Below are 258342 nucleotides of genomic sequence, written 5' to 3' on the forward strand. Positions count from 1 at the left end.
TTTCCACTTTCTTGCTCTATGTGGAGTAAGCTATTTGTGCTGACGCTACCGTTGAACAGACATCTTAAATATTATTTTCATGATGGCACAGTGGCTTTGTGCTTTTACCTCATAATAAGAAGTTCCAGGGTTTCCTCCATCAACCCAAAACAGGCTCAGTAGGCTCAAGTCCTCCCCCTAGGTGTCCTTTACCTGAGGGCATTCCCCCTGAGGAACACTAATGTGCACCTTAACCTTGTCCTTGAATTGTTTAACACTGTATATTCTTATTAAGTTACAATGGAACTCATGGAGGACTCTTTATATCAGTATTACAATATTAAATGGGAAAACTTGCCCTGAGGTTGTGCTTTGTGACGTATTACCAATGTAACCTATGAAAGGAAATTATAGTAATTGCAAAGGATGAGCTTATTGCACCAAAGAAACGGACTCAAGCAACACTGTAGCGTTGAATAAACTTTTAATGGGCAGTATACAAGTTTTCTGAAGGTAAAAGAAAACATTGAAACAAGAGTCAAGTGAAATCCCACTTCCAAACCAAAACTACAACAGCATCATCTACCAATATGAATATTGCTATTACACTGTACCCAACAAATACTGAGCGAGGACTTTTTTATAATGGTAAGACATAGAAGTTAATAGGACAGCACCTAAACCAGCCGTGGGTGCACCTCTGAATGATTTTGGTCGGTGGTCTTACAGATATACTCCATACGCAGCAAATAATACATACAGTATATTCTCAAATAAAATTGGAAATTGTAATATTACATCGGTGGCATGGTAACTTTTCCTCTTTTCGCATTCAGCTTGTCGGTCCACTTTGCCGAATGCCCTGTGATTGCAACTCTGAATATACTCTCTTCTTTTTGGTTTCAAGTAAAAAGCGAAAAAATAATAATCAGTTTTGGAGCAAGCAAACATAATGACAAGTATCTTATTTACATTTGTATTTACACAAGAGGAAGTGTGTTCAAATTCAAAGTCCGTGTGGTTTTGAAAAACAAATGTAACAGTTTTACAATGCGCTATGCAAGGTTTTGTTTTTTGTTAAAAAGTGCAATTTCTTTTTTCTATTTTTTAGTACAAAAATATATCCATATTTCTTATATAGTATGTAGAAATGTTGTTCTTATAAACAGCATTTGTTGATTTAAGAGCTCTACAACCAGTGACTAAAAATGAATGCTTACTGTTGATAGGCAGCAATTATATTATAGTATATAAATTATTTTACAATACTCGTTAGAAAATCAGAAGTACCACATTGCAACAAACAATATTAATTTTTTGTCTTTTTTTTAAAGGGCATCTGTAACCTGGCCAGCCATCTTGATGCTCTGTTTATTAGCTAACGAGTAATTTTACATTCATTTTTTTACATTTTATGAATCCATCTTGTTTTCATAACCATTGAAATTCAAGTCCATTTAAGTCCGTTTGTCTTGCAACTTGCAAAGAGCTCTGCAATAATTTTGTAGAGCTTAGACTGAAGTACTTGAAGAGTCTCTATGAACAAGTGCATTGGCCCTATCTCGCAATGGTAATGATAGTGCTTTTTTTTTTTTTTTTTTTTTAAAGAGAATCGAAAAAACGTGAATTGATCAAATTCATTTCCAGATACAAAATAGATACAAAATCTGTGATACAAAATAAAAACTATTTCGAACTTCCTTAACTGACCCATCACTGGCCCCTTTTTCAATCTAAAAACCGGTGTCTTGCTAACAGACCTTACAATCAATGCATGAAAGAGCGTGACCTTCTGTAGGATGGCTGGCCAAGTCATGACACTACTGTGGGTGGTAATAATTGCTATTTATACTTGTAACATTTGGTTGCAATAACTTGAAAACAAACCACAAACTAAAGTTGCATAAAGAAGAAGATTAATAAAGTAACACTTCCGCTAGAATACCAAAAAAGCATAAAACGGTGGCGGACTTGGAACGCAGCCCACTACAAACTCCAATACTTCAGGTTGATACAATACAAAAAAAGTACAAGCTGGTATACATGCATACAATATGAATGTCTTGTCTTGCCTGTTGTGGAATAATGGTGCAAGCAATAATTTGTAATACGTCCATCCTCAACGCAGCTATAAAACGCAAGCGCATATTGAAAGTAAATAGTGGCAAACTGGTGTCTCTGGCTTCCAGTGGTGTGTACCAGTACGTTGTTGTGGCACCAAAAACATTTCATCACGGTTGACTTGGTTTTGTCTTCCCTTCATTTTCAAGTAGTGTTATGTGGCTGTTGTTGCACATTTTTAGAAATAGCTTATATAATACCAAAAAATAATAAAAGAGAGTCCTTGGACAGGGTTTTGTAACGGAGGGAGATGTGAAAAAGTTCAGTAATATCATGCTCAGAAATCATGCATCATTTTCCAGTTTATAAAACCTATATAGTGTCATAATAATATCAATTTTATATTATATATGTTCATTCGTTTCTCTACCAAGCTTGCTTTTATGTTGCTGATCTTTTATTCCGATGAAGGAAGGTGCAGCAGAGTCCTTGGTTACTTGGTTCCTGGGGCAGAGTCTGTAAATGAGTGTATTAGGATTTGCAGGTGTTCTGTGCGCCTTTAGCCTCCCTGCTGGTCTCTTTAGGGTCTGGAGAAGCACAGCTGTTGCTGATGCCGTTGTGGATTTGCAGGGACAGTTGGGTCTGTAGGTCTTTGACTACAGTCTCCAGACTCTGGCGCGCCTCTCTCTCCTGCTGCAGCTCCTGCCTCAGCTGCTCTCGATCGGCTTCAGCCTGCTGCAGTTGCATGTGCAGGTCTTTGATCTGAAACACAACAGACCACGGATTTTATGAAGAGAAGATTGGCCCATTTGTTTGCCCAAAACTGCTTATAAAGTTATGAAAATCAAATTTGCCTTAGGCTACATGACACATTTACATGCAAGTGTCTGGTAATGTGGCGATGGATGATGGCAGGGTGGCAACGTAGTGTGGTGGTTGTGGCTGGTCCTGGGTGGGGTTGGGCGAGGGGCGTGGTGACATGCGCGTGGTGTAGTGAGGCTGTTGTGCAGGGGGCGCTGTATCTCTCTACCATTCAATTGATATGTTGCCACGCGAAAGAAGCCAGGATGAAATTTAAACTGTGTGGCACACTTGGTTTGAAAATGCACATATCGAGTATTGCACCTCTAATTGGTTGGTGCAATGCAAGTATTTGTGCTCTACTACAATATTACAAAAGAAAAAGGAAAAGGAAAGAAAAAATCTTCCTCTCATAGCCAAACCTGACAAATAGTAATTGTGATTGCACTGACTGAACAAGGTGGCCTGTCACTTATTGGAGAGTGGCTCGGCAGCTGTGGCGTGTGCTGGTGTGTTGTCGCATTGTTAGCCTTCTACATCTGGGATTGGCTGGGAACATTGTGCTGTTTGTTGCCTTCATGTTGTTGTACAATGCCGTGCTATTGGCTCCTTCCACATTAATGGAATTATAACACTTACAGTTCCTCTTCCTCCCTCTCCTTTTCGGGTTTCAATATGTACAGAATTACATGTGGGTGTATCAATGTGTTCAAAGTTGTAAATGCTGCACACAATAATTCAAGGAAAAAGTCATGTGTTTATGTAATGCACATTGAACTTGGAATAAATGAAAAATTAGACACTCAGTAATAATGATAATAATCATCTTCATCATCATAATAATAATTTAAGTTTAAATTAGCTAACTAATTAAAAAGTTTTCAAAATCAGTAGTAAAGATTTATTTTTTATAATTTTTAGATTATGTTGCGTTATCTGTAGGTAAACTATGTTGCTTAAGGAACTACTACATTGCGTTTCTTATGGTATCTATACTCAGTTGATGTTTGCAAACACATACTTAACCATTTTTGTGAGTTGTAAGTTTTCAAAACGAGGTTGTTTGAGATTGAAGACCTTTTGCCTCCCAAAAGCGTGTGTGAATGTGTATTTTCCCACTCCCCTCCCTCACCTGTGTAGAGTACTTGGTCTTCAGTTTTTCCGCCTCACAGCCCTTGTCACACACTCGGAGCTGCCTCTCGTGCTCCAGCTCCCGTTTGAGGCGCCCACACGACTCATCAGCCTCCCGCATCTTCCTGTCCCAGTCCATGCGCAGACGCTCGATCTCTTTTCGCAGGTTACGCTTTGCTTCGATGGCCTCGCGGAGACGACCCTTTTTAGCCACTCGCACAAACTCCAGCTCCTGTAAGGTACATGAAGTTGGTGTCAGTATTGTACTTTGAAGGCTCGATGTTTTTCATTGTGCAGGTTGGCCAAAACAAAGGGTATTTATGGCTTTATGTAAAAATTAGACATGAAAATTGTATTTATAGATCTTCTAAATATGCATTTATTGACGACTGATGGCGGCAAGGGCCTTCACTTCTCAAAAAATAATAATGTATAAATATCTATTAACAATAACATCTTGAACATGCCTGGAAAACACTCTATAATAACTGAAGTGGCTAATTACCGAAACACTACAAAGAAGTACTGCATTACCCATACCTGCTGTAGACTCCGTTTAGCTTGCACTGCGGCTGACAGTTTCTCCTCTTGCTTCACGCGCATCCTGACAATTTCCTGCAGGAGTTTTTCCCTGGACTCTTTGGTGTCCAGACCTCCGTACAGCATTTGTCTGAGGCTGTCAATCTCTGGGCCGATGCTCCCCTGTGACCATGCGGGACCATCCTGGGATCGAGGGGCGCTCTGTGGGGTCATAGTCTGCGACACGCTGCTGCAGGCCGAAGGAGGTGAGGGAAGGGATGAAGAGGTCACTGGGTCTGCAGGGAATTATAAAATACATAGTAAGTTTCAGGAGTTTCTGGATCGGCTGAAACTTATTTGCCATAACACTTATTTTAAAAGAGGTATAACTAAACTATCTGCCATATCATGCTTTGTGGTAGCTATATTTGATGTAATTAATAAAGTTAATTGTGGAGTAAAATGTGTCTAAACTTATTGTCCTGAGTGAAAGACAATTCTGAACTACCCCCTGCAGTTCCTCATCTGGCCAGCTGATGGTGCAGTTGTACTGGAATCCCCCTGCCTCGTATTTTCCCTGCTCTTCCATCATTTTTCCACATGCTTCTCTGAACCTTTCCATGTTTTATGCAGATTTTCTTCAAAATGGCTGCTCTACTCACGCTCATTGCAGTCGTCCACATCTATCTCCCCATCCGTGTCCATGTCTTCCACTCTGTTGTTGGTTGAATTCGAGACTGGAGCTGATTTGAGTTTTGATTTCACGTCCCCATTATGCTGCTCGTGCGGTGGCTTGGAAGTGGCAGTGGGCCCCCTGCCTGGAGCATGGCTGTCTCGAGGGTGCACTGGAGGGGCCATTGGAGCCATGTTGGGCGCCGCTCTATTCTCCTCATTTTTGGGAAAGGACCTAGATTTGGTCAGAGTGAATAGCCATTAATATATTTTTTTATGGTTGGGAATAAAAGTAAATGTAAAAAGTAAAAGTAAAAGCATGGTAAATGAAAACTCTTAAGTAAATCAAAGTATAACTAAATCAGGACCACGCCACTCTAGGTCTAACTTGTTTTGATGGCAAAAGTGGAATTATTTTTTTTGCTCCACTAACCTCTCTTCTTTCTGAATGGGTGTTTTTTCTTTTTCCACTGCTTTGGGAGACCAGGGCCGGAAAGCAGAGGGTCTCTGTTTCAACTGGACCTGTTTAAGATCCTGTGAGAGCAAAGAAAACAACAGAACAATGTCAATGTCAGAAGCAGCACTACAACACACCACAAGGCACTTGGGCTTCTGTACTTGAGTTACACTGAACATTTTGCTTGAGGATTATTCATGAACATGCATATTAAAGTTAAACAATAAAATATATAATACCATTTTTTATAAATTGTTACTGATCTCACTTTATTTTCTCAATTTTCATTGTATTGTGCAAACCTAAAAGCCAAGACTTCAACAAGTAGTTCAAGGTAATTTGTTACAATAGTCAAACTAAATATATTACCAAAACAAAAAATATTCGCACATTATTTAGACCATCATTGGATTAGAGCTTTCATTCATTCATTGATTTAAGATTTAGAAGTACTTGGTACATAATGCATTGCAAACACATTAGTAGCTAAATATGCATGTTTAAAAGTCAGCCCGGCATTAGCTAATGCTTAAGAAAATATAATTGATCATAAAGTATTGCATATGCTGTAAGGAAAAAAATAATTAACTTAAAAAAAAACGTTTTACAATCTCCCTCAAATCGTAATTATGCATACAGTAAGTTCAGTAGCCACAACCTCGACACTGTATGAGCACTTCCGCGGCAGAGGTCACACAGAGATGATAATGTGGTGATGCGAGACGACAGCAGCATTTGCGTCACCCTTTTGACCTTTACGCTTAAAGTCAAATCCTGTTTCACACTGACAGCGTCTTCGCTGCGATCAGAACTAACCTTATGAGCCGACTTTGTCAGAGACTGCAACCACTCTGGTTTACGCTCCTTTTCAGCCGCAGAGGAGAGTAACTTTTCGAATTTGGTCCTTTTAGCCGGGACGGGGCTGGGAGACTGGGGGGAAACAGAGGGGAAAAAAAGATATGATTAATTATTGGTTTATTATAATGCAGTGATATAAGGATGCCATGTCATCCAGTAGGTGAGCAGTGCTGTGGATATTTCAAGAACCCAAAACTAAAATGCCAAAAATTATTTTGAATGTTCCTTTTATGAATGCCATTGTGATAATTCCCAGAAAAATACACTTTATTGTGAACTGTTAATTGCTATGGCAACCGTCTTTATTTTTTAATTACTTGAGATCAATGGAGAGTAATAATCACATATGGATCATGTCATAAAGTGGACGCTTGGCTTATTAATAATTCAACATTTTGATTAATATTTAAATAATTCCAACCCCATGCACACCCCTTTTTGAGGTTTGAACTTTGGTTTGCCGTTATTAACAGTCCTAAAAGTGATTTACATTTGCCCTAAATATGATGTTATGAGCAGGAACATATTTGACAATAAAACACTTCTGAATGAGTGGGGTGGGACTTGTGCGCCTTGTTAGCTTGTGCAATGAACAGAAAGCGAGTGCATCCGCTGAGCAGACAAAGGCCGTGGAGAAAGATGGCGGCTATCTCTAACTGAGTTTTTTGAGTCTGTCTGACATGTGTGTGTGTGTGTGTGGTGTGTGTGGTGTGTGTGTGTGTGCGTTCGGGTCGAGCTTTGAGCTAAGCAGACACTGAAGCTGGTCTGGAAGGCAGCCAGGCGGGCTACATTGCTCCCTGGCAGCCAGAGGAGGCGCCGTCAGCTGGTGCACATCGACTGGGCCCGACCACAGAAATATTGCAATATCCAGACAGAGCCAGACAGACAGGGAGATTGTAGTCAAGTAATATTGCACTCAAATCTGACAGACACTTGATCTGAAGTGCTCTCAAAGAGTAGTATGTTAATCCAGGATACAACTGCTTAGTCAAATGTTTAAAGGAGGTTGTGTGAAAGTGGGCAGGTTTCTAAGTAAAATCCACAAATCATCAAACTGATTTGTACCTAGCTGTAGTCAAAATGTGTTGGTGTGCTGCAAAATTAAATTGTCTTTAGTTATGCGATTCAATATTGCTCGCATGCACTTTAAGCTAAAGAACAAATGCCTAGTTTATTGGACAAGAGGACAAGGAAATCTTGATTGAAGGATTACCCAGCTGGGAGTTTTAACCTACTGTTCATGTTTTGGGGTTGGCCACCATGCACTGCAACATTCAGTGTGCTGTGCTTTGATACATTGCAAAGAAAGAAAAAAAAAAACATGTGACATTGTCGGTGGAAACGTGAAGAACTTCTCAAATAATGATAACCTGTCAGCGTAAACTTTTAACCCGGACTTTCTTTCTCATGTCTAGTCAACTCGAAACATTTTTCAAACTGGCGGCATCCCCTTTGAAACGCGCTTTTGTCCCGTGGGTAAACTGCATGTGTGGTAGGACAGCTCACCTACTCAGCCCTCCCTCAGGTTTGCACTTGTCAGACAGAGGATATGTTTACCTAAGAGAGCTCGCGGACCGGCACGGACCTGTCTGCCGCTCACTTACTCACTACGATGACATTTCGCCTTTGGGAAACAACGCCAAACACTCCCAGATCTCTGCTCTCCGTCTGTGTGTACAATTCAAATGATTACTATGTGTCTGCTGCATGGCGCTCAATGGAAAAATGCCCTGAACTGGGTTTGGTCATAGTCGTAAAAGTATTCATTAGCGTTTGCTTGAGTAACTTTCTCAATCGACATCTTCTTACTCTTAGCTCATACTTTTTTGAAAACTTGTATCACGGAACATGTATGAATGACTTCACGCAACTGCAGCAACGTAGTACAGAATAATTAATCTTCCTTGAATACCTGATTTTTGACTTTCCTCACATATATGTAGCATCCCATTTCTTTTTATAGGCACATTTCACAACTTGCAGGGTCACTTTTCTGGGTCACTTTCGCTTGAGTTCACGCTACACGAAAAGGAGGACAAAACAAATTTCATTCCACTGCTCGAAAAATGATCAGGTGTAGCGCCTTTAGAGTGCATGTATCTACACCTCCACTTAATTGCCGCCCGCTGTGATCACCTCAAGATGTGAATTAACCACGACGCTCAGTTAGTGTAAAGGGAGAAGAAAGACTGCTCTGTAATGAATCACGTCTCGCAGCGGCGCTGAGAGGCCAGACGCTCGCCGCATATGTGTGGACCGGGAGTGGGCGCCGGGACACGTGCGGGACGGAGGGGTGGGGGGGCAGCACAGACAGTTGGGAGCATGACAGTGAGGGTGGCACTGGCAAACATACCTCCACTGCATGACGCGTTGGTTAAGTAAGCTAAGTTTTGACTTTCGGAGCTGCAATTGCCTTGTGCATTACATGTTACATACACGCTAAAGAAAATGTGTTTTTTTTTGGTGTATTTTTGGTGCCTGCGTTGATGACATTTGACAGATGTAGAGTGTAAAAGCTGTCGCACTGAGCACTGGACATGTTTTGCCAGACAAGTGTTTACAGATCCGCGGCAGACCACAGACCGTTTGGCCAATGCTCATTCAGATTTTATCATCAAAGGGCACTGCTCCGACTTTATGGAGTGAAATGAATTGTGTTATTATTTCATCACCGACTATAATATAATGGAATCCACAACAACCGCTAATTTTGCCCATGTTTTTCTTTGGGAAAGGCTTCTTGCCAGCGCCCGGTTCTTTGATTACTTTCCGGAGCTGCTTTATTAGCCTATATTACACACAACTGCACGACTACAATACCCATTATGTAAGTGCAGGTTACAGCAGCCTCCATTGTGTTGTTCGCGGCTCTTGTTTCTCGGTATCTGTGACACTCGTCTGGACACTCCTCTCATGTCTCCTGTACCTGTCTAACCAGAAACCGCATTACTCCATGGCTGCGGCGCACAGGCGGCACACTGGGGGAGTTTCACTGTTATAGGTTAAGTCTTTTAACCTCCTCCCGCTGACAGTGACCCCTCTGACTGCTCCAGGATGGGCCCGCGGTTGGCTTCTTGTCTGTTGAAATCGGACTCTGTAATTACGGACTGTTGTGTTCCCGGTAAACAATGAGGATGTGATGTGCGCCTGTCTGCTGACTATTTCTATGCCCTGAGGTTTTGTCAAAGTCCTCGAAGGTCATAGGATTAAAACCAAGTCTAAAGGATTTCACAAAGGGCAAAACTGTGAAGCCAAACCATAATCTTTCTTTTTATTCTATAGTTCCCTCATGGATCAGTGAAGTCTCTTAACCAGGGTTTTGTTCGGTTAAAACTCACACCAAACAAGTAAAAGTGTAACTAAAACTTCTACTTGTTTGAGCAATCCCTCGGCTAAACCTGATCTCATCCAAGAACCAAGGATCTTCAAACCCAGTACCAAACCAAGCCTAACTTTGCATTAGACTAAAAACATGACTAACCCAGTAATCAGACGCCGTAATTACTGCTGTGTTGCCCTTTCGACTATAGAGGATGTGTGCCTGTCTGGTGACTGGTTTCTACACTGAGGTTTCCGCCAGCTCCAGGAAGGCTACGCTTGCTAGACATAATAGCAAGTCAAGGGAAAGAAAAAAAAAAGAAAAAAAAAAAAATACAGACACTCCCAGGCAGACACCACAAGGGACCTGCTGGCTAAATCTGACACTGACCTCATGCGCGGGAGAGCGGAGGGAGACGCACTAGCACCACTTCATAGCCATAGCATAGGCCCCAGCGAGACATAACATCAGGCCCCCCGAAGCCACTCCCATCCTCCCTTCTCCAAACAGGGCCAGCTGCACCTCCAACTGTAGTCATAGGCAGGTGGGCCAGGCCTACAGTATAATTTACTCGAGCAACTGTTTGAATGCTGGCGATGGTGCTTGAGTGCAGTTTTTTGCATGGTTTCTACTTAGCGATTCCCCCAAGTCTTTCTTGCGTTAACTGCACCACAGTCTACTTGCAGCTCTAACTGCTGTGAAACATGTTTTATAATCGTCCATCCAATTGCTGTACTCTTACTTGAGTATAATTTTGACGAGTCTCTTTCTCTCTCGTCCTTTCTCTCGCTCCCTTCTAGACTTCCTCAGAGGAGTTTGCTTGCTTTGGCTCCGTCCCCTGTGGGAACTGAAGTCCTGAGTGGGAGGGGGGGCGGAGAGAGGACTCGGGAGAGGTGGTGGGGGTTGGGGGTGGGGGTTTGAGGGACGGTGCGGGCCAGGGACCACAGAGGAAGCAGTGAGCCGAAGGAATGCACACTCGAAGGCCAAGTACAGCCTCCTACTTTAAGGCCTTCCATTCAGGCATTGCCCTTTTCAACCCAGCCATTGTATGATATTTCTTTGAGGCGCGGTAATGAGGGGAGTGTTTCAAAGCAAACCTGTAGGCTAGACAAGGACTAAATAGCAAATGCAGGGGCAGGAATAGACTTGCATTATTTTGTAAAAATTAATGGCACGGTAATAACAGCAAGCCCTCAGCCGTTTGCAGGCGCGGCAGATCACAGAAAACTGCCAGGCAAATCAAAAACATATCAATATTTATTCACAGTAGCACACAGCCTGACCTGCTTGAAAGAGTAAGTTGTCGATATTGTGCTAACTGGAGCATGATAAGAACTAGACTGGTATTTCAATGCAACATAATGAGCAATTTTTTTGTATTGACTGGGGTGGAACTTCAGCAAGTAAAGTGGGACTACATTCTTCGAGAAGCAACGATTTTCGTGCATGCTTTTACCAGGCGAAGTTTGGACTGGTCCTTGCAGATTTGCGATGGCTTTCATTTATTATCATGCAACTGCATACAAAACACTACTTAAGTTCCACCCCGGTTTGAATCTAGATGGACTTATTTCTTTCGATGGATATAAAGATCCCAATGGAATGGGATCTGGATCTATTTTGCGGTGTAATTAAAACATGTGTTAACGTGTACAAGCAAATATCTTTTTGCTTGGTACTAAATTGACCCATTCTTAGAAATGAAATGCCTCCAGGTAAAGTGGCAGATCATTATTCTGTGTTTCTGACATCGTGCTGGCAGACTGCTTGCGCTTAGATGACTTTAATAATGGCTTTGATATTTTGCCCAATACTTATGTGGATGGTGTTGTTGAAAGTTTAAACTATCGTTTAAGCTACTATTCATTGATTGGGACGTCTAACTTAAAAAGAAAATTTTAAAAACTACCGTCTTTGGCAGCAAATATACGTGTAAATGGATCAGGATTGATAAACGCTTTACTTTATATTGGGGCTGAGCATCGGATATAAATGGGCCTTTTCTCTGCCTGATCCGATCAGACCTCGCTAAGCAGGGGAGGGCCTGAGTGATACTTGAATGGGAGACCGTTTGGGAACAGTAGGAAGCCTGGGTGAATCTAGTGAGTGAGTAAGTGGTTGGTGGTGGTCGGAGGGGCCGATGGCGCAGACTGGTGGCCTTGCTTCCATCAGTCTTCCCCAGGGCAGCTGTGGCTACATAGGTAGCTTACCACCACCAAGTATGGAGTGAATGAATAATGCAATGTAAATCTTCGAGTGTCCAGGAACCAACACATTTTTATTATTAAAACATGGGAATTGATGTTTGTAGAAGAGTAAAAAAAAACCTCAAAACAGCAGAATAGGCTTCTGTATCTAACTTTAGCCATGCAATGAAGACATGCTAAATTGAAACCACTGCCATCTGCTGTGGCTTTCAAAAAAAATCAAATTCAATTATGTCCAAACAAAAACATGGCATCATCTCATCTAAAATAGTTTCCGCAGATGAACCTCCTCTCCGGGCCGGCGGTCATACAATACGACGCGATAGTTGCAACAGGACAACAGTTTCGGATTTCAACCCCCTTTTCCCTAAACCCTGTCGTAATCCATAGATCGACATCTATTTAGCAGGACACCGTCTCACTGAAGGGCACACCAACTGGCACCGGCCACTGGTTCTGGTCCCACACTTGGAAGTGGGGGCATCCTAGTTTTTGCAATGTGATCTTTGCACTTTGCTATCAATTCTCACTACACAAACTCCTCGAGACGTTTATATATAAAGCCTTGTGGTCACCTCGTATAACAGCTGATGTGGGGAATTACTTGTCCCCTCTTGGAATACCCCTTCAAACTTGTTCCACTCAATCTCCAATTTCCTCTCCCCTAATGCTAGACTTAATATATCAATTTACCCCCGGTCGCTTGTCCTGTTTGTTGTGGTGGTGGGGGGGGGGTATATATGCTGTTTACTTAGCCCAAGTTAGCCACTGCGGTGTAGGTATACAGGGAGACCGGCAGGCATGGGCAGAAGGTGCGTATTACAGCGGGGCTTATTGGATTGTCCTAATTGTCTTTGGGATTGAGATTTCATAAGGTGGACTCAAGTAGAGCCGCCGTTACTAAGGTGGAAAATATCTTGGCAGCTTTAGTCCGCTGACACACATAGCGTTAGCATGCGATTCCGCAAAAGTATATCCGGAATCAAACAACAACAAAAAAATATATATATACAAAACAATAAAAGGAGCTACAGAAACTATAATGGTTGCACCCCCACTCGCTCCCTTTTGCGTATTAGACAAGTCATGCAAAATTGGTTAGCTTTTTAATTTCATGCTCTTAAGGCCTTGAAAGAGAAATCCTTTTGGTGCACCAGTCCTGTCAAAGTAAACGTTTGTCTTCGCTATGGGGCTGACAGTGCATTGGCATATTGGTTTAGGTCGGATTCCTTTAATTTCTGATACGTGAGGTGTGTGGGAGGTTTTTTGTAATACAGCTTAAGCAACAAATCCCAATCATTCTTTTCCACTCATGCCATGTTTCTTAATCATGATCTCTTGAATACACACAGGACACCTGCACGTGGGTGAGCGCAGCATCTCCGCGGTGGCAGCAAACAAAGAAGACAATTACTGTTACTATTGCATTTGGGCAAAAAAAAAAAAAATATGAATTCCTCCTCAGGTCCTAACACGGCAACCATAACAACGGGCCTGCCAGAATTTCACACAGAGCGCGCTGGCTGTTGACATCGGTGTCCAAAATCACTGCCTCCTTCATCTCGTGTAAGTAGAGCTTCCACATTGTTACGACCCCCGAGCCAGGAGACATGTAATAGATATGAGCGCGGATTAGCCGTCATTACCGAGAGCATGTATGGTATGGTCTGAGTTATCTTAGGATATGAAACGTGCTCGGTGCCCGGTCGTATTTATAGACTGACATAGCGACACTTGTGTTGGATAGCGTGTCCCGCCTCAACCAACTACAGGCTGTCCAGGGTCTACCCCACTGAAAGCCCATAGTTGCTGGGTTTCCTATGACCTCAAGTGAATACGGGATAGCAATAATGGTGTAATCCTCATGATGTAATTAAAAATATCTTAAGCTTTAGCCTCGCTTGCACCACTAGCTGTGTATTTTACATCTGTTATTTGCATATTAGCCTCCCACTCTATACCTGTCGTAGGCTCGTAGTTGCCTATGTCGATCCAACCTTTAACAGAGCAGTTTAAGGATGTCTGGGTGCAGAAATTCCTACAGATACTTACTTGATCAATGTTAATAGATGGTGAAATAGGTGTAGAAAGCACAAGTGCCGTTACGTGTCTGCATTGTGAACCGCATCGTCGCTGTTTTATCTGCACAAGCGACACACACAATGACTTTCTGCCTGTGTTCACATTTAGCACAGTTGTAGCGCCGCAGCAGCTGTGGAGCCGAGCAGAGAGCTGCAGGGGATGAAGGTCAGGGCTGAGGAAGGAAAAAGCAGAGGAAGCACAGACTCTGGTTGACCCCGGGATCGTGAAATTTAATTTGGTGCTTACAGGGAAAAATTAATTCAAACTCGAGACATTCGCGCACAACTTTCAGGGATGAATAAAACAAGAGCGGCTAAAGATTTTCGCTGCAGCCCTTTAGCTCTGGTTTGGACAAAACAGCTCATTGTGTGAAGCCAAGGAAAACATTTAGTGGGTGAGGATTTTTGATTCCCGTTTTCTACTCCTGGCTCTCACAGTATCGCGTGTGTAACAAACAAAAGTAAATCTTCATAAAGGCTTGTCGTTTTCCGTGATTTGTGTTTGCATCCACCAGCGTGCACTGTGTGAGGGATGTAGCACAAAAATGGATTGAGCAAAGCGATGCAAAGGAAATGTCGACAAATTATCGAAAAGAAAGTTATTGATGATTTTTTGGATAAGACACTGGTTTTGGTGGGTAGTTTAAGTTTAAGCCAATTCTAGATTTCGATTTGTAATAAATCAAAGCAGAAATCAAATAACAGAAAAATGATCAGTATATCGAACCCGCTTAAAACCAATGTCATGTTCATGCCATTCACAGGTCGCCAAAGCAAAAGATCAGCCATATCTTCATTGATGGATATTGTAAAGTTTAATCCAGATGCTCTTCCTGACAAGCAAGATCCCAAATGTCCACTTTTTCCCACTCCCAGCTCTCATTTGAATCGTATAGTAAATCCGTTATATTCCCGCTGTAAAATAACTTTGGACAATATTTCCGCTCATGCACTTAGTGTGCGTGCCTTGACAGAACTTGATCTCTGAGTGCAGCAGTGCCAGGCCCGTTTCTGCCGTGCAAGTTTAATCTCCTGGCACTGCACTGACCCCCATGTGCTGCTCTCCACGGCTCACTGTTTAAACTGTCTGAGTGCGTATCTCTGCTATGTGTCATCATTTACAAGGTGTGAAGTGAGTGGTTGTAATTCAGCTTTTTATGTAAAGATTTAGTCTGGCCTTTGTTTGCTGTAAATTGGGTTATCACTTGTGTGAAAAAAGTGTATAAACTAACAAAGATTGAAGTTGTTTCGAAGATGTAGTGCCATAGAGCCACTCATTCGTAGAGTAAAAAAAAGTTATTAAAACGTAGAACTTCCCAGGTTTCCATGGGAAGTTCATGCTACAATGGTGTAAAGTCCAAATAACTTTTTATTTATCTTTTATTTATTTCCTGGATTTCGCTTTGTGCTTCTCTCTTTTAATTTTTACCAAGGTATTTCCTCTTTTTTGATCGATTTTATTTGCCTTCAATCTTGGTCAGTTCTAATTGATAGGCACCACCAATCTAGGCCATTGTACGGTGCTCTGAAAAAAGAACTCAGAGAGCTGGCCAGGCTAAACGACATAGTGTGAGCAGGCTAAGTACATCTCTGGTGAGCTTCTGTGGCCGCTGTTCTGTCTGCCAGCCTCGCTCCCCGCCGTCGCTACAACAAGACACTCAGAGAGCAGTTTGTGACCGGCTGAGTTTTAATCCCACAGATTAATACTAATACCAGGGCAAAGAAGGCCGAAAGACGATTAAAATGTCACCAGATAACCTCCCTGCAACCCAAACAGTCACAGCCTCTGAATACACAGACCATTATATCACTAGCAGTGCCAGGTACGCCCAGGGCTGGGATACTGTTAGTATGCCACACAGGACAGGAGCGGGTCACAGAGAGAGACAGGGGGGGGGAGGAGAAGAGAGATGGCTGAAGGAGTGAGAGGAAAAGGGAGGGAGGAGATGACCGGAGAGAGGGAGGTCATGAGTTACTATGGGCTCAGCAGTCAGGGTCTAGACTTTCAGCGTCTGAGAGATTGACAGGCCAGATGGAAGGGCAGAGTGTATGTAAGAGACAAGGCAAAACGAGTTTTTAATTAAAAGCAACTACATATATTATACATGCTTTTAGTGTTGGCTGTGATGTCTGTGCAATCTCGTTGAATTAATTGATTGATTTAGTCTCTTTTCCAGTCATAGCTGCCTACTGTCATGTAATAAGTTACGGTGCAAGTCTTAATAAGGAGAAAATAAAATTATGTTTGATGGTTTAGATCAGACCTGGGCAAAGTACGGCCCGCGGGCCACATCCGGCCCGCGAGATGATTCAGTCCGGCCCATAACTTGTAGGGCATAAATTCATAAGCATGTCAAAAAAAAAAGTAAGTCTCTAGCTCATTCCTGTGCGGAGTTATGATTTTTTTTTTTTTTTTATTACCAGAATGCTCACTCCAGCCACTAGGGGGCAGATTAAATAAGAATAAAAGTAAAGAATTCCACAGGTGTCCAGCAAAGGGCACTGGCATAATAAGATATAAGGATATAAACAACACATTGTGTGACTTGCAAGTGGGAAATGGACAGTCTGCCCCTGGGCAGCTGTGGCTACAATAGTAGCTTACTACCACGGAGTGCGGAGTGAATGAATATTGACTACAAAGTAGCAGAGACTTGTGACACAGGCTTGTAAAGTGTAAGCCGTTGTTATGAGGCTACAGTCCTGCCAGACTCATCATTATAGATTTATTGAAAAAAAGTCCTCAATGTATTTTCCCAATCAAAACATTTTTTTTATTTTGGAGCTTTTGTTCATGGACCCCGGCGATACACTCCCGATATATTATACTTATATCCCGATATAAGTTTGAGTTATTGTTGGTGCGGCCCTCCGACTCAATTCAGGCTCCTCATGTGGCCCCTTTTGAAAATGAATTGCCCACCCCTGGTTTAGATAGTAAAATGACAACTTATTTGCTAATAGTAATATAGGTTTGAGGTGACAGTCAGAGCATTCAATGACTGACTCGAAGGTCAGCGGTTCTAATCCAGCTTCCACCTGTTCATGCTGTCGTTGTGTCTTTGGGCAAGACACTGCTTGTACGCATGAATTGTGGCGGCTGAAGGGTCCAATGGAGCAATGGCAGCCACGCTTCCACCAGTCTACCCTCAGGGCAACTTATTAATAAATGAAGTGCTTTGTGACCTAAATCTATAAAATCACACTATTATATGTACTTCCTATGCACATATTTGGGCATTTATGATCAATATGTCCACATATCTGAACTGTTAAAGTGAGAATTTCTCCCTTCTACGATGTCAATAGGCTCTAAGCGTGATGTCAAACGCAGTTACAAATATACCAGTCAGTGCTTGTCAGCTGAAGCCTCTGACCGCATGCCCTCTCCGTAGCAGCCCTGGTCAGAGCGGGGCTGGGCAGGTGGCAGGTTTATTTGGAAAGATGGAAATGGGATGAATGGTTGAGGTTAAGAGGTGTAAGGGGATTTGGGCAGTGGGGGGGGGCAAGGGGGCCATAAAAGCTGTGAGAGGCTGGGGTCAACCCGGGGTCGGTGCTCACCACTCCAGTCCGGTCTCTGTGATGTCACTCGACCAGTATGTCCCCAGTCCTGAGAACGACCCGGCATCTAATTAGCCAAAGCCCGAGTAGTAAATCCTGGTGAAATTTATGGACACTATTGAGTCGAGACGTTGCTGCCTCTGTGGTCAGCAGGTTGGAGAGGGGCTAATCTCCTGTGCCGCGCCGCTGTTGTCTTTGAGGCAATTTAACACATGAAATACTGCACTCAATGCGGGCCTTACATTTGCAACTTTCACTTTGATTAGCTTTGAACTTCAAGTACAGGGAAGCGTTCAAGCAACTTTTTGTTGCAACTTGATTGAGGACCGTTGCAACTTGCACTATGTGGAAAACGACATCAAAATGATTTTCATTTGTGCCGACTGTTTGTACTACCGATATATTATTTTATCACGAATGCAAGAATCACATGCAATTCAGAGCATATTTGTTGTGGTCTAAACTACAGTGTGTGCAGGTTTTAAACAAAACCCAATATTTTGTTGTTTGCACTGTCTACATGATTGCTGAGTTTGCTGTTTGAACCCAATTAACACTGCAAGTATTGTGCTGCCATATAAGCTGCATGGATAACACACAACTTGTATATTCTAAGTTTAAAGCTGGTTCATGGGAAGTATTAGCATATCAGTTGAATGTAATATAAAAGTACGCTCTTTGTCTAAATGGGTTTGCTTCTCTGGGAGAGTGTCAACCTATAATTCGCTGTAGGTCTTCTTAGCCTGTCAACAACATTTAATCATTGGCACAATGTTCTTCAAAGCAGAGGAAGGGGAGGCAGGGCTTGATGATTTAAGGGAATACATTGAAGCAGTTTCAACTTTGAATAAAAAAAAGTACAAAACCTCAAACAATAGAAACAAACTAGCACTTTTTGCTAACACAGGGTTCTCTCTTTGGATTGGACAAAATTAGAAAGGGTACCAGGAAATCCATTTTTTGTTTTTTTTGCCAAGCTGAATGACTGGGACCTCCATGTTTGAACTATTTCAAGCAGCAGATGTTTGGTCTTCTTTACCAGAAATCACACACTTATATAAGTTGCTTTTTAAAGCCCTCAGTATGTCCACATTTAGAGAGCAAAGAGTGGCAATGACAACCTTCACATAAAACAAGCAGCCTTAACATAACAGCGAAAATAGAAATGGGAGAAACTGGTTTTGAAAAATGGCTCAAGGATTAGCATTGCCAGCTTGAGCGAACTTGGAAGAGCCTAAATCTAGACATCTGTAGAAGTCAAAATAAGCTTTGTAAGAAAGAAAGAAATGCAACTACAGCAATTTATTTGACCATACTACTTTGCATTTTTTTCCCCTTCTATTGTACAGCCCAAAATGCATTGGTGTCCTTTGTTCACTTTTAGATTCTCTGCCTCGGACCATTTGTTGTTTTACTTGTAACTTGTACTAGAAGTTCTTCATCTATGATCCAAATGAATGATGATGACCACATTTTCTTTAGAAGTTCTTTCAGAGTCAAAACTACCTAGTATTGTGACTTGACTTACAAACCAGTCGTATTAGCACCGGCGCTGCTAATACCATCACTCCCTTGACATTTTCCACTACTGCCTTTCAAGTGTTTTCTGCTCTGGAGCAGGGGGGCCTCACAGTTGCTCTCGTGTATACAGTAATATTTGACAGAGATCAAATGGCGGTTCACTTGTTCCCACTTGTTGGAGGAATTGTCTGTAAGGGAAATAGGGGATAAAACACCCACAACATCCGCTGCTAGGATCATACATTCCAGCCTTAAACACTGGTTCTGGTTCCTCCGCCGTTCATAGCAAAAACATATCTGCTTACACAAGTAATTAGGTGAGAGGGCTCCACGGCTTTCTATAAAAACCAAAATGGAGGCCAGAGGGGGGCCCGACTACAGTGAATCGAAACTTTGAGCTGTTTTGTACTGGTTTCATCTCGTTTAGTCCAGCTTTTGGTCTTAATCTGGTTTGGTCCTGCTGAGGTGTTGGACTTAGACCAAACCTAAAGATTGGGTCATGTCCTGCCTGGTGCTCCATCCTGACTGGTTGCCCTTGCAGCTTTGAAGGATGGGTGAAATGCAGTGGAGAAATGTCTCAACTGGGACGACGAAGTTTTCCCTAAACTTCAGTTAGACTTAATCCTGGGTAAGAATAGGTTTAGCACATGTAGAGCGTCAATATTCAGCTGAGGGTCGGTCCTTTGTCTTAACAGGCATGCATTAGTCCTGGTTCAAAATCCCTTTAGTCTAGATCTGGTTTGGACTTGTTTTAGTCCTTGTTTAGTCCTGCTGCTGCCTTCAGAAGCAATTAGGTGAGAGTGCTCGAGTCTTGCAGCTTCCTATAAAAACCAAATACCGAAATGGAGGCCAGAGAGGGGCGGACTGCAAGCAGCACCTCGTGAATTCAGCAATTTGCCGTCTGTTTCTGGGCTCCAAAAAATTCTTGGAAATGTCTTTTTTTTTTTTTTTTTCCTGGATGATTTTTATTGCACAAGAGTCTATGTTTTTCTCTATGGCAACGGCACAACACTGGAGCCGGAGTATGGTCTGACTCAACAAACAGAGATCCACAAAGTAGCGCTTTTTCTGCCAGGGTTTTCCCCCTTTCGCCCAGCGCTGGTCCAGGAGAGCTGTTAAAAGTGATGGTAATGATCATAGTGGGAGACACATGGCTGGATTAATCACAGCACATGTGCGACATACGTAGAGCTGGAGGTATGCGCGCACAATGGCCTCAGGTGGCGGCTAAGGCCCGGATGCAGTCACATAGAGTTCACTATAGAGCAGATCTGTAGCTTTAAACCGATGCCGTACAGCGCGGGTCGGGGCGGTTAAGGGCAGTTTCCATTACCCAAAATAAGGAAGAAGTGCCATAACGGTTTGGTAATGCTTTGGTCCCAGGCTCCAACAATGTGGTCAGCCATTGGAGAGGTGACTGCAGAGGCTCTTTTTGCGCCGAATGTGATGGTCGCTAGTTTCGAGTGTGTTGCCTTGTTTGTGCAACTTTTAGACCGGATTTTAGAAGAAATAATGTTGTTGGGTTTCCATAAAGGAAAAGTCAAAGCCTTCATGTTGTTGATAGAATGATATATAACCCATTGCACCCAAAACAAGAGAGGAAAAAACGGTGAGGGATGGACTGGCTAAATGATAAACACTGTATACGAGACGACGAGAGGGCCTGCAATGAAATATAAGATTTGAAGAGGTTTTACAAAAATGCACCCTTTAAAATTTACGAGCGTGGACCATGTCAAAATTCAGAAGTAAACGGTAAGACAATCCACTTTCTTGTAGATGCAACATTCCCTCAAAGATTCTGTTGCATTTGACTTTCATCTTTGTGCTAATGTATACTTTTGTAGTTAGTGATTAAACTGTGTGGAGTCTTATTCTGTGTCAGGTCCAATGTTCCTTCCCCCTGACGTTCCCTATTGTGTACATGCGGTTATGTATTTGATATAGTGACTTGAGAGCAATATAGTCTCGATTCACTGTACGTGCTTTATCCAGGCCACGTTACTTAATGCTAAACTTTAGTGTCACAAAGTCAAGTGAAATTTATTCCGGCTCCTACAACGTTGTGTTTGCGGAGGCGGCTGTTGTGAAACTGTTGTCAAATTCAAAGGCTGCCGCTCAAGCTAATAGGCCTGCAGCTAACTCCAACGCTCTGTGTTTAATGCTGCAGTTTAGCAGACCGGCACTGTTAGCCTATAGCAACGGTCTTAACCAGTCAAGACAAGGAGATTGGCGGATCACAGGGAAGAAAGCGGTAAACTACTGTAAATCCTCTGCTGTCGTGCCAAGCGGTGAGTCTCTGATTCAAGGACAGGTGGGAGGAGGAACTGCAGTCTCCTTCAGATAACTTTGGCAATGCAGTTTTAGTGACATTATGACAAAAAGTAGCCATGCAGATAAAAAAAAAAAACGTTTGTATTTGTCTCTATAACAACCAGATTGGATAAAACTAACAAAGTATGAGTCACAGTAAATCTGGAATAAGACTGAACTATAAAGTGTACTACCTTCCGGACCTGTCCACAGTTTGAGAAACACTGCAGGGTTATCTTTTCTGTCCACACTTTGCAGTTTGGGGAGATTTTTTGCAGAGCGGCAGAAAGTCACAATTGCATAGCCTCCTCTCTGGGCCTGTGCCTGCCTGCTGCGCTAATCCCTAGTGGTTTTAGCTTCAGCGGACTCCACCATCACCGCCACTACTGCGAGAGACAGACTTTTATGTAATATTTAGTGCAATACACCGGATGTGTGTTGGGCCTCAGCTGTTGTGTTCTACTGTACTGAACTCTGCATAGCCTCGCTGGAGTGGCGCGGCACAGATAGGCTCAGAATGGCACTTTGATTAAGGTAATGAATTTTGGGCTATATGCTTTCTATACACCGCGAGAAGTGCATGTTTATATTTGCAAATGTGTCATTACGTGCAAAACCTAAACCTAAACTTTTCTTGCAGTCGGCACGATAAAGTTTTGGGGAAAAAAATAGCCACCTTGCAGTTCAGTATAATACGCACGTTTTAGTTGGTAAACACATACAGTAAATATGTCAATGCAATTTGCTACCTTTAAAACACTTTGTCATCATTTTTCATAATTACTTATCTTAAATTCATTAATTGGCTTAATATTTGTCATTGATTTCTTCATGCACAATTCAACTTTATCTCTTGCAACTGCCTGAACAATTTTCCCCTGGAAGATCAATAAAAGCTACACTGGCCAGATTTTTCAATTGCTGATATAACATTTTCATGTATACCGCCATAACACATGCCTCATCCTGTAAGTGGTCCAGTTTTGGTAAGGTCTCAGGTCACTGCGCAGGGGCACGTGTTCTGCCAGCCGCTCCCCTCTCCGCCCTCAGCCCGGTCGGCCTAAGCAGAGAGAGAGAGAGGAGTATGCCACAGGGAGGGGAGGCCCTACACAGGAACTCAATAATAACTTTCAGCAGTCTAGCCAGGAGGCTGGAAGCCCAGACTGCGGCTGTTCCCTGCAGTGCTCGGCCCTCCCTCCGCTGGGCCCGGCTCCTCCCCCCCTCCCGCTGGCCTGTGTCTGCTCCACAGGACTGATGCATTCTGCAGACAGGCCAGCGCTCTTAAAGGGACACACGCCACATTTCTATCCCTTGAATCACTGCAGTGGACCTGGAGTAAGAGATGATCACTCAATAAGTTCTCAATGAGCTGAACCTGAGCAATGTCCACTACATAGTTTATACAATATATTTATACAAACATTGTAAGTTTAGAGCTTAAAAACTTCGTATAGTTGAGCACAGTTAGATCTATAATATGTAAATAAAAGCGTGAGTTCAATGACTATTCATATGTTTTTTCTTCCCATTTGTAGCTTTATTTATTTTTTTCTGTGGCAGCAGACGTAGCCAGAGCTAGAACAACTACTGTTCTTGCAAAAGACCCAATGGAGCATATATTTCCCTATAGCGCAGACTTATTTGTTAACAAACTTAATTTAGCCACTAACCATTTCTGTTTCCCTAAACCACTTATGTCTTGTAATCTATGTCGTGTGTCTGGTAAAGCTTTTAGAGATGGATCACTCTCGTTATGATTTATATTCCCTCCTGTGCGATACTGTAAAAACATGTCCCGTCCCTTTAAGGCCTGGTGTAGTATGGAAGTGGATGAACAAGACCAACTATGCAAGAGCCTCTCAGCGAATCTGGAGCTGGATTCTTTCACTGCGGCTGCCTTTTGAAGGTGCCTTTGATGCTTTCACTAAAACTTCGTCAAGTGCAATCACCGCTCTTGGCTTGGCTTCCCTATTTAAAAGCATTGTAATGATAATTTTTGGATGCGCTCCCGTATAAAGTTAATAATAAGGGCTTTGGGAATAACGAAGCCACCACTGTGCTCGGATTTATAAATGGCCTGGAGTGTAACTTGACCCCTCACTGTGGTGTCTCCCCAAGTGTGAGAGAGACACACATGGCACTGCGTTTTCATACGCCGCTTTAAAGTGCTGGTTTTAGACTCGGGCTGGTCCTGTGTGAGCCCTCGTTTGTCTCTGGAGAAGCGCCTATACCTGTTTGGGATCTGAATCTCGTCGGAGTTTTAAAACTTGTGTTATAACAATGTGGTCTGTTTTCTTTTTGAAGCTATTGGGAGTTATTGATTACATTATTTAGCTAATTATAGCAATACTACTTAAAATATGAGAGTAACTTAAAAAATATTCAAATTGGTCACAAATATTGACATCTATCAGCTACTCCATGACATAGCTTTGGTCATGACAAAACCCTATCAGTCAACCTCTATTCCGATTTACGTTGATAGTCGTTTCGTGGCTTAGTCTCAGTCCTCTAGTCCTGTCTCTTCCTATTTTTTTTTATGTGTGTTCGCCCCGGTTTAGCCTTGAGTTAGACCACTTTTTGTTTTATTCATTCAGACTAGTCCCGGTACGCTGTCTGCTTTCCTTTTCTCCTGGTGTAGCCTCATACTCTCCTTCCTTTCAGCTTAACTTCTCCATCTTTCATTTGCATCAGTGAAAAGTCAAAGGTTGCGTAAAATGGCGTCAGCGGCAGAAGTAAATGGACGCTGGGACGTGCGTAAAAAGCAGGGGCCATGTTAACTGGTCCGACTCTGTGTGTGTGTGCGTGTGTGTGTGTGACTGGCGAGGCCAATACCACAGCGAGGAAACGATTAAAAATTTAATAGAGCTGAGTGACACAGAAACCTACAAGGGCGTGCCTGCCAAACACACTCTCATTCTTCGGCTGTCAGCACTTTTCCTCCCTTCATACACCAGTCACTGCCAGAGCGATGAGGGGCTACTGTAGCAACCGGCGTAAAAGGAAGGATGAAATTATATTCGGCAAATTATTTCCCACTTTGGTTCAAAAGATAGTGTACACTAGTTACATCAGTGGTGCATTTTGGTCTTTAAGATGTACCGTCAAATGTCAAATATCTCTTGCCCTCCACACTCTAAAGGCAACAACTTTGAAGTTTCTCACTCATTCAGTCAATAAAGCACTAATGCAATATACTATTTGTAAGGGCTGGGATAAAATATTGAATCAGATTTGGATCGCAATACTTTGTGCTGCCAAGTATCAATACTTCATCATGTTTGAAGGATTTTTTTTTTTATCATGAACTCCTTTGTTTTCCAGTAACAGCACATGGCTACATTTTGTGTTAATGCATTTTGGCATTAACACAACGTAGTGTAATTATACACTACGTTGTATAATTACACAAAATTAAACAATGTGGATTTTCTAAGCGGATAAAAGGGGGAACTATATTGTAAGGCGTAGTAATACCAGGAGTAGTTTGGCATCCGCACAGTAAAGTGAAGATTACTGCGCAGTAAAGTGAAGCTACTGCGCGGATTTCGAACTACTCCTGGTATTATTACGCCTTACAATATAGTTCCCCCTTTTATCCGCTTAGAAAATCCACATTGTTTAATTTTGTGTAATTATACTTTGTAGTGGAACACTTCACGTAACCATATTTAAATAGGGAAAACGTGGAAGAGCTTGGTAGCTTCTATCTTGACCTGTTTTGAAGCTATAGAGGAGAGAGGGAGAGGCTAAATGCTAACGCCGTCTGTGCTGTGTTTACGTGACTGAAGGCACGGGTGAAGATCAGACAGGTCCTAAAGAACTCGTCAAAGCTCAGGTAAGAACATATCTCAGTATGTAAAAACGGTGGCCTATTCCTTTAACACTTCAATAAATGTCAAATTTGGCATTTGGTTCCTAAACTTTGGACACATGACTGTTTTCGAGAGTATCAGCCCATGAGTATCGCGACACGTATCGGATCGTGACAAAAGGGGATCGTCCCAGCCCTACTATACAAGTTTGAGATTTTGATCAAAGTTATGAATCAAAAAATCTGCATTTTTCAAATTTAAAAGCACCTTAAAAATAATCATGTGAAACAATTATACAGTGTAATGACTGGCAATCAGTTTGGTGTGGTTCCTTTCAAGTTTTTTATTTTTTATCTTTTTTTATTTCACGTTCTAAACTAATTCTTACAATAAAAGAGGGGAGACAATTGGAAGACTGGCAAGGTTTCCTCTTTTATCAGAAAATTCTTACCATATCAACATTTGGACGTAAGAATGGATCGCTGAAGGCTATTGTAGGTTCTTAGTTCTGGAATGGAGGTCGCTTAAGATTTCTTTTCAAATTTGTACTCTTTCATATTGTCTCATGTCACAACTCAAGACGATATTAGTCTAGATAGTTTTGAATTGTACCTAATTTACAAACATGCAACAAACACCAAGTACTGACTAGCAGCATCTCAAGGGTTAAGATATCAAGTCTGCAGCATAACAAAAGATGAAATCTCTATGGGAGGTATCAGTGCCAGAGTCAGCAGAGCGCCCAGGCCTCTGCAATGATGATAACCCCATTCTGGAAAACCTATAAGCTGAGCATCTAATTTCAGATGGACAGGCCAGCGCTGAAAACTGGGAAAGACATCCAACTCGACATATCTCCGACTCTCCGGAGTGCATTCATGGCTTCGCTGTGCTCTGAATTTGGTATTTTCACGGCTTAGCGGCACTGCTATTCCCACGCAAATGTGATTCACAAACAAAATGGAGCCTCCTGACACCCGAGGAGGACTCAAAAAAAAAAAAGACTGGGCTGGTTTTCTGGTCTCTCCAAAACACAACTTAATGCTCATTGCTGTGCGGCGAGTGGGGGAGCGTGGAGATGGTGACACATACCCAAACAACACCAAAGCCATTGAATCATAAGTGTTTACACAGCCACAACTCAGCACCATCTGCAGGGCCCTCTCTCTGATCTTCAAAACGGCTCCAGGGACACCACAGACTCATCTAATCAGTAAATCAATGGAGGGAAGTCTGCTGTCTGCGGCTGGGATATAGGCTTTTTACATTGGGGGTTACGATAAAGGTCAGTGTAGTTTGGTTTAGTTCAAGTGGAACTCTGGATTCATAGACCTACTTTTACTCATTTGCTCGTGATTGAGCACGTACATTTGAACCATCTGAGCATACTGTATACAAAATACTAGAACATAAACTGCTACACAAAGAAATCCTCTGAATTCCTCCCTGATGGCTGTGCTGGAGAAGGCTTTGTGCTGTGGTCACATCCTCCCATCGTCAATACAAGATCTGTGAAAATTTGTGTAACACTGGATCTTCTGACATAGCAGAAGCTGACTGAAACGATGCCACAGCAAATGCGTGCTGTCATCAAAGCTTAAGACGTCCAACGAAATATTAGAGCGTGTGACCCGTTTTCAGTGTATCTTATCCACAACAATCCATCTAACCTTCAAAATGGTGCACGTGGACACTACTACCTCTCCAATCAGTAAATCAACTGTAAACTTCACTTTGTCTCGTATCTTTATCTTTATATGTGCCCTTATCTTCATTTGCCGCCTCCGTCCCTCCCTCCCTCGCTCTCTCCTCTGACCCCGCGGCCTGAACTAGCCGTCACCCCCCTCACCTTACAAGGCAGATGCGGGATGAAAAAAGGCAATGAACTTCTGACCTGTCATTCAGAGCAGCAGGGCAAGCAGAGTCCACCAACCTCCCTGTCTCTCAACGTCGCGCCCCACCATCCTATAAACCCCCCACTAAAGAGCTCCGGCTTCCCCTTTTTATGGCTGCCAGATGGCAGGGTAGGCCTCTGGACTTGCCTCTCCGGTCTAGTAAAAACCAGTTGACCTCAGCAAACATAAAAACTGCTATTTATGAAAAGGGCCCTGGAACAAAACGCGCAAACATCCTGCCACCGAGACAATCAAAGTCAATCTCATCTCCCAAAGAGCACTTTTACAAGACGGGAGCGAGAGAGGAAACAGCAGTGCGGACGGAGAGGTCATATTATTAGGTACACCTGTTCTAATGGTGCTAAATGTAGGCAGCTTGTTATCATCAACTGGTGTGTTTAAAATTCCTGTGAAAGTTCAAACTGAGGAAAGGTGAAGGCAGTGACTTTGAACATGGATGATCGGCCCTAATCTTATTGATTTGCCGCTCTGTTCGTAAACATCTTAATAGTTTTCTTTGATAAGTAAAACTTGAATCATTTCCTCGTAGACCAGTCTTTGCAAACCTTGGTTGTGCAACTATTCCTGCTACCAATGCTTGCATGGATTTTGAACCACATGTGTTTTATTTAATCCATCATCGTATGTAGGTCATTTAAAAACATGTTCGTTTTGACGCCCGATTTAAACTTTTTTTTAACTTTTAGGCAAATCTGGCCACATGATTGCGCCGACTTACTGCTTTGGAACAGGTGTGCGCCTAATACTATGGCCGGTCCCCCCGGTCGCCACTGCAGTTTGAGAGGGAGCTGTTACACCCTGGTACATTATTTTTTAAGAGTGCAGGCTTTGGGCTGTGATTTGCGTGCTTTGGGTGTGAGCGCAGGACTTTGGCAGCGCCTGTACTTCTCCAAAGAAACAGAGAAGCAAAAACAAACATGGCCGCCTGTCTGTCCCGGGGTCCTGCCACAGTCTGCGGTCCACAACACACTGGACCAAAACAAACACCTCTGTCCACTCTGTATCCACTCTGAGGCCATCGTGTCCTGGGACACTGACATGTTTACGCTTTTCTAGTTCATTAGATAGCCACGCTACACTTTCAGCCTTCATTCTTTCTATCTTCAGCAACTAATAACATCAAAACAGCCATAATATTTTCACTCTTTTATCTGAAGAATATTTGAATTTGAAAGATTCTTCTGCAACATTGAAAGTTATCCAGTTCTCTTTTCAAGCTAAAAGAAATCTCTAAAATCAATTAAAAATGATTATTCCAATTTCCACTATTTTGAGTTCCTCTGTAAGAGTTTACCCCAAACATTTTTATTAGTATCACAGAGTTGTATAGACTAAAACCTAAGCTTGTTGCACCTTCACAGCTTCATTAAACGGTTTCCCTGAAATACATAACACGTCTCTGGTTTCTGTAGTAACTCATTCTCTTTCTCATTTAGAAAACAGAGCTAGTGCTAACTTCTCTGCTGCTCGCGCAGGAGTTGTGGCCTTTGACGTCCTGCTGCGTGTGGAGCCGTGTGGGAACCGCGGGTTAAACGCACACAGTCTGCCTCATTATAAAAGAGCAGTCTAATCAATGGTCTCCTTTTACTGCAAAATCAATTCAAGCAATTATATGCTCGCCCAATAACAATAATTTCTACCACCTCTATATACCCAAACCCCCCTTTTTTCCCCTTTTTCCTTTCCTTTATTTGTTCTTTCAGCTCAGGATCTTGCCCATTTATGTCCTGCAATTCAACCTGACCCCTTGCTCACCCCTGGTGTGGCTGTCCAAGTCATTAGGTAGCTGGGACTAGCGGGTTATTAGCGTGATAAAAGTTTACTGTCCCTCCAGCCGATCCGTTCTGCCGCTGCCACTGCTGCTGCTGTTTAACGCCTGTGTGGACCGTACAGGCCGAGGGGGCATGCGGCGATTAGACCAACGCACTAACAATACTAACACTGTTCACTGTGAGCCGGAGTGTTTATCCAGACTTCTGTAGTAACACGTAGTAATGGTCACTGGAGCTGCTGTGGGATTAAGCCAATGTATGGCGGCCCCAGAAGTAGAAGTCACAGCTGCAACTTTGAGCAATAAATTGAGAAAATAAGAGTAAGACAAGCTGTGGTGGTAGTAAAATGTCATTTTAAATGGCACACAATGCTGCCCAAAGTCCGGTGTAAGACGTTTTAAAGCAGTCCATTCTGTTTTGAACACTAGGAGCTGGCCCGCAATACATTTGAGCTTAATTGTCTACTCAGAAGCTTTTGCATGTTGTGCCAATTGCCAAGTGGCTCTCGCTAAAGCCCAGAACTAGCATCTGGGGCTAATAGTCTATAGTAGGAAGTGCACCAAAGCGAGCCCACATCCAAGCACTGTGCGCCAGATGAAGATGAATCAAAAGTGGAGCATCCCCTTTGTGGAAATATGTAGACGATGAGAGACGAGCTAAAGGGGGGGGCTGGCGGTGGCGGTGCTAGCGGTTGTCTGTGTAATGTTTTCTCCTGTGCAGCATAAGTTGTGGGCAGCCGGAGCTAAGTTGCAGCATCAGCACTTCTGCACATATTCTCTAGTTTCAAGCCAAGAGACGGCGAGAGAGAGAGAGGGAGAAAAGGGGGGAGAGGGGGAGAGAGAAAGGGGGGCAGAGACAAGGAGAGAGAGAGAGGAAAGACTGAGGGAGAAAAAGAGACAGACAGAGAGAGAGAGAGAGAGAGAGGGAGTAAAGAACAAAGCTCTGAAGCTTTACTGCAGAGGTAATGAGGACATAGAGAGTGGTGCCCTCAATAACGAGCTGCTGCAGTCTGCTATGATGGAGTTGGACAGTGCAAATCCATGCAGCTGTTCCCTATATAGTCTCGCACACTGTGTCTATGTATGTACGTCCCAGGCACAGGCAGACACACCAGAGCACCCGCCCCTTTTAGCACTGCAGCCCGCTTCCACCACAAAATGGAAACCACAGTGTGACTGGAATTTGCTCTGAGACACTTTGGGAGACTGTAAAAAAAAAAAACAAGCTAAAAGAAAAGTTTGCACGGATGGATAAATTATATAATGCGGCGAGATGTTCGGTAAGCTAAACAGTCGCTTTAGCGTTTAGATCCCCGCAGAGGGGCAGAGAAGTGTCAAAAGAAATGAATTGGAAATGGCAGCAAAGCCTAAAGGGGTCACGAGTCTGGGTTTTACTTTGTGCCATTCCTAAGTCCAGATAAATGAGACTGTTGTGCAGATAATTGGTTGTGGTAGCCCCAAAAAACCAAGACGAAGTGGGTCAGAGTGACTTGTGTTTATGAGACAACCAATAATAGACAATTGCAGAGGAATAACAGAGATGAGAAAAATGTGCCATTGATAAATATTAGCAATTTTTTTTTACAATTCACTGTTTTAATCGCAACATAGCTACAATTTAAGGCGAGACACTGCAGGTGAAGGGAAAAAATGTATATTTACAGATATCAATTTGAAACTTTTGCTGTAGATCACTGGCATAAATGTGAGAAAAAAATACATGGCAAGTTTTCTGTCATTTTATCTTTTCATATAAGAACAAGGTGTTTTATGCCTAAAAATGCCCCAAATTTCCCATCTTTTCGGCGACGAAATCTGAATAATGGATAGAGCTACATTCAAATGTATGGTTTCATTTTATTGATAAATGAGTTACCAAGACTTTCTCAGAGGGGATTTTGTATTTCTTGTTTAGTTTTAAAATAAGCTGTATTTTAGTGGAAAAATTTGTAAAAATGTAATTTTCGCCTTATTTTTTGACATTCAAAACTCAATAAATGGGGCTTAGGGATTAAATAATAAAAAATCCCTCTGAAAAAATCTTCCAAATATTGTTCAGTCCAAGGCTGGAAAATTTGAAGTCTTTAGGTCCGACTGACGTGGACATAGTGTCGCCACAATGACAGAAAAATGTGTTTTGAGAAAAAAGGCCCTTGAAATTGCATTGTCCCATATAAGTCTATGGGGGAACATTGAATCAGCGCAATATTTAAACATGTTTTTGTGAAGATTAGGCATATTTTCTGTTTCCGGGTGAAAGCTTGTATGTTCAGAGACAAATTTGGCCCAAAACCTGAAAACTGAAAAAATTGAGTTTTGCCTGTAGTGTCTCCCCTTAAAGCCGCAAACACAGAAAAACAAATGCAACCATGGTCTACCGGCCCCTAATATTGATTATAACACTCTGCTATATTGTATTATATTATACTGTAGTAGTTGTCATTTCTTTCCCTTGTAACTTAAGCAGGCACCACTCTATTGTCGTAGGGGGACAGTATTAGGTAATGCAGTCTGCTCAGGTCTTTTCAAATGCAAGTGATCCCCGCGTGGAAATGCCCATATAAAGTCCTGGAAACATTTACTCATTGAAAAAACTAATAATAATCCATTGTCAGGATACCAAGTGTTATGTGTCAGATGGCGGCTCCGAGTTTTTCGCCGATGACACAAGCTAAAGTTTTTGCCGAGAACAAACGGCGCGAGCGGTTGGTGCGAGGCGTTTTGTTTTGGAAAGACTTGCGCATAATCGAGGAAATCCAACACATTATTATTTGCGAAAACGGAGAATCCCCGCTTTTTTAATTTGAAGACACGCCCTTTTTTTTCTCTTTTTTTTTTTTTTTGATCCACAACATGTGCCAGAGTCGCTGCCCAGATTTCTGCAGTCTACCACTTCAACTATAACGCGATTACGAGGGTGCAGAGCGCGAAGAGGGAGAAGGGAGCAAAAATAAACTTGGAAAGACAGAGAGGAAAAAACACATCTTTCGAGGCTTGGTTTTCATTATGCACTTCTGTGTAAAGGCCAAACAATGCTCGCGCCTTTTTCTGCAGTTTTAGAGTGCAGTAAATTCTTTTGCTGGTTTTGCAAGAGCTCTACTTAGAAAAGGCGGAGGACAAAATCTAATTACAACATGCATAGATAATAAAGATACACTTTTAGCTTAAAACATGGCAAGTAAAGTCATTCTGCAGTGGGATTTTGAAAAGAGATGTCTCGTGTAAATCTTATTCTTGTCCATTTAGACTCCTACAAGATGAGGCACCCATGAAAATTTGCACAAAGATAGAATTTGCACACCATCCACTGTGTCCATTCCAGCTTTAAACGCTGTAAGGAGCCGAAACTTCAGATTCCTCTGTTTTTGAATGACGCTATTACATACACATCTGGAGAAAACATTCAAAAGTACTTTAATTTTGACATATGACGTTTTTTTTTTCTTTCTTAACATCGACTTGGCAAAAAATATAAAATAAAAAATAAATAAAGGCGGTTGTGTATGTGTTTCGGAGCCTGTCCATGCCAGCCCCACCCCATTACAGGCCCAAACCCTCCGCTTCATATGTTTCCACTTAGGGAATCGGGTGGAAATGACCTCAACGCAGTAAAAAGATGACAGGGGTGCGAGCGCTGTTCTCCAGATGTTGAGCGAGAAGCGAAGAAGAAAAAAAAAAAAAGAAGAAGTGGGGGAGAGGAGAGAGGGAAAACCATTCGCCTGAAGAATTTACAGCCAACCCCGGAGGAGGCTCGTGATGGAGGGTTCGAGAGGGTTCCTGCTTTTTCTCAGTGGCACGTCCAGCGGCCCCACGCTCAAAAACACAGCAGAGTGGCGCGCAAAAAAAAAAAAGAAAAAGAGAAGGCTAACACGCTGCTTAGCGTCGTGTCAAATTTAGTCAAGATATTTTGGCGCAGAAACTAACCTGGGGTCAATGATGAAGCAATAAGTACATCCTTCAAAAACAGCACTGCTAGCGTTTGGAAATAGTGTAATGCGAGACGCTGAGCTGAGCATGCTAAAGAAAATATGCGATGTGATGTTCGATTCCACATAGTAAAAGCATCCACTGGACGCCTTTGTAATTCAGCTGGGGATGCTACATTGCTACTCTTGGCGATTGGCCAGCGTGGAGTTAAAGGCTGCTAATAATAGAGGGAAGATTTCAATTGTGCAGCTGTACGCTTGGGTTCGAAATTTAACAACCCTTCTGTCTTTTTGGACCCAGATTTTTTTTCCCATACGATCTTTTGTTAATTCAGTTTTTGCATCTTCACGTAAATAACTTAATCGCATGACACTTTACATTGCTACAACACAAACCAGTCTCTACCCACTTAATAGATATCTTTACTTTTTGCTTTATCTGGCCTTGAATGGGGTTCAGTCACATGACTTGGCTGTTGCGGGTGCCATTTTGAGCAAGTGCCTTTCAAAGAGCGTAATTGAATTGAAAGATTTGTTTTTGTTTTGTTTTAATTTGTATGGTAACAGCCCCCAGAACATTCAGTTAGACCTATGGATGCTTACATAAAATCTGTAAAATAGCACACAAATAAAGCAATGGATGTTTCCACTATATCTGTGGCCCCTTTGCAAAACAAAAGCACAGAGCACACTCCATTGCAACACTCAACTAACAAGACATTTGCAATATTCTGACCAGTTCGTATATACAGTATATATAAAAAAAAATCTGAGCCCTAGGTTTTTCTTGAAGTAAAAAAGGGCGGTAACAGTAAGACGCAGAGTGCCCACTGTCATTCCTGTGCACCTGCCAGCCGCACAAAAGCCACTTCCTCCAACTGTGTCCGTCATGCAGCCCAGCCGGCACTGCCACAACAAAGAGCCAAAAATTAGAGCGCTGCGTTGATGATAGAGCGGCTAATCTCTCCGGAGCGCCTCATTATCCCGGGACGGCTGCGTACAGTGGGGTCCCTGAAAGGCCTGAATTAAATATGGACATGCAGCGATGGGCATCTTTGTGAAGATGAGTGCACCTACAATGGACGCGCGATTACCCCTCGAATAATTCATACATTCCGCATGGGACAGATGCGGCCGGGACAGTGCGTGACCCATTGACTGTCCTCCAAAGGGAGTCTGGTGTCCTCTCCGTGTTGTCAAAAGCGATCATCGCCAGTCGATAAGTTTTGATCAGTTTGTTTGGTCTTTTTGAGGATTGAGAAATTGCAAAAGCAGTGGATAATGGCTTTGACGGCGTCTGGATTTTTGAGAAATTCATGCTTTTGTGGCGTCAAAGGTTTTCGCAAAATAACTGCTTCTCTGACCAGGAATTTAAGTCAATTCCAAGAAGTGCATAAATCCGGTTACTGTTGCTTTGAGAAATAGTATTAAAAGTTGGTTCCAAATTGTTCTACTTTCTCCTCTTAAAGTGATAGTGTGCAAGTTTAAATATTTTAGAAACATAGTAGATTGCGTACAATTGACAGCCTGGGTTTGAAATTTGAAAGTAATACTGAATTTAAAAATAAAGGTTCCTCCCTTTGCTGATTTGAACAACTAGTCCGAATAGCGGTGCCATCACTTTGACCAATGAGACGAGCTTTCCTGCGAACCAGCCCAACAGGTCCAATCAGGAGGGAGCTTGATCGTGTTCTTTGGAAAGCTTGCTCTCGCTCTCTTCATTTTCTAAACTGGGAGCGGCTTTCTGGGCCAATCACAAGGAGAGGGAAGGAATTTTGCAATCTTACAGACAATCACTTAAAGCTCCTCTTCTATTATTATGTAGCTCGTATTGTTTAATAATTGCTCTGACATCTGTCTGAACATTTAAGCCAGAAAAAGGCCAATCATTCAAAGTCACTGCATAAATCCTTGGTTCAGAATTGTTCCTTTGCTGTCATGATAATGCGCTCTTCTTCTTCTTCTTCTTCTCCACCATTTTTTCCCTGATTCAATTTTTAGTTCATTATTCGCGTCTCTCCAATTTCATGCCACGATAAAGTTTCATCTGTCCCTATTTGTTCTCGCCTCTAACTAACTGAAAAAAAAAAGACGGGAACCAAACAAATTCCTTTGCGAGTGATTTTCGAAAAGCCGGCCAGGTTAGGCAGATGGCGCCGTCACATTATCATCTTCCGTTTTTCACACATTTGACAAATACAAGGTTATGAGTGAATCAATTGTCCTTAAAATATGTTTTTTGTTTACCGTTATGGACAGATCCGCCGCGCGCGCTGTCATGTAACTGTCATGTGGCCACGCGTCACCGCCTTGTCTGCGGCTCGCTTGCAGCTCAGAGGTCAGGACCTTGGAGGGAAACTTTACGGGAGATAAGGGGTTTTTGGGAGGCTAATAGGGAGCGATTAGTAGCATTAGCAGGTTTTTGACGATAATCTCGAAAGCAGCTTGCCGGGTCTTTTTTATTTAAAGATGAGCGGCCCGAAATCTTCACCTGACAGCGACCATGCAACGGCGAAGACACCGGTGAGGGCTTATAATAGTCCGCTCGTTATCGGATAAAGGGTGGGCTCGCTCTATTTAAGGCCGTGGCTGTCCTGTCTGCACTTGTTGACTGGCGGCAAATAAAGCCAGATGCTCGCCGACGCTACCGATGGTTGCGCTCCACCTTTGTACAATGCGAGACACCTGCACAAAGGGCCAGTGCGGACACAATGGCGGGAGAAAGCATGTGTTTTACTCAGGCCGAAGTGGTGCAAGCTTTTCAAAAACGTTCAGACAGCTTTGGTGATACAGTTAGAGGAGCACGGGGAGCAGGGTGGGGCAGGGAGCTGTTAACTCACCCAGCGGCATCACACTCAATGCGGATACAGGGAGAGGTTCGCCGAATTATGCTTGATCGTGTCCGCGAACTGGACATTTTCTTCCATGCATAATAAGCTAATATGTCTTTGTAGCTTAAGCATACTCATTGTGTTCGAGCTATCTTCAATTTAAACCTTTCATAACCTGTGTCAACCTGGAGGACGAGCTGGCACAAAAGCGCGTTCTTCAATCTTTTTTTATTGCAAATATGTCTTCGGTATTTATTGTGTCCCTTTTTTTTTCCACGCACTTCTGCAATAGCATTAATTCCCGCAATTATTTAACACTCTCGAAGCTTCCAGAAAGGTTATGTAAATCAAGTCAAATAGACATGTATACCGTGTTTGCGCCCAACAGTGAACCATTTTGAATGAGGCACAAAAGTCCACACTTAAAGGGAAAAGGGGGGGTCCTGGAGGTGAAAGAGGGGGCCCCTAACCTGCCCAGATGATGCCGTGGTGCCGCGCGCACAGAGTGGCCATGACAGTTTCCCGGAGTGACTGTAACTCTGAATAAATAACTTGCTGCAATAGACAGTGTGCCAGGACAGCTGTGTTGAATCCATTTGATACGGGTGCCTCGCTGACAATGCTGCATTGCTCCGTCTCCGCAAGGAACCGTGTCGAGAGGGCCCTCCGAGAGCACAAGGGGGGACGGGGCTATTTTTTCAGTCGTGAAGAATAATTGTTCGGCTACAACCCAAAGCTCTGACCCTTGCACACTTTCCAGAATAGAGAAATCCGTACAAGTTCAAACTCGCCTCGAAAGGGTGATTTTTTTTACTTTTTCTTTTCAAATGTACCAACAAATTATGCCGTTTAGTTTTTTTTTGTTACATATTGCGTAGCTTTACATTTTGGACCGATTTGTTCTATACAAAATATTTGAAGTGCGGTCTTAATGCTAGGGGGATAGGACTTTTAAAAGGTCCTGTTCTGATCAGTGCGACATAATAGCCAAAATCTTGTTACAGAAATGGAAGCAAAATGGGCACCCCACTCGAGTATAAAAAGAGATGAGAGAGGGTGGGTATTAGGTCATCTTGACAAAACATCCACAGCCTCATGCGAGTTCAAATTGTGTTGGTAAATTGCCTCCACCCCAGATGAGGTCCACGGAGGAAGAAATACGGATTTATTTTCAATTATAGATTTTTTTTTTTTGTATTATCGAAAAGGGCTGCAGAATGCACAGAATGTTCTCACGCACTTTGAACTTGCATTTTGGTAATTGCACAGACGAGGAGGGGGGGGGGGAATATGCATGAATACACCATGTTGCAAATATTTACTAAAACTGATACAGATTTCACGTAGTCTGACCTCTAAGAAGTTATTATTAAACCAGCATTGTGCAAATGGTGATGCATTATTGAAGAACCATAAAAGAAAAGCTTCACATTCACAATTTGCTTTTTATGACTAGCACTTGTTGCCGTGTATGTTCAGAGAGCACTTTGCCGATTGTGAAGCACGTTGTATGTTTAACATTTTTAAAAACAACAGAGAGCACTTTTTCCTCCTGTAGTATAGACCACTACGAACATATTTATGAATGACTTCTGAAGTGTTAACACGTGCCATCTGAGCGGAGTCGCAATCGCAAAACTTGACAGAAAGATTTAGGGTTTTCCTTTATTCTAGATTACAAAACGCAGTGATTAATCTTTACAAGCCCTCTTAACCCACCGCATAGTGTGTTGAAATATTTGATGGCCTTGATATGATCTCACAGTTTAATCAAAGCGACAAAGAAATCCCACACTTTCACAAAATGCATGGCTACTTCCTCTGGACCACGAACGCGCACTGTCGTCTCATAATGGCCCGTTACCGACAGTAATATTCTTCACGTGTTCAAATGAGCCGCAGCCCTGGCAGCCCTGGCAGCAGAGTGGAGCGTGTGCCGTGTATGTAGGCCAGCCTGCCTGCTCACTGAGTGGAGGTGGAGATCTAAGTATACTGCATCGTGACTGGGGAGTGCTCTAGGACATCTCAGTGGAGGAGAGCTTCTGTGCCAGCGCATACAGTACCATCGCTAACTATGGGCTCCAAAGGGCTTGCCAAAAAGTGGGATAGTAGCCGCAGTAGCACACAAGAAGACTGTGAAGAGGGTTACAAATGGCTGAGGAGTGCATGGCGTGGTGGAGTGGCTCGCGAAAAAAAAATGTTCACAAAAAAAAAAATCTATACTTGACTCAAAGGATGCGAAATTAGGACTAAGCCTAAAGCGAGGGATTAACATAGAAAAATGAGCTGCTAAATAGGGATATGTGAACAGGGCTTGAGGAAATTAAGATTGAACTATAGGAATAAACTATTATAAGAAGACATATGGACTTGTGTAGGTCTAACCGCCAGTTTTGGAAGAGACATTTTCACAGACAGTGGTCTCCACACTCTAATCAACCGTGTATCAGCACATAACAGGATGAAACCGTACCTAAATTGTAGCCATTCCTGAGTTCCTTCAAGAGAAACCCTTTTGTCGACCACCATTCATTTCTGCTCTGAAAAATTGTAGGTGAACACACTTAAAATTTCTACATTCAGCCCATGACAACCTGACGCTAAACCAGTACGACTGCCACCCACGCCAGAGCAGGAATTCCACGCACCCCGGACCACACTTTGAGAACCGCTCCCCCCTAGCCTGGAACACATGAGTATCTCTGAAAGACTGTGGCCACCGGTGAATAGATAAGGACTGCATGAGAGCCCCATAGAAATGTGTGTGTCAAGCCTGTCTGTTCTGGCGTTTTTCTTTTGAGCCCACCAAGAGTTCTGATTTAGCACAGGAGGAAGAGCTCTGCTTAGCAACCGCCGCGCGCGCCCTCCAATCACAGGCGGGAGTTTTTCGGCGCACACTCCGACCGGCTTTTTGAGCGTGGCCTCCAAATGTTTAGGTACCTGCCCACGCTGCCCCAAACAAGTACAAAAAAAAACACACAAAAAAAAAACATTGACGAAATACGCCCAAGCTCTCAGCCGGGAAGGTGCAGCGTCTAGACCGGGGCCTGCACTTGGAAGAGCTGCTGGTTCGGGGGTAAATGCTACATCCAGTGGTTCACAAGTCACAGTTTTGTCAGGGATTATGATGAAGAATGCTTCGTCTGGTGGGGGAAGTGAATATCTTGGGTCAAAACTCAAAGTGGCAGCCAACAATAGGCTTTACACAGACCAATTTAAAGAGTTAACGGGATTCATGGAGTGAAGGTAGAAAGTAGAATGTATTTTGTTCTTATTTAAAATGGACTTTTCTGAAATGGTTGGATTAAAAAACAAAAAAAAAGTCTGCGTTCGTGAAGTCACTCTTATAAAAATGTAGCATTTTTCATACCTACCAAATACCTTGCTCTGTATTGATTTCATTTCCAAATGTTAGGACACTTGCCCACGCGCCTACCACATACTCTGCCCAGGCTTATAAAGCGAGAAGAGACACAGACAAAAAAAAAAGTAAATACCGCATTTGAAGCGAGTCTCTCCGTCTTCACCGTCTTGTGAACTCCCGACAGTGGATTCAGAAAAGTTAATCTAAACCGTGCTAATCCTAAAATAAATTATGCATATCCCAAAGAAGAAGCCAGCCGCGTAAATCCTAAAACATTTCTCTCTTTTCTCACTGTACAGACACTCTCAGGCATGGCAGCCGCGTCTTCACAACTTGAACCATGATTACGATCTACCAGTCACAAAAGGCATTAGATTAAAAAAAAAAACAGTACTGAACTTACTCAAATTATAAGTAAAAATGACAACTATTTGCCCAATTAATCATGGCCTAAATGTACTGGGGACAGGAAGGCTTTCAACAACAATCAGATCAGTTTATTGGTATCGTTTTATGTTTGAATCTCACATTTTTATACAGTTCCTTTCCAGGTCTTTCGTGTTACATCTAGGTTCGTCCTATAGGTGCGTTTTAAGCCATAATGCTTCTCGGAACGCGAACAATTTGGGAAGGTGGTGTGAAAAGTTTGACAACCTCTGAACTCGACCCCTCTCATCTCATTTCAAGCAACCGTTTTTTCTTTTTCTTTTTTTTTTTTCTTTCAAGCTGCTATAATTATGATATGCTATTCATGCTAACAGGAGGTGGCGGGCATGTTTTGGACCCGAGCATTGTGCCGTGTTTTTGGCGTTAGCGGCGTTAGCCAGTGCCCCTGATAGCTCCGGAGGTGGGCGGTGGGCGGACGGGAGGCGAGAGCAGCATGCCGGTTTGTCATATGGCACCAGCAGGGCACTGTATGGTGAGACTGCTGCACCATTAGCACCAGCACCAATGTGGTCTAACAGTTCGGCTGCAAAGAACTGTGGAGCTGTCGAAGGCAGGGGCTCGGTCTTATTGGAGGAACTGAGATCATCTTTTAATGGGAATTTGTCAAGATGATTTTTTGTTTTCATTTATTTCAAAAGAATGAATGCAACGTATCTTTAACAATCCTTAGGAATCATTCATTTTATTCCTAAATGTCCTAAAAAAAGTCTGGAAACTCGTGCAGACTCAATGCCACATTCATTCCCGATTATCCAAACTTAAATTCGATTACATTCATCACAAAACTGCCACAAGACATTAGGCTTTTTGAGTGAAATCAACGAGACGACCGATTCTGAGAGTGGCTTGCTGTATTTTTGACAGATTAATTACTACAGCGTTCTTGTTGTGTTTTTTTTTTTTTCCCTCATAAAGGACTCCCCCAGAAACACAGTTGGCTTGATTGCACAGTTCATATAATACATTTCCCCCTAAGATATCTTATTCATGCTCTAATTAGAAAATTCCAGCGGGACTGGTTATAAATTGTGTGGAGGCTTTGAATGGGCTTTGAAATGTCTGAGGTAGTGTTGGGTATCCTTAGGCTCGACTGGAGTGTGCGATCATCTTGGTGTTAGATTCGCAGTTTTTAGGGAAAGGTCCAGGAGCAGGAAGGGTGTATCAATATGGAACATTGAAAAAGTAACTAAAGCAGCAGAAGAACTCAAAATAAAGAAACCAATTCCATAAAATGAATCTGCATTTCTCCTAAAACAGCTTTATATTGTACCGTATATTTCACAATATTTTCGGCACATAGACGCAGACAGTGTTCACTATGGTCTCTTTACATTCCTGGACTTGTGTAGGATTACACGCTGCTGCAGCTTATGGCCTCTCAGCCCACAGCGGATACAGACTCCAGGATTTCCTGTATGCACTGGCTGCATGTGAACCAGATGGGCCTGACTCTTAATCACCGAGAGCGAAGGAACCAAATGAGGAGGTGATCGAGGAGGAACTCGTGATTATTGTGGAATAGCACTAACCCAATACAGGCATCTGCCGGCTTGATCGCGCAAGCCGACAACTGTCTGCCTGCCCAGCCACAAACGCCAGGGAGCTCATCACCTCCAGCCAGCTCCTGTGATCAGTGTTATATCACGTATGACTTATACACGACCAAAATCACACTGCGCTCTGTCATCTGGGGTCATGTATAAAAGGGATTAAGTCATTGATCTAACAATAAGCATGTTGTAATTGCTGTATACGTAGAAGAATGACACTGTGTGGGAAGGGGAGTGTTTTTAGGTAATGCGGTTCATGACCAATTTCCATGCACTTGTCTTGAATTCATTCAAAATGAACTCATTGTTTCATCTTATCTTTTGATTGAATCATATAAACAATTTACAGATATTTTTTACTAATACAGTTCCTCCGTGAAGTGCAATGATCCTTGTTATTCTTCTAAATAATAATGTACAAGACGGTTAAAAATGTCATTTATTCCACAGATTTGTATTTTTGTTGGTATTTTTGTAAAACATTATTTGCATTTGCATTTGCAGTTTGCATAATCCGCAAACACGCAATTCTTTACATATATTTTTTAACCATATAATTGAAACCAATTGGCTAGATTGATACCTGGTCATATTTGAAATGTATTACAGTGAATTTATGAAGCATCACCATTAATAGAAACATTAATTCTACACCATTAATTTGAGCCAAGTCCTCTGGTCCATCCACAATGATATTATCTCATTATGAGCCTCTATAAAGTCTATTGAATTTAGGCCTCGCTCTGCCTCCATCAGACATGCAGACACCAGTCCAGGCTCCAATCTGTCTTTGGGCCTTTAACCAGGAAACCAATGACACGGCAAACTCGCACTCCACGATATCGCGCCGAACCCGGGAGTGGCAAGAGGTTACAGACCTATTCCGCCGCGGCACAATCCACACAACAACAAAAAAAAAAAGGACAAAGAAACTCGCCGCACTTCACAACCTCCATTGAACAAAGGAAGGCGGCACGTCTCGGGGAACCCATCAGAAACCCAGCTGACACCCTTTTAACACGGGGTCACCGCGGGAAGAACAGAGGCTGCGACCCCTGGGACATCCCGACAACCCCCTTTGCCTTGACACTATAAGCCAGACCCCTCCTACCCGGGCTATAATTCGGACCATTGCTTTGTCCAGGGGGTGGCTGCGTCTTTTTTGGGGGGGGTGGTCAGTCAGAGGGGACTTGACTGTTGGGGTCAGGGGGGGACAGGGTTGACCAGTGAGTCTCCTTTGGGACCAGAGACAATTTATTTTTTTTAATAATATGGAGTGCAGTGTTAAATTAGCTTGGAGCTTTCTGTGAAATGTCTATGAAAATGTCTTGGATCGTTTTATGGCTTTATATGAAGTATTTTATTCAGCAATCACACGATATCATCCTACTACTGTGTAATTAACATATTTCTCTGCACTTTCTTCTGGTCCAGTTGGCTTGTCGTCGTTTTTAATAGGAACCAAATGCGTGTTGTTCCGTAAAAAAAGAAAACGGCTGCGATATGACATGAATCGTTTTTAAATGATGTCTAATAAGTTCAGAATTATTTGGTAAAGCTCTAAGTCAGCCTACCAAATTAGCCCTGCTTTGCCATTTCGATCCCAATACGTTGGGAGAATGTAGGTCATGATAGTTTCGAGGCTGGTGTGGCAGCGCAAATCCGCCCAATTTTGCGAACCCATGCGCTCGCAAACTTCAAAGTAAACGTCGGATTGAATTGTGTTCTCTGCAGACATGTGGGTGGGTTGGATGCCGGGTTGGCTGGGTCAGAGCTGAGCAGACATGGCCCCGTGGCGCAGCCCTGTAGAGGTGGCCCTGTCAGCTCCCGGGACGTCCCAGAGGTCAGCAGACAGATGGGGATGGAAATGAGCCGCCAGTGAGCTCATTTTAATCTGGCTCGCGCAGCTGATCCAGTCATTACACTGGGCTGTTTACATGCAAACATGCTTGTGTATCTGCCACAAATGTACATGCAGCGACATGGGAGAGGGCGATGCGGCGCTGAGGGGCTATCTCTTCCACAAAAATAGTACTTTTTCATACAATATGCTTCATAAACTTGATGCTTTGGTTGTTTAGAGCAGGGTTTCTCAACTGGTGGATCATGGGACTATTTTCAGTGGGTCTTTGCCTCAGTCTGTCTTTTGTTTTTGTTAGACAGCCTTGTGAAAGCTAACGTCTATGAGGAAAACAGTATTTTTTTTAAAACAAATTCAAACTGCATTATTTTTTATCAACTTTTTAGGTTGAAATGAATGCTTTTTGGATCTGGGCTTGTCACGATAAGCTGGTATAGCTCTTGAAAAATACAACTAGAGAAGCGCTGGTGCTATACTGCATAGGTACGAACACGACACATGGGAAACAGCCATTATACTTCTGTTATAACACATTTTAAAATAACTGTTATGTCTTTCTAACATCACATTTACTGTACAAGTTTTGTTTTATGAATCTATCTCACAGCGGTTAAGCAAAAGAGGCCAGAGCTGTTTCTTTCCACTGTGAAGCACTCTCCAAGGCTGTGCCACCGCTGGGACCTGTGTCGAAGGAAGGACAAGAGCAAACTTTAGCGAGTTCAGCGACAGGCAGCGCTCTTTGTAACATCCGACCACAGCGCTGAGAGCGGTGTAACAATTATGCTCCACAACCCGGGATGGAAAACCCTGGAAGAGCGGAGAGAACATCTGCGACTCGCACCGATGTGTAAAACCACCAATCAGCTGGCAGTGCCACCGACCGCAGAACTAGATCTAATCAACCATTTAAGTATCGTACCATAAGACGCAGTACGGCCAGGTGAGAACCATTCCTGAATGGCATAGCACACCAGGCGAAGGGGTTTTGAGGGCCACTGGATCCCTTCCAAAGTGGGCAGGCAAGGCGGTAACAACTGGCTCTCTCCCTCTTCCCCCTTGGCATGATATCCATTAGGAGAGAATAAGAAGTGGAAGAAGAAGAAGTGGAAGAAGAAGAGCAGTTCTCGCCACAGTAGTTAAGAAAATAGAAAATATGAAAACTTCTTCCTGTGTTTTGACCATGATTTCAGCTTCAGGCGTATTCAGCGCTTAAATCAGTAATGTTCTGTTTGAAGAATGAAGTATTTACATGATATTTCACAGATTAAAGTGTGCAGCGTTTCGTTGGTTGGAATAAAGATTTATATTAGAGTCTCAGCTTGTCGTCATAAGGTGATGGTGTGGTCCCATGCCACACCAGTTGAGAACCACTGTTTTTGAAATGCTCCAGCAGGGAAATATAGCTTTTCTCTGTCCATTACTGACATTTCCAGAGTAGTTCAAATGAAAAATCAAAATTACTAAGTGCTGTACAAACCCCACAAGAGTAGGGAACACTGAGTTATGTTTGTATTCAGTCGTAGCTAAAAACTTTCTCCTCTTCAGCGTGCAGTTGACTGTTCGGCAGTAGATTTAAGGCTAATTTCATCGAGTGCAGAGAACAATGGGGACGAGAAATGGCATAAATTGGCTTCAGCTGAATGGCTTTAATAACCATCCCATTAAGAGGGTCCAGGCTGTCCTCCTGCGCCCCGCTCACTCAGTCAGATGACAGATCACACAGCCGTACTGCTAATGCTAACAACTATTTGACTTCGGATTGGAAAGAAAAACATGCTTTTGCAACTCTGCAATCCGATTTGTTGGGCATTTCTTTGTTAATCTGGAAAGTGCAATGGGGGAAAAGTAGGCTATGGAAAATCTTGCATTGCATTTGTGATGTGTCCTGACACCAAACTGCAATTAGTCTACAAATCATTCATAAAAAAAGATCTAAAGATAGCTCATCATCTTGGATTTCTTCTTCATCTGTTTTTTGTTTGTTTGTCATTTTTGATCATCACACCTTCATTGGCTGTTCATCATGAAGTCCCTTCCTATTGTTTGCTATATCAGCGAACAGAGGCAGATAGGGGATGTATAAAAAGACATATCTTTAAGCAAATTTAAAGCTAGTGAGTGGGCAAAATCATCTGTCAAATAAAGTGGTTTATTAATAGTATAGACATTTGCTTTGAAATAAATGAACTTAACTCTTGCAAAAGAACAGCGTCAAGGCTAATTTATTGCATATGGTTGAATTGTACAGAACTAACGCCTGCACATAGCCACAAAAAGCTTCCCTATGTGTTACTCCAGCCGCACTTGTGGTCAGTGTATGTTATCAGTCCACTGTATGCATCCCCGCTTCCTTTATCAGACAGCCATCTGGTCAGTGGTCAGCCGGGACAGCCGGCGCGCGATTGGCTGCAGTGAAAAGGGGGAAGGGGAGGGTGGGCATGGGTCAGTGTCTTTGGGTGAGGGTCAAAGGCCGCGGCCCGTTGACAATAGGTGTCAAGGCCTGGCTCACAGACCACGCATCTTCTGAATGAGAGTCTGCAGCCTGCTTTCTTGCAATCTGCCCCGGCTGCACTTTCAGGATAAAGCCCCGATGACCAAGCGCCGGGACGTGATGAGGAGCAGACACAATGCTTCACACGCCACCGCTCCCTTGTTTTGGGACTAAATCCTGCTTTTGACTATTTCAGACTTTTAAACAATAAAATCAAAACTATACTGCAGAGAGAGAGAGAAAAGCAGCAGCACCCTGGAGGACTATACCTTCATCATGTCCCCAACCCCCATGCACAGCAACACTGCATTGTGCCTGCTTTTGTTTTGAGCATTTGAAAGATTCTGCCATTGCAAGTAACAATTTGATCATTATATATAGTTTGGAGCTTGCTTAAAACTCGTAGGTCTATACTTATGTAAAATAATGTCTTGTTTTTTGGGGGGGAAAAGTGGTGTTTATCCATGTTTTCCTTTTGCCCCTTCTTCCCTATGTTTTTCTTCTGTGCTCAAATTGCTACTTTTACTTGTAGCTATTCACTCCAGTATGCGGTACATGACGATCCAACTTCATTTTCTTTCTTGATAAACTAAAACTCACCGAAATATGGAAATATATTTGTATCTTTTGTGTGTGTATGCGTGTGTGTGTGTGCCATGTTTACTGTTTACTGCACAATTTAACGACATGAATAGTTTCAGCGAGCAATGTAAACCAAACAACCAATCGGACGAAGCCCTTACTGATAGTTATACGTTTTGCAATCTCAATCAAATCAAAGCTCTGGACTTTTTATAGCTGCAATTAACAAATCGTTAAGGCTGCAATTATTTTGGTAATGCAATACCTCCTGAAACTGACAAAATATCTTGTGTTTTCTTCGGATCAGAAATCTACAGCCCTATTTTTTACTTGTATGTGTTTTTTGCATATCTTGGAGATATTATAAATAGTGCACTACGAATCGAACCTCAGTCGTAAAACAAATCAATCCAATCAAATTTATGACGGCTTGAGACCAAGACACACAAAAAACCAGTGATATACGATCCACTTTTATCCCCGTCTAAGCACATTCTCCTGAGCATTGTCCACTGCCGCTGCGAGATAGCAGTCTGGAGACGGATGCTGCTTCGCTCTCATTGACAGCGCACAGTGACATCATTGCGAGGCTGAGGCAAACTGATAACATTGAGTTTGGGTTTTAGATCCAGCCGCCGCCGCCGCTGCACTGTCCCGGGCCGTTTTCAGCGCAGCAGCTTGCCCTGTCAGCCTTGCTTGATGTATGGGGGGTGTGCGCCGGTGCGCCTATCCCCAAGAGGAGACCGTGGCCTGTCTGCAAAACTGGGACACCACCGAGAGTGAACCGAACGCTGCGCAGCCTCTGCCCCCCCCATTCCCCCCCTCCCCGCCGGGCTGCCCCAGTGAAGATTACAAATGCTCCAAAGACTGTCAGGCGCTATGAAGATGAGTATTTGGGGGGATGTATAACTTCGGTGATGCATGGAGACCTCCGTGCAGCTGAAATTGGCCACAGGTGCTTTTGCTTCGGGGAAATATTCGATAAATCACGAGTCTTATCCGAAGAAAAAGTACAAATCCGGATTTTTAGACATTTCAACATAGAGCTGCAGCACCTCATCTGTCCATGACTGACGTTCAGCTATGTCCTGCTCAACACCTGCTCATCCTTTTGATACTTCTTTCCATACATTTGACATGGATTTTCTTCTCCTTTTTTTCTATCTCAATTCTTAAGCACAGATTAACACATTCTTCAATCATCAGTAGAATTCCTTATGCGCTGAACTTTTTTCATTCTTGCATCCCACCATTGTTCCATCACTCCCACTTCTGCTGGTACGTGCTGTACCTGTAACCTTGATCGGTCCTCTGTTCCTTTCTCTATCGTTCTACGTTTTCTTACCACCTTCCTCCGTTTTTATTCCTCGCAACGCTCCCTTTCTGTCGTTCTGCTCGCAAATTTAGTCCAGCTTCCTACTTCCCTTAACGTCCTTCCTTATCTTTCTTCCTATCTGACGTCCCGACTAAAATTCCTTCCTCTCTCCCTAATGCTGCCCATTTGTCCATTCCCGTCTCCACCCTCCCTACTTTTCATACTATTCTGCTCTTCTAAAAATCACTTTTTTGCTCATATTTTCCCTCTTATCCACCCTCTTCCCAATGCTATTTACAACGGTTTGCTATTAATATTTTGTTATGTGACATCATCATGAATGGATGGCCACATTTTCTTGAAGGGCAAACTTGAAAAGAGTTCTCGTTGGTACCATTTGGCAACACACTTTATTCCCCCGTCAAAAACTGAGGCCCACAAAAATTGGAGATTGTTCGATATCTTTTTTTTCTTTGGAGATGTCAGGCTATGTAAAAAAAATAAAATAAATAAAGTTAACTAGTCTTTTTGTAGACAGTGAACAAGACACTTTTTTAGTCCATATTCTGGTTCACTTCCTGATTATCCGGTTGTTTCTGTATAATTTGTCCCGCATAATCTCCCACAAAAGCCACATAACTTCCTATCATCCCATATCTAGCGTGTTTTTATTCCTTGAGCTCTCTCGGCTCCTGACGTCACCAGCCCAGACTGCTCCTCCGGCGCAGATGACTTGTCCAGTCATTAGCAGAGTCCCACACACCAGCTGCTGTGTGACGGAGGAACAGCCACCATCGCCTCTGTCTCTTTGTCCAGCTCCAAAACCTCCCTGACCCTGCCTGAGTGAGTGTCCCAGGACAGCTCGCACACCCCCACATCCCATCGACATCTGACGGACGTTCATTTGCATACGCCAAACCACGCACAATGGACTAAGAAATGGCTTCAAAAATCATGTCGCGAGAACTTTGATGTTCTGGTTCTGCCTCTGGTCCGAAGTAATGGACCAATTGTCAATCAAGGTCTAAGTGAAGATGTGAGCAACATTTGAAAACCGGCGGAAAACCTTTGCTGATAGACTTCTAATGGTGTAGATGTAACTATTAGACACTTGAGTCACAATGTAGTTCCAAACAGTGCACCCAAACATCACCGATCACAATGGTCATAATAGTTATCGCTTTCTTCACACTGTGCACCCCCACGACATTCCCCATCCTGGGCCAACATTCATTTCCATATCCCAAACCTCATTAAAGCTTATCCAGGGTCCCACCTTGAGTCCCAGCCCCCTCTCCAGCGCACACACACACCAATAAAACATATCATCAGGATTCATTTATCATGGGACCGATGCCCTTGGGTAACCCCGGGGGGGCAGGGGCTCAAAGTGAGGGGATAGAGACTGATATGGGGTGAGTGTGAGTGTGTGACAGGAGCAGGGCCAGCACAGATGATTAGCATTATGGCAGTGGCACTGGGAGCGCCTAATGTAAATAAAAACACTGTGAAGACATACAAACTCCATCCCTCAGACTGTGGCGCGGCTAATGAGAGGGAAGTGCACTGAAATGAGAGATAATGAATGTAGATCCTGTTGCAGATGCCCGGGGCTGTTGAAATATCCACAGCAGCAAACAAACAGCTCACAGACAATGAGTGATAGAGAATAACGGGTTAAAGAGGACACTTACTCTGCACGATTTATTGGACAGTTTGCCACTCAGATCATATCTGCCCTTTAACTCTTTAAGCAGCTGTTCCAGGTGGCTCTTTTCTTCCTTGTCTGTGTAGTCCAGGTCTAGCAGCACGTAGGCTCGCCAGTTTGCCGAGTCGAAGCCCCAGTGCACTGTCCGGTTCTCCTGCCGCTTGTGGCTGTGAACCACAAACTTGTGAGGGGGGAACATGAGTCTGCAGTCCAAGCACTGAATACAGGCGGCGCTCGGCCCGGAGTACAGCTCCGGGACAAAAAGTCCTTTACAGCGGCCAAAACACTCGTGGTAGACTTTGAAGCTCTTCTCGGTCCGCTCCAACTCCAGAGAGCCCAGCTCCTTGTTGCAGTGCGGCGGGTACGAACCACCATAGATGAGCGCGTTGCACAGGCGCTCCGCGTCTGTCTGCGTGATGAGCCCGCAGGACGGAGCGGAGAAAGGCAGGATGCCCACGACTTTGAGGATCTCTAGTTGGTCCGCGGTGCAGCGGGAGCAGTAGATGTGCAGGTCGTCGCACACGGAGTTGATCTGCTGCAGGGAGAAGTCTCTCAGGACGCTGTTCAGGATCTGCGGCAGGCACAGACGCTTCTCTCCGCCGACCACGAAGCAGGAGATGGGCTCGCGCTCCAGCACCGTCTCGCAGCGCTCCGTGGAACGGTCAGACGGGATGAAGAGTGGCCCGGACATGACCGGGGGCGTCTGCGCAGGCAGAGCCAGCACCAGCTCGGAGGGTTTGCCGTCTTTCTTGTAGAGAGCGTCCTGGTTCCAGCGCGCGGAGAAGGCAGCCGGTCCACCCAGGGAGCGCATGGAGCTTAGGTGGAACTGCTGCAGAGTTTGCTGAAGTCCGGGATGAGGCTGGAAGCTGGCGGCCTCCATGTTTGTTTCGCTCGAAAAACTAGAGTTGAAAGTCAAAACGAAAGCAAAAATGGACTGATCGGATCGGTGGTCCTCAGCATCCGGCCACACGCTCAATAACGCACATTTCCATGTCACCGGAGAAGCTTCCCAGCGCGTCCATTCAGAAAACGGAAGGCTCCCAGAGTCTGGGCTGTTCTTCTTCGCGAAACAAGAAAAGTCGACACTGCTTTTCCCGAAGTCTGATTATCCAAAGCACAATCTCCGGGTTGTGTGTGGTTTTACGCGCTCCAAAGTGCGCCTGAAATACGGCTTATCTGCGCCGTCTGGCTCAGTCTGTCTCCTACACAGTGTGTGAGCCTCTCTCTCTCCCTGTTTGTTTGTGTCTGCTTCAGTCATTGAATCCTAGCCAGGAATGTGACTGACTCCCCGGGCTGGCTCTTCCCTGCGTGAGCTGCTCCTCCCTCTGCTCCATGGCAGCTGCACATTAAAAAAGCTAAATCCATCCGAAGCGAGCGAAGGGTGGAGCTAAAGAAAATACAAACTAGCGACTAAAACACAGAAAATAGCAACTTTGCATTTGTTTCCTCAGGTTTCCCAGAAGAAGCAGTTAAGGATAAAGATTTCGAGAAAAGTTTAAATCACAACTAAACTTTTAATTTGTCGAGTGAGAGTAAAACGTTTAATTGTCGCAGAATGTGAAGCCTTTATGTATGTTGAAAACAGAAACTCGGGTTGTTAATAAAATAAAATATCAATTATTAAATATTACTAAAATGTATTTTTTTTATGGGGGGGATTGTGGATTATAGCTACAACACGTCCTCGTCCAAGTGCATATACAGAAATGAATGTTAAACCATGTAACAACTTCCACGCCTAAAGAACTTAACATTTGAGCTGAGTCGGTGAGTCGAGGTCTGACTTTTGCTACAGCGCGGAGTTTGACCACACGAGGGCGCCAAACACCTGCAGACAAAACACAACTTTATTGCACGATGTAGGATTTGATTCTACGTGCTTTATTTTATTTACAGTTACAGATCTAATTTTCACACAAGAAAAGCAGCAACACAAAGCAACTGGAAGTGGAAACAATTTATTAATCACACTTTATAGTTGCACCATATAAAAACATGAAATCATTCTGAGATTTGAATACATCCGCCCCCATATATTGTCTCAACATGTTTATTTTGTGTAAACTGTAGTTTTTACAAAACACCCTTTAAAATGTACACACAAATAAAAAAAACAACCTAAATCATATCTATTAAAAGACATAACATGCAGTATATTTTTTACCACACCTATTTGCAGCAGTTACAGACAGAAGACATCAACAAGCACCAACACATTTGGCTGATACGCTTTATTTAGACATTATTGTCTTCATTCTGTCTCCAAAATGAACAATTATTTTTAAAAATAAAAAATATAATAAACTTTTTAAATTGGAAATATTTGAAATCATGGGCAGTTGGCATAGTTAGCCTAGTTGAACATGGCAGAGTGGTTAACACCATTGCTTCCCAGCAGGAACATCTGGAGTCTCATTGTTTGTGGAGTGTGTATGTGCGGTGTCCGGCTTTGCTCCATGTACAGTACTTCAGGCTCCAGAGCTAAACCTGAGGAGGACCTTGGTCTCAGATCTGGAGGAAGGGACCTAGGCGCTGCCCAGTGACTGACATTAAACCAAGGCACAAACTTATATATATATACAGTGGGGAAAAAAGGTATTTGGTCAGTTTCACATAGACATTGTATTGGATTTTGGCCAAATACTTTTTTTCCCCCACTGTATATGTTCATGTTGTTCTCAAAATAAATACATAAAACATGCACAACGAACAAGAAGTCCACTTGAAATATTTTCCATTTGGGAGCAGCTGCAGTCTCCAAACCAAATTTAACCAACACAATACCAACATTGAAATGGGTCTTTAAAAATGTCCTGCTATTATTCTCCTGCCCAGTGACTCAGCTCTCGAGTTCAGGCAGTTTGTTCTCGTACCCGGGCGGCGGGGTGATGGGCTCGATGGTCACTGGGTTTGTGGTGGGACTGAGGATCTTGAGCCGGAAGTCCTTCAAGTGCAGTTTGTCCGATTTGATCCTCCTCACACGCAGGGGCTGGAGAAGTCGACTGACCCGGCTGCCGCTGCGTGCGGGCAGGGAGGGGTTTCTCTCAGGACCGCCGCTGGCTGCGTCCTGGGACTCTGAGGTGTTCAGGGGGGTTTCTTCGGGAGAAGGCTCGTTGGTGTTGGTTGCAGGTTCAGATCCTTCGTTTTCCACAGCGGCGATGATGTCTTCGTAGGATGGGAGGTGGGTCATGCTGTTCCGGAGGTTGCTCTGACGGACTGGGTAGTTACCACTGCCCACCGCCTCCTCATAACTTGGGACGCTGTATGCGGCTGGGTCTGGGACTCTGCCAAAAACATAGATTATGGTTAGATTCACAAGATATGAAACAACTACAATGCCAAGTAAATAAATAAATACAAATATTGGGCCTCAATATTTTTGAATTGGGCCTCATTCATTAATGTTTATGCTGGTAGAGCGGGTCGTCTCATGATCGGAAGGTTGGGGGTTCAAATCCCAGCTCCTGAAGATGCACACTGCCGTCGTGTCGAGACACTTCACCCACTCTGCCTCAGTGTCTGCGTACACGAGTAATATTTTTAATGATAAAAGTACTCTTATGGTGGCGCTGCGGTTCGCGATTTTTCAATATGGAATTTGCATGTTCTTCCTGTGTCGGTGTAGGTGTGCCCTACCAATAAAAACATGTACAATAGGCCAGAATGAATGTAGTGCGTGATGTGTGAGTGAGATGAGTCAGATTGGCAGCCTCGCCTCCGTCAGTCACCACCACCAAGTAAGGCATGAATGAATGATGACTACAGTGTGGCGCTTTGATAAACTTTGTAACTTGGGCTTGTAAAGTGCAAGAAGAAAGACATTTTTATCATTATCGTCATTATCATTATTATCATTATCATTATCATCATCATCATCATCATTATTATTATTATTATTATTATTATTATTATTATTATTATTATTATTACTATTACTTGCTTCTTTCTATCGTGAATAAATCTGCAAGTGACAACACCTTCATATAACACATGAAAATCAATAAATGTTCTATTAATTTAAACTTTACGACACAAGAATTATCTCTGAATTATCAGAATCTTGGAAATATGTAATAATAACAATAATAATCCATAAGTACCGTTGTTATGCAACTACTCGTTTAAATAACACTTTCTTGTTTATTCCCATTCAATTTTTCTTTTTGTTTCAGTCTGTCTTGTCTTGTCTTGTCTTGATAATACTGACAGTCGAAGTATTGTCACTGTTGTAAATGTTGTCATGGTCTAAGTCTGTCACAAGTATTGTCATTGTTGTAAATGTCACCTGTTTGTGGTGTCTCTGTCTTCATTAAAGATTGAATTTAAAAAAAAAGAAAAAAAGAAAAAAAAGAATCTTGGAAATATAATTTTTTATATTTTATGTTTTGTTTGCCATCACAGACAGACTTTCGCACTCAAGCATTTTCAACCAGGTGTTTTTTCTTGAGTAATTATTTAGAGTAGTCCTTTTTAATTCTACTTTTTTGTATTTTAAAGTGACCTTATTCTTACTGTGCATATTTTGGCGACTTCACCTCAGTGCGCGACATATGAACCAGAGCAGAGAAGGAGCCGGTGTAACGTCAAGCTGCACTGACAGTATCAACACGCATGTGCACATGTCTTTGTCTCTCATTAAAAACGAGTTATTAACAGCTGGTAAACTTTGTCTTGCATAATATTACGTAACTAAAGAGCAGTCGACTCTTTCCTCAGCAACATTTATTACATTTAAACGGTCATGCTTTCTGATTATTGACAAAACTTCCTACTTTTTACGTTTTTAAAGCCTATATTTTCAACAGACAGATATTTAAAGGAAAATTGTTTTAGCAGCTACGTCATTTACTAATTACATGTAGAATAGACTGCCTAATTCGACAGTAAAATGTATGAAATCATGTTATTTGCTGAAAAAGCGGAACTCGATGGCTGAATGTAAAATGACTCGATAGTTCTGCACATGCGCAGCAACGAGAAGTAGTGCAACTCGACAAGCCGTCTGCTCTCGTCTATACCACTACTTATCATTGTTATTGTCTCATGAACAGTATTCATGAAATCATTTCAAATAGATACGTTTTTGACTAAGAATTTTCAAACCAGCCGCCCTCATGGCTTTTCTTAATATTTGTTCTCCCAGAAGAACACTTTCAGCAAAGAAATGTTGTGGATGCCAAAAGTCTTGAATGAAGCCGATGGAGATTGGGCGAATTAAACTCTGCTGTCCTGTCCTTAATTTCACAGAGCCCTGTTGGACATGCCATGGCGATCTGTTGCTTATAAGCGATAGTCTGGAAGTTGCAGATAGACTGTGTGGTTTGGATATCCTTGGCTGTTTTGTATTAACCTCCGGCTCTGGGACTTGGGGAATACCTTGACATCATTTCAGTGCTTGGTTCTAATAGACTGGCGTACCTATTCAAATCAACTGAAATGATTGACGATTACTGTACTGACTTCTGGGCTCTGCACTTTGTCTTTCATCATTCATCACTCCATTACATTGTATCATATATTCGATGCATAGTAACAGTACGCCCGGTCCTGTCTAAACAAGTCTTGGAACAGAAGGTGGTGACTCACGGCTCTTCCTGGTCTCCGGCCACATGGTCCATCAAGGCGCCACCTGCAGGGACTGGCTGGCTGCTTTGGTTCCTGGCTCTTCTCCTGCTCCGCACTCCCAGGCAGATGGACAGGAGCAGCATGGCGCCCCCCACCCCCACTAAAACCATGGCCACTGACGAAGACTTGCTGTGGTCCTTCTCCTCGTCTTCCCCTTCGTCTATGGGCATTGTGGAGTTGGCAGCTGTGGTTGTTCCGCCCGTCTTCTCTCCATCTAAAGGTATGACTGTCCAGACGATCATGACGATGCCCAGCGCGATGAGCCCCACGCCCAGGGCGCACAGGGCATAGTGGGCCCCTGAACCGGTGCTCCCCGAGTTGGTTGAGCGACTGTTCCCACCACAGATACCTCGACTGGAGCACATCCTGTAAAAGGAAAAGATTTAAACACAGAAGACAATCAGAATCAAATCACACACCGTCATCACGGTCCTGTCTATTCTTCCAAAACGGTTTATCCCAAATATACAGAAGGAGGCTGGGTAAAAGATAGAGAGGGAGATTGGGTAGTGCAGTGGAATATGATAAATGTTCAGTAAATATGGTTCATATGAAATAACAAATTACAAGCCAATGACAAAGGTTTCTTTGAGGACATAAGTCAGTTACTGTGGAAACAAGGGCAAAAATATCTGCACCAAGGTCAGCAGCACCAAAACAAAACCGCTCCATTGCATTACCTTGGTTCACTCATTTTTATACTGAATCGCCGGAGTTCATGTCACTGACCCAACCACTGTGTGAAGCACACAGATTTTAACAACAGTAACAAGTATAACCTCAGTCCTATATACAGTAGAGATTGGATCTGTCTGCACTGTGAGAAATTAATGGAATTTAACACTGATCTAATTCTTATGCATCTTCAAAACAAAAACTATTTTGAGTAGGATTACACAAAATATTGCAAAAATTGTGATTGCAATGTTGCGACAAAATATTCAACCCACAATATATCTCAAAATCACTGAGGGGTTTCATGTGACTGAAATTTACCAAGAGGTGATGTAATGAATGTCTCCTTTATCGACTTGAGCCCTATGTTTCTAGTTTTCTTTCCCAACCCCAGTTAGCATAGCTGTCAAATTACACACTCATTTAATCCCCACATTAACAGGGGAAACAAAGCAAGCCATTTCAGCAAGAACCGAGACACTCGCTTGTATTAAAGAGGGGGTATTATGCTTTTTTCAGTCACACAGCACCAGTCTATATCACACTACAATGATGACCAAACCTTCTGTTGGTCTGTAAATGCAGTAAATTAGAATAACTGCCTTGTATAAAATGTCTCTCTCAAAATGTCTGTAGTGAATGTCTTGAAATAGTTCTGTCTCTTTAAGAACCTCTGACCCTTTCCGACACGCCCCCTCCACACGCTGTCTGTGGCATCAGTGGAGCAGTGGTTGGTTACTCGGCTGGTGACAAAAGCTCGGAGGCGTCTCCAGGAGGTGGGGGCGTTCCTAGGAGGACTCAGGCAAACCTATCCCTAAAATGGCCGCCATCAGAGTTTTTACAGATTACTCAAAAATACGTGAATGTGCCAAGGCAACACTTCAGCCATGTTTTTAATGAGGGAATGGCAGAATAACATGATGTAAAGCTTGAATAAGTCGATTTTGCATAATACCCCCCCTTTAACTTGAAAACCATACAGGCCAACAATTCATGGGAGCGTCTCTGAACCCAGTGGGGGCACTTTGTAATGATGGGGAGGGGCACCCCAAGACCTGCCCAATGTATAAGGCTTTTCATTTAATTTGAATGAATGAATTTTGAATCACACACAAGTTTTTGACCATATAAACGTCTGTGTCTTGAACACTTTTGCCCATCTGCACTGTAGCCGGCATTTTGTGAGCACTTTGGCTTTTCACATATGAAAAGTTAATGTTGTGAAATGTGAGGCTTGCTGTGCTTAAAGGGGGTAGATGCAAGTTGGCCATTTTATACTCCCTACTGCCACCTCAGGTCATATGTGTAACTGCCAGAGGTGGTCAGACTCAAGTCGCAATTTTCGGGACTCGAGACTTACTTGACCAAGCTCCAAAAAGACTTGACTTGACTTGGGACTTGTGGCCAATGACTCTCAATGACTTTATATTTATTACATATTTTAGTGAAACTGTCGAAAGATCGGGATTCATTTCGTAAGAGCGGCGCATCTATGTTTACATTATGGTTATTAGCCACATGGGTGTTCGGTTTCCCGACGGAGCGTCTGATCAATACAGCGCGAAAAGGCAGGAGGAAATATGACGTGTTTCTTTGGATGCAGGTTAACGGAATAGGCCACCGTTTTTACATACTGAGATATGTTCTTACCTTAGCTTTGACGAGTTCTTTAGGACCTGTCTGATCTTCACCCGTGCCTTCAGTCACGTAATACCAGGAGTAGTTCGAAATCCGCGCAGTAATCTTCACTTTACTGTGCGGATGCCAAATTACTCCTGGTATTATTACGCCTTACAATATAGTTCCCCCTTTTATCCGCTTAGAAAATCCACATTGTTTAATTTTGTGTAACTATACTTTGTAGTGGAACACTTCACGTAACCATATTTAAATAGGGAAAACGTGGAAGAGCTTGGTAGCTTCTATCTTGACCAGTTTTGGAGCTATAGTGGAGAGAGGGAGAAATGCTAACGCCGTCTGTGCTGTGTTTACGTGACTGAAGGCACGGGTGAAGATCAGACAGGTCCTAAAGAACTCGTCAAAGCTAAGGTAAGAACATATCTCAGTATGTAAAAACGGTGGCCTATTCCTTTAAAGTACAATATCAAAAACCAGTAAACCCTAGTGTTGGTCAGCAATCTCTGGATTCATACGTTCTTTGTTTTCCTTGTCTGACAAAACAGAAGATCCAGAATAATAGAGCATCCAACACTTCCAGCAAAGGAGAACGCTTTTCTTCAGTTCGATACTTCATCAAAACATGTTTACCAGGTGTCAGGGACGAAAGGCTTGGGATGTCAATGTCTTCTGTGTGACCCAACATTCCCCAAAACATTTGACCCAGTGCTCCCCAGTCAGCCATTTTAGATTTTGATCTTCCAACCAAAAACACATGGCATTTAGTCAATGATTTAGGCACCTATAGTGTTTCTCTCGAAAACACTGCATGACCCAACCCTCCCCGCTATACCCCACTAGTAAAATGGACAGAAACTCATCATGGACCTCCAATATGAATACCTGCGTGCGCTACCCCTGAACTTGGCCATGGCACTAGTTGAGCTATCGCCAGTGTTGTTACCTTTCTGATTAATGTTTCAATACATCAAATTATTAGTGCGGAGGTTATGCTTGTTTTGTATAAGTCCTGTACCAACACTTCATTTCAAATATTTTGGCCAGGAATCTAGATTCTATTTTGTAGCAGAGGTGAAACGGTCAAAAGAGACCAAAAATGCAACAACAGAGTAATAGGTGTTTTAAGAACAAAGACTTATGTTCAAACTTCAAAACCTGTCCAACCTGTCCACCAAATTTTTATGACATTACGGTCTGAATGGCATTTCACCTTCAGACATTTGGATAGTAATTTATCGGTGCCATGTAAAAGAATTGTATATTATGTATACATTTTGGTCCAACATTTCTCATCTGGTTTGAATGCAAGCTCCAGTTTCCTCTGAATTCAGTTTTGTATGACATTGAAGGCTTATATAAATGAATTTCAAAAGGATGGATGCATTTGAATAACTGGTGTAAAAACATTATTCTTGCTAACTATTCCCTTTTACTATTCCCTTTTACCGCTACACATCTTTCCTCCAATAAGTCAAATGTCAAATCAACAAAGACATCCTGTTTGACCTCGACTTTTCTCTGCATGATTATTGGTAATATTCCCAATAGTGAGTGTGTGAAGTTTCAGGCTGGCATCTGAATTTTGCTGAAAATTAACTACATTTTCTTTGTTTACGCTACAATCAGGGATCCCCAACAATGTCTGTTCAAGGTGCGCGTTCATCGAGCACGTCTTCAGTCAAAATCCCCCGAGGAAGTAAATTGGAAGGTCATGAAACAACGGCTTATTTTAGTTTCAATTTATCCCACTTAACCCCCACTGCAGTATAAAAGAAGCAGTCAAGGCGTAAAGAGAAAGTCTGTCTTGTAGTAGCAATAGCAATATAAACATGCTAGTTTAGCACTTCTCAAATGTTAATGCGTCGGAAAACACCCCATGTTAATATTTGTCACCATTTTGGACAGAAATACAGACGTTCACATCTTCATCCATCACAATAGACAATGTTGCAAAAGTATTTTTAATATTTCAATAAAGCGCGCACGCCGTCTATTGCTTTTCGGGAGCCTTTTGAAAGAGTACCGATTGCCATGGCGATGTGATGGTTGAGTTTTTGATGTGGGCGCAGTCTCTTCAGATAAAAGCAGCGTTTGAAACAATGATCTCACCAAATATTGATGAGAGTGGGCTGAGCTCAAGGGGCTTCAAACTATTTCAACATCATTAGAAAAACATGTTAAATTCTGTGTGATCTTATCGTAGAAGAAACCACTCCTCGTATTTACAGAAGCAGTAAGTGTTTGTTATTGTGATATTTGAGACATTTTTGATTCAGTTGCAGTAATATTTATTGTGGATAACATTGTCCACCCTTAGGAAAAATGAACTTCTGCTGTGTGGCTATAGGTCGGGAAAGCACTCATTGTTACCTTGTGCATGTCCATGACCTTTAACAGCAAAAGCTACATTTATTTATTTTTATAAATACTAATTGACAATGACCCCTCCTGGAACCGCCACCTTAACGTGGTGGAGGGGTTTGAGCACCCAAATGATCCTGGAAGCTCTATTGTCGGGGGCTTGGTGCCCCTGGTAGGGTCTCCCATGGCAAACAGGTCCAAGGTGACGGGTCAGACAAAGAGCGGTTCAGAAGCCCCTTATGAGAGACCAACAGGCCCGGTTAAAATCGTGAGGCCGTCCTTCCGTGGACCCACCACCTGCAGGAGGAGCCATAAGGGGCTGGTGCAATGTGATCTGGGCAGCTCCAACAGCTGCCCCCACGACCCGGCAACGGACAAGTGGAAGAAAATGGATGGATGGATCATTGACAATGAGGGGAGGAGGGCACATCGCATGCTCAGTACTAAAATAAACGCTGCACAGACAGGATCTCATTTTATCAAAACTGCAAAATGCAGTTTTATAATATAATAACTTCAGAATTTGTCTTACATATTTTGAAGTGGTATGTAAACTACAAAATATCCTGTCTATGCTGTCTTATCAATCATTAAAGTGAGAGTCTGTAGCAAAGTGAGGAGAGAGTGAAATTTGAAAGTACTGTATTGTCTAGACCAGTGGTTCCCAAAGTGGGGTCCGGGGCCCCCTGGGGGACCTCAGAGGCACTACAGGGGGCCCCCCCAAAGCTTGTCTGCAAAACAAGTACGATGACAAAAGTTCATTTTGAAAGGAAAAATACATTTATCTGGACAAATGCACCAGTTTAAACCAGTACTTAGCCTACTGTCATTACTAGATGGTACTTTTTATGTCATTTTAGATTCATTTTAATTCCTTTGAATGGAGTAAACTATCATGATTTGGAGGGCCCCGAGATTTCCTGATCAATAAGGCGTCCGCCATGTCCCGGACTTTGGGAATGGCTGGTCTAGACAATAAGCCGCTACTTTTTTCACAAGCTTCAAACCCTGCTGCCTATACAACCATGTGGATGATTTGTAGATTTTTACGGTCATTCTGAATATTGTGTCATGTAATCAATAACAATAACGCGACACAAGTGCTTTGATACGAGTGAGTGGGAATAAAAACACTCTGCTACTTCTAATGAAAGAGCTCTGACGTGAGAAAGATGCAAGATCAGCTCCAAATCCAAACATAAAGTTGTGTAGACGATGGAGAACTGCAAGGGTCACCAGGCCTGTCACAATAACACATTTGAAGTTCGATATGTTGATGCAGGAAAGTATCGCGATAAACGATATTATGGACACTATCGATACTAGATACTGTCAACTCTCTAAACCTTTGTTCAACAAGTGCATCATCACATCCTAAAATACCACACAAGCTCCAAAAAACATGCAATATAACGTAAGTCAGTTTGCGTCAGTTAGAAATCGACGTTTTACAAGGAAAAAATAGGGGGAAACACTAACAAATGTATAGATGATAAATATCGAGCCCAAAAAACATATCGTTTATCTGTTATTTATTGAACGATAAGTCGATACAGTAATTATCGTGACAGCCCGAGGTGTCACGCCATTCCTTTCAGACGTACCCCACTCATCTGCACAAGCACTCGGACAGGTGGGAAACCCTATCACCGTCTTCCTCCAGCTGGGTGTTTGCTCTGAGGATGCCCTCCAGCACCTGTAAGCTGGCATAAAGCCACTCCTAGTTCTCAAAATGAAGAGAGGGAGAACAAACTTCCAAAAAAAACTAATAGCTCCATCATCCCCACACCCTTCTCGTTGGCCTTGACCTACTGTACATGTTTTATGTTTAAAGACTTAGAAACACCCAGAGGGAGCCGGGGACGAACGCAGGACCTTCACTACAAAAAGTAAATATCAAGCATTGGCTTAAATGACCTGAATTGAGGAAATGTATCTTGCTTTGAGCGGTTTTCACTCATTTAGACACTTTTCCTGATCGGACCAAGTTGACTTTGCTTGTTTGAGGACATTTCAGACCAGTTCTAGGGTAAATCTCGCTTGAAATAAGAAAGTAAAATTGCCAATGAGATAAGACCAATTTTCTTACCCCATTGGCAAAGAAAATGACCTGAAATAAGGACGAAACGTATCGAAACGAGTCAGAAACATCTCAGAACAAGTGAAATAATCCGGGACAAAAGCCCAACAACTTCTTAACCAGTCAAAACAACTAACATTTGGATTATTGTGCTCAAATTGAGATGTTTATACTGATCTAGTTAAATACTTCATTTATTTGAAATGAAATGAACATAGTAAGTTTGAGTAGTCTACATCTTAGCCTTTAGCCCATGTAGGTGTTTACTTTAGAGTGCCCTCAGTGAGTCACCCGCAGCACTAGCAGTAAATACAGCCTTAGCTTTGGGACAGTGGCACCTATGGGTGTGTCTGTCTCTCTAGAAAGACACCTGCTATGAAACATGGCCAAATACATGCGATCCATTCAATATGTTTACTTCCACTCGTGTCCATTTCTGAACCTCAGCCTCGGTAAAAGCCTATTGCTGCAAATGGCCCCTTTTCTGTAGCTTTTCTTTGTTTATGGAAAGGGGAAGAGCGCAAAGGAGAGGGCGTCCTTGGAAGTATCAGCCCCATTGAACTTTGGACGCTACTTCTTTTCTTTTTTTTGGTACATAGTCGCAGTAAAAGCTTAAAAGTTCCGGTTGCCGAGAGCCTTAGAAGCGATGACGAGTTGAACATTGATAAAGTGGATTCATTGCGGCCTTACCTTTCACCGCGGTCGCTCAAGGACTTCCCTCTTCATCGATCGAGAGTTACCTGAATCACGCAGGTGTTTCCAGGAAGATTGCGCACAAAAAAACCGAAACTAAACATAGACGTGGCCTGCGTGGGTTACTTCGGATTAAAATCAGTAAAAAGACAAAAAAAGATGAGCTGTTTTCGCCAGGTCATGAGCTTATAAAAGTATTGATAGGAACTTTGGTCTAACTCGTCACGGTGGCACCGATCCTGTCGTATCTGCGGCGAGTGAGGAGCGTCCTCAGGGTCCTAGCGCCCGGACGCACCAGGCTCTGCAAACCAACAGTGTAGCCTACTTATTTCTTTTAAAGGTACACTGCGTAACATTTTGGACTGTACTGTTGCAGCAAAACAAAACATGCTCCTAATGACACAGAACATGCTGTTAATGCAGTGTATAATGAAAGAATGGACTTGGATGAGAAACTAACCTGCTTAAATGCCTGTCGTCAGATCTCCATGGAGACGAGCTGGAGACGTACCCACTCCCAGTAAAGTTTACAGTCATCCCTTAGGAGGGGTGAGCCTCATAAATGGACAAGATCGCGAATACAAGCGGCCGAAATGAGTTTCCTTCGCAGGCTGGCTGGGCGCACCCTTCGAGATCGGGTGAGGAGCTCAGTTACCCGGGAGCTCGGAGTAGAGTCGCTGCTCCTTCATGTCGAAAGGAGCAGCTGAGGTGGCTCGGGCATCTGTTCCGGATGCCTCCTGGTCGCCTCCTGTTCCAGGCATGTCCTAGTGGGACAAGGCCTCGTGGAAGGCCCAGGACACGCTGGTGGGACTCAATGGCCGCTGGCTGCCCTGCTTTTTGACCACAAACGTGGGGGCCGCCATTGCTCCGCCGTTGCTGCAGTACCTCCATATCGCCGCTAGGCCCCCATTGAAAAGCATTGGACTTTAGACACGTTAAAAACTACTTTAAAGCCTGGTTTCAATTGTTTCAACGCTAGACTAGGCTAGATATTCCTCCTGAGATAACGCTGGGTTAATAACAATATATGAAACCAGGCTGGTTTTCGTAATATGATTTTTTGAAATCTCGTATTTAATGAGGCTCGGACTGTTAGCATTGGAGCAGCGCGAGCTACACGTCACGCAAGGGCCGAGCCTACGGTGAAAATCCCGCCCGTATGTCCTTTTTAGGAACATGCTTCGTCAGAGCTGGGGAGGGGGAGCCTGTAAATCCGCCATGAATTGCCCCACGGCCGTGGTCAATCTGGTAAACGGGGAGGAGTGAGCATAAGACGTCCATTATTTTCTACAGTCTATGGTGGGACTATGTCTCCGAGCTGGCCTGGTGTCGCCACGGGGTCAGAACAGCTGGAGGAGGTGTGTGTGGATCGGGAAGTTTGGGCATCTCTGCTGAGACTGCTGCCCCCGCGACCCGGCCCCGGATAAAGCGGAAGAAAATGGATGGATGGATGTATTTCAATTGTGTTTATTGAGTGAAATTCTACGCGGTGTGGCTTTAAATCTAAATCTGTCCAAACCCTTTGAATGTCTATATTATCATTTTCATTATCAATAAACCAGTGCAGAATTTGAAATTAATAAATGCATTTCATGTTACAGACTGTTATATAAGCAGTCGCATTACTCCCTTTCTGCAACTGTTGAGTTTATTTCTATAGCACTTTACAACTACACCTTGTCAGAGCAAAGTGCGTTCCCTAGAAACACAAAATAGAAAAGTGTTAACATGGAATGACATAAACTATGGTAATTTTTTGCAGATTTTCTTATGTGACTACATTTTTAATGGCGTGTCTTGCTCAGGGACACAACGGCAGATCGCACTATTTCATTCCAGCAAAACAAACTCTTGCTCTAATCGGAGAGAGGCTTGTCCAATCCATACATCTAGTCTATCTACATCATCAACTCCTGCCCCTGGTTGGAACAGATCTGTTGACTTTAATAAACCGCACTGCACATTTATATCATATTTATTTTATTTTATAGCAGTTTATGACATCCTGTCTACCCAAAGAGGTGAAAGATACAAACAACATGATACGGATTTCACTGAAAAAGGTTTAATCACCACAACACTCTCAAAATGGCACCATGGATTATACATTTTTACAGTCATAAATTCATTATATACAAGATTTACAATGTCGAAGGAACTTTATCAAAGCTCTTGAGTCTTCATAAAGATCCCTTTTTATTTTTTTCTATAGTTATATCCAAATAAGCATGTTTAGATGTAAATATCATGTGCATGTACATAGCTGAGATGCCGACACAGTGAATACAGACCACAGACCAGGATTGGAGCAGGTTCAAACTAGTTTTTAGTCCTGCTGTCTTCGCTCAGACCCACCCAAACCAGTTTCTGTTTGGATTCACCCCTGGGTCCAACTGCTCTCTTGCAAAATTAGAGTGAAGCATGAAAAAAATCAATGCGACATGTAAAATAACTGTACAAAACATGTCCCTACAATCAATTCTTGCCAAATGAACAATACATTTGCCCCTACATTGTTTCTATACACATTTAAGAGTACATTGTAAGAAAGATTTATACTTCAAATAAGCAGGTTAATAAAAGTTATGAATGAATGTTTGAATGAAAAAATATATCCCTGTCTGTTGTTGGAATATGCAGGAAGTTTTGTTTTTATTTAGACTATATTTGGTGAGATTATCTCTCTATGAAAACATGACATTTCCATGTTAGACTGATACTAGAAAACACAAACAGCTCTACAATGAAAAAAAAAAAAAAAGTAAATACACATGCTTTTCTGTTAGCTCCATGTTGCTGATAGATGTGCTGCTTATATGTCATGTCAAAATGCTCATTTCTTGCCAGCAAACACCTACTACAAGCATTGAAAGGGAAAGTAAAAGTGCTGTCATTTTATGGCATTACTTTACCATATAAAACCTGAAATACTTTATGTGAACCAATATACTTATGAGTCCCTTTAAAAGCACTTTGTCCCTCAGTAGTAAACAGTTCTTGTTAATAGTAGTATATGTCAGACATTAGTGATCTCCACACTGGTGTATGCGTGCATTGGACTGCCCCGGCCCCGCGGACCCGACTGCGCCCTGCCTTCTCTGGGTAAAGATCCACAGTAGTTGGGGCTGTTCTGGTGGAAACCTCCGGCGCGCTCTGCAGAATGGCTACTGGCCCGCAACCTCAACGGGCTCTGAACAAGGCAAGGCAAGTTTATTTGTAGAGCACAATTCATACACATGGCAATTCAAAGTGCTTCACAGTTGCATAAATATAAGAAAACAAACGCAATCAATAAAAACAACATAGAATTAATCAATTAGGCAAGAGTGTAGATAGAATACTTTCAGTTATATGCATTTTTAAGTCTTGAGCACTATTTTTAAGTCTTGTTTGGACTCGCTCTGTCTTGAGCACTATTTCGCTCAAGACATAAATGCTTCCATTAGGTGAAAGAGCAGTTTGGGTGAGTTTGCAGTGTGTTTTTTTTTACGCCATTACCACTCAAATCAGTTAAGATCTTGCATTGAAAGTATTATTCTCTCAATTAACGTATGTGTGGATTCAATATAGATATACTTGTACCTTCCCTGATCTTCTCATGGACTTCCTCTCGTCTGCAAAGCGGTTCATGATCACTGGTGAGGAGGAGGCACTTCCAGGTTCAAAAGTGCTGAAAAGAAGTAGCAGTAAATCAATAGGAAACACCAAATGTTTATGAGGTTGTCTTGTTTTGTATCTTACCCGTGTTTGAGGGTGAGCGCCTTCATCTCCTCGTACAGGTGTCTGTGCAGCATGTGTCTGCTGGTGGGGATGTTCAAGGCTTTGGACATGGCATCAGGGTCAAAGGATGGGTCGAGAACCAGCACTGCTCCGTGGATGCCTTTACCCTGAAGGTTTTCTGCAAACTCCTGCAGAGAAAGAGGGCAATTTGTCACAGGTTTTAGGTTTACTTTATTTGCTTTGTTTGCTTTTTTGAAGTATTTTTAAGCTACAATAACAAATGTGTGGACCAGTTACTTTTGTGTAAGCCTAAATAGTCTAAAAGCATTGTGTAGCAGTTGTTTGCAGTTGTCAGCTATTTGATAGATCTGTATCATTAAATTGTTTCTTATTTTTTGTTTAAGAGTGGAACGAAATTCATTTGTCCGTCAGTATACGGTAAAAGTGCCCATCAATGGAAAAGGACTTTTGTTTTGCTGTGCATCTCATTGTTCTTTTTATCTATGGTGAACTAGCAGCTAGTTGTTAGCTTTGTGACAGTAAAGCTCTGTTGTGAAACGTCCTTAAAAAGTTAAACAGTTTAACTTTTTTACAATACATACAATTAAAAGGAAAAGCAATAGTTATTCTTACTTTGCTCTGTACTTATAGCTTCAAAACTTAGAATTGTTAACAGAAGGGGGGGAAAAAGACTACATTAGATATGTAGCCTTTGTTTGATATCATTTTGATTATTATGGCTCACAGCTTGTAAAACCCCCAAATTAATCATCTCAAAAAATTAGAGTATTTTAAAAATGGACATAATCATGAAAATGATAACAAACAATTGCATATTGTTATAATGTTATAATTATAGTTATAATAGAAGTAAATGCACTTTTTCATGATATTCTAATTATATGACGAGCGCCTGTATAGGGCGTAGGTCAGGGGTCACCAACCTTTTTAGACCAGAGGGCTATTTCAAGAGCATTAAACTGTTCAAAGGTAACCAGTGAAAAATAATATCCCAAAGACTTAAAGGTACACTGTTTAAATATAGATTATTATGACAAATTCATGCTTTTAAACAAATACTGAGTCACAAATTGCACAAATCTATTGTTAACATCAAGATGCAAGAAATGTAATGTTTTTTTGTCACTTTTTTTGTGGGTCTTTTTCTTGTTCATCCCTTTTTCATCTTGTTGTTGTCGCTTGTTTATTGTGTCTTTATCGCTGTTTTGTTGCTTTTTTGTGTGACTTTTGTTGTATTTTCATCCTTGTTTTGGCACCCTAAAGATTTTAGATTTGTGTAATGCCAAACTGGAGAAAATGTTCTCGGTTCAGGTGAGGGTTAAGAGGTTAAACCATGGACCAAACATGGAGGAAGCATGCAGTTTCTTTTCTTTAGTGGACAGTTTTTTGCAAAAACACGCCGACTGTAAGGTCCCGGGTTCGAGCCCGGGCAGGGTCACAATGACACAATTTTGCTTCAATAAAAAATAGAACATGTAGGGCCTAGGTCAGGGGTCACCAACCTTTTTAGAGCAGAGGACTACTTCAAGAGCATTGATTATTTGGATCATTCAACATTCTGCCAAAATAAGCTGAAGCTGAATAATAGCAGTTTGCTTCACAGTACAAAGGAAGCTGAACTTCCCCCAAAATTTCACAAAAGAAAATTCCCGAATGAAAATAATTCTATTTTGCAAATTCAGGTGCTATAAATGTCGTATTAAATTAACCAGAGTGTGTGAAATTCTGTGAGAAAGTCAGTTGTTAATCAGGCGTTTCAGTGTGGTCTTCCCTGTCGTCTCCCTGTCCCTCAGAGCTGCCAGAAGCTTAATGTGAATTTCCATTGATGCTCCCTCATGAGAAGAAAGCCTCTGATTGGTCCACTATTAATTGCTCAGAGACTCTGCATCAAAGCAGCTTCCAATGAGGAAAATCAGGTCCTCGTGCTCTGTCTGTGACTGAGAGCAGCGTTAGCATTAGCATTAGCATTAGCAGTTGTCTCTGTCAAGCTACAAGAGGAAACTGAAGCTGCTGAGATAAATGACAGATTTGGACTTTATTTCAGTCATGGGCGACATGTTTTATGAAGCTTTATAAAGAATGTACTTTTGTGGATAAGAGTCTTCTGTGGAGAGTAAAAAGTGTTTTCTGGCGTTAGCTCCTCCTGCTTTAGCTGCAGTTAGCCTCATATAGCTACATGACACAAGCACCACAGCTCAGGGTTAGCCCTAATGGGGACCTGGTTTCTTTGTTTAGACCTAGTTTGGACCTGCTTTAGTTCTGGTTTAGCTCCAGAATTCTTTTTAGTGCAAGTTTTGTGCTCCAGTTTAAACCCTGTTTTGGACTTGGTTTAGTGTAGGAATGATGTAGGAATAGCCGACATCAGCCGAAAATATCATGAGCTTCCCCTGTTTGAAAGACCATCAGCCGCCACTGCAGTACAGTAATAGATGGAAATGGTAATAACTGTAATAACCCTTATGTCAATACATTGGAATTAATCATAAATATTGGATACACACTTGTCATTCTACTTTTTTCATGGTATTATGAGTAATCATAACTTAGACAAGTTACCAGGAAACATGGTTTGCAATTTCTTGATAATAATATGGAAACAGGGTAGCAAAATACATGATCCTTGTTACCCCTGTACTGTAGCATGCTTTTTTCCATCTTTATTACCATCTTATTATTCAGCTGTAAGTATACATAAGCCCGCTAAATTTCCGTTTATTTGTGATTTGAATGTTGCCATTGTTGACACGGCATCAAGAACAAATTTTGAATATTTTGTTCTGGCAAAGCAATGCCAGCTCAAATCACTGCAACCAAAGCCAGAACTATTTGTCTTTCTGTCCCGGCCCTTTTAGTGGTAGTTTTGTCAACACAAAGCACTCATTATCAGCAGCTTCCTGTGAACATGTATCTGTTTCCAATCTGCCCCAGAAACCTCCTGTGACCTCCTCCGCTGCCCCCGTCCCACCAGAATACCCCCCACCCCTTCCACACACACACACACACACACACACACACACACGTGCACAAACACAAACCTTAAGGTCGATGTCTCGTATCCACTTCATTACTCGCTGACACGTCCAAACAATGGGGTCCCGGTGGAGCTGCTCACATTTAGCGCGTCGCGTCTGTAAAGCCTGTAGTGGGAAATAACGGGTTCCATTTACTTCTGAACTGATTGTGCATAAGAACAGGTTTATCACAACATACTTTTGTGATACTGCACAGATATACATGTTTTACTGTTCAGAGTCTTGACCTCTCCCTGTTACAAATTTGTAAGATTTTGCTGTGAAGAAAAGTGTGAGAAAGTTGCTTTTTGTTTTGTAACTTTATGAATCAAAACAATTTTCCACATTATTTTGTATGTGTTATCCTTTTTCTTTTCTTTTTTTTTGTTGGGTGACAGCAGGTTGTGTTCTCCTCACTCTAGTCGCCTATTTTATAACTTTAGTTGGAGGGAAGAGGCCTATGTAACTACATTATTTTGAAAGGAACGTCCACGCGGCTTATCACAAAATGTTTAACCTGATTATTTATTTATTGTTAGAGGTTGAGCCCTTGACACAGTTAATAATCTCGTGGCTTAAGGTTCTTTCAACGGACAACTGCCTTTTCAGCTTGTTGTCTATGAATGAATAATGCCACCACTTTTTAATATAATATTACTGTTACTTTGCTTTAATTGCTTTGGGGGTTTTCTTGCTGAAAGAGAAGACCACGAACAGCTAAAAGGTGAATTCTACAGCACAAAATGAACATGTTCTCAAGATTAATCTGTAGGCCCTTTAGAATGTTCTGACGTCACAAGAAAGCAAACCAGACGGCCAAGAATTTTTGAACAATCTGAAAAACTAAGACAGACAGTATTGGGAAAAAGCTTTATCACAAAACAGAGTGATTTCAGAATATATTTGTGCAAAACTGAAAAGGATTGGATTTTGTTTTTATTGAGCTTGCGTTGAATTTGGAATAACTGGAAGCCTCTTTTTGTTTGACTCAATCAAAGCTCAGAAGACACAGCCCTAATTCTCCACTCATTGTGCCACTCTACATTCCCCAGAAGACGGAGTAATTTGAGCGGCAGACAGAGGTCAAAGGGATGAGTCTGTGGAGAGTTGCCTTGAGCCGAAGACAATTATCGCCGAAATCACAAGTAGATGATGGAAAACTGGAATTAGATCCATAACTCGATTACGCCCTGACCTCTTTGTCGAAGCCGAGCATCTGCAGGAGCTGTATTGCCAGGAGGAGGCTGCTCTGGTGGAAGTGGTCGCTGACGCTGAGGTGCCGCTCCAAGTCTCTGCGGCTCAGGGAATTCAAAACCCGCCCGTCCACCAGGCGGGAGAGGAAGGCCTGGGAGTACTGAGGCAGACCCACTTCGCTGAGCCAGAGCCCCGAGACCCAGAGGTGGTCCAAGTCTGAGGCTTTAGACAGGACTAGTCTAGAACATGAACAGATGACGGACGCACATTCTTTGTTGGTGTTTCACAGGACTTTGTATTTAGAGCAGTTAGCACCAGTATCCAGCACAACAGCACAGCTTAGTCGCACAAAACAGAATCTAAAAGGATCTCAAGTTAGGTCCACAGATATAGTCTCACCCTTGATCCCCCTCTGCTTTTCTGTGATCCTCGATGGCCAGACGGAGCTTCCTGCGATGGAGCGGGTCGCTGATTCCCAAGCCATGCTCCAGGTCGTCATCAGTCAGACTCAGCAGCACCTGAACATAACCCCCCAGAAAGTACAGATTCATTCCCCCCCCTCTTTTATAAGGTATATGTACGTGTGATTCTGCAGTTAGATATAGACGCAGCTTTAACAAATGGTTGCAACTCCGTGGAAAGAGTATTGACCCTACTATGCCTACTACTACTAGGCCTACTATTGCACAATACATCTCAAATTAACCTCTTAACCCCCCCTCCTTAACCGAGTGCATTTTCTCCAGTTTGGCTTTACCCAAATCTAGAAGTCTACACAGCCGATAGACCTGTGTAACGCCTCATTTGAAAGCTAAGACCTACGAAACCCATCTCAATGAATCTTTTTCTGTTCTGTTACTCTTTTGTAGGATTTTTTGTCACTTTTTCATTACTTTTTCATCGCTTTTTAAGTTGCTTTTTCGTTGCTTATTTGTGGATTTTTTTAAAATCACTTTTTCGCTTTTTTTTGTCACTTTTTCATATTTTTTTCATTGTTTTTTTGTCACTTTTTTGTCGCTTTTTTGTCACTTTTTTGTTGCTTTTTGTCACTTTTTCATATTTTTTTTATTGTTTTTTTGTTACTTTTTTGTTGCTTTTTGTCACTTTTTCATATATATTTTTTTGGTCACTTTTTTGTCGCTTTTTTGTCACTTTTTTGTTGCTTTTTGTCACTTTTTCATTTTTTTTTGTCACTTTTTTGTCACTTTTTTGTGGCTTTTTGTCACTTTTTCATATTTTTTTCATAGTATTTTTTGTCACTTTTTTGTGGCTTTTCGGTCACTTTTTCATTGCGTTTTTGCCACTTTTTGTGTCTTTTTTTGTCGCTTTTTTCATCGATTTTTCCCCCCACATTTTTGTAGCTACATCCCCATTTTTTCCCCAGAAAACTTTCAGATTTGGGTAAACGCCAAACTGGAGAAAACGTGCCCAGTTCCGGTGGGGGTTATGAGGTTTATACCTTCCCACTCTTGACGTTCTCAGCACAGGCCCGTGAGTACATGGACATCCCCAGCACCAGCTCGAGCCAGGCCTGCACCGCGCCCGCCCTCCACTGGGACATACAGGTACTGCGGAACAGCTCCGCCTGCCGCTCCTGCTCCTCCCCGTCCGACAAGCTCTGCGTCAGGCTGTCACAGTCTGAGGACCAGCGGATACGGACGTCAGAGACAGTCACTATGTTCAAGCGCACAGTAATAACTTTACAGCATAATAGCATTTCTCAACACTAGAACAGCAGACAGTTCAATCAGCTGAACTTTGATTTTAATCTGACCCACTTTAGAGTCCAGAAAGGTTCATACAGATATCAGATTTTCAACATCATCTAAATCAGGGGTGTCCAAAATGCGGCCCGGGTGGCCAAATGCGGCCCTCACACCAGTTTTTGGTGGCCCTCTGCCTTCTGAATCGGGACACATCATCAGAGATAGTCCTTTTTGTTTGAAATGTAATAATTCTACACAATTCTAACCAAACAACTAACCTTTTACTGTGAGACAGAGCTGGCATGAAGGTTTTGAGCATAAATAAAGGTGTGGGGCACAATTTAAACCTGTTTTTTGCGGCACTAACCACCGATCTATGGCCCTTCACCCTGTGTACGCTTCAGTATGCGGCCCCACAGGAAAAAGGTTTGGACACCCCTGATCTAAATGATCGTTTGCAAATCAAATTAAAAGTATGTTAAAAGGCTTTTGTAAATCTGCTCAAATTTTGAACAATATTGTTTTATTTTCTTCATATTTCTGTCATTATCAGGGGCGTTTGCAGGGGTCAGCCCTAAGATCAGACTAATCCCTCTTGGAGGAGATGCAGCAGTATTATGGGGCTCAATAATCAATCCATTTTACATCACCAAACAACTGCAAATTCTATGGAGTAGGCTAATTAAGGCGAGACACTGCAGGTGAATAGGGAAAACATTTAAATTTACAGATTTGCTGTCGATCACTGGCATAAATGTGAGAAGAAAATACTTTGCAAGTTTTCTGTCATTTTATCTTTTCATATAAGAACAAGGTGTTTTATGCCTAAAAATGCCCCAAATTTCCCATCTTTACGGCGACGAAATCTGAATAATGGATAGAGCTACATTCAAATTTATTGTTTTATTTTATTGATGAATGAGTTACCAAGACTTTCTCAGAGGGGATTTTGGATATTTTGTTTAGTTTTAAAAAGCTGTTTTTTCAGTAGAAACATTTGTAAAAATGTAATTCTCGCCTTATTTTTTGACATTCAAAACTCAATAAATGGGGCTTTAGGGATTAAATAATAAAAAATCCCTCTGAAAAAATCTTTCAAATATTGTTCAGTCCAAGGCTGGAAAATTTGAAGTCTTTAGGTCCGACTGACGTGGACATAGTGTCACAATGACAGAAATGTGTGTTTTGAGAAAAAGGCCCTTGAAATTGCATTCTCCCATATAAGTCTATGGGGGAACATTGAATCAGCGCAATATTTAAACATGTTATTGTGGAGATTAGGCATATTTTCTGTTTCCGGGTGAAAGCTTGTATGTTCAGAGACCAATTTGCCCCAAAACCTGAAAACTGAAAAAATTGAGTTTTGCCTGTAGTGTCTCCCCTTAAAGAAGAACAAACTTATGTCATACCAGAATGATGAATTTAAGTGTTAAAACTATGGGCCCCGAGTATAAACATCCTCCACTCCAATGAAAACAGGTAACTGTACTGTGTGGTTAAACCATTTCCTCCAAGGACACGCTGCATTCTATTGTAGCGCCACTAGATGCCAGTGTTGGGATTGTTCATGGTCATAATAATTATTCCTGATCAGAAACAGGGCCCTGTGTGTTGCTTTGTCACTGGTTATCATCAACCTTGGCATCAACGTCACATGCTCAGTTCTAGGCACTGGCTTATTTCATGTAAAAGTTGGTGTTTGGAGAAGGTTAAAGGTCACAATGCTGTCAGTTGCGAGGAACTGTTAGGCGGATCATGTACCGTAGAGGGACATAGGGATTATTCATACAGTGGTCTTCATGCTGTGGTGACATTTACCATCACGGGTTCATAAGGAGGAGCACAGACTGATCCGTCTGGCCGTGCGGGCGGGCGGGCTTTACCTGTTCATGCCGACAGAGGGACAAAAACTGCATGCAAAACTTCTCTCGCACGTCTCTAATCGCTCGTGTCGATATGAATAATCCCTTTGGACAGACAGCTGGTAGTCACAGATGAGGAGTTACTCACTGGCAGGAGGCAGGAGAGGCACGTTAGACACAAAACAAGATTATTCATGAGAGGGAGGGAGAGAGAGAGAGAGAGAGAGAAACTGGCACAGGATGGATTATAGTTACTGTTTTTATTTTTTAAAATATTTCTTTCAATTATACTCATTTCTGGAAACGCTAAAACCTCCTCGTACATCTTGTGCCGCAATAACCGCAGCTGATAAATATCTGTTACCTCTTATTTTCTCTTTTAAATAAAATAGTTCGATAGCTTTCCACTTTTTTTTTTTATCTCTATGCAACATCTTCTAAATTACAAATCAGATAGTATTAGAGCCATGTTTTCTTTTTTTTTTAAAAGATGAGAAGGGAAAACAACAAATTCATAATAATGCAGGGAAACACATTTAGTCAGAGGAAAGCCGGTTGTGGAGAGATTTGCTTTGGGATGAATGAAGACGAAGGAGGAGAGGTCATGCAAGGATTCTGATGCACATTCCCTTTTTAAAAAACAACTATTGGCACAGGTTAAACAGCTGTCAGTCAGTGATGGGGCGGACATAAACAAAGGTTACAGTATGGGACACAGATTTTTCTCAGACTTTTGGCACTCGCACGCTGAGCACACATCGATGAAGCTCAGATGTCGCTCTTCTTTGATGGCGTGTAGATTTTTGATATTTTGTTGGCCATTATTGTTTTTTTTGGTGTTTTTTTCAGTCTGTAATAGATCTATGGAAGCGCAGAGGAGTCACGACAACACTAAAATAAATATGCTGATAAATAACGACCACCACACCTTGATAATGGTGGGTGTTAGAAAAAGAGTTATTCATATTTAAGCTAATTTGTCAGAGTGAAGCAACAAGTTCTACCTTTTGTTCTAAAATCTAAAATAAGTAGTCTTGTTTGCTTATCTCTTGTTACCAACTTTCGACACTAAATCTACTATTAAAAAGCTTGTCTTGTCTGCAATAACAGCCTCTGGTGAGTGTTTTAGCGCTGATGTGATCCTCCCGGGCCACCGTAACGTCCGTATTCCGATATGTCGAAGCTAAAAGTGTGAGGCAGATACAGCCGCAAGCACTTTCTGTCATATCAAAAGTTGCAAAAGTTTGCAAAAATACAAACCTAAGCTTAAAAATACCAATTAAAGCTGATAATCCCCCCTTTTTTTTTTTTAATTACTAGGAATAATGAAAAAAAAAATGAAAAAAAAAGAGCATGATAAAAGCAACTATTACAAATCCAAATGACATTTACAGTACAGAACTTATTTACATATAAACAGTCCTTCAAGTCTCCAGATTTATAAAAACATCAAACATTTGGAAGATAAAACAGCATAGAGGCGTCTGCACATGATATCCCCAAGTATATATTTATATGCATGTAAACATATATACACATATGCGTACATGTACCTCTATAAATATATATCTCATTTACAAACATACATTGGAGTGACTGTACATTGGAGATACTACGCAGTCTCTGTGGCCTGTCCTATTGCTCTGTACACATTCACACATGCATCACCAGTCTGCGTCCTCTTCTATGTAATAGTCAGGGGTGGCTGTACCGTCGAACAGACCGGGGTCCAGGGACTTCCTTTGTTTGCTCCGAGTGAAGACCCGAGATAAGGAGCCTAGCGTCATCTTCTCCTTCTTCTTCTTACGCTTCTGGTCCTCCAAATCCTCCATAGACTGAAGTCAGCAGACGGGATAAAGGAGATCACTCAGTGCAATGTAGGAGGAGACAAAACAGCTTGAATGCAGGGCTGCACACACTAACCTTAAACTAGTGATACAGGATATTGATAGAGAAGAAGCAGATCAGTGATACTGAGCTGATGTCGTTTAGAAAGTGTCGACCGTGAATGAAATCCGTGAGTCTTTAAGTGGAAAAGCAACATTTTGGGCCCGTTTGAACAAAACTGGTCAATTTAGTGTCTCCAGTGGATTTGGATGAGGACCTAACCTCACAGCAAAGACGCGTTTGTTCCTTTTTTAGGTATTTTTCAACAATAAAACATTTCTGCAATAAAATAAATGCTTGTATTTCATTTTATTTATTTTTATTGGGCGAAATATTACACGGTGTGGATTTAAAGAAGAACTAAGCAACTTGTTTACCTTAATAAATCCTTCCCGTAGTCCCTCTGGGGTTGATACAAGTTTTAATGGGATGATTGGGGGGTCTTTTATCTATCCCGGGTGTCTCTGGCCAGAAAACCACCCTTGCAACTTTCCCTGATCCAGGTCTGAGGCGCAATACACACTAACAGAATCACGAAGAAGAAGCTAACAGGCATACGGGCAAAGCTAACTGCGGGCTAGTGCCACTTTAGCATGGTTTACAGCCAGGTTTGAGTGAAAAAAGTTATCTCGATTGTGTAATTGGGTTGTGGCACAATGTACAATATCCCTCTCTCCCTTTGTCTTTTCTATCAGCGTAGTATTTACTCTCATGGACAATTAACGATAAAAAAAGTTACTTAGTTCTGCTTTAAGGCGAGACACTGCATGGTGAATAGGGAAAAAATTTAAATTTACAGATATCAATTTGAAACTGTTGCTGTCGATCAGTGGCATAAATGTGAGAAAAAAAAACACATTGCAAGTTTTCTGTCATTTTATCTTTTCATATCAGAACAAGGTGTTTTATGCCTAAAAATGCCCCAAATTTCCCATCTTTTCGGCGACGAGATCTGAATAATGGATAGAGCTACGTTCAAATTTATGGTTTCATTTTATTGATGAATGAGTTACCAAGACGTTTTCAGAGGGGATTTAGGATATCTAGTTTAGTTTTAAAATAAGCAGTTTTTTGGTGGAAAATTTTGTAAAAATGTAATTTTCGCCTTATTTTTTGACATTCAAAACTCAATAAATGAGGCTTTAGGGATTAGATAATATAAATTCCCTCAGAAAAAATCTTCCAAATATTGTTCAGTCCAAGGCTGGAAAATCTGAAGTCTTTAGGTCCGACTGACGTGGACATAGTGTCGCCACAATGACAGAAAAATGTGTTTTGAGAAAAAGGCCCTTGAAATTGTGTTCTCCCATATAAGTCTATGGGCAAACATTGAATCAGCGCAATATTTAAACATGTTTTTGTGAAGATTAGTCATATTTTCTGTTTCCGGGTGAAAGCTTATATGTTCAGAGACCAATTTGGCCCAAAACCTGAAAACTGAAAAAATTGAGTTTTGCCTGTAGCCTGTTGATTTGCTGTAGAAAGGATATTTAAATATCTGAATCCTCGCCTGATTTATAGAGTTTTGACCCCCCAAAATGTTAAATTTTCTCCCCTATTCTCTCGCCTTAATCATGTTATGTTGGTAGCTACCATTTTGATTACTGCAATAATATTATAGACTTCAGTGTAATGGACAATATGGAGTATGATTTAGAGAGAGTAAGGCCAGTATTTATGAAAGCTGTCAGTTGTCCAGGAGTTTTCCATTGTGGCTTTCGAAAGTTTTCATCTAAACCCAGGCCAGATGACTAAACGTTTTCTCCAACCATCACACTTACCTTTCCTACCATAACATTTTGTATCTCTAGTGCAGCCCTGTTACAACGTCACAGCTCCACCACCGGCCCCTCACACCCAGCCAAGCCCACACCGGACAGAGGAACACACAACACCACACATGTGGAGGGGGGATTACTTGTTCGGGACGGCCCGGCTGTGCTTACGTTACAGAGGGAGTGCGTCCGGTGTCGCGGGGAGTTGATGTCACTCGGAGTGGACGAGCGGTCGCCATCGGCAACAGAGGCGTCCGAAATCACAGAGGGCTGCCTGGAGTGTCCCGGGCTGATCCTCACCACCGCTGGAGCCGTGTACGTTCATTTACAAACAGCACACCCACACACACACACACACACACACACATACACACACAATGTCCCAAAGTTAGTAACTGAGCCCTTCAGCACAGTGGTTCCCAACCAGGAGTACACTAAATAATCGTCAAATGTGTATATTCTGTCACATGTTTTGGTAATTTGTTTGTCAAATTTAGGTGATTTCTTTTTTTTGTGTTGTTTAGCAAAAAAAAAAAAAAGTCCAAAAATTTGAAATAAATGCTACAGTTTCTGATTAGGTGCATATTAAGTAGATGTTGTAGACAAGATAAAAGTGGTTGGGAGCCACTACTTTTGGAAACCAGGGTTAGTTTGCAACACCAGCAGCCCTGAGTCCACAGAGCAGAGCAAGGGGGGGCGTTCTCACCGGGCCGGTCTGTGGTGTGGCTGTGGTAGAGGGTCTGCTGGCTTTGGCGTATGGCTGCAGTGAGGGGCAGGTCCGGGTGCATGACCCACTCCTGGCTCCCGTTCACCACCGGCTCCGTGGGCATCGCCAACGAGTGCCGCTTCGGGACATCCTTAGTCAGAGTGGCCAGGGACTGCTTTGCCTGCCAAAAAGAAACCCAAAGCAAAAATCTAAATACACAGACAGTTTTATGGTAACAGAACAGCCATTGAGATGTGGTTCATCATAGACAACATTATTATCAGCATTATTACAATGCTTTCTTTGTGCAAACATGCCCATACGTGTCTTTTGTTTCATCTGTGCATGTGATCCTCCATAACTCATGTATTATGGGTTTGTCATATATTGTTTGTCTTTACATCACTATTTCATTCACATGTTTGTCTTTGGTGCCAAAGGTTAATTTCACAATAATCTGTAGTCTTCTGCAAATATTGTACAGAATATCTAAAGCCATGTCTGAATAAAGATGTGAATACATGCTCTGAATCGTACTTTGACTGTAAAGTCAGTGATGGTCTATGTAAGGAGGCTGTGTGGAATCTTTAGTGTTAGCCGTTCAGAATAACAATGAAAAAGACCTTGCCTTAAAGGACACATTTTTCAGCAGGGAGATAATAAAATACATATTTTACAGTAAAAGGGAGATAAATGACTTTTATCATTACACGATTTAGGAAGACAGTTTATCTTAGCTTGATTCATCCGCCATGTTTAATGGATAGACCATTAACCCCTGAACTACAATAGTGCTCAATTGACTCTTGTGAAGAGCAGTTTAGAAGTGACAAATGGTGAAGCAAAACAGCTCATCAGACCAGCCCCGTCTTATACTCTGAAACCTTAAGAGTGGGTGTACCATGGTGAGCTCGGCTTCCAGCTCCTTGATCCGGTTCTCCTTGAGGTCGATCTGGGAGCGCAGGGCAGACGCCGTCTCTGTGGCCTCTTTGGTCTGCCTCCTCAGGTCCCACTTCTCCCGCTCCAGCAGGTCCTTCTCTTTGGCCAGCACTTTCACTGCATCCTCACTCTCCTAAAGAAAACACCACAACCATTTCAGACACAACCACGTCTTAGTCTGCATTTCGAGCAGGTGCATTTTCAGATAAAGCAAAGTCATTGTGTTGGTAACAGCAATTCTTGCACACACAGCAACAAACCCCTGAGTATTCACTAAAGTTGTGTCAGGCCCCATAGATGACTATCCTCTGAGCGTCGTACCTTCCGGTGCTGGTCGTAGTTGCGGATGAACTCGCGGAGCTGCTCCTCTCTGCTCTCCAGAGTGCTGTACAGCTGCTGCATCTGACTCACCAGGTCGGACTTCTCCACCTTGAGGCGCTTACGGTCCGCTTTCATTGCTGTGGAAAAAGAGATTAAAAAAAAAAAATCATTGTCGTATACATCTTACAGTAATTCCCTTAGTCTTAGTCCACTTCTGATCTTGCCCTGGTTTAGTCCTGGTATGTTCTAAATCTTTATCTTTCGACCAAAGTCACATTATTGAAGTCAGAAGCACTGTAGGGGCCACCAGTGACCACATGGGGGCAGTCTGTCTTCTGTAAATATGGTCTATCCTTTTGCTCTGGGGGGGAAAGATGATGTAACCATTTTAAAAGACAAGTTGCACAGAGTCAGATGTTCAAGCGTACAGTGGTTTGTTTTGACAGGATCGTGGCAGAGAGAGCATCACATTTCTACTGTACTGACCACATTGAAAACACATGATGGTATGTGATGCTTCAGTGTGATGCAAGAGGGAAGGCAAAAACAGAGAGAGACTGAGAGAGATGTGTGTCACTCAGAAAGCATTCCTGTCTTCAACGTTCATACATTACTGCAGCTTGTCGTCCAAACCTGTTCGGCAGCAGTTGCACAACATTTTACGAGTGAGTAACATTATGCGGCATGACATGTACCGGTGTCAATCCACCGCTGTGTTTTTCAGTTTGTCACATAATCCCTTTAGGAGCTGAAATCTGAAATGTAAACCTGTTGTTATACTGAAAGTCATAAAATAAATCAGTGCTTGTCAAACTCTTATATAAGACGTGCTCAATGGGGGATGGATGGGCTGTATGTGAATTAACTCAATGTTATAAGAGCAACGGGTGCAATTACTTAAGGCTTTATCAATTCAACATCTCCAAAAATAATGACTATATAATTTAGATTTTCACAAACAGGTTGATATGAATTGAATGTATTAGGTTTGCAGTTGAATTAGTCTGTCCTTTTTAAAATGTAAATACTCTTGGACGAGCTTAAACCGAATCTTGAATTCACAATACACAATCATTTGGCCCATAGCATCGACACAATTCACAGATTTCTATAGTGCTAATGCTCTGCCTGACCACCTGTTTCGAACTAACTGTTCTGCTCTGGGATCGCTGCAGTTGGTCAGGTCAAGGGTCAGAAACAGATCAGCTGACGACCTGAACATCCTGAATGACCAGGTCGTTCCATCCCAGTGCTGGGATTCCGGCTCACATTGTAAAAGAGTGGCTCAGGAGCATTAGACATAGTTTTCACACATTGGTCATTACAGAGTCCAGATCAGATAACCCCAGTGAGAATCTTTGGGATGTGCTGGAGAAGGCTCTGCACAGTGGTCACACTCTCCCATCATCAATAGATCTTTGTGCAACATTGGATCAGAAGCTTATTGAAACAAAGCCACAGAGAATGTGTGCTGTAATGAAAGCTTAAGGAGTATTAGAGCGTGACCCTTTAGTTGGCCGGGCAGTGAATAAACTAGATTTAGTTTAATGTTATTTAAAATGTCCAAAGTTATGAATGTATACATTAATAAATAAATACACGAGCAAACAAATCATACATATTCATGTTTTTCTCTAAAGATGTTTATTTTATTGCAAGTCTGACATTCACAGGCTACTGCGGAGAAAAGGTCTAATGACCTCATAAGCAATAAAAACAATAGTGCATGAGCAGCCACAAGTGCCACATGAATATTAGAGAGAGGAGCTTTGGCTGTGATTGATGGGCAGTAATTAGACAGAGGTATAACTGGAGTCTGGATGGCTGCAGGCGGCAGCAGGAGACACCCATGTCGAAACTCCGATCTGCTCACATGGAGAAACTGTTGCCACTTGTCTGACAATACAAGCAAATCTAATTGAGATAATCCCTAAACCACCGAGAAAGCATCTGCAGTAATATTTATGCATACCAGTTGATCTAATCATTTTAATTAAGCTCTACTCAGCATGCTTTTCTGACGACCTTCTGTGATCCCTCTTGCTGTGTGAGACGCAGGGCACCAAAGTAACTATGCATGGGGGAGTTTTATCCTGTTACTGAGTTACTGATAGGGAATAACAATGATTTTTAATTTAAAGGGTAAAATTTAAAAACTGGCAGAACGCAGATATATGTTTTAAAATCAACATTCAGTTCACAGAGCACAGTTTAAACATATCCAGGCACCAATGTATGATCCAATTGCGATTAATCTTGCAGCTCTAAATGAACAATATATATAAAACGTTTAAATTAGCAAATACATGCCAACCTCCACATACAGTATGTAGTCATTTCAAGGTGCAGCTATGAACATGAAGTCCCAATGCGGACCCTGAAGAACAGATCGTATAGTTGACGTGAACTCACCATGTAAGGCCTCTTTGGCGCGGTCCAGCTCCTGCTCCTTGTCCCCCAGCTGAGTGCGGAGCTCGGACGCCGACAGGACGTTTGTGGAGGAGCCGTCCCGGGAGTCTTCGATGTCGCGACTCAGCACCTCCTTCATCTGACGCAGCAGGTGCACCTCCTCCTGCAGCTGGGCCACCTCCTCACGCAGCAGCACTGGGGAGGAGACACGAGCCGGGTTCAACAAAAGAACAGACAAAACGACGCAGTTATATGTCTTAACACTACGAGCAGAGTAATGAGAATCAAAACTCTCGCTCAAGTTACAATCCTGATCCATCCGATTCTATTTTGTCAGGGAACAAGTACAGTGTGGAGCGGAGGGGAGACTTTAGCTGAGCTGAGAGACAAATGACGTGAGGCCAGAAGCAGCAGAAGCATCTCGTCTGTGCAGAGCGGGGAACAGCAGGCTCCGGAGGGACATTTGTGACGCTCACAGAAAAAAAAACTTTCATTTCTCAACACCACACGACGCCACAGACACAGGCAATTTGGAAAGCAATGAGACAACTGTAAATACTCTTTCAATGTGGTGCAGACTCGAAAAAGAGGCTACGAAGAGCGCTTTTGAACGCTTCACCAAACGCTGATGTTTTGTCCCCTGGAAGAGACAAACTTGTGCCACGCAACAACTGCACAGTGAATCAAAAATACGATTGGAACGGTGACAGCTTCACCGGCTTTATTAGCAGCCATTCTTATCTGTTATCAGTCATATCAGTAGTGCAGTAGTAGTACAGTAGCAGTAGCACTTTTTTCCCCAAGTCGTGTGCTTATTATCAATCTACTCCCATTTGATTAAAATCCAATGAATGAAAATCTCTACAGACAAAGACAGTACATCCTAGCCTCTACCACAGTACGCCCCACTCTATAGTTCCCCTGTTTTTGCATTTGTAATTTGGCAGACAAAGTGAAAAGGTGAGCGAGCGCCCGTAGCCAGTCTTAGCTCTGTCTCGGTTCGATAAGAAGAAAAAACCCTCTCTCCGTCCACTGTGTCTCCTGGATATGTGTTTCCACAGCTGCTTCAGGCACGACGGGTTTTTTTTTTTTCTTTTCGTAACAACCTCCAGCTCCTAAATCCGCTTGTTCATGCGTCAACCTGCAGGCCTGCATGTGTGCCTGTCGCGGTCTCTGTGTTTGAAGCCTATGGAGTCTAGCAGGGCATGTTCATGGGCAGGGAATAGTGCAAAATAAACTGATAAAGTAGTACAAGAATCGCTGTTTTTTTTGTCTACACTACATTGAATAAACGCAGCCATGAACATTGCCATTTCGATTCTATTGTGATATATCTTGCCCTGTATGGAAGAGCGGGCTTTTATTCAAGGCCGTTTTTGCTGAGCTAAGCCGAAAACCCTGGGCAGGACTTGGACACTGGACGGGCTGTTGAGAAGATGGATAGCGTTTGTAATTGTCGTGATGTGGAGGTTGATCGTCTCCTGTTATTAGCCATTACAGTGATTTAGTGCTACAGCAAATAAATTAAATCCCATCGTGTGTTGACCGAGCTATTTCTGTTGCACGATTGAGTTAAAATTCAATTACACTTGAACCCGATTGCTTACTTTTCCGACCTCCGCTGCTTACGCACAAAAACTGTAGCCACTTTAGTGCAAACAGTTTGCTTCAGGTTGAGGCAGAGTGAATTTGGGGCTTCAGTGGGTTTAAGGGTGAGATCAGTGCAGTGTAATGACATTTCACTGTGTGTTAAGACAGCAGTGGAATAACAAACCTTTCATTCTATAGCCTAATGTCTGAAAGGATGTGAATGCTTTATTTTAAAGGCCCTATAGCTGCATTTTGTTGACAAACATCCAAAGAGGGAGCACGTACATTTGAAATGGTTAGTTGTGGTCCTAACTCATTCCTAACTTTCCCAACGCATTTTTATCATCCCAGCTAACAGATATGAGTTGATAAGTTTCACAACTTTCAGGGACCAACACATGGTGATGTAAATACTAACTTACTATCGATAAAAAGGTTTCACAAAGGTCTTTCTTCACAAATGTCTGTTTTTACAATTAACGGAGGGGGTAGCCTCTAAATAATAGGCTTTCAAAATGTCCAATAATGTATATTTTTCCTCAGATAATTCCCAATACTCGATATGTGGCCACACGCCTTTGTTCTGCCCAATCCCGTCAGACCTTGGAAGCTAAACAGGGAAGGGTCTGGTCGGTACTTAAAGGGAGACCGTTTGGTAACACCAGGAAGCCTGGCGAATGTAGTGAGTGGTTGGTGGTGGTCGGAGAGGCCGATGGCATAGACTGGTTGCTTCTCTTCTGTCAGTCTACCCCAGGGCAGCTGTGGCTACAGTAGTAGCTTACCTTATCATCCAGTATGGAGTGAACAAATAACACTCAAAGCGTCTTTGCTAACGTAACACACTGGCCAGATAGATATACAGCCAATCTTGACCCTATAGGCTCCACGAGGACCCACCACATTCACAGACACGTGTCCACACCGGCTGCAGCGCCTAAAAGCTGTTCAAACTGGCGGCGTCTCGCAAATGATAGAGCGAGAGGCGCTGTTATCGCTGAGGTTTGAGGCCGCTTTGACCCGTGAGTGCTTGTGCTTCTCGCGTCGGTCAGTGCCATTAGGGCCCTATACTCCCACTGAAGAAGCCCACTCTTTCCCGCCGCAACAGTGAGTGGTCCGTTCAATTTAAAGGCTCATCCCGGAGGCCCATTAGAGCGTTCATCAAGACCAAGGCCCTCAGCCCTGTCCCACCACGTCATAGAGCTGGACCACATGGAGGGGCCGAGAGGGAGAAGGAGCACCGCAGATTTGAGGTAGAACTGTGGCCATGTAGATACATGTATTTAACATGTACTACAAATGTATTTGGATTCCTGTCTTGGTTTGTAGCACTTTTTACTCCGAATCAGAATCTAGGTGTTATGGCCCGTTACAATTTAGAGAATCCAGGTTTATATTTTGTATATAGTCCATGACATTCCTCATGATTTTTTCACTCCAGGAAAGAAAAAGTTCTGTAACCGAGCACAGTTTCTCCAGCTTGGCTTTACCCGAATCGAAAAGCTTCTTGAAAAAAAAAAAAAAAAAAAGGAAACCAAAATGGATGAAAATGCAACAAAAGAGCCTCAAAGGAGTGACAGAAAAGTGACAAATGGAAACATTTTTCAAAAAAGTGACGAAAACGTGAGGAAAAAGATCTGTTTAGATGAGTTTTGAAGCCTACAATGAACAGTTTCAATTTGTGTGATGGTATAAGTGGATTAAACAACTCGCAGCCGTGCATTATGTAAGGATTAAACAACGAGGAGCCGTGCATTAGACGGTTATAATGCACTCCGCTGCGCGTCGTGGTGTTCTTGACTCCTCGTCGTGCATTATAACCGTCTAATGCACGGCTCCTCGTTGTTTAATCCTTACATAATGCATGGCTCCAAGTTACTTAATCCTTACTTCTAAACGTTAGAAATGCATTAGCCAAGTTAGGAGTGAGTTTGGGCTACAACCAACAACTTAAACTGTGTGCCCTCCCTATCATTGCAAACAAAAACAAACAAAAAAGGTCTTTAATAAAATGTGAAGTGATAAGAAAAATAGAGCATTAAAGGTATTTTTGAGTAATCTGTAAAAACTCTGACGGCAGCCATTTTAGGGATAGCTTTGCCTGAGTCCTCCTAGGAACGCCCCCACCTCCTGGAGACGCCCCCGAGCCACCCCCCCGCCCCGAGCTCGGAAAGGGTCAGAGGTTCTTAAAGAGACAGAGGCCTATTTCAAGACATTTACTACAGCCATTTTGAGAGAGCAATTTTATACAAGGCAGTTATTCTAATTTACTGCATTTACAGACCAACAGAAGGTTTCGTCATCATTGTAGTGTGATATAGACTGGTGCTATGTGATTGAAAAAAAGCATATTACCCCCTCTTTAATATAAGCCCATGCTAAATTCTGGCTAGTGAGAACACTACGGATAAATAACATTTAAATAGGACTAGCTGCAGAGGCCAATGTGTAAAAAGTTAATTTTAAACCCTGATAATTGGCAGGACAGAAATAATCTACAGCTCAAATGGATGTGCAACAATAACAGTCTTGCATGATTCAGTACTGTCACAAAACAGTGGCTAATCCCACCTCTGACAAAGATCTTGGCTAAACTGTTTGACACATATTGCAACAAATAAAAGTGTTATAAATGAATCCTGACATTTGTAGCAACATAAAAGCACGACTGAGGCAAAACTGTCCCCTGCAACATGCACGACAGCCAAACTTCATGAATGGACTCAGTGGACGCAAGCGATCGAAAACACGCGGATAGGAAAACAGTGTCATAAAAGTGAGTACAAATGGCAGACAGCAGTTTAGCCCGAGGCGCTGAAGTGGCTGCTTGACATTCCTCTTGAGACGAATATGGCACTAGTTCAAATCTTTTAATTTCAAATCCAGAAGCTAGAGCTGAGCGCGATCCCTCTCTCTGTGTCTCCAGGACAGCAGAGAGTACACGGACATGTGGTCGCCGAACACTGCCCGCAAGAGCCACAGTGAAGCACAGCTAGAAAGGGGAGCAAAATGAATGGAAATTGAATTGAAATGTAAATGGACGCATGTAAGAAATAGAAAAGGTGGAAATAAGCCAATATAATATAAAATCTCTGGGGCAAAAAAAAACTTATCCTGTACTCTATAATCGCAATGATCTTCTTTTTAAAACGGCAGATGTGTGATTGAATATTCCAGTAACTTTCTTTCAGTTCTATTCTATTCTATCCAGTAGCTCCAATTATTCTTTCATTTCCCAAAAAGCCCACGAATCTCACAAACACATAGAGCTTTTTGCAAATAATTTCAACCTTTTGTTGGGTTTCTTTTGGCTCCCTTTCTATATCCTTAGACACCACCGCAGTCTATGGCTATCTGAGCATCACACACGCCTCAAGACCTCACCAGACGTCCCGGGAATCTCGCTGAGCTGCAACAGTTTTGTAAAGAGGAATGGTCCGAGAGGGTGTACTCACTTATTCCATCGGTGTCTTGTGAATGTCTTCATGCTATGGCCGATAGAAATATGATAACATGTAATTGTTTGGGTGGTACTAGTTTAAGAAGACACTGTTTTACTCATTCTTGTGATTTCCATAAAGATCAGACCACGTTTAGTGACCAATTTAGGGAGAAATGTAAGAAATGCCAAAGGGTGTACTCACTTTTTCCTCCCACTGTAGCAGCACAATGTGTCGAACAAAATGTCATAAAAGCTCAACAAATCTTTCACTCGCACACTTGAATATTCCTGAAGCTACGACTTTATAAATCAAGTTTTCCTGGGGCAGGTTAACGACTAACTTTTGTTGTTCCAAAGCCGCATCAAAAGCCCTTCTTTTCCCTCTTGCCAAACAATATAAAAGTAACAAACCATACATCATCCCTCTAGTTTCAGGGGACAAATTGTTGCCGGGAGGTTTCCGGAGCCGTTTATTGTTGAGTGAAACTGCCATCTCTCCCCGAGGGGAAACAGCCACAGGACCAGCTCTCGGGAGTCACTCCGCTGTTGACTAACAATGAGACCCACAGACTCGGATTCATCAGCGTCAACTACAGTCAAATTACAAACCAAACCGTGAACGGTCTCTGGATAACGGCTGTGAGAAGGAGCCTACTTGTTCAGACATCTTCTCTCACTAAGAGCTCATCTGAGGAACGGTACTTTAGCTGATAGTGCATTTGCTGAGAACGTATTCCTTTTATTACATTTACTCCATTACATTTGATAGATGAATATACGATACGATATACTTCATTAACCCCAAAGGAAATTCAGTTCATCAGCTGCACACATGCCAAGTCACACACAACAACATCAGATTTAAAACAACTAGGACAGTGCAGAGAATAAATATAAATATAAAAATATAGAAGCACTGTAAAAACCATTTCATTCCCATTTAGCCCCTCCCACCCAAGGATTTGTTCTATAGCCTGATCGCTCTGGGCAAGAAGGATCTCCTGAGCCTATCCTTCGAGCAGGAGAGCAAGAGCAGCCTCTCACTGATAACCCACTATAACCTTTTCAACTCTTCATTTCTATACAGGGTCCAAAGACAAAAAAGGACAAAGTCGGGCCCTTGTTTTGCTCCGTTTTTAAAAGGCTTATGATTCACAGTCCAGAACAATAAGCGGCGCTGTGCAGATACAGTATATTGTTGACAACACTGACTCACGACGTGGAAAAAAAAAAGGCTTGAAGGGTAAAATTCAGGCACAATGTTCCTATTGAAGTAATGAAGTAAATAATTACGGTTTATACGAGCCCTTGCCGGGAGACAATGTGTGAAAGGAAATCTGCTGCAGTTCAGGATCCCGAGAGGGAAAAGAAGGCAATGTGCGTGCCTCAGATTTTCCTTTTTTATTTGATGTAATGAAATGAAGTACTTTGAACACCACTGCTCCTCTGCTACACAAAGTGGTGTAGTCGTAGTAGTGGTGCTGATTGCAGATTACAGAGATGTCCTGAGGCAGATTCGTTAAGGAGTGGCTGCCAGTCAACACAAATCACATTCAGAGGCCAGGTGGCTGGGTGAACACATGTGCCCAGAGTTTATGGTGAAATAAGGAGCTTCCTTCTCGTTTACGCTTTCAAAGTGCAAATTAAGAAGTTGTGGGTGCCTTTTGTATGCAGCGCAATTGAAATTCCAAGTTTTTATATTTCCCCAATGACTTGTTTTTGTCAAGCATTTAAAGATTCCCTTTAAGGTGAGAGGTGAAGGTTCATCTGGTTCATCTGCAACTGATGGTTCAAGTGTCCTCAATGTTACACCAACAGCAGACGACCCGAGAACCCTTTTCTACTGTGGATGCCTCGTTTAAGAGCGGGAGAGCACGTCCTTTGGAGTGAGTTGCTTCAAGGGTCAGTCGAGATGATTAAAGCCGACGCGGAACACTGTTGGCAACACAACGGGCACAAGGGGAAAACCACTTAACGTATTGACACAGTAAAGGGACAGTGTTGTGAGCATCTCAGGTCAGAGTGCTGAGAGCTCATCATCGAGAGCAGCTATAAAGCTCAGGGTCAACAGGAAAAGTGGATGTAGAAGTGTCTAGAAACGGCGCAGTCCATATACAACAATCAAAGCATCGGTAGTCAACCTTACAAGGAAGTGTTGCTTGGCTTTGTTGATCCCGGCAACTGTTTAAGTTCACAGTAGAGCGTGAAAGTTCATTGTTCTAAATGCTGGTGACAGTGTTAGGGTTTTTCCACCAAGGTGTTGGTTCTGGGCTGGTTCAGAGCTGGTTCAGAGCCAGGGCTGGACTGGCAGAAAAAATCGGCCCGGGACTTTTGGGTCAAGACCGGCCTTCCAAAAAAAAAAAAAAACCAGTCATATTCAATGCAATAGTCGAGGTGAGGAGCAAAACAATAAACCCTTGGCTTGAACTAAAACAGTATAAGCTACAAATCGAGGACAATAGTTGCATTTTGTTTCTGCCGAATTCAAGCTAACACCTCATAGCACTCAACACTTTAATCTTGTCATTTATAACTTGAAGGAACTTTTGTAAAATTACTTAACAATCTTAAAATGTGCGTTCCGTTAATGAAGTTCCACTCGCGACAGCAACACAAATAAACTTCTCCAAACCAACCAAATTATCGCACTGTAGATTGAAGATGAAATGGTAAAACTCACCACGGACTTAGAGAGGTGTTGAGTGAGAATAGAAGTCCCAAAAAGGCCAAACATTGTAAATCCTTTCAATGGAAACTAGAAGATAAACTGCGCGCACTGACAAGTCACCTGACAACTCCCAGCATGCACTTCTTTGCAAACATTTGTCCAAAATGTATAAAAAAATAGAGGTCTGAGGTTCTGTGGGTCCTGGAGGGAGTTACAATAAACTATTTCCTCTTATATTCGCAATGTGAGGGGCATGAGTGTTATGTCCGAGAGGCCCATTGCTCATTATACCAGATTATCTGTGAACCATGACTCAAGAAAGCGTGCCACTAAAGGGGTATAAAAGGCGTCACACCCCTCTAGTTGAGGAGTTGTGTAATTGCATAAATGTATTGATAGAGGTTCTGAAGGCTTTTCCCGTTAATTGTGGGCTGGTGTAAGGTATTATGGGCCTTATTTCGGTGTGATCCGGGTTGGTTCCGTACTGACTTGGTTTTCCACCAAAATGAGAGCTGTGCCTATTGTCATAGCAACGCTTTGGGAAGTCAACATCAAACATGGATAGTAACATCTTACTACAGCCACTTAAGTTTATAAGTTTATGTTTCAGTCACAGCAGCCGTTAACATTTTGATTTCTTGTTTTAGCTAAAGAGCATAAAGCAAAACAACAGTTTCCTCCACAGAGACTGTTTTGGCTTCTCCAGGAAGTTATAAGCACAAACTAACTAATATTGATTGTTTGTTGGAGGAGAGAGCCACGCCCCCAGCCGCTGACATCACTGGTGCTCGTTTCTTGGTCCAGCTTTTAATTGGTTCCCAACCGGCACCAGATTTTGGAACCAAGAGCCAACGTTTTTTCAGTGGGAAACGAAAGAACCGGTTCTGAAACTGGAACTGGCCCAGAACCAGCACCGGCACCAGCTTGGTGGAAAAGGGCTATGTGAGGCCTAGGGTTGGGTAAGTCGCTTTCTCCACATCACAATTGTTGATGGTTGGGGCAGGCAGGGCAGCTTAAAACTCCTTCCAAATCACATCCCGCGACAGCTTCAGTGAGCGACCCTTAACCAGGAACAGAAATCACGAGAACCCAGACAGCAAACTTCACAAGCCTAGATAAATATCGGCGGAGACAGCTCAGGGGGAAAAGGGCGGCCCAAGAAGAGCTCTTGATTAAAAATGTGCGGAGAACATTTGCACCAAGAGGCTTGCAAAACAGTGGCTCAGGTGAACTAAAATAAAGCTCTCCAAACACAGCATCGACGAGTGTGTTATAACCGTAAAGGGCACTTGATGGTGAGGGTGGACAGAGCACTTTTTTGTTTTTTACAGCCTCAGTCCAGCTCAAATATAGAAACAGGACTGAAAAAAAAAATGGTCCCCCGTTTACAAAGCTATTTCCAACCCGCAACCATATAGTAAATCGCAAGCAATTCCTAAAATTGGTCAAAAATAGCCATTCTCAACGCTCCACAGTGTTATAGCTGCCAGCTCTGTCTATCACAAGATAACAGGAACACCTAATGACAAAACATATTCATAAGACCAGCTAAAAATGCTCAAAAATGTGTAGGTAGAGAAGGAGTGGGAGAAGAGAGAGCTTTTTTTCCCAAATGAACTTGTCAGCTGCTTGGTCTGAGATAGCAGGGAGGTCGTGGGAGGTGATTACTGTCTTTTCTATAGGGCTATACTTAGCACTGTTAATATGCACTTGAAATGGAGGTGCAGATTGCCGGTTCGTCTATAGTTGCAGCGCCCACAAAAGGGTCAGCCAGTACAAAACATATTGTCTGTCTGTGGGAATTGTATAATGGAGACGTACTGCTGCGATCCAGGTAACAATATTTATGGAGTTGGAGGTGAAATTCTTATTATAAACATTTGCTAAAGCGTTTCTTACGAGGATGTGATCAAGACGAACAAAAAATGTCTCTCGCATTTCATCCGGGAAAATGATCGAGAATCTAAAAGCCGAGAGAGACCCACATGATGGAAATGTACAGTGTAGCCGTCACTATACTGTACTTGCTTTGAAGTCTGTGTTCTGTTTGATTTCCTTTTCCTCTTATATCTTTAGGAGAATCCTTATACGTAATTTGACAGTTCAAAGTAGCCCAGCTAATCTCCAAGTGTACAGGCGTTACTATGATCCATTTCTGTACTGATGATAAGAATATGGACGAGTGCATACGTTGCGAGCTAATGATAATGCTATGGGCGGCGTCGGCAGATTGATCCAAAACACATTTAGTCGAGCAAAACTAAAACGTATTTACAACAGTGAGACGCACAAGAACATTATAGTCTGGTTCACTATGTTTAGATTTCCACTGCTGTGGGATTTTCGTGTAGAGCATGAAAACTATAGGATTATAGGAAACCTTAGGACATAAGCAATGAGAAAAACAAGATTTCCATTTGCCCTTGTGTCAAATTCAAAAAAAATTCAAAAATGTCAAATTGTGCATTTATACAATTTTTCCATTTGAGTAGATGGCGAGTTTTGGTCATCGCTACGGTAACTCCATGAAACACATGACAAGGGTTTCATTCACTTTTTTGATTGGGGCGACCAAATGGTATCATCTGCCAAATTTGGAAAATTTCCGGCAAACTGTGTTTTTTACTCCCCATATAAATGTTATTATCACTATTATCGCACTTTTTATTTTTTTTATTTTTTTACATATCAGAGCAAATGGAAACATTATTTTTCTCATTGCTTATTTAATAACGTTTTCAAAACCTCCACAAACATCCGGTGAAATGACAGTGAACCAAACTATTACTAATAACAGAATTTAGAATTTAGAAAAGCCATTAGCCTGTAAGTATAGCTCATTTTTCAGATGCTTAAAGGGGGGTATTATGCAAAATCGACTTTTTCAAGCTTTACACCATGTTATTATGTCATTCCCTCATTAAAAACATGCCTGAAGTGTTGCCTTGGCACATTCACGTATTTTTGAGTAATCTGTAAAAACTCTGATGGCGGCCATTTTAGGGATAGGTTTGCCTGAGTCCTCCTAGGAACGCCCCCACCTCCTGGAGACGCCTCCGAGCTTTCATCACCAACCGAGTAACCAACCACTGCTCCTCAGCAGAGCCCCCTCCCCACTGATGCCACAGACAGCGTGTGGAGGGGGCGTGTCGGAAAGAGTCAGAGGTTCTTAAAGAGACAGAGGCCTATTTCAAGACATTCACTACAGCCATTTTGAAAGAGAAATTTTATACAAGGCAGTTATTCTAATTTACTGCAGTTACAGACCAACAGAAGGTTTGGTCATCATTGTAGTGTGATATAGACTGGTGCTATGTGATTGACAAAAGCATAATACCCCATCTTTAAAATCTGTCGTGCGCAAACGGTCTCTCTGACCTCTACCACTCACTCACTCACACCACATTCACACTTTGGCAAGGTGAGCGCAGTGTCTTGCCCAAGGACAGCACGCACGAGTCAGAGTGGGATTTCAAACCGCTGACGCTGCTGCTCACTCCACATTCACACTGACAATGCACCAAAACAGGTGCCAGGATCGAACTAGAGAAACATATTCGGTCATCTTATTAGGACATCTGGCATAAAACTCTGGATTGAACCATTGTCAAAGTTTTCAGACAAAGTAAAACACAAAACAGGAAACACTTTGCATTAAAAGAGAAAAGGGCTTTCAACTCAGGGGACAGAGAGGAGCAGAGGAGAGTCCAGCACGAACTCCAGTGGAGGATCAGGAAGGCCAAGAAGGACTATGGCGAGAAGCTGGAGCAGAAGCTGGCGCAGGGCAACGCACGGGACGTGTGGAGGGGACTGAAGAACATCTCCGGTTTTGGACAGAGTGCCAGAGGGACAGCTGATGGAGACCAGCGCGGGGCGGATGAATTCAACCAACATTTCAACCGGTTTGATTCTCCCCCCACTCCCTCCTCTTCACGCGTCTCCAGCACAGTGGACACTGCCCCCCTCCCCCGACCACCTTCACCTGCCTCCAGCCCCCCTGCACCCACGTCTCCAGCCCCCATCATACGGACTTCCTCTAGCACCTGCCCCACCCCCGGCAGTCCACCCCCACACCGGTCCCCCCCTCACTCCCCCCTCTCCATCACACCGGACCAGGTGAGGAGGGAGCTGAGGCGACTGAAGCGGGGGAAAGCTGCAGGACCAGATGGCATCAGTCCCAGGCTGCTGAGGACCTGCGCAGACCAGCTCTCCGAGGTCCTCTGCCACATCTACAACCTGAGCCTCAGCCTGGAGAAGGTCCCCGTCCTGTGGAAGACCTCCTGTCTGATTCCAGTTCCTAAAACAGCGCACGCCAGGGAACCGGCCCACTACAGACCAGTCGCCCTGACCTCCCACCTGATGAAGACGATGGAGCGGCTCATCCTCACCCACCTCCGCTCTGTGGTAAGCCCCACCCTTGACCCGCTGCAGTTTGCTTACAGACCCAACATCGGAGTGGAGGATGCTGTCATCTACCTGTCGGAGCGGGCGCTCACGCACCTGGAGCACGCCGGGAACGCTGTGAGGGTCATGTTCTTTGACTTCTCCAGTGCCTTCAACACCATCAGGCCGGCGCTGCTGCGGGGGAAGCTGGAGGACGCGGGAGTGGATGAACATCTCACCGCATGGACCATCGACTACCTCACGGACCGACCACAGTATGTGCGGCTGCGCAGCTGTGAGTCTGAGGTGGTCGTCTGCAGCACCGGGGCCCCTCAGGGCACCGTCCTCTCACCGTTTCTCTTCACCATCTATACATCGGACTTCACATACAACACGGACAGTTGTCATCTCCAGAAGTTCTCCGACGACTCCGCCATCGTGGGCTGTGTGTCTAAGGGGAACGACCTGGAGTACCGGTCAGTCATCATAGACTTTGTGGACTGGTGTGAGCGCAACCACCTGTGCTTGAACATCAGTAAGACGAAGGAGATGGTGATCGACTTCACGAGGAAGCCACTGCCGTACACACCGCTGAACATCCAGGGGGAGGACATTGAGGAGGTGGACAGTTTCAAGTACCTGGGTGTTCACCTCAACAATAAACTGGACTGGTCCCACAACACCAACTCCCTGTACAAGAAGGGCCAAAGTCGCCTCCACCTTCTGAGGAGACTGAGGTCGTTCGGAGTGAGCAGGCCTCTGCTCAGGACTTTTTATGACTCTGTGGTGGCCTCTGCTCTCCACTACGCTGCAATGTGCTGGGCCCCGGGCAGCACAGAGCGGGACAAGAACAGACTGAACAAGCTGGTCAGGAGGGCCAGCTCCGTCCTGGGCTGCCCCCTGGACTCTGTGGAGGAGGTGAGGGACAGGAGGGTGTTAGCCAAGCTCACCTCCATCATGGACAACACCTCCCACCCACTGCACGGGACTGTAGAAGAGCTGTGCAGCTCTCTCAGTGGCAGACTGAGACACCCTCAGTGCAGGACGGAGCGCTACCGCAAAGCCTTCATCCCCACTGCTGTCAGACTGTACAATAAGACTGTGAAGTAACGCCGACTGTAACAAGTGAATTTCTCCTTTGTGAGATGAATAAAGGTTTATCTTATCTTATCTTACGGGCCGGCAAGTCCTTGGTACTTACAGTGGTAAATACTAGTAATAATAGTGGTACTTCTAGGTACTTATGGTGGTACTTACAGTGGTAAATACTAGTAATAATAGTGGTACTTCTAGGTACTTATTGTGGTACTTACAGTGGTGCTTATGGTGGTACTTACAGTGGTAATTCTAGGTACTTATTGTGGTACTTACAGTGGTAAATACAAGTAATAATAGTGGTACTTCTAGGTACTTATTGTGGTACTTACAGTGGTGCTTATGGTGGTACTAACAGTGGTAATTCTAGGTACTTATCGTGGTACTTAAAGGATACTATAGTGAGAATTACAAGGTTTGTACTTCTAGAAACCGTGGTAACTCTTAGTAATGAAGGTTGTACTTCTTGTTTGCCCTAATGCTGTTTTATGTTGTTTTATAGTCACACAATCCTAGAAATTGCTTCTGTTCGTAGAAGTACCACATTTACTACCTATGAATTGCTGCTGTAGTATCCTTGAATCACCAGTAAGTACCATAGATATATCATTGTAACTACTAGAAACTATCACTTAAAATATAGACGCACTTCCACTGTATCTCTAAGTAATGAGAGATACAGTGGTAACTCTGTGACTCCCTAACCCCAATTACTAGTAATTACCAGTTTTAGTACCACAATAAGTACCACTGTCATTACTAATAATTACCACTGTAAGTACCACGTAATGTAAAGTGCCACCAATTTGGGATATCCAGTCTGAGCGTCCCATTGTATTGAATGACATTGACAGTTAATATTATAAACTACATTTGGTGCTGAGAGCAAAAACTGATTGTGTATTAAGCGCAGATTAGACCATGTACCAGATAATAATGATCAGCAATAGAAGCTTACAAATGATTTTCAACAGTTTTTCTTAGTTGTATTGAAATCATGCCCTCACAGCAGTTTCACAGAGACAGACTGTGCAGGAATCCAGTCAATTATCTGCTAATTAAGATAATGGACCTGGATGAAACGCAGCGCGCTCACATTCATGTCAGCGAGGGCTGCGGGAGAAATCGCAGTCAAATCGGAATTTATTAAGATTATTAGATTAAGACAATCCGAAAGGCTGCAACAGGTGATGATGACAGCACTTGTATGTCACCAACAACAACAAAGTCGACTGTTGTGCCGTTGTAGATTCAAATGACTGCGGTCAAAAGGTTGAGAAAACATTTGAAAATAAATAAATAAATCACAGATAAGATGCTTAGGAAAAAGAGTTTTGGGGCTTCAGGTAATTTTTACGACGACTCCGCTGCATCGCTCTGTAGCTTACACGTCATTGTCATGCCCATCACAAAAAAGGTTATAAAGAGAGTGGGGAGAAGTGAAATACTTGTGCATACAATTGTACCCATCACGTATTAACACAATTACAAAAACAAAAAGCTACATTTCCTCAAAATTCCACATTTTGAAGATACACTTGAACCTGCGTACAGAAAAGGGTGCAGCACTTCCAGGAGCTGCATTAGAGCTTTTGCGTTACCGACAACACGACCACTTGTAGTAATTAAGCGTGCTTGTTATTATTCACTGCGTTGCATAATCGTCGTTGACCCTGATTAGCCCAGAGCTCAGTATCTTTTCTATGGCAGCACAAGGTGTAACAGCAAAATCAAAGACAAAACATCTCTTCATGCCTGCAAATGAGAAGCTGCCCGAGTGCGGCCCTGCCATCTGCCGCCGCAACTGGCTACATTTATTAACAATTTTCAACAAAAGACTCAAAACAAATGGCACGAAAAGGGTGAAGAGGAACCGTTCACAGGAATTGGCAGGTCGTGATCACTTTGAACAGTTCTACTCAAACTCATAATGTTGTGGCGTTGTATCCAAGAGGCTAAGTACGGTTCGTGGTTACGCTGGTCTGCACGCTGAATTCAAACCATAGACATATAATTAGTGCACTGTTATTCCTCACCATTTACATTAATAACACCATTCGCGAGAGAATCCATGATGGCAGCAAGTTCTCCAAAGCCTGTCAATCAAAGCGCAAAGCTAAACTTTAAAAATGGCTTCATGCGCGCCGCGGTACCCACCACCGAGTTATCACAGGAAGAATGTCTAGCTTCAGATACTCTAATGTTCTTTGACAACTGTTTTTGTCATATGTAAAGTCCCCATTAGTCTGCACATTGCACTGGGTTTCTGAATTCGCGCCTGGCCACTAGGTGGTGGTGTTGCAGCAATGTCAGCCCCCTGACATGGCGGTCAGTAGCGGTGGGATTTACGTCTCTTTACTGGGAGTCTTTGGGATCTGTTCGTTTCAAAGAGCCGTTCAAAAGACTGGCTCTTTTTAATATGAAATGTTAATAACGTCAGCCAGATAATTCACAATATAAGACACGATAAAAGGCACACTTTTTTTTCTTGTATCACCATCTTATTAAAACTTACTAATAAAAGCAGGCACATCTGTCAAATAATATTTAGCGCATTTAGCTTTGACTTTAGTGCACAAAGCTTTCACTTGCGTCGCCTACTCCATTGTTGGGCTGATTCTTGTTGTTCGTTCGAGGGAGTTCTGGGTAAAATTGATTGAAAAAAAGATCTGGCTCTTTCCACAATGAACTTGTTGCACGGTATGGCTATGCTAGTTCCTCTGACCTGAAGTTGTGAGCGCCAGTACTTCCTGTCTGTATTCTTTTCCTATAGAGATTAGCTCGGACCTGCTGGAATAAAAATCATATTTTCTAAAGATTACGTGGTTAGCAGTGAGTTCCTGGTAGATCATATATCATTTACTGTGTGTTCAAACCTTGATGTAGGTTGCAATGAGTTCAGAGGAGACGCCTGTGATCATAAAGGATTGATAGTTTGTCTTGAAGCTAAAGGCTAACATGCTATGAAAAAAAATGAATAAAAATAAATACAGATAAAAATGATGGTTTATATGCAGATTAGTTTATATTTTAGCCACTATTTCAAATTGTATAATGCATGAAATTAATGTTAGCCTTTAGCTTCAAGACAAACTCGCTGATCCTTATAAACATAGACGTCTCCTCCGCTGAAATATTTACACTGTACAGCAACTTGTTTACCTGCAGGAAGTGATCATCTACCAGGAACTCACTGTCCACCACAGAATCTTTAGGAAATACGATGATTCGAACAGGTCTAAGCTAATCTTAATGGAAATGAATACGGACAGGAAGTACTAGCGCCCACAACTGCAGCTCAGAGGAACTAGCGTAGCCACATTGTGCAACAAGCCGATTGAGATCCAGTTCAAACTGTTCACCTTAAAGAGCCGTTCGAAAGAGCCGGTCGGTCATGAACGTCACATCACTAGGTCAACAGTGCTAGCCTGGCCTTAGCCATCCGTAAACTCTAGTCAATTATCATTAACTGAGAGCTCAGAAGGTCCCACACTCGGTCTCACGCTTTTCTTGCAATGTCATCATCAGTTGGACAAAAGGCTACGGAAATAAACGGGTGAATCGGGTGGAAAAAAATCCGTCATTCACACCGGGATATTGAACTTTGTGTCAAGTGTGGAAAGCAAACTAACCTTCAAGCCACGATATCAAACATCTATCATATTTTCAGTAATGCCTTTGAGTCGTGTGTGTACAGATTAAACCACGCAAATGTCAGTCACAGTACTAGCCTATATATCTCATGAAATACTCTTGCATTCCTGCACACGGCTCAGCGCAGATTAAGGGATTATCATATCTATAGCATCGCGCAATATCTGGGTCACAATCCAGCTCTTGACACCGGTAAACAGAGGGGATAAGAATGTCAAGTGAGGAAGTGATCGTTGGCATGCCAGAGTCGATCTCCAATTGAATGCACAAACTTTTGGAGAATTTCAAACACTTGTAACTAGTTATAAGTGTTCTTGGAAAGCCGTGTGTTTTCAGATCTCGTCTTTGGTGTCGGTTGAGTAAATGGTGCAAAATAAGCTTCATAAATACAAAAAAACAGGGCTTGCTACTGTCAGAGAGAGTCAGAAAGAGTCAGATTAGGGGCTTGAGTTTGCAGATGGCTGGAGTCCCTCTGCAAACGCCCGTAAACCCCGTAACTATGACGCAACCAAAGTGTGATGTTACGGCATGCTCCAGATTCTTCTGCTTTAACAATAAGGCCGTGTTCTTCGCCGCCTTTTAACCAAAGTTAAAAGTATAATCGCTTCACCCAAACAAACGCGCTCAACTCTGTCTGCATTATGACGTGCTGCGGGTTTTACTTGTTGACAGGGTTTGAGAGGGGGCACAGACGTCTATTGAAACAACCAAAGGACGTTTCATTAAAGCCGTCTATTGTAACACCATCATCTTGTAAAAAATCAATTCGACTCTTCACAGTAAGGCCATTCAAGGCGCCTTTAATAACTCCCGACATGTGACTCGCCAACACTTACCAATAAGCACCGAACTATCTTTGACAACCAAACAATCACGGCGTTTTAGTTTCTTACGATTGCAGCTTTTTCATGAAAAGCAAGTTGGTACAGCTAACGGACTTACCCGACTGATGAGGTCATTTCAAACACTATGTCACCATAAATGATTGCAGAAAGTTAAAGCAACGATTGAAGTCGGACTTAATTGTTACCACGGATAAATACACTGAAATGCGTTAAAGTAATGCCGCCCGCATTGGACGGCCCTTTGTGACAATAACCTTTACCAAATTACAACCTCTAACACAGCAGTCTAGTCATGTTGTGTTATTTGAAAAGGGTTTGCTGCCCTGGGGTGTTATTATTCCGAGCGTTTGCCCCTTCACGTCTTGTTATCAACCACAATTAAAGGTAAATGGACTCAAGGCATGTGAAGTGTCTTGCCCAAGGACACAACGGCCGCGCGCACCTGTGGGAGCTTGGATTTGAAGAGAAATGAGGGCTGGGAACCGTTTTTTTTCCTTCTCCCCGATACCACTACTTTTCCGATACCTGCTTTTCGGTGCCGGTGTCTTAGCGGTACTTTGTTCGATACCTGTTATTTGAATTTAATTAAAATAATGTGTAGCCTAAAAAAAGGAGCCTATCATTCAGGAGAAAATCCTAAAACGGCACAACAGAAAGAACACAGGCCGCAGCAGCGTCGCATGTAACTTCATTTTTTGAGTAGAATTCCCACTTAAGCAGCGTCAAGAAGAGAGAAAGGACATTATCACATCAGGAAACCGTTTTCTTTCAGCTCAACTTTTCTGAACACACTGCGCTTTTCGACAAAGTGAAAGTGCTTCCCACGTTTACCCCCACCACGTTACTTGGTGCGAGCGCTCACTCTGTCACCAATAATTTACCAAAATTGTTCCAAAAATGGCTAATGCAGAGTGAGCGCTCAATCTTTCCATAAACAATCTTTAATCTTCTGTCACTGCATTACCTTTGTCTAAGAGCTATAGTTTCTTATTCAGTCCTGGTTTAGTCCTGGTTTTTAACCAGTTTACTGTATGTTTAGTCCTGGCTCAGACTGTGGCTCTTCCATCTGTAATAATGACTGAAGTGTTAGGAAGTTAGAGCTTTGCTTTGCTTTAAGAAAACATCTGCATTTGTGCTAAAGCTGCTCATGAGTTCAGGCTTTTTTAGACTCACTGCAGATCATTTATTGACGTTTGGAGACAAAAAGTACCGAAAATAGAGCTCCACAGTCCCACCCACTCCCGGTACGGCATAAAAAATATTGTATTGTATTTTTAGCATTGACTTTAAAAATGTTTTTAAAAAAATGAAGAGTTTAATGGCACGAGGCCGGCTAATCAGCTATGTGCCAACTACCGACACTTGCGCGGGTATTTTACAAGAAAGAAACAAACAATACTTGAAAATACAACAAAATTACTTTAATCATTTTGCAGTTTATTAAGTTTTAGACAAATCGTCGATTTTGCCTTGTATGTTTCATGTCCGTGAGTTAGCACATAGCTGACTAGCCAGAGCTGTGATGTCAAACTCTTTAATAGTTGACTTTTTCGAAAAGTCAATGCTAATAATACATGGGATTTTTTATGTTGGAACCCGACACGTGACCGGGAGTGGGTGGGACTGTTGAGCTCTAATAGCACCAAAAAAAAACAAAAAAAAAACATTTTTTCGATACCGGCCGGTAACCCTCTTTACATGAACAAAGTTTGCAAGAAATCTTCTCATCTGACCATAAGAGAATCCTACATTTACCACAGTAGATACAGGACAACAGAGAGTCAGTTACCAATCTGTCACGGTGTGTTTGTTTTCCGTTCAGCAAAACACACTGCCTCGACAATTCAAACAAATAACAACAATGGACACAGCGCACAGCGTAAATCAAAGCAGTGATTTCCAGATCCAGAAAAGAGATACTATTTCACGCCTGTAAAAAAAAAAAAAAAAGATGTCTAGCTTCATATCAGACGTTCCTTCAACCCTATCCGTCACTGACATTGACAACTCCTCCACCGCTGAGGACCCTTGAGCCTGGTTTGTTACACAGCACATTTGAGAGCCTCTTTTAACAAGCATGAGAATAAGCCAGAACTCTGTCATTTATCACAATCCTTGACAACGTCACCTGAGTGTCGTCTGTAAGTATGTACTGCAGGAGAAAACCTTTTAAATCCTATACGAATGTGTCATTGAGAGCCCCTTCATACCAGCTGAATATGTTGCCTTTAAATGTGTTTTTCCAGCCCCTGATATTTCCTCTAACCTCGTCCGTCAGAAGCCGCTTCTTAGGCCTTATACTCATTCAATTCAAAGCGCCTTGCCCCTGGCGCTGCTCCCTGTTATGTAATCACTCACCGGCCTTGCCCTCCTCTCTCTCCGACCGCATGTCCGGCTCAGCGCAGGCACCTCTCGACTCCACGGTCAGCCCCGGTGTGTGCTCTCATAGCAGGCAAAATGTGGAGGAAAAAAACAGCGACCCAAGACCCGATCCAAAGCACCATTCAAGGCTTTCTGCATAACAACCCCTGTCCTCCCAGTCCCTGCCTGCCTTTTTTGCTCCACCCCAAAAAAAAAAGGACAGGTTACCAGGAAGTAGTCACCACCCCCTCCCTTTCCAAGAGACGCGCTATCCTCAAGGGATTTCTCAGCTTCCAATGACTGCGTGTGTTTAGTTCATTGTGCGTTCACCTGTTAAGCAACACGCCCAGTTTGAACCGCTTTCAACCCCCCCCCCCCAGTCTTGTTTTGGACTTTACCTCCCAGACAGACGAAGGGGGAGGGGCATAAGCAAAGCACAGGTATGTGTCCAGGTAGAACTCGTGCTCCATCTATTGGCTGACACGGTGCACATACTGTTAAAGAACTACGTTTTAAAGGCCTGAGGCGACCTGAGGCGGTGCTTCGTCTTTAAGGAAAGGCAGCTTCACTGGACGCCGTCTTTCCACGGTCATTCCTCGAGGCCAGGCAGCTATAATTTATTAATTCTTTGCCTTTTTATGAACTTCTGTGCTTTCTTCCATGCCAGCTGAGGACAAGTTCGGGCATTTATAAGGCGAAAAAAATGGACTGATTTATTTTTGCCACTTTTATTCCCTCTCTTCCCTCTATTAAATGAAAAAAAGCTATGCTAGAACACAGATATATTGGGATGTCTCTTGGTTAGGTAAATTTGATTACCCACGGCAAAAATAGGCTTTTCATTGTCGGGGTGTATAGACCAAAATGTTACGAAGTGTCTCTTTAACTGACCTGAATAAAAAAGGCAATTCAAAATGAGCGCACATTTGTTAATTTTGACAACATATTTTATTTTAGTTTTAGTCTTAGTCTTTTGACTGAAATGTAATTTAATTTTAGTCGAGCTTTAGTCAAAAAAAACTTTTCAATTTTAGTCTAGTTTTAGTCGACTAAAATTGCATCTCAATTAAGTCGACTAAATTTAAGACTAATTTAGTCGACTGCATTTATATATTATATATAATATTCATTATAATCATATTTAATCAAGGTCCTCGACTTCATGGAGCTGCTTCCACATGAATAAAGCTCAGAGCTGTTCATTTGGCAGTGAATTTAAATGATCTGAGGCTTTTTCAGACGGTCAATAGAAGTTTGGATGATTTTAGTCTCTACTTTTCAATTTTATTTAGTCTTATTTTAGTCGACTGAAATATCTGGACATTTTAGTCATAGTTTTAGTCTCATGAGAAAGTTTTCATTTAGTTTTAGTCCAATTTTAGTCGTCAAAAATATCTTATTTTACATTTTTTTGTCACGTTTTTGTCGCATCTTTTAACTTTTTTGTTGCATTTTTCTTGATTTTTTTTGTTTGATTGTGTTTTTTGTTTCTTAGTCACATTTTATCATCGTTTTGGCTCTTTTTCATCCATTTTTGTTGTGTTTTGTCCTTTTTTATGTCTCGATTTTGCCACTATTTGAACTCTTTTTTTTCCAAGAAGCTTTTAGATTTGGGTAATGCCGAGCTCGCTAAGAGATTAAGGCTATCCGCCCCATTGCTAGCCACTATGCTCTTCGCACCTTCAATAAAGACAGTTCATCAGTCACATGACACAGACAGGAAAGGGGGAAAGGCTTGCACAGGTGAGTTTCCAGGTGGTGCTCTCGCTCCCGTCTACATTGTGCAAATAGGTACAAAGCGCTCAAACACAAAGAACAATGCGCTCCACTGTTCGCGTGCCAAGCTCAGTCTCTCGCATATAGCACTACTCAACTTCCCGAGTCCAAATGCGAGGAGGTAAGCCGTGAATAAGAATGTGTATAGTTGAAAATGGATTCCCCACGGACAGCGCTGTGTGATGTGGGAGACTTTGTGGTATGTGCTGCATGCTGAGACGGGATGTGTAAAAGGTCCCGATCAGTATCTGTCAGGAGCGCGGAGCTGGGGAAGTTTTGCAGGAAACTTGAAAATGTGGTGAAGAAAATAGTTTTGAGTCTTCCTGAAGCAAACTCACTTTAATGCTGAATGTGTTTGAGGATTTACCACATGGAGTTGGATTTTGAAAACGTGTGTGGTGTCTTTTGAAATGCCCTGTACCTGATCTTTTCGGGGGTTTACAAACAATGAAAAATGTAAATTAGTTGTGGTTCAAACTCATTCCTCTCCGATACCAACAACTCTGATACAGCGATGATCTTTATTTTCATTCTTTTATCACAATTGAATGTTGAGTAAAAAAATGAATGAATTACGCACAAATATCAAGTTATCGTTTTATTGTATAAAAAGTTCCATAATGCACCTTTAAGGTGAGACAATCCAGGCGGAAAAATAATTTAGATACACGCTGGACATAGCTGACATACATTTGAGAAAAAATGTATTGCAACTTTTCTCTTATTTTAGGTTTTCACAGAAAAATAAGGCATTTTGTGCATAAAGAGGGCCAATAGTGATATTTTCAGTGACATACTCTCGACCATAGATGGAGCCAGGTTTACATTAAGGCTTTTATTTTGTTGATATATTTGTTTCAAAGATTTTGAATTACGCTGACATTACTGAGATGTTTAGGGAGAAAACTAGCTAAATCTCAACATTGATCTCTGCCTGACAAATGGATGTTTTCACCGTAACTATTGTAATACAAACAACAGTACGGTCGATCAGTGCGGTGCAGATTCCAGCCACAGGTCAAAGAGTTTCAGTCTGAGTCGCAGAGAGCAGGACTGACACAGCCTTCGCAGCATATGCATATTGTACATTTCTGTGCGGAGGAGTTGACGACAGGTTTCCATTAGCCCTGTCTCTCACAGCCTTGTGTTTTAACTCCGTTCAGATCAAAAGTGCTCTGACCAGATCCGTGTCAGCAGCACCAGTGGAGCTGTCAATCACGTGTGTCACTTCCTGGATTAGTGCCAGGCTAAATCAGTAGATCAGACAGCAGCACAGGGGAGGCTTTGAAACACTTAACACTAAGCTTTGTAAAAACGGGAAAACAAATGGTGATCAAATGGGCTCAAATTTGACTGAAAAGATAAGCCGTAAATTATGTTTAAATTGTGTAGTGAGAGCGTATGTATGATGACAAATAAGGCACTTTGTGGCTTGAGTTATGCGCTTTTCTGTGAGTGAAAAAAGCAAATGGTCTTGTGAATTTCTACATAGTGAGATAAATAAAATCTTGTGTTATCTTGCACACAAGATTATATGTCAGTGGGTTCATATACTGTAATTGAAAAACATTAAACAAGGATCACTGGACTTCTCTGCATTAATTATCCTCTCAGCAAATGATCTGATCATAACAACTTGTGCATTACAAACACGGTAGATCAGTTATTCAGCAACAGCATGAACTTTCATTAACTAAATTACAAAGACTGAAACCTTCAAAAATGGCCATTATTATTGGAAATCATGTTTTCTGTCCTACACATTAGTTGGCGCTAGCATTAGCATACTGATGTAGTGGAAACCTAACTCAGCGACTGGATTCTACAGCTTAAGCTTATATCAAGTTGGTGAAAGTTGTCTTTAAAATGATGAGAGCCCAAACAGATATCGGTTCAGTATCAGTAATCTGGAATACCTGATTGCTCGGACATCCAATACTAATACCTAGGGTGACCAGATGTCCCAGTTTACCCGGGACAGTCCCAGTTTTGAGTCCTTGGTCTCATGTCTGAATAGATTTCTACAAGACCACTGACTTGTTCCAGTTTTACACAGTCTCTGTCCCAGTTCATCCCCAACATACCTAGAAATAAGGTGAATACCAATTACCAAGTATTAATAATACTACTGACTAATATTCGGATCGGTGCATCTCTAATAAAAATCATAACAGAAGTAACTTGTGGAGTGCCTGATAGATTTGATAGCTCAAACTTTCCGATGCCGTGAACTTGTATGAACAGAGAAATCCATTTTGGGCTTATGTAAGGAGCTTAATACAACCAGCCTAAAGAAGCAGTGAATATTTGACTGTTCTAAGCGCTTACAAAATGTGAAAACCCTGACACTGAAAGCATGGTCCAGACAGTAAAATAACTCTCAGTTGTAAATCTTTCCTCTTCTCAATGATGCTCTGCCTCTTTTCTCCTTGCCCACGCAAACTCCAAAGTGAAATCCCCCAGTCCCCTCCTCTCTCTCCACCTCTCTCCTCTGGCCGCTGCACATGGCTGACCTGCCTGTCTGCATTATCGGAGCTGGAGAGTGCCGATAGAGACTGCCAGCGCCAAAGTAGTATTAAAACATTAGTTCACTCGGAGGGACGACGAGGAAAAGTGGAGCTAAATCAAGCGCTGAGTGGACGGTCCGCAATCCTTTCGGGAAAAAAAAAGAAAAAGTTTTGCATCCTCTCATTGAATTCAAACAGTCTGTGTCTACGGGAAGATAACGATGTGACTATAACCACATTATTTGCAAATTTGACCGCGAGAGGCTGTTTGGGTTTGTTGTCCATGTTCAGTTTCCCCCCTTCTTCAATGCAATTAACTAATAAAATGACATCTCTTCATCCCCTCAGTCCGCCATGTCCCGTCTAATAACATCTGACTCTCCGGGCGAGAAAAAAAGAAGAAGCAATAATAGTTCAAGCCTGTCGAAAACGGCGACTCCGGGTGAATGCAAATGACACGCTTGTGCAGCAAAGACGCCAAACGACTCGGCCAAAATGAACGGACGGCATCACAAAGAATAGAACGGGGATAATAGCAGTCATTGAAAGGGAAGGCGGACGAAGCTGAAAATCAATACAGATGAGATCAATAGTCTTTATGCGGACATTATCACGGGCCGGCACTTTGATTACCGCCGAGATACGCTATTATAGTTTGTCACATGTCGTTGTGCAAAGCGTTTTAAATCCCACGCAGTGATTGGGCAAAATAAGTGGTCTTTCCGTGCCATAATTGCGGCGTGGTGCGAAGCGGGAAAAAACGGCGCTGACGTCGGGGCAATTTGCAAAGAGAAGCGTGTTATTTCTCAGGGATAAAGGAGTGAGACCCGTCAAAGTGTCCCCATAGAGTACATTACGTGACAGAAGTGATTCATATCGAGTCTAAGCCATAATATACTGCGTGTCTGTCAATGCTCTGGGCTTTGTCACTGAGACCTTTAGCCCGATGTTATGCTTAGTTTAAGATGTCTTTTTTTGTTTTGGTGGTTGAGTGATTGTGTGTTTGTTTGTTTTTTGGCAGTGACTTTTGAATTGGGTAGCGAGGTACAACTTCAGAAGTGGATTTTGATGGATCTTCCAGAGATGGGGAACACCAGAGATTTTAGTCCCTCTTTCCCGCTCTCCCTAAGCACCACAATCAGCACACATGGGGAGGAGGGATTACGTGATTGGATGGATAAGTGAGACAGAACTAAATGAAAGGGATATGATCATATGTGATCATACGTCGTCATTACATTGACACTCCGAGACCTCCTCCCCCTCTCCCGCCCCCCTTCACCTGGAGGGCCCGGGCCACCCCCCAACATCCACCCCAGCCCCTAGGTGCAAAACCAGGTCAGGGACAATCCGCCACACGGAGCCTTCAACCCCAGCCCTAGTTTTTGTTCCCTTTCCCATGTTTTGTACCTAGATTGGTGTAGAGTGCATTAAAATAAGCATGAGGCTTACCCTATCTTTAAAAAAAGACACAAAAAAAACAGAAAACATGTTGATGAACGAATGTGCCGACGCTGGTGGGGCTCTGTCTCCGAGCTGGCCCGGTGTCGCCTCAGGGTCCCCTCAGAACAGCTGGAGGAGGGAAGTTTGGGCATCTCGACTGAGACTCCGCGACCCGGCCCCGGATAAAGCGGAGGAAAAGTGGATGGATGGGTTTGCTTATTGAAATAATTTTTCAAGGTTCTCAGGATTTCTCCCACACCAAACAAGCAACAAAAACATTGTGCCCTGAAGTCAGTTAAAAATTCACAACCCTTGCCTTGATTGCAAAAGGATTTTTCAAACGCACTTGTCGATTGATTGCACAACAAGCTGTCTGCCGTTTCTTCCACAGACATTTGCAAACTAGCCTTTCTTTCAAGAATGAATCTCCACCAGGGAAAGCAACAATGTGCTTCTCAACGCAGCAACAGCAGAATCTAACCCCAGGGCTTTGTGAGCTCACCTTTGCCGAGGGAGCAGTCTGGAGAGCCGAAGTTGGCCAAAGTGGAGATGTCCGTGTTGTAGCACATGTCTGTGACCAGGGCCTTCTGTCTGCGGTGCACCGAAGAGTCTGCAAAGTAAACACAAATGCTTCATGGTTTATTGTTTATTTGGTCGGGAACAAAACAACACACAAAGGCCTCCCTAATTGTCACTCAATATTAAATCAACTGAGAGAGATAACTCGGTAACAGTCTTCTCTGTGTTTCTTTGACATTCATCAATCCATATCGCAGCAAATTGATGTCCCAATGTGATGTTGGTTTTAATCATTCGCAATTTGTTTTGATAGAAAAGGAAACGAAAAAGAAGCACGTCGGGACAATTACGTCTTTAAAACTTCAGCCGGCATCAAAGACATTTTTATCAAGAGGAGAACAATTTTTCTTTTCCCCGACTTTGAAACCTAAACAAAACTTCTTCTTTTAAATCATCAAGGCTCTTTGTGTCATGGGAGTTTCTTTCATGCTTTGTTATGTCATCAGCGTCTCTACTTTCTCCGCAAACTGAGAGGAGAGAGTCGCGGCCCCCGTCACGTGCACCCTGAGAAGATAGTTGTTAATCTCACCGCCGCATTTAAAAAACATTGACACTAGGGATGGCCCCAAAGACTTTCAAAAACTTGCTCTGACCAGGGATTAGTCGACTAAAAGTGGGCGTGGCACGACACAAACTGCACTCATAAAACATAAAACTTTGGGAGCTCGTGCTGCAACTACTATTCGTACATAGAAGCGACGTCAACGGTGCGTTTAAGTGCAAAAAAACCTTTAATCTCAGACTCCAGGTCCCTGCCTCACTCATACATGTGCTGTCCATACATCCATATAATCCAAATAAAGCAGTAGCTGTCTTCTTTCATCATCCCTCTCCCTGTTGTCAAATGTTCTCAGATGTTTCCCTGTCTCTGTTTCACCGTAATCTAAACATGAGCCATGTGCTTTGTTGTGAAATGCGCCGCCCACGTGGTTCCGTGTCAGACGTCCTCTCCGGCCGCTTCATTTCTTCCACTTTTGCGCTGCACGGTGTCGCGATGAATCGGTTCACGTTGTTTTAGATCGTCTGGTTTTAATTTATCTAGTGGATTGTCAGCTGTGTTGACAATTTAGACGACCACGTCACCTAACTACTCTCAACAAAGCTTATATTTCGTCTCAGACAACATATCCGATTGTCTCCTCACCACTCCAATGCACCTTTACCTTGACATCGATCTATAGCAAAATGAACGCTCACAGAGAAGATGATTTGAGATGCCATGTGTTGGTTGAAAGCAGATGTGTATGTTCCAGCTGATTCAGAGGGCCTGTCAGCAGCAAGGCAAATTCTACAAGCACACATGCGCCACTCTATGCAGAACATCCGCTGATATTCTTCTTTGTGTTAATATAAATGTGCAATTGCCCCTTATGTATAAGACCGATCTCTTTCAAAGCTTTACAAACATCCACAGCAGGGCACCTGTAATCCCGTTTAACCCCTTAACCCAAGGCCGTGGGAACCCAGGGTGCTGTGGGTGCTGCAGCACCCCCTGGTGGATCGTCTATGCATTACAGGCAATATTAACCTCTTAACTCCCGCCTGAACCGAGAGGATCTTTTTCCTCACGTCATCAGATTTTTTTTCCATCATTTTTTTGTTGGGTATTCAGCTCATTTTTGTAACTTTTTTTTTTGGTCATTTTTTATCACAGTTTGGTCATTTTTTTGTCACATTTTGGTCATTTTTTCGTCAATTTTTTCTTCAGTTTTTTATCAATTTTTTGTCATTTTTTTGTCACATTTTTGCCACTTTTTCATAAATTTTTCGTCAGTTTTTTGTAATTTTTTTGTAATTTTTTATCAAATTTTTGTCATTTTTTGTCACATTTTGTCAAATTTTTGTCACATTTTTGTCACATTTTTGTCACATTTTTGTCATTTTTTCATCAGTTTTTTCTTCAGTTTTTCATCAATTATTTGTCATTTTTTTCTCATTTTTGCCACTTTTTCATAAATTTTTCGTCACTTTTTTGTCATTTTTTGTAAATTTTTTATCAATTTTTTGTCATTTTTTGTCACATTTTGTCACATTTTTGTCATTTTTTCATCAATTTTTTCTTCAGTTTTTCATCAATTATTTGTAATTTTTCGTCACTTTTTTGTCAATGTTTTCGTCACTTTTTTGTCACATTTCCATCATTGTTTTCGTCTCAGTTTTGTTGCTATTTTCACAGCTTTTTTCCAGAAGCTTTTGGACTGGGTTAAAGCCAAACTGGAGAAAATGTGCTTGGTTCAGGTGGGAGTTAAGGGGTTAAATAAATAGGAAATAAGCTAAGAAATAGCGTTTTGGGGGGCAATCTTGTCTCTCAGCACCCCCTAGCCAAAATATCTTCCCACGGCCCTGCCTTAACCCCCGGGAAAACCAATTCCTGTTTAACCTGCAGTGTTGCCTGGCTGACGTCTGTGGGGTGGGGGCGAGAGGTGCTCTTGGGGATAAGTAAAGACAAATCCTTGCAATTCAAGAATGAACCAATTGTCGAACAACTGTATCTGCAATCAATAAATCTTCATCAACTTTTCACACATTTTACTACATAGTCCCTCTCCTGGCCTTGAACCAGCGAACTCTGGCATTAAAGTCCCTGACCTTAGCTGTCCCACCAACTGACAACAGAAATTTCATGGCCAAAACAAATATTTGTCAATTACATCGTCAGCTGTCAGCAGTGTCACCAGATAAATTACAACCAGACGATCTAAAACAACGCTACGCGGAGCTCCTCGTCTTATTTATTTTGGAAAAGGCCAGAATGAAGCGGAGAAAGACACGAGCTGCTGCGGCGTCAGGCTCACGTATCGGCTATTTCAATGTAGAACCACGGTATTTAAACTACTGTAGAAGTCATTATCTGTTTTTATAACTAAATATTAGCCCATGGTAAATTGGTCGATGGTATTGACCAAATAGTGACTTAAACTGACACACATGGATACATCGTAAGACTTCATCTTACTCTTTGCTATGAAATCCTTCCCATTGAACAGAGAAATACTCTACAGGCTCTCAGAGCAGAGGTGTCGGTGCCACTCGCTCGGCTTTTACATTTGCTTCCAATTCATCATATCACTGACCTTTTGTCGATTCACTTGGAGCGGAGTGTTTAGATGCTTTTAAATACCTCTACAAAGCTGGGAGATGAGAGCTTTGGCGAGAAAATACATCATATGAAAAAAAAAATTCACTGACTTACTTTTTTACTTACAACTGAACTGAACACAACTGTATTTTATAAAAAAAAAACCTGAAACTTGGACTCGGGCTTGATCTATTTAACCTTGGCGTTGCCGACCTGTGAATATGTGAATTTCATCGGCTTTAAATTCAAAGGTAGTTAAATGCTATCAGAATGAATTGGAATTGGAAAATAATACAAACATTCTTCCTAAATGGGTCCGAATCTGAATCCAGGCTGATGGGCAGGGCAAGGCAACTTTATTTATACTGTGCATTTTGTACACGAGGCAACTCAATGCACCTGATAGTGACTCAGACTTTTTTTTTAATGACTCAGACTTGAGGGTGATATGGATGTGAAAACAGAGTCTACATCTCAACAACTTTGGTGAAGGGAAAAATACGGTATTAAAATGTTCAAAAGTATCAATTCCTTATTCCAAATATACAGTTTTAGTAGCACAGAAAGTTCCTTCTAGTTCAGGGGTGGGCAATTAATTATCATAGGGGGCCACATGAGAAGCCAGAGGGGCAACAAAAACTCAAACTTTTTCTGCTCGACTTTATCCTATTGTACATTACACTTAATTGTGAGTTTTGAATAGCTGATACCTACTGTTATTTAGCCACATCAAACCAAGGACGCACATGCTTGTGTATTGTTATTTAGGTTATTCAACTTCTTATCCTCGTTAACTTCTACCATCGCACTGAAAGCACCTCTGCGTTTCCTTCAAACAGAGTTCGTTGGAAATGAAGCGGTGCACTATAGCAGAAGTCTCAAAGTAAATTTCCCTGGGGGCCCAAATATATCGGGAGTGTATTGCCGGGGTCCTTTAACGAAAGCTCCATAATAAAAACATGCTTTGATTGGGAAAATAAATGAATAATAATGAGCCTGACAGTAGCCTCTTAAAGGAGGGGTATTATGCAAAATTGACTTTTTCAAGCTTTACATCATGTTATTCTGTCATTCCCTCATTAAAAACATGCCTGAAGTGTTGCCTTGGCACATTCACGTATTTTTGAGTAATCTGTAAAAACTCTGATGGCGGCCATTTTAGGGATAGGTTTGCCTGAGTCCTCCTAGGAACGCCCCCACCTCCTGGAGACGCCTCCGAGCTTTCGTCACCAGCCGAGTGACCAACCACTGCTCCTCAGCAGAACCTCCTCCCCACTGATGCCACAGACAGCGTGTGGAGGGGGCGTGTCGGAAAGGGTCAGAGGCTCTTAAAGAGACAGAGGCCTATTTTAAGACATTCACTACAGCCATTTTGAGAGAGCAATTTTATACAAGGCAGTTATTCTAATTTACTGCATTTACAGACCAACAGAAGGCTTTGTCATCATTGTAGTGAGATATAGACTGGTGCTATGGGACTGAAAAAAGCATAATACCCCCTCTTAAAAAAAAAAAAAACAGCTTACACTTGTATTGTTTGTGGTTTATTATTATTAATTGCACTTGTATTGCACTTTACAAGCCTGTGTCACAAGTTTCTGTTACGCTGTCGTCATTATTCATTTATTATTCATTGCCCCACGCCCTGGGGCTGACTGTCCATTTCCCATGTGCCTGTAATGTGTTGTTTATATTCTGATCTCTTATTATGACAGTGCCCTCTGCTGGACACTACTGTTTTAAGTAGCCCCCTAGTGGCCGGACGGGAGTGAGCATTTGTTTATGGAAAGTTCTTAGGGTTTGCCCAGGTCTGCTCTAGTTAATGCAAGCATTGTAACAACATTTAAAGGAGCTGGATGCAAGTTGGCCATTTTATGCTCACTACTGCCACCTCAGGCCATATGTGTAACTGCACCTTCTATATTAAGCTCGTGCATGACGGCAATTCGGGCCGAAGTGACACCTTTTTGAGTGACAGTGCAGGATTTTAGAGGCAGTTGTGGTGAACAGGTCTGGGCTCATTCTACACATTAGGACATGGCTGGAACATGTAGGGGGAGGAAAATACTTAATTTTAACATTTTTAAACTCCCTATAGTCCCTTTAAGAGTAGGTGCAGCATTAAATAGCAGGGTTAAATAGGCGTACTGCACCTGACTGCCGTAATTACTCTTTCATTCATTCATTTAGAGTCACAAATTGAGGAAGGTGAAGAAGCCAAAGAGAAAAGCCATCCTTTTCAGCCATTAGTTCACAAAGTATAATGGACTAATACATGCAGCCTGCAGTCACTTCACCTTCTGTTTTGCTTCATAAACAAAGAATGAAAACCCGGCTGGTGTTGGTTGTGTCCTGATAAAGTCCCTGCCGGTCTCATCCCGGTGATGAATGCCACAGTGAAGATGCCTGCTTCCTGATGGACTGGATGCCAATGTAATTACAGGCTGCTACAGATGAGCTGTCTGCACCGCTCTGATAGGTCCCTCATAATGTTTGTCTCAGGGAGGGAACACTTTGTCCATTTACAGCGGTCATTAGCAAAACAGATACTGGGGGAGAGGGGCCTTCCCCGACGATGCCTTTCACATACTGTATCATTTCTATTTTTGCACGCACACGGGTCAATCCAACACGGACTCGGGAAAGATATGAGGAAGATGAAAACTTCCCCAAAATCTAAGAGAAAGATGCAGCGCTGTCCCTTCAGAGAGAGGGAAAGTAACACGTGCCTTTCATGGCAACAATGCAGGATTGTTCTTCATCTGCACCGAGCGCCCCGCAGCTCCAGCCCCTCAGCATCACAGCAAGCGCCTTTGTTCAAAGCCACAAAAGGCTGTCTCCCAAAGGCAAATCTATACAAGCGATGACAAAAGTTTGCGTCTGCCAAAAAAAAGCGACTCGCTCGTAATCACAAAGCTCTCAAGGATTCGACATTTCGTGTGTGCCGCGCGGCAATTATTTCATATTGGGGAAGCAAAATAACCACAGCGCTGAAATTTCTATCATCTCCTCCCGAGCAATTAAATGGAAAATGGCGTAATGTGCGGGGAATTTTAAACCGTGTCTGAATAGGGTTTCCAGCCGAGGCCGCGCTGCATAAATGAACAAAGTGACATTATGCAAAGCGGCTCGGCCTCCGTCACCTTTAGCGCAGGGTTGGACTGATCTGAAGGATTGGGGTGACAAATGGTCAGAGGGAAACAGGAAATGCATAAAATTACTGTAAATGATAAAAAAATAATTAAGGAGCTCATTTGTACAGAGAGTAGACTTGTTACTGTTAGTGCTACTGCGTACAAGCTAAAGCCCAGAGCAGCAGAAGGTATGCAGATGATGTCACTGCAGTGCAACAGAAGTCAAATGTCAGTGCATTTTATCGTAATATTGACTCCTCACATGAGGCCAAGGAAGCTTCTTACTTTAGGTTGCACTAATGGGATTCTTTTACAAGCCAGCCCCCTCCTCCCTGACCCCAGCCTGTCCCGGTCCCTCCTGTTTTTTTATTTATTTTTATCAGGTACAAACACATGGCCCTGATGTCCCAGCGTGAGCCCAGAAAATGCCGACTCGGCTCCCCGGTGGCACATCTCCACCCGCACCTCTCATTAACATCCTTTACAGCAGATGGCAATCCTCAAATGAACATAAATCAAGCCACTTGACGGAGGAATAAACCCACAAAACGGCCCCGGGAGAGAGCAGATAAACAGCGTCCCGGAGCTATAGATTCACTTACGCCGACGCTGACGCCGCGTTCAATCGGCTAAGTTCTATTAAAAACTAAAACTATGGAATGGCGGGGAAAAGCGCAACTGTTCTATGAAAAGCAAATTGGAACACCCTTTCTTTTTACGACCAAAACTACAGCTGTTAAAGCGTCGAACACTTCTATAACGCCACCGACAATGTATTTGCTGAAACATTTGCAGAAAGGTGCTGGTGAGTTGTGTACTTGAAGGTCAACCTGCACTACTGTCCTCGTGTCCTCAGAGGGGCGAGACACTTCACCTTGGCCCGTGTGGACGTGGATATTTGAGGTGGTGATCAGACAGATCAGGTGATGATTGCTGCAATTAACAGACTCATTTGCTTTATTGTGACATTCTGATGTCATTTCTGCTCTGTCTGAGGGATTAAAGGAATAGGCCACGGTTTTTACATATTGAGATATGTTCTTACCTTAGCTTTGACGAGTTCTTTAGGACCTGTCTGATCACGTAACCATATTTAAATAGGGAAAACGTGGAAGAGCTTGGTAGCTTCTATCTTGATCTGTTTTGGAGCTATAGAGGAGAGAGGGAGAGGCTAAATGCTAACGCCGTCTGCGCTGTGTTTACGTGACTGAAGGCACGGGTGAAGATCAGACAGGTCCTAAAGAACTCGTCAAAGCTAAGGTAAGAACATATCTCAGTATGTAAAAACGGTGGCCTATTCCTTTAAAGCTCTTAACACATCGTTTAGGAGTTTTACATTTTAAATGGTAAATGGACTCAACTTATATAACGCTTTTCTACCTTTATCAGGCCCAAAGCGCTTTACAGCAAGGAACCAGTCACCCATGCACCCGTGTTTCTCATGGTTTGCACAGCGTGCAGAGATCATTTTGCCCAATTTCAGTCACTTTTAGACCCTGTTTCGTTCTGATTTGATCTTGATCTGGGCCTAGTCAGATGTGAAACGTGTCAGAACCACTACAGTAACCGAAAAGTGAATATTAACTTCTTAACCCCCACAAAAGCGTCATAACAACAAGGATGAAAACACAACAAAAATGTGACGAAAAAGCATCCAAAATCATCGAAAACACAACAGTGACGAAAGGGCAATAAAAACGTGCCAGAGAAGCGACAGCATCGGCAGAAAAGCAACGTGAGAAAAGTGAGAAAAGAGTAACAAAAAAACATGACGAAAAATGAGAAAAAAAACAACAAAACACTTACTTTTTTTTTTTTTTTTTTTTTTCACAAATACACAACAAAAACGTTTTCAATATGTGACAAAAACCCAGCAACAACGTGACAAACGTCCAGTCTAGAGGCTTCTAGATTTGGCTAAAGCCGAACTGGAGAAAATGTGCTCGGTTAAGGTGGGGGTTAAGAGGTTTAAAGCTTTTCACCTCAAAACTGGATAGCACGGCATTTGTGGAAAAGCGTCTCAGTTGTTTACTTGGTCACGTACAATAAATAAGCAGATAAACAAACAAAGCGTGGAGAACGGAGAACTTCAGTTTGGCAAAAGGTCACAAAAAGGCGACATTCACAGCTGCGTATCGCTACATCCCCACATGTCCCGCACAGACCAAAACGACACCGAACCCAAAAAATGCAGATGGGGTTTTCGGAAACGCACACAGCAGCACGCAGATATTTGTGTATCCCCAAACATTTCATACCATTATCATCTCCCATCGCCGGCATATGCACCACCACCGCGCCGCAAAGCTCAATAATTACCCGTCGTTCCCTCTTGTTCGACCGAAACACAAGGGAGCTCCGTCTACCCACGTGATTATTCATAACGACGCCACATGGGGATAAGGACCACAATATCTACCCCGTAAAACACAATAGGAAGGCACGCATAGCACTGCCCTATCGCCATCGCACCCTGATGACTGATGACCGTGGGGGTGACCTGCCAAATTCGCATCGCGCAAGACCAAAGCTCGGCGATACCGGCTCATCCTTCAAGTTGGCGTTCGCGAGAGATGTGGGGCAGAGCGCTGGAAAAAATCAAGACTATAACGGCCTAGATAATAAATATTTCTGTAAACCCTCGGGGATTAGCCACTGTCAGTTGTACAGGAGATAATCCAGCGCGGCACCATTGGAAAGCGCTGCAGCGAGACGGAGGTTTAGATTGGATTAGCGGAGAAATGTGGATATTTTTGGTTTTAGCGATGATTTGGAATTACAAAACGTCTGATGATACACAGGAGCAATGTTGCGAATATATAAATGTTGGTCTTCGATTTGATATTCTTGTAAATGAGAAGATGCTCGAGGACTTGGCAGGGGCTACTACAGGAATTATTCTAATACATCACCCCAAAAAAAAAGAGCTATGAGCATTTTTTTTTATTATTACACACTAGGCCGGTGCTGTGGAGGCAATAGGTCACAGCTACAAGTGAGAAATGTCAATGAGTGGGTTTCAAAGTGAAGAATAATCTGGAAAATCTGTCCGTATAGAGAACTGGGCTCGTCCCGTTCGGTCGCATTGGGCACGGCTCGCAGCAGAAGCTTCTGTGTAAAAGTGTGAGGACGTGTGGAAAATGTGAGCTCCTCGTCTGCGCCGTATTGGTTCATAGACATGGGAATTGATTAGCACAGTTTTCACACATGCCTCCGCAGTGGCACGCCCAGGCCAGCTGCTCCGGGACGTCTGCACCGTGATGCCTCATTCTGAGACAGGGGCGTCAACGGTCCCGCCTCGAGACACTGCGAAGACTTCATTCCAACCGGGACACCGAGTCCTTTCAAAACGCAAAGACTTGTTCAGTATTTTTCTATGGTAATTTGTAGTAAATCATTAGAAATATTATGCTCATCCAGTCTAAGCGCTGACACCAGGCCTGTCACGACAACAAATTTGAAGTCCGATATATTGAGGTCAGAAAGTATCGCGATAAACGATATTATTGACTCGAACGATACTAGATGCTGTCAAGTCTCAGGCATAAAAATGACAGTAAACCTTTGTTCAAAAAGTGCAAAATCACATCCCAAAAGACCACACAAGCTGCAATAAACATGAAACATAATGAAACTCCATTTGCTTCAGTTAAAAATCAAAGTTTTACAAAGAAAACAATACGGGGCAATGCTATTAAATGTACAGACGATAGACATCGAGCCAAAAAATGTATCGTTTCTCTGTCATTTGTTGAACGATAAGTTGATATAGTGATTATCGTGACAGGTCCAGCACAGACACACGTTTTACTTTTACATTATACTACTTATGTGCATTTATATATATATACATTTACAACAGGCTAATCCTATAGGGCCAAACCAGCTCAAGATCTGTCTACTTTACTTGATCCTTTTCTAAGTGACTATTTCAACATTTGATAAACCCACGTTCTCCTTTATAAATCACACTTAGAACTAACCCAGACTAATAGAAGTGGTTCCTTTACATGTAATCCCCTCCCGTTACCTTTAGAGCCGTCTTATTTTCTACTGTAATGAGGATAACTGGCATAATTGGGCAAGATAGAATAACTTCTTCTTTCCGGTTATCTCCTCGACTGTCTCACTGAAGGGCCCTGCTGAGGCACTGTGCCGCTGGTGCAAGTGTAAATAATAGAACTAAAACTGGAGCGGAGCTTTAGTCAGAATCTGAGGAGAGAAGAGGGAAAAGACCCACACCTGAACCAGCCTGACCCACCAACAACCTGCCTTCACACAGAATCCGACATAACTGCGCATTGTACAGGGCACAAGCTTCGACTCTCAAACCCCACAAAGCAAACAGAAAGCCCCATGTTGTATTTACAGGCTGCGTGAAGCTTTTGTTCTGGGAGATCTCGAACACAGCCAGAAAGTCACGTGTCTGCTGCAAGAAAAACACAAGTATGATTGAATTCACGTTGTGCGTCAAACTCCACGTGCGAAAGCAAGCGCTGCTCCGCCGTCTGGGAACAAACAGAGTCATTTGTCAGATTGCCAGGCTCGCGATCATTAGAGACGAGAAGAAACCCCCACCAGCTTGGACCAAAAACGACTATAACATTCATTTTATAGACAACTTCTTACAAAAGTTTCTCACCGAAGAAGGCCGGTCAGTCCTGCAGAGAACTCAACCTCGTCACAGATAAATTATTCAAGGCAAAGCAAAAGTGGATTTGAGGGTTATCCAAAAAAGAGTTCAATTCAAGTGGCTATAACTCATATCTATAGCACAGCTCGGCCATAATGGTCTTTGATAGAACAGAAGCAATGGAGGAATAAAAATGTAAAACCTTTCCCTATATCCCCTGAGAGTGAATTATATCAAACTCAATCCTCTGTCGCCGGCAGAGTGATGAATTACCCATTGTAGCGGCAAATTTTTCCTGTACGAGTGGAAGTATTGGGTGAATGAAAAATGGCCCGGGCCGCTCTCCCCCCACATGTCGACGGCTGCTGTATTTTCAGAATGCTACAATGGAAAAGTCTTTAAGGGCAGAGTTCTTCCTGCAGCTCATCACACTTCACTGAGATCCTGAATCAGCGCTTTCCTCACAATGACTAATGTCCGAGTCCAAGGGCCGGTCGAGAGGGTGGTTCAGCTAAAGTACAGGGCAAAACTGCAGAGGTGGAAGAAGTGCTTCAAATGCAGTGTATCGAAAAGCAATGCAACAAGTATATTCATTAGGACTTTGCACAAACTTTTACTGTGATTACAACTCCTACAATTCGTACGCTGCCAGATCTGCTAAAACTACTCTTTGTTTGGAACTAGGGCAGGGCAACATGGCCTAAAACCTATATCACGATGTATTTGACAATATAATTGACAATGGACAAATTACTTCAAAATCCCAGCCTTACGTCTTTTGGGAAGATTAATTCAGTAATATTTTATTCATTTTTTAACGGCATACTAATTTCCTCATATGATCTACTCGAGACTGACGATTCTACAGTCAGTGTTTATGCTGCTCTGATGGAGCTGAGCGTAACATAAATTATATCATCAAAAAATTAGATCGCGATAACGATATGCGATACGATATGGCCAAGCCCAATTTGGAACTACCAGTTCTTTCTCTGACAATTAAAGTGGAACACTTTTATGTAATGTGGTATTTTGAGTTTTCAGTCTGGATCACTTTTAAACAAGGGGTATTAGTATTATTCTTGCAGGTATTTGGTAATATTCTCAAACACATTAATTATGGGCTGCTCGATTATAGAAAAAATTACAATGATAATTAATAAAAGCTTGTGTGACTGAAGGGAAGCTATGGCGAGTGTTCTTACTTCACAATGACAGGATTTAGCTTAGCAAGAGATGGAGGGGTGAGGAAAGCGTTTCCTGGATACGTAGGACTTCACAAGGATCTGTTTGGGAGCAACTGGGAAAGATCCAAAGACTACTCAAAATTGAGTGGCTCGAAATACCGTATGTTTTTGATGAGAGAACAGTATTATAACATGGTTAAAATCTCTAATGATGGAGTAACAATCGAATCTGAACTTTTCCAAAAACAGCCTGGAAAGGATCATGTGTAACTGCTGGGAAGTACGTTTCTTCTGGCTTAAATCCCTCTATACATCCGTGTTAGAGAGCGTTAAAGGAACAGGCCACCGTTTTTCCATACTGAGATATGTTCTTACCTGAGCTTAGACGAGTTGATGCATAACTGTCTGATCTTCACCCGTGCCCTCAGTCACGCGAAAAAGACCAAACATGTTGTTAGCATTTAGCCTCTCCTCCTCTCCTCTATGGGACCAAATTAAACATATCAATTCTCTAAGTGGATAAAAAGGGGTACTATATTGTAAGGCGTAATAACACCTTAGGAGCACTTCGATGTTCGTGCAGTAGTCGAAGTGCTCCTTAGGTATTATTACGCCAATCGTTTCATTCTGTGTAACTAGACTTGGATCGTGTAAACGTTCATGTAGCCGTATTGAAATAGGGAAAACGTGGAAGAGCTTCTAACTTCACCCCGTTTGGGTCCATGCGGAGAGGAGGAGAGGCTACATGCTAACAACATGTTCGGTGTTTTCGCGTGACTGAGCGCATGCCTACAGACCACACAGGTACACATCAACTCATCTAAGCTAAAGCAAGAACATATTTCAATATATAAAACGTTGGCCTGTGCCTTTAAGCTAGGTCTTGGGATCAGGAAGTCAACTAAACAACAACACAACAGATAACCGAAATCGACTGTATTGCAAATTCTACCGCGATCGCTTACATGTAACACAGGGCCAATCCCGAACACAGAAAACTGAATGTCCGCCGAGCTAAAGCATGCTAACACCTCTTTGAAAACCCTGTAATTAGCTGGGCGTGTTAATGGACGTGTTAATTAGCATCTTGGCTAGCTGAACTTAACCACTCTCCCTTATGCAGATGCCATACACAGACCCACTTAGCACGTACGATGTGCAATTACAACGACTCACCCGTCATTTACCTGCAGCTTTTAGCATGAGGCTATTAATTATGGCCTTGGGGGTACAGCAATAGCAAAGTTAAGTTTTATCTCCAACTTATAGATAGAAAAAAAACGAATAAGGCAGATGCTCGCCTTTGCTGTAATTACGCCTCATTTGGAGACGTACTTAGCGGCGGCCTGTTATTAGCGCCTGAAGCTAATGTGTGCGAAAGACGTTACACGGAAATGCACAACAGCCATTAATGGATTCTGACGCATTTTGAGACAAATATAAAACAAAAAAAAACAAGAAAGATGCCGGAAAACGCTGAAGAGGTTTTCAACTGACCTTTTCAGTCTGAAGTGATTGATGTGAAAGAACGGAGCACATTTCTGAGTTTCACCAAAGACAGTGACGAGGCTGATGGGGGACGGGGAATCGGGGGTTGTGACTGCAAGCTGTGCATTTACAAACGGAATAATTTACACGGAGGACGAGGCAAGGGCAACGATATCGCAATCGGAAGCAGAAATTAACTTCACAAACATGACAAGCCACAACTGTGCATCTCCCCTTCATAATAAACTCCTCACAATAAATAGGCCAAGTAACATATTGAAGGATTTGGGCTTATTATTCAAATGCACCATAAACAAATCCATTACCCATAAAAAAACAGATTCTGTATGAAGCCTAAGCACGAAATGGAATAAAACAAAAACACCATACCAAGTTTATGCCTGGATATTAGCGAAATACACTCATCACACAAATTGAGACCAACATTATAAAACAGCGGTTTACTAGAGACAAATCACTTCCTCTGTTAAACCCCAGAACGGAAAAGCCGAAACCGAAAAGACTGGCGACTGTCTGTCAGTGCAGGCGAACAACTGAGTCCATCTACTGTACGTCTTGATTGCTGTTACTGCTGATGTGAAGCCTGAACAACGGGGAACCTATGGATGAGGAACTTTCATGTCCGGGATGAAGGAGTTTGTGTCTGATGAAACCGCGCATCGCTGCAATAAAACACATCGACTTTGACAGCTGTCAGGACAAGTATGTGATGCAATCGGCTACAAGAGCTTTAAACTATTACCAGGATTTTTTTGGAAGTAGAGAATTTTTTTTTCTAGATATTTTACCATAAACTAACCATATAACACACAAGTGGAGGATGTTACATAACATGACGGTACATGGGATTCCAATACAAGTCATAGTTGGGCACTGGAGAACATTATTGCTATGAATTACTTATAGATGTGTGTGTGACTTGAACTGCTCATGACAAGTTACAGTCTGCATTAGTTTGTTTTTAGGGAAGATTTCTCAATCAAAGACGACTCCTACTTTAACAAGCTCAGTCTGGCTCTAGTCTTTCAACCCCGTCCAAAAAACGTTTTCTTCTTTCTGGCTTGTTCCACCAACCACAAAATCGTGAATATCTTTTAAAAGTTTCCTCCCAAAAAAGATAAGTGAAGAAAAGCTTATTTTCTTAATAATGCACCACCACGTTTTATTAGGACACATTCGAGCGTGTTTGTGCACTTGTATCATCTCATTACAAACAATTACTGCCCAAAAGACCAATGTGTACGTACATGTCTATGCAAAGCCCATCTTCGCCTCACTTTGACCTTTGGAGCGAAACAACAGCGTCTCAGACAATGGTCCAGCCGCTCGGTTCTCCACAGTAACGGAGGGTTTCTCATTAGCCTCTATAGTTCAGTCTGCGGAGGGAAGAGCATCACTTCTCTTTCTGTTTCCCTTCGCCTTTTATGTCCCCAGCATCGCTTCGGCTCCTGTCGTCTAAACCCTCTCTCTCCGGCTCCGCGTCCCGCTCTCACGTCTCGCTTCTTCATCAATCAAGTTCGACTTAAGGTTTTCAAGCCCCCAGATCCCTCGACTCATCTCCCACTCTCTTTCTTCACACATACTTATACTCTTATGATTATTGAGATTCCTATCTCTGTACTGTAGCTCGGGCAGACTCATACGCAAATGGTACAGAAGAAGAAGAAGAAGAAGAAGAAGAAGAATGGTACAGCACACAAAACTAAATTAAATAATAACGATAAAGATATTTTTATATTTTTTTTCAACTGATTATTATTTGACAGTGGTGCTGCGATGTGCCAAGTCAAGTCTCTGTTTGAGAACAGCATTACTGCTTAACGAAAACACGCGTGGACAAGAGGGAGTCTCAACCTCCTTAGCTTGGACTCAAAAGGATTTATTCGTATAGCGCCGTTCACAGACATCGCATCACATGGGACAATTTTACACAACACTGTATTTGCTTGGACAACACATTCCTACAAACTGACAAACCTACAGTATTTAATAAATGGCCTTCACTTTCTACATGGAGTTATTGGACACACAAAAAAAGCCATAATATGCACAATTTCAGAGCGGCTGTATTCTGGAGGCAAATAGTTTGACTTAAATACAGTGAAAGCAGAAAAGTCAGCTGTTAGCGGCTGAACGTGTGGAGATAGCAGGTGTAATAATGTCTGTAATGTAGCTCTGGCGCCTGTGGCCTCTTCCCTGCGGCTCGTCCTGCTTCACTGATCTCCATTTGTTCGATCTCCGACGGTTCTCGGGAGAGTAACTGCAGTAATGGGAGCGCAGAGGTTCAGAGGCAGCCCGCGAGCACCCTGCAGGGGGAACCACCAACTCAAGAGCACTTAAAAACAGATAGACGGGAGAAAATGGATAAATCTGTTCGGGAGAGAGGCACTTGCAAGGAGTTCTGTCGACCAAAAATCTCCTCATCATCATCTTAAACATGAGGGGTAACTTTTCCCCTCTGGCACCGAGTCCTGAAAGGGACGACAGTGTGTTATGGAGTCATTGGCTGCGTCCAAAACTGTCAAATTGTAGCCTCTAAGTACTAACACTAGCAACTAATCCTTAACCTTTCACGGGGTCGACTGTTAGATCTGTGAACTAGAGCTTCAGCAGCATTTTGCACATTCGACCGTCCTTACCGAGGGAAAGGGGAAGTGACATCGCCAACAGCTGTTTTTCTTCTTCTTTAAAGTTATTGGTGGAGTGCAGGCCATGTCGCCACCTACTGTATAGTGTCAACAACAACAACAACAACAAGATAGTGTCCAAACAAAGACATTGTAGGAGAAAAAAAAAATCAAAATGAGCCATACATTTCCCTTTAGTGCTATTTTATTTCAACAGCTGTTTCATAAAGCTACATTATGCAGATTAGCCATGTGGCTTACGTTTCTACTAAATGAAAGCAAAAGCACAAAAGCATAAACTGCCTTCATTTAAAGGGGCTGGAAGCAAGTTCGCTATTTTATACTCACTACTGCCACCTCAGGCCATATGTGTAACTGCACCTTCTATATTAAGCTCGTGCATGACGGCAATTCGGGCCGAAGTGACACCTTTTTGAGTGACCGTACAGGATTTTAGAGGCAGTTGTGGTGAACAGGTCTGAGCTCATTCTACACATTAGGACATGGCTGGAACATGTAGGGGGAGGAAAATACTTAATTTTAACATTTTTAAACTCCTTATAGTCCCTTTAAGCCGTTTACTGAGGCGGCTCTTTAACACACTGACATGTGGCTTAGCTGTGGTGACGACAATAATAATGCATTAGTCTTATATAGCGCTTTTCCAGATGATCAAAATCGCTTTACAATTTGGTGCATTATTCATTCACTCCATACTCGGTGATGATAAGCGAGGCAACCAGTCTGCGCACATCAGCCACCACCACCAACCACTCACACACTCACTACATTCGCCAGGCTGCCTGGTGTTCCCAAACGGTCTCCCATCCAAGTCCTAACAGGCCCTTCCCTGCTTAGCTTCCGAGGTCTGACGGGATCGGGCCTAGCAAAGGCGGTATACAACATGTATATTGTCACTTTTATAAAGTTTGGGCACAGTCTTTTTTTATCACTAACAGTGGTTGCGCATGAATCATTCGAGGGTGGGGGCGAGGGGGGTGGGGGGATTGGCACAGTGGCTTATGAGATGGCACATAGCTCCTAATCGCCGGTAAGAGACCACCAGAGGTCCCTATGCTAAAGTGGCTAAGATAGTCCGCACTGAGGCTTCTTCCCCTAACTACTTCCTCACTGACAGACCAGGATGCTTCTTATAATGGCGGACACTGACGCACATCTGGCTTGGCGTAAGACCTCTTACCAATTTACCGCTTTTGGATGGTGCCATTGTTCGGGGGATCATTGTCTAGTCACTAACAGGAATTAGGCGGGGAAATCATGCAATGACACTTCATTGTGACGCTGCAGTGTACTTCACCTAACTGGCCTGTGTGAATGAAGTTGATCTATTGTGTGGAGCTGTGCAAATTCCACACAGAAATGCACTGTCTGGTCTGGGAATCAAACCCAGGACCTTCTTGCTGTAAAACAACTTTAATGGCACTTCTATCGCAGCAATACACCTTCATCACGAGCCACATCTCGTCGACTGACATGTCCTTTCGCACAAACGCACCGCATTAACATAAGTATTACTGGAGCCATTGTTGTCTTTGTCACTAAAAGCCGGTGACAGCAGCGACAGCAGCAGCGGAGGTCCAGCCCATAGAGCCGCCGCCACCGCGCGTCTGTGCGCCCACGTTGCCTGGTAACTGTTGTTCAGGCAACCTCCGGGTTAAACTTTAAGCCACGGTCTCAAACATAAATGTGGCAAAACAACATGAGATGAGTGCAGGCTCTGAGTCAAGAGTCAAGGGAGGTGAATGAGACGGTGAAAGCTATATTTACGCTTCTGCACCTAAACTGGGAAACAAAGAGCCAAGAAGAGTCAAAAGTTCATGAAGTTCAAAAAGTTGATTTGCTGCTGAGGAGGAGCTGATCTATTTACAGGGGAAGCATCTTTCTCGCCTTGTTGTTTCTTTCTCTCTCTCGCTCTCTCTTCATATATTTCTTTATTGACTTTTGGACAATTAATTACTTAGAGGCGAAGTTATCCAAACTGGACTGACTGTCAAAACAGATTTCATACCACAATGTTGACACTAATACATTATTGTAATCAGTAATATTGGTATTGGTGAAGCCAAAAGAGAAAAAGCAAATGCAGCTCGTGTTGCTCTTGTTGTGTGTCAAAATGAATGAGGTGTGGCGTGTTTAGGATAGACTTCGTGTTCTAGTCAGACTAATGAGGCCACTAATGAGGGCTTAATATTACTCCTGTGCACTTCCTCCCGCTGTGATCGGACAACACAACGGACGAGAAAACAGCCGAGCACTAAACATGTAACTATATAAGCCTATAGCAACAGGCATGGCGAATTCAACGCATTCATTTATGAGGATAAAACGCAATCGGCTTAAGCTCAACGCCCAAGTGCTCAGAAATAACGAAGCGGTGGGCGGTTGGCCTTTCCTAAATGAACCATCTTTCATGTGCGCACCTGATCCTGGCCCAGAAATGTCAGCGCTCCGGGCTGCAGTCGGATCAATGAGATTTGGGGCTAAATAGGCTCATTACTGTTTAAGAATGTCAGGAGATCCGAGAGAAGTGCTCGAAAGAAACTGATTTGGCAAACTTGTTATAAAATGGGATTCAATGACAGTTCGTCAACTCATGGGCCTTGGACAGGGTGAGTCTTTACAGCTGATCAATGGACAATGTATAGGGATATTTGTGACTATAGAGCGGTATAACTGAACACACATATATACCTGTTTTTGTTCATTGTGGCACATATAAGGGTAAATATACTAGTCCCAGTTTAACCTCGTAAAGAGACTAGCTGTAAGTTGATATTTTTTAAACTCACTACTGCCACCTCAGGTCTTACACGTAACTGCAGTCTCTATATTAAGCTCATGCATGACAGCAATTCGGACCCGAAGCAACAACCTTTTGAGTGACAGTGCAGGATTTTCGAGTCAGGTGTGGTGAACAGGTCTGGGCTCATTCTACACATTGGGACATGGCTGGAACATGTAGGGGGGGGGGGAATACTTAGTTTTAACATTTTTAAACTCCATGCAGTCCCTTTTATCACCCACTGGAACCCAGCACATTTTCCCCAATTGGGCATTACTCGAATGAGCAAATGAATAGTGTCAAAAAACGCCACAAACAGAACAACAAAAAAGCAACAAAAGAGGAACAAAAATGTTCAATAAATGCATCCAAACGGTGACAAAAACGTATCAAAAAAGTGCCAAAATTTAGATGAAAACGAATGTGGAAAAAAGTGGCGACAACACGGCTACAGCGTTCGGATCTGTTTTGTAAAAGCTTCTCGGGAAAAAAACCCGCCAAGAACAAGAACAAAACGAGGATGAAAGCGCAACAAAAAGATCAGTTCTGTGGCCCTAAGCTTTTAAAACGAGGCGTTACTCTGACGAACTGGAGAAAATGTGCTCGGTTAAAGCGGGGGTTAAGAGGTTAAGTATAGACGATTCAAATCAAAACTTGTGCATGTTGGTAATTAATCCTCATTTAATGCGATTTACCGGACCAAAAATAAAACCTTATAAAGAAGAAAAAAATCAGTCTCGCTTAGAAGGGCAAGCCAGAGCATTGAACTGACTATTTGCTGTCTATTCCTTTCCCAGCATGTTGATTTGAACGCCCAAGAGTAGAGTTTGAAATAGAAAGAGAGGTGGTATTTTGTCCACTCGCTCCGACTAAAAGCCTCATGCGTGGTTTCAGTCAGGGTCATTAGTCGGGTGACCGATGCTAATGTTAGTGGAGGGACCTGTGCTATTAGCATAACCGCTTGTTAGAGACTGAAACTGTTTGGCTTCTGGTTTCCTTTAGTGCATTTATATTCATAATTACGGGCAATGGTTTTCTCCGTAATAAAACATTTTTTCCTGAGACTAATGTTGCCTTTTTAACCCGTAAAATACTAGTTTGCTCCGTCATATCAATGAAAACACAGCAAAGGTGCAAGATCTCACACTTAAGGCGACAACTTCTAACACACTTGTTTGTTAAGGCGAGACACTGCAGGTGAATAGGGAAAAAAGTAAATTTATAGATATCAATTTGAAACTTTTGCTGTAGATCACTGGCATAAATGTGAGAAAAAAAAATACATGGCAAGTTTTCTGTCATTTAATCTTTTCATATAAGAACAAGGTGTTTTATGCCTAAAAATGCCCCAAATTTCCCATCTTTTCGGCGATGAAATCTGAATAATGGATAGAGCTACATTCAAATTTATGGTTTAATTTTATTGATGAATGAGTTACCAAGACTGGATTTTGTATTTCTTGTTTAGTTTTAAAATAAGCTGTTTTTTAGTGTAAAAATGTGTAAAAATGTTCGCCTTATTTTTTGACATTCAAAACTCAATAAATGGGGCTAGAGATTAAATAATAGAAAATCCCTCTGAAAAAATCTTCCAAATATTGTTCAGTCCAAGGCTGGAAAATTTGAAGTGTTTAGGTCCGACTGACGTGGACATAGTGTCGCCACAATGACAGAAAAATGTGTTTTGAGAAAAAGGCCCTTGAAATTGTGTTCTCCCATATAAGTCTATGGGGGAACATTGAATCAGCGCAATATTTAAACATGTTATTGTGAAGATTAGGCATATTTTCTGTTTCCGGGTGAAAGCTTGTATGTTCAGAGACCAATTTGGCCCAAAACCTGAAAACTGAAAAAATTTAGTTTTGCCTGTAGTGTCTCCCCTTAATTCGTGCCACTTTGCTCTGACAAACACCCTCTTATTGACTGTGATTGATTGTGCAAGTCTCGTATTGGGCCTCACGAATCCACACTTCCTGTTTTATGATGCGTTCATGGCCCTGTGACAAACCTAATTATTTTGAAATGCACCGTCTAATCAAGTGCAGCGGCGCGTTCACAGTCCACGGTCCGCGGTCCACAGCCGTGACGCGTCCGGGATCCTGTGTCCAACTTTCTGCTGATCACAAGGTTAAACAACAGCGCGCCTTGTACGGCTCTCATTACATGACGCCAATAGAAATACAAGCGCATAAATCATAAGTTACTGTCGGGACGTGCAGAGGGCAGAGGCAGGGGAGGCTTCCATCTACTAAGTGCCGGACGGAGACTGGCCGCACCCGTTCAAAATACAAATATGTGTCAAATAATGGCATAGTATCTTCAAAGCTTACTCGGGAGATTAAACAAAGCATTAGAATGGTCAGAGGGTTTCTATATGTTTGCATGTTTTTCATAAAGTTACAGAAAGTACAGAAATCCTCACAAAAAAAATGCCTGTCTTTCTGCTCCCAGAGGCTAGAGTCAATATGTCAAGCAGTGTTGAAACTTTGGATCAGGGTATACAAATGATTCTGAGAATAATGCACAGTGCAAGCTCAAACTCATCTTAAACTTCGATTGCCACAAATCATCACTTACTTGAGTCATATTTTCAAATTTATAAGACTTCTACAAGCATGTTATTTCACTACCAGCTTCCATTGTTTATACTCATTGAATCGAAACTAGATTTAAAGCATAAATCCCAAATCTTACAGCATTGGTTGACAGAAAAAGTGCAGAATCTTTCCATAAAATCAGCCAAAATTGTCCCTCAAGACTAAAGTACGTTCAGTATGTTTGATTTGTGTTTTACCTGTGTGAATGTCATCCAACTCCCACGGGATACAGCCGGGTCGCACCCCCTCAGCCCTCAACATGAAGGAGTAATCCATAGCCTCACCCTTTCAGTTTCGCCACTACGACACACATGTAAAACTGCTGTCCTGTCAGGGGGATGATACACGATCACAGATTACCACAGCGGTCAGTCCACGCCCCTCGCATCACCCTCTATCCCCCACTGTGTCACTGACCCGGTCCCATGGTCTGTCCCACCCCCGTCCGGTTGGCAGATGGAGCATTCCAGCGCAGGCCAAAGAGTCTCGTAAAGCAGGGTCTTATGTTGATTGGTGTAAGCCTGCACCAAAGGCGGCAGCTGTGTTAGAAAGCCGATACCAGAGAGTCACACGCAGACATATGTATAACACAATCTTAGACTTAATCCTTTAGATCACTGCAGAATTAAAGCACTTCCTCCAAGAACAACCGAGGTGAAGTACAGTAAGTCTGCCCACACTTCCTGGGGAGAAGAAGGGGCCGTTTATTGCAGTTTAGTGATGGGTCAATATATTGACCCAATTCCTATATTATTCAGGGTTTTTGACCTACTTTTGAAAACTTTACCCTTGGTAATTTTGTAGTACAATATCAAATAATGCAACTGTCTGGAGAATATCCAGTAACAGATATACTAATGTGCACAAGGAAGAGTTTGACTATGGATCAGAGCAAGACTGCAACATTTTATGGATTTCTCTGTGTTTGGGCTGGAGACGGGGACAGAAAACATTTAATCATCACTCCAGGTATGTTTTTGATCAGATATAACATTATAATATGGTTATAAGCTGTAAATCAAAGGTCAATGTTGTTTAATAGTTCTCCACTGTACTTCTACTGGATGGAGCCTCATGGGATTTAGTCAAAGTGAAAACAGTGACAGTGACAGCATACTCACGGAGACACTTGTTCTACCTGAGCAGCTGTTCACACATCTGGGCTGAACACAGCGCTCCTGAACATATCATTGAGGCATGAACCACTTATTGCCTTAAAGACAACCAGACGGAGAGAATCAAGTCTGATTGGCAGCAGATGTCTGAATTGAGTCGGAGATATGGAAAACCATGTTTTCAAATTAAATTTACACTTATTGAAGAAACCTAAGATGTGATAGTAAAGATGTGTGTGCGAGTGGAGACCTCCAGTCTCATTTTCAGATGATGAAAAAACGGTGTAATCTCTTCAGGTTCAGGTTCAGACAACAAAAAAATTCAACCAAAAAGGCCATAAAGGTTCAACATAATGCAAAATGAACTTGTTAATGTTAATGTTTGCCATGCATGTCATGTTTAGTTTTCACACAGCTGCCCTGGTCACCAGTGCACAAAAGGTGCACCCTCTGCTTTTAATAATATCATTATAACATATACACCTATAAGGGTATTGTCTGTATTGCAAAAATGCAAAGGCTATGGAGATTAAAGTAGTTGCAAAAGCCTGACTAAAGCACAATAGGACCAACAATAGGTCTGAGGTGGTGGCGCTGGGCAGGCAGGTACAATCTGTACTGGGCATATTCATAGGCGGGGGAAAAACATACACGAGGTTTGTTTTCTCCATCAGTAAAATACACTAAGTCAAACTATTTTCACACAATGCAATTAAAATGCGGAAACATTATTCCACCACACTGGAACATAAACTGTTATAGTTGTTATAGGATTAACATGGCAAATTTGTGAACCTCGTTCCAAATAAAAGCTCTTTAGGTTCAGTTTATATGAACATGTTTAACCATGAAGCGACTCTATTTAAGGACATTCACTATAATATGGTCATGAGCATGTTTGTGCATGAGAAAGCTGCACACTTCTGTTTCACACAATAGGATGATGCTGCCATTTGTTTTTGCATTTGCCGAACATGACAGTTCAACTTCATTAGTCGCTCGCTGGGCTCTTACTCCAGAACAGTAATGAGACAGACGTCCAAACAAGCCGTTCTGGCCGCTGTTGCCGACCCACTCGCCGAGTAACGTCAAAGATTCTGTCAGGAGCTGGGAGAAACAGACAGGGGGGGAGCGTCTGGGGAGAGAACCAATTAGTCTGCTCTGTGCTGCATGCCACCTGACAGTCTGGTGTGATGGAATAGCCTCCTCTGCCTCATTCAAAACAATTAGGAAGTGGAGGTGTATTACAGCCACTCATTACCTGTCCAATGCATGACAGCACTGCGCTCCATAACACAGACCACCGGGCTGGGAAAGGCACTACCCTCTTCATATCGTCTGTCTCTGGAGATTTGGGGGAATATTTCAACAGCTGAAACGTATCAATGATGTCATAATCCATTTGAGTTTACTTTTAAAATAGACGATCACCGTGAACCCCAGAGAATGAAAAAATAAGGGAATATTTAGCCGTTGGTCGGAACTTTCTGATCCAGGAGCTAATATATCATGCAGTTCTTCAGCAGGGACCCATAGAGGCCACTGTAAAAGAGTTCTGATGCTGTGGTGGTCAAAGTACCGCTCTCTAGTACTAAGCAGTTTGCTTCAGATGATACTCTATTGCAGTTCGACATTTTGTTTTACATATATTTCCAAACAATTATATGTATGGTGGATCAAGGTCAAAAATGGGTTGCGATATTTTCAGAAGGTCCCGAGCCTTTACCAGGGAACATTTCTTTCAACATTTCTCTACAAAAACACAACCTGAGAATCTGCACTGATCCAGTGGGTGCTGTGGAGCACAAGCACCCGCCCAAATCTTTGGGCATCCAGGCGAATTTGCCTTGATTACAACATTGCTCGATAGATATCAACCGAAAATTGGGAGAGCTTTCTTTTCTGCTCTTCTCACATGCAAGAGCGGGTTGGTCCATGTTATTAATATTGGTACGTCGGTGGAATAATGTTCAGCTCACTTTGCTTAACAGGGAGAACATCCGACTTATAAGCAGGAGTTCGAAATTCGTCTATTTTAAATTTTCTTTCATTTTAATTATTTTATTTGCTTTGGTAGTTTGATTTGGCACCCATGGGGAAAACATAAGTCTGCACCTTTGTACCAGTGTCTGTTAAATGCCTGGTTTTACTTTGATAACAATTTCAGTTTTGTGCCTTGTTCAATGATTAAATCAACAATTACCTTGCCAAAGTATTTTACATTATACACATCCGAGTGAAAGCGTTTCACGGTGTAAACCAGGGTTCTAGAGTGTCACGTCGTTGTCTGCAAGTTCAAATGTTCAAATAATAAAGTTACACTTTTTAATTGGTTGATTACAATATTTTCCCTTTCAAACAAATACTGAGTCCAAAGAGCAGAAACAACCGTATGGTTCAGTCCTAGTTCAAACCCAGAGTCGACTCTGCGGAAAACATTACAATCAAGTTAACGGCTGCTCCACAGCCCAAGAGCGACTTCCGGTTCCGGTCCAGCTTGAATGAAAGCTCTGCATGGACCCTGCTGGTCTCAGGCATTAGTTCAGCAGAACATTAGCTCGACTGCCTTCATGCCTAGTGTTAACAGACAAAACACATATTTAATCTCTCAATAGAAAGAAAGTTTACTCAGGTGACTTGGCCCGTCCTCGCACTGCAGCCCGTTCTTCCTCCCGCTCTTCCTCTCGCTCGCCCACACTCAAAAGCACAGCCCAGGGTGGAGTCTCCACGAAGGTAAAAGTCTTGGAATGTTTATGATCCGTTTTACCCCTTTACCCCATGGATCGATGGCAGCATAAAACAGTGAATGGACAAGTGTTGCAAATGAGCAGTTTTGCTATAACACTAAAAACAAGGCATCCGGTTTGTCCAATGCTGTTATGTCCATATACTACAAATAATAATAATAAAAATGAATACATTTGTTGCTGTATTAGACAAATGGTTTATTTGTGCATCTTTCTAACTACTAAAGTGCTCGGCGGGCGATTTATCCCTCAAACTCCACTCTGTTTATCTTGCACATGCTGCAAGAAGTGGGTGGAAAGCACAAACAAAAAACAAGTGCTCCTAGTTCGGAAAAGATTTGTCCTCATCATAAAAATACTGCAAACTTAGCTTCTCGGATTTTTTTTAAAAACTGTCATTGCACAAAGTCAGGGCGGACATGTGTCTCATTAGCATTACAGTGACACTTAAAATTTTCATATTCGATCATTATTCATATCAAGTAGTGCCGCCTAGACAAGAACAGGAAATAACTTCTTGAGCTGTGGAGCTTCCATTAGCTTGATTCTAACGCTAGTCCATAGTCCTGATAGTATATAACTAATATAAACAATTATTATTCTGAATAAACAGTTTTACAAATAGAGTATAGAAACTGTAAGCAGCCATATTTGCCATTTAGTATTATAACATGTTTGCAGACCATACGTCCACACGGCTAAAGTGAGTGATCATATGAACTCCTGAGAAAACCCCACACACCATCTCTGTATGAAAACAAATCTGAGACGTCAGACTGCAGGCAGAACGGAGAATAAAACAAACAGTGAGTTGAAGTCTGGTCTCGGAGCTGCGTCTATGGCTTTTCTAAACAGTTTTCGGCGTGATGGACGACATATTTGGAATGATCCGAATTCCCACAATCCCCTGCTGCAGCGCGGTGCCTGCAGACCTCACAGTGTAGCCATAAATGAGCTGGCACTTTGGATGCTTTGACTCAGCAAAGTTAAGACTGGAATTCCCCATTGACTGCACAAAGGCTGGGAACAAGAAAGAGTTAGGTACGCTGGGTGAAGTTATACTCAAGTAATGATAATGTTACTACAGAACAGTATTAATCAAGCAGTATTGAACAAATCCATTGCCTGAGAAAAGTGGTTTTAAAAAGCTGTTAAATAGTACATTGCTAGTATCATAATTGTTGGGGAAGTAAAAAGCTTGAATAATAATAATTTCCATTTTGTGTTCTCGCTCTTTTGGGAGCCTGCCTAACTTTTGACTTATTCATAAAGTCTACCCAGCGTGAAGGCGGTAATCCCTGCTGTGTTCAGGGTCGGTGCGTTAAAAGGTCAAAGTGGGACTAATAAGGCGGTGCTGCATTGATTAACAGGATTAATGGTCATCTGATCTCAACACGGAGCAGCACTAATGAAGTCCTTATGGAGTCAGACCCACTGTACACGGAGACGGCTGCTATCTTATTCAACAACTAAACTTAACAAGATGGTCTTTGTTATTGCTTCTTCTATAAATAATGTACAAAAGCAGCGGATGACTGAGCACTACAAACAATTCTTACTGCATACAGGGTGCATTACTGCTAGTACTAAAAATGTATGGTTGTATTGATCGTTAATATTATATGCAAAAAGCAAGGAGAACATTTTGAAAGAACTTGAGCTGATAACGCTGATAGGGAGAAAGGTTAAAATAACACACGGGCTACAGAATAAAGTGCTTTATAACCTCTGTTGGACAGTTAAAAAGAAAGCATAGACGCCACTACATGTATTTCCAATGACATCACGCTAGCATTATGCAGTACTACAACATGTTACAATATCTCTACTCAGGATGAAAATGAAAGACAACTGACTGACAGTGGCATTTTTGTGTACTCAAAATCATTGCTCATGAACATAACAGTTAAAACACGGCCCCAGAGACGCACGTTTATGCGATATAACCAGCAAATGTGGTCTGTCGAGCTACAGCAGGATTTACTAAAGATCTGAGTCAGTGTTTAAGCTGCGCAAGACGTTAGCATGCTACCAGTTAGCAACTGTCAACCGTCAATGGCTTCAACACGATAAACATGTGTGGCTCACAAGTATGAACACTGAGGAAATACTACAGTAACTGCTCAGCTCTGATCTCTGTCACATGTTGTATTCAAGGCTAGATGTTTGGAGTGTGGTTCAGGGCTTCATCTTGGGGTCAGAACTGAGCAGTTGAAGCTAAATGCTAACCGGTAGCATGCTAGCAGCTTAAACACTGACTCACTGGTTTCTTCACATAAACGTGCGGTCTCTGGGGCCGTGCTTTAACTGTTATCTTCTTGAGCAATGATTACGAGTAAATAAAAATGCCACTGTCAATAAGTTGTCTTTCTTTTGTATCCTGAGTAGAGATATTGTTACATGTTTTAGTACTGCATCATTTTACTTTGGTATTCAAAATGTCCATAAAGACTGAAAGGCATGTATAGACACAATGCTTCAGATTTAGTATTGATCCTTGATGCCATACACAAATATTTAGCCATATAGAGCATATTTCATGCAAAACGACAAAACAAAGCAATTCCTGACCAACTGCCAAACAATGCAACATAAAATGATCACTTATCACACCTTAATGGTCCCCAGTGATCATATTTAAGTCGTCTTACCATGTGTCCCCGGTCAAATGCCACTCCTGACTATTTGCCAACCCAATTAGCTTCCCTCATCTCTCCTCCTCCTATAGCCTCCCCTTCTCTCGGTGTCTTTGGTCCCTGGCTTCTTTCTAACAGGCCAAACTGATGCCAGCATTAGTACGGGACAGGGGGCTTTATAGACTGACCTCAAAATCAATTCGCCCTCAGCAGAAGCGGAGGTCTATTAAAAGAGTCGCTCCGCTCTGCTCCAGAACCTATCCCGCTAAATTACACACCGCGGAGACCTACACCGTGATAAGGAACAGGGATCATCGCGGCCCTTATGGCTTTCAAGATGGAGAAATGATCCGTTATTTATGTCTTCATTCTGGGATAATTATCAAGTAAGATATCCAATTACAAACTCCATATTGAATTATACCCAACACAGGCTGATTGGCACACAGAAACTTTAGGACATGATGCACCCTGCTGGCTGGGAGTTTGGGCTTTTCGCCAAACTTCAGTGTCTTAAGTTTGCCGCCCAGCTCGGACAATTTGCAGAAAGTTTCCTTGAATGGCTCTTCACCCCTTTCATGCTAAAGTAAGTTGTCAACTGTCCAAGAATGTTTTGCTTCTCACCTTAAAAGCTTCATCAGCTCAAATGATTAGTGCTGCTGGATAGATATCAATGGGTTAAAAAGAATTACAAACCCAATTTCAATCTATAAAATTCTGTATCTAACTAAACTGTCCTTTCTTCTTAGAGCATCCGCTGAGTATTTGAGATGGAGCATGTTTGGGTGTTTTGGAGACACATTCTTTGTCGAAAAGTGCTTTTTCTTCAAAGTGGTTCATTAAAGGAGTCAGTGGGAAGCCCCTAAATGTGAAGCGGTCCACAGAAAACCACACTGGCCCTGTACGGCGGCCATGTTGAATGGGAGTCATTGTTCCGAGGCCAATGGAAGATTCCACTGGTGGGTCCAGACTGTGGGGACTGTGAATGGGGCCAATACGAGAAATATAGCGGCAGACAGTAACAATGCAGTTCTGCTCAAAACTTCACACACCCTGGTCACACTTTTTTCTTTGTTGACTATTTTTCAGAGAATATGACGCAAAACATAAAACGTTTTTTTTCACTCATAGTTAGTGGTTATGCAAAGTCATTTATGGTCATTTACTGTTTTTAAATCATAATGAAAAAAAGAAACTACCAAAATGACCCCGACTTTTGATCAGGGCAAACAACATATAACAGAAATATTAAACATTTTTACAGGTTTTGCAATAAGTTTAGTTTTCTAGTCCAAAGTCAGTCCTAATTTAGTTCCATTTTATCCTTGTTCTGGTCCTAAGTTAGTATTTTTTTTTAGTGTTGTTTCAACAAATTTTGATGAAAACGAAATAAAATTGCTTAAACGTGACAAAACAACACAAAAACCTTTCAGTGACCCGGCGGCTGTATGGGTGATTAGGGCCTTTACTTTCCATCCGGGGGCTCCTATGAGGCTTTGGGATCAATTTTAATTATAGTGCATATGAAACATTAGACACAATTCTAAAACTTAACACGATTACGATTGTACTCAGATTTCTTTAGTTTGGCCATTTTTGTGATGTTTATAGTTTCACTTCCTTATTGGACACCGAGAGGAAGTGACATAGAAGAAGATAAACCATTTTTTTTTTTTTTAACTATTTATTTTAAAAAAAGAATTCTTCTTAACAATAAACAGAAAAAAAAAACAGAAACAAAGAAGGAGAAAACAGCGGCAAAACAGATAAATAAATAGTTAAATCAATAGCGAAAAATAAAAATAAATAAAATTAAATAATAATAAAAGTCTTAATTTGTGACAGCAGTGTGAATTTCACAGCCTCCTGTATAAGCAGATATTACACACATATAAGTTTCTACACATATATATACACACATTCCCACTATTTTTTGTTTCATACAACAAAACACGGGTACGGTATATCTGCACGTAGATTATTATTATTTTGTCAAGGTTTAAGCTTAGCGCCCTATTCATTTAGATTAGTTTTATATGAAACTCCAGTTGATTTCATGATTTTTACTTTATTTTTTATTTGACTTTATCTCTTTATTTTAGATATTAATTTAGCTTAAACTACATTGATTATCTATATTATATTATATAGTATGAGTAAGTCTCAAGCATAATTATTTTTTCTTAATAAAAAAATATAAAAAAAATAAACAATTTTAAACTGTTGCCATGCCGACCACGTTAAGTCAATTGGAAATGAGTCAAACTGCTATAGATACAGACGGCATCTCGTCATAGAAGGGGGCGTGGCTTCACCGAGGGGGAAAATAGAATCTTAAGAGAAAGATAATTTTCCACTCTTTTTAGCCATTTTCTGGTGGAATATAAACTTATTTATCACACACAAATAAAGTCAAGTCTAAATCAGGCCCATATGTATATTTTCTCACAGCAGATTGCTCAGTAGAAGTGAAAAAACTGCAGTTGTAGCTAGCGCTAGCTAACCGTTAGCATTAGCCCGATGCTAACATGTAGCATCAGGTTAGCATTCTCCGTTATTTATGTATTTATGGGCTGTTGAACCACTTTGCTCCTCCCCATGTCTTTGTATCTTTATTTAGTAGAAAACTGTATTCATAATTCAGCATTTGTTAAAGTAGTTTTTGAATAATTAAAGAAAGTTTAGACTTTTCTCCAAATTGTTTTCCCCCTTAAGCATGACCATATATGGGCGATTCCAGAGATGCCGCCTGTATCTATGAAACTTTACCTCTATCTACGTCACTTCCTGTCATCAGCTTAAAAATTCTAGTAAAAACAACTTTTAGGCCCAACATTTCTTCATTAAAATTGCTGCTTCACTGAAATAAAATGATAATTATGCAACTGATGTTATCCATCTAAATACGTCATATCTTCTTCTGCACCGACCACTGACCCTATGACATGCTAACCACTCTGCCACAGTGCGCTCTAATAAAAAAGCTGTACAATAAATGTCCTCACTCCAATCCAAAGCGAAAACAACATGCTTTAAGTGAGTAGTCGCCTGGGGGGGAGAGGTGGGGAGGGGGGCCCAGGGAGATTAATTTGTCTTATTGCGCAGCATGAAAACTGAACTGATGTTGATCCCAATGACGAGTGTAACTCCGAGGAGCCCGCTGGGAATACTAACAGGCCTTTTTCTGTCGCTCTATTAGTCACAACAGCAGCTTTTTACCGAGCGCCATACTGAACTGAACACACTGATTGTTTACCGCATTTCCAACGCTATTTGCATAACGTGCAATCACGGCAATATATCACCTCTGCATACATTATTGCACAGAATGGCAATTATATTCATTTGGGCCAAAAAATAATTGTAGGAGCATCATTTTTGGATTCGTTTACAATTATAGAAGTTACATTTAGATAGATATTTATTAAGCCACTGAGAAAATATCTAATTATTGCTTTTTCTTAACAATGGTAATAGCATTTATCATCGAGTCACTAGAACTAAAAATGTTAATAATTCATAACGCCCGGCTTTTCTCGTAACCCTTTCCTTTGCATGGGTTTAGTGCTCTGCATGTGGTTTGGGATCAATTTAACTAGACTCTCATTCCACATAATAAACATTTCACTGATTCCCATACACAGCAGAGCTCATATGACTTTGCACAGCGGAGTCTTTCATAGGACACAGTAATTGGTGACTGATAAATATTTGTGTGGAACAGTCTCAGCAGGACAAACGGAGAGGGATGTTTTTAGCCACAATGCCTGCTGACTCCACAACAAAAAACTTATAGGCCTACTTATATAGATGGATGATTTCTACTTATTTTTTTTTAAACTCCCCACTGGTTTTCATAGTAATAATCGTTGTGCTCCACAGCTCCTCAAAGTAATAAGGGCTTTATCATAAATATCATCTACTTTTAGTTTGTTGTTTCCGGCTACTTGTGATTGTATGCACTTTTGATACATCCTTTGATCGGTTTGATCTTATAAGAAACTACTGCCCCCACCCAGCCTTTCAATTTGGCCCACAAAACATGATCAGGCCTGATATGCATTGACTAAAAAGGATGAAAGCCACGTCTTATTCTGGCACATTTAAAAACACCAAATGGACCTTGCATTAAAAGGTGCATTGTGCAACTTTTAGAAAAAGTTTATATTGATATAAGTTGATGTGTCTTGCGTATTTGACCTTGTAGTGACCCAGTAGTTGTATGAGTGGTCAGCACGGCGCCTTAAGTTTCCATCACAGTGGTCTCTAGGACGCTCTACGATCAATTATTTTGTAGGTTTTCTGGTGAGAGTGAAAACCTACAAAACAATTGACCCTCAAGCGTCCTAGAGACCACCGTGATGCAAAGTAAAAGCGGCATACTGACCACTCATACAGCCCCTGGGTCACTACAAGGTCAAATACGCACAAATATCAACTTTTTTTTCCACATAAAAAGTTGCATAATGCACCTTTAAAACCTGGCCTAGTCTGTCTTAACATAAAACTTATTTTTTCAGTTAATTCCTACGTTATTCCAGGGTTTATTGACAGATTAGAAGTCATGTAAACTTGAAAACTATACCCTAAACCTCTCAAGTGATACATGACATTTAGTTTACTTGGACTAGGCTCTCGAACTGGTTAAAATACTGCTTGAAGTACTAATGCTTCTAACGCACAGGACCAAATGTATCTACTTACGTCAGAATACAATAAAATGTATCACACTTCCAGTTAAAACTAATGCATTTGCAATCACAACCAACCAGATGGAATAACTGCTTTGGAGGGTCCGTATGTGTCTGAATGTAAAATCTTCAAACCACATCCTCCTGTGAGAGCGAGTCCAAACAGAGAATAGATTGAGTGGGGTGAATTTGGAAGCGGCCGGTGCACGGACCCTCGGAGGAATGAGAAGGTAAACATGAGTGAGGTGTGAGCCATCTGTCTGCAGGAAGGAGCTCTGCACAGTCCAGCTTCTGCAGGCAACGAGTCTGCTGCCCCTCAAGGAAGTACAGCCTCGGGGGTCAAAAGGAAAACTTTACTTTATACAAACCATGAAGATGCAATATGCATGAGGAATAATTACTTCAAAAGTTTCCCCTTTACGTAACAGTTTGTTCTCTCAGTTTGTTTGTTGGTGTGAGGCGGCACCCCTTTGCCCCTGTGTCCTCTCTGGGAATGCTTCCAAAAGTTTCTTCTATATTTAATGACTTCTCCTCACCTCGCTGGAGGTCTGTGGACACGGGATACTGTGAGATTTGGCTCCACAAACAACAATTGATTTGGCTTAAAAGCAAAGCAGTTAAGGTTAGATTTTAGGAGGACGTTTTGTGAAACAGACAATATAGATTCAGCTGGAAAAACATTCGCAATCATTTAACGCGCACATAAATACTAATATGCTGTTTATTCTATTTACTCAATGAAATTTGAAACTGGTTAATTCGTTGAAGCGTTGCAACATTCTCGTAGAACCAGAGTTACATCCCGTAGCAGCTAGTTACTATCAGTCTGATTGATTATGTAGCAGTGTAGACACAGGCTTCAAGTAAAAAGTTGTTGAAAGAATCTACTTAAAATCTCTATTAGTTATTTAACATATGTACCACTTTTTCCAGAACTCTTCTTAGGATATAGAGGTCATGACACTGCATTCGCTTGTACAGTATTTGCTTTAAAGTGTTGGAACAAATAATCATTTAGATACTTAGTGAATTCTAAACATACTCCTTGTTTTGCCCTTGTGTTTTGTCACTCCACACAGCTACCAACCCTCCCCAGACCGAAAAAGTCTCCTATTTACCATTTTGCGTGTTGTTTGGCTCATTAAAGTGCACTGCAGTTTTGCTCCGTCTCTCCCTCCATTAATCTCAGCGCAGCCCGCGAGAAGCCGGCGATTCGTGAAAGCTCCCAAACTGCTCTGCTTATGCTCCTCTCTGCTGGAATGTCACGCTTTGCATCCTCCAGAAAACGCGGGGGGTTTTTTAGCTCTGCGCTTCTTCAAAACTCATTTTCCTCACACGCCTAGGCCATTCTCTTCTGGGAGCGCATTCACACCCGCAGCCAAGGCAACAATATGTACCGGCGGCAATAAAAAAAAAAGAAAGAAGATCTCTGTTGGTGAAGCAATGAAGCATTTTAATGGGATGAGTTGAGGCCAGGCGGGCGGTTTGTCGGAGAGGGCGCTGTCTCTGTCTGAGCGGTGGGAGAGTGTTTTGAAGTCCAGGCTCACCGGGGATTTGGATGATTTAAGGTGAAAAACGCAGGGTTAGATCTGCGGAGGGGAAGCGGCGGGGGGCACGAAAAAAAAGCCGTCTGGCTCCGCAAAGTGGTATTGATACGTACAGAGAATGGTGTAAGGAAGAAGAAGTGAAAAGTGAGGCCATGGCGGAGGCTTTGGCGGTGGGAGAATGGATCTGAAGGCTCAAACGCCGCATGGAAAGCTATACAGTGCAGGAATGTGCCGTCGAAACACAGCGGGATTTATGTATAGCTCAACAGTCAATGTACATTTGGGGTTCATCTATCAAAGACTACACCGGGCAAGAGGACAAGAGGTGTAATAAGGGGAAAAGTACAGAGTGTGCCCTTAATGTATACAATTTACTCAGGTGTTGCTCCTATGTGTGACTTCTCCACAATATACACCAATCCAGGCAACATACAGTAGATCAGAGATAACTGAACGCTATCTTTAGCACACAACAATATCCACTTGCGGAAATCCTCTCTGGAGGGCGGTTTTGTCCGTTCGGTCCGAGATTTTATCCAGATGCAACCAAAAAAAAAAATCACCCAGTAAGTCCATAAAATGCAGAGCCGGAAACCATTTTTCACCGTGTGTGTAATATCGGCTGCAACATCTGTTACTGATAAACACGAGACACGTCCATTGACACACGGGCTGCACTTCCTCTGTGAATTTAAAAAAAGGGAAGAATTCACGTGCCATCGGAGCGTTCCAAAGAGCTAGGAGCTTAGGTAGTCCTGGCCAAACTCGGGTCAAGGATCTGGGAATGAGTGGCGAGGCGCCGCGCTGTTTCCGACAGGTTGCCCTTGGAAACAATAACACTGTCAATACATCATTTAAAACAAATAAATCACTTGATTGTTATCAGTTACAAGGACTTGAAGTGGACGTTTCGCACATCGAGGCTTTAAAACGTTCTTTTGGGCACCTCAGGACATATCGCCATTCGTATCATATTTTATACACGGATTGCTGAGCCGTCTGCATAAACAGTGTGATGTGTTTTTTCCTCAAAAAACCTGAGCTTGTAATGCAGAGGTCCATCCACTAGGGATCAGTAATTCATGCCCCAAAGTGAAACAACTGAGACATTTTCTTCAATTATCTAGGTCAGTAAGGACTCATTTAGGTAAATTTAAAGTAAAACCATTTAAATATTAGTGCATATTTGACCTTTCAGTGTCCCAGCGGCTGTATGGGTGTTTAGCTTGGCGCTTCCCTCCCATCCCGGTGGCTTCTATGATGCTCCTGGATCAATTTTATTTCAGGTTTCGGAATGGAATATACATGTAACCATGGATCCGGTTCAATCAGCTGTTAATGATTGATCCTGGAGCGTCCAACAGGCGCATGGCTCCTCTCCATGTATTTCTTTCTTTCTTTAGTGGTAAACTATATTTATAATTCAGCATTTGTTAAAGTAGTTTTTGAATAATTAGAGAAAGTTTAGATTTTTCTCCAAATTGTTTTCCCCCTTAACTGTAAAAAATGCTGAATTATGAATATAGTTTCTACTAAATAAAGAAACAAAGACATGGGGAGGAGCAAAGTGGTTCAACAGCCCATAAATACATGAATAACGGAGAATGCTAACTTCATGCTACATGTTAGCATCGGGCTAATGCTAATGGTTAGCTAGTGCTTGCTACAACTGCCGTTTTTTCACTTCTACTGAACAATCTGCTGTGAGAAAATATCCATATGGGCCCGATTTACATTTCACTTTATGTGTGATAAATAAGTTCATATTCCACCAGAAAATGGCTAAAAAGAGGGAAAAATTGTGTTTCTCTAAAGATTCTATTTTCCCCCTCAGCGAGGCCACGCCCCCTTCTATGACGAGATGCCGTCTGTATCTATGTTAACCACCCAAGCATCCACCGGGGGCCAAGTGCATATTAACTACAACTTTTTTTTTTTACATCGTGCACCTTTGAGTTATTTTTTAACACATTGCACGGGTGTTTTATATGCATTTTATATGTGTTTTACATGCATTGTGCTTACACGAGCATGTAGTGAAAATTATACAAATGAAAACTCACCCCCTGAGTGTTCTTGAGATATGATGTAACATGTGAATTTCTCCATTGTGAGATCAATAAAGAATTATCTTATTTTAGCAAATTCATGTTTCATTAATTTTTCATCCTCTTTTGTCAGATGATTCAATCAACAGTCCACTTTATTTTTCTAATTTAGAAATCATTTCATGGTTTGGGCTTTACAGAGTTAAAAAAAAAAAAACCACACACGCTGCTCACAACAGGTTAGATTATGGGCTGAGTTTCATTTGTAACGCAGTATTATCCAGGAAGTACAGATCAGAGCACTTCAGCCATAGAAGAAGAAACGACCAAAGTAAACCGGATTGGCCCAAACTGTGTAAATATAGTGAAATACTTCTTCACGGATGTTTGCTTTAAGCCATGAGATTAATATGGCAAATTTGTGAGTCTAATCCGTTAACAAAATTGATAAAAAAGGATACAAAAAATCACGTAACACGTAATAACGGCTGCAACATCTGGGACTGATAAATTCTAGACATATCCATTGACATACAGGGCTCCACTTCCTTTGTTACAGTAGAGGCCCACTCCGAGGGTCCCAGCTAATAACAGAAAAATCCCGACTTGTCATTGGGGCTTTCTCTCCCAAGCCTTTTTTAAAAGCTATTCTTATTATGTGCTCTTGACCCCAGTCGTGACCGAGACACAGGAAATCCACTCTGCCCCATCTGAAATCATGTTAGCAGCCGCTGGGAACGGAGCGGTTAAAACAGCTCCCTGACTTTGAGCAGAGTAATTAACATGGCAGGACGCATCAGTGTGATAGAGGGACAAATGGGATCCCAGCAGCGGAGAGGAAATATCAAAGGTTAGCAAAATGGTCAACGTGATTCAAATTTTCCCCTGTTAAAATGGACTCTTTGAAGTTGCATTGTGATAAAGCGAGGCTGGAAATTTTAAAGTGAGGAGCACTGACAGCGTCTTTCAAATGTTGGCAGCTTTCGCACACCGCTCCGTTTCCGTCACTGCCGGTTTGCACAACAACGTTAAACGCGCTCGCTTTTATATAAAATGCTCACGTGTTGATTGAATATTCGCACTCGTGAGAAAATAACTAATAATGTAGCATTCGTTCACATGTGGTCTTTGCAATTGCATCCAGACAGTTTCTTTGGGGTGGTGTTTAGATGCGCTACTTAGACCCAATTTTTTAAAGTGCATATGACACACAGAAAGTACATAAAATGAATAGTAGTGCCTCAGATTTATGTTGGCGTGGCTGTGGCATGACTGGGACCCTTATCCATCTACTTTGGGAATGCCCTGAAGTGAAAAACTTTTGGGGGAAAATTAAAGATGTTTTATGTCAAAGTAAATTTCCAGTTATGCCCACTACACTAGTAGCCATTTTGGGGGGAAAATGTGGAGGGTGTGGACTCCAGAATAACACAAAAAATAATTTCTTCAGCGTTTCTCTCAGCAAAGCGCACTATCCTTATGAATTGGAAGGTGCGGAAACAAAATAGTTTTCAGCTCGATAAATGGCTGGGAGAATACTTGGATCTTCTCTCCATGGAACAAGCAGCTCTAGCGCTCGAAGACTTGAGCGGAGAGCACCCGAACATATTTAACTTAGTATGGTCTGCACTAAAACAAACAAATATATAGAATTCATGGCCTTTATGGAAAATGTGAAAATACGTTAAACAAATTATGAATGTTTGCGTGATGATTTGTCCGTCTTGTCTTGTCTTGTTGACACGTATGGCGTCAATATGTGGGAAGGTGGGTTTTGTCTTTTTAGGGCATTTGTAAGTTGAACTCTGTCTGCCAACCTACCCCTCCTTTCCCTCCCTATGTTGTCCATTGTCATTTTTGTGTGTGGAATGTACGTATAAGTTTGTCTTTTATGTCTGTTATTGTCAAATTAAATAAAAAAGACAGTTTTTATCCTCTTATAATAATAATTATAACTTACTTGCTTGTGGTAAGCATTAATAATTGGTATACAATGGTCTGGGTTAACACTCAATTCTGATTGGTTAACTGTATAACGCACAGTTAGTCCGGCATCAGTTAAAGGGACCATACGGATTTTAGAAATGTTAAAATGATGTATTTTCCTAATGTGTAGAATGAGCCCAGACCTATTCACCACAACTGCTTCTAAAATCCTTAATATAGAGTCTCTTTAAATTATGTTTTACATCACTCCACAGCAGCTGTTTCCATAGTGACGACAAACATTTGAGTTGGAAAGAGTTTCAGATAAAAGAGCTTAAAACATAAAAAAAAAAAAAAGCAAAAAGGTCACAATGAACAGTTTCAGTTTGTGCGACCGGGGTATAAGCGGATTAAACAACTCGGAGCCGTGCATTAAACAGTTTTAATGCACTTCGCGGAGGAAGTGCCCCCACGTTTTGCATTAAAACTGTATAATGCACGGCTCCTCATTGTTTAAACCTTACTTTTACTCTGATAGTTAACTAATACGCTAGTTAATAATAGTTTTACTGAGAACTAGCACTGTTTTGGAGATGTGAAGCGGCAGTTTTGAAGAGTAATTGAAATAAGTTTTTTGTATGGATAAGTTATGTTAGGAACATAAAGGGAAAGTTCCATAGGACTCTCTCTGTGATCACGTCCAATAAAAAGTGAAATGACAGCAGCTTTCAACAAACGGTTTACACTAAAGTAACGTTTCCAGGTCCACAACTCCACATTGATTCACATGATATAATTACTCACGACACATAAATTGATGGGTAATAATGGTTGTCATATGTCTTGTGGTGTGACTCTCTAGTGCAGTTATTCACACCCTGTGGCAGTGTATTGCGTGTGCATAGGGGAAGCCTCTGTCGCCACCTGCTAACCAAAGCATTCCGGGCAGCTGTCTCCGTGGAAACGGGTGCTCCGCAAATCGCCCCCCGAAACGCTCTGGGGTCAAAGATCATCTGTCAGCTGTGAACCGCGACACTTAACTGTAACAAACCCTCTTTCATGGTCGGCCATGAATGCAGAGAGACTGCACGGTGACTTACAGGCCAGTCACATCTCAACTTCTACTGTTTGTGCAGAAACTGTACAAATACATCAGACTTTAGTGAAATTGACAGTATAATGTGCAATTAATGACTTTTTTCAAACACAAAAATAAACTCTCTACACTGCAAAAAGTAAATATCAAGCATTGGCTTAAATGACTGGAATTGAGGAAATGTATCTTGTTTTGAGCGGTTTTCACTCATTTAGACACTTTTCCTGATCTGACCAAGTTGACTTTGCTTGTTTGAGGACATTTCAGACCAGTTCTAGGGTAAATCTCGCTTGAAATAAAAAAAAGTTATATTGACAATGAGATAAGAACAATTTTCTTGCCCCATTGGCAAAGAAAATGACCTGAAATAAGGACGAAATGTATTGAAACGAGTCAGAAACATCTCAGAACAAGTGAAATAATCCAGGACAAATGCCCAACAACATCTTAACCAGTCAAAACAACAAAAAATTGGATTATTATGCTCAAATTGGGATGTTTATACTAGTCTAGTTAAATACTTTTTGCAGTGTAAACTTTAAACTAAACGAAAACAGATTGTCCATTAACTTGGGAGGAAGTTTTTGTATAGTCAAAATAGATATTGAAAATTACCTTTTGATATCTTGAAATCTAGGTTTCCGGAGACTGTAGAGCAACAGTGTAATGCCTCATTTGAAAGCTAAGGCCTACAAAACTGATCCTGACCTTTTTGTTGCGTCGTCGATGCGTTTTTGCCCTATTTTTGAAGCGATTCTGTCATTTTTTTGTCGCTCTTTACTCAATGTTATGTTGCTTTTCAGGCACATTTTTTGTTTTTTTTTGTTTTTTGTTTTTTGCTGCTCTTTTGTTTCTTCCATTTACCACCTCTTCAGCATTAAACTACAGAATGTTGTGAAGCCAAGTACACACAAACCTATCCGTACATGCTAAAACAAATGTACTTTGTTCCTCATTTCTGTCGTAGTGGTTGTTGCACCGTCCCTCTAAACAAACAGCTTAAATCCTTCACGTCTTTCACCGTCGTTGAATAATTGATACAATACGGCGCATAATTTGTTCAGCCTGGCAGTGCATCGGGCCAGTGCGATTTTTAGAAGATCTCCAAAGTAAAACAGCCTTGATTAAGTGTTCCGGGTGATAATCCTTATGTTCGGGAGATGAGAGGGGGAGAAAGAGTGCAAAAGCTTTAGCCGCTTCACAGTAATTGTAGGGGAGAAGCTCTTTTTCTCCATCTGGCCTGAGTTTGAGGCCCACAGTCTCTCATTACATTATCGTTCGCAAGCGCCAAACGAACACACAAAAAAAATCCCGCCCACCAACTCTCTTTCTATACTCCGTGAACTCCCCGAGGACCACCCGCCTTCCCCTCGCACTGTCGCGGCACAAATCACAAGCAACAAGATACATCAGGTCGACGCGAGTAAATATTTGGAGGAACATGTTGCTTTAAGAGTTGATGTGTCCAAAAAAAAGTACACAGTTACAGGAAATGAACTCGCCAGGCATAAAGAAGGAAATACATACAGTGAGAGGTTGGTATTGGAACTAATAATGCAACACAGTGCAGATAACACTCATTTGAAACCAGCTTTACAAGTGCTCTACAGAATTTCAATGGTCTCCCCGCCCATGTCTCTCTTCCCCCCCCCCCTCTCCTGGTATCCCCCCAAATACCTCTGTCCTGTTGTCATGATAGCTCAGTGTGGCTCCACCCTGAGTCTGCGGCCACTGTATGAGAGGGACTGTGTCTAAACAATAGCGCTATAGGGTCAATGGGCTGCCCCCTCCCCTGTTCGGACCCCTCTCACCTCTTCCTCAGTAAAACAGGAGGACTAAATGTTGGGGTTCAAAAATAGATGAAAACACTGTCAGCGCTGTGGGTGGGACAATCCAGGATACACAAAAGCTTAAAGGCGCGCAACGAGGAGAAGTGGTTTGTTCCAACAAGCCACACATTTATTAATTTTCTTCACAGGATTTGAAAATGTGTTTTTTTTTTACAGTATGCTGCTACTGTAAACAAAAAAGAATATAAAAGCAGACATTCTGTGGATCTAGTTATAAACACTATTTCTCAATGGTGCACTGGCAGCTGGCTGTCGTTTACATCACTGTGACTGTGTTTCTCCCTGAAAGCCGTGGAATGTGATTAGAAACTCATACCTGTGAACAAATGGCATGTTAGAAATGCGTTAAAGGGAACAGGCCACAGTCTTTCAATACAGAGATATGTTCTCACCTGAGCTTAGACGAGTTGATGCGTACCTGTCCGGTCTTTGTTTTTTTTTGTTTTTTTTAATTTAAGGTAGTGCAGACGAACAATACAAAAACAGGTCCACTGACGTGTAATAATAATAATAATCATCTGTCCGGTCTTTGTGCGTGCGGTCAGTCACGCAAAACAACCAAGCAAGTTGTTAGGATTTGGCATCTCCCAATGTATTCCTTTGGCTCCAAACAGGGTGAAGATGGAAGCGACCACGCTCTTCCACGGGCACAAAGACCAGACAGGTCCGCATCAACTCGTCAAAGCTCAGGTATGAGAACATATCGCAGTATGGAAAAACGGTGGCCTGTTCCTTTAAAGAGGGGGTATTATGCTTTTTTCAATCACATAGCACCAGTCTATATCACACTACAATGATTTTTAAGAAAGTTCGGAATGAGTTTGGACCGCCACTAACAAATACCCTCCCGCTGTCACTGTTTGTCAACATTAAAGCAGTACTAAGTAACTCTTCCCCCTAGCGGCCATAAGCGCAATTGCAGGTGTAGTAGCAAGTTACGATTTTTTAACTTATTAATTGTCTTGGAGAGTAAATACTACGCTGACAGGAAAGACGAAGGGAGAGAGGGTTTCTGTGCATCCAATTATACAATGGAAATATTTTTTTTCACACAACCCTGGCTGTAAATACTGTTTAAAGTGACGTTAGCCCGCAGTTAGCTTTGCCCGTTAGCATGTTAGCTTCTTCTTTGTGATTCCATTAGTGTGTATTGCTTTCTCTGGACCGGTGGCAGTCAAGTTGCAAACATGGTTTTCTGGCCAGAGACACCAGGAAGAGATGAAAGACCCTCCAATCATCCCATAAACACTCGTATTACCCCCACAGGGACTACGGGAAGGATTTATTAAGGTAAACACGTTACTTAGTACTGCTTTAAACAAGGGCCCTATACTTAAAGTGACAGTCTGGAAGTCTAAATGTTTTACAAATGTTATAAAAATGCGCAAAATCGACCACCTGCTCTTGCATTTTGATGTGAAGCAAGTAATAATACTGTTTATTATCGTCAGAGTCAAATATCCTCTGGCGTTGACCGATGAGACGAGCTTTTCCTGTGAACCAGCCTGTCAGGTCCAATCAGGAAGGAGGGGGAGGAGCTTGAACACTGATGATGATTTCCTCTCTACTAAGAAGGGCTTTCTGGTTAAAGAGGGGAGGGATTTGATTGTTTACTTTCAAATTTCAATCTATTCTTCCTCACTTTGCAAACTCGCAGACTATCACTTTAATCACGAGTTGCGAGATAGTCATTTTGTCTTTTAAATGGGACATCAACCATTTAAGCAAATATCATTCACAATGTGCTGTTCATATTAAAAACATGTAACATTAAGTGCTTTACTTACAAAACTAAACCACTAAATAAAACAATAACATAATAAATGGAACAGAGCGAGACCAAAATGTAAGATTGACTTGATTGCGCCTTCTTTCACCACGCAGCGCAACAGGGCAGTGATCTTTGTTTTGATTCAGCAGTCCTGTTGAGTGAGCTGCCAGACAGTGGTGTTTACACAGATTTATGGATTTGTATTGGCAGAATCCCAGGACGATTGCTCCTCACCAGAGTCAGCCACGGAGACATGAGCTGTAGCCTGTCTATAAATCATGTATCGCACAGAGGAGCTGGTGTCCAACATTGATTTTGAAGGACAAACTGTCGTCCGGCTGCTTCACCTGGATCGGGATTGATTGCACGGCGGATCTGTATTTCGCAGCACGTCGGACGGGAAATTATGAATGGCCGGGATTGGTTTTGTTGGTGTAGATTTACAGCGCGGCGTCGCCGGTGTGATGGATGAAAGGGAGCGGCACATCGAGACTGCTTCTGGAGTGAAAACTGACATCGTATTGGCCGACTTGATTTTCTCTTTGACTCAGGGTGATGCGACATAGCAGATTGTTGATGTGACTATATATTTATCTATCGAGACTGACAAACGGCAGGCCTCCACTGAAGTATACTGCTGTGATAATAGATGCTAAAGTGGAAATTAATCCTGTTTCTTCAATACCGCCAGTCACTAAACACTATCTTGTTCCTGGGGGCTCAGAGTGGATCATTGTAATGCAGCTTTAACTGTGCTCTGTCCCAAGAATGTTTCCACAGCCAGGGATTTGTGGCGTTGGACAAAACACACAACGCTAAAGGCCAGTTTTGGAGAAGTAGAAAAGAAGCAAAGTAGAGAAATCAAATTAGGAAAGTGTAGACATCAGCAAAAGATATCAAACAGAAACGTTCAGCAGCAAGTTAAAGTACCCAACGCTAGCGTCACCGACGACAGCAGACACAGGTAAGAAGGTTTTTGCAGAAGCCACTGGACGCTGTCTCATCACAAAATTGCTTCTCTCCAGATTCCTCATCCAGTCAGACTTCGATCCAACTGTGGAAAAACACATTTAGGCTAAGCCGGTTTGGGGAGGACTCATCCCATTTAATGCCAGAGAAGTTTGGGGGAAGAGAGGAGGAAAAAGTTCAGAGTCTGTACTTGCACATTGAATGTACAAATGTTATTGCCTTATATCAACCTGTTTACTTTTATTCATTTGTTTATGAGAGATTTGTCCATCTGTGCACCCTCAACAATGGATGACTTCGCAAATCATCACTTTGTGTTTAGGTCGACCAATATATCGGGCCGATATTAAAAAGCCAAAAATCTCCAGGCCCGGCTAGCTACAAGTCTGGTTAGCTACAAGTCTGGTTAGCTACACATCTGGTTAGCTACAAGTCTGGTTAGCTACAAGTCTGGTTAGCTACACATCTGGTTAGCTACAAGTCTGGTTAGCTACAAGTCTGGTAGCTACACATCTGGTTAGCTACAAGTCTGGTTAGCTACAAATCTGGTTAGCTACAAGTCTGGTTAGCTACAAGTCTGGTTAGCTACAAGTCTGGTTAGCTACAAATCTGGTTAGCTACAAGTCTGGTTAGCTACAAGTCTGGTTAGCTACAAGTCTGGTTAGCTACAAGTCTGGTTAGCTACAAGTCTATGTACAAGTAGCGAACTGTGATAGCTGAGCTAGTTTAAACCTCTGCATTTGTAATGTTGATCGATGCGTGATATGCCGCGGCTAGCTAGCTAGCGTCCTTCTAACTGCTGGACGCTAGTGCTAACGGCAGGCTGCTAATGCTAACGACAGGATGCTAGTGCTAACAGCAACTAATCAAAGCAGGGACAGAAACTATGATTAAATCACCTTCAAGTAATAAAGTAAAATCGACCACTGCTGAAGCCGCCAAGTGTTTATGTTTTTATAGGATTATAGACCAAACATATCGGTCAAAAATATCGCCATCAGTCAATAAAAATCACAAATAACGGCATCCCATATTGGTCGACCTCTAGTATTTACAATTATTTTCACCACAAATATAAACATTAACGGCTTGTACCACTACTACTGCTTTTATTGGGGAATACTGTATGATTGATAACTGACATTAAAAGAGTCAAACAGGAATTTTCAGACATACATTGATAATAATTAATAATCAACCAATCAATTCCTCCTTATCTGGTTTAACGTGAAACTAGATAGATGGACTAGGACTAGACCATGTCCAAAATGGGACAAATCCAGGACTAAACTAGGTCGACAAAGAGAACTACTTAAAATCCGCCTTTGAGAACATTTGAGAACTAAGCAAACAGGGATCTCCAGTGCAGCTAATCCCCCCGTCACTTTAGGACTGTAAAGTATGGAGTACATCTGGAGTGCTGCGCCGGGGGTCACCTGACAGCAGCCGGGACCAGGGGCCTCTCTCTGGGAACAGGAAGTGTGACATCACAGCACTGACATGCAGGAATGTGGGAATGCTGTTACTGCGGCATCAGGAGAACCAGACATACAGAGGCCAGAGAGGTGGACACAGCAAATACCTCAGCACATCAGAGAGGACGGAGGGACATGGAGGGAGGGACACGAGAGAACAAGCTGAGATATGTATTCCAGAGTGATTTCCCCTTGGCTCAAAGCGACAGAAGAACCAGCAATCCGGTGGAAAAGTCAAATTGTCATAATGCGTTTTCGTACACTGGCACATGCACACGGGCTGCTGTAACTTTTGGACTGAATTGGTTCATGCTGCGCGGTGCTCAATAGGATTCCTGGATAAACAAGAAGCTCCGAAACTACATCACTCACATTTTCTCTGGGCACGATTTCAACCCCACCCAAAAACAATTTCATTCTATTGTGAAAGTCAAGTTGTGAAAATGTTCTCTTACAAAGCAGAAACCATGAGAAGAAACGGTGCTTATTCTACAGTGGCACAGCGGATATCTCTTTCGCCACGTATCAAGAAGGGTTCCATTCCCGGACACGGTGTATAAACATATACAATAGGCTACAACAGGCTACTCTCTGGGGCCAGGAATACAAGATTTTAGAATCTCTTGCTTTTTCTCTTCAAATCAAGTTAAATCTTTCAGTTGTTCAATGCTAATACAAGCCATGTCCAGTTTAGGGTTAGGGTTAGTCATCAGCCAATAGGAGCTAGTTATACTAATATACTAATACTAATACAGACCATAGCTTGCCATAAAACACTCAAAAATCATATAGCATGTATTCTTTTGTGCTGCTAGACAGTTGTGACTACAGCTGTGTTACACAATACCAATACAAGTAAGGGTAAGTAAGTACAAGGGATAAAAAAAAGTAACAAGTGGAATGCTCTATTGAGTTATCCAAATATTCTCCGATAAGGATTTCCTACAATTGAAAACTTATCGCAGGCATTTCCAAGGCAAGGCAATGTAGCAAATTAGCTTTCAACAGCACATTAGAATGGGCGTCTGTTTCATGTTGGACCCCACATAAATAAGCTACAATAAGAAAAGTAGTGTTCTTGTCTTTAGCCTTTCTCACTTCTGCTTCTAACCACTACTTTGGCAATTAACACACATTTCAGGTTCTATGTTGCTTTTACTTGTTTGAATCTGCCAAACATTTTACAGACATTTTACACTTGTATTTTCTACAAACACTGCCTATAGGCCCATTGAATAATATTTCCTAGTGTTGCATTGGCCTTGGGGGCACGCGGCTCTTTGGAGAAACACCTGCTGATGAACTCCTTGCGCTGGAACGGAGAGGCCTGTAATGGGTTTTGACAGCGAGTGCTCGGAGGCTGTGATCCGCCTCACCTCGGGGCCCCTGACGTAACGGGCCGGGCACAGAGCGCTGCAGCCCGGGGCCATCGACCAGCAACATGACCCAGACTTCACAATAACAAGAGCCTGCCATCCCCTCCATGGAGGTGAAGCTAACCGTCATAATAGGCAAAGGTTTCCTTTTGCGCATGACTCAAAGGGTGGGAAGCTTTTTTTTCCTGCAATCACAGCTGTCACGGGGCAGTCTGGTTGAAGTGTGGCTGTCTGACCACATCAACTACCACTGCTCAGTCTGTCACTCTCATACATTATTGCACAGGCAAAACAGGTGAAGTGCCTTTCTCGAGAACATAATTACAGTGCACTGTGGCCAGAGTGAACCTGTTGAACTTCAGTGGCTGAACGATCGCTTTGACACTATAAGGCAGTGGTTCTCAACCTGGGGGTCACAAATTTGGGGGCTCGCCAGATCATGTAGATTAAATATACATACCTTTTTTAGCGTATATTATAATTTTATTGTCGCATGTGTGTGCTCTTATATGTTTGTAATTTGATGAATTTCATTTTAGCCATTTGTTTTTTTCTTTGTTTTTTAAGAAGTATGTAGGCTAATGTTACGATTTCTCTCGGTGTGACCCGGGCGGGGGGGGGCACAAACCCCTTTAACTGTTACAACGGGGGTCGCGGCTCCAAAAGGTTGAGAACCACTGCTATAAGGAATCATGCCATCAACTGCTGAAAGATAATATTACACCATGTTTATAAGAAATGGCACACAATGTCACAATGTCCCACCACAGGCCGGCCCTTCAACAATCTAAGAGCTCATACGACTGCCACCTAATATGAATTGAATCTACTTTCCAATTCACATGCAAACAGCAAAGTTCCCCTCATCAAACGACTTTAAATAAATCTATAGTCACACTCTCGCAGATCACAAATGCCAGCTAAATGTCAGCGAGGATGTTAGAGCAAGCAAGGCGGGCAGAAATCATTAAGTGTGGCATATTGAAACAGAGAACAGTGCTTTTCATTCAGGCAGCGGCTCCAGGAAGTATTCATACTGCTCTATTTTAAATCTTATGTTCTGATACACTCACGATTATACAGAGGCTGCTACTGTCTGTATCGTCATTGAACATAACAAAAAAAAAACAAATTAAAAAAGAGGTCTGAAACTTTGCAACTCTGTAAGGCGAAGGAGACAGAGGAATAAACCACAGCGGCGTTTACATAAAGACCCGACTCATTCTTCACTCATCAGATCAGCGCCCGGCGAAGTGACAGGGGCCAGACTGTTCCCCTCTCAGTTTGAGGAAGAGAGCAGAGACGAGTCTAAAGGAAACATGCTGCCGCTGCCCGGGAAACCAAAGCAAAAAAAACAAACATAGCAAAGACAAAATCTGCATCTGGCTAAATGCCCCGTCTCAAACTCTCCAGCCCCTTCAATTCAACTCAACTCATGGCAGGCAGAAGGAAATGTGGGATTGGTAGTTTCTTCCTTCTCTTTAGTCCCATCACCGGTGAAACTTGGAAAGACAAAACCTTTTCCTGAAGCAGCTCTTGGCGCATTAAAAGTTTGAGAACCCCTCCTGCCGTGCCATGTATATACTCTAGTGGCCATAGCAGTGTAGTAGTGATAAGTAGCAGTAAAAGCACTCACCTCTGTATTCCAGGTGATGGTTCTCCAGGGGCGGGGGGCTGCCCGGGTCCAGCTCGGCCAGTCTGCGGCCAGTGGCACACAGCTCGGAGCGCAGGTTGGTCACTTCGCGGCTGGACGACTGTATGGCCCCGTCTATCCTTTGCGCCAGCTGCTTGTTGTCCTCCATCATTTTAAGGATTTTCCCCTGGAGAGCACATCCACAACACAGAGCAGCGGCATGGTGTCAGCATCGGGACTTACTCCACACCTGCTTTCTTTCGTCCCCCCCTGACTTTTTACTCTGCGCTTGAGGAATCCACAAAATCCGACCCTCTGCTACTTGGACCCCGGGCGCTGCTGAAAGTGTGCGCTCCGGACGAGGGGGCTGAGCGGGAGGGCGAGAAAGAGGAGCGGAGGGGGAAAGACTAGCGGCAAAAGCAAAGGCAGAGATTGGGGAGAGAGAGCGTAACAAGCAGCTGCTCATAGAGAGGACCAGCGCACAGTGAGATGACATGCAGCCTTTAAACGGACCGTACCATGTGCTCCAGGGGCGGGGGGGGGAGGGAGAAAGGGGGACACTTCTCAAACTGCCGCTACTGCATTATACAAACCATGCCAACTCTTTAAGGAATCCCAAGTAACGTTAACACCGCGAGGGCTTGAGCAGCTTTATCGAGAACGGAGGGAAGCACAAATAGTTTCAGATTTTTTGCGGGGGGAGTTTTTTTTTTTTGGACTAGGTTGGACACGCAGAAATGGTTTCCCGTGCCCTTTTTTGACGAACGCTTGTCAAGCCCCCTCTTATGTTTTCACTAGCCCTCTCGCACACTCCCCCGCTGGCTTTTGTCTCACTCCGGCCTCTTCATTCACTCCATTATATGCCGCTGCCTGTCTTTGTCCTGGGAACGCTCACCCCCACAATGTTCCGGGAGGGAAGGGGCCGGGCCAAAAAAAAATCCAAAAGAGGGGAGCTAACTTTCTCTTCAGCAGAAAGATTGGTATAGTATAGTAACGGGTCTGGGCATGTTACCCCGAGTAACTTTTCAATCTCAGCTTTGGGGATAACTTGCTATTTTTGAACCAACAGTTTCCTACTTCAGAATAACTTTACAAATGTGTTACTAATGTGTGTTCATTCGAAAGACTTTTTTTGCAGTGTTGAATGAGTATTTATTACTAAATGCCAGGTTCTACAGTGCACAAGATACTAACTGGCTTAAAAAGTGGTAGTTAAAGTGCATATGACAGGTTTTAATGCTTTTGAAAATATGACTTATTTAGAAAAACAACATCAGTTGCATAATTAGCATTTATTTCAGTGAAGCAGAAATTTTAATGAAGAAATGTTGTATTGTTTCATTTGAATTTTTACGCTGCTGACGGGGAGTGACATAAAGGTAACGTTCCAGAGCAGTCCCATTGACTTAACATGGTTGGCACGGCAACGGTTTAAAATTGCCTTCATCTATGTCACTTCCTGTCAGTGTCCAATAAGGAAGTGAAAGTATTGACATCAAATGGCCAAACTAAAGAAAGCTGGGTATAATCTTTAGCAAAATCTTGAATATAATTGTGTTAACTATTAACTTAACTTAACTTAATAACTTTAACCTCTTAAACCACATCTCCAATTTAAAGACACTGTATGGTTGTTACTATCTGTAGTTCTAATATAACAGAAGTTTTATGAAGCCCTTTTCCAGGAACAGGACATCTTTAAACTTCATGTATTAGGTTTTTTTCATTCATTCCATACTCAGTGGTGATAAGTGACGTATGTAGCCACAGCTGCCCTGGGGTAGACTGATGGAAACAAGGCTGCCAATCTGTGTCATCGGATTGGCTCTAATCACTCACTTACACACCCAAGCTGAACCCTGAAATTTAGTCTTAGGGGGGCAGACATTAAAGGGGCTGGATGCAAGTTAGTCATTTTGCTCACTGCTGCCACCTCAGGTTTTATGTGTAACTGCAGCTTCTATTTTAAGTGCAGGATTTTAGAGGCAGTTGTGGGGAATATGTCTGAGCTCATTCTACATATTAGGACATGGCTGGAACATGTAGGGGGAGGAAAATACTTAGTTTTAACATTTTTAAACTCCGTATAGTCCCTTTAAGGCTGAACGATATGGACAAAATTTCATTTCTCGATATCCATGCCAGGTATCTCAATATCAATACGATACGATATAACTACGTGTTTGGTGAAAAACAAGCATTTTTCAGAAAAATAAAAACATCATAATACAAAAAAGTGCAGTTTTATTGATGAAAATCTCTATCATTTATATCTTGCTTTTCTGATATCAATATCTTGAATGTTCATATCTCGATATCGATACGATATATCTTTCATCCCTAGCAGACACTATAAGTTTTTACTTCTTTCTGCTCCTTTCCATTCATATGTTAAATGCTGTTGTTGCAAATGAATGAAATCAAATGAAAAATGAGTCTTAACACAGTCTTTGATTCACGTGCTAATCAGGTCCAACTGCGTATCTTCATCTTAGATGGCATGGCTATAATAGTAGTGCTAGTACTGCAATACCATTGCTTAATAGATGTACCAAGAACAACCAAGGTAGGCAAAGTACTCCAGATCCCATTCATTGCTCCTGACAGATTGCCCCAGCAGCAATGAACGATGGACAAATACATAGGACTTCCCATCAATAAAGTGTATACTTCACTGCTACAACTTCTATTTTTGTGCTTTTGTTCTCCCTAGAATAACAATAACTTTTAGTTGAATTCACAGCCCCTCCAATCACCTCTGAACCACACAGAGAGGAGAATCACTATCACAATTTCTGCCCTACAAAGTCTATCAAAGCAGAGTTGAAAGGTTTTTATTGTTTATTTGCAGCCCCACCGCCACCGCTCCTTATCACCACGGCTTTCATCGCACCAAACGCTCAAAAACTGCCGCGAACCATTCATTTTCAGTTAAAAACAATCCCCGATAGTGCTGAGCCATCACAACTTTTAATCTGCATTTGACATTTCATTTTGCGGCGCTGAGAACAGTCCCAGTGTGTGTCAGTGGAGGAGGGAGATGACGGGCGCATCACTCAAACTGTCAGCTCCAGCGCCTGATAACCGCTCAGGACTGATTCGTATTCACTACAGAGATACATGATACAAACAGCGGAGGACAAAATACTGAGCGCAGAGGCAGCTATAGGATGATTGTAGGGTTCAACATATGCGTCAAAAAAGAGTCCAATTGAAGACTTGTTTAAACCTGTTCCTCACTGTGCATTTTTGGCTAACTTCCTGTTGGCCAGTGTAGGCTAAAAACGACTTCCTGTCCATATTATAACGAAAATTAAAATAAGACGTGAAAAACAGACAAAACTTGAATAAACGTCAAACCGAGTGTGTTTCGTAAAAAATGTTCCCATGGCGGGGCTACTTTACTTTTATGTTAGCCTTTAGCTTAAGGTTTAAAACACTGACAGTTACAAAATGTTTACATCCTGTGTAAAGTAAATATCTAACAGCTGCTTGTTTTCTGCCACGTACTGTTTAAATATGAATTAATTTCAACAAGACATGGTTAACTCGCCATAGAGTTTGGGAACATCTGTTACCATGGAAATTCGGCATGTTTGCAGCTGCTAGCATACATTTTCCATAGATACAGACGGCATCTCGTCATAGAAGGGGGCGTGGCCTCGGCGAGGGGAAAAATACACAATTTTTCACTCTTTTTAGCCATTTTCTGGTGGAATATGAACTTATTTATCACATGAAAATAAAATCAAGTGTAAATCGGGCCCATATGGATATTTTCTCACAGCAGAAGTGAAAAAACGGCAGTTGTAGCTATCGCTAGCTAACCGGTAGGATTAGCCCGATGCTCACATGTAGCATCATGTTAGCATGTTTTTATGTATTTATGGGCTGTTGAACCACTTTCCTCCTCTCCATGTCTTTGTATCTTTATTTAGTAGAAAGCTATTTTCATAATTGAGCATTTGTCAAAGTAGTTTTAAATAATTAGAGAAAGTTTAGATTTTTTCAAAATTGTTTTCCCCCTTAACTGTTTTCAAACATGACCATATATGGGCGATTCCAGAGATGCCGTCTGTATCTATAGAAGGGGAGGTGGCTTCGACAGCAGATTGTTCAGTAGAAGCGAAAAAACCGGCAGTCGTAGCTAGCGCTAACTAGCATTAGAATTAGCACCGTGCTAACATGTAGCATCATGTTAGCAATCTCCATTATATATGTATTTATGGGCAGTTGAACCACTTTGCTTCTCTCCATGTCTACATCTTTATTTTGTAGATAACTATATTCATAATTTAGCATTTGTTACAGTAGTTTTTGAATAATTGGAAAAAATAGGCCTATAGTTTTTTCTCAAAATTGTTTTCCCCACATGACCATATATGGGCAATTCCAGAGACGCCGTCTGTATCTATAGACTAACATTTTTATGCAGTATAAAAAGTGAAGGAAAAAGCTGTGAAACAACTTTATTAGCTGCTGAGTCACTACTGGTAAATACATCTTTTAATGTGAACAATAACTCGAGTGTAATTATCCATTAGTCTATTATTGCTGCAATTCCCATGATTTCAGCGATATGATATCACAATCCTGAACTCTATGGGAATAAACAAATACATGAAACAGTCGTTATCGAGGAAGTCAGAATCATGTTACTATGCAACAAGAAAGAGGATTTCTTTATTGCCTCTCAAACCCCCAACTTTTGAAAAATTAATCACAACTGCTTTGTGCGAGGGCCATGGCCACATAGGCCTACTTCTCATTTTGTCTTTTTTGAAGAATAGCCAATGTCCATTTTCCAATCTCCAACAATATAATTTTATGAGCTCATTCTTTTTCTCTCTGGCTCTTTTTTTTTTTTCTTTCTTCCCATCTTGCATTCTGCGCCCTTGTCATTCAGTACCCAGTAATGACCACTGCTAATCTCCAATCCATAATGATCAGAGTGACAGGGGGTTTGCTCGTGCCACTGCAAGGTCACGTGTTCTGATCATTACCAGCGTCTAGACAGCCATGACACTGTCCCCATTTACATCCATAGACTTCAATGGATGAGGCTAATACAGTACAGTGGAGACATGCTTTTCTATTGGTGGCCCAGTGTTCTCCAAATGCTAGTGTTTATAATTAGACCTCCTTCAAACACTGACTTCTTTGAGGCATGTCGCGCCAAGCTTTTATACACTCAACACTGAGGAATGCGGGGAAATAAATGCTTCTGGGGTGAAAGGTCATGACATGTCACTGATACACATCAATAACCCGGGAAACACTGGGGGCTCAGAGATGTAGTGTGTGTCAAACAGATAGAAAAACAAAGAGAAATAGAGTTTAACATGCAGCCCTGTTTGCAGATTATTAACAACAAAATACTATGTTCCCTGGTAATATGTGATTAGGGAACTTATGAATTAATCACCATGAAATAAAGTGTCCATTCTTCCTGACAAACAGCATCCTGACCAGCAATAGCATTAGAAATATATACTGCAAACTAAAGAAATGAAATGAAAAGAATTGCCCCGTGGGGAGAAATAAAATCTTCTGAATCTGAAATGAATAGTAGGTTTTCCAATCATATTTTGGTTTTGTACTACTACTGTTCCGCTCATCAAAACAAAAGCCGTCATCAGCCAAGGCCAAACAACTGTCTTTTGTCATGAGTAACTGTGTTTCAATAATCCTAGTTTCAATGCACATTTTGAAGTCTCACATTAGAAGTGATGATGGCAATAAATAGCCTATTCTAAAATGTATTTGCATAAAAGTTTGTAGATCCCCTTGAGCTGGTTTTGGACTTATGCAAATGATTTCCCTGCAGTGACTGCAGTTCACAGAGTTGTTCTGCTACTGTTTTGTTTACTTTTTAACACATTGTTTTTGGCTAAATACACGCTGGATCTTATCATTTACCAACACAATTGATGTTTATTGGCCATGTTACATTTATTTACTGTTTCATATGCAACAACTCAAAATGACTGAAACACAATGGACTTCCAACTGCATATTCAAATATGCAATTGGATTGGACTTGAGTGGCAGTACACAGTTCTTATGGCTCAACTCATTATTTCTAAAAGCAAAACTAAATGTACAATTTAATCCACCTTTTTTTCCTTATTCATGGCCTATTAATTACTAATGCTTATTAATACCTTATTATTATTGAGAGAGCAACCTTCAATATAAAGTGTTACCCATATTATTTTTAGCACTCTACATGAAGTCTAGATAAAATAGAGTTACTTGGACTAGAACCCTTTTATCAAACATTGAGGGTGGACTCTGAATGTGAGCATGTGATTAGCCAGAACATGTGTTGCTTCATTCAAAAAAAAAACTTGATACTAGAACCAATTTTGCACATCATTTCACCAATTTGCCATTGTATGATTTCAAAGTTTCCCCGTATTAAAAGTTCACCCACTGACACTGCACATTTACTTACTTCCTCCTTAGCCTCACTTTGTTGCTCTCGCCTGTAGTTGTTGCTCACTTGCTTTAATGGGAGCTTTAATTAACTGTGCTGAGCAGCCGAGTTAAAGAGGCCCATTGATAAACAGCCACTCCCTCCGTCTACGAGGGTTAATGGGATATCGACTACAGGCTCCACCACTTCACATTTTCTGCAACAGTAACGAGATCAAACAGAATATTCATCTTTTGCATAAGTGGAATCAAAGGTCTATAGACTGAATATCCGTTATGGAACTTAAAGGGACTATACGGAGTTTAAAAATGTTAAAATTATGTATTTTCCTCCCTACATGTTCCTAATGTGTGGAATGAGCCCAGACCTGTTCACCAACTGCCTCTAAAATCCTGCACTGTCACTCAAAAAGTTCCGTCATGCACGAGCTTAATATAGAAGGTGCAGTTACACGTAAGACCTGAGGTGGCAGTAGTGAGTATAAAATGGCCAATTTGCCTCTTATCCCTTTAATCGAAAAGAAAAAAATGTGGAGACCTTCTAGTGATAAACACAGAGATGTTGTGAGGGTCATGGTTCTTTATTTGTCCCAGAAATTATCATAGGTGAAATATTGTACGTCTTCAATCTATAAATTTAAACAAAACTTCATGAACATTTTGTGCCTTATTTTGTACAAGCCCTGGCAAGAGACCGTCATTTGAGCTTTGAATGTGGGCACTGACTGTTGAACAATCTCTACTGACTTTAACTAAAGGTTAAACTGATTACCAGTCATCCAGCACTAACAAGCAGAATCCAGTGTGCACTACCATCTAATTACTATGTCATTAGCTTTAAACAAAGACTGGCTTGTTTCCGAAAGAATTTGGCTGAACGTCAGATTACCTAAAATATAGATATTACCCTTGTCATCTCTCCGAGCAAAATCCACCCCCTGTAGCCCAGGTGCATTTTAAATTCCTATTCCAGTGTGCGCAGAGGGGCGGCTCGTAAAGGGTCTGGCCCAACAACACAATGCCACTGAGCCAGTCAAACATGAATCCTCAGACATCCAGGAAGAAAATTAATCAATAATCTGTCTATACCTGTAAGTCTGAGCATTCTTGTTTGATTCGGCTAGAGTTTGGCAGTGTTCGCCGTGCACTGTTTGCACTTTGTCATCTTGTGCGAAGCAATGTCACTATCTTTTGAACCTGGAGAACATATTTGGATGAAACGGACACTGAGCCACTGTCGCCCAAGTTTACAACACCTATTCCCACACACTCCCCCCTTTAAGTCTTGGCCTGTAGTCATTTTCCCATCCTGCACTTCTCTGTTCCCTATCTCCTGTCCAGTCCTAGAGGTCAACAGCACTGGCGCCCCGAGGACCCGCCGATAAAGCCGAATCCCGCCGAGTCCTCCGTAAGTTCCTCTCGTGCGTCTGTGATGATGTGACTTCATAGATAGTTTGACAGCAGCTCAGAGATAAGAGTGGACCGCCCCGTGGCGACTACACACTGCTGATCTCAACCTGAGTGTGAGCTCTCCGAGGATCAAAAAAAAAAAAGGACAGCAAGAGTCCAAACGAGACTTGGGGGCAATTTAGAGAAAATGAACTGAAGATATGCACAGAGGAGGATAAAAAATATGAACTCAAAGTGCTATGCGGACCGTGCATTTGTATTAACAATGTTGGCCAGTAAGACCGGAATAAAACTTCCAAGGAGTGCACTGCAAAAAGTAAATATCAAGCATTGGCTTAAATGACTTGAATTGAGGAAATGTTTCTTGTTTTGAGCGGTTTTCACTCATTTAGACACTTTTTCTGATCGGACCAAGTTTACTTTGCTTGTTTGAGGACATTTCAGACCAGTTCTAGGGTAAATCTCGCTTGAAATAAGAAAGTAAAATTGCCAATGAGATAAGACCAATTTTCTTACCCCATTGGCAAAGAAAATGACCTGAAATAAGGACGAAATGTATCGAAACGAGTCAGAAACATCTCAGAACAAGTGAAATAATCTAGGACAAATGCCCAAGAACTTCTTCACTAGTCAAAACAACTCAAATTTGGATTATTGTGCTCAAATTGAGATGTGTATACTGATCTAGTTAAATACGTTTTGCAGTGTGAATTTAAATATTGAATGGAAACATGCGTTGAGCCTATGTTCCTTCGCTGTTGCCTCATCGGCCCTCAGCATCAACACTGCCCCCCTCTGGTTGCTCTTTATACTGTTTTTATCTTTAAAAGCACAGCGGCATGCAGCAGTCAGTGTGGGGCAGTGTGTGGAGTTTGTATTGTTCTTCTCTGTAGGCGGCACAGGATGTTTACATTAAGGATCTTAAACACTCCAGCAGGACACACTTGTAATGCTGTACTGTAAAGCTAGTTCAAACAGGCAGCTTAATGCTTTTATCCTATGTGGAGGGGGGGGGATAAAGACCCAAAAAGAACAGAAGCGGCACATACACCGGGATAGAGAAAAGGGAGTCGATACTAAGTGATTTTTTTTTTTTTTAAAGCACTCTACTCATCCCACTAACCTCTGCTTGAGACGTTCGTAGTAGGGCTGCTCCATTATTGAAAAAATAATAATCACAATTATTTTTGTCGTAATTGAAATCACGATTATTCAAACGATTATTTGTTGCCTTTAAAAAAAAAAGTCTATCTTTATTTTATTTATTTATGAATCAAAACACTATGATGATATTTTATGTTTTCTGGACCGTCATAAAAGTACAAATGATTTCAAGTACGCCTTGATTTAAGGAGAGGTCCCTGTTTCACACCTGCCCCCTGCTGGCCAGCCCTCACACCTGCGCAAGCAAACTGAGCAGTGCGGCCTGATGACATCATCACACAGCGCCGTTTGTTTTTATGTCAGACAAAAGGGTTAGTGATAGATCGTATGCTCCGGAGGGACGGTCTGCTGTGAGTTTGTATAGATCTATGAGTTGGTTTGTCTAAAAATACAAATAATCCTAATCATAACCCTAATCCTTAACTCCCACCTGAACCGAGCACATTTTCTCCAGTTTGTCTTTACCCCAGTCCAAAAGCTTCTGGAAAAAAGCTGTGAAAATGGCAACAAAACTGAGACGAAAACAATGATGGAAATGTGACAAAAAAGTGAGAAAACATTGACAAAAAAGTGACGAAAAATTTATGAAAAAGTGGCAAAAATGTCACAAAAATGTCACAAGAAATTGACACATAAATGACGAAAGTGACAAAAATGTGACAAAATGTGACAAAAAAATGTACAAAAAATTGATAAAAAATGTACAAAAAAATGTCAAAAATGTGACAAAAAATGTATTAAAAAATGACAAAAATGTGACAAAAAATGACAAAAAAAATTACAAAAAAGTGACAAAAATGTGACAAAAAATTGATTAAAAATGGATGAAAAAATTGACGAAAAAATGACAAAAATGTGACAAAAAATGACAAAAAAATTACAGAAAAGTGACAAAAATGTGACAAAATGTGACAAAAAATTGATTAACAATTTACGAAAAAATGACAAAAATGTGACAAAAGATGACAAAAAAATTACAAAAATGTGATAAAAATGTGACAAAAAATTGATTACAAATTGACGAAAAAATGGACGAAAAAATGACAAAAATGTGACAAAAAATGACCAAAAAATTGCAAAAATGAGTTGAACACCCAACAAAAAAATGTTGGAAAAAAAATGTGATGACGTGAGGAAAAAGATCCTCTCGGTTCAGGCGGGAGTTAAGAGGTTAACCATTTCCCTGGCCCTAACCTTCATTTGTGTCCTGATATCTCACGTTTTCACAGCAGACAGACGATCTAGCACTAACCAGACAAAAGCATGAGCCATGGCACGTGAAAAGCGAAGGGAAAATAATCCCAGCGCCGTGAAATAACGCAAGTCTGCTTTGCAAAAAAAGAAAAAATGGAACAAAAAATAGGAAAAAAATAATAATTATAATCGATTTTTTGCAATTATGCTAATTTTGTAATCGTTTACTGTTGTAATCGAAATCGTGATCGAATTTCGATTAATCGCACAGCCCTAGTTCGTAGTCATGCAGATGCAAAGTACATGTCGCATTGCTTGTGAGTTTCCTTTTATTTGGCTCTCAGCAATGTTGCTCCCACACATCCTGCGGACATAAACAATAGGTCTCACCGTAATGTAACTGCATAATTGCTCGAGCGCATTGGCCAGAACAAACATTTAGGAAAATCCACAACCGATCAAACATGGCCATTTTTGGAATAGCCGCTGTGGCCGGTCAGCATTTCAATCCATTCCTCTGAGATCTTTTCTCCAGATAACCGAGTGAAACCCTGTGACTTTTCTGTCCGCTATTACGTGGGATTTGCCCCAAGCCAAACAACACTAAAGGCAAATCCCTGATAGTTTTTTTTTTGGACGGGGCCTAATCTTTATCTGATAAGGAGTAGTGAAAATCGATAAGGGATTTAGACTCTCTGTGTGTTTTCCAAATCCTATCGATTCAAATAAAGCACATCTCTTCTATCTGCCGCCCCCCGAATATGTCGCAACCACTCGGGATCACTCCATCAGGGCTTTATCGGACGCCTGCTTTGCATGCGCGTCGGTACGAGGGGACGCTTTTCCGATTCGAAGCTTAGCGAGCGCCCTATGTTGTTTTGAAATGCATAGGAAGAGAAAATCCATCTTTCCAGCGTAATGGCTTTTGACGTTTCCGTAGCTTTTGAATGATAATGTTAAAATTCCCGCGCGGGATGAAATAACATAGTTGAGGCGACGGGGGAATTCAAATTGTTAGTAAGTTTATATGAAAAAAAAAAATGAGTTGGGCAGGGAATTACTTTTTGCTATTTGCTTTAGCTAATACTACAAGATACGGAGCTTGTTGGAACATGGTGGAAATGAGCAACAGGGGAGCGGAAGATAAATAAAGCCGAAATATTGGACATAGGGAGGAGGGAGGGAGGGAGAGGAGAGGAGAGAGAGAGCATAAAGGCTAAGTCCAAACATGTGAAGCTGGAAAGTCGTTTGTTATGTTTCCGAACACTTATCTCGGAGCCGGAGAGGAGCAGCTATCTGAAGGACTAAATTGAAAGACAGTGAAGCGTGCACGAGGGAGGGCCGGGCTGAGACAAAGACGGCCGGACTGTGAGAGGCCGCGGTAAGAGCAGAGAATGAGCGCTTTTTCGAGTGGGTGGAGGAAATCGTAGAGTCGCACAAATTGTCCTATACGAGCTATCTTTAATTTATCATTGACATATTTACTGTAAACTGAACCGACAGATGGGCACAGACGCGGCAGCATTAGCGGATGTTTAGTTTAGTTTCTGCTTCTATTTAATCAATAGACGCAGAAATTATATGAAAAACAGGTATCGCTTTCGATTAAGGTGTGCTCATTCAGTATTAATAAGCATTAGAAATCATTATAGGGTTAGGGTTATGGTTCTGGCTATGAATAAGTGTATTATTAATGGCCTATTAGTATGTTAACAGATAAAAGTACAATAAGCAGTGTGTTAATACTTTACAAGCATGTTTTTAACCTCTTACCTCCCGCTTTAAAGAGGGGGTATTATGCTTTTTTCAATCACATAGCACCAGTCTATATCACACTACAATGAGGACCAAACCTTCTGTTGGTCTGTAAATGCAGTGAACTAGAATAACTGCCTTGTATAAAATGTCTCTCTCAAAATGGCTGTAGCGAATGTCTTGAAATAGGCCTCTGTCTCTTTAAGAACCTCTGACTCTTTCCGACACGCCCCCTCCACACGCTGTCTGTGGCATCAGTGGGGAGGGGGTTCTGCTGAGGAGCAGTGGTTGGTTACTCGGCTGGTGACGAAAGCTCGGAGGCGTCTCCAGGAGGTGGGGGCGTTCCTAGGAGGACTCAGGCAAACCTATCCCTAAAATGGCCGCCATCAGAGTTTTTACAGATTACTCAAAAATACGTGAATGTGCCAAGGCAACACTTCAGGCATGTTTTTAATGAGGGAATGACATAATAACATGATGTAAAGCTTGAAAAAGTCAATTTTGCATAATATTCCCCCTTTAAAGTGATAGTCTAGAAGTCTAAATGTATTACAAATTTTATAAAATGTGCAAAATTGATCACCAGGCTTTGCTTTTTGATGTTAAGTAAGAAATAATATATATATGTTATTTTTTTGTTTCTCTGATCTCAGCAACTAATCAGAGTCTAGTATCCTCCCACGTTGACTAATGAGACGAGCTCTTCCCGTGAACCAGCCAGTCAGGTCCAATCAGGAAAGGTGGGGGAGGAGCTTGAAAATTCTGTTCCTGCTCTCCTCGTTTTACAAACAAAGAAGGGCTTTTTGGTTAAAGAGGGGAGGAATTTGGTTATTTACTTTCAAATTTCACTCCATCTTTCCTCACTTTGCAAAGTTACAGACTATCACTTTAACTGAGTGCATTTTCTCCAGTTCGGCTTTACCCAAACCTAAAAGCTTCTCGAATGGAGACTTTACACACTATAGGCCAGTGTAACGCATCATTTGAAAGCTAAGGCCTATCTGATCGTAACTTTTTTTGTTGCCTTGTCACAGTTTTTTATGTCACATATTTGAAGCACTTTTCTCGTGTTTTCAGCTCTTTTTTGTCATGTTTTCTTTTTGTCTTTTTTTTGTTGCGTCTTCCTCACATTTTTGTCAGGTTTTTTGTCACTCTTTTGAGGATTTTTTTGTGGATTTTTAATCACTTTGTGTCGTGTTTTTGTCACTTGCTTATTGTGTTATTGTTGCTTTTCCAGTTTGTTTTTGTCACATCTTTGTCTCTTTTTTTGTTGCGTTTCCATCCTCGGTTTTGCCGCTATTTAGACGCTCATTTCCAAGAAGCTGTTGGTAAGGCCAAACTGGAAAAAATGTGCTCGGTTCAGGTGGAGGTTAAGAGGTTAAAGGTGCATCATGCAACTTTTTATGCAAATAAAAAAGTCGATACTTGTGTGTATTTGACCTTGTAATGACCCAGCGGCTGTCTTCAGGGTCAGCATGGCATCTTTACTTTCCATCACGGTGGTTTCTGCAATGCTCCAGAATCAATTGTGTTGTAGGTTTTCTGGTGAGAGGCTCCGTCAGCAGTGAAAACCTTCCAAAAAATGGATCCTGGAGCGTCGTAGAGGCCACCGTGATGGAAAGTAAAAGAGCCATACTGACCACTCATAGTTGCTGGTCAAATACAAGGTCAAATATGCACAAAAATACATATTTTTTACATATAAAAAGTTGCATAATGCACCTTTAATGCTTATTAGTACTTTATTGATTCTTATTGAGCACACCTTTAAGGGGGGGTATTATGCAAAATCAACTTTTTCAAGCTTTACATCATGTTATTATGTCAGTCCCTCATTAAAAACATGCCTGAAGTGTTGACTTGGCACATTCACGTATTTTTGAGTAATCTGTAAAAACTCTGATGGCGGCCATTTTAGGGATAGGTTTGCCTGAGTCCTCCTAGGAACGCCCCCACCTCCTGGAGACGCCTCCGAGCTTTCGTCACCAGCCGAGTAACCGACCACTGCTCCTCAGCAGAACCCCCTCCCCACTGATGCCACAGACAGCGTGTGGAGGGGGCGTGTCTGAAAGTGTCAGAGGTTCTTAAAGAGACAGAGGCCTATTTCAAGACATTCACTACAGCCATTTTGAGAGAGCAATTTTATACAAGGCAGTTATTCTAATTTACCGCATTTACAGACCAACAGAAGGTTTCGTCATCATTGTAGTGTGATATGGACTGGTGCTATGGGACTGAAAAAAGCATAATACCCCCTCTTTAATATAAAGCGCTACCCACAAATACACTGGGAAAACATATTGATATAAAAACAATAAACACAAGACCAAATACTTAGTTGCTGATTAGACACAATCTCCATTGGTAAAACATTTTTGGTAAATGGGAATAAGTGAATAGGTCTACAGCAAATAAAAACCTACTTTTTAAAAAGAGGCAAATATTTTGACATCTACGTGGAGAGAAAAAAAATCATTCCCAGTTTCCTCAACAAGACACAGACCAGTTAGTCTCTTCCTTCATGACGTATTGTCGTAAAAGTACAAACACTAGCTTCAAACACCTGTGTCCTTATCCACGGACCAGACAGGAGCTGAAAAATTTAAAATGCAAAAGCAATTAAAGGGAGGCCACAACAGTGAGAGCCAAACTGCAGCGAGACTTTGATTTCTTTTTAATTAGAACCAATATGGCTGACTCATCCAGGAACGAGTGAAAGGAGATTCTTTAAAACTACTGGGACCAGCTACTTTACGTATAGCGCTAAACAGAAATGCTAATCGGAAGCGAGCCTGAGATTGTGTATGTGCATCGGGTTCGGCAAGTGCTTAGACCACTTTTAGTTTGGTAGCTCTCTGAAAATAGTCTCATAATACGACTGTACTAGTACTACTCAAATGGTGCCACTGTGTGCACCATTTTTGTTGGTACACACAGATTGCGGTGGTGCTTCGTTTCTAGCTGCCTGCGGTGCTGTCCCAATTGTGGATTATTTTGAACAATGTTTGTGTAAGTTCTCAAAAAGTTGTCCAAAATGTGGATTGAGTTGTTGACCTCTTAATCCCCACCGAAACCGAGCACATTCTAATCAGAATAAGAATAGTTTTACTGATTCTGATTCGGATGTGCTCGCTTCATTTTTCAGAATAATCAACAATTGGCGCAGTAATGCAGGCAGTTCATAAAAAATTCTCCCGTCTGGCTTTATCCAAATCTGAAGGCTTAAAAAAAAAGCATCAAAGTAGCGACGAAAATGAGGATGGAAACACAACAAAAATGTGACCAAAAAGCAAAGAAAAAAAAAAAACATTAAAGAAAAAAATGTGGTGAAAACACTACAAAAAACCTATTTCAAAAAGAAATAAAAAAGCATGACAAAAAGCGGCAAAAAACAGACGAAAACACGACAAAAACGCTTCAAAAATGTGACAAACACGGGGCAACAAGGTGATAAAAAGGTTACTACCACTTTTGTAGGTCTCCAGTTGAGAAACTTTCAGATTTCGGTAAAGCCGAACTAGAGACTTGGTTCTCCTGGACTTCCTTGCTTGGTTTAGGCGGGGGGTAAGAGGTTAAGTGTTGAGGTCTCTCACCCTCGAGTGTAACCGCATGAGCCGCAGATCTCTTCCAAATGACAACGTTCTACTCTGATGATTTGGAAAGCCACAGATCTTTCTACAAAAGTATGAAAGAAAGAGTGTGAAAACTGTCAGTATCAGAATTCTGCATCATAAAATGGGAAATAACAGAGGGCTATGAATACTGTTATGAATACCCACTGTGTGTTGAATAAATGTGCTTAATAAGGCTAAAGAGGGGAGCTGCATTGATTTGCATGTTGAATAAGCTTATGTGGATCCAAAACTTGTCTGGCTCAGGGACCAGGGGATTAGGGCGAGAGCTGACGCTACAGCAACACAATGTAATGTTCCTGGCTGTTGCTAAAAATGTGCAAACAAATTAGCACAGTCTTATTAAACAGTCATGCTTTTAATTAAATACGCTCTGAGACGTAGCCTCCGAGCTAATCTGTTTGTTGGGGAGAAAACATTGACAGAGGAAGAATTTAGCCACAAGCTATGACCGTATTTAAAAAAGCAAACTAATTTAGAAAAGCATTAGGGTAATTTTAGTCAGCTATTGATACTAATGGCTGTCACACTGTCAAAACGCTTTGAACAACTTCAACACATCAGATGCTAATTACAGTTTCAAACATTCTGCAAAGATCTGGGCTAGTTTTGTCATCAAACTGTCTTCAATGACACTGAAAAGTTAAAGCAGTACTAAGGAACTCTTCCCCCTAGAGGCCATAAGCGCAACTGCAGGTGTCGTTGCAAGTTACGACTTTTTAACTTATTAATTGTCTTGGAGAGTAAATACTACGCTGACAGGAAAGGCGAAGGGAGAGAGGGATATTGTACATCCAATTATACAATGGAAATATTATTTTTCACTCAAACTTGGCTGTAAATACTGTTTAAAGTGACGTTAGCCCGCAGTTAGCTTTGCCCGTTAGCATGTTAGCTTCTTCTTCGTGATTCCATTAGTGTGTATTGGTTGCCAGGGGGAGATGAAAGACCCTCCAATCATCCCATAAACACTTGTATTACCCCCCACAGGGACGAAAAGGATTTATTAAGGTAAACACGTTACTTGGTACTGCTTTAAAACCACTGCTACAATGGAACAATCCTGGATGACTGAGAACCAGCACACACCATTTTATTGTTTGTAACATCATTGACTGATTTTACTGTGTTTGTTGTTTGGTGTTCAAACTTTTTTCAATAAGGGCCACATACAGAAAATTATACAAACAACTGGGCTGCACTCGAGGTCAGATATATAATGTCACCTCTATTATATTAAATTTAGCAAATACAATAAAATGTTGACTATGCTCAGTGTTTCCTACAGATTTTAAGGGGACTGTGGTGGGAGAGAGGGTCCCCTAGGAAGGGTCTGGGGGCCCCCTTTTTTTCTTTTTTTTAGATGCGTTTTCCTGCATTCTGATGCATTTTAAGCATTAAATAATAAATATTTTTGGCTATTACGCTGCTATGAAAAGAATAATTTCTGGTTAATATACACAAGGTACAGCTTTTTTTTTTAGTACAAACTAATGTATGAGTGGGAAACCCTGATGCTTTTTAACTGAACATGCCTAAAGTAAAAAAAAAAAAACAGCCTTCATCACAACTTTCTATTTTCATGTATTTCATATATATTCAAATAAAGCAATATATATATATATATATATATATATATATATATATATATATATATATATATAGATAGATATATATTTTTTTCATATTTCTTTTATTATATTTTTAGAATTTGCCGCGGGCCAATTAAAAGTGGCCATAGTTTGGACACCCCTGTTTTAGCCCAACTTTCATTTCTGTCCTCGGACTACAGATGAAAAACAGTCTTGTTTGACATATCTACTATGATCCACTGCCCCTATAATAAATACTAAAACACTTGTCTGACCCCTCACAAAATAGTCACAATAGTCAACAATATCTTCAAAATAGAATCTTCAAAATTGTCAACATTTGATAGAAAAAGTCACCACACAAAGCTGGTTCCTGAAGAGACCACACAAAAATAATCATACAAAGAACTCTAGTACACTACACAGTTTTATTTGGGTATCACAATATGATATAGTTCCTCAAAAATCTATAAAGCTTCATCACAGAGCAGAACAGCTGCAATAGAGAGTAGTTAAATTTCAGGTTGAGTAATGTGGCAGCCGCCGTATTAGAGGACTCATGTTTGCGCATACTGATAGACCTTCAGTCCAAATCCCTGGAAACTGTTTCCACTGAAGCAACAACTGCAATAAGTGAAGCATCCAACCCCAGCCTCCAACCAACCACACGCAACAGGAGCTCAGGAGGGGAGTGTCATCCACCCATGTATCCTCAATAGGAACCCATTACCATCAACACTCACAACACTGTGGGCTGCTTTGGAGTACACAGTCATAGTTTTCATTAATCCTTCAGTAAGTAGGGCAGATGTGTCGCTGTGCCTACAGTCACCCACAGTCGGAAGTATGAGAAATAACTGAAGTGTCTGGCCGAAGGACACAATGTCAGGATAGAGTACAGCAGAATTCAAACGGCAAAAAGGTAAGGATATACAGCACCTTATTGACCCAAAGAAAAATATGTTCCCTGCAGTGGATGGACCATCCTTCAGCGCCTTGTACATGTTTTGGGCTGATGGGGGAGACTGGAGCACTTGGAGGGCTGCAGTAGTAGTAGTAGTAGTAGTTGTCATAGCAATGGAAGTAGAAGTAGCAAAGTAGTAGTGGTAGTAGTAGTAGTACCGTGACCCCCTTGGGCTGACATTATTAGCTTCATGTTTGACATTTATGATCCTGTTATGGAATCAGGCCTCAGATGAGCGGCTTGTTTTGCATTTTTGGTGCATGGCTCCGGTCTTGAGATGCAGCCAAGAATGCAAACACAGAGGGAACGAAGACACAAACAGGGATTTTGGATTAGAACCGTGCTAAAGATTTGCAACACAATGGCGCGTGAGCCAAAATAAACTCATTCACAAATGGAATAAGTAAGAAATACAATAATAATCCCCCACGTGGGCATAAATAATGAGTGCACAAACTGAATAAATCTTGCTGCTTTACTAACGATTACTCCATCTTTAATTGTGTTGCGTCTTCTTCCAAATGCTGTTGTTTGAAAACCTTAGGAGCATTAAATGTGTTTGTGTCAGCCATGCACACTTCTCTCTCTTTAGAGTTGAAATACATTTGAAGGGGAGAATAGTGTGGTGCGTCAGGCAGTGTTACTTACAACATGTTTACACTGCAGCTACAGCAGCATGTCATATGTTCAGAGTGTCCTAATCTCTCTCAGGCCTGTAATCTTTTAATAACAGGAGTTAATCTGAACGGTTGTAATCCCAATTTATAAATCATTGGTGTTAGGATGTGCAGACCTCTCTGATGCTCTGGATTAGTCAGACTTTCTCACCTTAGATCGGCCCATATGTCATGACATGTGGGATCATTCCATCAGGAGATGACGCTATAAGGAAGTCAATCAACTGCTTTCATGTACTGTGTAACAAATTATTTACTTGAGACACTTAAGCCATCTTTATACAGAGAAGGATATAGTTTATCAGTGAGTAGTCACTCACCACAGCTTGCAGTCGCGAACCCGGAGTGTGCTTCAAGGAGAGCAGGATTATTGAGACTGATATATCGATATATCCTGACCTGTTCTAAAATGTGATGTGATCATTTTATTAGATCAGCCATGTGTAAAAAACTTTCCCCATGCCGACAGATTTAGTAGCATATTATCTTTCTCTTATTGAAAAAGAAACATCCCCAGTCTAAAATGAGAGGAGAATTATACCAAGAAAGCGAATTAGGTGCCTTGATGTACTGGGCTGAACGCCAGCTCTGGCTGACTCAGACTGATGCAGAAAACAGGCTTATATGTCTACATTTTAATATCAATTTCTCATTTTCTAAAACTGATGGAAGTTGAAAAAGGGTGGAATTATGTTGGAGAATTAAATGTATTTCCATCACTTTATGAAACTATTAACAATGAAGTCTGTTTATAGAGGGTATGCAGAATACGTCACCGCATGGAAACCACACAAGTGTCGATGTTGAGTTACAACATTATGATTTGTTTGAATACCCAGGGTTCTGTTTGGAATGAAAATACCCTCAAGAACAGAAATGCAGGAGTGTGTCCAGACACTTTTGATTGGGACGGCCCAAGGGGGCATTCAGTTCCTGTTTGGCATCGGGGCCAGTCATGTCTTTGACTAAACTAAGCCCCTGCCCCTTTTGCTCCAGGCCCCTGAAGTGCCCTTTTCCCTCCATACCTTTTGTTTATTTGTATTATAGTTTCTTTATCCAAAGCTTTGCTAGGGTCCTTATCATTGGTTTTGTCCCAATAAGCCTTATTAGCTTATATTAATAAAATAAATCCGAAATGAACAAGCCCTTGTTAGTTCATCGTGTGTTTTCAACGCTCCAGCCGCCGGTCCTGCAGCAGCAGAGAGCGGCGCTCAGAGATGAGGCAGTGAGAGCAGAGGCATCTCCTGCACAGAACAATGATCTCCGCACCTTGTGCTTCAGATCGCTCTTTATGTTTTATCAGTTGGCCTCATAATCACGGACCAATGAGGTCAACAAGCCGACAGTTTTGTACAATCTAAAAAACAATGTATGTTCAGACATTCTCAATAGTTTATGTTCTTTTCTTAAGCCCCTGTTTTCAGCCACAGCCCAGAGAAGAGAGTGACATGAGGGAGGCAGGTGTGAAAGTCTGTGTTTCTGTAGGGGCGCTGGCTGCTAAGACACTTGTGGCCTGGGGCAGATGCCCTATGCAAAATACCCCACTAACAAAAGATGCTGGCAAAAAAAGTATTAATAAACTGAAATAATAATAGAAGTTGGCTTTCCCCATATCTATAGTTTTAGCTCCTATAGAGCTCCTATTACTTTTGTATAAAATAAATAAATCAATAACAAAGTGGTTTAGAAATAAATGTGATTTAAGAGGAGCGGGAACGGTCGGTTTGTCTCTCAAAAAGCTCTCAAATAAGCTAAACTAAACATCTTTATCACTATCTTCTTAGACACACTTAGGGACACTTATTGATTGATTGAGCTGTTTATTTGAGCTGTTTACATTCATATTTTTCACAGTTATTTAAACATTTCATCACAATTAGGCTCAAAAGGAGTAGGCTGAAGCAGAGCTTATGAGTGCCTACCGCTCATTCACCATTATTAATCACCCTCGTGCTGTACACATTCAGTAGTGACTTTTTATAATTGTTTTTTTTTTTTTTTTTGTTCAACAGCCTGTCAATTTGGAATTGATTTTGTTTCCACACGCAAGTAGACACATAATAACACGTGTGCACTTGTCTATGGATTACATTCAGTTCATTCTTTCAGTGTTATAACAATACAGACATCATTTACATTTTACCGTACATTTTATATTACAAAATGGAACGCATTGTACAGGTTATCAGTGAGCATCAATCTGGAGCGAATTATCTGTGCGGTGACATGGGGTATTTCCTTGAACTGTATAATACCATATCATTACTGGTGAACCACTAGGCTAGATGACTGATGACTTAGAAGCCACTTATATTAGCATTATTAATCTAATCTCCATCTGTGAGATCAATAAAGTATCATCTTATCATCTTATCTTAAAACAGCAGAAGCTAAATATCCAGTAGTTTAACTTCCTGATCCTCTGACTGAGCTCAAATAAGCCCCTCCCCCTTTCTGTTAGTCTCTTTCCTTGCAAATGGGGGAGCAACGCGCTTCTCTATGGTGGGGAGCTGACATTGCTGAAACCACCCCCTCCTGGCCAGGGGCGGCTCCAAAAGGCACTTGGTAGACAGCGCGAACCTCCGGAATAAGGTGAATATCAGCACTGAGGCTCCGCCCGCCCTCCGAGTGAGGGGTTTCCCGCCATTTTGCCCTTTTAAGGAACAGGCTTTTTAGGAGGAGGCTGGCAGCCATGTTCATTTTCACATACCACTTGGGACCTTTACTATGAATGGGGCTGAATAGGTAATCATCTAAATCTGTAATTATTAAATCTATCTTTGTTGCGCAGCGGTTTCAATAAAAGAGGAAAAAATACACTGCTCAGGGCGTGGCAGTAAGGAAGCTACGACGGAGGGATTGAAAGGTGAGGAAGCATAGGCAGGACCTCAGGAAGAGCCTTTTGGTTAGGTTGAGGTGCCTTTATTGTCATTATACAATTGTACGAAAGGCTATAGTTTCGAGAATAGGTCGATTTTAAATGATATACTTTAAGGGGAATGAAAAAATGACTGACTAACCCTGTTGCAAAAGGTCAAAACAAATCCTTGCAATTTGCCTAATGCCTTTCTGCGTCCTCTCTCCTGTCCGTTCTCTTTGCTAGCAGTAAATCTCATGCAGGAGGATCATTTATATTTAGTGCAGCTCTTCTCAAGCTGCAGAGGCCCAGCGTTTAAAGCAGGTCAACGGGGAGCTTGGTGACTTTGATAACAAGGATCCCCATCTTTGATTCTCCACACCAGCCTCTTCAATTCACCGTTTGATCGAGACGTGTTCGCCAAGTTTAAAAGACGCACGGGGAGGAGCGAACGGTGTTTGTGATGCTGGGTCTACTGCGGGAACATTTAAGAGACGGGCGACAAAGGGGAAAATGTTCTTTCACGTCACACAAGTTTGATCACAGCGTTCACCCCGTCTGATGTTTGTCATAAATTATTCAAGTTGCTGTAACAGTAGCTGAATGGACTAAAGGTTTGGGCTGTTCCCCAGAATGAATGGCCAGTGCTAGCATAATACAGAGACATTTTCTTTCTTATAATGTTGGTGTTGACAAAAAAAAAAACATGTATATCGTAAAGTGGTTGCTTTCACAATCTGTACTACGAGAGTAAGAGCAAAAGGGTTGGGCACAGAACTAATCACCTCTCTTTCAACCACTGTATACACCCGCGGCAGCAAAACAATCAGCCACCTCAGACCACCAGTCACCACCAGTAACCCCAATTACCAGAATCGATCCCAGCCTAAAAAGAAAATCTACAAAGAACATAGACAAGAAATTAAAGTGAATGAAACTAATACTGTATTTTGTACGTAGCAACAAAAAACCGAGTCGTTGGCCAGAAGTCCAGATCTTAACCCCATTGAGAACCTTTGGGCTGTGCTGGAGATGGCTTTGCACGGTGCTCACACTCTCCCATCATCAATGCAAGATCTTTGGTGAAACATGAATGCGACACTGGATCTATTGACATTTTAGAAGCAATGCCACAGCAAATGTGTGCTCTAATCCAGTGGTTCCCAACGCTTTTTTGTCTTTCCTACCCCTTTGGCCTTTGAGTGGTCAACCGTGCACCCCCGACAGTTTATCTAGAAAGTACTTCCTTAAAAGTGATATTTGTAGGAAAAAGGACAATGTTGCAGTCAAAATAAACCTAACATTCTCCCAAAGCAACACATTTTACTGAAAAATATAGCTTTTCCTATAAAAAAAAACATGTTACATTTTCCCCTTTTTTCAATCTGAAATAGTTCCAAGGACCCCCTGCTAGGTCCTCAAGTACCCCCAGGAGTCCCCGTACCTCTGGTTGGGAAGCACTGCTCTAATCAAAGGCGGTGGTCAGGCAGTGTATGTCAGAGTGAGCACAAGTGCTTTAACGCACCTGAGTTACTTCCCATGTGGGGGCTTCAGGTGATGTAGGACCGTTGCCAGGTAACGGTCAAAACATTGCTGCTCTTGTTCTATTATGTTGACTGGTCAAAACTCCTAAAGATGCATCCATTACAGGAACAAATGAAGTTGTTTAAAGGCAAAATCGACTTTTTGGAGCTTTTAGCCATGTTGTTATGCTATTTCCTTATCAAAAACACCCCCAGAGTGGTTTGTGGCTTCATTCACGCAGCTCTCAGTAATCGTCCTGAATCCTGCTCTCTGAGGCTCCGCCCTCTCCTGGTGAACGACTGAGTGTTCAGTTGTGTCGTAACAGCGGAACGAAAGTGCTCGACGTCTGTAATGTAATGTCTTAACTCTATGCTTACGGCCTGATTTTAATTTGTAAAACAGCTTTTTAATTATTTCTGTTGTAAGAAAGAAAGAAAGAAAGGAAAAGGAAAAAAAAAAAAAAAAAAAAAAGGATGTGCCCGAGGTGCTTCCAGGTCAGCTGAGGCCAAAACAAACACATCCCCTGAGCGTGTGAACAGATCAGTCATGTTTGCGCTGCAGCTGAAGATGGAGCTCGTTATAACTGGACACACCTGTTCTTTACTCTTAACTAACAATAATGTCACGGAGAAAAAGAAGCACGTTTGGCTACGAGGACAGGACTATATACAGTCTATAATTCAACCTTCCTAAAGAAGAGGCCACTCCCGTCAGAAGTTGTTTTTTTCTCCGGGATTCAGCGACTATCAGCCAAAATATTGTTTTTCTGTGACTGTCTCTGATGGATGTTTGGTGAACCTTCGCCAGAACCAAAGTGGATTAACTTTTATAACCAACGCGAGTCCCATAATGTAAACAGCGATGGACCAGAGCGGTGAGTCAGTCCAAACGTGTGTTAGCTTGTGTGTTAGCATATTAGCTTGTGTGTTAGCATATTAGCATGTGTGTTAGCCATTTATGAAGCTGTGTTGCAGATGTCAACTCCGTATAACTGCATTGTGAAGTATCTTCACTTATTGCTGTTTATTTATATTACGGTAAAGTTGTATGTGCGTAGAGAGGGGGGCGGAGTTAACTGAATCGAAGCGTTTTGTCTTCCGGGTTTGAAAAATACCTCCAGAAAACACTTATATTTATCACAAAAATGAGTGCTCAATAGCGGTAGAGGTACAATCATTCATATACATGCCTATACTTAACTTTGGAATGGCTAAAATAGCATGATACAGATCCTTTAAACTCATGAATATGCCACAAACAACAGCCTCAAGCAAGTTTTGCAGTCTATTCTATCAACATGTCTGCATCACCAGATAAACCTGATGTTAAGGATCAAATGCCTGATCGAATTCACTTTCTCATATTTACATTTTGCCTTTTAAGACTGACAGATAACACCAGCGGAGGTCGTGCAGCTGCCTCTTCTGCATTCGCCGACCGGGCTCTCTTCATTTCTCCAGCTCATCCGCGAAAACAAACCCCCCACACACAACAGCAGCCCAGTGAGCTCCGAGACCGGCTGATTGACATGAGATGTGTCCTGCCTCATATCTCCCGAACTGCTCCCGAAATTGAGGTGAAGCCCCTTTGATCGGCTCAGGGAAGCAACCAGTGATCCACACCGGGTTTGTGACAGCGTTCCCATGGTAACAACAATGACGCCCCCCTCACACACACACACACACACACACACACACACACACAAAAACAAAAAAACTGTCAAACGTCCCGAACAGCACGGACAGATGGAAGCAGGGGATGGAGGCAATCACGCAATCTGGCAACCCCGCGTCATCTAAAGTCGGCCATATTGTTTCTGGTTTTGTTTGGAGAGCGTCCACAGTCGCATGTTTATCCAAAGAAGAGGTTGGGGGAAAACAGCGATAAAGCCGTTTTTGTGTCAGGCAAACTGGAAAGCTGAAATATTTCAACCATAGGGAGCCAGTGTGTTAGGATTATTTCCACCAACCAAATGACTTATAATGAATTATATCCATATGTCTTGTGTATATGGGCAACACATTTCATTCGCACGCTTACTCGTGTTAAAAATGGTTGGTACTGTAAAAATAACTGTTAAAAGATGCGTTACTGATTTATGGCGGGAAAAAAGATAGAGAAACAATAAATAAACTAATGAGTTGCAACATGATATTTAAAGACACACTGCGTAACATTTTGGACTATGCTGTTGCCATCAACACAACACATGCTCCTCCTGTTTTAATCTCAAATGCAGCTGACTGTAGTCAACATCTCCATGGAGACGAGCTGGAGACGTACCCTAGTATGTCTCAGGAGAGCTGAGCCGCTCACAGCAAAAGCACATGTTTGCTTGTACATTTCTGAGGTATTTTTCAATAATGAAAATATCAATATAAATTAAATGCTTGAATTTCAGTATTATTTATTGGTTCTTTAAAAGGAGGTGGCAGTGTGATATGGTTGTGCGATACTGCAATAATGGAATTTTGGAGTATTATAAACAGTTTCAACTCGGTATGTTCCATTCAAATTCATTACGCATTGCAGGTAATTTGTTTTTTCAGCAAATTGTGTCAAAACAGGACTTAAAAAAAAACAAAAAACGGTGTAAATAGAAGTAAATTAGGAAAAATATAAATAAGTCTGAACTTTTGTACATTTGTAAGTTTTAGATAGAACATAAACCCTTCTGGAACCGCCACCGTAACGTGGTGGAGGGGTGTGAGCACACGAATGATCCTGGAGCTCTGTTGTCGGGGGCTTCGTGCTCCTGGTAGGGTCTCCCATAGCAAACTGGTCCTATAGGTGACGGGTCAGACAAAGAGCGGTTCAGAAGCCCCTGATGAGAGACTAACAGGCCCTGTTAGAATCATGGGGCCGTCCTTCTGTGGACCCACCACCTGCAGGAGGAGCTATAAGGGGCTGGTGCAATGTGATTTGGACAATGGAAAAGTGGAAGAATACAATAGTTTCTGCAATATGTTGTGCACCCCGACTAAATAGAAAACTTAGGCGAGGAAAACTGTAATGAATGAGATTAAAACAAATATCCACAATAAACAAACAGTTGCTTGAGAAAGAGTTGTTGGACACACACGGTCGCTGCTGAGTGGTATTCACGCCTTAAAGTAAGAAGGTCATACCTTCAATTTTCCGGGCCTTTCTGTATGGAGTTTGTTCTCCCTGTGTCTGCATTTGTGTCTTGGGTTTTCCCCATCAGCCCAAAACGACCACAGCGGGCCAAAACCTCTAGCTAGGTCAGCTATTCCTTATTCGGTCCTGGTTTGAGTTCCGAGTCAAATTCCCCTATAAGAGTCCATTAAGTCAAAGTCTGCAATATAAATACAATACAAATGCGTTCAAGCAAACCGTAAATAACACAAAGTAAAGCTCAACATATTTATTTATTTCTATAAGCCTATTTTAACATACAGTGGGGAAAACAAGTATTTGGTCAAAATCCAATAGAAAGTCTATGGAAAACGGACCAAATACTTTTTTCCCCCACTGTATATCACAATATATCTTTTCCCTCATCACACACCAATCCCCTCTCCTTTATTCACGCATGTCCATATGATCTTCCAGTTAACATGCCACAGTCTATGTAGATCTCATATGCTCTGAGACTATACCACCGCCAGTCAGCCGCGCTCTTTGAAGTCCAGCCTCACAGCTCTTTAAGATGTAAACCTCACATAGATAGCGCAGGATTACTTCACTGTGAATTTCTATGCAGATCGGCTGGAGAGAGGAGGTCTGTAAATGAGGTGCGAGATGAAAGCGCCGGTTTCCTGCATGGGAGCAGGTAATGGCAGCTCCTTCGTGTTCAAACAGAAGGGATACTTGTGGAACAAAGGCTAAGATAAATGATAACCTATATCACCCCGCAGGCGGCCCCGTCCCAGACACACTCAAAAAAGCCCGGAACAAAAGAAACCGGAATTATAGATTGATTTCCGCCGACATTTTTCCAGGACCCCCCTGCTTTGTATTCCGCTGTAATGACTCAACACGCTGCTACTCTTTTTGTGTTGCCAGGTCTCTCCGCCAAACTGCAAAGAACTAAAAACACGCACTGCAGGCCAGACCACTGAAAATGGCATCCAGAACCTCAGACTGTCCCGCTCTGAATTGATACTTTTTTACTTTAAAGCAGTACTAAGTAACGTGTTTACCTTAATAAATCCTTTCCGTAGTCCCTGTGGGGGTAGTACAAGTGTTTATGGGATGATTGGAGGGTCTTTCGTCTCCCCCTGGTGTCTCTGGGCCAGAAAACCATGTTTGCAACTTGGCTGCCACCGGTCCGGAGCCACCAATACACACTAATGGAATCACGAAGAAGAGGCTAACATGCTAACGGGCAAAGCTAACTGCCGGCTAACGTCACTTTAAACAGTATTTACAGCCAAGTTTGAGTGAAAAAAAAAATATTTCCATTGTATAGGGTTAGGGTTGGATGCACAATATCCCTCTCTCCCTTCGCCTCTCCTGTCAGCGTAGTATTTACTCTCCAAGACATAAAATAAGTTAAAAAAATCGTAACTTGCTACTACACCTGCAGTTGCGCTTATGGCCTCTAGGGGGAAGAGTTACTTAGTACTGCTTTAAATACTTGCTAAAAGTCCAAACCTTTCTCACAAACTGCTAATTAAAAAATGGAGCAGTGACGAGTAGAATCCTGGCAGACCATTAAAAGTTGTCTTGTGATCGAATGAAAAACAACCTTTTGTGTTTTTGTTTCTAAGAATAAACTTTGTGAAATTGTCCTAGATTGGCATAATTACGTGTAAATGGTTACTTGGAGCGATAGCAAAAGGATAAGTGATAGACAAAGCGCTTCCTCACCGTGTGTCTCTGTACTCATTGCCTCATTTGATTCATTTGATTCATTTGATTCATTTGATTCATTCATTCATTTTGTGTCAGTGTATGCGATCGCTGTCTGTGCATTGGGGGTGTTGTATTTCAGGGGATCAGGGTGGGTTTGAGTGGCTGGGGGGGGGGGGGGCTGGAAAAACATTTTCAATTCGTAAAGCACTTTAGAGATGCCTTTTGATTGGATTTTAAAGGTTTTAAGGGGAGACACTACAGGCAAAACTCAATTTTTTCAGTTTTCAGGTTTTGGGCCAAATTGGTCTCTGAACATACAAGCTTTCACCCGGAAACAAAAAATATGCCTAATCTTCACAATAACATGTTTAAATATTGCACTGATTCAATGTTCCCCCATAGACTTATATGGGAGAATGCAATTTCTAGGGCCTTTTTCTCAAAACACATTTTTCTGTCATTGTGGCGACACTATGTTCACGTCAGTCGGACCTAAAGACTTCACATTTTCCAGCCTTGGACTGAACAATATTTGGAAGATTTTTTCAGAGGGATTTTTTATTATTTAATCCCTAAGCCCAATTTATTGAGTTTTGAATGTCAAAATATAAGGCGAAAATTACATCTTTTACACATTTTTCCACTAAAAAACAGCTTATTTTAAAACTAAACAAGAAATCCAAAATCCCCTCTGAGAAAGTCTTGGCAACTCATTTATCAATAAAATGAAACCATAAATTTGAATGTAGCTCTATCCATTATTCAGATTTCGTCGCCGAAAAGATGGGAAATTTGGAGCATTTTTAGGCATAAAACACCTTGTTCTTATATGAAAAGATAAAATGACAGAAAACTTGCTATGTATTTTTTCTCTCACATTTATGCCAGTGATCGACAGCAAAAGTTTCAAATTGATATCTGTAAATATACATTTTTTACCTATTCACCTGCAGTGTCTCGCCTTAATGACAGATGGGGTAAAACCAGTACCGAGTTTAATGGGGTTTCTCATCCTTCTCGTTCGATCACGCCACTTAAAGGAACAGGCTGCCGTTTTTCCCTACTGAGGTATGTTCTTACCTGAGCTTAGTCGAGTTGATGCGTACCTGTCTGGTGGCAAAAAGACCAAAGATGTTGCTAGCATGTAGCCTCTCCTCCTCTCCTCCATGGGGCCAAACGGAGGTGAAGTTAGAAGTGACCAATCTCTTCCACGTTTTCCCTATTTAAATACAGTCACGCGAGCAGTTAGACGATCCGATCCTCGCAGAACTCCACCTCCACTAAAAAGTTCATCTCTCTGGGCTCTGAAACACAAGATCTACAGTGCGAGGCCAATGCAGGATTCCGAAACCAAAGACAGCATTTGGAAACTCTGCTTTTTCTTGTGTGGCTGCTCGTCAGTGGAATAAGTTGCCAACAGAGCTGATAACAAGCACAAACTCTTACATGTTCTCACGCCTGGCAAAGAAAGGGCTCTTGTCAAATCAAACTGGCACCCACATGTGACCGGATGTATGTGTGTGTGTTTTATCTGATGGTTGTGTATGTGAAGATTTGCTTTTAACTATTATGAACTTGGTCAATGTAAATGCCATTATCCATGTATGCAGGATGTTTTTATGTATTTTACTATAACATCAGCCTGCCCATGGACTACGGGTGGAAATTAGCACTTGAGCTATAACCTGGTACAATGCATCTCTCCCTTTGAGGTTAATGTTTATTGTGCACTGTCCCTGTTTTTTCTAAATAAATAAACTAAACTAAACTATCTTCACTCCTAAAGAAATCTGAAGATTAATGCGCAGACGTCGAAGTGCTTCTAAGGCGTTATTACACCTTACAATAGTACCCCTTTTTATCCGCTTAGAAAATATTTAATTTTGTATAACTATACTTGGATCGTGTAACTACTCGCGTAAACGTTTAAAAGTAGGGAAAACGCCCCATAGAGGAGAGGAGGAGAGGCTTTAGCGTGACTGAGCGCACCCACACAGAGACCAGGCAGGTACACATCAAGTTGTCTAAGTTCAGGTAAGAACATATCTCAGTATGGAAAAACAGTGGCCTGTTCCTTTAAATGAAGCCTAGGCGTTAATTCAACCTGGGAGACGATTTTCAGCATCACATACCTCCAGCCAATGATCGCTTCCGAGAGGGCCACACCTCCACCTCAGCCCATCAGCGTAAGAGCCGCACCTCCATAGCAGCCAATCATCACCCTCGGTCCCGCTTTTAAGCTCCAGCAATCATGGTTTGTTCGCTTCCCAGCTGCACTGCGACCCGCCTCCGCCCCATCACCGCCTCTTCCATCCACGGCTTCTCCCTGCTGCAGCTTCACGGGTCGTCCATACCACCACCAGTGTCCAGGCTCCGGGGGAAGACGTCCCTAACTACAAGCTGTTCATCCACACTGACTTTCATACATCGATGTTACCGCCGGGGTCTGATCGCCAAAACTAATATACATGTCAATAAATCTTCCTAATCACCGCTTTCGTCTGTTTGAGTCTATCCAGGTTGAAATCACATTACAAGGTTACTTATGAGAGGGAGGGCATCTGGCATCGAACACCTCAAGTAGGAGAAGCTGGAACACGGGTAAATAAATAAATAAATGAACCGAATAAACTACATATGGGAGGGTGCTATAATGCTGACTGCGTGATCTGCTACAAAACAAAGTAAACTAATAACTACTAAAATGACTCAACACCATGAGCTAAAATATTTCTAAAGGAATATACGTATCAGTGGTTATGTCAAGTACTTTTCGCACACTGCACTGAGTGTTTTTGAATGGTATTTCCCAGTCATCGGTGGAATGTGGCTATAATCTTGGCGCTGTCTATTTCCTGGAGCGCAGCACTCCTCTGCCTCCATCCACTGCCTCCACACAAACTGAAATACACTTGATTAGTCACACCGGCCGCGAATCAGGGTCATACATAATTCATTCGCGAAAATGACACACCAAGCAATCATCAATCCTGGGACGGCTTTCAAAAGCAACTGTTCAAGTTCTCGCAAATTTATTTTTTTCTCCCTTTTTTTTCTCTCTTTAAAAGGAGCAACAGACGGAAGTTTGAATGCTTAACGCATCATCTGCTACAGGTCAATACTCCACGCACCTTAATTGGGTTTTCAAATCATAGAATGACTGAGAAGTTGTTTTTAAAAGCACTTCTGGTGGATGTGGTTCATGTGGGGAAAAAGCCCATAAAGACAATTTAATCTGTTACTGAAATCAACAATTACTCAAAGCCTATATAAGCCCACACTGGACTGTGATTTGCTCACGTCATCTCGTCCAGATCCAAACAGACTAGTTGCAGGTGGAACATGAAATGATTAAAGCATTATAATTGCTACTGAGGGTGCACAGGTCTTCATGTTTTTTTCTATGTATTATTCCTTAGTTTGAAAGGAAGGTAAGTATTAATCTCTGACTGGCCGAGCTTTACAAACACGTGAATCTGGGACCCGGCGTTATCTTAAATTCTGATGGTGCGTTGCTGACGTGGATTCATTGAAGTTCACCACCTGAACTGAGTCTGGCATTACCCAAATCTGAAAGCTTCTTGAAAATATCGACAAAAACAAGGATGAAAGCCAAACAAAAGAGCATCAAAAACTGAAAAAACAACAATAACAAAATTGAAAAAGCGTCAAAAAACACGAGTAAAAAGTAATGAAAAAGAGACAAAAAAGAGATGAAAAAACACAAAAAAAGGCTTCCAAAATGTGACAACAAAGGGGTAACAACGCGACAAAAAAGTTGCGATCAGTTTTGTAGGTCTAAGCTTTCAAATGAGGCGTCACATTGGCCTATAGTCTTTAAGCTCCTGTTGCTTTTAGATTTGGCAAGAGCTGAACTGGAGAAAATGCACTTGGTTATGACGTTAAAGCAGTGCTAAGTAACTCATGCCCCTAGAGGCCATAAGCGCCACTGCAGGTGTCGTAGCATGTTGCCTTTTTTTACTCATTAATTGTCCGTGAGAGTAAATACTACGCTGACAGAAAAGACAAAGGGAGAGAGGGATATTGTGCATCCAATTACACAATGAAGATCTTTTTTTTACTCAAACTTGGCTGTAAATGGGCTAAGTGCACAGTGACCCCACGTGATTTCCGCCTGGACAGTAAACCAGACGCTGTCCTTCCTGTCCGTTGTCTCTTCCCATTAAAAATGAGCAGGTCCCACAGAAATGAAGCAATAGCTCAAGATTTGGTAAAGGACAGCGAGTAAAAGTTCGGATGTGACTGGAGCAGGTTAGAAAATATTACGTGAGACTTAAAGGAATAGGCCACCGTTTTTACATACTGAGATATGTTCTTACCTTAGCTTTGACGAGTTCTTTAGGACTCTGTCTGGTCTTCACCCATGCCTTCAGTCACGTAAACACAGCGCAGACGGCGTTAGCATTTAGCCTCTCCCTCTCTCCTCTATAGCTCCAAAACAGGTCAAGATAGAAGCTACCAAGCTCTTCCACGTTTTCCCTATTTACATATGGTTACGTGAAGTGTTCCACTACAAAGTATAATTACACAAAATTAAACAATGAGGATTTTCTAAGCGGATAAAAGGGGGGACTATATTGTAAGGCGTAATAATACCAGGAGTAGTTTGGCATCCACACAGTAAAGTGAAGATTACTGCGCAAAAAAGAATCGTCCTGTTAGCAGTTTAAATAATATTTACTTGTTTACATGTTATATTATCATTTTTTAACACTAGCCTTTAGCTCTAAGATAAAAGCTCCGCCCCTTACGACAGCTGGCGTTTCCTTTGGGGCTGGATTCACAGTGAACATGATGTTTGTAACACGTTTCTGTGACTCCATCAGTAACTCGTTGTCCTTAACCAGATCCTGAGCTCTCTCTTTATTTGTGTGGGACCTGCTAATTGTGAATGTAAACGATCGGCGACAGGAAGTCCAGCGTCTGGCTGACTGTCCAGGAAGACGTCACATGGTAAAACTGTGCATATAGCCTATACTGTTTAAGTGGTGCTAGCCGAAGGTAGCTTTGCCCGTTAGCCTGCTAGCTTCTTCTTCGTGATTCTATTAGTGTGTATTGCACCTCCAATCCGGTGCAGGAAAGTTGCAAGTGTGGTTTTCTGGCCAGAGACACCAGGGGAGATGAAAGACCCCCCAATCATCTCAATAACACTTGTATTACCCCCAAGGGACTACGGAAAGGATTTATTATTGCAATCGAGTTACTTGGTACTGCTTTAAGAGGTGGAATTCTGACTAATACGGGATTTGAGAGAGTCCACATTTGTGTGATACTGCAGAACTAGTTATATCTTCTGAGAAAACGTGAACTCCAAGTGAGTCCATTTTGCTCACGGTTCTTGTTGACACAGGAAAAAAATATGTATAAAGCATGAAGTTGAGGGTGAAACTTTTAACAAAACATAAGGTCAAAATGCTGGGACCCATCGCTCCCACCGCTGATGCTTCACTGAGCACAGAACATCCTCGAAACCTTTGCCTCTCGAAACCTCCCAATGGGACATTTTAGACAAACAAGAAAACCTCTACAGGCCGAAAATAAGGAAAAATAATGTATGGAGATAAGAACCCGTGTTTCTGTTGATTTCGCCAACTTTTAAGCAAAGGCGTTGTGTCCTAGAAAACAGCATCGGAAAATAAAAAAGATGTTAAATAGATCTCTACATCAATCATTCAAGGTTAGAGTGGTAATTCAGGAGGACCTCATGCATCACTGTGCCATGATCCATTATTAATCAAAAGGACGCGGAATACGCAACTATTCTGATTTTTAACTACTTTACCTTGGACTTATATGAGCGGATGCGCTTTAACAATGGACTTTGTGCAGTTTTTGGAAGAGGGATAGGGATTTAAATGAGTGTGAATGAAACCAAATCCAACTTTCCGGCACATTGTTGAAAAGACACGGTTAACTGCTCATACTGCTGAACTGTTTTGCGTCGGTAAAAGATAAATGCCTGAGTCAAGACAAGACGGGAGCTTGTCTGAAGAGAAAGCATTGTTTTGCAGCAATGAAATAGAAGCAGATTCTGAAACAACAGTTTAGCCAGACAAAGAAAACAGCGTCACGAATAAAATTAGAAGTTCCAAAAAAACAACATTTTATTAAAGTGCCTCTCTACCTGTGTGGGTCTCTGGAAATCATTCAAGACTAGCAGGCTCATTATAAAGTTACGATAGTGATATTTCAAAATGATTAGACGATGACTCAATTGAATGTGATGAAACTCACCTTCAGAACGAGCAATAACCAGGACACTAGGGTGAAAACAATCCTGTGTAAATGTGCAGGTTTTTGAGAGGTTTGCGTATAATGCCATTAATTGAATTCTGAACTAAGTGGCTCTGAAACAATAATAAAAATGGAGTGAAAGCCAATAAAACCAATCCTAGGCTTGATGCAGGCCACTATCAGGACTACTACTACTATTTGAATAAAACATTGGGTAACTCTTTCTACCATGGGTTTATCTGCTGGTGACAAAAGAGTGATGTAATGTGGCATAAAGTGTAATTCATTTTTTAAATCACTTTACGCTCAGTACTCCAATGGCGTACTCAAGAAGTATTTTTACCACTTTTTACTTCTACGTGAGTCAATTTATTTTAAGTGACATTACTCTTAGTTGGGTAAATGCACTGCCCTGGATTTAACAAACGAAACGAAAATAAAATAAAAAACGAGTGAGGGACGGATGGAGCGTGAGATCGACAGACGGATCGGTGCGGCGTCCGCAGTGATGCGGTCGCTGTATCGGTCTGTCGTGGTGAAGAGGGAGCTGAGTCGGGGCAAAGCTCTCGATTTACCGATCGATCTACGTTCCCACCCTCACCTATGGTCATGAGATTTGGGTCATGGCCGAAAGGACAAGATCGCGAATACAAGCGGCCGAAATGAGTTTCCTTCGCAGGGTGTCTGGGCGCACCCTCCGAGATCGGGTGAGGAGCTCAGTTACCCGGGAGCTCGGAGTAGAGTCCCTGCTCCTTCACGTCGAAAGGAGCCAGCTGAGGTGGCTCGGGCATCTGTTCCGGATGCCTCCTGGTCGCCTCCCGCGGGAGGTGTTCCAGGCATGTCCTAGTGGGACAAGGCCCCGTGGAAGACCCAGGACACGGTGGTGGGACTATGTCTCAGAGCTGGCCTGGTGTCGCCTTGGGGTCCCCCCAGAACAGCTGGAGGAAATGTGTGTGGACAGGGAAGTCTGGGCATCTCTGCTGAGACTGCTGCCCCCGCGACCCGGCCCCGGATAAAGCGGAAGAAAATGGATGGATGGATGGATTTAACAAACTGTTGGTCAGGTTCAGCAACAATATGTACCCAAAGAATGAGATCATCTGGATCTTTCATAATTGAATTCCTTCTTCCCTGATGGCACGGTCAAATTCCAAGGTGGGATGTTACATCATTTTTTTCACCAGATCTTAACCCATTGAGAATCTTTGGGATGTGCTGGAGAAGGTTTTGCACAGTGGTCACACTCTTCCATTATCAATCTTCAATCAAGATCTTGGAGAAAAAGGAATGACATTGCAGAAGCTTTTTCAAACAATGCTGTGTGAATTTATTATATATATTTTTTTGTTTATCCACCTGTGCATATGGAACCAGCACATTTTCTTATTAATTCAATGTAAATTATAGTAACAAACAAAGTGAACTGCACTTGGTTCTTGATGATATTCCCATTGAATAATGTCAGAGGACATTTGAGAACAAGCCATCCCGGCTGACTTCAACATTCCACACCCTCTGGTGTTGTCCAAAATTCACTTGTACTTATTCTATAATTAAACTTACAAATAACTACATACCGCCTCTACTACTCACGTTATGAACATAATTGGCCCCTCTGCCCTCTTTGTCCCACCCCCTCTTCTCACCTGTGCATCCATGAGCAGGTGTCTCATCAGAGTCATGGACTGTCTCAGGTTGTCCCTCTGTCCCGGGACGTAGGACTCGTCCTCTTCGGGCAGACTGCAGGGAGAGGGCACCATGAACTGAGCGATCTGGTCATTCAGGCTGTTCAGAGACTGCACCGCTGCAAAAGGCACAGAAAGACCATTTAACACAAGGAAAGGGGGGACATGTGTTGGAGATTGTAAGAGTGGTAGTAGTCATTTATGGATTAGTATTTTGGGCAGTTTACGTACAGTGCTTGGTGGATTTTCCCATTGACTTTTCAAAGTGTGTACAGAACAAAAACCCCGGGTCCCGCTGCTGTCTGCTCCGTCATAGTGTAATCCTCTTCTGGACCACAGAGACGTCATTACCGCCCAAATCCTCCCAAACACAAACGGCCCGCGATCCCATTAAATAATCCAATTGTTCAGAACACCAGAATAATGTCCCAGTACTCAGTGGATTTATAACTGCATTGGGCTTCGAAATTCACACTTTGTGCTACCAGACTAGAGGCTATTTATACATGTTATTCAATTAAATCAGAACTATTTACTCTTGTCAAAACTAAGCAATGACTTTACTTGGCAATAGCAATATGAAAATCTGTATGGGCCTCCCCTGTTTGGAAGACTAACAGACACCACTGTAAAGTTCATATGGTGATTTAAATCATCCAAGAGAGATGCACAAAAAAACAAATTGCTTCAGACCCTCTGACCACTCCCATTTCCCACTCACATACCTTATATCATTTCTAGGCAATGTGGGCAACCAAGAGCCATTCGCCCCAAGCTGGTATTTCCACACAGTCTGATCATGCCCAGCTACGCTTCCAAGATCAGACACGATCAGGCACTGTCAAGGCTGTATGGCTGTATAGTTTTCATTATTAAATTAGCTATTAAACGTTTTTTAAAGGGACTACTCAGAGTTTAAAAAGGCAATCCCCCTACATGTTCCAGTATTGTTCTGAAGTGTAGAATGGGCTCAGACCTGTTCACCACAACTGCCTCTAAAATCCTGCACTGTCACTTTAAAAAGTGTTAATTCGAGTCCGAAGTGCCGTCATGCACGAGCTTAATATAGAGCCTGCAGTTACGTGTAAGACCTGAGGTGGCAGCAGTGAGTATAAAATGACCAAGTTGCATCGAGTCCCTTTAAGTGTTGATCTGATGATGTCATCACTCTATTTCCGGGTCCAACACAGCCTTCGTCGTAGTCACTATAATGGGATTTATCTGATTTTAATCTGCTGTAGAGCTGACTATAATACTCCTTTAAAACATGTGATCACACAGAAATATTACTTTCACTCCTGATTTTCTTTAGGAAGTCATCTGACATTAATCATTAAATTATTTTTTCCATACACAATGAAGGCTTTTTTAAATAGCCTATAATAATATTTTCATTTTGCCTGGAGAAACAGAGAGGTATAATATTGTCAATAGCAGTTTTTTGTCTTTTATCTGATGTTTTTTCAGCAGGAGATTCAGCTACAGTTGCTTTCTTTTTGTGTGTGTTGTGTTTATCTCTGGAGCTCTCAACAGTTTGGATCTTATTAATGTGTGTGATACAACACTTTACTTTAGGTGATGATTTTGATGAGATTAACACATTGGCCTAGATTAGAGCCACACTGAAACATAATGAGAGCTTCACCCGATGCTCATGATGTGGAGCAGGGGAGGACAATGCAAGTTTATGAGCAAAATCTAAGGAGAAACACTTCCATATTGATTCACAGTCCAAACATCCCTTGGGCCCGATCTTGTGCATCAAAACGGAGACGATAGCGTGACATTTTGCGCACTTTGTGATCTTGCCACTCCAGACTTGGCGCATTTAAGTGGGTGGAGACACACATTTTCCTCCAACCAGATCGACTCCGCGTCCAGGAGAGTGGCTGTGTGGGAGTGGGGGGGGTGAACATGTGCTTTTGTTTTGCTTCACGTTCACGCCAAGCGCGGGCCAATCCGCGCCACAGCGGACGCTGTAGCTCTTTTTCTCTCGAGACGTGAACATGGTTTAGCTCACGATGGGGTAAATAAAGTTTTTAGTTTGACCTGTGAGAGCCTAAGGCTTAAAGGAATAGGCCACCGTTTTTACATACTAAGATATGTTCTTACCTCACTTTAGAGGTGTTAATATATCCCCGTCTGGTCTTTGTCTGTGCGCTCTGCCAGGCAAACGGAGCACATACGCAGCCTCTCCCACAGGTCACATAGCTCCGAAAAAGCTCACGATAGAAGCTACCAAGCTCTTCCACGTGTTCCCTATTTAAATAAAGTTACGTGAAGTGTTTTCATGCGAAGTATATTTACCCAGAAATGTAGCATGTCGATTTTATAAGCAAATAAAAAGGGGGACTATATTGTGAGGCGTAATGATACGAGGAGCAAAACGTCCGCGCAGTAACTCCTAAAGACTTCCCCCGCTCACTTCCGTCAATAACCTTTAGGAGTTACTGCGCGGACGTTTTACTCCTCGTATCATTACGCCTCACAATATAGTCCCCCTTTTTATCTGCTTATAAAATCGACACGTTACATTTCTGTGTAAATATACTTCGCATGAAAACACTTCACGTAACTTTATTTAAATAGGGAACACGTGGAAGAGCTTGGTAGCTTCTATCGTGAGCTTTTTCGGAGCTATGTGACATGTGGGAGAGGCTGCGTATGTGCTCCGTTTGCGTGACAGAGCGCACGGACAAAGACCAGACGGGGATATATTAACTCGACTAAAGTGAGGTAAGAACATATTTTAGTATGTAAAAACGGTGGCCTATTCCTTTAAGAAAGAACGCATGACAGAGCAATGTAAACGAGGAAGTGAATATCAGCCGTGTTTCCATCAGTGCAGTCGCCTCCTCTTGTGACGCCCCCTCACAGGTGGCGGAGGCGAATGGCACATATAGCGCCGCCACTCGGAAAATCATTCGCCAAGAGCCTGCGCCGCCCCATGCGCCGCCACAAGATCTGGCCCCGGGAGTGTTTTGTTTCAGTCGCGCCCATGTCAGTAACATCCCCCGCCTGTCCACACTCTGATGCATGACAGAACAACAACAGAGATCCCACTCGGAGTCACGTGTCATTTGTGTGCATTGAGCCTATTCTGTCCATAAATTTTAACATCACAGACCAAGAAAGCCACATTAATTTTCTTGACACTCTCGTGTAAACTGGCTAGATTAATCACTTAGCTTAGCGACCATAGGAAAGAATGGTCAGCTTCAGGCAGAAGTTAGTGTTTAAAACGGTTTAAGCTCAGCAAATACTCACATAAAGGGAAGGTCACAAGTTCATCAACATATTTTGCACCTGAGAGATTCACACCAGCATGTGAATAATTATGTGCACTCCTGTATTAAGAAGATTTGAAGATTTTCACTGCTGACGGACCCTCTCACTATAAAACCTCTAAAACAATTGATTCTGGCGCGTCCTAGAGACCACTGTGATGCTGATTATTCATACACCCACTGGGCCACTACCAGGTAAATAAGATCAAATATCAACTATTTTACTCATAAAAAGTTCCATAATGCGCCTTTAAGGTCTGGAAACTCAGACACTCATCAGTGAACAAGACTGTTTGAAAACGAGTCTTCATGTATTTCGGAGCCACTGCAGCCGTTTCTGTTCATGAGCTTCAATGAACCGTTTAGGGGAGGCCGGATAGAAGGTTTATGCACAACTGCAGCCTCTGGAGGGTCCTACACCTTCATGTTCGGGAGACTCCAGAGGCACCAACAGCTTCAAATACCTGTATGCTGCTTTGTAGCTGCTGTTCTATTCATCTGATGTGTTTGTCTGGCTGAAACTGTCCTTATTGTGCCTTTATCTGCACAAACCCATGTGTGTCTGAATCATCCACAAATCTCTTATCTGTATGATGATTATGCTTAAAAAACGTCATGGCGACGTGAAAACAGGAAGTGACCTCCCTCTCTCCTAGTGCAGCTGAATTGTTTGCCTTTTACAGCGAACCACGTTGTTTTTCTGGATACTTTTGTACGTCTTTACCGTGTTTTTGTGGAGGTTTGGTGGATTTGTTTACTTTGAGAGTCCAAAATGGTCCCGAAGAAAGCAGCTTTTTAAAGGTAAACAAACTGCTTATCAGCTAAACCCATTTGAGATCTACAAACATCTTCTTCTGAGACACTGAGTAGTGAAGAGGCACCAAGAGCCCCCACACCTGCAGCACGGAGGAGGCGTCACAAGAGGAGCTACAGGAAACAACAAAAGGGACCAACGAGGAGATGGTGATAGACTGTGGAGGGAGCTGTGCAGGAGGAAGAGGAAGGACGAGGTGGAGCTGACCAGTGCAGGACACCACGCTCTGAGACGGGGACACGCCCAGGAGGCGGTGCACCGTTTCAGATGATCAGAGGAGACAGAGGGCAGCTACAGTTTCTCCATCCTCCAAGGTCATGCGGGTGGAGTGGCTGAAGGACAACGAGATCATGGACCCGGCCGAGGACAGGAACTTCTACATCACCGTGGACACAACCTGATCATCAAGCAGGCGCGTCTGTCCCACACGGCCAACTACACCTGTGTGGCCAAGAACATCGTGGCCAAGCGCAAGAGCTCCACCGCCGTGGTCATCGTCTACGGATTTCCCATCAACCAGTGCTCCTCCTGTGACCAAAACAGTGAAGATGGCGGCCGCGACACAACGATCTTTCACCAAAGAAAAAAAAGAGTGGAAAAAGAGTGGTGCGCACTGAATGGGTGCTGCTGCCGGATGCTCTCTCATCGAAGGCAATTTCTCCATCTGTGAGATCAATAAAGTACCATCTTATCTTATCTTATCTTATCTTAATCTATCATGAAATATCGAAGGTTTTCTTTCATACCGAGACCAAGGCATTCAACTTTTCGGAAAGCACTCGCGCATCCTACCTCATGGTAGAGGTCCTGGGTCACTGACGGGCACTTTATGCCCGTCAGTGACCAGTCGCCCATTGACTTTTATGGGCTCTGTACAATTACAATGTTGATTTTTGCATTATATATGTATACAAGAAGATTACAAGAAGATTGCGTTAGTGAGTGTTTGAGTGCGCTCCGCTTCGTTCCGTGCACTGTCCAATTACAATGTTTGTTTTCTGATGCACGTGCACATGTATCAGAAAACAAACATTGTAATTGGACAGTGCACGGAACGAAGCGGAGCGCACTCAAACACTCACTAATGCAATCTTCTTGTCGTGCACGTCCCGTGCACATACATATATAATGCACGGAACGTGCACGACCGCACACTTACAAGAGGCCCTTCGCCAGCCCTGATGGCGCTCGGGCCTAATAAAGAAATTCCCGCACATCGTCAAATCCTTGGAGGAGGTTTATTTAAATTGCAACGTTTCGACCTGGTAGGGTCTTCCTCAGGCAAACAATTATTTACCTGAGGAAGACACTGTTCGAAACATTGCAATTTAGATAAACCATCTTCAGGGATTTGACAGTGTGCGGGAATTTCTTTATTAGACTTTGCTTTCAAGCTACTGTTGTTGCCTTAGCTGCCCTGGGGTAGACTGAGGAAACAAGGCAACCAGTCTGCACCATTGACCCCTCCAACCCCCACCAACACACTCACTACATTCGCCAGGCTCCCATCCAAGTACCGACCAGGCTCTCCCCTCCCTGTCATGCTTTGTAGTGGAACACTACGACTCTCTCCCAGATGCTACAACAACCCCTCTCTGCACGTGAACAACCCGGGAGCCAAACCACGATTACAAGTAGTAATAGCTTGAATAAACATAACACAAGGCATAGGCAAGGGATGAGTGCCGGTATTATATACCATATAAAAAGGACTAAGCCAGCTCCAACCACAAACTCCATGGCCTGTCTGCTGAGAAAGGGGTGTTGCATGCCCCCTTCCTGTATCAAGACCTGTTTGACGACATCAGGAAATACATATTCCTGATTTAACCCACAAGAACACAAGCAGACGTCTGTCCTTTCAACAGACTGTGACAAATCAAAGTACCGTGTCGCTAAATACTCTACTACATTAATTTTAGCCGCTGTCAGTATAGGAAAGTAATTAGCTGAAAAATAGTCTGATGTTAGTGTTGCTATTACAAGGAAAAATGGGAAAATTAGGACTGCTCTTACGTAGTTACGTAGGAAACATTGCTCTATCGGCATTCGTCTTAAGAGTTTAAAGAACAATATTACCAGAATGGCTACGGCAAGGCCAACAAAAAAGTTTACGTGCAGATCGCGGACGAAGGAATTTACTATGCAGCCCTGTTGTAAGATCTGTATCTTAGTGGCCTCATAATGAAACACCTCCTTATCTACGCCACATTTGCAAGTGCACATAGCCTCGTTCTGAAAGGAAACGGAAAAAACGTACCAAAAATACTCAAAAGGACCCATGTTACCGCTTCCAGTAGCCGAAAGAGCAGAGAAAATGGTGTTCGTTTTGATCAAAGTTAGTGTCTGCATGCACTAAACTTATCTTATCTTATCTTAAACAAAGCATCATTTCAAGTTTCCATGGAGATCAGGTCATGTGACTTTGCATTCTAACCTGGAATCTCTGGAATCGCCCATATATGGTCATGTTTGAAGAAAGAGAAAAATGTAAACTTTTAACAATTATTGCTGGGTTCTAGAATGTGATGATGTCATCGGACCCAGCGGGGGCAGGAGCCAGTTTTTCCTATTAACAGCATTACACTTTCACAAGTCGTAGCTAAAAAGAAAATATATGAATTAAAAAAATATATCATTAATATCAGTCACTGGGTCCATGATCTCTCAAGACCAAAAATTTCCTCAAAAACAAAATATTTTTTCCTCCATATAAGAGTATAGGCCTTTAGAACGCTGTGATGTCACCTGCAACCCAGCAATTCAAAAACTACTTGAACAAACGCTGAATTATGAAGATAGTTTTCTACTAAATAAAGATACAAAGACATGGGGAGGAGCAATGTGGTTCAACAGCCCATATAAGTAACAGAGAATGCTCAATGCTAACATCATGCTTCATGCTAAAGCTAGCTACGACTGCCTTTTTATTCCTGCTTCTGCTGAACAATGTGATGTTCAAAAACATCCATATGGACCCAATTTACACTTGACTTTAATTGTGTGTGATAATTAAGTTCATATTCAGCCAGAAAACTGCTAGAAAGAGAGGAAAATTGTGTTTCCCAAAAGATAGTTCCTTCCCCCTTCTATCATGTATGGAGGACCGTGGCTGCCAAAACAATAATATATCTATAAATAAATATATCTATAAATAAATAAATAAATAAATAAATAAATAAATAAATAAATAAATAAATAAATAAATAAATAAATAAATAAATAAATAAATAAATAAATAAATAAATAAATAAAATAAAGATCAAATGTGCATTTAGCTTTCCAGCAAGAATCCGCTCACCCATTCACACACTCATTCATACACCAATGTACGCAGACACTGGGGGCAAGGCAGGTGAAGTGTCTTGCCTAAGGACACGACGACAGTGTGCCCCTGCAGGATTTGAACCACTGGTCACAAGATGACCCGCTCTACTATCTGTGCCCTGTCAGACTGAAGCAGAGCTCACGTTTGGCAGTGTCTGTGCTGGATAAAGCGTCTGAAATCAGTCTTTGTGCATGAAGAAAGATTAACCAATGAGCTTACAGCAGCGGCCTCAAGACCCTCCCCATGATTTGCAGACATTAAGAGAAATGCAGAAATAAATAAATAGATACATAAATGAATACAAAATAAATAAATACAGAAAAAATAAATACAAAAATAAATAAATGTATAAATATATAAATAAATACAGAAATAAATAAAAATATAAATAAATAAATAAATGCACTTATTAAAATAAATGCATGCATTTCTTTGCACAGTTGATCTTTTATTGATTTATTTATTTATAGATATATTTATTGTTTTGGCAGCCACTGTCCTCCATACCAGACACACCGCCACCCAACTTGTTTTGATTTTGTCCTGTCTGGCATGTAAGGAAACTATTTCCAAAGTTTACTTTCTTCGCTGCACTGCTGCACCTGACAAAACACAAGGGGAAGAAGTGCGCCCCCTGTTGGCCTCAAGCACACTATCACGCAACTATTTTTAAGTACTTAACGCCACAAAGAAATGAAAAGGCAAAGGTGTATGAAGTGGTGACGTGACTGGAGCGGGTCGTATTCTATAACCAGAGGGTTGGCGGGTCCAATCTTGGAGGTGCAGATTGGGCAACAAAGTTCGCCCTCGCCTTTTGTAATGAAGGAGTGAGTAGTTGGTGGTGTTGAGAGGGGCTGATGGCACAGATCAGCAGCCCCGTGACCGTGACTCTACCCCAGGGCAGCAGTGGCAACACATCTAGTTTACTATGACCACAGTGAATGAATGAATGCAAAAGCACTATATAAAACAGACGTGGTGGCGTGCATAATGCGTAATAATCTGCAAAATTGTGTTTCTTGTGTCTTGCTATCTTTTACAAAATTTGATTGACTCTAATATGGTAGCACATCAAAGCATCCAAACAGCATTATATTCAAGCAATATTCTCACTATTTATTTATTTAAATGTGTGTTATGCTGAGTACTTATTTTGGATCTATCTATTTTAACAGTTGAGCACAAATTTAGGCTTGTCTTCCCACCTGGAGATGAGAGGAGCTGCTGACTGAATTTTAATGTCACAATGAACTATTACAGACTTACAACTTGCATCCTGAAGAGGGCGCTCTGGTAAGACAGACCCCTCCAACCACTCCTCTTCCTCTGCCGTGGCCATATAGACTGTAAAATCAAGAATGGAATTATTGTGGCCGACTTCTTCCTGTAACCTGAAGGAAATGGCTCTGGAAGTTCCTGGCTCATATGGACTTTACATTGAAACGTTTTGGCCTCTCTTTAAGTCATTATTGAACACAGGCTTGTCATTCTGGCCTCCAAGTGTTTGTTTGAACATGCCAACAGTGTCCTATATTTTTCTTTTTGTTATTTTAACTTTGTTTATCACCCTATTCAATATAGTGGAGCTGGTTCCAAAAAACCCTTTGAAATTGTTATCCCGGCTGAGCTTCGTTTGCCCACAATGAAATCTATGGGGCACCCTCGGTCCATCGCTATTTAACTGTCTATGGCCGTGTCCTCTGTTCTGAGCCTCTTATTCGTCCAGGGAGTATCCATCGTAGAGAAGCTAAATCATGGACTGAGTTTTGGTAAAGTTGAGGACGCTATGATTGCAGTCACAGAAGCTTCTTCTTAGCTCAACTTTACGAAAACCCAGTCCAGTCAATGATTTAGCTTCTCTACGAGCCTTCAGTGTGATTTAGATGTGGCTACAGTATATTCACCTATGCTCATGAGATTTGGGTAATGACCGAAAGGACAAGATCGCGAATACAAGCGGCCAAAATCTGGCCTGGTGTTGTCTCGGGGTCCCCCCAGAACAGCTGGAGGAGGTGTGCGTGGATCAGGAAGCGGCATCTTTGCTGAGACTGCCGCCCCCGCGACCCGGCCCCGGATAAAGCGGAAGATGGATGGATGGAGACAATTATTCAAACTCATGTTGTCATGTTGTGCCTGGTTTTGTGTTTGGTTTTAGTCTTGACTACCTTCACTGTTACAGTTTATGTGAGGCGGTAGCCTATTGATATTCATTCAATACCTTTGAAATATGTAATTCTTGTGTAATCAATACAATTAATGTGTGTTGCAAGCCTCTTTTTACATGTCATAAGAAAATCAGGGTGGGGCCTATGACAACTCTCTGTCCCGGGGTCTACTGACACCTTAAGCCCTGGGTGAATTCGTTCCCATGCAAGACAATTTTGACAAAGCCAAAATGGGAATGGCTGAAAAACGTTGAAGAAATGATTGGTATAACTGATTGCTACTTGGAAACAGTGATTGGGGAGGCTGTGCTGTTCCGATGACAAGGCGGATTTGACACCTCAAATTACGAGCTTGAAATTCAAAAGAATGGTTTTTCACTGTTCCTAACAAGAAATAAACTAAAAGAAAAAAGATTTCGTTTTCCAAAGAAAAGAAATACATGTCCGGCTTTGTAGTGCGTAGATCTTCATATGTAAAACAGTGATGTACTTTCCGATTTATACATCAATCATCTCCCAGCCTGCCATTCTTGCAGCTACAAATTTTTGCGAGTGTGTTTCGGCAGGTACTGGCAAGCTTTGAAATGGAGAGTGGAAGACAAATTACTGCACAAGAACAAGGGTTTTTTGTTTTGTTTTTTACTTTTAACTTGTCTTGAACGTAACACACCAAGGCAGAGGGCATTTTAAAAGCCAAACAAGAGCATATTGTTTCTTTTAACTTGAAAACACTGGTTAATTATGCGCGTTTGGTGATAGCAGCACTATTAAAATGTCATTGTACAAATTGTTTTCCCTTTTTTTAATCCCATGAAACCAACCAAAGAAATAGAAGGAACATTTTCTGATACCGTGGCCATGACATTCCCTCTTCACTCCAGTCAGGAATCTGAACTCTCCCCTTCCCTCTCTCTGCTACCTCTTATTGCGTACATGTTAACCATCTCATGAGCTGTATTGAACTGAAAGACATTCACCGCCACACAACTTTTACTGGTGCAATTTTCAGGACTTTTCACCATTCACTGGACTAGAAAATGCTGTCATGAATTCTTCGGGCAGTTAATGCAATGTAATTAGAATCAGAGGGACATTGTTTTTTGATGGGGCTCCCTCCTACACACAGGTGCTGCTTCTGAATTCGCAGGACACGCTATTACCATCGCTGCGTCCGCCCACTGGACATCAACAAAGGCACTAATCAGGCCTGTCGCTGTTTTGTCAGCTGTGTACAAGAACTGCAGTCACTCATAATACACGCCGTCCAGTGGGGACGATGCGGCTTTGTTAATGGGAAATAATATGTAACGCAGCCACAGGAGTTTTGAAAATGAGCGACAGAGGAGCCATAAAGAAGGCGTGTGATGAGGAAAATATTTAAATCAAGTAATGTCTTTGAGGAAAGTTGTTCATTAGAGTCGTTTATATAACATTGTGTGTGTTTTGGAGTGAGCAGATAGTCAGATGCAGGAAAAGATCACTTCAAACCAACCAGGGAGAGCATCATGAATACAGGAAGTAAATAACCTAATTCTTCTTCATGACACTTGGGGGGTATGTGTAGCTGAGAGAGAACATTTTGTCCTTGAAGTAAGAATTTCTGCATTTTTGGCAAAGGCAACTTGGTCAGAGATTCTCCAAAACGGCAGCTCTCACAAGATGTTCCTGGTTTATTATGATAATGATAATAACAATAATGGCTTACACCTGTCTAGTGTTTGCCTGTGTTACCAGGTTTCTCAAAGCGCCACACTGTAGTGATTACAGTGATTACAGCTACTGTGGTAGCCACAGCCGCCCCTGGGGTAGACTGACGGAAGCAAGACTGACAATCTGTCTCGCTTATTTCACTCACACATCACGTACTACACGACCACCACCACTCACTCACACAGGCAAACACACTCTCATTCATTCTTGCCTTTTGTACATGTTGTCAGTGGTGGGGGAAGTTGGAGCACCTGCAGTAAACCTACACAGACACGGGGAGAACACGGGGAGAACACGGGGAGAACACGGGGAGAACACGGGGAGAACACGGGGAGAACACGGGGAGAACACGGGGCCAAGTCCGCACAGAAAGGCCCTGTTGAACCCAGGATCTTCTTGCGGTGACTCACGCAGCGCCTGTGTTGTTAAAAGTGGAGCAGTGAGTGACTGGATGATGCCGTCTGGTGGACAACAGTCAGAACGATATGCCTGCGTGGTCATTGTGACAAAGTGTCATGCAAAAGGCCTATTTCACTGGCCTGGAGACTAGTTGGAGACTAATTGATAGATGCTGTAGATGTCTCCAAGATGTCTCCTTCAGAAAAGGCGAGTCTCCAGGTCGTCTTGGTGAAAACGAACAGAGATCTCTGAGAGGTCTACACGCTCTCAAGCAGCTGTGGCAATGTTGCAAACTCTATGTGTTGTCCTCAACCTGTGAGACGATTCTGTGACGTCCCTGCAATGTCTCTGAGACCAAGGAGATCTCAAAGATACGCATAGAATCGACACAACTGCTGAAATCGAAACATATTCGTTTGCACCAAGACCGGAGATCGCCTTTTCTAAAGAGACGTCTCGGAGACCAGCAAGCAACGTGTTTGTCTAACCCAGGGGTCTCCAACCTTTTTTACCGAGCTGCTTTTACACCGCAATAACATCCCCTTGATAATAAGTAGACAAGATCATGTTTAAAAGAAAATGACTTGAGCTTAGTCCTTATACTTTACAATATTAACCTGACTGTTTGCAGATTGTGTTCAGCATGTTCAGAACCAACAGGAAATGCATGCATGCAAGAGATGTGGAAAGTCTTTGGTGAGCTCCCTAGAAAGGCCTGGCGAGCAACTGGCAGCTCCTGAGCTACTGGTTGGAGATCCCTGGTCTAGCCCACACATATTGAAATCGACATGGAAGTCATTTGCTATTTGCTAAAAAAGAAAGAAGAAATGGAGAAATAAAACTTGATTGATTGAGAAAAAAAAAAATTGCAAAGTCAATTTTGATTTAACAACGTAAAGCGCAAAACAAAACTTCAATTTTTTTCCAGATTAAAACAACAAAAGGTACAGCCCTGTCAGTCTAAGTGCAAAGGTTTGATCCTTCAATTTCAATAGCATGGAACTGGTAAAACTACAATATCGCCTGTGTCCCACCAGTTCTATAAAATACAAGAATAAAACAAGGAAGGTTCACAAAGCAATAATAATGTTCTCAAAGGTCCCAAAGCTAATTCATACCACAATACACACAGTCACGTCTGCCATAATGTGATTTGCATGATGCTTTCCACAGAAATGGCAAGCGTCCACTTTCTCACATACATTTATTTCCAAGGCAACACTATCTGTCGCTGGCAAGAGTTGTTTCCTCATCTGCTCAGCATGCACGGCTCTCTCTCCTCCATGCCTGCCACACGTTCGCGCCATGTTAACAGCCAGTGGTTTGCATTGCCAGTGTCATTCATCCTGTCTCCAAATGCGTGTGATCCTCCCCTCAGGCTGACGCGCAGCAGATGGGGGGCTTTGTTTGCACACATCGGTCGCTTTTACAGCTCGAGCCGGAAACCTGAGTGCGGAACGGTGGCGGTGGCAGTGGATCCGCAACCTTTGTGGGAAATTGCATGCATAATGTCGATAAATGCATTTGTTGGAAGTCAGGGGATGCGGAATTGCTGTTTACAATAATGGCACGGTGAGAAATTATGTGAGGTTTTCAACTATGTGGTCTGTCCTGTACTATCTGAAATATCTCATTGTGAATCCATGCATTACAATAGCCAGTCTACATGTGCTGTAGTTTGTAGTACTGCCCTGGATGTCTATATCAATCACTGAAAGACATCAAATCAACTTGAGTTTAATATAGAGAATGGCCTCTTTATTGAGAAAACCATCAATGCCACATAATGCTAGGCCAATGTTTACGGGCATAAAAGCTTTGCACTTCATCCACTGTCAGGTCTGTCTGCAGCAACTGTGTATTTCTTCCATTCTGTGATAAAAATCCGTGGGCGCCGTCGACCTGAGGGCAGCCCGGAGGAACATCACCACAATGAAACCACAGCCGGCAGCACTTTCAGCTTCTCTCTCTGTGTGTGCTGTCTAACATATTATTTAGCTTGCAGAACTGACAGAAAAGGTTCACCAAATTAACCTTGTTCTGTGAATCTGTGGAGACTCACAGCGTTATCATCTGTTCTGTCTGTCAAAATGGCTACAAAATAATGATGTGTGTGTGAAGAAATGCATCAGTTTGCTTATTTGCTTACATCCCTCTTGTTTCGTTAAAATACTTCATTACTGCGTGTACGACTTGTGCTCTACAAATGTATTTGCCTCGCCCTTCCTGAATAGAATAGGAAATACTCTAATAATGGGGCACAGGCACATGTACTGTAAGTGTCTTCTAAATTTGTTGATGCAGCTTGTCTTCCTGCTGAGACCATTTGTACCGAGACTGTGCATGACCGTTCGTTTCATCCCAGCTCTCTTGAGACCTGAACCTGCAGAGGGATTTGACTCGTGCCCACAGCAACACTGCCCCCACCTGGCAGCTCTCGTGTAAGCGCGGGGCTGCGTTCCTTTGTGGACTTCAGTGGGTTTTTCTTTGAAGAACTTTGTAAACTCCTTTGAGGCTGAAATTCTTTTTTTTTTTTTGCTTGTGCTCACTCCCCGCAGTCAAAGAGGGAAACGATCGCGTCAACTTTCCTGAGCACTTTCAAGCTCATTTAAAGCAAAAAGATTGGAGACGTGTGTATTCCACAGTGGAGCAGTGACTTGGCACTAAAGGGGGGAGGTAGGGGTCCTCAAGACTAAATTAGAGTGAACCTGGCCCCCCATCAAACTCAAATTTAAATGAAAAATATGTCAATCGTTTGTGCTACGTTTGTGCTGTTTTGTGCCGTAAAAATCTCCGTTTGTGCTGTTAGGGTTTTTGAGATATTAATGATTGTTTTGTTGGTCAGATCTGAGGTCACCCTGCTCGTTATAAAGTTCCAAAACGGGTAAAAATGGTGTCACCGCTTCCTCTTCATCTGTGCTGTTTTGTGCTGTAAAGATTTCCATTTGTGCTGGTTCGGTTTTTAAACTATTACAGACTTTAGAGCCTTGAGGCGTTCACCCTCGTCCTCCTCTGAGGCGCGCGCACGTGTCAGAGGCGCACGGCAACACACACTGCGTGCAAAAAACAGTCATCAATATCTCAAAAACGATAACAGCACAAACGAAGATTTTTACAGCACAAACGTAGCACAAACGATTGACATATTTTTCATTTAAATTGGAGTTTGATGGGGGGCCAGGTTCACTCTAATCAAGACTAACACAGCTCGCACCGCAGTTCATACACTCAAAGGGCAACACGTGAAATGATGTATGAAAATGGCAAAGGTGAGAGGCCAATTCAAAAGGTCAAGGGTCAGGGGCACGAGCTGCTGGAACAGCACTATTGATTTAAAGTGCATATGTTTCAATGCTTTTGAAAATATCACTATTTAGAAGGATAACATCAGCTAACATCAGCATAATTATAATTGTGTTCCAGTGAAGACATGTTGGGCAGAAACGTTATTTGAATTTTTCCGCTGCTGACAGGAAGTGACATAGATAAAGGTAAAGTTCCAGAGCGGTTTGACTCATTTCCCAATGACTTAACATGGTTGGCACGGCAACAAAATCGTGTTGCCTTAATCGATGTCACTTCCTGTCAGTGTCCAATAATGAAGTGAAACAATAAACATCACAAAAATGGCCAAACTAAAGAAAGCTGGGTACAATCTTTGGCAAAATCTTGAATATAAAAATTGTGTTTAATGTGTCACATGCATTTTAAGAAAGCTACCGTGAAGAGATGCAAGTGGGTCATTTTATGCTCACTACTGCCACTTCAGGCCTTACGCGTAAATGCAGTCTCTATATTAAGCTCGAACAACTTTCTGAGTGACAGTGCAGGATTTTAGAGGCCGTTGTGGTGAACAGGTCTGGGCTCATTCTACACATTAGGACATGGCTGGAACATGTAGGGGGGATGAAAATACTTAGTTTTAAAAAATTTAAACTCCGTGTAGTCCCCTTAAGAAAGGTAAAATGCACTTTAAATAAAATGAATTAAATAATCTGTGCATTTTACATGTTAATGTAGTAAAGTTGCTAGTCCATATGTATTTATTTATATTTAATCTATTATATTATCTCTGACACTTTTTGACATGCGACCAGAGAAGTTTCTAGCCTTTGCCGTGTGAACAGAATAATGCACAGTATATATTATATCATATTATATCATCGCACTCCGTTTCTGATCCTACAAATCGCTCCATTGTTGACTGACAAACAGTGGTCCCAAAGCCGAATTCTAAACACAGCTAGAGAAACGGATGTTTCATAGTCTTTCCATCAACCGACGTGTCTGTGAATAACTCCCTAAACACCACTGCTCATGCTTCCAAATGAACTAAATGTTCAAACTCACGCTGCTCTCTCCGGGTACTACTTTTATGAAGCCTTTCGGGAAATGTCCGTCTCTGCAACATGGAGAATTGGCTCGACAGCTTACAGTATAGTCACAGAGTTTTGGACGCCATATGCAGGGCCCTTTTAACGGCGCCTCAAAGCAATTCTGCCCAAGGATAAACTTTGAAGCACAAACTGTCAGCAGGAGGAGTGGCGATGAGCTCCCTCGGTCTCTCTCCCTCTTTCCCCCCCCTCTCTCTCTCCATCTCACGTAAAGAGGACAGTATGGATGCAGTCGCTCGCCTGCTTCGGGCTGGGGGTAAACACACAGCTTGTTACTACAGGTCCATGTGCGCCCGAACATGACATGGGAGAATCCTGCACGCTCGGCTCTAGCGCTGGAGGCAGCAACAGTGACAAGGCTGCAACCAATTACGGCCTGAGAAGAAGAACCGTATATGGCCCATCAGTGAGGATCAACGGGTCACAGCGCTCCACAGTGACAGCTACAGAGACACGGGTTTTACTTGGAAAACTTTTCAAACGGCGTTCAAACGCAGTGGCGGTGTCTGGTGCAGGCTTTGATGCTCGCTATTCAAATTGGAGAAGAGGTTTTGGGAGAGTAAATGAGTTCAGGCTGCAGGTATGGCGCGATCACTTATTAACGCGTCTGGGGGAGCAGGTAAACAAGCGCGGGAGTTCAAAGGCACAACCGCTCACAATCATTACCTGCGAGGACCTCGGAGCGCACGCAGAGCTGGTGCTGCCACATGTTTGGAAAAGGTCTGTGCGCAGAGGCTGGATTTCAAACGCCGACACAAGTCAAGACAAAATGATTAAGATCGGAGAAAGTGTGACATAGGCCTACTCTTTACAGGGGGAGTTTGACGTCTATAGGATCGAGCTGAGAGAAAAAAGGAATGATTTTAGAATTATTTAGCTTTATTTCTAGAGAAGGTTCATGTCACTGAATCTTCAGTAGTGCAAACCCGCGCGAAGGTGACATCTGGAGCTCCGGTCTAAATTAATTCAAGATGATTCTAACTGAACTGGAGAGGTGACAGTGGAGACGCCAGGTGAGAAGTGCAGTATGAAAGTCGACTTCAGGAGTCTGCAGCCGCTTGGATACACAAAAATATACATCAAATATAACCAGTTCTATTCATGAACTCACAATTGTGAGTATTTAAGTACTGTAGCGTTCCCTGCAGACAACCAAAGCTTCTGTCTCAGTGGGATCTTTTTATTAGGTGCAGTCTCTTTCTCTACAAACATGTTTCAAAGTTCTTGTTTCTTATTTTTCTTAGTCTTCTAGATTCAAGATTCAAGATATGTTATTGAATGGTTAGAAATTATGTTTCTCTCATCCTTGATTGTGGAGTGTGAGTGTGTGTGTGTGTGTGTGTGTGTGGGGGGGGGTCAGCTTCCCGATGGCCCTTTGTATGAAACTGTTCCTCAGTCGACTGGAACATACCCGTAGATTCCGCAGTCTCCTCCCTGACGGCATAACCTAAGAGACTGATGCGAAGGGTCCCTGGCGATTTTGATGTCTTTGTGGGTGAGACGGGTGGAGAAAATCTCCTTAATAGAGGGGATTCTATCGTTTAATATTTGACTGTGAATAAGTTGTGTTCACAATATTCTAGAAATGCGGCCCTTAGGCTTATTGTTAAATTAGCCCTCATCACGAGAGATGGTACTTTTTACAAGTCATTCATAATTATACACTTTTATACCTCAAAAACAAACATTTTATTGCAGTAAAGAGCTGGTTTTAGGGTTCCAAATCTAAATAAAGGTGTGGGGCCTTGACCACCGGTCTGTGGCCTTCCTCACCCTATACACTTCAATAAAAAAAAGTTTGGACACCTCGCTTTTAGAATGTCATGTCATATTTTCACTTGGAGCAGGTGCCAAAACAACTCACAGAAAGAGACAGTTTATTGTCAACTAATGTCTTCCCTGATCATCATTTGGAAGTGATTGGATTCACAAACCTGACACTTTCGTCTGATGGCTGAAAGTCCATCCATCTGATCAACATTAAACCCATCACTGAGAAAATTGTGACCACTTTTGGCCTCTTTTATGAGACCGCAATGTGAGTTCTGGTTGTTTAGGGTTATATGTGCTGAATCATATGTGCTGAAAGAGAAGACGATGATTTGTGACTGTTTTGGTGTCATGGCCCAGCCATTACTGAGATATTAACAATAAACCAACACATTTTGAAATGATGGAATTTTACAGTGTTGCGATGTCAGGTGAATGAGTCCTATACTTTTAATCGCTTGCGTCCTGTAATTAACAGTATGTTAGCAGGTTTTAGTGGTTTACAAATGTATGTCAAGTCACAACTCCAGATCAGCCAGATAAGCTCATCAACCACAGCCCGAAGTCAAGGGCCCTTCAGTCTCTGACTAATCTCTACCAAACCGTCAAACTCTCTGGCTGTTGCTGGTGAGTCTGCAGCGAGACTGGAGCCATGCTTGATGATTCTGCGTGAGGAGAATGACTGAAGCAGATGTGACAGACGATGACACACAGCACTCCGCATAACGACTGCAGGCGCAGTAAAGCTTTGGCAGCTCGCCGCTACAGCCGGGCCTCTGATCTACAGGCCCTGTTATACCTGAGCCGGGCCGGACGCCACGCCGGGAGACGGGTGATCAAACATTTATGTGAGGAGAACGAGTAGGAGGAAACACGGTTACACCACTACTGTATGTGAGACGCTTTGATCATTTATAGAGCTGTTAATGTATTGAAGAATAAAAAATGTTAAACAGAGCAAAAGACAGTGGTTGCTTATTTGTACATTTATGTCCGGAAAGAATCCAAATGTAATGGGATTTTTTTTTAACTTGTTTTGTGCCTGCTGAAATATAACAGTGACAGCAAAAATGTAGTTTCCAGTTTGCCGTGGGTGAACAGAAGTCCACACTGAGAGTGCGTGTGGCGCCGAGCTCGGCAGGAGACGGGTGGAGGCGAGAGGATCACTGCAGTCTACAGTGAAGCAAGCACAAAGTCTGTCAGTCACTGGCTCTGACTGGGAAGAGCAGCACTGCACTAGACTCCAGTAGTATTCACACCACTGGACAGAAAACTGGGACAGCCCTGTGTATAAGGTACAAGAGAAGTGGGGAATATAGAGCTATAGTGTGGAGGCTGTGACATTGGGGAAAGGTGAAGGTAGCTGCTTGAAATGCTGTAGCGGCTACACTTTCAGCGAGTGAAAAATTAGGTGACTTTTTAGTTGACTTTGACGTAAGAAGAGCTTTTCTTTCTAATAGTTTCTAACCGGCCACGCATATAATTGCACAATAGTGGTGCAAAATGTCTCAATTCACATAAAACCTTTCCACCTTTTGGCACTCAAAGCGCTTGGGGAAAGTGAGTCTTATGTTTTTTTTTACATAGTGATGTACAATTAATAGTTTGTTCTCTAGTTTCAAGTTTAAATTGAGAATATTTGCTTTTATTTTCAGAGGCTCCTCCTTACTCATGTCACCAACCAACTTTGAAGGAAATAATGATTGCTTCTTTGGGCAGAGACACTGGAAAGGGTAAAGTGGGGAGAGGCTGAGGAGGCTGATGGTTCTTCTGCTGGTGAGGAGCATCGAATTCATGCTTGTCCTTCAGTTCGGTGAAGTGCCGATAGACAGAAATAAATGCACGCAGAGATGGTTTTGTGGTCAGGAGACAGTGAGAATGAACGGCGGTTTCATTTCAGCACCGACACACTCTCAGTCTGCTCTGTCGCTCAGGATGTGGCCGCTTGTGTCCTGCATGTTAAGTAGCCGGAGTCGGGACGGCCGACTATATTTCATCACCGCAGGAGCTCGGCACTAACTGCGGAGGCAAATGTACACAGAGCCGGAGCGAGGCGGGATCCAGAGGCGCTGATCTGGCGAGGGCGGGCTAAACAAAACGGGATATTTACTGTCGTGCCGAGATGGAGGAGGGACTAAACGCTAAACTTGTTTTCACAAAAATGTTTCGGTCTGGAGCAAAACGATTTGGGGAAAAACGTCATCATGATTTGTGTTTGAAGTATTGTGGCGGTGGTAACAGTCGATTCCAAGCGGACATTTCAAACACACATGAAGGAAGACTGAAATATAAACTAATAAACTAATAAAAGAATCACATGCGTTTCAAGTGCTGTGCCAAGTCAGATGTCTCGATTACAGAGTGAGGAAAGGAATCCATAACAAGACTCTGCAGAGATGAGATATTATTAACCAAGTGGTTTCCAAACTTTTTACTTCTACTATCAGCCAAGACTAAATCAGGAGCCAGACGGTCAAAACTAGACAGTGACGGTAGATGACGGAAAGGTTGGTGGTCTGAATCCCGGCTCCCGCGAGGTAAACTGCTCCACTCCCAAAGGGGGGGCCAGACCAGTCCCAGACCCTTTCAGCCATGGGGTCTGGAGCGGTTTGCAAACTGGGCCGGTTTGGGGGGAAAGGGGAGGGGGGCTTGTCACTACTCTGATTGGTCAGGCCAAGTTTCTATCATGACTGGTTGACAGAAAATATAGGCCTTTTTTGCCATCTGTACACTGTGCCTATGCCTGATTTTGATGTGAAAACACTCAATTAAATGATATATTTTTCCTCATATTTATGTCAGTAATCTACCGTTCAGGTTTTAAAGTTTGATTTGCACAGTTTTCCCATACATTCGTCCTTATTTCCCAAATGAGAGGAGCGAGGCCTCATACATCCCTCTTTTATTTTTAACTTCACTGTCGAACTAAAAAGAATAGGTTTACTTGTTTTGGGCATTGTTGTGATTTTTCTTTTTTCTCAATAACTGTTCCTCTGGCGCTTGAAAACACTAGAGCCTCCTAATGGTCAAATCTTGCACATACAAAGGTGTTTTGATGCAGGACTAAAGCACAGTGATATCAGGCTGTGGTTGTTGCCACATGCATATGAATGTCCTCGGCCACTCCCATAACGACACAGACCACTTTGTCCTAAAGACACTTGAAACACAAACTCTCCCTAAATGACCCGGTCTCAAGTGAACTGAAGTGGTCCGGTCCTGTCCAAATCCCCCTTATTGTTGTGTCCATCCATCTCACCGATGTGAATGCAGGTTGGAGGGGAGCAGATTGTCAACCTTGCGCAATACAATTATCATCATCATCATAAATTTTACAATGTCTAAACCTGAATGTATAACTGTTTACCCTCCGAACATGCTCTGAAATGGATGTGATTTTTGAGTTTAGATGTTCATGCACTTCAGTCGGCGGCAGCCCACTTTGTCCCTCTCCACACAATCACAGGGCTGGTGTTCGCAGCCTGTGCTGAGAGCAGCGGCGGAGCCCAGTCAGATGTTTATAGGACACAGCAGCAGGAGTGACTAATGCAGAAGAGTGGAGTCAGCACAGAGTTCAGTGATGCTGCGCACGGCCACAGCTCCAAGTGCATTTCATATAGAACCTGTTTTATCTGCCTCGTGCAGTGTGTGAGACGTCCACTTGTGTTTTCATTTCAGATTGGACTGGAAATGCCTTCTGCCAATTGATATAGAAATCTGTATGCAGAGTCGCGCTTGTTCCCTGTGTAGATTCTTTCAAAGTTTAAATGGAGCCGTCACTGTGCAAAATTCTGAATCTTTGTGAACTCACATACTCACTTACAGTTAATACAGTCACTATTTGAGTAACATTCTGCAGTCCTGCACTTTCTGGAGTGGTTTATCACACTGCACATTTGATCTAATAATAAATAATAATACTTTAGTACAGCAGTGTTTTTGAACACTGCTGTGTTGAGTACTAGAACTGTATGTGTAGTGTCTGTACCACACCGTTTAAACTGAATACTTCTACACATAGATACAGACGGCATCTCTGGAATCACTCATATATGGTCATTTTTGAAAACAGTTAAGGGGGAAAACAATTTTGAATTTTTTTTTTTTCTTCTAATTATTCAAAAACTACTGTAACAAATGCTGAAATATGAATATAGTTTTCTACTAAATAATGATACAAAGACATGGAGAGGAGCAAAGTGGTTCAACAGCCCATAAATACATGAATAACGGAGAATGCTAACTTGATACTACATGTTAGCATCGGGCTAATGCTAACGGTTAGCTAGCGCTAGCTACAACTGCCGTTTTTTCACTTCTACTGCACAATCTGCTGTGAGAAAATATCCATATGGGCCTGATTTACACTTGACTTTATTTGTATGTGATAAATAAGTTGATATTCCACAGAAAATGGCAAAAAAGAGTGGAAAATTGTGTTTCTCTAAAGATTCTATTTCCCCCCTGGGTGAAGCCACGCCCCCTTCTATGACGAGATGCCGTCTGTAGCTATCTTTGCAGTGTTTTTGTGATGTTGAGCTGACTTATTTTACTGCAGAGTCCGCACTAGCCACGGAGTAAACAAACAGCTAGCTCATGAGCAAAAGACATTTCAGACCAACACATTTCTTCTTCTGAAACACTGGTGAGGCACCAAGAGCCCCCCCACACCTGCAGCACAGCGGAGGCGCCACAAGAGGCGCTGCAGGAAACAAACAAGGTGCAAAACAAGGAGGCATCCGGACAAGCCTCGCAGCCAAGCCACACAAATAGTCTTTTCCTACTGTCCTTCTGGCTAATGGACGTTCACTGGAGGATAAAACTGATTCACTGCTAAGCTCTTCCCAGGAGATAGTGAGAGACTGCTGTGGAGCGGAGGGAGCTGCGCAGGAGGAAGAGGAAGGAGATGGTGGAGGAGCTGACCTCATTTAAACTGTTTGTCAACTCTTGCACAAACATCCGACTTATACACTCCAGAACTAGAACTCAGGGAGTATTTTCCCCAAGTACCACTGTGGTTGTGGAAGAGGATCAATGACTCTCCCTCTCACCACAAGGGGTCAGTAAATGGATAAATCATTAGTTATGAAGTAGATTCTATATCATTGTAATGAGAGAAATGCAGCAGTGCTCTTGGCTCTGCACATTTCCTCAAACACCCAGTGTAGAAAAGATTTGTAATAACGAGCGCATGAATGGTTTTGATGAGTCATGGAAAATGTACAGAGGATTTTTGGCCGTATACTATGAGCTCGTGCGCATCCACTTTCCAATTGCATAGTAAGCTTTAACTTCTATCATAGCGAGAGACAAGAGAGAGCACGAGAGGGTGCACGGAGGGGATTAAGAGAAAGATGTTCAAAGTGTGAGAAATTACCAAATCCTGCAATCCCCTGAAACAACGGCTGGAAACAGAGCGCTCTTCAGGCCTAATAAATCAGACATACAATAAAGTACATTGGTTTTGCTGCTGTGCTGTGAAAGCAAATGCGAGCTCACGGTTCTGCTGTTTAAAAGAGGGATTATGCCGGCGGCGCTGCAATTAGACTTGTTGGAGATCGAAAAAGTTTGCCACAAACTAATCTTATGGTTATTGCACAACGTTTCTTTGTATTATTGGTAGTAAGACAGAAGTTGCTCTATAGGCCAGATTAGCTCAGATGACTTTGCAGACTCACCAGACTCACCACTTTCGGAATGGCAAGTTGTTTGAGTGGATGACAGTTAGGGCAACTAATCGATTAATCAACGACTAATTGATTATTGAAATAGTCGACAACTATTTAAGTAATCGATTAATCGTTTTCTGGTTCACACAGACTAAAATGGAGCAAAAATGACATCAAAATGTAGTATTTTTGATGAAATCTTACTTTGTTTATATAGTTAGGGTCTGTGTACATTCTGTTCATTGTAAATTTCATGAATAGAGCCTCCACCAAACATTTCCCTTTAGTTTACTCCATCAACACATCTTCAAGCAGCGCCACTTAAGCTATATGTAAAAAAAAAAAGAAAAAGAAAAAATTCCTACACCATTCACAGCCAAGCGATTACTCGATTAATTGTAAAAATAATCGATAGTTTCATCGATTACAAAATAATCGCTAGTTGCAGCCCTAATGACAGTTTACTTATTGGGTACTATGGTTTACGATACCGATGCCTGAGCAATACTTTTTACTTTACTTTTTATATTTGTCATCTAGAAAACAGATTAATAATGTAAATTTATTCCATAAACACTATTATTTTAAATGAAACAACCAAGTCTTTAAATAAACAGGCAGCAGCCTCCCTCTCTCTTGGTACAGTTGTGTTTTTTTGCATTTTTCTGCGAAATGCATTTGTGGTTTCTGTGTTCCACGTTGTTTTGCTGGAAGCTTTTTTCACTGCAGAGAGTCGATAATGGTCCTGAAGAAAGCAGCTTTGTAAAAGTAAACAAACAGCTAGCTTATGAGATAAAGACATTGGAGACCTACACATTTCTTCTTCTGAAACACTGAAGAGGCACCAAGATCCCCCCACACCTGCAGCACAGTGGAGGCGTCACAAGAGGTACAGGAAACAAGGAAGGGACAAACGAGGAGGTATATGGGCGAGACTCACAGCTAAGCCACATATGCCTTGTATTGCTCTGACTAATGGACGTTCACTGGAGAATAAAATAGATTAACTACTTAGCTCTTCCCAGAAGATGGTGAAAGACTGTTGTGGAGAGGAGGGAGCTGCGCAGGAGGAAGAGGAAGGGGTGGAGCTGACCAGTGCAGGACACCACGCTCTGAAAAAGGGATAAACCCAGGAGGCGTTTCCTCCGGGTGCTACGGTTTCCACGAGCTCTTACTTACTTACTTAATGCTGCCCCTGGACCAACAGGCATCAAAACTTGGTCTCGAGAATTTGTTTTTTTTTTTTTTTCTATACCAGCAGTACTCGTTTAATGGTGCCCAGCCCTATGTTTGAAGACCCTTTGAATTGAAGCACTTAAATTTAGGGAGGGAAGTGTACCATCTAAATTATGTCGTATACAGTAAACTGTAATAATGTAATACCAGGAGTAGTTCGAAATCCACGCAGTAATCTTCACTTTACTGTGCGGATGCCAAATTACTCCTGGTATTATTGCGCCTTACAATATAGTTCCCCCTTTTATCCGCTTAGAAAATCCACATTGTTTAATTTTGTGTAATTATACTTTGTAGTGTAACACTTCAGGTAACCATATTTAAATAGGGAAAACGTGGAAGAGCTTGGTAGCTTCTCTCTTGACCTGTTTTGGAGCTATAGAGGAGAGCAGGAGAGGCTAAATGCTAACGCCGTCTGCGCTGTGTTTACGTGACTGAAGGCACCGGGGAAGATCAGACAGGTCCTAAAGAACTCGTCAAAGCTAAGGTAAGAACATATCTCAGTATGTAAAAACGGTGGCCTATTCCTTTAAAGCAGTACTAAGTAACGTGTTTACCTTAATAAATCCTTTCCATAGTCCCTGTGGGGGTAATACAAGTGTTTATGGGATGATTGGAGGGTCTTTCATCTCCCCCTGGTGTCTCTGACCAGAAAACCATGTTTGCAACTTGACTGCCACCGGTGCGGAGAAAGCAATACACACTAATGGAATCACAAAGAAGAAGCTAACATGCTAACGGGCAAAGCTAACTGCGGGCTAGCATCACTTTAAACAGTATTTACAGCCAGGTTTGAGTGAAAAAAAACATTTCCATTGTATAATTGGATGCACAGTAACCCTCTCTCCCTTCACCTTTCCTGTCAGTGTAGTATTTACTCTCCAAGACAATTAATAAGTTAAAAAATCGTAACTTGCTACGACACCTGCAGTTGCGCTTATGGCCTCTAGGGGGAAGAGTTACTTAGTACTGCTTTAAGTCCTACTGGCCTATCTATTGCTAATAAAGGCCAATGAGAAAGCTGCCATGAAGCACTGAAATAGGCCACAATGCACCTCCATAACACGTAATTACAAGTCAAGAATATAAACTTCCGTGACCAGTATTAGATTGAGTTGAGTAGAAATCTCTACGTGGCCCCAGGCTGTCATTCAGACTGGTGCTGATAGACCCACGCGGAGCTGAATGCTGAAGTGTACTGCGGTTCCTAAATCCAATATGAGGATTAGCCCTGCAGAGTAAGATGTCTAAATGAGGCCTGTATTGACAGCGAGGGAGAGATTTTCACCGCCGTGGGGGGAATGCGATCAATAATGAAAGTAAAGATGTATAAACCTGGCCATAGCACCGTATTAGAACTGCAGTCGTATATTTCAGACTGCAGTTTGTAATATGTGAAGCATCAGATTGGATGACGGTCGGGGGGGAAATGACATTGCTTTTGGCAGAAAAGTTTGAAGTTTTATTAAGTTGGACACTAACCACAGTGTTTGTGACGCCAGGCTGAGACAAGAACGATCTGTAGGAATTTATCTTTTTTGGAGAGTTGATAGGTTTCATTGCCACTGTCACAGGACGGAGCTGAGGTTGGCCCCAATCCAGCACTTTGACCCCCCGCAGCTGAGACAGACATCACACGCCGCCACTGGAAATGAAGGCGTTCACAGTCCACAGAGGAGCCCGGAGTGAACAGCTCTGCAGACTGTACAGTGTCCCTGAGACGCCGCTTCAGTAGAGCACAGAGGTGAGCCGGGCTTACAGGATTTGTGCAAACGCTATTAATAAAAAGGAAGCCAGACTTTCACTTTCAAATCTTTTTGCTACAAACTTTAAAGTTTAAGTTATATTTTTAATAAATAAAAAAGTTCAATAAACCTCAATGTCTTCCTCTCCTCATAAACACAGTGCCAAAAAAAAAAAGAGGTTAAAATTGTGTTGAAGGTGCCCGGTAGAGCAGAGGAAGAAGCATGACTTAATGCGATTGCTACTGCCGCAGCTGCCCCAGGGCTGTTTGATGAAAACCTTCCATCAAACAGCACCAACTGCACCCCTGATCATTGCCATTCACTCCCTTGCACAGCACATTCATGCAAGTAGCTGGGATCAAACAACCAGTTAAAAGATGTTGTTCTTCCACAGATCATGCACTGGCTGGTAAATACAGGTAAAACTCAGAATATTGTGAAAAAGTTCATCTATTTCTGTAATACAACTTAAAATGTGACATTAATATATGATATACTCTCATTGCAAGCCTTTGTTTTAATTTGGATGATTATGGCTTACAGTCCATTTTCAATACATCCTTATTGTCTTAGATTTTGAATTTGGGGTTTTTACAAGCTGTGAGCCATGATTAAATAAAGGCTTGATATATCTCACTTTCCATGATGATTTGGCTCACAGCTTGTAAAAACCCCAAATTCAAAATCTCAGAAGATTAGAATATTGTGAAATGGGACTATGGGACTCACCCTTTCATCAGCGAATGAATCCAAAACACCTGCAAAGGGTCCCTGAGACTTTTAATGGTCTCTCAGTGGTTCAGTAGAAATCACCATCATGGGACGACAGCTGACCTGACAGTTGCACAGAAAACCATCATTGGAAAGGCGCAAAAGGTAAAAGCAAAACAAGTTGGATGTTCTCAAAGCTCTGTATTAAAGCATTAAGTTAAGTGGAAGTGAAAAGTGTGGAAGAAAAAAGTGCACAAGCCGCAGGGATGAGCGCAGTCTGGGGAGGACTGTCAGGAAAAGGCCATTCAAAGTGTGGAGGACCTTCACAAGGAGTGACTGAGGCTGGAGTCAGTGCATCAAGAGCCGCCACACACAGACGGATCCTGGACATGGACTTCAAATGTCATATTCCTCTGGTTGAAGCATCCTGGTCTTCATAACACCTCAGCAGTGCCACAGGCTGGAAGCATCCATGCCACACAACCGTATTAAGGCAGTCATTCAGGTAAAAGGGCCCCAAACTGAGTACTAAGTACATCTGCATGATCTGTTTAAAATCGTTTTTTATTGTTTTCAGGTAATTTTCAAATCTTTTAAGGTTTTGAATTTGGGGTTTTTACAGGTTGTAAGCCAAAATCATCAGAATGGAAACACACACTGACTTGACATATGTCACTTTGCATGTCATGAGTCTATATCATACATTAGTTTCACATTTTAAGTTGAATTACAGAAATAAATGAACTTTTTCACAATATTCTAATTTTCCGAGTTTCACCTGTATTGGCACTTCATGTTGATATTTCTTTCATAATTACATTATTGTGTGTTTCAGGCTTCAATAAAAAATGCTCTCATAAGTATTTACTCTTTACGCTTGCTAACAGTGATGGCGCCATGAAACCTGCAACGAGTCAAGTAGTTTATGCACTTTAAAATGACAGGGACACTTCCAGATTCTCCAGTGGCATTGTGCATCCAATAGCAAAAAACAAATGCTCAGGCAATGTGATTACAGAACTAGCTGTAGCAGAATAAACAACCTATTTCAAAGTGGACTCAAACTGGCATGAATAAAGCAAAAATACTACAGTACAGTGTGTGTTTGTGTTTGATGAGGGAACAGATTTATTAACATTGTTTTAACCAATTATATTTATTTATTTATTTTTTGCATGCTACGTTGCCATGTAGGCATGAATGCAGGTACTGGCTTTTTAGATTTCTTCGATACTATGTAAGGCTATGATGTGCCTGGTCATGTGCCTGGCTTCTCTACTCGCAGAATTCATTAGCAAAGCACCTAGAGCTTTGTGAATCAGGGACATATTATAGCTCCATCTATTATCCACACTAGGTGACTCCTCGGCACCACACCCGCTTCTTATCTTCCCTCTCCTTTGTGCCAGCATGCCCTCGGGTTATCCAAGCTCAGGTTTTGATTCAGACCTTCATGCATTTGCTACAGCGCACTATGCATTATATATCTAAGCCTGTGCCATATTCTAGCTGCAATGTTTTGACTTTGAACTCGCAAAAGTGTCATCATCACAAAAGCAGAGACATGAATGGATCACACCGCTCCATCCATCCATTTAGAGAGAGCAGAGGCGAAGGGTAGTAAGACAACTTTTTTCGAAGATCTTTCACCAAAAAACATACTCGGAGTTGTGCTTTGAGCCATTTGAATAAGCTTTAAATCGTTTCCTACCTATCTGCAGCACAGCTTACCCTTCCTGCGCAGAGCAACGAAAGGCAGAAATATCAGCTTCAGTGCTTACAAAACGACATGCAGCCAATGTCGTAATGCTAGCACCGATGTTGACAGCGAGCTACATCCACAGAGTAGGAGTGGCACCAAAAGTTTGTTGTGAATTGGATTAGCAGCGGGTGTAGGTCTGGGGGATCTTTGAATAAGCCGTTTTAGATCAATACAGCATTTTCTAGCCAACAAAGTGTAAGAGAGCCACAAAAACTGGCATAAAGTCCAGGGTCTGCAATAGCATGGACGCATTATACATACAAACATACATATTGCATTAAATAAGCCCATAGCATTTTCCACTCAAAGCAGAATATCAATTAATCACGGCATCCACATTCAAAAGGCAACACTCTCTTACACATACAGTATCGCCGCTGTATCTGTGCAACCGGGGCTAAAACAAAGTGCATTATTTATAAAAGCATTTGGTGGACAAAGAGAGAGGCAAAGGGAGAGATATAGAGTCCAACAAACGGCCCGACACACAACTCCAGAGAACACATTCTGCCCATTAAGGAATGTACTTGGCAATGTGGGGAGATGACACGGATACAAACCAAATATGAGAGTGAGGATTTTACTATCGGGTTTGAAAGGTGCTGCCTCAGAGGTGTGATCGGGGCGCTGTCGTCAGTCCGCTCCAGATTTTTTCCACCGGTGTTATGTCAAACCCATTGAGACTGGATTGTTAGTGTGTTATGCGTTTCCCAGTGGTGACCCAGAAGCTTTGAGACACTTTGAACACATTGTGATGGCCAAAGTCTACATCATGATAGCTTTACCAACAAAACCAGACATGCACAAGTGAGTGTTTCTTGTGTTTTTTTTGTCTAAATGTCTTTAATACTGTCACAAATTTCTCTTTGGAATCAAAACGTTGCAATCCAATCTAATTTATTTTTAAAACAAACTCAGTTTTGGCTGTTCTAAACGTACTTTTTGTTCTGTGTGGGAGGTATTTTGTTTTGTGTAACGCGCTGTGTTTGCCTGTGCATGTTTTCCCGGGTCTTCCTGTTGTACATCGTAATTGCTATGTTGTCTCGCTACCTGCCCAGGGACAGCGGATGCAAATGAGCTTTGCGGCAGTGGTTGCTCAAAAAATGTGTACAGCAGTTCTTCAACACACAAACGAGTCAGGATTCATTTCTTCTGGAGACTATACCCGTAAATACTACAGCGGTGCAGCTATAGCTACAGATGAAGCCCATGACACCCGGAGGAATTCTTTCACCGTTTTCCAGCTTGTGTTATAAAAAAAACCCTTTTCACCCTCTCAGCAGCAGCGGGACATCATCACCACCACCTCGCGTCACCACTAGTGTCTCTATAGGCGCCGGGGGGGGGAGTGTTTACTTATGTGAACAAACTTTCTACTCTGCTCTTCTCCTATAATCCATTGCGCAACACGACTCCTGTCAGGGGGTGCAAACGACTGACGGCAGACACCCGCAGGCATGAATGTAACAACAACAAAAAAAAAATGTTTCAGGAAAGTTTTCAAAGTCGGTGAAAAGCTCCAAAAGTCGATTTAGCGCGAGTCTGCCGGTTGAAAGGAAAGATTCAAAGAAGCGCCGCGCGAGTACATTTTAATGACCTTAGATTCAAAGCTCTCCAGGGCAGCAACGGGATGTTTGTTGAGGCGACCCTAGAGGGCGGGGCGGCGCTAAATCAAACGTGGATAAATGATAGGACAAAGGCTTTGAATTCCTCACTTGCTTCTGTAGTAGTAGATATTCTGATATTATAGGATGCATCGGCCCGGGGTTCTTCCCATTAGCGATCACAACCCTCCGCATGCAAACTCACTTTACATTCACCGTCGTGTCCAACCATCAAAGAGCAGGCTAAAGTTCTCCCAGCGTGACTTCATCAGCTGCAGATGAAGGAGGAGCGGCGGACATGTTTTCAGCGAGGCTCCTTTGGTGTGTGTGTGTGTGTGTGTGTGTGTGTGTGTGTGTGTTACATATAAACAGCTCACTCAAGTGTGTCTCAAGGTTGTGTTCTCCGTGCCGTCGCATATATAGATACATTTTTCTGCTTTAAATATCGAGCATGTGTGGTGTGCCCTGAATTCCATCGAAACGTTTGTGGGTTCAATACCAGAGCAATCTTGGGTGGCCGGATAGTTACAATGCCAAGTAATATACATATAGTGTAGTATAGTATCAACCATGGGCAGTTTGGGCACATCTACAAGGCTTCTGACGTTGGAAGCTTTTGCTACGATGGGAAACGCCTACAACTTCAAAACACAATATTAAAGCCGGATTATGCAACTTTTTATGCGGGAAAAAAAAGTTGATATTTGTGAGTATTTGAAGCGGCTGTGTGAGTGGTCAGCGTGGCGCCTTTACTTTCGATCCCGGTGGTCTCGACAGCGCTCCAGGATCAACTGTTTTGTGACTTTTCTGGTGAGAGGGTCCGTCAGCGGTGAAAACCTTCCAAACAGTTGGTCCTGGAGCGACCTAGAGACCACTGTGATGGAAAGTAAAGGCGCCATGCTGACCACTCACACAGCCGCTGGGTCACTACAAGGTCAGATACTCACAAATATCAACTTTTTATCCCTGCATAAAAAAGTTGCATAATGCAGCTTTAAACCAATGCATAAACAGAGTGGCTCAAATCAAAATAGTCTTAATCACGTTTTGCTCCTCAGTTGATAATCAGTGAATACACTAACACATAGGTATGGGGGAGTGCCTTGCCCGAGCAACACAACAACAGTGTTCAGTGTCGTCGGTCTTCGGGGTAGTGGACACTGGACAGGCGTCTCTAATGTCTGTCTGATTCATGCTTTTCACAATATGGCCTGAGCTCTGGCACACAACTGCGACATCGCTTAAAAAGAAGAAGAAAGGGGAATACTTTTGCAAAAGCACACAATTGATTCTCCTCTCGGTGTTAAATGACAAATTCTTGAAAAAAAAACGTTCGACCTTACGCCTACAACCAAAAAAGAACATTGTGAACTATTGCTTCCTGTATATCGATCCCTCGCTGCTATAACGCTGGAATAACCACTGTCTCGATGTTGTTTTTCTTCCCCACTCTGGGTAAAAACTGCAGGTGTATGCCAATGAGTCAGTAAAATGTGCTTTTTATTCTTTTATTATCAGCCTCCACCTATCCCTTACGTCTAATACTTTCATCTTCTCTCACACCATCAAACTCTATGGGATTCAAGAGCAAATCTGTCTAAATCCAGTTTAAACCCTGACAGCCTGATAATGTAACTTCGTTGAATACTTCCTCCAAAACATCTGGGTCTCCAACGCTTGATCAGTCCAATTTGATTATGGGTAAGCACTAAAAAGGAATCTTAATTCATGTTCTTCCTTTGTGCTTAATTAGCATTTTTGCTATAACTGTTCAAGGTGTACCGCCTAAGTTTTATAGTTACTAAGTCATTTTCATAGAATAAAACATGATATTCTGAAAAAGAAGCTCACTGGGAAAAACTATTTCAGTAATCGATTAATCGTTTTCTAGTGAACACAGACTAAAATAGAGCAAAAATGACCTGACAATTATGTATTTTGGATGAAAGTGAGGGTCTGCAGTGTTTTGTACATTGTAAATTTCATAAATATCTGTCTTTGCCTCGTCCAATCAGAAAGCAGAATTAGCACAAAGAGCCTCCCACAAATGTTTACTTTAAGTTTACTCCATCAACATGTCCTCAAGCGGCGTCACTTTAGCTCTATGTGATAAAAAAAATTGAAAAAATACAATTTCCACGCACCTTTCACAGCCAAGCGATTAATCGATTAATCGTGAAAATAATCGGTAGATAAATCGATTATCTAAATAATCGTTATAGCTGCAGCCCTACATCACTCCAAACCAAATGTCAGCTTTGGCGTTCTCTACCTGCTGCATTTATCCCCAACTCTGTGGTTCTCAGACAGCGCTGTTTGTCCCAATGGAGGCACTTGGGCCACATCAGGAGGCACATCTGCAACTTCATTCATGCTGTAGTAACGCATTAAAGAGTCAAGCTGTTTCCCCCCCCCCCCCCCCCCATTTCAGTTTGGGCGGACGGTGGCGCTGTTGGTAGAGCGGGTCGTCTCGTAATCGGAAGATAGTGGGTTTTGAATCCCAGCTCCCGCAAATGCACACTGTCGTCGTGTCCTTGGTCAAGACACTAGCCTCCAGTGTCTGCGCACACCGGTGTAAGAATGAGAGGGTGACCGGGTAACTGGCTCCTCACGGTCAAGCGCTTTGGGCCTGATGTGGGCAGAAAAGCACTATATACGTTTAGTCCATTTACCATTTAGTCCTGCTCCTGCTCCTGCTCCTGCTCCTGCTCTTGCTCTTGCTCCTGCTCCTGCTCCTGCTCCTGCTCCTGCTCCTGCTCCTGCTCCTGCTCTTGCTCTTGCTCTTGCTCTTGCTCTTGCTCCTGCTCCTGCTCCTGCTCCTGCTCCTGCTCCTGCTCCTGCTCCTGCTCCTGCTCTTGCTCTTGCTCTTGCTCTTGCTCTTGCTCTTGCTCTTGCTCTTGCTCTTGCTCCTGCTCCTGCTCCTGCTCCTGCTCTTGCTCTTGCTCTTGCTCTTGCTCTTGCTCCTGCTCCTGCTCCTGCTCCTGCTCCTGCTCCTGCTCTTGCTCTTGCTCTTGCTCCTGCTCCTGCTCCTGCTCCTGCTCCAGCTCCAGCTCCAGCTCCTGCTCCTGCTCCTGCTCCTGCTCCTGCTCCAGCTCCAGCTCCAGCTCCTGGTCCTGCTCCTGCTCCTGCTCCAGCTCCAGCTCCAGCTCCTGCTCCTGCTCCTGCTCCTGCTCCTGCTCTTGCTCTAGGCCTGGTGGAACTAGATGAACTACTTTGGTGTGAAAAGTTTGAGAACCAATTTTGCACCATGCCTTTAGTACACCTTGTTCCTCAAAGTAAATGCCTGATCACACTAATGCATATTTTAAGCACGCCTCTCCTCATGCACCCCTCTCAACACAGTATGCTCGTGACCAGAGATCTGATCCTCTGTCTAACTGCACCTCATCACATTGCACTATATTTCCCCTGGGCTGAATACAAAAACTGTCAATTCAAACCCATCCCAAACAAAGTCTCGCTGAGTTACAATCGCAATAAAAAAAAACAACAAACAGCTTTTAGCGCCGGGAGAAACCGCTGACGTTGCGTGTGAGTTCTGCTGACGCGCGGATGGCACACGGGCCGTGCTGCGTGGTGCGCGGTGCTACTCACTGGCTTGCATCAGCTGCCCCTGACGCCCGAACACCTGGGAGAACGTGCCGTGTCCGCAGGTGAGCGCGTCCTCCATGGCTGCACAGGAAAGAGAAGCAGACCCGCGTTTACGCACGAAAAAGGTCAGAACACCGCGACGTCCAAAACTAACTGAGTTTACCTTGAGTCGAGGAGAAAGGGGGGGGGGGTCTCGTCTTCTTGTCGCTGCGCACCTCTCTCCTCTCTCCGCCGCGCTAAAATACCAGGAGGGGGTGTGTGACCGTGCGCTGGCCGCCTGTCAGCACTCGAGAGAGAAAGTTGTGAAATCCTGGAAGCACATCTCGGCGGCGGAATAGAGCTGCGGGCTGTGTCTCCGGTGCCCCGTCCTCTCCACGCGCGCTGTCATCAGGGGGACCACGCGCCGCGCAGATATACCGTTCAAGCAGGTGAAAGTCACTGCGCTCCCCGCGTCTCTCTCTCAGTGATGCTGGAGTGTTGGTCCTGTGATACGAGCGAGAGCGTGTCCTCTTTTCTCTCCTCCCTCCCTCCCGTACCCCCCTCCCTCCTTTTCCCTCCCGTGCGCTCGGTTCGTATTTGCGGAACATCAGCAATTACATCTCGAGCTCGTGCGTAACTCTCCTCTTACGGTACGACCACACCCCGGTGCAAAATCTCAGCAGGCATTTATCTTCACGAGCCCGGGAAGCCACTGCTGGGACAGAGGAGAAGTCGGGCTTTAAAACAGTATGAAACATATTATGGGGTGGAAGGGGGAAAATAACACAGTGATAAGAGAGAAACGAAAATCAAAGTAACACCGAGTGGCTTCGAACCAACTTTGAGACAGAATAGGCTAAGGAAAGTAGGAAAGTCGGCTACAATGGTGAAAGGATAATAATAATGAAAAAGGAAGAGCCCTTGAATGGTGACTAAGATAATATGGGTAGACGAGCAATTGTCATGGGAATTGGAATTATTTCAGATAAAAAAAGATGAAACTGAATAGTATTTCTGATTTTCAAAGAAAAGTGACTTTTAATGATGTTTTGCAGAATTGGCTGCTCCCTCATTGAGGAGAAATGAAAGACTCAAGGGGTATGCTAACATTTATGTCCTTGAGGAACTTCTATTTAATGCCGGGATGTGTATGTGTATTGAGCAGCTGTGACTCTGCTCACACTCACACAAATATCTGAGTCAGGAGTGTCAAGTCGAAGTACCTGTTGTGCATGCCTAGTTTTTCTTGTATTATCATTATTTATGAAAGCATGGAAACAAGCGTATGAACTCTATTAGACGGATCATACATGTTGCAAAAATTCCTTTCTGAGCCGTGGAGACACATGTCATCCAATCTTTCCATGTGCTGTGGTTGGCATAGCAACCCCTATAAGAGACACAAACACTTTGAGACAGTCGCTTGAGGTCCTCTCTGTGCCCTGCAATATCCAAACCTCTGCTCCCTACGCTGCATTTAACGGTCCATTTCCTCTGAAGCACAACAACAGCAGAGGCAGAGTGTTACAGGAAGCCCATTGTGACGGAGCCAGCGCTCCCAGACCTCACCTCAGAACTCGGATCCTTTCATAATATATGGAAGGGGACAGGCACGGGTCAACATTACAGATTTTTGTACTTAAATGTAATAACTGTGGAGGGTCCATGGCAAGTGTTACTGAGGAATGTGAATAAGTCATAGAGATGGGAAAAGGTGTGTCCTATTGTACATGTCTTTAGTGCAGAAGGAAACTAAAGCACTCAAAGACCTACAAGACATAGGGAGAACATGCAAACTGCACTGCTGCTATACATAGGCTATAGAACTCAGGCTTCAACAGATATTATTGATCCACAAAGCAATTGATGTCGTCAGTCGTCTGTCTACAGAGAATGGCATGAATGTGTTCATGTACCGTTCCCTGGGGCAGCGGAGCTGTAAGAGTCTGTTGGAGAAAGAGCTCCTTTGCCCCTCTACACTCCACTGGAGGTGTTGGAGTAGGATTGTCTATTATGTGGAGTTTAAATATGATCAACTGTCCAGCTTCACGGTTATGTTTGTCGATCTGGATCATGGTCCTTTTGGAGGTTGTGCAGCAGACCACAGTGAAGAACAGGCTGCTGGCAAACACAGACTGATTGAAGTCTGCAGTTTACTGCACACATTAAACCTGACGGACGGAGTCTTCTCATGCCCTTCTTGTACACAGTGTTGCAGTTGTCCTTCCAGTCCAACCTTGTTGTTCACATGGACACCCAGGTACTTGTAGCTGCCCCCTATCTCCACATCTGTGCCCTGGATGGTGATGGGCTCTAGACTTCATCCTGCTGAAATCAATGACCAGCTCCTTGGTCTTGTCCACATTGAGGGTGGTTTGCCTGGGAACACTCCACAAAGTCTTCAGTCGGCGTCCTGGTCCAGCTCCTGTCCATCCCTGATACACCCACAACCGCAGAGCCATCTGAGAACTTCAGCAGGACCCGGAGCTTGACTGTATTATCATTAGTATAATATATATACAAGTGGGGAAATGTAATCATGAGTAATTGTAGCCATAGCTGTCCCAAATGCAAGTAATATTGTAGTCATTCTTTTCAAATCTAATTTACAAGACTCAGTACTTTGTCTTACATCTACTTGAATAATATAATTTGGGATTTATTTTTTAAATAATGCTTCTTCGTTTACTACTCACAATTACTGACCGTACTTATGAGACAGAGTGAAGACTGGCATGTAGCCTTCATTGAATAATAACAATTCAAAGCACTCTTAACCTCGGAGAAACAGCACCTGTCTCACAAACGTATGCTCCATCATCAACTTTAATGGTATTCCCTTTGAAAAGAGTCAGAGAGTAGGAGGAAGTGGGTGCAAAAGAACACATACAGTATAGACAGCAAGTAGAATGCTGGAATACAGAAAATAAGAGATGATTCTATATGTGGAGACACACAATCTGAAAATCTATCAGTGTTTATGAATGAGAGGAGCCGGTGAGAATCATTTGTAATGTACGATAACTTATATTGTGTTGACAAAAAGTGCACTTGAAATGAAGCTAAAAAATTGCCTACAACTTTGTGCAGTTTTATGAATGGGGACAGGTCATACTTTGGATGGGTTTCAGTCACAACTTTTTCCTGTTACTTTTTACGAGGACTTTCTGTATTGAATTTTTTTTGCCTTTTAAAAATGTCCTTATTTTTCACTTTGGAGCCACGGGTAGTTGCCCCAGCCCATGAAAGAAGCCTTTGCTCCTTCATCACCTCCTTCTTCTCCCTCTCTTGGGTAGTCTAGGTCATAGTTTATTTCGCCGCGCCGGGTCTGCTATAGCTGCACCGAATTGCATTTTTATGAATCGTGGCCAGCCTGTACAGTGCAATCAGGAGAGTGCAGAGATATTTCACCCTGACAGGAGCGCCACAGCACAGTGCTCTTCAGCCTATCCCTCCACCTTTACAGAGCGAGCCTATAAAACAGCATCACAGCACTGCCAGAGAATAAACATGTCGGCCTGCCCGCTGCATGGAGATGAAAACATGCACTTTCTACTAGAATCACGGGAAATCTGTCCGGGCTTTTACACGCATGCACCGCACGGAGGGGAAACGTGCACTTCTTTACAGCTTCTTTTTGCCAGACGTGACAATCACACAAACCACGTTAAGAACCGAGGCAGTCGAAGTGTTTCACCAAAGAACACAATGACAAAAGTGCAGGATATGCTTTGCTTGCACCTAGAAACCAATGGCCAACATTCAGATTTGCAGCAAAATGTAAAATACTGGAATTATTGTTTGTATAAAGGTATTTGGAAACTATTGTCTGTTGTTCCAGGGCTCTCTTGTGTGGTGTGTGTGTGTGTGTGTTTACCCAGGGAGGGGCCCTCAAAAGGTCAGATTAATGCTCAATTCTTTTTAATCTACAACAATGAAAGAGGGAGCTTTATGTTTAAACTGTCCAAACTCATTCCCAACTTTCCCAACGCATTTCTCACACGTCAATATTTCACAGGGGTAGGTTTCTAAGCACATTTCACAACTAAAGAATCAGAAAAAACGCTCCATTTCAAATTGTTATTCAAAAGAGGAGAAAGACATTCAGTTGGAGTGAAGGAATAAAGCTACAGATATAAGACAATTCAACCTGAAAAGACTCACAGAAACGGAATGACGGTATGAGTGCTTTATTAACGAACATGAATCATTATTGGGGCTCAGACTTTGACGAATGAGAGCCATGATCTTCCCCCGAGCCTGGACCCTGGTGGTGGCGGAAGAGACCAGGGTTGGCCACTTGATGAGCGGAGCCGAGGAGGAGCCCGGCGGAGAACGGGGTGGAGGAGGGTCGTAGCACGGCTGGCAGACGGCTGAGTGATTGACCAGGGAGCTTCAAAAGGGGATCCGGATCGATGAGCGGCTGGTGATTGGCTGTTGTGAAGGTGCGGCTTGAGCGGGGTCCGTGATTGGATGATTGGAGTGCGCTGCCGGTGATGAGGTGATGAATGAATGCAGCTGGTAGGTCTTCCAGGTTGAATTTGCGCATAAGCTTCATAAGCAAAAAATATGCTAAAACCCCACTCCAAGAATAATGTAACCAGCACAATGTGGAGCAGGGAGAGGGAAAGTCCAGAATGATCCTGATTAGCTCAGGTACTTCCCCACAACACGGCTATAGCTTTCTTTATGGTCTTGAGAGTTGGCCTTATGGGTTGAACGCTTGATTTGTAAAACTCGTTTACGGGCATCATACAGACACAGAAGTACAGTAAATATGCACTGTCCCTTTAAATGAACAGGCCACCGTTTCCATACCGAGATATGTTCTTACGTGAGACGAGTTGATGCGTAGCTGTCTGGTTGTTACATGTGCACCAGTGTTAATTTTGACAACATATTTTAATTTAGTTTTAGTCTTAGTCTTTTGACGAAAATGTAATTCGATTTTAGTCGAGTTTTAGTCAAAAAAATATCTTCAATTTTAGTCTAGTTTTTGTGACTAAAATTGCAAGTAAATTTAGTCGACTAAATTTAAGACGAATTTAGTGGACTTTGCATCGATAATATTCATTATAATCATATTTAATCTTGTTCCTCTGCTTCATGTTTCTGCTCCACATGAACAAAGCTCAGAGCTGATCCTTTGGCAGTGAATTTACATGATCTGAGGCTCTTTCAGACGCTCAATAGAAGTTTGGATGATTTTAGTCTCTCCTTTTCATTTTTATTTAGTCTTATTTTAGTCGACTAAAATATCTGGACATTTTAGTCACAGTTTTAGTCTCGTGAGAAACGTTTAATTTAGTTTTAGTCCAATTTTAGTCGTCAAAAATATCACTTTGACTAAAATTAAGACTAAATATTTAAGTCGACGAAATTAACACTGGTATGCACTTTGGTAAATATTACTTTTATAGCAGTAGGTACAGCATTTTTGGGCCTGATAGATAAGTATGTTCAGTTCTCTGTTGAGTTTCTGAAATATTGATTGTGTTATCAAAGAGTTTTCTCGCACATCTGCGGGTCTATGCGGACCCGCAAGTAGAGCTGTGACGTCACTACTCAGCAAACGTATAGAGGAGAGGAGGAGAGGCTAAATGCTAACGACATCTTTGGTCTTTCTGAGCGCACACACAAAGACCAGACAGGTACGCAGCAACTCGTCTAAGCTCAGGTAAGAGAACACATCTCAGTGTGGAAAAACAGAGGCCTGTCCCTTTAAGAACATGCGGCTCCAGTTTGACGGGCCACACTGCAGGTGAGGGTGATGGATGAGCCCCGGACCCGAGTACTAAAATAGGTTAGACCTTGAGAGGTGTTCACAGAGAGCACATCCGTCCAGCGAAGCCCCAACGTCCCAGGCAGCGCAGGGGGCTAAAAACACCATTTACATTCACATCAAACAGACCCCTCGACAAGGGTACACTGTGCGTGACCTCTGCTGTGAATACATTCAGGAGAGGAGAGGAGAAGGCCTACGTGAAGCTCAAATGATGAAAAAGTAGGAATGATGCCATGGTAATTAACTCTTGATGATAAAAGGCCCGCAAAGAGCAGGAATAAGTCAAAAGATCGAATCCCATAAACAGCTCTATTTGGCTGTTAAGGAGATAAATGGACATTTCCCTTCATTCAGTCAAGGTTGCCGATGCTAAACCTTTCGAATGTGAATATTTTGATTTATTTTTTGGCTTTGGTAAGTTTTAAAGTCAGATGCCATTCATCTCACGACCAGCCCTGTGCTTGGCGACTGTCCATTTAGGTGAAGATAGTATGTACACAGGAGGTCAAATCTGGGATTTGAACCCACTGCCCTCTTGTGAGCATTAATAATTAATATTGTCCTACTGGAATTCACAAATAGCTTTACTGAAATATCTGAGAAACTTTGCATTCACAGATAATGATGTACCGTATTAAAATAAACCACTGCCATATAAATATTTAGTAGCGCAGGAGCATTAAATATTTATTGCTACCATTAGCAATATCCACATGAAAATGACTTCTAGTCTAGTGTGACGACAAAAAAATGCAATGAACATGAACAACCACATTGTCAATGAGAAATTGCTCATATTGTGTTGCAATAATGTTATGGCAGTGAGTGCAAAACAGTGCAATGAGTTCAAGTTAACACCACATTTAGTCAGTAGCCTATGAACCATTTGAAATACATGCAGAAGTGGATTTGTATGATGAAACTAAACTTTGTGCAATTGTCAGCGGTTTTCTCAGCATGCGTAGGATTTACATTAGTTTAAGAGTAAAGGCAGTGTGCACAGCAAAAATGATGTTGGAAGATCTTGGAGAGTACCTCAGTGAGTCACCGCTCATAACAGGCTCTGCTCTGATGATTATCACACATTGATTTGCCACAAATGACACCAGTGTCTTTAGTCACGAAAGACGGATTCAAAATGATCAGATCTGCACGATCAGAATATTATAAAGCTAAAATTAAAAAGAGCATCCAAAGCAAAGCTTAATTCCCTGCTCTATTAAAGTGGATTATGAGCAAAATCTAGGAATTGAGGATTAAAATTGAATTGGAACACACAATAATCTTGCCGCTCATTTATGATGTACAGTGGGTTCAGAGGGGTTTCAGAACTATAATCTGATTCATTTTCCTCTTTCTTGTCTTCTTTAATTTGCTGAAAAACTGTTTATATTTTGTGCTATAGGATCTTCTAAAGGCAGTAAAGCATTGGGACATCTGCTGACATAGTGCTTTAAAGCCTTCTTACAAGTGCTGGTCTCACAATGATCTTCACTAATGGCAAGTCCTTCGGGTTCAGATAGCCTTATCGGTAAGTTTGCAGCAAAAGTATGCACAATCTTCCATTATATGCCATTATTTATATAGCTCTTTCATTCTCTGTAAATCAATAATATAATTAGCCAACTGTTGTGAAAATAAGCTAAGTATGTTCAGCTATATATCTCATTATATGTATAAGAATGACCAAATTACACATGGTTTTACACAATCTGAAAAAGAAAAGTTTTATTACGTCAATTACAGCAACGTCTCATTGAGGTCATTGTGAGTTTGTCTTGTTCATCTTTAGATTCTTGATTCTTAACGGCAGACAGTCTCCTCTGAGAGCACATTGTTCTGTGAACTTTCACATGCAGTTTCATGACGGACATTAGGGTATGGACAGGAGTGACATTTTGTTATTCAAAAATAAATGGCTTTTCTATGTAAACCCAGTAGGCTAGTCAGAGAATACTGCTACGACCATTAAATTACTGCCATTTTTGCAATAACTTTTTTCTGGCCTGGCCAGCACGTGTCTTGTTTTGGAACCTCTTTCGATTTCAAGGCACTCCCTCCAATCTGACAAAGGTTATTGCATATAGTGTCTACAATGAGTTGCATGTTTTGCAAATTGACCAATTAAGAAGATAGTACAAAGTACTAAAAAGTCACAAGAATGGCTCGCCAGGCTATAGGTTCCCACATGTTAGAGTTGAAAAAGAGGTTATTAAAATGCTGAAGGCATTAGGAGTCGTTTGAGATAGTAATTTGCACATTTTGGGCAAAAGAGTCTGCTAACATCCACAGACCGGATACCTTTGTGTTTAATAAAGCCAATTAAAATGGACCAACGACAGATTTTGGCAGATTGTTTAAAGTGCTGTAACACGCAGGGCGAGGTGAGGGATTTTAAATTGTATTGTCAAGACAAACTCCACTAATGGGAATAACACTTCCCGTAATTCTACGACTGGAATCACCCGTCAAACTCTAAGGTACGAGTTAGAGCTAGAGACGATCGACTGAGATTCAGTAATAACTACAGGCGCACGCATCCATTTTCATTCACATACACTCTAATGTACAGTGTTCCTGAGGACCAATTATTGCAGCAAACCACTGCCATTTTACATGTTTGTTTGCCAAACAAAATTATCTCAATATCATATTCGACAATAGAATAACTACAGAAAATGAAATCAAAACATTAATATACTATGCAAATAATTGTACAAACTGAAGTGTCGGGAAGGAAAAACGGCTTGATCTAGTGTACAGTCTACTTTGCACATGCATTTTTAAGAGACGTATCCAGAAATAACAGAAAATCTAAACAATCAAATAGGAAAATACAAGATAAACAAGTTTCCCTAATTCTAAATAATACATGATTGCCATTTGCATTAGATCAGCTTTCAAACACAACAGAGCCCTAATCTGACTGTTTTGGGTCAAGTAATGACACAAATTGTATATATTAAGAATCCATTGTCATTTACACATAATTTGAATTTTTTTCTTTTTTTTCTTTTCTTTTTTTGCAAGGCTGGCTAAAAAACAAGGCTCAGTTCAATTCAGGACATTATTGGAAGATACAGAGCGGTCCCTCCCTTAAATCCAGCAAGGCAGTAGAGTTAAACTTGACTTTGCTTCAAGTCAACGAGGCCACAATAGTCCACCTCTGTCAGTGTCTACAGCTTTGACCTGAGAGGAAGCACCAGACTCCCAGATCCAGCTCTTGTAAAGTCCTTATGGCTCTTACTTCACTGGCACCTCCTGGAAAAAAACACAGCACATTTATCAACCATTGCAACTACAAATCACACCTGAAAATTAAAAACTGCACAAGGCATAGAAACTCTTAATCATTTGCTCAAAAATATGATCTCTATAAAATGTCATAAGAAGCAACAGCTGTCAGTGAAGTTGCACTAATAGAAACAGCTGGATTGGCATTTTGCAACAAATTATGTTTTAAATGACATTAGAAATAAATGACTTGGCTAAACATTAATTACTGAGAATTAGTGTCGAAAGGAAAGTGAATTGAAGAACCTTCAAACTGTCATGATAGTGACCTTTTAGCTATTTAGTTATTTCACTCAAACTCATCATGCTTGTCCAGCTGCTTTCTGGTGTTACTTTTTGTTAAAAGCTCTTTTAAAATAATAATAATAATAATTAATTAAGTTTTTATTTTAGCATCTGCTGTTTACAATTAGTTTGGCATAAACATGGAATGAAAACATATCGCTGCCTTCAAGTTTCCATAAGTAATAGAGCTCAACAGTCCCATCCACTTTCGGTCATGTGTCTGGATCCAACGTAAAATATCCCATTTATTTTTAGCATCAATTGTTTGAAAAATTCAGAAATTAACAGTTTAACAGCACAACACTGGCTGATCAGCTACATGCTAACTGATGGACATAAAACACTCAAAGTTACATTGAAGATTTGTCCAAAACGTTATTTACTGAAAAGTTATAAAATCATTTCGCAGTATTGAGTGCTTTCTTTTTTGTAAAATACCCGCGCAATAGTTAGCACATACCTGATTAGCAAGCATCGAGCTAATTTAAACTCTTAATATTTGAATTTTTCGAACAATCAATGCTAAAAATAATAACAGACAAGTGAATGAAAGTGTGTGGGATTGTTGAACTCTATGAAGTTCAGTAAAAAACTGTGCTCACCTGTGTGTCTTTCTGCTCCGGACTGGCTTGCTCCTCAGCCTGTCCCTGGGAGCTCCTGGTGATGGGACCTCCCGTCCGGTTACGGAGGGAGAAGCGCTCCTTCTTCACTGGAGGAGACTTCGCCTCGGCCGGTTTCTTGGGCGCTGCCTCTTTGCCTTTGGTCTTTACAGCAGGTTTCTGAGCGCCGTCGCTGGGGGCGTCCGCGGGGGGCGAGGGCGTGGGAGGTACAGGCTGGGGTTGGCCTTTCTTTGCCTTTTTCGCCGCGGGTGACTTGGACTCTGGGAAGGAGACGGGTCTCTTGGGTCGGCCCGGTCCTCCTTTGCCCTTGCTTGGCTGGATGGGTTCGGGTTCGACGGTACCAGAGCTGCGTGCTCTGGTCTTGCCCAGCGGTTTAGCGTCTGCTTCTGTCTGAACGGGCTCCGGGTCTGCGCCCTTCTTCCTCAGGTTCATGCTCTTGTCTGGAGCGGGCTCTTTCTTCACCTCTGCTGTTGCTGTGGCCACGGCCTTTTTCCCTTTCTTCACCACAGGCTTCATGGGGCAGGTGGCACAGTGCTTGCTGAGACTGGCGCCGTAGGTGAACTCGCGGCTGCAGTGGGGACAGACATTCGCGTTGGGAGGAGAGTCCTGCTCAACCTCGGCTTTCACGGGAGAAGTCTTTGCATTTGTGGCCGATTTGTTCTTCTGAGAAATTGCCTTTTGCACCAGCTGGTTCTTCTTCTTGCTAAGAGCGCTCATTTTCATTTTACCAGTTTCAACATTAAAGTTCAGTCTCTTTGGCTGCCCCATCCTCCTGAACGCCCCCTGACCCGCTGTGGGTGACGTCACTCCGTTGGGAGACTTGACGATCTGCTTGAGGGGGATGGGGTTTTTCTTGGGAGTGTAGCGCTTCTTGTCGCTGGCGTTAGCACAGGCCAGTATGTGTTGATGCAGCTCGGGCATGTTGTCAAAGCTATTGCCACACTTGGTGCAGCGTATGGCAGTGCTGAAGGTCTGGGGGATGTTGTGAGTGGTGAAGTTGGTCGCCGATGCTACGGAGGCATGTGTTCGGCTGTGGTAGGGAAACGGCGGGGGTTTGAAACTGGGGTAGTGTTGGTTAATGCCCAATCGGACATCGGGCCCTTTAGGCTTCCCTCCTTCTGAAGCCATGATCTTGATTGTAGTGTACAGCTCCTCATTGGGATCCTCCTCTTGCGTGTGATTGCCGTTCATATCGGCTTCTTCCTTCTCGGCGTCAGTGTTCGGAGGCGCTTCCTCTGAATTTGCTGCTGCTGGTGTCGATGGGCTGCTCTCATCTTTGGCTCTATTTGGATCTGTGTAGTTTTGTGGCCGGAGCTTGCCACTTTCTACAGTAGTGTGTGTGCATGTCGTATTGGGATGGAGGTCTTTCTGATGCTGCTCGAGATTACAAAGAAATGCAAACTCTTTTGTGCAAACCGAGCACACGAAGATCCTGCCCACTCCGTGAAGCGTGGACCTGTGTGCTAGCAGCGCCGGGCTATCGGTGAAGAGTTGAACGCAAAACTCGCATTTAAACGGCCAGTCCGCTGCGTGTGCAGTGATGTGTCCTGAAAGCTCTTTGATCGAGTCAAACGGCTCTTCGCAAACATTGCACACAAAGGTTTTACAGTAGGCCAGGTCATTATCATCCTCATCAGTTTTTCCTGAATCCAGTTCGACATCAGTTTTATCCTCTGGCTTGTGGTTTGAAATTGGAATCTCGTCAACTCCATTTTGTGGCTCCTCTTTAATTTGATCTATGACTGTTAATTTTGGAGATTGGGCTTTGGGAGAGGCAGGAGGAGGAGATGATGCTACTCGCTCTTTGGGTGTCAAATCGGCACCGTCCACGCTAGGAGACTCTGCTTCTGTCTCAGTGTTGCTGTCTGATTTACCATTCAGCAGACTGCTTGCCGTTTCAGGAGCAAAATCCTCTTGTATTGTGAGCTCGTGATCTGTGGAAGGACACGGTGAGCTGGGGGAATGGCTTAATGCTTCTTCTAGATCAGTTTCGACTTGTAGTGTTTTTGCGTCTTCCTCGCTCTTGTCCTTTTCCGCTGACAGAACGACCTCCGCGTCATTTCGGTCAGATCTCGGGGACATTTCCGGAGAGAGCACAGGCAGAGGCCTCGATTCCGTCAAGTCCGAGGGCTGCGAAAGAGGCGAGCCAGGCATCATGGGAGGCGGCGAGGGGATTGTGGGTAGGACGGGGGGAGGCGGGGTTGGTGAGGTCACGCTGGATGCCCCGGGAGACGACGGGTTCAGGGTGACGGGGGTTAGCGATGGCGGCGAGGGATGGGCCGAGTCTGACGTAACGTTTGGAGAGCGAGCGTGGATTATGTTCTCTAAGGCAGATGGGCTATCATCCCCGGCTAACGGAAGACCCACATATTCGTTCATTAGCACTTTTTCTAGCATGCTGGTGTTTGGTTTTCGCTTTTTGACAAGCGGTTGAGGCCCCGGGCTTCCCTTTACTTCAGATTCGGCGTTTTTACGATGACAACTTAAATCTAGAATCCCGTCCCCGACAACTTTAACACCATCGCTTTTTCTTGTGTATGAATTTGACAAGTCTAAGGGCTGCTGATTACAAACATTACTAGCACTAGATGAAGCCTGCCCTTGTGAAGCATTTTCTAGGGGCTCCCCACCTTTTCTATCCTGCAAGCTGCAAGCCAGTAGCGACGCACTCTGACTTTCTAATTTTGGCACTTTGAGCACATACGGACTGAACCCTTCAGATTTTTCTGCTTTTCCTGCGGGGCTAAGTTGTGGAGACGCTGGGGGAGAAGCGGTACGTCTTTTAAACCTGCTTGAAGTCCCTTGTATTGGCGTGACTGAAGCTAGTCTATGGCTTTCTGCGATAAGGGCAATAGTTGACTTTTGCATGTCAGTCTGCGTCTGTAGGAGCTGTTTGAGCTTCGGCGACAAGTAGACCGTTTTCTCGCGCTGAAATGAGGGCGCGTCTTGCTGGAACAAACTCCCGACTAACAAACTAGATGAGGAAGATGATGATGACGATGAGGAAGATGGTGGACAGACTGTCAGCGATTGCGCGTCTGTCTCTACTTTAAGATTGGGGATGAGCGGAGGCGTCGAGGTCCTCCTTTTTCCTGTAGTTTGCCCGATATTCGAGACTTGTTTCATTGTGCTCATTCTTGGTTCTACCTTTAGTGTCTGAGTGAGCTGACTTGGACTAATTATTACAGTGTCAAGACCAAACAGAGCAGCAGATCTCGAGTCCACTTCAATCACGTCGCAACTGCTCGCCGCAGCGGTCGAGACTATTTTACCATCAATGTAGTAGTTCAAATTATCGGATATGTTTTTGGAAATATCCACAGCATAGTCATCCCTGTCGGTTTCATCTTCTGTGTCTGCACTGGGTAAATAGACGGGGGGCGGGCTCGCGCTCGGCGACTCGTCAGGTTGCTGTTGGGCTTCTTGAAGTAGCATACCTTTCCTTCGCACCCCTTTCGGTAATAAATGTCTTTCGTGTATTCTGCGCTGGTGTCTTCGCATGTTGGTGTGTGTGCCAAATGCTTTGTTACAATACTTGCACGGATGCAGTTGCTTTGACTCCCCGTTTTCCTCCAAAACAAAGGGACGATCCGCAATCACCTCCTTTTTCTGTATGTCCGTGTTGTGCATGACGACCCCGGTGAGCTGCGCTCCTATGGCTGTGTAATGACTAGTCGGGCTTGTCCAATCTGGACTCGACGCATCCGTATGAGCCATGTTACTCAAAAGATTTGCAGTCCCCGCTAAAGACCCGGGTTTCTTCTTCAGCCCGCTTTCGTGACGCCTCTCGTGACGCCGCCGCCCTACCTGTGAGCTGAACGCCTTGCTGCAGTACCTACACTTGAAAACTTGGGGGGGCTGGTTGGAGTTGATGTGAATGTGTAGGTGCCTCTCCAGCCCTTGCTTGGTGGAAAAGCGGCGCTCACATTGATTGCATGGATAGAAGCCCTGGGGGTCCCCCTCAAGGTCGGGGTCATAATCCGGATCTATCTCCGCGTCGTAATGCCCTGAATGAGTTGACTCTGTGTTAAACGAATGGCTCTCTTTATTGGAGTCAGCACTGGTCATGGACTGGAGAGGCTGCCCCTGCACAAATGAATACTGAGTGCCTTTCTGTCGGACATCTTCCTCTAATTCATCACCATCTTCCTCCATTTGTTCTTCCTCCTCCTCCTCGTCCTCCTGATGTGCGTTTCCTCTGTCAGACATTGCTCTCTCCACTTCCCCGTAGTTTATGTTTGCAGTGGCGTGGGCTTCCTGTATTTCTATAGAGGACATCTTATCCTCCTCTGTGACACCTAGAAAGCAAGATTGTACATTTAGTTAAAAAATGTTTGGCAGTACACGGTAACGTCATGTGTTACATCACTATACTATACATACTTTTTTCCCCATCCCACATCTCTTTGTCACTGAGTTCAGTTGTGCTCGTCTTATCGAATCCACCCAAACCAGCCTGTCTGGATCTCTCAGGCAGCTTTCTTCTGGCTGCAAGTCAAATACACATCACTTAGAATCAGACAAGGAAAACAAACATCCATGTAAAGGGCAAAGTACACAGTGCTAGTTGGTTACAGAAGAAAATGTTATTTCAAGTCTAATTTCCCCCCCCCCATCCTTAGCAGTGATTTTCACCCAGTGAATGTGTGAAAGAATTTCTCAAATGATCTATGATCTACTTCACACTGTTATTTTAATTTACTATCTCTGTGTGACCTAATCACACGACTGAATTAAAAAAGTCTAACCTAACAACCATCACTGCCTAATCCACAGAGTTATTGTTTTTCCCTTCATGGTGTCACTTTTTCTCATAATGTGCAGCTAGAAGGTCCTGGGTTCGAGGCCTTTCAGTGTGAAAGTTGCATGTTCTCCATGTGCTATATAAATAAAGATCTTCTTCTTCTTCTTCTGTGCCTGCGTAGGTTTCCTCCTGGTACTTCAGTTTCCCCTACCACTAACAACAATAGACCAGGGTGAATGGGTGTTTCTGAAAGTGCGAGTGGGGGAGAACAGATGCAAATTAGCCCATGGCTGTAATCCGGCGTGGCGTGTTTACATGCATGAGTCTCATGTATGTTCACTAGCATGTGCTGTCCCAACAAAATAAACATATAGAATCAACAAAGGACTAAAAAGCACTGGCTTTACAGTAAATATAAGCTAGTAAACAACAAAGATGCACACTGAACTAGGGTTGTGTGGTTATGTGACTTAAATATTGAGTAACTTGGTTGTAAACAATGATAAATAAGATGTCTACATCAGCCAGACTGACAAATAGGACACTATTTTGGGTTTGTAAGCCTCTAGCTCAAGAGGCTTGCCTGGCACCTCATCATCAGTGGAGTGTGTCAACAAGGTCATCTGACCCGGCCTACAAAGCCTAATTCATACCAGAGCAATGCTGCTCAGTCATTCATCAGCCTCCGCTAAGGACACACATTATGTATTATATGATAAGGTACAATGAATAATGCATCTCAAGATCTTATTATAACTACTTCACTCTACATAAAAATAACATTGCATTGACAGTATCAAGTATGTCCGCTCAAAATGAATGGGCTAAAATAGGGTTACCAAGTTGGGAAGGCAGTCTTGTCCAGGCTATATTAAGCTTATTCCCTAATAAAAATCACAATTTTGAATGACAAAACCTAAAATCCGAGACCAGCTTCTTCTGCATGAGAGAGATAATGGGGGCGTCCCGCATCATCGGAGTAGCACAGTGGCTCTATAAACTAGCTAAATGCATTACAAATTCCAGCTGTGTCATGAGTCTGAGGATTTTGGAGCAGTTTTTAAGATGCTTTTGAGTGGGTTTGGTCACCGATACGTGGCGACCCTGGGGTGATTGCTTATCCACTTTTCAACAACTTTTCTGGATGTTTTTAATTTCACGCACAAGTCACATTAACAAATAGGAAATACATTTGTCTTCGTGCAGCAGTGTAATCTTCAAATACCAGCAAAGTATGTAGTTAGAAATAGTTTTACTATATTACTGAGTAAATATATGCTTGGTATATTAGGCCTATTTATGCTACAGGAAAAGAACAAAATGTCAGACACATAAGCCTAAAAAGTGTAAAATTTGATTTCAGATCTATAACAACTCATTGTTAAGGACCTGTATTAAAACACTGGACATCAGGGCTAGTCTGTGTAAAAGTCTACTTCTGTATGTAACTATGTAGCAGCTTACATTTTCACTTTCATGCTCCACAGAATAAACCCCAAAGGTCATGAGAAAATAACAACACGTGTAAACAGTTGTTTAGAATAAGAATGCAAAAGTTACAGGAGAAAATCTGAGGTAAAGCTAGTTTTTGCTGCAGATGAACTCAGTTTAGAGCCCTTTTAAAATGCCATCAGCCAACAGTGTCCAAAGTTCATGGTGAAAAAGGTTAATCTGTTTATTACAAACCGAGTCTCGGTGCATCTAGAACTATTCTCTAAACACAAGGACAAAGTAACTTTTGAGTAAATTAAATATGCTAATGCACTATTGTGAGCCTTTAGTCAGGCGGATGTGCTGTTATTTTACACTCTTTGGTCAAATGGCATTATGCTATTGTGAACATTACAAATCACGCTTTGATTTGGAATAAACGCGTCTTCATCAGTTTTAGAGTTTATTTAGAGTCAGATTCAGCATCAAACAATAAAGAGAAATCCGAAGTAGGAGCAGAGCAGACGGAGGCTTGTAGCCTAATGCTAGGCATTACAAAGTCTGACAACTCATCAGACGGGTTTACGACAAACCAACACGGCTTTTCTCTATCCTTTCCCTTTGTAAACTACATATTACGCACATAGTAGCGATGTAGACGAGGTGTTGGGCCATTATTACGCTGTAATGACCCAGAAAGTCTGAGAAAGGCAGTTGGCTAGTCGGCTAACATGCTAGGCCATCATCTACATACAGAGGCTCGCGTAGATGGATGGCTCTTCATGCTTTGGGAACTCAAGGAAGGTCACATCCTCGACAACTCCTTAGGCAAAGGAGGAGGAAGAGCTCATTTAGAGTTGTTTACGCGCCTAAAACCATTTGGTGCGAGTGATCGGCTTGTGTAAGACGCACATGAAGCTTTTGGATGCGAAGTAAGCGCGTAGGGACGACTTTAGTAACGAGTAACAAAGTCGAGAGCAGCAGCACATCGCAACATTAGCCACTACAACAACTAGCCTTCCTCCATTCGCTAGCCCCGAGGAACTTCGACCAAGTGAGAAACAAACAAACAGTCTTCAACACATTCACGCGCACTTCTGCCCAGGCACAGTGTGGTCAACTCACGCGTGCAGGTTTGGATAGTTGAAGGGCAGGCCTCACCTCGCTTCGCCCTGGGTGAATTTTTCCTGTTGGCTCTTTCTTCCTCCAGTGCAGCTGTTATCTCGGGGTTGTCTTGCACACTGTACCACACCAGCAGCTCCTCGCCCGGCCCTATAGGCTGCAACAATGAGAGAAGAGGAGGTCGGCCACCAATCACAGACGGCTTTGCTCAGAGGCAGGCACGGTATTTGGGACACGGTGCATCTCATCTGTCTTCAGGGGGGCGAGGGATTTGACAGTTTCGCCCTAATCTGCAAGAGGCAAGAGCTGCAGCCACCCATGTGCCACCCATTGTTGTGTCATGATTACAACTGTGGCCCAAAGCTGGCAGGGATGTTTGGATACTAACACAACTTTTACTTTGGGGACTTTTTGTACAGTTCTGAATCACTATAATTCCCTTTTGGTTTATGAAGACAATCAAGTACAGTGTAGGGATGTTTCCTTCCTTCTTTCTCTCTGTTGTTATCACTAGAATAGTGTGGCTTCTTGGATTTAGCTGAGCACTGAAAATATGTTTATATTAAACTAATGGCTCCAGAGTTTGGCGTTGTGTTGTCAAAAGAAATGCTGTTATAGTTATTGTTAAATGAATGGATACTGCTGTGTGTTAGATGTATTTAGCTAATGTTGGTCTATGGACAATACTTGCTTGTATGTATTGTAACATTTATAGCGTCCTGAAGTCTAAAGCTGAATACGTTCATTCATTCTGGCCAACTAAACCCATCAACGGCACCATTTGTCTCTTTGGCAAAAAAAGACATTCGACTCTTCACCAGATTTTCCTGAAATGTGTTTGATTTGAGTTTGATCTGTTTAGACAATAGGCCTACTGCTAAAATAGTATTATTACATAATAAATATTTACATAATAAATGTCAAACATGTATATTAAAGGGCCTAAACCTGATTTTTTTTATAGCAAACAATGAAAGGGGAGGCCACTAAATCAAAATGTTAGTTGTGGTCCAAACTCATTCGTAACTTTCCTAATGTATTTGTAGCATCCAAACTCTGTACAGGGACAGGTTTACAGGCACATTTCACACCCTGCAGGGTCACTTTTCAGGATCACGTTCACAAAAATGCTAAAAAAAAAAAGCAGAAATCGCCTGCAAGTTCATGAAATTGATACAAATGTTCAATAATTTCATGCACGCGGTTTTCTCCACAAATGTTTGAGTTTACAATATGCCAAAGGAGGATACAATAATTTTCATTCCTTTTCTAGAAGTAAAATCAGGTAAAGCTCCTTTAAAAGACCTCATATTTAGTAAATATGAATATTGAAACAACATCTGCTCGAGAGCTGGAGGATTTGTTAATGTTTTACATGTGCACAACACGCTGTATGCAAAGTGTTACGGCTTGTGCTCCCGGAAATAAATAGTTCATCATTGTATTCATCTTTTTTTTTTATATTTAGAAGGTGCGACGATGTGGTGTCACCCGCAATGCAGGTAAGTGTCTTCCCAACAACTGCCAAGCTTGCATAATCCATCGAAGTTTGGTATTCATTCTCCTTGAGTTAGTAGGATTATGTTTTAAGATATTACATCAAACTAAATGTGGCACCGGGCAAGGACTTTCCCCCAGTACAGTCGCAAACATACAGGCCATACAGGCCAAGTGATTTGATGAAAACAAATTGTGTGTTTGTAATTTGTAAGAGCTTTAAAAAGTACTGCAAAAGTACGCCTAAGACATGTGTATAACGTCTTCTACAGTGGGGCTTCCATACCCGTAAAGTCTTGTAGTAAATGGCTCTGTTGATTTCCAGAGGGAACAGATTCTGCTCTTCACTGGAGCGAGCCCAGTTCACGTAGCGAAGCCAGTTTCCCTTCAGAGGGTCCGTGGCATCAACACACATCCAGCCGCGAGTGGGGAAGTACACCTAAGGATGGAGGTACAGGGGGCTATTACCTGGTGAATGTCTAAAGCTTCATGTATTCTGCAAGAGTAATAATCAGTCGTAGCAATGTTAAAAAAAATATTGAGGAATTATTGGTTTCACAGACTTGTAGATGTAGGTAACAGAGAGTTGTCATATAATACACTAGGGCTTGTTTGAAGTACAGTGGGGAAATGTTTTAGGAAAAAGCAGAGCAGACTTACCTCCCACATGTAAACATTACTGGTCACCTGGGACCGTTTCTTCTTCTCTCCAACAAAAGGACCAAACCTCCTGCCTTTTGGGATGAGCTGGTTTGTCCAAACTCCTGAAAACAATGAAAAAAAATCCAAATATACATAAATTACGTGATTATTATGTATTTAAATCCTGGATCATTGAATACATCAAGGACAATGGCCAAGTAATTACAATACAAAAGGAACATTTTTCACTTTTTGTGTTGAAAAAAGTAACTGCCCTTTAGAAAAATGTAAGTGATCTGACAACATGATATCTGTGGTCATGTGTTGCCATAAATCAGATATACGTAGGTACTTATTTCAAACAAACAGCCTTCAAATTGAGAATAATGCTGCATCAGTTAACTCTACAAGAACTTTAACTCCCTGCTGGCATCATACACTTTGTGACATACAAATGCAATCTCAAGCACGACGCAGATTTGTACTTGAACATACTCACCAATGCGGTTTGGATCGACAGCAGAATGTCCCAAACTGAGATAATGTGGTAAAGCGGTCCACACGTGAGGGGGAACTTCATCTAAGGTCTCCACTGCCGCCCCTCCACTGAGGTCCATGATTTTCACAGAAGCAACTACAACGATACATAAAAAATGAAATCTTTATGATTAAAACAACCGGATCCTTAAGATTTTCCACGTCATTTTTGTCATGCAGTTTTACAACCGATTTTGTTTCCTTATAATGTTAGCTTTGTCCAAGGCAGGAGTCCCCCACCCGATCGACAGGGAACAAACCGGGAATCAAAAGTGTGCAGCATAAAATATGAAAGCTTTATTACCACCCAAAACAAACATGAATAAAAACTCCACACAACACAATATGCAGCTTCACTTACTATTATGTAAACTTAAAAAAAGGGGGCTCTAATTTTAGTCATGAGTTTGCTTGACTTTTTGAGGGAGGCGGATAACTTTAAGTCTGGATGCTTACATGTATGCGAGGGGTTCTGTGTTCTTGAACTAAATATAGAGCTGTCGGGTAGAGGGAATTATACCACAGGAAGTGAAAGACACACAGAAATATAGAGATGCAGAAATCAACCAAATATTTAGGAAGATGCACCGATTTAGACTTGACACTTTATGACCTGTGTGTTGATGATGATGATGAGGAGATTTGAATAGAATATGTGAGATTGATGTATGTATATGCGACTGCTTATCAGTAAAGAAAAGGCTTCATCAAAACAGAAACAAAACAGAACAATGAAACAATCCAGTTTTATGTTCTAATGAAGTGGCTGCTTAGACCAACAGATGCTCTGCTTCTCTCACTGCCTTTTGTCCCCACGCGCAAAGGACCAATTGTTGGTGCACAATAAGCAGCTGGTCAATGTCTTCTATAGGCTGGACAGACCACTCACTGACTCCATCTAAAACAGTGATTCAACTGCAATTTGGGGAGTTTCTTTAGCTTGACAATCAGGACCAATAATAAAGTGACTGAATCAGGAAGTGCAGGTTTGGGTTTTGCGCATCATCTCGGCGTCAGAGCAGAATGTAAATCCACACAGATACATTCAAATACATCTGTTTGTGTTGCATTATCTGTTCAGTTCGCTTGAAGTGAAGTTGAAGCCAGGGAGGAAGGGGCTACATCCCTCTCTTTGATGAAGTCCAAGCTACAAACGATGAGTGGACGTGCGTCAAACGTGGATTCCAATCCGGGAGGAACAAAATAATAAGAGTTTGCTTCGATGTAAAACGCCTTAAGGATGCCTTTCTGCTCCCCCCGCAGAAAGAGGCTATCCCTGTCGGCTTCCCTTCTCCTCCTCTTCCCCGATGCTACTGCCTTCCTGGAGTAAGGTGCTTGCAAGCTTTTTATCACAATGTTTCCGGTCGAAGAGCGTCGCTTCGCCAAAGGGGACTTTGGCGACTCGTTTGCGAACTTACCTGTGAATTTGGCCGCGGGGCAGGCGTTATTTAGGCTCTACCTGCCTTGAATGTGCTGAAAATGGCGGATGGAGACAGCTTGGAGGAGTCGTAGGGCTGTTTCAGTAACTCATCCCGGCTCGGATAGTGTGGAGTTGTCCATACACGGCAGAGATGGGTCAACAGTTGGGATCTGCGAAGAGGTTTAAGCGAACAGAAACTTTGGGTTCTTCTCTCCCGTTCACTTGTCTGCTATCACGTCCACACGGGTCCACACGGCAGCCTGCGGATCCAGGCCAATTAAGTCCCTCAGTCAGCCTCCTGTGTGAGCTGAGCTCTGAGCAGGACGGGCCTGTGGGCTCTGCCATCTGTGCGTCCTCATCCAACACTCCTGCAGTCAAATCAAACCAGTGTTTCATTCAGTTCATTTCAAATGGGAGTGATATAGATGAAAAAACAGGTCAAACTGCTCATTCTATATAAAGGTAAAATATTCAAAATGATTGCCTAATTATAAGTATCATCTAGGTATAGTAGTGGTTCTCAACTGGTGGGTCGGGACCACAAGTGGGCTGCGGAACCATTTTCAGTGCAAGCCTTTCTCAGAAAACATTATTTCATATTTATGTGCAGAAAAAGTATAGAATCACTACTTGAGTCTCTTTGTTTTGATCATAATTTCCGCTTTTTTGTTATAATGCTTCTTCAACAACTTTTTTCAGAAAAAGACAATATTTTACATTATATATGACAAGTCTAAGTCGTGTTTGGGTGTGAGAATCCTACAGTTCTGTGGGAACCCCTCTCTGATCCAGGCTATAGGATATGCCAATCACTCTCGCAATAAATTACCACAATTTCCAAATGACCTTGTTAAGAAAAGGAAAGAAACATAGTACAATATAGTTTCATTGTGCTTTATAGTATTGATGAGTTTTAATGTGGCTTCACTTCTACCACACATTAGTTTGGAGTCGTGTCAGAGATGCTACAGTCCACCAGAGGCTGCTGTGTGACCAGAAACCAAGCATGGGCTGCAGAAAATCATATCTCAGCAGTTCAACTTAGAGTATCTCGTATGTCTCATTGCCCATCTGATGAAATATTGTCATACCTAATAAAAAAAAGATAGATTCTTTATAATTCAATAAAGTTGCAAGGCTTCTTCAAATGTTGTTTTTTTTAATTCACAGATTTACTTAGGTTGTTAGAAAACCCTGCTTACCACCACTGCTTCTGCATTAAGAAGCATGAAATGCACATACACAAGGTGAAGTCAGCAGCAATAAAACATTTAATCTAAAAAAAACAAGTCTCACAAAAATACAATTTACAGTTGCCTTGAGCAGTTGTATAACTACAATATGTCGCCCCTTCATCTTCTGCTGCTGCTGCTGTACATTCAGTCCATCCTGCTCTACTGCTCGATCTGTTTTTACACCGTGCTGTCAGTCTCCCATAAAAACAAGCTCCTCACTCGCACTGCATCTAATATCAGCCGTAACATCTCAGAAGTCAACGACTGAGCAAGAGCCCGACTCCATAACGTCTTCCAGCTCCTGCCCTCTGGACGCAGATACCGGACTCTTCAATACAATAGGGCACATTTTGACAGGAGTTTTGTCTCTCACTCATTTATCTGACATACCTTGTTATCCTTGTTGTCTTTTGTGCACCCCTTTGTTAAATATTGTATGTGATGGTGTGGACTCGACAGGCTGTGTACGGGGCAATAAAGAGTCTAAATAAATTATTGTTATTGCAATATCCATAGAAGCTATCTTAAAATCACTAAGGCCCTCCATCTGACAGAGATTTCTTTGTTTGCAAACCCAGGCTAAAACATAAACGCACGGTAGCTTAAAACTTTGCCAAAGTTAAATTTTGGTCAATAGTTGTGTTTTCTGATTCAGGATATTTTCTTTTCTTTATTTTTTATTTTTTGGTCAAATATCACAATTTCTTCTAATACTGTGCTAACCCTAATTGATGACGCAATATTACATAGTGTAGATTAGATATGAGGAACCACACCCAGTTAAATATACCAGGACATAATGTAGGTGTAACATGAACTAAAAGCCTGTGACATTTGCCTTGCAGTGTCTTCTTGAGTGCTGAGTCGAGCTGAGACATATAGAACAGAGTGTCCTGTATACAGTTTACTAAAAATATAAGCAAGCTGTGTAGAGGCATGTCCTGCTGTGATTGATAGGGGCGCACGGCTTCTGTAGGAAAATGATATGACCAATGGCTCATTAGCAAGAGTATTGGCATCTTTAGTGTACATGCTATGCACAGTTTCAACCAGGGTAGGGATACATAGTATCTTATTTGGTCTCCATTAAAGGATATAGGATAATGCAACAATTAGAATTATATACAAACTAATTCAGTTAGCCTGAACAATGCATGCAGAATAACAAAAAATACACACACAATAAATTATATATCGTAATACATGTTATTTTGTACAGTATTAATAAAACTACCCGAATACATAATGACAATATAAAAAAAAAACATTAAGATGCTGCTTCAATAATCCACTTATAGTTTGTATGTAGCACTGCCACTTGTAATTACCTTTCTTTACAGCTTGCACTAACAAATTGTCTATTTTGCAGCCTCCAAATCCTTAGAGAACAACTGAAATACATTTTGGCATTTTGAACTATAATGAAAACAAGATGCGAGCAAGAGGCCTATTATGCTAACTTTTAAAGAAATGGTTGCCTATTTACACATATTGATTTACAACTTGCAACAAAACAATAATGATTCTTCAAGCCAAACCTATAGACATCTACAAATGTTTTATTGCTATCAATTATTGGTGGCGCGTAAACAAGCAGTGGCTTCCCTCTAACTTGGCACAGCAGCATTTTTGCCTTTTTCTAAAAACTGCATTTGTAGTTTATGTGTTCCACATTGTTTTACAAGATACTGTATACTGAACATCGTTGCTGAGTTTGAAAGGATCAGCAGATTTTTTACTGCAGTGAATCTTTACTGGCCATGAAGGAAACAGCTTTTTAAAAGTAAAAAGAAAACAAATATGATCTAAAGGTCTTTGAGCAGCATTTGACACCTACAAATCCACAGATTTCTTCTTCTGAAACATTGAAGAGGCACCAAGAGTCCCCCACACCTGCAGCACAGTGGAGACGTCGCAAGAGGTGCAAGAGGTGCTACAGGAAACACCACTCGCAGCAAAGCCACAGAAGCCTTCTATCCCTACTATTGTTTTGGCAAATGTAAGTTCACTGGGGAATAAGATGGAATATATTCGTCTGCTTCACTCTTCCCAGAAGATGGTGGGTTTTTATGTTCACCGAGACCTGGCTCAATTGTAATGTACTGGTCAGTGCAATCCAGCTTGAGGGGCTTTCCTGCTGCAGAGCGAGAGAGGAGACTGTGCAATCCATGGGCCAGCTAGGTCCAGTATACTGAAGAACAGTTGTATCCACCAGGCTATCAGGAAGCTGAACTTCCTTCCCTGCCCTCCCTGTGCTTCCACCCCTCATCCCCGCTCCACACCAAAGGTTTGAGAGAACTTCAATTTCAATTCAAATCAATCAATTGACAATATAAATCTTTTGAAATTGTTTTAGGTCCCCAAACATTATACATTACCAAAAACTCATAGAGCTTGCAATATTTACAGCAGAGAAACTCGTCCATCCTGAACAAAAGAAAAAAAAAAAACACAATGGATTAAACAAAATTTGTCTTGAGTTAAAATGTAAAAAAAAAAAAAAGAATTATTACTTACTTTCTTTCACCGCAGCTTTTTGGACACAGTTATTCCAACAAATCCAATGGTCATAAAACAAACCAAAGTGAAAAATGCAGCTCCCAGCACAGCCCCTCTGTTGATCAGAACTGAAGAGAAAACCATAATGAATGAAAAAAAATGCTTTCTTAAATCCTGTTTCACCTTAATTTGGCATCTTACCGATTGTTTCCTCTTGAACTATTGCCTCTCCGGGAGCGAGTTGTTCAATGCCCACCACATCAGCAATTAAGATTTCTTCTACACTGGGTTGTTTGGCTTCCTCCGGTACATGTCCATCTTGGCCTTCGTCGTCAGGCTCAACGTCTTTAGAAATAAAAACTACTGAATCACTAGCAGCTACATCAGCAACAACCACTTCAGGTTCCTGTGGTTCTACGGGTGTGTCTTCTTCATTTGCTTCTACAACAGTCATGATTGTTTCTGTGTCTTCCGGGACTGCTTCTTCAGGTGTTTTTTCAACAAGAGATGGTTGCTCCTCAGTACCATCAACAACAGCAATCACAACCAGTTCCTCTTGATCTTCACTTGTTATTTCTTCATCGGTGCCTTCTACTATTGCAACAATGGCTTCCTCTGGTTCCCCAGGGGCAGCTTCCTCATCTGCACCTTCAACAATGGCAATAACACCGATTTCTTCTTCTGCAGTTGATTGCTCCTCAGCATCTTCCGCAACAACAACTGCTACTGCTCCTTCCTGGTTTTCAGTAGCAGCCTCCTCGCCTGTTCCTTCTACAATTGCCACTACAGGTGCCTCTGAGTCTTCCGAATGTTGTTCATTATTGTCATCTTCAACTATGGGAACAATAGCAGCTTCTTCTTCTGCAGGAGATGGCTGGTCGGGCGTATCTTCCAAAACAGCAACCACCACAGCTCCTTCCTGGTCTTCGGTGGTTGTGTCTTCATCACCATCTTCTACAATGGCGATAATAGCCACATCTGTATCTTCAGAAGTAGGTTCCTCCTCAACGTCATCTGTGGCACCAATAACAATGGGCTCTACCTCATCTTCAGATACAGGTTCTCCTTGAGTGTCATCTACAATAGCAACTACAAGTATATCTGTTTCTTCAGCAGCTGGTTCCTCATCAGTACCTTCCAAAACAGCAACTACTGCCGCTTCTGCCCCGTCATCAGTGGCTTCTTCTTTGCCACCTTCTGCAATGGTAACAATAACATCGCCTGTCTCTTCTGGCTCTGTTTCCTCTTCGGAGCCTTCCAAAACCGCAATAATGACTGGTTCATCTTGGTCTGCATTGGATGTGTCTTTATCTGCCCCTTCTGCCATTACAAGTAACAATGGATGATCTTCTTCATTGTTTGTTGTGTCTTCAGTGTCATCAGCAATAGCAACAATAGGGATTTCTAGTGACTCCTCAGCAAATTCATCCTCTGCATCTCCATCAACAGCGACTACCACTGCTTCTGCCTTGCCATCCGTGGTTGCATCGTCTTCTGGGCCATCTACAATTGCAATAACAGGCTCTTCCAAGCCTTCTGAGGCTGTTTCCTCCTCTGCATCACTCACAGCTGCAAAGATGACTTCTTCATTTTGATCTTCGTTGACAGATTCTTCTTTTGTCTGTTTAGCTACAGCTAAACCACAAGTACAGATGGGCTTATCTTTAGATTCTTCTGAAGTTGGCTTCTCATCTACAATGACAACAATATCTCCCCCCGCCTCTTCTGTGGCTGAATCCTCTTCTGAACCTTCCAAAACAACAACTACCACTGGTTCACCTTGATCTTCAGTGACTGCTTCTTCATTGGGCCTTTCAGCTACAGCAACAACAGCACGCTCATCTGTATCTTCTTGAGTTTCCTCCTCTTCCCCAGCAACAACCGCTGGTACTTCATCACCCTCATGAGTGATCTCTTGTTCCTCATAAGTATCTTCCACAACAGCAATCACTTGTTCCGATGCATTTTCCGATGCATTTTCATCGGCTGGCTCACCAACAGCAATAACCGCAGGGTCTACAGAATCCACTGCTCCTTCATTGTCATCAGTTGTGACACTAACAGTCAAAATGGCCGCCTCTTCTTGTGACTTAGTTTCTTCAACACTAGCTTCCTGCACTGTGACAACAACTACCTCCTCTTCTTGTGCTGCCTCTGGATTAGTCGATTCAGTGTCATCAATGACCACTAGTTCCTCGGGTTCATTGGCTTCTTCATCACCGCTTTCAACAACAGCAACTATCGCTGGTTCTTCTGTGTCTTTTGTCGTAGTTTCCTCATTACTTGGTTCCTCCACGACAACTACAGCAGTATCTTCTTCTGGAGATGTTTGCTTCTCATTCGGTTCAAGAATAATGATTTCTTCCTGTTCTGGAATTGCTTGGTCATCGATAGATTCTTCAGCAACTAATGGTTCTGGGTCTTCCACGGTGACATCTTCAGGTGCTGTTTGCGATTCCTCGGTTGTTTGGTCATCGACCGCAACAACATCAGGACTTTCTGGTTCTTCCTTAGCTTCATCATCAACCTGCTCCGTGTTATTAGGAGGCTCTTCTGCAGTTAAAGGTTCATCCTCCGGAGCAAGGTCCTCTTCTGCTGATGTTTCTTTGACTGAAGCAGCCACTGATTCCGGGACGTTACCATCGTCAGAAAAAATGTCCTCACCAACTCTTTCATGATCTGCACAGAATTGGAACAAAAAAATGCTAAAACGAATAGATTACAAATTATTGATTCCACCAGCATAAATGTTTTGGCCATAATGGACTAATGTAATCAAGTAATTTTGTCATGTTAGACTTCGAGCACTACATTGAGACAACACAAAGCAAAAAAAAAAAAAAAATCTTTACACACCTTATTGTAAATGAAAAAAAACAACAACAAAACAAAACACACAACGTTCTACCCAAAGTGAGACTTATTCCTTCACAATAGTTAAATAGATCCGGCTGTTTAGGTCACACTATATTGCATGGTACATTATGTAACAGCTGTGTGACCGTCTAAATGCCACAGAGTGTAACATGAACACAATATAAATTCTGTGCAGGCAATTACATTTAGCTGACATGTCTTTCCTGCTTTAATCTGTCAACATTATACATGTATTCTTGTCAAAAATGCAATCTATGGTGCCTAAGATAAAGGTAAGGTGAGCTATGATAATAACAAAATTCCCTTGTACTGTGTCGTCACCACACAACGGGAGACAATAAGGAAATGAACATCTTACGAATTGGTGCAGGAGAGTAGAGTTGAGTATTCAAGAGTAGAGTCAGTAGCAACAAAGCCAACATGATGTGCTCTTTTCTCTTTCACTCCAGCCACAGCGAGTCCACTTCTGTCCTCTGCTCTGTCTGTGCATTTAGAGCGCCATGTGACGGGAACCACATGCTATAAGGTTTCAGTCCATGTAGACGTCCTGGCAGCGCACGTGTGGATCCCACCTACACAAGAGATCTTTAGAGGAGATGACACGGCAGCCCACCTCTCCCTCCAAACAAGGACTCCCCAGCAAGATATTTAGACATTTTGGGGCAACCAAGACAATAATGTAGGTGTGTAGTATTCATTTGCCCTCATGCTTTTCTCCTCTCTCTACTGGATGCAGTATTCAACAATGACAGCCCAACCGTTTCAATTTTTTCTGGGCTTCGGACTGTCAAAACTGTTCCATGCTTGTTGCCTTCTGTGGCTAATCATGTTGTAATGTCTTTTGCCTGTTACTCACGCAGTCCATGCTGCACTTGCTGAACTGTATACAGTAAAACCAATGACAGTCTATTTTTAAAAGGGGAGGCCTGGCCGGGACATTACTCATATTTTAGCAGCTCAGCAACTCCTGTCTCATTTGTTTAGCTGAAGCCATTAGAGGATTAGCGGGACTAGAGTTAGCTTTATGTAATCCTAGAGGATCCTGAAGGTGATGGACAGTATTTTATCTGTAAATTAAAAGTCAGTGCAGCAGACCATCCATTTCCTGAACGACATGTATCCACTGTATTTTCTGCATTTGTATTGTGGCAAGACTTGTTCGCCACAAGGGAAAAAAAACAAATTTTATATTGATTGGAAGGATTTTATTCTCACAAACTTCAAAACCAGATAGTTTTTTTATTCAACTCTTGAAAGGACTGGAGTAAACTGGGTGCCTAAATCAGAAAATTACTTGGCTCATGTACCAGTGTTTGCATTAGGTGCATATTTTTTAGACCAACTGGCATGGAATTGGGACCCACCATACAATGACAAGCCGCAGCCTAAATAAAATGTTTTTCTTCCCAATTTGCGATCATTTTATATGAAATACTGCGTTTCCAAATGGACTTTGGTGGATTTCAGCATTGAAGCATAAATAAATCAAGCTGATATCCTGATCAAAGTCAGTGCTCAGAAGGGACAGTCTGCTGTGATATTGGTGTTGGTTTGTCTGGAAATATAAATGACTTTAAACCTATTTCTAATGTGTGTCATGAAATAAAGCCTTGACAGTATATACCAGCCCTCCCAAGCAGTCGATCTCGCATTACGCCGTTTAACTGACACAAGTAGTGCTTTTACATTTCCGTTGATAAATACTGAAAGACATGTTCCCTGGGAAAGGCTCATAACCCACTAAAAATGGCTCTGCGACTCACTTATGGGTCACGACCCACCAGTTGAGAACCACTGTTTTAGACCCACAGTGGAGCGATGGTGGCACGGGTTGGTAGAGTGGGTGGTCTCGTGATCGGAAGGTTGCGGATTTGAATCCCAGCTCCCACATATGCACACTGTTGTTGTATCCTTGGGCAAAACACATGCCCTACTGGCCTCCAGTGTCTGCATACATTGTTGTGTGAATGAGAGAGTGAATGGGTGACTGGTTCCTTACTGTGAAGCGCTTTGGACCTGATAATGGTACAATATTTCTTAAAAATTGTTTTCAAAATCCAGACTCAAGCACATTTTCAACACTCACCCATGCATTGACATTTGAGAAAAGTTTGAAATACGAACTGAATACGAATACTGGAGCATGTGCATTGGAAAACATATTTTGATGAGTATATTGTAATTGTAGTCTTTATGATTTGCAAATTTCACTATTTTTGATTGATTTAAAAAACAATAATCTTGTTCATTTCATATCAACTGAAAGCCCTTCCCTCTTCAAATAAACGTCAGACCTCAGATTTGTCCACAGTGAAGTTACCATATTTTATTTCTTTAAGTGCCATTCATGCATATTGGGACAAGGGGGTGGGGCGGGCGGTGGTATCAACAAGTCTAATAACACTTGAGTTATTTTACAGCACTAAACGAATACAAAGAGTAGTTAGCTGTGTCACCTCATCAGACGACCAAAGTAATAAACCGTGCATTGAACAAAAAAGGGGACAAAGAAATGAAGAGGGAAAAACAAAACAAAAATACAAGAAATGACAAGAGACAAAATAAAAAACAAAAAAAGACACAAACCAAATATATATTAGCAACACTGAAACACTGAATGTTGAACCATAATACAGGTAAAAGGTAGTGTCACACACAAAAAAAAGCATTTTCATCACATATATACAATATAGATATATACAAACTGTCACCCTCTGATTGGACAATAACAAAATACTCTATTCTTTTCCCCTCCTTTCTGTGGTGAAGAGGCCACACCCCTTCAGCCCATAGACCCCACCCCCAAGAGGAGAAAAAGGGATGATTGAAAAGACATTTATGTACAAGCACAACAACACACCAGCACTGAATACAACAGGCCCCGATCAGCAGTACTTGTTGGCAGTTCTCTTCCATATTGTAACAAAGCTTTTTTTTAAATCTTTTCTTTCTTTTTTTTTTTCCTTGATATTTTTTTTCCTTTACCCCGTTGTCTGTAATCTCTCTGGCAGGTACGTGCTCATTGAAATCTTTTTAAATTGAAGTCACACAAGCAGACATACACACAGACACACACACACACACACACACACAGACATCCAGTCGTTTTTCAAAACCGTTTTCCCTTTTTACCACGATGCTTCTCTCAACATGTTATGTCGAAATTGCTGAAATAAACTCGTTTTTGGTTAGAAATAATCTTAAATGTTTTGCGTTTCTTATTTTAGTCCACAAGCCAGCGGAATATTACCAAGAAATGTTTAATAGCCGGCCCAATTGGCTATGTACTGTATTTCCCATAATACATAATCGCTGAATATTCTTATTTGACCGGGTTTGCAGTCATTCGGCTTGCTTTCTTCCGTTACTCGGACACTTTGAGCACCACAGTTCATACCCTGGCAGTTTGAACACAGCTACATGATCTACAGGACTCGTGATCTTCACCTGCACATTTCCCAGGCAAAGACAAAACAGCAGCACATGAAGCACGTTGAAACAAAATGATTGGACACAAATGGCAGTGTTACTAATTGTCTCAAATGAACATGAAACTAAGAACTTAAGGTTTAAAACAACAAAACAAAAAGGCAGTTTCTGTAAAATATGGCAATCTCCAATAAACAGTTGACTTAAAAGTGCCTCCAACATTAAAACCGTCAGATAAAAATGTAAGAATATGATTGTCATTACATATGAATTGTGTTCATGTCCAACTAAAAGTAAACTGGACCAAAATGTTTGCAGATCTACCAT

General features: G+C 42.3%; 4 protein-coding genes across 8 annotated transcripts; all 4 read right to left on the reverse strand.

Annotated features, from left to right (window-relative positions):
- Positions 1–446: 446 nt before the first annotated feature.
- Positions 447–50554, reverse strand: skib (v-ski avian sarcoma viral oncogene homolog b). The gene is made up of 7 exons (XM_079579520.1): positions 49044–50554; positions 6437–6550; positions 5597–5697; positions 5154–5398; positions 4513–4787; positions 3974–4204; positions 447–2802 (listed from the first exon to the last, which is right to left on the reverse strand). The coding sequence occupies exons 1-7, from the start codon at positions 49935–49937 to the stop codon at positions 2572–2574; spliced, it is 2091 nt and encodes a 696-aa protein (XP_079435646.1). The 5' UTR covers positions 49938–50554; the 3' UTR covers positions 447–2571.
- A 1169-nt stretch (positions 50555–51723) lies between these two features.
- tmem51b (transmembrane protein 51b) lies at positions 51724–62267 on the reverse strand. Its single transcript, XM_079579530.1, has 3 exons — positions 62127–62267; positions 54644–55048; positions 51724–52341 (listed from the first exon to the last, which is right to left on the reverse strand). Exons 2-3 carry the CDS (start codon positions 55045–55047, stop codon positions 51897–51899), a joined length of 849 nt encoding a protein of 282 aa, XP_079435656.1. The 5' UTR covers position 55048; positions 62127–62267; the 3' UTR covers positions 51724–51896.
- A 2745-nt stretch (positions 62268–65012) lies between these two features.
- On the reverse strand, positions 65013–226698 carry kaznb (kazrin, periplakin interacting protein b; the record flags this gene model as incomplete). 3 transcript variants are annotated; one of them, XM_079579517.1, is made up of 17 exons in its annotated part: positions 65013–65319; positions 65712–65799; positions 65871–66037; positions 68906–69007; positions 70077–70314; positions 70475–70593; positions 71535–71713; positions 75355–75478; positions 77477–77610; positions 78012–78192; positions 78913–79083; positions 79272–79408; positions 81684–81875; positions 107944–108051; positions 156473–156656; positions 192396–192553; positions 226623–226698. In XM_079579517.1, the coding sequence occupies 17 exons, from the start codon at positions 226696–226698 to the stop codon at positions 65146–65148; spliced, it is 2532 nt and encodes an 843-aa protein (XP_079435643.1). In that variant the 3' UTR covers positions 65013–65145. The 3 variants fall into 3 exon arrangements, with proteins under 3 accessions (XP_079435643.1, XP_079435644.1, XP_079435645.1); XM_079579518.1 differs by lacking the exons at positions 192396–192553; positions 226623–226698 and having other exon boundaries at positions 156473–156732; XM_079579519.1 differs by lacking the exons at positions 65013–65319; positions 65712–65799; positions 65871–66037; ... (2 more) ...; positions 70475–70593; positions 71535–71713 and having other exon boundaries at positions 73885–75478.
- Positions 226699–234443: 7745 nt separating this feature from the next.
- Positions 234444–246648, reverse strand: prdm2b (PR domain containing 2, with ZNF domain b). Of its 3 annotated transcripts, none has more exons than XM_079579512.1 (7): positions 246518–246648; positions 246037–246140; positions 245663–245815; positions 243919–244036; positions 240966–241070; positions 236565–240880; positions 234444–235644 (listed from the first exon to the last, which is right to left on the reverse strand). In XM_079579512.1, the coding sequence occupies exons 1-7, from the start codon at positions 246633–246635 to the stop codon at positions 235627–235629; spliced, it is 4932 nt and encodes a 1643-aa protein (XP_079435638.1). In that variant the 5' UTR covers positions 246636–246648; the 3' UTR covers positions 234444–235626. The 3 variants fall into 3 exon arrangements, with proteins under 3 accessions (XP_079435638.1, XP_079435637.1, XP_079435639.1); XM_079579511.1 differs by having other exon boundaries at positions 243853–244036; XM_079579513.1 differs by lacking the exon at positions 240966–241070.
- Positions 246649–258342: the final 11694 nt, after the last annotated feature.

Source organism: Gobius niger (genome assembly GCF_951799975.1).
Source record: "Gobius niger genome assembly, chromosome: 20".
In the NCBI taxonomy this organism is placed as follows: domain Eukaryota; kingdom Metazoa; phylum Chordata; class Actinopteri; order Gobiiformes; family Gobiidae; genus Gobius; species Gobius niger.

Coding starts and splice junctions, on each gene's coding strand:
- skib (XM_079579520.1), bottom strand. CDS start 49,937: ATGGAGGCCGCCAGCTTCCAGCCTCATCCCGGACTTCAGCAAACTCTG. Junction 5,399..5,596: donor CCCATTCAGAAAGAAGAGAG/GTTAGTGGAGCA, acceptor GACCAAATCTAG/GTCCTTTCCCAAAAATGAGG. Junction 4,205..4,512: donor CTAAACGGAGTCTACAGCAG/GTATGGGTAATG, acceptor TGTACCTTACAG/GAGCTGGAGTTTGTGCGAGT.
- tmem51b (XM_079579530.1), bottom strand. CDS start 55,047: ATGTGCTCCAGTCGAGGTATCTGTGGTGGGAACAGTCGCTCAACCAAC. Junction 52,342..54,643: donor GCCGGAGACCAGGAAGAGCC/GTGAGTCACCAC, acceptor TGTTTTTGGCAG/AGTCCCAGACCCAGCCGCAT.
- prdm2b (XM_079579511.1), bottom strand. CDS start 246,635: ATGGACCTCAGTGGAGGGGCGGCAGTGGAGACCTTAGATGAAGTTCCC. Junction 246,141..246,517: donor TGTCGATCCAAACCGCATTG/GTGAGTATGTTC, acceptor CATTGTTTTCAG/GAGTTTGGACAAACCAGCTC. Junction 241,071..243,852: donor CACACTGTGCCTGGGCAGAA/GTGCGCGTGAAT, acceptor TTTGACTTGCAG/CCAGAAGAAAGCTGCCTGAG.